This window comes from Gobius niger (assembly GCF_951799975.1).
Source record: "Gobius niger genome assembly, chromosome: 5".
NCBI classification, from domain to species: Eukaryota; Metazoa; Chordata; class Actinopteri; order Gobiiformes; family Gobiidae; genus Gobius; species Gobius niger.
Window position 1 is genome coordinate 25,375,213 of NC_136856.1, and position 288,358 is coordinate 25,663,570.

Consider the following 288,358-nt stretch of genomic DNA (forward strand, 5'->3'; position numbering starts at 1 on the left):
AGTCAGCTAAAGTGGAGAGGAGGGGGGGGGGGGGGGTTAAGGACTAGAGTTACTTCCTGTGAGCGTGGAAATGTAGAGGCTCTGTTGATGTGAGCAGCTTTGGGGCTAATCGTGGCAATGACCTGTATTGTTTAGCTTTCAAGGTTAGCGAGAAGAATGGCAGCAGCAGCAACACACAAAAAAAAAAAACAGCTCTCAAAGAATCTAAACAGTCGCATTTCAGCACTACAAGCCGTTTCTGCTCATGGCTTGAAATTTCACCCAAGCAAACCCTCATGCATAGCTTCTGAAAGGAGGAAGATCCAACATGTACCCAAATCACGACAAACACATGGCTATGTTTTCATTAATTAATATATTTTCTGCATTAAAGTTAACATAGTTTTCTTTTGTGCCACCCTTTAATTTTCAGTAAGTATTTGATATTGTTATATTCAGACATGAGTAAATTTAAGACTGTCTCTTGCAATAAATATCATAAAATAATAGAGCTTCACATAATAAATATTTTTTTTACAACAAAAAAATGTTTAAACAGACATTTTCTCTTAAAAAAAAAAAAAAATAGCCAGAATTCCTCTTATGGATTTTGAGCATACAGTTGTACACAAATAAAAAAAACAAAACCATGGGAGAATGCCACAGAGTGAAGAGTCCAGATGGGTGGAGAAACATATCCAGGTGGAGGAAAATACTATGAGATGGATGTGCTTTCATAAATGAAACATGGAACCACAGTATAAACGTGGCAGCAACATTAATTCAATATACCTGTGTGCTATGGATACCAGGTAACAGCTACATAATTGCCCTATAAAAGATCGTCCTTCACAGATTTGGTGAGAGGCAGCTCTAGCTGGGCACCAGGGCCCAGGGGAGGCTGCCCGCCTAAAACGGAAGAAAAATGCTTGATGTATAAAAATAGTGTTAATGAGGAACTGAGGACAGACATAGGAACAGTTGAGGCAAACACTGGTCTGTAAAAACATGGTCCTGATCCAGAAAAAAAAAAAATTCAAAAGAATTGAGTGGTTTTTGTTACTCCTTTGCTATAGCTCCATAGGTTCCACAGAGCGGAGAGAAGGCCGTGGGAGGTGCTTAAATGTTTGATAAACATTAATTTGTGACTATTATTACTGTCATTTTATCCATAGTCACACAGGCCCATCAGGAGGGTTTCCCCTGGCTGTGTGGCCAGCTGTCCAGTTTGCAGTAGACAGTGTTAGAGTTCTTGCAGCGACAGCCAGGCCGCTGCACCCGGTCGTAGCAGCTCTGGCAGGCCTTCAGACAGCCCTTTACTGGAGGATAGCATAGTAGACAGGGAAAGAGTACCGACATTAATCCCATGCACAGGAAGCGCGAGCAGCAGTGGGAGTGGGACAGAGAGCAGGGGTGGTCCGCACAAGAGTCCCCCTCATCATCGTTGGAGCAGTGGTAGAACAGGCCCTTGACCAGACACATGCAGGTGCCATGCTCCAGTGCACTCTCCGCAGAGCACAGACACTGTCCATTACAGGCCAAACACGAGGGCAGAGTCCGAGGGGTCGTGCACTCACTGCACTTACACTTCCCACAGCGCTCACAGATAAACTGGTGTCCGGCTGCCACAGGAACACAAAAGTCTGACTTGCCCTTAGCTGGGGGCTTTAGTGGAGCCTCTTGTGGAGGCTGGTGGAAGTGGGGTCCTTGTGAGAGAGCTTTAGGTTTGGGCTGAGTCCGGACAGGCCGCTCCACTCGATGGGGTAAGGTCATGGGAGGCCGACTGGGGGGAGAACAGGCCAAAAGTCCCTGCTCCGAGGATGCGCTGCCAGTGCTCCCTGAGCTAGCGGCACTCCCTGTGCTGGTAGAACGACTGAGGCCAGGGACCCGGGGCCCATACTGGCTTCCAGACACCAGGACCATGCCCCCTATGGGGTGCCGGTGCTCATAGTTGTTGTTGACGAGGATGACCTCGTGAGTCCTCTCCTTGTCCAGAGGCCGTGGGACCGTGCGGGGAGCAGGGGGCCTCCGAACCTCCGAGGGCGCCTCTGTGTACTCGTTGCTGGAGCGGATGGCCTTGATTTGGTCCAGGGAAAGAATGGCAGCATGCTGAAACTCTCGCTCGTAATTCGACCTCTGACGGCCCTCGAGAGAAGGCTGCTGGATCACCACTAATGAACCACCCGGGCCATGTTGACTTTGGAGCTCCATCTGGGGGTATCACCACTTCCGACATTCACCGTGGACTTGGCATGCATCGGAAAACCTGCAGAGGGGGCAAAGAGCCCGAAACAAAGGCAGAGGGTCAGGTCAGAGAGAGACTAAACACAGCACAGCTGACGGACCTAACATTTGCTACAGAGGAGAATTTCAAATCTGCATATTTAGAGAGAAGTGACTGTTGCACCCGCTTTATATCAGGAGCAGCCAATATTTTAGCCAGCTCCAGAGCCTCACGTTCTCAACGTGACAACATGTCACTTTTGATCCCTTTAAGCGAGCCTACTCCGGGAAAAAAAACGTTGACGATTAACAAGACTTCTTGTACCTTCCTCCCAATACGCACACATCTAAACTTCACAAGTCCCTACAAATACTTCCCCTGCTCATTTCCATTTGTATGACTAGTTAACATTTAAATGCACCGCGGCGACGAAATGAGGACACGATCCAAAGGAACTAAATGAGCTGCCTCACTTAGTATTCTATTACTGCCCCAAAAGGCTTTCAGGGAAACGGGACAAAAGTGGAGCAGAAGAACTAAGGTCAGAGCGTGTTCCGACCAGATTCAGACTCAAGCAGAAAAACAAACCCTACGCCTAAACATTGTCACGTTAAACTTTATTTAGTTTGTGTAGTTCGATAAACTGTATTAAAACGTATATGAGCGAGTAGCTCTCGGTCTCGGGACGCTGTGGCGTTAAGCACAGACCCCAGGAGAACACCGTTTATTTAAGACTTCTTAAATCGCCTAATCTATAACCTATGAACAATCAATACTATAGGCAAGTGTCTCCTTATTAATTATGAAATATATAATCATTATTTTACATTATCCAAAATACGCAAACTTTGCAAAGCGCTTACGCATTCGAGACAGTCGCCATCGCATATCGCATGACCCACAGAGAAGACGCCAGTTTTCGAAACATTTGAGCTCCGGAAAGCCACCCGGCGAAGATCAGCAGATATAAGAGGACGCATCCAAACAGACGGCAAAAACTTATGAATGAAAACAAGCGGTGTGGGGGAGGGGTGTTTGTTACTGAAAAGCCACAGAAAGACGCACGCACTAAAGCCGTGGAGCCTATCAAACCTCTAACTATCGAGGAGCTCAGCCCCTGGAAGTCTATAGTTTATCACCAACTAAACCCTTAAAACGTGCTGAGCGGTGAAAGTAAACAAGTTAACGCACAAAGTGCGTCGTACTACTCCACTATGCACGGCGTATAAAGCGGGTGAAGCCAGGGTAAACAGTGCAGCGGATACGTACCTATATGCTACCATCCATAGAGTGGAATCCATCAAATAAACAGTCCACAAAACTCCACAGACGGGCAGCGGCTGTTCATCTCAACACGCATAACATTCACAGTCTGTAAATCCAGTGCAACCGTATTCTTGTAGTATTCCTTTGCTGGGACACTTGTGAAGTTGCTCACGCGCGCATCTGTCCCGGGACAGAGCTGGGAATATATCCAAGTTAAAACTTCAGCAGCCCCTTTCACAAATCTCACACAGTCCGGCTCCACGTTGTAGATAAACAGTAGATATATCCAACAGCCGTCCGTCCCGTGTGCGCTATACTGTGGCCGGATGCGTCGCGGCTCTTCTCTCGTCTCGTTCTCGTGCGCTCCGTCCTTCTCTGCGAGCCACTTCAGCACTGAATGAATGGAAGCGCACAGCTCAGTGTTTGCTCCACAAGCCAACTCCCATTGGCCATTCACCGCACTGAAAAAGGATACATCGCATCCGCTCCTGATTCATTGGGCAGATGTAGAAGGCCGGCCGAGAAGGGAAGTGTGCAGCCGTTAAGGTGGACCGGGAGTTTCGACGCCCCCCCCACGCTGCGCACGAGGGGCTTCCGCTACGTGCCTCATGAATGTGGAGTGTAAAAAAAAAAAGACCTCGTGACGCAATACAAGTCTAGTGTTTATCCTGTGAGTGCCCACTTTAATGAATAGGGCGGTTTAAAATAGGCTAGAACAGGACGTCCTCTGACAAGATGCTTTAAGACTTGGTTTTACGCACAGCCATTGAACCGTTCCACTTAATATTTGGCTTAGTTGGGCTACATCCTAGGCATAATGATGTTGTAGAATTCTTGTTGTGAGAAATAACATTCAGATAGGTCAAGCAATGTACTTCAGTTGTCCAATAGTGTTATTATTCTAAAAATCCGGGGCAAATGTAGTGTTTGCTGCATGATGAGATCTATGTATAAAACGTATAATGATAACAATAGGCCTCATAATAACCAAATAAAAATAAACAATAGCCAATAATAATAATGCAAAGTTCTCCAAATTTGTAAGAAAGTGGGCTGATGGTTTATTTTTGGCTATATTAAAATGACATGGAGGACATAGTTATACTGTCTGTGCTTTGCAAAGAGTGACACAAGTGCTTATGTGAAAAGTGATGGCATTCTAACACTATGCTGTGAATGTAATACACTGTGCGAATGCAATGCTATGATCTACTTCAAGTAAATCAACTAGAGTAGACAGGGAAAGAGAGCGGGTGTAATCCGGACCACCTTAAGAGCAGTTCAGCCCGCAGCCAGGGGACAGACCCCCCCCCCCCTCACACATACACACACACACACACCACCACCACCACCAGCGCGCCCCTCCTCCCCTCCGTTCCTGACTGTCTGGTTTGATTGGTGTCGCGGATGCTCCACATCCGGATCCATGAGAAAAGGAAGTTCAATACAAAGTCAATTTATCCCATTCAAATGGAAAAATCAATAGCCGCGTGACCCCCGGTGCCATCCCGGGTCACACATGCCTGAGAAAAGAGGCGCACAGCACAACGGACGCCTACGAGCGCAGTTAACGTGGGCGCAAAAAGGAAGAGAGTTGTTATTGTTGTTGTTGTAGCTGCGCACTAATCTACGTGCCACAGCCGAACACGGGGCTGATACAGAGAGCTCTCGTGAATGTAGCGACAGATGGTCACTGGGGCTCGCGCGCGCTGACTGGCTGTGGTCGGAAGTGCGCGCGCGGAAATCTCACCATGACTGTAATTAACTCATTTTCCATGGGTGCACGTGAGGGATGGAACAGCCTGCAGTGTGTGTGTGCCCTTCATAAAAAAAAAAAAAAAAAAAAAAACGGTACGCGCGCGCACACACCGCCTGGACTCCATATGGCGTAACGTTCACTGCAGCACGAGCCATGCAACAGACTGGACACTTGTTGAAGAGGACAAAGTGATTAATTATGCATAAGACTACACTAAAGGTTGGATACCAGCAGCTTTGATGGATGAATGTGTTCCATATCTCGACAGTTTATGGGTTATTAACTCGTGTGGAGAGATGTTGCAGTCTGCATTATACCTTGGCTGTTTGACGAAATTAAAACGAGTGTTAAGTAAGAAGCTTCCTGTGTGTTTGTGTGTTATTATCATAAGTTATAATGTAACAACATGCAAACATTACAGACGCCTTTATGTTTATGTCATTTATAACAAATGCTTAAGTAGTAGTACAACACATTTATTACACAATTATTTTACAAAATATTATATATTACAGAGTTGTATGTGGCAATAATTCGCATGGATTGAATACAGAGGAGCACCCCGTTAGAATGCCATACTATGCAAAACAATACTGCAATATTAAATTCTTATATCCCCATTGTTCACGGCTGAAGAATCTAACTAGAGGTGGTCAATGTACTTGATTTCATTACTCCAATAAAAGTAAAAGTTGCTCAGTCAAATTATTTCTTATGTAACTTAGTACTTTTGAATTCAAAGTAGAAAGCACAAATCTGTCTTGGTGTTGTGAATGATGACCTTACTACTTGGAAAAAAAAAAAAAAAAAGAACACCAGGTGGTGGTAACACCAGGAAGCCTAGCGAATGTAATGCGTGAGTGAGTGAGTGGTGGTGGTCGGAGGGGCCGATGGCGCGGACTGGTTGCCTCGCTTCCGTCAGTCTACCCCAGGGCAGCTGTGGCTATAATAGTAGCTTACCACCACCGAGTATGGAGTGAATGAATAGTGCAATGTAAAGCGTCTTTGAGTGTCCAGAAAAGCGCTATATAAAACAAATGCATTATCATTATTATTATTATTAAGAAAACTGCGGCCGAATTCCGGGGACAAACCTTCTTACTTGTTGTGAGTCAGTGGCATTTGACGGTACATCTGCACAGCGCCATCTGCTGTTCTGGAGAGTGCATAATTAGGCTTTCAGAATAAACAAAACACACGGCCCAATTTACACATGTAGAAATCGAGTGAAGTAAAATGTATAATATTTATCTTTCAGATGTGGTGGAGTAAAAGTAGAAAGTTCTCAACAAAAATAATACTCGTCAACTTAAAGTGTATTTACTAAGTCAATTATAAATGTATATCAAACAAAAAAACAGAATTTGGAGTATTGTCGGCACATCTTTTACCATTTAATTTTCTCAAATAATGTCTCTTATGGCCTATCACCTCTGACCAGACAAAGCTCAAACAAAACAAGTTGAAAAGTCCGAAACAATTTATTGACCACACACACATCGTAGTAAATACTCCAAGCCACTCCGTCTCGCTCACACGACCTCTGCACGTCCAGGGCAAGCGATGTGGTCAGAAGAGGGCGAGACCTCCGCTGTGCCTCTGCTGGTATCTGACGTACGACTGGATGAGCGAGTCGGGGACGCGGGGCTGCACGGTGGTCAGGGCCTGGTGGAAGTGCCTGGCCTGGACGCTCTGGGCTTTGATGTCCTCCTGTAGGGCCTGCAGCGCCGCCTCCCTGCATACTGCCGTTATCTAGGACAACACACAGACACAGGGCTGTCAGACAGTGGACGTAGCGGCTCGGGAGGTCAGGGGGAGCTGAAGCGAAGAGAGGGGGGTGTTTACTGTGTAAGATGATGGGATGGTGAAAGAGCGACGAGGCACATAAATGCACTCAAAACATTACAACTCAAGTTACCAGAGGTGGGAGTAAGTCACTAAATGCAAGTCTCGAGTCAAGTCCAAGTCGTGAAGGTCCAAGTCCCAAGCAAGTCCAAGTCAATCGGTCATGGGGTCAAGTCAAGTCAAATCAAGTCATAGCTTTTGTCAAGTCAAGTCTTGCTTTAGCCGGCAAGTCGCCTCAAGTCACAAACGCCAGCGTGTTTACTTTTCAAAATGTGTTTAATCTTGAAAATAACAAGTGCTTTCTCAAGATATAGCAATTTGGAATTTAGGCTAAAATCAAACTATTTAAAATCTCATGGATTGATATTTAATCGCCACAAAATTCAAAATACATATATTTTAAATGCTCCAGTCTATGTACAAAATTACAGGGACAGCATTTTAAGGAAAGGGGCCGAGTTAAAAAAAGGAAGAAACAGAGTCTTTTAAACATGAGCTGTTTTTCCTTGCAGTCTGAAAGATAAATATAAAATAATATTTTTTATTTTTATTGGTCTCTGGCAGTTTTTCTGTCAGTGGTTCCCCTGTAATGCCTCAGCCCCTGTATACTCGGATTCGCCCCTGCTCAAAATAGATTCCGTAGCCTTCAGTCCCGATGTCACTGGGCTGTGCGCGGATGCGTAATATAACCACTAAATGCTGTAAACTTAAACTTAAAACATCGAAAGATTTCAAGATTTCTGTCATTAATCCAGTTCTTACGCATTGTCGTTCTGGAGGCCGCCCGTCTGCGCTGTAGGTACAGTCCATTGTTTCAAACGTTTTCCTGTCCGTAAATCTCCACCTCTTCACTGTCTTTAGAAAACGTTTAACCGGGAATCGGTTCGACCGGGGGTTAAGGGGTTAAATTGGAATCGGTTTTCCCGGGGGTTAAGGGGTTACGGGAATCGGTGTCTGTGTAAAGTAGTTCGCCTCGTGAACCTTATTCTTTAGAATTATTTTGTTTTTCAAAATTTTCATGCCGTTTTCTTGGAATTTTCTGTGTAAATTACACAATTTCCACATGATTTTATGTTTTGTTTCACACAATTTATGGCGTCATTGAAAATAAATCAGACTTTTTCCCTTAAACAGTTCCTCAGTTCCTCACGGTACTCAAGTAACATTTTCTCCAAGTACTTTTCACTTTTTTCAAAAACAATGTTACTATATATATATATATATTTGGCTATCCACCTCTGATAGATGCTCATATTATTCAGAGAAATGACTACACAACCCGCTATAAAGTTCAAGACAAAGGCAACCTAATCATGAATACGTTGCAAAGTTTAAATAATGCACAGTCGTTTTCCCTCTATACATTTCGTAATTTCGACTGATTTCCAACGGATTAATAATGCATTAGCCTACTCTCCAGTAAAAACAACCTTTTGGCTAATAAACTACAACTTGTCATTACTCAACACTTGCACTTCCTTTGCACTCTCCAGGCATTCCAGCTATCTCTGACCAATGAAAGCAGCCAACTTGAGCCCCTGCATGTCCTATTATGCTTAGCGGTGATTATGCGATGTAAAATAGGCTCATGTTGTTTTAGTTTTTTTCTTTCTTGAAATATATGGGAATGTAGTCGTAAGCCAGCACTCGCTCACACAGTGCGACGGTTCAGAAGACGCGTCACTTCTATAGTTCCTATAGCTTCTATAGCTTCTATAGCGCTGTTGCTCTGTACAGTATGCTAACTGTGTGCTATTGTTTATTCTAGGGACAAGAGACAAGGGTAGCTCACTCACAAGCAAAATTCCAAAATGTCAGCTTGATAACTGTCTTTAGTCAGCAGTACTTGAGCATTTCATGATTTCATAAAGGCTCTGGTAATGCATTCAAGTCTGGGCTTTTGCAGTTTTTTTTTACCCAGTTTTGGCCCGATTTAATCCCGGTATGCGCCCATTTCAGCCCTGTTTTAGCAAGTTAAGTCCGATTCTAGTGTGCGTCTATCCCTGATGGGAGCAAAATATTCTTACAAGGTGTGAAAAGTGTGGAAACAACTGCTATATGGTTTAATTTCTGCAATGTGGCCAGAATCAGCCCTCATGTGATGTTGTATGGCCATATTCCCTAATATTTGGTCTTATCTTTAAAGGGCACATAACACATCAGACACGATTTTTTGCTAAAACACAGTTAACACAATTATATTTAAGATTTAGCGAAAAATCTTGCCCAGCTTTCTTTGGTTTGACCATTTTTGGGATGTTTGTAATTTCACTTCCTTACTAGACATTTACAGGCAGTGACATAGATAGATAAAGAACGTCATCTCTGGAATGGCCCACATATGGTCATGTTTGAAAACAGTTGAGGGAGAATTTGGAGAAAAATCTTCCTCTATTTATTCAAAAACTACTTTAACAAATGCTGAATTATGAATATAGTTTTCTACTAAATAAAGATACAAAGACATGGGGAGGAGCAAAGTGGTTCGACAGCCCATAAATTAAAAAAAAAGGAGAATGCTAACATGATGCTTCATGTTAGCTTTGTGCTAATGCTAACGCTAGCTAGCCCTAGCTACGACTGCCTTTATTTCGCTTCTACCGAATAATCTGCTGTGAATAAACACCCATATGGACCCAATTTAGACTTTATTTGTGATAATAAGTATATGTTTTGCCTGAAAATGGCTAAAAAGAGTGAAAAATTGTGTATTCCCAAAAGATTCTGTTTTCCCCCTTGGCAAGGCTAGCATACCGGCTAATATGCAAGAAAAAAAAACATTAAAAACTCTTAAAAACAACCATCAATATTTCTGAAACTCAACAGTTAATGAACCTACTTATTTCTCAGACTCATTAGCCAAAAATGCCGCACCTACTGCTAAAACAGTATTATTAGTATAAGTCGGTACTTCTGGGGTTAGCGTATCTGCTGCGCCGTTAGCATTTATCTCCGCTAAAACGGAAGTACCGTTTTTGGTAAACATTACTTTTATAGCAGTAGGTACAGCATTTTTGGCTAATGGGCCTGATAAATAAGTATGTTCTGTAACTCTCTGTTGAGTTTCAGAAATATTGATTGTGGTATGGAAGAGTTTTTTGTTTAAAACCTGCCACATGCACTTTAACATTTGTTTGACGGTTACACAACATCCGCTCATCTGCCTGCACTGGCCTTAGCTCCGCGCTCTCTGTAATGTAAATAGTGAGGCTCCCTGCTAGAGTCCTGATAGCATTATGCAACGGCCCGCACATGAAAGGAGCTGGGTGACCCCTTGTGCGCACGCCACTGCCTTGAATCACTTCCGAGCGGGTGGCGATGCTTGATGAAGGCCAGGCCACCTCTTCTCTCTGCCTCTTTCAGGGAAAAAAAAAAGAAAAATCCCAGCTTTGTTCTTACACAACGGCTCCCATCAAACTAGGAAGTGATTGGACCACGCTGATAAGGTTAGCCAGGCGGGGAGGTTAGTGGGACGCGCGCCCATGTGATCCGATAGAACTGCCACTAGAATATTGATGACTGGGGTGTGTATGTATGTAGAGCAGGCTGAGTTATGGGAATTGTTCACTGGAGCGGAGCATGGACGGGGCATAGCGTTTATAATGGGTTCAGATGGTTTAGAAATGTCTATTCTACACCTTGAAACAACATTACATGGATTAAATTCGTGACACAAAGATGAGGCTGCTCGATTACAGGGAAAAACAGTAATAGCAATTATTTTGGTCATGATTGAAAACGAAATTATTAAATTACTCGACTTAAAAATATCTTTTCCCCACACAAAACAGTGCAAATATGACATTGCAAATCATAACAAGTTTCGTAAACAAAAGCAGTGACCTATAATTCCTCACTTTCGAAATACGTGCTTGGTCAATGTTGAGTTGGGACATAATCACGACGTATTTCCCATTATTTTAAGCACCATTAAACATCACAGCAAGCACAACCTTCTGAGTTGGCCCCGGAGCACATGGCTACTTAATAAGTGTCAACTAATGGACGTACTTTAGCACTCCCGATCACAGCTGTTGGACAGATTAAGGCCCTGTCCACATGAAGTCAAGCTCAGGACTAAACGTAAAAACATGTTATCTATCCAGCGTATCATCCAAACGAATCTGGTGTTTTAGGGGTCTGTAAAGTAAACTGACATTTTCCAAACTACTGTTGGTCCCGGAGTGGAGAGATCTCAAAACGCCGTTTATGTGGCTCTATCGTAACGGCGTCTCTGCAGCTTTTATTGTAACGATGACATCACAGTCCCAGCGTTGTGTCCGCCATCCATAATCTGCTGACCTTATAATGAATTTTTACTCCGCTTCTCTATGCTGGTCCGCGGTGTAGCACACAAGTAGAAAAACACGGCAGAGTTGGCCTCCATTCACTCTGTGTTTTTGGACAGTGAAAGTCCGGTCACTGACAGTTTTCCTGCCCCGTCTCTTTGTACATCGTAAATCCATGAATCCGTATAATCTTCTCTGTTTACATTCCACAAAAGTTTACTGCGCAGTTTACGCTATCGACATCTTGTTCTGTTATCTGTCGTAGCGTCACAGCTCCACACAGAGGCCTGGCAGATGAATCGCAGCGGTTTTACACACATGACTGGCTTTATCTATCTATCTATCTATCTATCTATCTATCTATCTATCTATCTATCTATCTATCTATCTATCTATCTATCTATCTATCTATCTATCTATCTATCTATCTATCTATCTATCTATCTATCTATCTATCTATCTATCTATCTATCTATCTATCTCATTCATTATTTCTAGCTCCTCTTGCACTGATACATTTCTTTTTTCATTTTCGTAAAGCAATGGCACTTCACGTATTTTTCCCCAAAGCTTGCCTTCCTGGTGTGAGCGCCTTTTTCGGATGTCAACATACAGTGCACAAACTATTCCGCTCAACATTTGTAGGAATGCACAGGCGGCGCGGGGAGATTGAGCCGACTCCATGTTGTGTTTCAGGCCTGAGCGGAGATAGCTGTGTGCGAGTGTGCTCTGGCGCGGCGAGTGTGCACGACTGCAAACAGGTGCTCCGCAGATGTCAGGATGTTAACCCCATCCTCCCCCCCCCCCCCCTCCTCTCGCTCCATACCCTTCTCTGCTTCTCCTGTTTCAGCCCAATAAGCAACATGATTTAGCCCGGGTAAACACGCTGGCTGGGGGTTAATTTTCGATGAGCCTTCCCCATCACTCAACTCATTTGGAGCTGTCAGTATTAATGAGGCCGGGAACAATGAGGCCATGGATAGCGGTTCTCCTGTTTACAAGCCCAAAAAACCAGGGACACTCGAGGTAGATGGGCCACATGTGGAAGATGGTGGTGATTAGTTACATCTACTCGAGTAACTTTTGAATGAAATAGTATCTGAACTACGATATTTGAAATGTTTTGCCATATTGCATGAAGACATTCTGAAATTTCCATATCTGACGCTGTTTACTCATCCAGTGCTCAGTCATTTGTGTGAAGCATGGAATCCCCTGAAGGACCTCTTTTGTGACCAGCACCGCAAACCTCTTCTTTCTACTTCATTCTTAAAATAGCTCCCTAACTCAAATAGTCTTTGAACACTTCTACTACAATGGAAAACTCCTGGATGACTGGGAAGAAATTTGATTCTCTTTCTGTGGAAGCATGTGAAAAGGATTTAAAGTTTGTATTTGTTGAATCCTACCTTAAAGCTGGTAGACTGGAAATTAAGCAGCTTCAGAGCAAAACATAAAATCTACTTCTAACAAACGCACAGTATAAATAGCCAAGCCAGTTCTATTTCCAAAGAAATGTACATTTAATGCCAGTTCGAATCCACTTCAGTCACAGGAATTATTCATGTTTTACTCTTTGGAGGACTTCCACGTGAGAAACAATATTTCAAAGCAACGTTGCATGTGCCACCTTTGGCTCTTCTGGATCCGATACACGTGGAACAATGTGCTTTAGCGCTGTCCCGGGCAACATCCCTAAACAGGAACAGACCAGCACAATCAGACTAAAACACCGTATTTACTTTCCATGCTCGATACGCAAGGCATGTTGATGATTCTGGGGCGAATAATTATTTGAATGTTTACTTCCGTGACACCTCTTGAGCTTATTAAGGAAATATCCAGCACATGTAACAAGAGAAATGTGAATCACTGCGCACGGCTGGTTCAAATTGGATGTTTAGAATATATGTAAACATTCTTGCCCGATTAGACCTGCACTAGAGGAGTTCATCCTAAGCCTGTGGCCTCCTATGCAATTTCTTCTCTTCCAATGAAACGGCAGTTGTAGCTTTTAATTTGAGGTCTTCTAATGTAGTTTGAACAACTAAATAAAGCACAAAGTCAGGGCCCTTGCCAATGGTGCCCTGGGTGAGACAGGGAATTGTTTGATAAAGAGAAGCCTCCACTTCTGATGTCAACATATACACCACAGTTGTAGAGGTGTAGAAGGACCAGGGAGGACTAGTTTGAAAGCTTGAAATCTCTAGTGTTCGACAAAAAAGATCGGCAGTCTCTATCACTTTATGTTCCAAAATTGCGTCTAACCCCTTTGATGTTGTAGATTGCGGAAGCACGGACCTCATAAGGTTACAAAAATTAAACTGGAATTGGTCGCCCTCTCCAACAGATGGCCCCCTAAGCAGCCGCCTGGGTCGCCTATGCGGAGGGCCGGCCATGAATATAGTTGAACGAGAATGATTGTGACTGGGATGAGAGCAGAAAATAGATTGTAAGATTTTTGCCATTGACATCCCTTTGACAAAACTTTTATAATGAAACTAACAAACACTTGTCCGACAACACTCATCCTCACACAGTTTATGAACTGCCCTGAGGAGCATGTTGAACGCAATCGAACGCAATCGAAATGCAGTCAAAATGATACGTGAAAATCTGAAGTGTTGAGTCGCCGGCAGTGCAAATAAATGATCCTTCGTCTTTTTTCTCTTTTCTTTTTTTCTTTTTTTATTGCAATGCAGACTTTATTTTTCATTGGCTTCATAAATTATGTCAGCGATCACTTGTGCATTGCAGTGGGGCCGGGCCGGGCCAGCAGTTCTTGGCAGTGGATTGGGGCCAGGCGTGAAGGCGAGGGTAAGGCATTAAAAACATCATCATCAAAAGGCCCTCAGTTAAGAGATGGACTCGGGCCGCTGAGTCAAGAGCGGTTCTGATGACCAGGCAGAAATTGGTCTGGGATAGAGAGGGACACTTTTTCACGAGGACGGTTCCAATAATTAAGGTTTTGGGAGTGGAAAACCAATTGAGACACTGGGACACACAGAAAGGCTCCCTAAATTACCCATCTACAGTGCCGATTTTCTTTCCACTCTCGACACCGCATCTGTGGCAGTTCAGCAGCCGTCGACGTAACTTCCAGTAATCCTGCTCGCGTTGTTTACATGAAAGCCGCTCTTGTGCATTTTTATCCGCTTATGTATGCTAATTAACAAGTGCGTCAGTGTCATGGCATACCGTGTTTTTTTTTCCTTCTTTCTAATAGGACGCAGAAAAACAACAAAGGACCAGAGTTCAATGATGCCGCCATTTATAGGTGCATTTATGGGGCTAAGGTGCAGACATTGTTCATTATGAAGCCTGTGTTTCACTAAGTGGCGAGTGCTACAGTGTTAATGACACTGAGATGGAAAGAATTGCTTCATATGTATAGCGTTCCGTTTAGTTGAGAAGATTGTCGACGTCAAATTTATTGTTCCACTCGAGGTGTTGACAAAATGTAGAGGCTTCGTCTTTCTGAACTTTACCAAAGACCTACAGTTTGACCTAAAACTACACAACTATGATGGAGAGCAATGGAACATGCCTGAAGTTGTCAGGGACTGAATACTGAATTAAAAAGCTTCCATTGTAGTGTCCAGTTTCCACCGTTGAATATTGTTGACTGGACAGGGTTTAGTGGGTTGGGGGACATTTCATGAACTATCTTCAGAATCTTCTTCTCACTCTTGTAGTGTCAGACAGGTAAAACACATATTGTTCACACATTTGTATCGGCCAGAAAATGCTATATTTCTCTAAAACGGTTTATTTCCATTGGCTTCTGGATTGTCATTGTAAGTTAAACAATTAGAAATTCCCTTCACTTCCTTCACTATCGATGATAAACAAGATTTGTACATTCAGCTACTGGTTACGTACGTAAGAGTTGCCACAAAAGACTGAAGAGCACTGATATGAATGACAAAAAAACAACTCTTGGATATTTGCACGTACAATACCAGTGCTTTCTAATAGTGCAAGAGAATTCCAAACTCCAGTTATGGAAAATGGCAGTAAATTAGAGCCTTGGTTTCTGGGCCAGTCCTTGTGACCATGAGTGGTGTTAGACTGTACAGGGCTTCCTCGGTGGTTGCTGGAAAAGTGATAGATCCTGAATTAGGGCCTCACCACATCCTTGTTTCCACATATTCCCCTAATGGCATGTTTCCCCCCGTGGTTTTTGCAACACCTCGACCCAGTGCTCCCATGCAAACACGCAAATAAACACAGGGCAGTGAAGGGCATCATTTTGGGATGTTGTATCCTCTTCAACCACACAGCATTATGATTTACGTAGAAACAGTTCGCTCCAAAGTCGGAAGTGAAAATCCCATTCTAAATCTCCATGGACTTTTTGAGAAATACAAATACTAAGAGTTTGAAACTACTGACCATAGAGAGAAAGAAAACACGAAATACTTGAAAATACGGTGAAATTCTTTTTTTTGGGATACATTTTCAATTCAAAATGGTGTCCTTCATGTCTACTAGTCATTATTTTTTTGGTTCCAAACGTCTATGGCTATTTTAATGGGATTTTTACTTTCGTGGGAGCCATGTCTGTTGAACTCTATATCCATGTTGTAAAAGAAGAGTCCAAGAGTATTTGAATTTCTTTTCAAACTCTCTTGTGGAATGTGTGAACACAAGTTTATCAAGCTTTTTTGCAGAAAAACCTGAGGCATTCTCAACAACATGGAATAAGTAAGTGAGCTCTTGTATTAAATAGCTGGCTGATCCTTCTTTTGTAGCTATAACTGCTTTTCTGTAGTTGCAGATTAGATGTGCACAACAATCAGAGTGAATCTTGGACCATACCTCTTTACAAAACTTTTGCAGTTCAGCGAAATTCCTGGGTTCACTTACTTTTTCCTCCGTGTCCTGTGAATGTTTACATGTGAAGGCCAATAAAAATATGATAAAATGTAATTGCCTGGGTGGTATTAGTTCATTCCTATGATTTTAACAAAGATCAGACCTTATTTTATGGCTAATTTAGGCAGAAATGTGAGAAATTCCAAAACATTCACATACATTTTCCTCTTGTAACTGATTTCTTCAGCTTTCATAAATGGGACAAAATGGTCGCAGGGACCTTTAATACCCCTGAAAATATAAATTCGCCAAAGTACTCCCTTTGCTCCTGGCCCACCACTGCTGCAGAGCTTGTGTTACAGTCATATTTAAGTGGGTCAGCATGGGCCTTTAATGGGGTAATGACATGAGGAGTGGCACTTGCAGCCCCCCGACCCCCCCCCCCCCATCTTCTCCTAGCCCTTCGGGGTGCCACAACACGCCCAACGCACACTACAAGAGCTGCCTTTATGCTTCGCTGGCTGCCGCTGCCTATGTCGCTGCCTGCTGCTTCGGGCGCACATAACTCCATATATCAAACTACATGCGCACACTGTACTGGGGCTCACGGTGATATACTGCTGCTAGGCCGAGAGCGCATGTGGGGTCCCATGTTGTCCTTGTAAGATAAGACAACGGCGCGCATTAATGAGCCCGCAGCGAGCACATCGAGACGTACGAGGGCAAACAGTAACCGGACCTGACCCGGGAATATAGAATTTAAAGGAGCAATGTGGTGGTCAAGTCAACACGTGTAGTAGCGTGTGGGAAATCTATAAGCAGTGTAAAAAAAAAAATAGTTACGGACGGAACAAAAATGCAAAGCTAATGAAACTTGGATCAGGAGAAATAGAAAAATGGATGAGGAAAGGTTGTTTAAGAGTTTGGGATTGAATGTTCATTTCACGCAGTTGTGAAAACCCAATTCTGATGGCCATAGAACACACACAAGGTTGACTACAGCTAGTAAAGAAAGCCATACAAATGTACAGAAGTACGTACATAACTAAATGCACATTTACATTTCAAAGAAAGAGGTTTTTTATGTTAGCTATTTGCATAATACGCTTCATGAAGCTATGCCAACGCTCTGGAATAAATCCACTATGTTCACTAACACATACAACAATATGAGGAGGAGTTATAATTGGCAAAACAATATAAAAGCAAGCACACTGTGTGAACCTGATATCAAGTGTTGCACATCGTTCATCAATGATATCCAGTGTTCATTGAGCGTTCTCCCTTCATGTCAATGGTGTGTCAAAGTCAATGTTATGAGGTAACACACAGGAGGCTATAGGCTAAAAAGCTCCATTACACGAGCTGTTGGAAATAATAGTCCCCATGATAGACAATAGGCGCAACAATAGCAAAACCATGACTTCATCTACAACATGAAACAGAATCAATATGTACATATATAGGGAGTATGGTATGCATACCGCTGACATATGACAAAAATGGAGAAACGACAAAATGCCAATCTATCGAAGGCCGTTCATTGTCGAAATCAGAGATCATCGGTTGAGCACATTTTAATTGTGGGATAATATGTGTGGCGAATGGTCATTGTTGGTAATTTGTAGGTCCCGAAGCCGAGAACCACTATTTTCGACTCCATGTGACTGATTCATAGTGACAACCCCAAATAAAACATGTTTTTTTCTATTATTGTCCAAGAGTAAAACATAGATGCAATGCGCCAGCCTGTTCACTGTGACCAAAATAACCCCATTTCTGGACTCCTGTATGGGAAGGGGAAAAAGCCAAGCAGCAGGAGCAGCAGTTTGGCTGTCCACACCAGCGTTTTCAGGTCAAATCTGTCTGCTGTACTTCTGGCTTCCTATACTTCCACAAAGGCGCACAGTCCGTGTATCAGACGTTCCTTAATGAACGACTTGTTAGAGCGGCCCCGCGTGTGTGTTTACTATCAATCCAGCCTTGTGTCTACAGCCCGTTACATCCAGTCCAACCTCTTTCTCCCTCCTCCCGCGCTCCCTTTGCGCACAAACGGCCACATTTACCCCGGCGAGCCTACCTGAGAACTTAAGTACACAATCGGCGTACACAGATGGAGCGAGGCACTGGCACGCAGCGAATGCACATGTGTAAGGTACTGCAAAATACACAACTACTGTACAAGGGGGCGGGCTTGGACATACCTGCAACCTGTCAGGAACGAGTCCTCAAAACCCCAGATGAAGCACACTTTTTTTGTAAGAACAAGATCAGTTCAACCTGTTCATGTGATAATAGCAAATTGCAAGTGTATTCACATCTACAGCCCTTGAGCTTAGTCAGTGGTGACAACACTGAAACAAGAACTGCTGAGAGAACAGTCAGTGCTAATGCTGCTCATATGAGAGGGAAAATGAAAAGGAAGAGAAAAAAAAAGAGTGCACTTGCTTTGGAAAGTGATGTCATTCCCTCGAGATAAGTCACTTTGAGGTGGAACCGAGAAGCAGAGAAAGCCTTTTGGACAGCTGACGTGTGGCGTCGGAGATGAGATTGGCTCGGAAACCAGCGCTTATGTAAATGGAAACCACACGCAGCACGGCCACCGTCCATTTCGAAACGGAACCGGAGAGAGATCCCATTTTCAGAGAGGAAATGAAATAATATATTGAATGGAGCGACGTCGGGGGCTCGCGCTGAAGAAAAAAAGAAAAAAAAAACCCTCTCAGACGTTTCATCCTGGGAGACAGCGGAGAGGAAGTGTCTGCAGTGACAGATCCGTGCCAAGAGAAACAAGGCCTGACCACAGCGCCATGTGAAAGCTATTTACAATTACGAGGCAGGAGAGGCAGAGTGGTTCTAGGCAAGTGGAGACAATCAGGATACGGCTTTAGTCCGATTACTGGAGGCCTAGACATCCACTTGTTTGATCACAGCCACTCACTTCACAAAATGTTTCAAGCCACTTAGAATCCCCAGATGATTGTGACAAATATTACTGTACACAACAGACATTGACAAACAGTGATTCTTAACCGTAGGGGAGGGGTCTTGACTGCAAGCATCACCTCAAGGACTGTGGATTTGCTCCTACTGCATTACATTTGATGGCTGAACGGGCCCAAGGTTACTGGAAAAGCTTGGGTCTGAGGACATGAATGCTCTATTAATCATTGTCCCTGTTCGAATTAATACAGAGTAACCTAAATACTATGAATATGATTAATTTCCCCTTCCTGGAGCCGTCACCTTGGCGTGGTGGAGGGGTTTGAGCACCCAAATGATCCTGGGAGCTCTGTTGTCGAGGGCTTCGTGCCACTGGTAGGGTCTCCCAACAGGTCAACAGGTGACAGGTCAGACAAAGAGTGGTTCCGAATCCCCTTATGAGAGACCAACAGGCCCGGTTTGAATTGTGAGGCCGTCCTTCTGTGGACCCACCGCCTGCGGGAGGAGTCATAAGGGGCTGGTGCAATGTGATTTGGGAAGCTCCGGCAGCTGCCCCCTTGACCCGGAAACGGAAAAGTGGAAGAAAATGGATGGATGGATGGATGATTAATTCCTTTTAAAAACAATCTGAGGGAGGACTCCGAACCCCCTGAATTATTCTAAGTGATTTCTAAATTTTGTGTTGTTTATGCTGCATGTTTAGGTTGATTTCGCCGAAACCCACCCAGACAAAGGGAGAAACACTCAAACTGTACAATGGGCTTTGTGTCGAGGGATGCACATATTTTAATATTTTGTCCTGCTCTCCTATCAGCCACAGCAGTATGGACTTGGGGCCAGATTTCAACCAGCACCTCTCCAATTAAGCAATAAATAGACAACATAGTTTGTCTATCATTGTAGTGCATATAAGACAGTTGTTTTGTACTCCTTTTACTTCCAGTTTAATATGTATATCAGCTAAGTTTATTAAACAACCCTTCTATAGTTCAAAGTGACTATGATTTCCAATACACACACTCTTTTGCCTCTGGGTTCCTGTGTGAATAGAGTTTAATATCTCCCCTCGGCCTGTATTGTTTCAGCTGTTCCATATGAGCAGAGCGCACACATGTGATCACACTTATATCACGGTTTGGACTCAGGAATTCTTTAGGCCGAGCTCTGAAGAGTGTGTGCAAATCCACAAACACACACCAGCCTTTTCTGCTAAATCTGATCACGTGACTTATTTCCTTTCCTACGCCCTCACATGACCTCTTTACCCAGTCACTGAATTTGCGTTCAGAACCACATATGACTACATGGCAGAATCTCGTTCAAACTTTGTCAAACGTGATTGGTTCCACCACAAAAACATACCTGGAGTTGCACATGTTTCAGTAATTATTTTTAGGCAAATATCAAGCTTTGTTTGTTTTACCTAGTGTCTTTCTAAAACAGGGGTAGGCAACGTCAGGCCTGCGGGACAAATTCGGCCCTCCAACATGAAACCATTGGCCCCCAAGAGAATTTTAAGAGAATATTTATTCATTAATAATCATTAGAGACCAAATACGTAATAAAGTACTCTAAAATGTGGAAAATACTGTCAATATTTTCACATTTCCCGGCAAAACACCCCATTAGGACATACATGATTTGCAAAACTTACATTTGTAGAAAAAATGTGCTTTACTTGGGCTACAATTGTTAGTTTTGGCCCCTGGCATTTTAGCAATGAAGAAAATTGGCCCTCCACCAAACAAACTTGCCTCCCCCTGTTCTAAAAGAACCTAAAACACTAAATGTGTTATCAAGAAGACATAATGAATGTAATAAAAAAAATAAAAAAAAATAAAAAAAATTTTAGGCCGTCTTCCTCTAGACATGGAAAACACTACGCGCAATTCAGGAAATGTTCCTCTATATTTCTTTATAATAGCTAAAACGCATCGCAATCACCAGGCCTGTCACGATAACAAATTTGAAGTTCGATATATTGAGGCAGGAAAGTATCGCGATATTATTGACTGTAACGATACTAGGGTTGGGCGATGTCCCCTTAATTGGCCGTTGACGATGTTTACAGTGAACCATCGTGATGGACGATGATATCGTCCATTTCTCATTATAAGCATTTATTTTAAAAGACATTTGCATAGCCTATATATGCTGCATATTACTATGTATGCTAGGAAAATGTGAGATTGCAGCATAAATGGATCTAAACTAAACATGATCTGAACAGAGTCACGGACACGACTTTTGCAAAAGAAATGTGTTAAAACTTGTGCGCAAAGTCTGAGAGGAGAACGACTTATTCAGAGCGTGAACTCCAAGGCTCTTATCACACTAATACAAATGTAAATCGGAGCTTATTATTTGCATTTGCTCAATTTTAACGTAATGTTTAAGAAACAGTGGGTGAACGGGACAATATTTTGAAGTTTGCGTCGTAGCTACATTTTTGAAGCCGCTCCACGCGCCGCCCGGTCCGTGTGCTCTAACCTCTTAACTCCTGCTGCACCGCGCCTTTCTCTCCTCTCTCTTTCCTCTCTCGGTCCTTCGTGAGAATAGTCCACGCGCTCAGCTAGCTCCGATGTGAGAGCCATCTCATTTTAAAACGGTTTAAGTTTCAATACGCAGCAAAGCAAAACAAAACCACGCGCTGTTAAACTCTGACCTGAAGAGAGAGAGAGAGAGAGAGAGAGAGAGAGAGAGAGAGAGAGAGAGAGAGAGAGAGAGAGAGAGAGAGAGAGAGAGAGCCCCGCGTGTCATAAACAGAGCAGCTGCGTCTTTACGTTAATAATTACGGCTAACACATCGTGGCTTCTGGCAGGCTACTGACACTAGCGCGCATATTAGTTACATCAGTGATTTAATTTACAGTGCAATCCCTGCAAAGTTTGTAGGTTTGCAAGGCCTACAGAAGACCAGTGCGTGTTTTTGACGGGAGGGGGCGTGGCATCACGATGGTGGCGCTCCATCGTGATGTTGCTCATCCATCGCCGATGGACGATGACATCGTCCATCGTCCCTAAACGATACTAGACACTGTCAACTCTCAGGCATAAAAATGACAGCAAAACAACAATGACCAAAAGTAGTGCAACAAACTTGAATAACAAGACTGTCTTGTGACGTAAAACCTGAATAGTTTTTGAAGAATTGGTATGAACCGTGTACAGCTTGTATGAGATTGGTGCTGAACAGAGGCAGTTACTAAGCTTTTACTTTATGTAATTATTAAGAAAATGTATATAGAGAGAGTTTGAGGTTGTGTTGTCAGGATTGGCAATAAACACTCATTGTTTAATAGCTTTCTTGTTTTTATATTGCTCTTTGGATGTTGCTGGCCGAAAACTTGACAGATTTGTCCATAATGCTCAACTTTTGATGTGATTCTAATCTCTATTCAGTGCAGGGATTCCCAAACGTTTTCCTAGATATTGAAACGTACAAAACGGAGGCCCAAAGACTGATGATAAATGTATCCCAACATTGAAATATTGGTGTCTGGTGTGTACATTTGGTTTTGCCCCTACACATGGATGAAGCCATTGTTCTTGTTGAGATCATGGTGGCTCTATTTCATATTAGGTTTACAGTTTAGACACCCCTGAGTTAGAACATATTCGAATGTGATGCCAAGGAATAACCCGAAAGATGTTCATGTATCTAGCATGTACTTAAACTTCTAACATGTCAGCCATATTGGTACAGATCATGCTGGACCCCTATGCTTACAATGTTATGGAAAGTGCCATGAGGGACAGCACCTGGTGTGTGTGAACAAGGTGGTTCTGGTGCTGCGGTGGCGCGGGGGGTTAGAATCCGGCCTCTCCTTTAAGGGCATATTTGTCCTCGCCCCTTAATCAGCCCAATGAAAGCTCCACATTCTGCCCGAGCCGCGGAGGGCAGCGCTGGTGTATTTACCAAACACACCCACAGCGGACTGACCTGAGTGTGTCGGGCCAGTGTCAGGGCAGGTAACGCTCCACCTGAGTGACGGAGTGCACTCAAATCATCCCTTCCTGTTTGCTTCATCTCTCATAATATACAGTAGACGCGCATGTTTGGTCAGCATGATTCACGCGTGTTGACATAGCCTCAGGTACATGCGGGTTCACTCAGAATCCTGACGTTGCTCAAGATTGGTCGGTGAGACGAACAGAGGGACATTTATTTTGCACATGTAAATAGTGTGTGTTTTTCAAATAATCACTAAATCATGCTGAGCTTGGGTTTCTCATCATTTGGGCTATGGTACAACTACCTGTGACAGTTTACAGTTAGAGTCTAGATGATTGGGAAAATTGATTGCTTATTCCAAATACTTTGCTTATTTGGAAGATTTTTACTCTCTATATGACCTTCCAGTCACAACCTCAGTGTGCGCCTCTGGCAAGTAGGGTTTATCCAATACCATTTTTTCCCTAGTCAAAGCCAATACCTTCATTCATGCTAGTTACCGATATGGAGTACCAGTCCCATAAGTACAAAAGCGTGGCTTGTAAAAAGATACGTAACCCAAAGGCACATGGCTGCTACTTGATTTTGCCTTTTCGTCTTTCCAAGATAACGTGAAACCTTTCTCTGTGATTGACCTTTAGCAACGACTTCTCGATGCTCGGGGCGTTCTACTGAATCTCTTTTAGAAAATTACACTGGATCAGTGAATTTGCTTTGATACTTGCCAATATTAATATCTAGAAAATCTGTGTCATCGATATTAGAACAAGCCTAAAAGTTTTGAATCGGCTCTGACTGACAGAACCAAGTAACTCATGCCCCTAGAGGCTATAAGCATGTTGCGTTTTAATTTACTCATTAGTTGTCCGTGAGAGTAAATACTACGCTGACAGAAATGACAAAGGGAGAGAGGTATATTGTACATCCAATTACACAACGGAGATCTTTTTGTTCACTCAAACTTGGCTGTAAATACTGTTTAAGTGATGCTAGCCCGCAGTTAGCTTTGCCCGTTAGCCTGCTAGCTTCTTCTTCGTGATTTTATTAGTGTGTATTGCACCTCCGACCCAGAGGCAGGGAAGTTGCAAGGGTGGTTTTCTGGACAAAGACATCAGGGGGAGATGAAAGACTACCAATCATCCCCCCTGAGGGACTAAGAAAAGGATTTATTAAGGTAAACAAGATACTCTATACTACTATTTGGGGAAAGAGACTTTGAAGCATTAAAATAGTTACACACGTTTTAAGGTTCATCTCAACCTTGAAGACTGCATTTCTTGACTTCTATCAGTATATCACTGTCATCTTCCTTTCCCTCTCAACCAATCACCTCTCTGGCGGTCCGTATAAATGCGCTCTCTCACCCTTCCCTCTTGTCTTTTCAAACTACGGTCCGAGCTTGTGGCTGGCATCAAGAGCCACTGGTATAACCACCATCTTTGGCGGCATTAGGCCGTTTTCCAACAATGTGCGGACAAAGTCAACTCTACATCCTCTGGGAACATTGGCAGCAAACTTTTTACAGCCTCTTTGCTCTGCCACTCCAAAGCAATACATCAGGTTTTGACATAAATCCCTTTCAATGACTGCAAATCTGCTCGAGTGTTGCCCTACGTCCTAATGTATTTTTCTACTTTGTTATTGTCATTTCCTCTCATTTACATTTTGGCACCCGCCGATTTGTGCCGTTCTTCAAATTTCCTCTCTTCTCGCAGTAAGTTCTTGGCTCTCGCTGCCCACCCCCCCCACCCCCCCAACTTTCTGTCTCCAGGCCCAGGCCAAGTGAAACAGCCAGTGGCGCGTTTGAGAGCTTGCGTTTCCCAGGAAAAACTCAATTTGTCCTCACACACGAACCACAGTAGGATCTTTATATACGAGTTTAAATTAGCTTTGCCCGGTGATTCCTGGCCTTGCGCGGGTCAACAACGGCGCGGCTGGCTCAATCAGTGCGGGAAATGTTTTGTTTTTGATTTCGCCCGCGGCGGAGTTGGAAAAACAAATGGAGAAGTGAAGGGAGCTCAATTGGACAGGAAGCCGAGCGAGGTGTTGGACTTTGAGGGGTTACACAAGTGCGAAGAGGTTTTTTTTTCCGAGGAGTCTTTGTTTGGATGGCCTGAGCGGAGCGGCAGCCCGTGGTCGGCACTTTAAAAAATAAAACACAAGGGATAGAGGTTAAGGAAATTTATGGAAAGTCGTGTCCAACTTAGCTCCTCGTCAAGGCGAGCCTTCCCGCCAACGTTGACATGGTTATTTGACGATGATTACGGCTTTGCTTCCTGGAAAGTCCTGGATGGTGGCTGGTGGCCCCTTCGAGACCTAATGTTTAAATTGACTTGTTAGCAATAGGGATTACAGCTGCAGAATAAACTGGTGGCTTTGGCTTTGGATCAGAACGTTGACGTAGTCAGTAGAGGTTTCATTTTGACGTACTTGGGACATCGACTTGGCTGGATTTGTACCACACAGCCATAAGTTATTGGCTGACACAATGAAGAGTGAGTTTTGTGACATTTTTGTGTGCAAATCTCAAATGGAATATTTGGAGACATCTTTGCTTTATCTTGGCATGAGGGGTCCACTGGCAATAACAACATGGGTAAAAATGATCATAACAATTCTATAAACCTAGAACAACCTTTGCAATTCTCATGTCATACTATGTGGAAGAAGCATGGGACATTGCACATAATAGTCTCAAAGGAGGACGACTTATGAAGAGCATCATCTGCTTGTCAATATTATAGAAAACCCACCCAGACAGAACATATAAGCAACAAACAAAAAGGCTACACACAGACCGGGAATCAAACCTGGAACCTTCAGGCTGTGAGGCCAAGAAAGTCACTCATCCCAGCCATACTTATCTGATCTACAGCAATTACATATTTTGCTACTAAGCCAAATTTGTGTTTATCATAGGCCAGGATTTAAAATTGTAAAGCTATAGCCAACATTGCACGTACCTTTTCGTTCAAAGTAAGCGCAGTTTGGTAGCTATCAGCCATGTAAAGTCACTATCATTCAAACAGAACAGGTTTACTGGTGCATTTCTCACTTCCCGTGTCCTTGGTGATAAAAATCTTCCGCAACAACAAATATGGGCTCATAAATCAGGCAGACACTGCAGCCACAACAGGTGCGAAGAGGAAACCATCTGTCTTCCCAAAGGACCATTCGCAACTCACAAGCATCGCAACTATATTTTGTCAACGTTTCAGTATTTTATTTTATTTTTTTTAAATCATGTGCTTCAAAAAAACCTGCAGTAAGGCGTGCTTTGAAACAGTCTCCCATGTGTTCTTGGCCGGTTTTCCCCCTCTTGTGTATGTAAGAAGCAGGAGTGACAGGTAGATGTCAACACCCTTCAGCTATAAAGGCCAGAGGCTATTGGTGACATCCACAGCGTTCATACTTCTGAAGGGTTACAAGTTGAGACAAACATGACACAGTGTATTCCGGATGTGTTTCATTATGTTTCCATCATTGTGATTTACATAAGTAGACACAACACAGGATATGAAATAAAGACTTTATGTGACAGTCCACTATTGAATGCACAAATGCCAAAAAAAAGGATTTGAACACTTATAATTCAGGTTGGATTATGATGCAAAAATATGTATGTGCGTCTGTTCATTTCAATGTTTTCTAAAAATGTCCCAAATCACCTCGTAGTGTCCTTTCCAGTGAGTCAACAGAGGTCTCCGAGGACAGGAAACGCTCCGAGTAAGAGCATTTTAGCCAAGTGCATCACAGGGAGTGCTGACGTCAAACACACATGTTGATCTGTACGATTTGTACATCCTGCACCACCGGAACAGACTAGCTCCTGCCAGTAAGGAGGGAAAAAAAAACTTAGGAAAACAATTGCTCTAGTGAGTATGAATAGCTGTCATCCAAGCATCTCAAGACACCTGGCCCGGACCTACCAGCTCTGTCCTGGTGGGGGGGAAGGGGGACCACCAAAATGGAGGTCAGCATCGGTCAAAGGCACCCGCCAATCAACGCTAAAATGCTTTCGGAAAGGGCTGAACGCCTGACGTTTGATTAAAATGCCAGTGCAAGTGGTTGTTATGACGACAGATGGGTAGAGTGGACAAACATTGTACTGTTGCTTTCAAAAATGTCCATGTTTTCCCAAACCTGCATTTGGACGCCTCAGCATTGATATTTTATCATTCATATTAAAGTATATGTAAAATACACTTCATGAGTAAAGACTGCTCTTTAAACAATCTTCTATGTTGCTTGAAGCGCCCTCACCTGGCAGCAAGAGGAATTAACCATGGCAAAAACAAATCACAAGCCACCAATTTTAGCTAATAAGACGCTAACAAATCAATTAATGCAGTTTGAGGTGCAGAGTCTATCTATTATACAACTCAAAATCACAATTATAATAATGCTTTGGTTTAATATACTGATTTGGGACGCTTTACATTGCTTTATTCATTCACTCCACACTAAGCTACAATTGTAGTCGCAACTGCCAATCTGCACCAGCCACTCACGCACACAATACATTAACTCAGGCAAGGTGAGAGACGAATCTTGCTCAAGGACACAACAACAGTCTACACCTGCAAGAAACCTTCAGCCTTCTGGTTGTAAGATGATCCTCTAACTATCTGAGCCACTTTTATCAGGAGATACAGCACTTCAGCAGTACAAGAAGACACGACCAAAGTACTGTAAAAAACTACTTAAAATCCTACTCTCAGGTGCGTTTTGATGAGGGGATGTTAAAACATGGTTAAAAGCTTGAAAACGTCAATTTTCCATATGCTCCCTCAAGTAGCAGTGCCAATATTTATTTGAAAACAACTGTAAGGCAACCCACCTCAGGTCATGGCACAAAACAAAAGAAAATGGAGTGGCATTGTAGGATATCTGTCACTTCCTATACGTCTCCATCTCAACAAAAGGTGGTAAAAAAGTCTCTCTCTCTCTTCCTTCCTGGTTTGGGCTTGTCATGGTGTGAGGACGGCTTGCAGCGCTGCTGTTTTTTGTGCCGCGCTTCCCAGAGGTCACCTGTCAATCTAACCCAGCGGGGGTGGGCGGGGCTCGCAGACTTCTATCAGCGGATACTCATTCAGTCTGCCTTAAAACAAGCGGCTATAGAAAACACAGCAGGCTGGATGTAATGAGGATTTGCAAAAGATTCATCACAAGGGAAATAAAATGCAATGCAGCTGAACTTCAAATCCCCAAACTCCAAATTCTAAATCAATATCGTTCCTGCAGAAAAGTAGAAAAGGGGTTTACCCGAAGAGCACTCAGTTTCTCCAATTTAGGCTGTGCATAACATACATGCATACAACACTTTTTCTTTTTTTAAATGCATAAACAAGTTGGTCAAATCTTTTTCTTAACTTAACATATAAACTGGAGTATTTATATTCCACAGAATCCAGAGCACATGTGACAGGCTGCAATAAATCCCGCAGCACTCTTCCTGTCAGGACACGCACATAAAACAAAAAACAAAACAAAAAAAAGAAACAGAATAGGAAAGAAAGCCCAACAGCAAACAGCATTGCCTTTTCCACAGGATCCAAGGCCACAGGAGGGACAAGTAGTATTTATACTTATCCCACACTCTAGTTCAGGGGTCCTTAAACTTTTTTCTCTGGGAGCCACATTATCGTTCCTGACTGCGATGGGTTGCCCGGGTTGGCTATAACAGAGAATATGACCCAGACCAAAAACCAGCAGGCCTCATTGTGAAGTAGAGATTACTAGCCTGACACAGTCATCTCCACGACTATATCAACAAGATCAACACTTGATTCCAGGCACATATTTGTTAAGCTGTAGCGCTTTGCAAAAATAGTAAACAAGTCTTGACACAGGTATCCCATTTATTTTTATTCTCAAATAAAACATAATTGCGTAATGTGACCAAAGTAATAACGGCTTACACTTGTATTGTGCTTTACTAGCCTGTGTCACAAGTTCCTCAAAGTATACTGTACTTTCATTTACCACGTGGCTATAATGTGTTGTTTATATCTTTTTATCTCTTATGTCAGTGACCCTGCTGTACATGTGTGGAATTCTTTTTCATTTATTTAAGTTGCCCACTCTTGGCTGGAATGAGTATACAGGTTATTAAGTAAAACAAAAATCATAACTCCACAGTGGAATGGGCTAGAGACTTACAAAAAAAACAAAAAAAAACCTCATGATTTGTGCTCTACAAGTCAGGGGCCGGGTTAAATCCCTGCTCTAGTTGCCCTAAGCTTTTTGACAGAGAGCAATGGAATGGGTTGATGTAAAGGGTCTGAATACTTTTTTAACAGATAAAAATCCACAAAGCAAAAATGACTGTGTTTAGGGACATATTGTTATCTGGGTGGAAGTAAAAAAATTGAGTGATGTCATTATTTTTCAAAGAATTTTACATATCTAAGATAAGACTTTTTTTGTCCGCTGGTATCAAATTTAATGTTTTGAGACCTGTATTTTGGCACATTCCAATGACTTTCAAAACTTTTTAATGCCTTGCGAGAGCACTGGTGTAGAATTTGTACCCATGGAGAATACATTCACATAATTTGTAGTACCAGATGACTACATAATAAAATAGGAATTATTAAAAGAGGTGTGAAAACTTCCTGAACCCAATGTACTACACACCTTCCATTTCGTGACAGCCATTGCAGTATCAAATGTTGCTTCTGTTTTGGAGGAGAAGGTACTGCCGCGAGCCATTTCCAAAAAATAAAATGCATGTGTGTGTGTGTGTGTGAGAGAGAGAGAGAGAGTTCGGCGGAAGGTAAGCTGTGCAAACCAGGTGTCACTCTGGGCAGGTAAGAGGAAAAAGGCGGTGATTGTAACGAGCCTTGTAGCTCCGAGCTGACGACGGCTGTGGCCCGTGGCGTGACCTTTCTGACACGGAACCACCTCCTCATTCGGGCGCCCTTCCGCCCCTCTGCGACGGCACTGCAATCCCAGGAATGTAATTAAAGTCAGGACCTCCGGGACCGAGGGCTTGGAGGGTGCATTCATGCGTTCGCCATTAGCAAGAGGTGGGAAGTATCGACACAAATGAAGTAGGAGTTTTGTTGCTTTCAAGTAATATAGTTTAAAGTGCATATGGCCGTTTTTTATGCTTTTCTCATTATCTAGTTTGGAATTGTTACATTCAAAAACAAAAGAGAGAATAAGGAGGAGGGAGAGACTTCCATATTACCTAGATATGACTGGGACTCACTTGTGACCTTCATGCACCCTCATTTCAAAACAATTTTAAATATCTTAATTGTTGTTAACTATGTTCTAGAGAAATGGGTAAAAACGTGCGACTTTGTAAAGCAAGGTACAAGGTTTTTCACAGCATAAAGCTTTTCAAACCATTATGTAGTAAGCCCCCCCTCCTCCCCCATCTAGCTATAAGTGAAAAATCTGTCCAGAATACTGTCTCCTGAACATTGAGCAACACGAAAAAGATAGCTGGATGAGATGCTTTGAGAGTAGCCTGTGGCAGCAGATATGTGATCCTTGCTGCATGTACTGTGGTTGGAATGCAGAGAGAAGTGTGAAGAAAAGCAGCACAGTGTAAATCATATACAATTACTGTTCCGCTGGTGTCTAATCGGGTGCCGCAAACACAAGCCTTCAGCCGGTCCAGATGGAAACAGGCAAAAATCACACAGACCGACGATGGTAAAAAAAAAAATATATATATATATATTATATATATATATATATATATATATATATATATATATATATATATATATATATATTGTTAGTATGACCCAAGGGGCAGTATTTCTACTCCGACTTTACGGTTTCTCCAAGTCATCTATTTTATGTTTGTAAATGAGGGTTGTTGCACTTTACAAATGACAATATGATTTGATGTGCGAGCTCAGTAGCATTTTCTCAAGACGCTGTTTGCTGCTTACGAGCAGGCGTCATTAAGCTTTTGAGGTGAAAAAAAAGAGAGAGAAGGGAATCACTTTTCACAAGACACGAGTCACTCAAAGCACTTCACACATGGTAAGTGGTTATACCATTCACTCCAGGTGGTGGAAAGCTGTGCGTGTAGCCATACATTTTCCATCACCACCCTCCTCACCAGAAGGTGAACACACCTAAGGCCTAAACTAGGGTAAAATCAGGAGTAAAACCAGGTTTAAAGATCTTACAAGAAGACTCAGGGCACTCTTGTAAAAGAGATCTTGGATCTCAATGAGATTGTTTCCTGGTTAAAAAAAGGTTTGAATGAAAAAAAGACTAAAAGTGCTGTCGGATCCGCCTGGAGGCTGGAGGACGGTGCACACTGCGACGAGCCTTCCAAAAATATCAGACACTGTCTGATGTCGATCGCAGCTTGTCTTTGGTCATATGCCGGCTAGATCTTTGTCCATGTCTCACTGTACAACCTACGACCTGCAATTTTGAGCTACATGAGAGTTTGCCCAAGACGAGTCATTGTATGTCGCAGACGGCTAAACTCAAAAGAGCACAAAAAAACCCCAAATATACAAAAAACAGATTTGGAACTGGCCAGCATTTGCATGCTGGCATTGTGTATAGATCAGGTACAAGACAAGACAAAAACCATGAGAGATATTCCCCATGGAAAGCACCTATCCATAAGTAAGACTTGTTAGATCACAAAACTGCGCTGCTTTTTAATATCCGTACTTAACTGTCAATCAAAATCTGTCTTCCTTGAATTGGTATTCGCAGGGAATACCAATAACCATGAATCCAGTCCACAATCTGGAGAGGGGTCTTCCACACTGCAGTCCCCCCCTGCTCCTGACAGGTCGCCCCAGTAGCATTGAAAAGCGTCTCGAATGCCCCGGACAAATTTCCCTACAGGGACAATAAAGCACACCTTAACCTTAACCTTAATCAAGCGGTAAACGTGCGATCAAAAACGGCACCTCGCCATTAGACTTGTACTGTTTTGAAATCTGGCTTGTATTTCACGGCCTACAGCTTCAATAAGCCGTGGCTGTTGATTTACGAGCCCCCGCGTCCTTACAATGGGCTCCCGGCAGCGTGTGTGAGCAATGGCCGACCACTGCAGCGCACCCGGGCCGCCTGCCGCATTACCGCCGGGCGTGCCAAGCCAAACAGGACGCCTTAGTGCGCCGTCACAGGGAGATGGAGAGCTCTGCGCAAGAGACCGCTCAGAGGAGAAGGTTAATGAGAGCGACGCCATTTCATAACGCTTTCAAATCTATTTAATTTACAAGAAACTACATAGTTTTCTGGCATAGCAGTTTTTCACACTTTCGGTTTTCCATCGAATTAGTAAGCCTGCTCAATTTAAAATAACTTTTTAAAGAAATGTCTGTGTATTTCATCCTCGGTGCACTATCTGTCCTTTATCTGTATCTTGTTTGCTCGAAAACTTTCCCTGTCTGATCAACGCCTTCTAAAGTTCCATCTAATCTAATGTGATCTGGAGCATTGGCAAAGGAGACGCACTCCGCACACAGGTGGGATCTCTGAACTCTTATCGGCCCTCCGTGGCATGTCTTTGAATTTTTTTGTAGACGTTTGTAGACTCAATGGCAAGTGACTGCAGACCTCCATTCCACAGGTGAGAGACTACACCAGAGCGGCCCGCGTCGAGCTCAACACCTGATAGGTCCCGAGTGCATACCTACCCCAGCTGCACGGCCGCTGGAGGTTTCCTGTGGGTGAGGAGGGTGGGGTGCGGGGTTTGTGGGAGTTCGAAGGACAGGGAGAGTGGGAGTCTGGATGTAGGGGAAGTGAGGCCTAAGAGATAACCTCAGCTGTGTCAGAGACGAGACAAGAGCACAACTCCTCATCTCTTCAACTTCCCCGCCATTGAGAGTAGATGCTGTTTAAAATCGCAGTTGTAAAAAAAGGAATTTTGCTAGTGTAGCGCCATTCACAGACATGGTCACAAAGCGCTTTACATTACAATTTACAATTTACAATTTTACTTTTTCTTTCTGATCTTTTTATCAGCTTTACCCAAATGTAAAAGGTTATCGCCTACAGGCCAGTGACCTGCAAAACTCATCTAAATTGATCTTTTTCCTTGCGTTTTAAGCGCGGTGTCACTTTTTGGACATTTTTTTTAATTCCTTTTTTTGTTATGCGTTTTCATCATATTTTTGCTACATTTTCATCCCTTTTTGTTGTGTTTTCTTCACACGTTTTGGTCACTTTTTCATTACTTTGTCGTCACTTTTCTGTAGCTCTTTTGTGTCACGTTTTTGTCACTCTATTGTTGCATTTTCATCCTTGTTTTCATCGCATTTTTGTTGCCATTGTATTTTGAGCTTTGTTTTTGCAAGAATGTTGCAGATTAATGCCAAACTGGAGAAAATGTCCTGGGTTTAGGTGGGGGTGAAGAGCTTAACAGACAGAAGCTCGACTGCACACATCTGCACTAACAGATTCTCCAACCAACCAACCAACCAACCAACCAACCAACCAACCAACCAACCAACCAACCATGCAGCACAATCTCTACTCGGGATGAAAATGAAAGACAACTGATTGACATTGACATTTTTATGTACTCTTAATCATTGCTCAAGAAGAGAACAGTAAAAACATGACCCCAGTGATAAAACTAGCAAATGTGGCACAGACGTAGCATCTCTGTCTGTCGAGCTACAGCAGGATTTACTAAAGATCTGATTCACTCGTAAGACTAAATTAACACATCAAAGAGGAAACAGAAAACCTCTCTCTGTGATTATCACAGTTTGTCATGTCAACAGAGTCTCCACCTGAGTCAGTGTTTAAGCTGCTCAAGACACTAGCATGCTACCGGTTCGCAACTGTCAATGGCTTCAACACCATATACACACGTGTGGCTCACATTTACGAACACAGGGGAAATACCACAGTAACCACTCAGTCACATGTTGTAGCCAAGGTTTGGAGTGTGGTTCAGGGCTTTCTCTTGGAGAGGTCGGAGCAGAGTTGTTGAAGCTAAATGCTAACTGGTATTCCGGTTTCTTCACATAAACGTGGGCTATCTGGGGCTCTTCCATTTTCATCCTGAGTGGAGATATTGTTACATGTTGAAAAACTGCACAATTCTACTTCGGTATTCAAAATGGCTATCAAAACAACACAAGTCACATGACTGAAAGGCACGTATAATGCTCCTGCAGTTTCCCTTTAGCTCTTCCTACGGACCAATAAACCTTACCTATTGATTCGTAGCCCAGCGTATCCCCCCTGTGTCCGAACAACATGCTATGTCCATGCAGCTGTGGGTTTGTTTCGATGGGGAATGAGAGGAGGAGGAGCATAAGGACCGTGTTTATGCTAAGCCTGGTAGATAGGCCAAGGGAATAAGCTTTTACTTTCAAAGTGAAAGATCAAAAATTATCATGACCGTTGTGCTAGTGTTATAGCCTGGCTAACACCAGACTAAAATCACAAGTGATATTTACTCTGGGGACCACCAATTCATTTTCTTGTAGGAGAGGTGTGGTTTACGATCGTCCATAGTCGTTTATTGGGCGCTACGGATGTCTATCATATGCGTCTGCACGTAGCCACAGCCAATCTTTTTAGCCAAGCTATTTAGAACAAGGTCTAAAGCTTGATCGCAAAATACCCTCGCGTCTGCTGCTGTCATGTTGGATCCGTAAATTTTTTTAATTTTTTTTATTCGTATAAAAAAATAAAAGCTTCCGTATATCGAATAGCGCGTCATCGTCTTGCCGTCCCTCCTCGTTCTGTGATTGGTTCCCAAATCCATGCGAAAATTTCGGCCATGGTCCCCAGGCTGTTGTGCAGTTCGAAATGATTCGAGCGCACAAAACAGTCTGGCGTTAGCCAGGTTACTAGTGTTACTTAACAACAAAATATCCCTTCAGGGAACTCGACAGGTGTGAAACAGCACGCTGTTGCCAAATCATGCTCACACCTATTAATTTTAGCACAGTGTCGGTTGCAGAGTTGAACTTATACTTTGGTTTGGATCAAAATTCAGACTGATCTCGACTGCTCCGACAATGTGTCAAGAAAATGACAACTTTGCTGGCAAAGTCTCCATTCTTGTGTATATGCAATCTGCGAACACAACGTGAGATTCCGCTGGGCTGCACTCACAAACACAGGACAAAGAGGAGTGGGTCAACAATGAGATCAACTGTATGTATCCGTGGTTTGTATGTAATGGCATGTGTTACTGATGTGAATGGTTGTTTTCTCAGACTGTCAGGAGACCAATCACATGGCCTTGGACCAAAGCATGTTATAGAGACAATACAAACATAAGCAAAATAACAAATACTGTTAAAAGACTAGCTAAAACTGATATGAATGTAGTAAAGTATCTAACTTGTAGTGTCTAAAATGTCTTTTGATTTAATGTTATGTAATGTATTCCCTCTCCCACAAAAAATTGTGGTTTTGAGGCCACGATCCCAAGCTTTACTGAAACAGAATCACATTTTACATTTGAAAGTGTTGCTTGGTGGTCACAGTGTTTCTCAAAAATGCACGTTCAAAACATTGTGACTGAAGGAACACATTTTATACGCATCTCCAGCAGCAATGTCGACTAATGCGTTCATAACAAGGAATGAAGCAGAACTACCTCTTTTGTCTTTCCTTTGAGAGCAATTTACGTAATTCTACTTATGTTTTAAAGTAGAAACGGTTTTCAAGCCACTATTCTTTGATGAGGGAATGCTAGTAATAAATGAATATAATGTACTAAATGCAATTTGAGTGTAGATAGGGTGGTGTTGGTTTATAAAAAAATTGCTGAGAAAACTTCCAGGTTTGATCTAGGATACAATAGATTGTACAGATTGGAGCACTTGATCCGATCCACTTCAGGCTGGCTGATACCGATTCAATACAGTCTTTGTGTCATCATATTTTCATATAGTACATATACTTATATAATACATATTAAGTATATGTATTACATATTATATCCTTTGTAAGAATAATAAACAGTAGACCTATTGCATATTACAGCAGTTTCACCAACTTGGCAGTTAATTCTATAAACACGCAAGAAGATCGTAATTTAACTTCGAAATTAAATTAGAAAATAATATTGGGCAATATAAAAGCTATACATAATAGGCCTTTTACATTCGAACAAAACAATGTTATAATTGCAGCATTTTAAGCCTCTTCACAGAACAACAGCAAACCAGCAGACATGATTGTTTCAGCTCTATGTGCATCTAAAGGTCTATTGTAATATGTTTAGGAACTGTAAAATGCATAAGCATTAGTTGGACTGCATGGCTACTTATTAAGCAAAGTGTGTACAAGAGCGCTCTCATCACCGCTGTTGGATTTGATTCTGCTAGAGTTTCTGGTTCCTCTGTAAAAGCTAAATGACAGCACTGCAAAGGTAACAAGGAGCTTTTTTTCTGCCATTATTATGTTTTTAGTGGCACAGTGTGTGTTCTAGCTGCAGCTGTTAGCGGCAGATTCAGGGCCGCAGATTCACGAACGTCTTTTGAGGATCGGACCTCATGCAGTCATTAAATCCTATCCAATACGATACCCTCAAAACAATACACTCAAAATACCTAGATCGACAACCAAAACCTACTGAATAAGTGGATTTAAGAAACAAAAAAATAAGTCTCAGCTGAATACACCTAACTTCCCCGTCTTTCCTCCTCTGAGACTCGAGTTCTGTGCAATCGGGACAATGTGCATCACGCGGCCGAGGAACGCTCCCAGACAGATCCATCACAATGAAGTGTTTGTGCCTTCTCCCCAGCGCAGTGAGATCATACGGACGCTCAGTGACAGAGCACAGACACCACTCGTACAGCATGGAAAAAACAAGGCCTAACATCCCTCTGTAAGGCTACTGCTGGGACACTACAGAGGAGACGCTGAAGACATAAGCACATTGCACGAGCGTTTTATAAAGTTTACAGGCCTACAGGGCTCGTAAAGTCTGACCGAGGATGGCTGCAAATTAAATTCTTCCTTTATATACGAATCGGCAGTGTGACCAGTAAAACTACTAGTTTCCACTCCAACTGTGAACATTCTTCAAGTTGTACTGAAGGAGCAAAACAGGATCGTATTCTATGTATGTGTTTATTTGTGCTGTTTTGATTTGTAGGAGCAAAACAAAGAAATAATTGGTTATAATGGTAATAAAAAAAAGAGTTTCAATGGATTTTACTAATACTTATGGATATAGACCTTTTACATGAACCGCCTCTTACTTTCCACTAACACAAAAATGTTTCCTGTCTATTTCTCCACTTCAAACAGTGAGTTGTTACCTGATCATGACTCAATAAAATTAAATTAAACACACAGGAAACAGTTATTTATTATTATTTCAAATTGAAGTTCCAAGTATAAGCTATCAAGTAATTTTAGGCACTGTCACATGGAGACAGAATGAGATACTGTAGTAACAGAGGAGTCTTGCATGAGGTGAACTGAGTTGACTTATTAAGCCTTAAGTGGGGCAGCTGACTGTCATAAGTCGATGATGTATTTTGTAGTCGCAGAAGCTGGAATTGCATGTTAATGGAAATAAGGAATGAGCTAATCATAGTTAAATCTCGCCCCTTTCGAGCCTTTGAATCTCAACTGAAACAAACTCCATGAAAATGATCTGTAGTTGTGTTTTTGTACATCAAACCCATTGAAAAACTGACCTCCGCTCCGGAGTACTTGTTGGTCTTGGACACCAGCTCTTCTAGGGACACGTCTGGTGCTATGGGCATGTTCCTGAACTGCAGGGAGAAGATTTCCCGACGTGTTGAAGCATCGGGGAGAGGCACGTAGACGATGCGGTCAAGTCGACCTGGACGCATCAGAGCCTGTGTGTGTGAAGGACAACAGCTGCCATTACAATTTGGTTTACATAACAGAACATAAATGAGATCAGTGGACAACATGCAAAAAGAGAGGAATATAAATGCATACAAGTGACGCTGACCTATCAGTTGAGACCCCTCCCGCCGTGCCAACAATGGAATGGGTTACACATGTCAAACTTGGCGCAGAGTCTGAACAAGTCACAATCACATCATATTTCTTGTAGTACCAGACAGCTGGGGGATAGGGGGTAAAATCTGGCAACTGCTACTTGCCCCCCCCCATGCCAACAATGGAATGGGTTACACATGTCAAACTTGCCGCACAGTCTGGACACACAGTCACGATCGCATCATATTGCCAGACTGCATTACTCTACTTATGTTCTGCTCCCGCTGTAAAGATTTAATGAAGGCAACAAAAAGGTAAGACAAACGTACACACGGTGATTATAATTTTGAGCTAAAGCCGATGAAATGGAGCAAAGGATCATGGTATACTGTATGCTCCCTTTCTTTTTTGCGGCACAGAAACAATACAACAATATTATATGTTCTAAAAAGTCCATTATAAGAGCGCTGTATAGTCCCATATTACAACTTCTCCAATTACCGTCCCATTCTCTGCTGAAAAAGCCTGACTGTGAAACCTCCACTCGTGGTAGTCAGCGTGGAGACAGCGCTGACCTTATCTGATCAGGGCTGCACTTCTCTAAGATCACATCTTGGTGACCCCACAACAAGAGCTGGAGTGCCCAAAGCCGTGGCTGTCTCCCCTGTCAGACGTGGTTAAGTGGCAGGCGCCTCTCCACCACAGACAGGCAGACAGGACGGGCGCACATGGACAACCCTGTCTCTCCGGAACGCTGTCCCGGGCCAGGCCTGGGATAACAGGGGCTATGGGGGAATGTTCAGGTTTGACTACTCACAAATGAATAGTTGTTAGCAAGTGGGTGCTACAGTTTCTCAGAATGGCTAATCTTAATATAGGTTGCCAGGTTTTGGAAGGTTTCGGCAAGACCCAACTTTCGAGGTTGCTGGGGTAACCGATCAGGAGTAGTGGAGCGTAGACCTATCTCCATCTTGAGGAGGGTTTGGTGAGGACTATCTTGTAGCCAAATGATTGGGCCTGTTTTAGATTAATGGGAGAAATGTTGGACCCGATATTTGTGACAAGTATGCCAGGGTACTTGGCCAATCATGCCAGAAAATCAGGCTGACAAAATACTGAATACTGAGAATGTTGATGATGTTATCGTAACAAATGCAATAAACTGTGCAGCCCTACCGCAAGACAATTTACCACACAAGAAGCCATACAAGAATAGGATGGCAATGCATGTTCTTCCCAGTTTTCCCCAAGTGACTATCTACAGAAGAGAAGAGAAAGTGGCTTTGTTGCTTAAGAAAACTGTATCTCTAGCAGAAGAGCCAGTCAAAGTAGTTGGCTGGGCTTCAGACTGGTCACAGTGGGGCTAAAGTCCGCAGGCCAGCCGACAGACGCACGCGTTGCAGGAGGGCATGTCAGGAGTGATCAGTGAAGCTGCAGCCAGTGGAGCCAGAGTCTTTGAACTCTTGTAAAAAAAAAAAAAAAAAAAAAAAAAGTGTTCAAACAGCCCTTGCAACAAGTATCACCCACTTTCCCTCCAATATCACAACACCACACTCATTCAGGGGGCAAGAGAATTTGTACGTTTTAAAAGTACATACTCCCAAAGACAAGCTGTCAGTAGTTCTTTCGCTTTAGTCCTTTCAAAGTCACTTACGAGATATCTACGTGCGCTTGAAAAGTCACATTTTAGAGATTTATTTTCATTTTGAATGATGATGCTGAAGCAAATCTCCCTTTTTTGTTACGTAAAAAATCTCACAGGGTAAATCGGTGCAAAATAAGCGATTAAGCGACTTCCATCAAAAATGTGCTAGTTTCGTTTATAGCATTATGAGTGGCACTGGCAGTGGTTGGAGGGCGAATCATACTTATAGGTTATAATGTGTATTTAGTCTTGTAAGATGATGGACACATTCAATGGGCTCAGTCTTTACACGCTAATGTTAATGCCCATCTTCTTACATCTTCACAGGAGGCAGCCATTTTACATGTATTTGTTTTTATTCGCCCTCTGATTCCCATCTAACAACCCTGTGGACGCTCTTCCTGCCTTTTATCGTCGGCTGTTTTTTTGGCATTCCTGAATGTGTCTGGAACATGAGAGGATGGAAACTGGAGACAAACATTAGGAGCTAGCCCCGAGGTAACCACAACACAAGCGCTGGCCGACAAAAGCATCCATGGATCAAGAGGAAGAGCTCATGTTTAGTAGGCCGCGGCTCCTTCAACTTATGCTCATGTGGGAGACGAACTGATGTTAAAAATAAATACATATGTTTGGTGTCAGTATTGGTCAACGTCAAGAATTTTCTTAAACGGGCGGGCAACAGTAGAAGGTTTGAGTTGCTAATCTGTCACTGCGCCTTCCATGAAATCATTTAGACGCGACTGACCGTTTCACAGATGTCTTAATTCCCTAAATCTGACATTATAAGGGACATCAACCTTTTGGAGCTTTTCATCGTATGATAAGGTTGTTCCCTTGTTTAAAAAAACATACCTGGTATTTAGCCGTGTCCACACACTTTTGAGTATGACTGTTTACTTTGATTGTCTACATTTCCTGGATTTTATTGAATCATAGAGTGAAAACATAACTTTCCTGTACATTTTTCTTAGCCCATAACCCATCACTGGGTCACTAGTTCCACGCTAAAAGTGCAATCATCTCATCTCTGCACCAATGATTTGCTAGCCTGCCATTAGCTGAAAGCTTGATTTCACTGTCCTCTGTCGCAAGCTCCATGGAATTCCCCCCCGATCATTTCAGATCACATCATGTCTTCCCCGCAAAGTATGTTTTCCTAATAACTGCATTATTAACTATTTAATTAGCTTAACTCCAGTTCCTTCAGTCTCACTGGGTGGAAACCAGGAAACAGACATCCATCCATAGGCAACCCAAACTAATGTTTTGTCTTTTTCTTTTTTTAATCACAAATGACTAGGCAAGGCAAGGCAACTTTATTTATACCACGCATTTCGTACACAAGGCAACTCAATGCGCCAATATAATCAATGGAGAGAAAAGGATTTCACTTCATAAGACCTTTAAATATTCTTGAGATGTTGGATACCTGTATGGTTCAGTTGACTGTTAACCAACCAAGCTTTGTTTTGCCGTTTTGGCTTTACAAGTATGCCATATGTACGGTAATAGCCAACTGTTGCAAAGGGCGTATAAAGCAAGGCTACAGGTAACAGGAAGATCGTCAATTAAAGTCAAGGGTTCAAGGAACAATTGTTTGCCTGCGAGGAACAACCACAAAGACAAACGGATAAGATGTTGGCAGCATGTTCAGACCGGTATATTTGATTTCTGGCAAAATGTCAAACCAAGTTGGCACGGCTCTCCAAGTAATGTAACTGCAATGAGGATGACTGACATGCTAAAAACAGATAACATGTCAGTCGTGTCATGACATATAAAAGGTCACTTAACTCTTTATTGTGGTCTACAGCTAATTGGCTTTGGTTTGGCTAGTGGTACTATCTGACACTTCTGGGGGGAAAAAATAGTTTTTTGCTTTTGTGTTGTAAAAGAACAACAAAGTCAATGGTGAAGTATAGCATTTTGAGAAGTGTGTTCACGGACTGTAATCTATCATATTCCGTCAAATTGGGAACACAATAATAACCAACTTCTAGATTGCTTTGTCAAACATTCACCTGTGCCATGTACATAAAGCCACATTGCGGCCTGTTTAAACATTGCTACGTCAAAAGAGCAAAAGATTGTCACAAAATGCTAATACAAAAATAAACATGCTCATAATGCATAGCAAGACAGACAATGCTATCTTTCTGGCCATCAAAATAAACCACCAAGATAACAGCCTAAAGCATTTCCACCTTATGTTTGTCCAACTCATATGAATTTGTTGAGAATTCTTGCTTTTTCAGGCTATACTTGATGTCAATTAGTCCAGGTTAGGGCAGGTTACTGAGGCCGATCATGAGCTTTAAGAAACTGTAGTCTGTCACAGCAGACAGGCAGTAGCACTGCACAGAGGACGTGCCAGGGACACTTCCTGACTCAGACTCCCTAGGAAGTATCTAACGGCCGCGTGCCAACACAAACCGGCTGACCCTCAGTTAATGACACACACAGGCCTGCACAATGATGAACAAGTGTGTAAGGCTGGAGGTGCAAAGGGCAGCTTTTTGGTAACTGAGAAGAACTACAATTATATGGTTCAGCTGAATGATCCAGCCACATAAGGTCACATGTGGCAGGTTTGTGCCAGTCTCAAACCTGCAATGGTCAGACAGTTGTATCAGGGAGGGCAAATTAAGGCATATGCAAATACAAGTAAAACATGTCAACTCCATACAAAAAGGCCCCACTCAGCCTGGGATCGAAAAAGGACATTTTACAATGTGGCTTCAAAGGTTATGCGTGTGATGTCATAACATAGCAACAGCATGGCAGCTAGGGTTGAGTGGCAAGTATGCAAAGTTATTCACTCAATTTGGAATGTCGAAGGTTCTATGACCGTCTAGATTTGAAATGTGCAAACCCTCTACGGAAGCACAGTCGGTCTTGAACCACAAATTTGAGATAGACAGAAATTCCTTTGCAAATTGAGTTGCAAAAAGTTGCATTGAGTTGCGTTGTGTACGAAATGCGCGGTATAAATAAAGTTGCCTTGCCATTATTCTGATATGTTTTTAAGTAGACTTGCAAGCATGCAATGAATCTGCAAAGTAACACTTTGACTAAAGTCAATGCAAAATTGCCTGGAACTTTCAGGGACTGTAAGGGTTCCAAGGCACTCCTGAAAAGAGTGGAGCCGAGCCTCAGCTTTGAAACTGCTAAACTCATCTGACTGCCCGGAGGAAAAGAAAGGATTTTTTTTTTTTTACCCCTCTCCTTCCTCTCAGTAAGAGCAGGGGGCCCATCCATCACTTAACAAGATACACTTCCTGTTCTCAAGGATCCATGGCTGGTGGGGTGGTGAGGGAGGGAATGGGAGGGAAGGGGAGAGAGAAACAAGGGACTCCAGCAAGACAAAAAAAAAAAAACGTGGCTTGGCATGTTTGGCGAGCATCAACGGGTAGCAACTAGATACTATTTTCAAGTAGCACTGTGAAGAAGACTGTGGGAGTGAAGGGGAGAACTCAACTCTTTGGGCCCGATCTTGCGTTTCACAAGCACGGGCTGGTTTTGATCACGTTTGTCCCGTGCTCTTTCATACTGGCAATAGAGAGGGACAATGTTTAACTGGGAGCAGTGGGAGAAATAGTTAGTAGTTTGTCCTGCAAGTGCTTAGTAAGATGCACAAGGGCATAGAGGAGAGTGTTGAGGAAGCAGTAAAGAGCTGTACTGCTGTTTGTCGCGCACCATGCCTCAGCCGACCCTTTTCTGCAAGCAACAGGCTACTGGAGATAGCAGAGGCGCACTATTGTTTGTATGCAAGTTTCCAACTTCGTCTTGAGCAACGCTGGTGTTGTGCCAGGTGGAAGATCGGGCCCGGAGTCTGGTAGATGAAGTTCTCCTTAAGTGAGCTGAATCTGGTCCAAATTGTGATTCTGCATTTTTCTTCCTCAATTGGGAGTTCAGAAGCTGAGATGGGCTTATGGAAAAAACAGGAAAGCCCGTCATGGGCACTGACCAGATGATTGTTGTTGAGCCATGTCTCCATAAACAAAAAACACAAGTTTTGTGTAGTCCACAAAGGAGAGCACAGTCCAGCATGATATCCAAAGAGCATATGTTTGTTTGATCATTGATGTACTTTACTTAAATTACGTAGATACATGCAAATGGAACATAGTTTCCACCACTGTTGTCCATGCCATCACATAATTGAATTTTATTGTTTTTTAAAATGACAATGACAATAAAGCATTGATTGATTGATTAAAGTTAATGTCAATCACGTTCAACTCTTTTCTCTAGATCATTCAAGCTGATCAAGATGGAAAACAGACGACACAAGAAGTGAAAAAAAAAGTCTCCATCCGCTCTGTGGGATAAGTTTCACCGGTCGAAAATGACAGCAATCATTCCAAGCATTGCGATCCTCCTCAAGAAGTGATTACCCCCTAATGACAGACGACTTCCTATCTGCGAGAGCCTGCACCTCTCCCTAACCAGCTCGGAATGCTGGGAATCTTCTCCTCCGTGTGTTGTTGCAGAGCACATTCTTGGCCGGCTTCAGTCTGACCTGGGCCCAGCTCGAGTCAATCCACTGTTTACATATGGGTCGTTAACAAGACCGACAACAGGTACAGATGCATCAAAATGCATGAGTAATCCTAAATGGACTGACTACTTTTGACTTTGTAATGCTATTTTATTTTACCCAAGAAAGAGAGTAAAATACAGCAGAAAAGTGGCCTTTGCTGGCAGCGGCGCATCACTAGTTGGTCTCTATGGAGATGTTGCTGCTCTGCTTTGATAACACGCAGTCTTTAAACACACAAAATCCTCTTCGAAATGCTTTATTTTGAGAACACAATTCAAAATATAGAATTCTTGGTGTCAAGTTGATGATAGTTGCACGTTTGGCATCTCTGGCACATTTCCGCCGCTGCACATCTGCTGTACTCTGTAATAAGAGTACTGTTGTCTAAATAATCAAAATCCTGTACTTTTCTTAATTTTAATGGCATCTGCAGTTTGCCTGGAAGACTTGCCTTTGTTTGCTCCCCAAAGGCATCTGCTGTATGCTCTGCTCCGCTAACCTGTCGGGCTACAATCCGCAGACGCCTGGGTGAGTCATCCTGGCTGGGAGATGGGCCACCCTGGCTTTATGCGCATCAATCAGCAGACGGAAACATGCAATGAGCGAGCACAATGAGAAGCACAAGCTCACAGGAAGGTCACCAAGGTGCTCTGCGGGAGAGGTGATCAGATGTGAACAATACAGTTTGATCGATCAGAAAGAGACAACGTTGTACTGGGTTTGTAATGTACTTTTGGTATTGATCTTAAGTCAATATTCTCCACTCACAGCAAGAAGGTCTCAGGTTTGATTCCCGGGCTGGTGGGCATTTTCTTTGAAGAGTTTGAATGTTCGTGTGAGGGTGGATTTTTTTCCAGGCGCTTCAAAAGGTGTAAGGCAATTATTTTGAGCGTTGGAAAAAAATAACTGGATTGAACACTACGATGTATAATAACTCAGACATGAAAGAAGGACACATAACACAACTACAAGTGTGTTTTTAAAAAATCAGAGAACATAGAAACAGTTGGAAACAGTTGGAAACAGGGGGCGTGATCTTGCAGAAGGGGGCGCTTTTTTCGGGAATCACACTTTTTCACTCTTTTTAGATGTTTTCTGGCAGTATACGTGTAATTAGCAAACACAAATAATAATAAAGCAGATTGTCCTGTTGAATTGAAAATGTAAACACGCCACACCGGATTGTAGCCATCGGCTGATTTCCATCCGTCGTTCCCCATGCGCACTCTCAAACACACTCTCATTCATCCTGGCCCGGAGGAAACCTGCACAGGGAGAACATGCAAACTCCACACACAAAGGCCCCGTCACTGGTGGGAATCGAACCTAGGACCTTCTAGCTGTGAAGCACGAGCCCTAACCGCTGCGCTACAGTGAAGCGAACATTAGCGTCATGGTTAGCATTCTCCGTTATTTATATTTATGGACTGTTGAACCACTTTGTACTCTTCCATGTCTCTGTATCTTTATTTGGAAGCAAATAGTACATAGAAATAGTACATAAGTAATACTAGATAAAAAAGTTATTTTGGTTCATAGAAATTAGAAGTACAGACGTATTCTGGGAGAGTAGGGCTGTAAGGGATATATGCACCGGGTCAAACCAGTTTTGTGTTTTGGGAAAGTATGGGAGTAACCCTAATGGAGAGGGGGTAGAGTGAAGGAGGGCATGAGAATGAATGACAAGTGGAGAGGAAGGAGAGAGAGAGAGAGAGAGAGAGAGAGAGAGAGAGAGAGAGAGAGAGAGAGAGAGAGAGAGAGAGAGAGAGAGAGAGAGTTGGCGACCAGTCAAAAACATGAGAGGCTTTCACTGTGGATTTTGCCCTTGAGTCAAGCACACATCCGGCAGGCGAGGCCACAGTGTCCAAGAAGCAAATAACTCTGCCTGTGTTAACCCTCTACTGACCCACATACCACAGTTAAGGGAAACTTGGATTGTTAATTTGACTTAATATAAAGTTTACCAGACAAAACACATTTGCACTGTAAAATACTCATGCATAGTCAACATGCAATTTTGAGTTATATCATATAGACTGCATTTTTGTTTAAGGAGCCCCACAAACATTCATGTGACTCCTTGCTTGGCTCTTGTCTCGTTTTTTAACACACCAGTACGACCAAAGAAAGCCATGGCTGAGTTGCCGTCTAATATTGCCATATCAAAAACTAGTTTCCATCCACTTATCTTATTGTATACAATGCATTCCAAATTACTAAGCAAATTGTATTTCAGTGCCATAAAACAAAACAAAAAAACATCAATCTCAGACGCCTGGGATAAGTTAAGGGAAAAACTACCGAAAAAGGACGTTCCACATTATTAAGCAGACCACCATTTTCAAGCAATATGGGAAAGAAATAGGATCACTCTGCTGATGAAAAGTGTGAAATAGTTGAATGCCTTGGATGAAAAGCATTGACATTTCATGAAAGATTCAGCATAATCATTGTACTGTTAAGTAAAAATTTGTGACTGATTCAGAGCACACACGGGTTTGTGCACAATGAGGACGGTTTCTGCCAGACAAACACATCAGATTAAGAGAACAGCTGCTACAAAGCAGCAAGGACCCTCCAGAGGCAGCAGTTGTGCATAAATCTTCTATCCAGTTTCCCCTAAACTGTTAATTGAATGCTCACGAGCCGAAACGGCTGCAGTAGCCCAGAAATACATGAAGACTCATTTCCACACAGTCATATTCATTGATGAGTGCCGTGTAACCCTGGATGGTCAGATGGATGGAGTAGTGGATAGTTGGTGAATGACCACCATGTCCCAATAAGGCTGTGACGTCAGCAAGGAGGTGGCAGAGTCATGTTTTGGGCCAGAATCATGGTGAGAGAGCTGGTCAGCCCCTTTAGGCTCCCTGAAGGTGTGAAAATGACCTCTGAAAAATATGTGAAGTTTCTGACTGACCACTGTCTTCTATGCTAAATCATCTTCATGCATGACAACGCACCATATAATGCTGTAAAGAATACCTCTGCATCACTGGCGCTCTATGGGCATTAAAGGAGAGAAACTCATGATGCGGACCCCTCCTCCCCTGACCTCAACCCTGTTGAGAACCTTTGGAGCATCAACAAGCAAAGCATCTAATGTAGATTTGAACAATGTATTTTTAACTAGTCTTGTTTCCATCACAGTGCTCTCTAGGACGCTCCAGGATCAATTGATTAGAAGGTTTGTTGACTGTTGACGGACCCTCTCACCAGAAAATCTACAAAACAATTGTCCGGGATCAAAAGTGCCATGCTGACCCCTCATACAGCCGCTGGGTCACTACAAGTTCAAATACGCACACATATTAACTTAATTTTATGCATAAAAAGTTGCACAATGCACCTTTAAGTCATTAATATTCTCAATCAGGAAATTGGAACATTCACCTTGATCAGATTAAAATCTGATCAAAAACATACAATTACTTCCAGCATTTCGAGCGTTTCAGAGCAACTTTTTTTCTTTCTTTTTTTCCCACCTTGGGACTTGAGCCAATATAAGGGCCATTATCAGTAATACACACTTGAAATTAGAGCGATATTCACCACCGACACGTGTTCCTGAAGACGTGGTGAGATTGCAATACCTTTTATAGACTCTGGCCAAGTTGTTTTGTGACAGATCTGGCAAGAACAGACCAAGTCATTACGGAGTTCTACGTCACACCTCGATTTTACAGCCTGTATGTGTGCGAGGGTCACGATCATATGGAGACCAGGTGAAAGGGGGGAAGCAGCAGCAGCAGCAGCAGCAGCTGGGTAGCACTTAATTCGGGGCTGGAGTGCTAGTTAAGGTAGAGAGAATTATACTCACCCCCCAATCTGTACCAAAATAACCACAAATGTCCGGCTATTATGCAAGTATTAACATTCCCATTACTTTATATCTCAGGGAATAGCGCATGCACTTTGCCCGGTTTTCCAGGAAATATTAGACACGCAAAAGAGCCACTTATGAAAAACAGTAAATCCTGAATGGCGAGAACTGGGCAGCGGATTGAGCGTGTGTGGGATGGCGAGGCTTTTGAGGGGAAAAGAGGTGAAGAAAAGCGGAGGAAATTAGAGCGGGCCATGGTGAAATGTCCAAAATAAAAAAGCAGTAAAGTGGCTGCCATAAAATACATGTATGTTTGCTTTACAAAGAGGCGTTTCCTGAGAGCTGTCCACAGTTAGGGCTCGACTTGTGCAGGGCTGATGCCGGTGTAAACTCGCCACGTCTGGTTTCTATAGTCTGTCCTGAAGCCTGCTGGCAACCTGCGCACTCCTGGACTAGAATGCAGGCTATATTATGGGCACACTTTCTTAAGGCGGTGATCAATTTTATAAGGGCAAGCAATAAAGCCAGTGATATGTTGCATTTAAAACTGCTTTGGGGCGCCTAACAATTGATGGTGCCATAATGAATGGAATTTGAGGGCTGCTCAGCGTGTGTCTGGAGATGGTTTGTTTACGGATTTAAAACATGAGGACACTTCCTGGTGCAATCTGTTACACAACACAATCCAGGAAATACAGGTAAGTGCAAATTCTGTAGCAGAAGAGCCAAAAAACAAACAACCAAAAGCAAACAGGATTAGATTTACTTTCAACCCTATGCAACGCAACATTATGAACTGCCTGACTTGAAATCTTTAATTGAACTGTACAATTATATGGGCAAGGCCAACTCTCATTAAATCACTGATAGCTTTTTTATAGAGCTGCACAATATATCGCAAAAAATATTGCATCGCGATATTAGGCGATGCAATATCTGTATCGCAAGAAGCCACGATATATCGCAATATCACTAAATGCTTCATTTGACTGAAACAAAAAAAACAATGAACAGAAGTTAAAAATGTGTAGTTTTAGTTAAACATTTCATAGTTTAGTTAAATGTTACCCTTGTATTGATCCTAGTTTTGTGTTAATGATGATTTTTGCTAGCTGGAAAACTTTGTGTTGATCGTATCGCACCGCGATCGGTCTTTCCTTCAGAAATACATAATCACATAAGTTTAGCAAATCTATAGTAGATGTAGTTCACACGCCAGTCATTACTTCTTCACGCCCCTGTACACTTGACATCCCAAATGTATTCTGTGGCGAAGAGAAACTATTTCTTCCTTTATTTGCCTGTGGGACACTCAATGGCATTTATCTTATCAATGGAAATGAACTGAAAGCCGCTTCATGATAGCACACATGCACAACCAAACTGAGCTTGGATATACCTCAGTTTTCCTTTAAACAATCACACAGCCCAAGCCATCCACCCCCCCCACCCCGGCTCCTCTAAAGGCAGACAGCAGGTGCCAGGCCCACCTCAGGGTCTCGGCACCTTGAGTCCCAGCACCTCGGGGTCCCCGCCGGGCTCTCGTTAGGCCTGGTGCCACTCAGACGGCCCCTCACACGCGAGCCCCGACGCTTTGTGTTTCCCTGACAGCCCTTGTTCCATGTGTCAAGAGAAGTGCAGTGGGAGGAGGATGGAGGGTTAGACCTAGTAGAAGGGTTGACACAAGCTCAATTTGCTGCAACTATTTTTTGGCAGCATGAGTTCATAAGAAAGTTTTACAACTCTCAGAAAGCAGAGTGGAAGTGTTTCGGCTCAGAAATGTGTACAACGTCTATATGAAGCTAGTTGTTTACCATTGCTTAAAAAAGATTCATAATACATTGCCGACGCAAAACAGTGGTGTAGTTTATCACAAATGCCTTTGAATACAATATACTGCAAGAACGTAAAATGGATTCCACTATTTTACAAGAAAATAAAGAAAAGAGAATCTAGAACAGAGAGTACTTAAGAAACTGTTAGGCAGAGACAATAATTCTTGACGACTTCAAGGATATAGATAATAAAATTTATATTGAAAAACATATAAAATAATAAATAAATATTTTCTATCCATCCCAAAATAACATTTCACATTTACTGTAGGACAAAATCAGATGTCTAAACATGTATTGAAATCTGTAATTTAAATGTTCTAACTTACCAAACTTTACCAACTTAACTTTCTTTTCAAAATATCACAGCAATGCGTTTGGAAGGTAGCTTTACCACATGACATGTACAGAAGCCCAAATGCTCCCCACACACAGTCACTGTCTGTGATTCACTCCTCACCAAAGAGACACATGTAAACATTATGGTTGCTGAGTGACACTGCCGACTGGGCCGGATCATTTTCCACTTCCGTCAAACCTAAACATCACAGTGTTTACCTTCATCCTGAGCTCAGGCAGAGCTCCGGTGATAATGGAGGCCGTCTGGATGTGTAGTTCAAAGAGTATGTCCAAATGGACATGTGGATGTGATCACTATATGAAATAAGTGTGAATTTGAGCTACGTATGTAACCACAGCTGCTAGTGATGCGCAGGTCAATGTATTAACAACACACGCCCGACCAACGTTTTCAACTAACCTGCCCACAACTCGGACCACAGACAACAAAATACTGTATCTGACCCACTTCCTGACCCCCATTTTTTAGTACTAGACTAGTACTACATAAATTACAAAGGTTAAATTGCCATCTTTATTTCAACGACCCGACCGATCACGATCCGAATATCATTAAAAATATTTTTTGGATGACTCGTAACCGCAGGCACCCGCTCATTTCGGATCAACCCGCGCATCACTGACAGCTGCCCTGGAGTAGGTGGACAGAAGGATGACAATCTGCGGCCTTGGCTGCTCATTCACTCACCACAAACCCAAGTTAACAGCACCTGCATTACCGGTCTCTCATTCTGACACCAGAGGTAGGTAGAGCCAAAAAAAAATTACTCAAGTAAGAATAACATTACTTTGAAATACAGAAAACTACAGAAAAACGAATTAATCAGAAAGAACAAGTCAGAAAGAACAAGGGGCACGAGACGAACTACATCTATTTTATACATCAAAATGAAGCATTTGCCACCTAAATATTTACTTACAGTGGAAAAAGTAACAACTAATTTTACTTAAGTAAGAGTAGATGTACTTCCATATAATTTGCCTCAAGTAGAAGTAAACAGTACTGTATGATCAAACTACTCTTAGTACAATTTCTTCAAAAAGTATGTTACCGAGTACTACCCGCCTGGCACAAACCTGTTTAGCCTCCCGCTCAGATGAGACTGGATATTCTAAAAGTGGTCTGGTGGTAGTTAGCTTTACATTGACTTTATCAGGTAAGTGAAGCCATTAGCTTCCTCTGAGAGTTTATACTTCGATGTGATTGGTTGAATTCACTTGTCATTAACTCAGAGCATGGGAAGGCAGTCCTATGTGAGGAGTAGGTGGGGAAAACAAGGCATGTGTTGGACCATAGATTTGCATTAAACAGAGAAGCACAGCATCTGTAATAATCCCTATGAATGCAATTTACAGCAAGTGTCCTGCAATATGATTTGGTGCAATTAGCCACCACAGTGCAGAGGATAATAGGACATAGAAAGCGCGGCAGTAGGAAAACCCCTCCACACCCCGAGCATGTGAAAACCTGTGTCGGATTTCTGCGCAGACAAGGTCACCTCTCATGGTCTGGCCTCACTTCCCCGGCTCGGTAACCGGAGCCGAGCTAGGCGGCGACAGACCTGTTTTTGTCACTGCGGAGGTGCCCGCTTTTACAGCTCCACTCTGTTTACAGCAGGGAGCATTTCCTTTTGCATCCTCTGCCATTTGTTAAGTCCATGACCTTTGGGGGAAGTGTCGCTGCCAGGCTAGGGGTTTCAATGAATAAAAAGTACAGAGTAATGTCACACATGTTCATAGACACAAATACAGGCAATGTCTCTATCCATGGGTCACCGACCCATTTTTTTTAATCTATTGTTTTTTTGATAGGGACAATGCACATTAATGAACTGCATTGAAATAACAAAAACAGACGTAAACATGCCGGATTATAGCCACAGGGCAAATTTACATCTGTAGTCCCTAGGCAGATAAGATAAGATAAGATAAGATAAACCTTTATTAATCTCACAAAGGAGAAATTCACTTGTTACAGTCGGCGTTACTTCACAGTCTTATTGTACAGTCTGACAGCAGTGGGGATGAAGGCTTTGCGGTAGCGCTCCGTCCTGCACTGAGGGTGTCTCAGTCTGCCACTGAGAGAGCTGCACAGCTCTTCTACAGTCCCGTGCAGTGGGTGGGAGGTGTTGTCCATGATACAGAAATACTGAAATTATAACACACAATGTGACAGAAATGAATAACTACAAGGAAAGTAAAAGAAGAGTTTGTGAAGGTAAAAGAAGTGTAGCTGCAGTCAAGGCAGATTTAAATATTGTATTTCATAATTTAATTGTTAATTAAAAAGGACAAATAATTCATACAAGACAATACAGTTCATAATTCATGTTTATATTTCATTGGGTTTTTCATTTCTTAAAAAACTATGTAAAATAGGGGAGAACGTATTTTTGGTTCCGCTTTAATTTGAGTTGCTACGGGGACAGCATAGGCGTGGCACAGAGCAACATGAGGCCACCGGCACCCACATGAAGCAGAGTCCGAGAGAGAAGCCAATTAAGACTAGAACTTTATTTCCTTGGAGTTTAAGCGGCCAATGAGGTATTTTATTGAAGCTGTGTGATATTTTGTGATTATTTGTGATATTATTTTAAGTTTTATTGTCTTAACTTTTTAGTTCTGACGGCATTGTACTGGCATGATTACGGCATGTGAAGACATGATAGCCAAATAAATGTCTGTGGAAACCAGAGGATGACTTGAGCCTTGATTAACTCTGAGGGAGTAACAGTCAGAACTCAGCCTACATCGTGCTGGAGAAGAGAGAGGAGAGAGCGGGGCCAGACGCAGCCGCGGAGCCGACAACGAGCAGCTCGTTAAGGAGTGACGTCGCGCTCTAAGCATCAAAGGAAAGGCCGACTGCATGCGCGGACTGCATGCACGGACAACCCAAACCAGAGGCAACCAGGGTCCAGGAGTGCAGCGTGGTTAACCTACCCTCAAGTAACACGTTTAAAACAAGTTAAATGTGAAGAAGTGGACTAACCTAGCTAACTTTAAAGGGACTCTATAAGTGCATTGAAGGGGTAACCTGCTGCGGTCTTAAGTACAAGTTTAAGTTCAAGAAATTGCTTTTGTAGCAAAGAAACTCATTAAGCATATTTAAGTTGAATTACAAGTGTTTTGACCATTTTAAAGGGTACATCAAGGTACTTAAAGGGCAAGTCATATCTTTTTATTTGACTTGAAGTTATTTTCTGTTTTGTAACAAGTGAAGAAGATTTATTATTTTGATTTAAGTGTTGTAATACACATTTAAGTTCATCGTTTAAAGAGAGATCTTTTAAGTTGATTATTTGTAACCACCCTTTGAATGGTATTTAAGTTGAGTTAAAGCTACTCACAACTAAAGTAAAGACATTTTAAGTTTAAGTTAAGTAATTAAGCCCAAAGTTCATACACAAGAAGAATAGTGACATGGCCGACCAAAAGGACTATGACACTGAAGCTGTGGAGTTGCTGCAAGAAGTAAGTCCTGAAGAAGAAACTACAGACACAAGCTCAACAGGCCAAACAAAGTTAAGTACTGGTAAAGCTTCTGCAGAAGATGTCTTGAGGAAAAGTTTGAGACTGAGAAAACTCACCGAGAAAGGCCAAGCACTGCGTGATGAAAAGCTGAAAAAGCTTCAAGCTTGCTTCACTCACAGTTATGACAAGTGGAAAACTGCTGCTAAAGAAGCCAAAAGAGCACTTGATGCACCTGTTAGCGCAAGTTTGCAAACTCACATCGTTCAAGTCCGATATACCTGTGGAGAGGTGAAAGATGCCTATGAAGACCTACGCAGTTATGAAACTCCGGATGGAGACACCCGCCGCAGAGTGGACACATGTGATGCAGTTTCTCAGAAGATCATACGACAAGCACAAGAGAATCTTGCAGCAGAAGAAGGTGGAAAGGATATAGAAAGATCCGCTCAGTGGAGTGAAGCTGGCTCAGTGTTCATTTCAGCAACCTCCCAAAGATCCAAGCACTCAAGTAAGTTGTCTGTCAAAAGGCAAGAAGCAGCAGCAGAAGTGGCTGCAACAGAAGCTACTCTCAAGGTGATGGAAGAAATGGAACGTGAAAGACAGAAACTTGAAGATCTGGAATTGGAGAATAAACAAAGGCTTGCAAGGCAAGAAGCAGAGAACGCTGAAAACCAAAGAGCTTTCGAGCAAAAGAAAAGAGAGCTTGAACGCTTAGAGACAGTTAAACAGATGAACGCTGCTAAAGCACGGCTGAAAGTGTATGAGCAAGAAGGCAACTCGGATGAAGAAATATCTGACCTTCTGCATGACAAGAGCAAATCAAGAAAGACCACATCAAGATCAGTAAGTCATGCTGAACCCAAGTTTGCACTTTCAGTACTCAATCCAATTGCTAAGCCATTTACTATGCCACAAGACACCACAAGAGGGCGACCTACAAGCGATGCCACACAGGAAGATGGAACAACAGCACTGGCTAAAGCATTAGCAGAGTCCATCAACATAAGCCGTTTACCAGTTCCAGAACCCGCAGTTTTCAATGGCGATCCTATCAAGTACAAGGATTGGAAAATGTCATTTCAAATGCTTATTGAAAGAAAGAACATCCCAGTCAGTGAAAAGATCTACTACCTACGCAAGTATGTTGGTGGTCCGGCAAGAAAGGCTGTTGAGAGTTACTTCCTGTTGGGAACAGACACGGCATACCATGGAGCTTGGGACACTCTGGAGGAAAGATATGGAAGTCCATTTGTAATCGCCAAAGCCTTCAGAGATAAGATTTCGTTGTGGCCGAAGATTGGAACAAAGGACAGTGCTGAACTAAGAGAGTTCTCAGACTTTCTCAGAGGTTGTGAAGCAGCAATGTTCCAAATCAAGAGTCTCGAAGTCCTAAACGACTGCAGTGAGAATCAGAGAATGCTCAGCAAGCTTCCTGATTGGCTTACAGCAAGATGGAATAGGAAAGTCATTCAGATTGAAGAAGAGTGTGGTTCATTTCCAACATTCAGCAACTTTGTTGACTTTGTCACAAGAGAGGCCAAGATAGCTTGCAATCCAGTGACCTCGTTGCATGCACTCAAAGCAAATGATTCTGAGAGGATGAAGACTCCAAAGGTTCGAAGTGTTGGAGCAAAGACATTTGTAAGCAGTGCAGAAGAGAAAACGGAAACAAAGAAGTGTGTTTTCTGTGAGAAATCCAATCACAACATTCAGACATGTCGAAAGTTCATGGAAACGGCAATAACTGAAAGAGTGAAGTTCGTACAATCCAAAGGACTGTGTTTTGGATGTCTCAGCTTTGGACACCTTTCCAAGAAATGTGAAAAGAGAAGTATCTGTAATACATGCAAGGGAAGACATCCAACATGTTTACATGAAGAACGAGACAGAGAGTCCAGAAAGACTAAGGACAGTGAGAAAGAACAAAGGGATACTAAAGGGATGAAAGAATCGAAGGACACCAAACAAACTAAAGAACAAAGTAAAGAAACAACAAGCGAGGCTATCTCAAATCGTGTGATCCAAAGTGACAAGAGTGACCTCACGTCCACAATCGTTCCAGTTTGGTTATCCACAACAAGCAACCCGGAACATGAAACACTGGTATACGCCCTTCTGGATAGTCAAAGTGACACGACATTTGTTCTGCAAGAAAAGGCAGACGTTCTGGACACAGAGAAGAAAGATGTGCAGTTAAAGCTCTCCACACTGTCGTCCAAAGACTCAGTCGTTCCAAGTCAAAAGCTATTAGGGCTACAAGTTAGAGGCTTCTACTCGACAAAGAGAATCCCTCTTCCCATGACCTACACAAGAGAGTTCATCCCTGCCAATCTAAGTCATATTCCCACACCCAAGACAGCAAGAGCATGGCCTCACTTAGAGCACCTCGCAGAAGAGATTGCCCCTCTGATTGAATGCGATGTTGGTCTGCTCATAGGTTACAACTGTTCACAAGCACTGGTACCGAGAGAAGTTGTGTCAGGACAAGACAATGAGCCCTTCGCCCAAAGAACAGATCTTGGCTGGACAATAGTTGGAGGTGTTGATCCATGTGTTGACTATGGAGATGCTATTGGATGCAGCCACAGGATTATTGTCAAGGAAGTGACACCCAGCCCAACATCTGAGCAGTTGTTGAAGGAAGTGCACTACATTTGTCGCACACAAGTCAAGGAAGTAGTCACACCATCAGATGTCATCAAGGTGCTAGAGTCCGATTTCAATGAGAAGAAAGTGGAAGACTCTCATTTCTCCCAAGAAGATTTGCGCTTCATTTCAATCATGGAGGAAGGAGTGAAAGTACAAGAAGATGGACATTGTGAGCTACCATTGCCGTTCAAGGAAGACAGACCAAGTCTACCGAACAACAAGAGCTGTGCAGAACATCGACTCAAATGCCTCAAGAAAAGGTTTGAAAGAGACAAACAGTATCACAACGACTACACAAAGTTCATGAATGAAACAATAGAGCGTGGAGATGCAGAAAGAGTGCCTCCTGAAGAACTGTGCAAAAGCCCGGCATGGTACATACCGCACCATGGGGTGTATCATCCCCAGAAACCCGGAAAAATAAGAGTGGTGTTCGATTGTTCGGCAAAGTATGAAGGAGTCTCGTTGAACGATCATCTGTTGACAGGACCAGAGTTAACCAACAGACTGGTAGGAGTCCTGTGCAGATTTCGGAAAGGCCCAGTGGCAGTGACATGTGACATAGAACGCATGTTTCATCAGTTTAGAGTCAGAGCTGAAGATCAAGACTATTTTCGCTTCTTGTGGTGGGACAATGGAGATTTCCACTCTACTCCGTCTGTCTACCGCATGCGTGTACACCTGTTTGGAGCCGCCTCATCACCAGCCTGCGCAAACTTTGGTCTCAAGTACATTGCGGCACAAGGTCAAGGACAGTTCAGTGAAGTGACAATAAGGTTCATTGAGAGAAACTTTTACGTGGACGATGGCCTGATCAGCTGCCACTCTGAAGAAGAGGCAATCCGTCTCGTAAACGAAGCGAAGCAACTCTGCTACACTGGGAAATTGCGACTCCATAAGTTCATTTCCAATAGCCAACAAGTACTCGACTCTCTTCCCAAAGAAGATTGTGTAGAGACGGTAAGAAACCAAGACCTTGCATTTGGCGAGCAACAGATTGAAAGAGCTCTAGGCGTGAAGTGGTGTATCGCCTCAGACCATTTCCAGTTTCGAGTAGTTGTGAATGAGCGTCCACTCTCCAGAAGAGGAGTGTTGTCAACTGTAGCTTCCATCTACGACCCACTCGGGTTTTTGGCGCCTTTCGTTCTACTTGGCAAGCAAATACTACAGCAAATGTGTCGTGACAAGGCAGACTGGGACGAACCACTCTCAAGTGAACTCAAGCCACGGTGGGAGTCCTGGTTGTCGGATCTCAAGAACCTTGCAGAAGTCAAGATCGACCGTTGTTACCTTCCAAAGGATTTCCAAGCAGTTCAGAAATATGAACTCCACCATTTCTCAGACGCAAGTGTTTCAGGATATGGAGTTTGTACCTATTTAAGAGCCATCAGTGAATCAGGACAAGTCCATTGCTCACTTGTATTCGCCAAGTCCAGAGTAGCACCCAGCAAGGTAACTACAGTACCAAGGTTGGAGCTGTCTGCAGCAGTTGTCGCAGTACGTGTAAGTGACATGCTTAAAGCAGAATTAGAGCTGGAAAACACAGAAGAATTCTTTTGGACGGATTCGCAAGTAGTCTTGGGATATATCAAGAACGAAGCAAGACGCTTTCATGTTTTCGTAGCGAACCGCATCCAACGTATCAAAGAGAGTACTCAACGGACACAGTGGAAGTATGTTGCATCAGAGGACAATCCCGCTGACCATGCGTCTCGTGGACTGAAAGCCAAAGACCTCATTGCTTCCAGCTGGTTCAGTGGACCAAGTTTTCTCTGGCAAGAAGAGCTTCCCAGCGGAGAGATCAAGGTGGGAGAACTTGACGCAGAGGACCCAGAAGTACGCAAAGCTGTTGTGCACCACACGCTAACAAAGATGGATTCTCTGGCAGAACGTTTTCTGAAATTCTCCAGCTGGTCAAGACTAGTCAAAGCTATCGCAAGGCTCACCAGATTTGTGAAAGAGTTTAAGAACATACAAAAGAGAACTAATGAAGCCACAAGTCTAGAAGAAAGACAAGAAGCTGAATTTACAATCCTAGCCATTGTACAAAGATCAGTCTTCTCCAAAGAAATCAAGGAACTTCAATCCAGACAAGACTTGACGAAAGACAAGGCAAGTAGGCTGTATCGACTCAATCCCTTCCTGGACCACAAGGGTATCCTCAGAGTGGGAGGTAGATTAGAGCAAGCTACATTGCATCCGCATGTCAAGCACCCAGCTATCTTACCAAAGACCTGCCACATAACAAGGTTACTAATTGGTCACTATCATCAGCAAGTGCAACATCAAGGGCGTGGCATGACGATAAACGAACTAAGAGCAAACGGCATTTGGATACTCGGATGTAGTCAAGCAGTAGCATCCTATATCTACAACTGTGTCAAATGCAGGAAATTCAGACGAGGAACAGAAGAGCAGAAAATGGCAAACCTGCCCAGCGAGAGAATGGAGACAACTCCTCCCTTCACGTATTGCGGGATGGATTGTTTCGGCCCGTTTTATGTTAAAGAAGGAAGGAAAGAGTTGAAACGCTATGGACTGCTGTTTACGTGCTTGTGCTCACGCGCAGTACATATTGAGTTACTCGACGATCTGTCAACTGACGCCTTTCTAAACTCACTCCGAGCTTTCATCGCCCTACGCGGAAATGTGCGTCAGCTTCAGTCAGACCAGGGCACCAACTTCGTTGGAGCAAGACGTGAGTTCCTGGAAGCAGTCAAAGAAATGGACCAGGAAAGCCTGAAGCAATTAGGCTGTGAGTTTGTCATGAATCCTCCCTCTGCCAGTCATATGGGTGGAGTCTGGGAGCGGCAAATCCGCACAATCAGAAGCGTGTTGACCTCCATTCTGGATCAGTCTTCTCGAACACTAGACAGTTCATCGTTAAGGACCTATCTTTACGAAGTGATGGCTATAGTAAATAGTAGACCCATCACCCCACACCTACTCAACGATCCTACCGGACCTCAACCACTTACGCCCAATCTTCTTTTGACCATGAAGTCGTCAGTAATACTACCACCACCAGGAGACTTTGTAAAGGAGGACCTGTACCTTCGCAAGAGATGGCGTAGAGTTCAATACCTGGCCAATGAGTTCTGGCACAGATGGAGAAAAGAATACTTAATGAGCCTACAGCAAAGACAAAAATGGCAGAAAACAAGGAGAAATGCACAAGCCAACGACATAGTGATCATAAAAGATGACACAGCACCCAGAAACGATTGGAAACTCGCTAAAGTCACCGCAGTGTATCCAAGTGAAGACGGATGTGTTCGTAAGGTGCAGCTGCTAATCAGTGATTCAGCATTAGATGCCCATGGAAAGAAACTCAGTAAACGAGTACACTTGGACAGACCGATCCACAAGACTGTTACACTTTTAGAAGCAAACTAGTCCCACACATATGTTAAGTTCATTATAGTAGAAATCACAAGTGATTTGGTGGGAGTGTAGCTGCAGTCAAGGCAGATTTAAATATTGTATTTCATAATTTAATTGTTAATTAAAAAGGACAAATAATTCATACAAGACAATACAGTTCATAATTCATGTTTATATTTCATTGGGTTTTTCATTTCTTAAAAAACTATGTAAAATAGGGGAGAACGTATTTTTGGTTCCGCTTTAATTTGAGTTGCTACGGGGACAGCATAGGCGTGGCACAGAGCAACATGAGGCCACCGGCACCCACATGAAGCAGAGTCCGAGAGAGAAGCCAATTAAGACTAGAACTTTATTTCCTTGGAGTTTAAGCGGCCAATGAGGTATTTTATTGAAGCTGTGTGATATTTTGTGATTATTTGTGATATTATTTTAAGTTTTATTGTCTTAACTTTTTAGTTCTGACGGCATTGTACTGGCATGATTACGGCATGTGAAGACATGATAGCCAAATAAATGTCTGTGGAAACCAGAGGATGACTTGAGCCTTGATTAACTCTGAGGGAGTAACAGAAGAGAAGTGTAGCTTTAAGCTACACTTTGAGTTTGGTTTTAAAAATAGGAAATGTGGGACATTCCCTGACAGTGAGAGGGAGATTGTTCCATAACTTACAGGCCTTCACAGACAGAGCATTTTGTCCAAAGGCTGTTCTTCTAAAAGACATCTCACAGTCATCTCTAGAGGAGGCCCGTGTCCTGGCACCACTGTCTTGGTTTAAAGACGTCCGACATGGGCGGTGGGGCTAATCCATTTAACACTTTGTAAACAAAACAGGCATATTTAAAATTCTCTAGGTTTAATAGATTGTGTTTTTGTAAAATGTTACAAATGTGGAAGGACACTGACTTTTTATAAGGCATTTTTATAGAGCGATTATATTGATTTGAGTGTGTAGGGTATGAGGGTTTATTAATCAATTAATTTGTATATTAATTAATTAATAGGTTGTAGATTAGCCTTAAAATTTAACGGGGCACCAGTTCGGAAAGCGAACAAAATAAGAGTAAGAATAGGAGGCTAAACTACAGATTTATCTGAAGGAAATGAGGTCTTGGACGTACACATTGACCCTTATTCTGGAATAATAAACACAGACATTACCAAAGCAAACTGTGGTTTATGGAGGTTTAATGATCAAAATCAATTAACAGACGGCATTGAATATTAAAGTGCAAACAGAATAACCTAGAAGGCTAACAGGATGAATAATCAGATAAAATGTTCTAAAATTGTATCTGAAAGTCAATAAGGTGGTTTTCTGAGAAGTTATGTGAGTCTTATTGAGCTAGGTCTATGAGCTTACGACCGTGAGAGAAAGGCTTTCCACTCCAACTGTGGTCCGGCTTCCAAAGTCCTGGTGTCCGACGGCCTGTGGTCTCTCGCGTGGCGATTCTCAAGCTGAGGCAGGCGAGGCTGGGGTCTCTCTCCAGCTCCTCGGGGCCTTGGGGTTTGGATTGACCAGCTAGACTCAAATTGGTTTCGCTGAAAGCTCAGCGATCAAAAATGTTGTTGTCTTGTAGGAAAAATGCAAATCTTCTTAAAAGAAATAACTGGTAGTTACAAATCACGTCAAAATGACGGGCTCAAACTTAAAGTTCTTGTGGTCCATCTGAGACAAAGGAGAGGTCAGAGTTCAGCGGGGGATGTCATCCTGCCGTCTCTCCTTCTCCAACCCTCTCAGAAGCGCGTTTTTTAAAGAAGAACAAGGGTAAGGGCAGTTTCTGGCTATTTCTCCTTCCTTTATACCAAGGGGGCGGCCCCTTTTTCTCCGTGGATTCGACCAATCGGTCGAATTCAGTCCGTAACTCGATATGACGATCCCAAGTGGGAATGTCTTTGGGAGAGAATTCAAGAAATACATTTCTATTGCGATAAACACATTAACAACTTCACAACTTTCCAAACAACATTTCGACAGTATGTTTGTACATTGCGTCTTTGTTGACCTGGGGAAGAATTCATCATTAGAACAGATTGGTTGAGTTCATTCTCACTGTCCATGAATTGAAGAATTGGCTTATTACTCAAATCGGATGTTTGAGATTCAGTCTTTAGTCCAATTCGAAGGTCAATACAGAGTTCTCATTTCTGGTTGTGAGGGTTAGGATAGATCTTCACAGTCTTAATTTTGTCCTGAACCGCCATTCACAAGACAGGAAGTGAAGACCATAAAATGGTCTGGGTCTTGAAGTGGGGGTTTTTGGTTATCTCTGGAATGCGGTAACCACGGTGAAGAGCAAAGGTCATCCTCAGATGCTACAGTCCCCCCTTCGTGGCAGTCTCCACCCTACGGCGGAGGTTGGCACGCCATTTCCGTGATGTGATGGGATGGCCGTTGACTGAAGACGATGCCCGATGTTCATTGACACAGAGTCGGCTCAGGTGTTTGCTAACTGTGGCAATATTAGGCTAAATGTGTGTAGCAATAGGCAAGTGTGTTTACAGACTAGGTTTAGTCTTACGTGTTTGTTGCTGTGGCTACAATCTTAGCTAGAAGCTACATGTGTTGCATTGTGTGCAACTATGACTTAAGTCCTAAGGGTTCGACACCTAAATTTGGAAAAGCGGTAGAAGCGCTAAATTTACTGAGGCGGTCCATTGAAAAACGAAGTCTCTAGAGTTGCTGATATCTAAGGCTGCGAGTTCACCAAGATTTCCTTTACAACAAAAGATTTTGCAAAATGGATTGAAGAGTCTTAAGCAATACTTGAGCATTGACAACTGACTACTGATTGAATTGTACTCTGTTGTTCAGAGTTTAACTGCAATCAAACTGAAAACAAAGCCTCAATAGTTATGACAGCATGCATAGAGGATAGCAGAGGTTAGTAAAAGTTTAAAGTAGCTCCCCCCTTTGGTTAGAGAAGGAATTGCTATTGAAAAACTTTAGTGATTGCTATTGACACTGAATAGACTGGCTAGTGTCTATTTACAAACAGGAGCTGTGTTTCCTGTTTATTTACAAGTGTGCATCTGGAGCACCAAGTTCATCTGTCCAGTGGACTAGATGTTTTGTTTCAGAGCTTGGAGGCAGTTGCGATAACTTACCTTGTTCCCTGATAACTTACCATGCCATACTGGTTTGGTAATGGCAGGTGTTAAGTGTCTCTGCTTTTGGAGATCGTTCTGTTTATCTCCAAACCTTTGGTTTGTGGGCTTTACCCATTTCTTCAGACCTGATGTCTGACATTGGCTGCAGGTTGACCTGTTAATCGTGCCTTTATCATTTGCATTTGTACATGCATGTGGGCAGCAGGATTCCTTTTGCCTTATTTCTTGCATTGTCTGAGTGCCTTTGTGGGCCGACAGAGAGGATTTATGTGCTTGAGCCAGCGCTACCCCCCTGTGGTTCGGGTGCACCATGAGCATAAGAGAAGTGAGTGTGTCCGGGCCAGGCTGGATCCGTTGGCGGGACCAAAGGCCGAAAACATGAGGTAAGGATCGTTCACAAGCAGCGTCTGTGTTAGGGACGACATTGGAGAAGGCATCAGACCGAGGTGTGGCAAGGTCTGATAAGAATGAGCAGGGAAGCTCAGAAAGGGTGGAGGAGGGGGTTGAGGTGGCCAATGAGGCAGCGTGAGGGGCCACAATAGAAGATAGGGTGGGAAGGGTGGGAAAAGGCTGAACAGAACCTGGCCGGGTGAGCTGGGGTTCTAGGCTAGCCTTTACAGCGTTGTCATCAATGACTGCCTGCTTGGATAAGATCTTCAATGAACTTTGAAGTTCATTGTTTTGTCGGGGGTCACAAAGGTGACCTTGAGTCTTCTCTGGGTGCATTTGTGGGCAGTTCAGCTCAGGTAGAGCTGTGTCCCTGCACAAGAAGTTGGTTTGGGGTCTCCAGAGGCTGTTCTGAGACTGAGTTGGGTCAGAACCTGACTTCTTGTGTTTGTAGTCCTTATGTTTTGGGACAGGTGTATGTGTTAGAGTGGCACACTGAAAGATCTCACCATAGTTTCCTGGATGTGAGAAAGGCCAAGGTTTCAGCACCTGTGCATAAAGTATTGATTCTTTGAAATCAATAAGAGGCTCAAATCGATTGAGGAGATCCTTTCCGATAAGGAGAGGCATCATATCAAGTGGAGACACAAAGAATGGATGGACCACTGTCATCGGTCCAATTGTCAAGCGAATGTACGCCATTTCTGTGAATGCAGTTTGAATGTCTGCATATGGCTGGATTTCAAGGAAGCAAGAGTGAAGATTTATTTTTCTTCCTTTATGTTGTAGTGCTTCCTGAATTTCACTAAAAAGAGAGACTGACATTATGCTGACGTCAGCACCTGTGTCAAGGATTGCTTCCTCTTGGAGAGCATTCTCAATAGTGGTTGGCATGTAAAATTATCCAGCCAAACCTTTTTCAGTGAGATTACACAGAAAACGTTTGAAAGGTTGTTTAATTGACATTTTATCACAGCTCTGATGGATTAAAGGGGCTAATGAGGATAGCTCAGCTTTACCATCATTGTCTGGAGTCTGTTCAATAAAAGTGTCATTTTCATCACTGAAGTGAGTCAGATCAGCTGAGCTGTCAAGTTCACTGACTTGGTTTTGACAGCCATGATTCTGATTTCTTTCAGGTTCTCCTGACGAGAAGAATTGAGAATTTTTGTGTATTCGGAGATGCTTTGTGCTATCCCGATTTTCTCTGTTCTTACTGTGATGAGTGTAATGACCCCCCTGTTGGAGATGCTGCTTTGATTGGCACTGTTTGCCATAGGCGGGGTTTTGCCTACACTCAAGTTCAGGGCTGGAGAGCAGCGTTTGCTTATGCTTCTCATTTGTCTGTTGACATTGGGCCGGTTTTACTTCACTTTTGCGTTTCTCTGCTGGAGAAGAACGCATGTTTGAACTGCTTGACTTGCAGTTTTGAGTTCTTATCTGTTGTGAGTTCTTTAACTCGAGATTAAGAACTGGGGAAGGTTCTGGATGTTTTATCATCGATTGTTTGTGTTTCATGAAAGCACGCATCGCTAGTTCACGAAGCTGGTAGCTTGTTTGAGTAGCGGGATCTGCGGTGATGCCAAGGTGGTACTTTGTTGTGGGATGAAGATTTAGAACAAAAAGTGTTTTAAAGTGGAGATCTTCCTCCATCTCAAGTTCATTTGAACTAAAGTAGGCATCGCGCAGTCTGCAGTAATAAGCCTGTGGAGACTCTTGTCGAGTCTGCTTCACATTTAAGGCTGCAGTTAGGCCAGTAGTCAGGCAGTTTGAGAACTCTTTTATGAGAGCTTGGCAAAGGCAACCATAGTCTGCCTTTGTGTGACGCGCCTGTCTATCAATGAAACTTCCCACATTTCTACTTGAAGTAAACCTGATTAGGTAAATTCTATCTTCTGTCGTAGAGTCTGGAAATCTACGCAGGTAAAAGTCAATGTCATTTAAGTAGGTGCTTGTGTCGATAGCACCATCAGACTTGGGATCAAAGCGAATGACATGTCGTGCAATTTTGTCAAGATCTTTGATTGGAACACGATATCCACGCTCAAACTCACCAGTGGAGATCTTGACGGGATCGTTTGTTTCCTGTGAAGCATAACATTGATCAGGTGGCTCAGGGATGAGCCTGTCCAACCGCTGCAGGTGCGGTGGCTTGGGGTTCAATGTTAAAGCAGGTGGGGGAGAAAAGTCCCTTAAGAACTTATTTGTTTTCTCCTGAAGTGTTCCCAGGGGATACACTTGAGATCTCACTCCTTGTTCAGGAGGATCTTCTTGCTCTCTTTTAAAGCTCTTTTCTTCCTCACTGATCGTGCGCTGTAGCGTCGTGTGATCTATTTTAATCTGAGCTGCTGTAAGCTGGCTCTGAATGTGAGTTTGTTTTGTTTTGTCCTTTTCTTGGTTTTCTTGGAGAATCAAAATTTCCGATTTTAAATCTCTTACCTCTAGGGTGGCTTTATTGAGAAGGCACTCAGACCTGTTAAGGTTTTGAGTCGTCCTGTCTAGCTCAGCATGGGCTGTCACTAGCTCCACTTCTCGTTCCGAGAGCGTTCTGCTAGTTTTGTCAAGTTCTGAATCTGCAAATTTCAGTTCTTGCTCTTGCTCGAAGAGTTTTTGTCCTACCTCTTGCTGTTGGTTTTCTAGATGTTTAGTTTCTTTGTCATTCATAAGCTTTGCATTCTCTTCTTGGAGAGAGGCATTTTGTGATGCAAGTTCATCATTTTGTCTCCTTGTGTCTGTCAGTACTTCTTGTGTTTGTTTAAGTTGTAAATGCATTGCAATTGCCATTTTAGCTAACAATGTCAGATTCTCCTCTTGTTTTCCTGTAAGTGATGTTATACTTACTAAAGATGTAATTATGGATTCAAGTTCAGAGGGATCTGTTCCCTGCATTTTGTCTACACAGTCAAGGACGTCTCCCTGGCCTGGTCTGTAGACAGCGAGGTTCTTTAGTTCTCTCGGAGGCATGTTGCTTTATCAAAACTCAGACAACTTTAAAGTCTGACTTGACCTTCTGTGGGTCACAATGAAACAAACCAGTTTTAATTGTGCTTAACTAAAACCAGGGTTGATAGATGGAATGAAGCAAGACATGAAAGGGGAATGGGACAAAATGAATGAGAAGAAAGAACATGGACATTGAACATGGAGTGATTATTGAATTAAAATCAAATTAATTAATTAAATTCAATATCAAAATTTGACTTAACTGATTGGTGACTGTCCAGCAGTCAGTCAGTTAAAATTGATTTCAAGAGGTGGATGAAAATTCACTAAGTTTTACTTAGAGAGGGTAAATTTGAATTGAGCCCTTTAGCTTAAAAATTGTAAAATTTTATGCGTTACAATTTGAGATTGCAATTTAAATTGCAAGGCTGAGCATTGGTCTAGATAAAGGCAAATAAGAGCTTGTAGCGTGGCCACAAAACAAGTCATTAAGTTAGACCCAATCAGAAAAGACCAGTTAAAGCCGAAGACAAGTGTTAGTCTTGAGAAGGAAGAACAGTACAGTAACTGTTAAAGATGGAAAAGGACAATGTTTTGGCTTTATTTTCAATAAAACAACAGTAAACTAAGGTACAACTGAATGTGTTTATAGTTTAAGTTTTCTTGTCTAAGTTACTCAAGTAAAGCTTACTTACTTGGAAGAGAGCGTTGTGATCAAAGCTCACTTAAAAATCACTTCTGCCTCTGTCTCCTCCTTCACGGTAGGGGGCAGAGATAGTGGCACAGCCTTCGGTAGGCGGGCTCTAAGGAAGTGATGTCATTAAGACCGGCCCACTCTGGGGGGATGATTGACTCATTCTGGCGCCAAGGGCCAGGGGTGAATCATCTCCTTGACCAGAGCTGTAAGGAGGGGGGTCTTAGGGGTGTTATCTGAGCTCCTGCAGGAGGGGAGAACAGTTTTAACACCAATGCAGTGTAAAGTTACAATTTCTGGAAAACTCGCAGACAAATTATATTACTTACTGCAACATACAGGTAATTTTTAATACTGGAAAATTCGCAGCTATTAAAATTTGGTTACCTTAAGGCCTTTGAGAATTGTGCTTTTGATAGCACAAAGAGAACATGCATGTTTAAAAATCACATTTAAAGTAATGTGCTGCGACCTGTAAACGGTAGCATTGAGAGAGAGTTGCGCAGAGAGTTTTGTTTTCAATGGACACCTTTAAAAATGCATTTTTCTTTCTTTTTCAACAACTTTTTTATAAGATTGAACCTCAAAGTTTGCTTTGGAATGATCAGTGATCATTAATAACAGATAGAGTTTATGACAGCCTCACACGGGGCACCAAATATATATGTAGGGTATGAGGGTTTATTAATCAATTAATTTGTATATTAATTAATTAATAGGTTGTAGATTAGCCTTAAAATTTAACGGGGCACCAGTTCGGAAAGCGAACAAAATAAGAGTAAGAATAGGAGGCTAAACTACAGATTTATCTGAAGGAAATGAGGTCTTGGACGTACACATTGACCCTTATTCTGGAATAATAAACACAGACATTACCAAAGCAAACTGTGGTTTATGGAGGTTTAATGATCAAAATCAATTAACAGACGGCATTGAATATTAAAGTGCAAACAGAATAACCTAGAAGGCTAACAGGATGAATAATCAGATAAAATGTTCTAAAATTGTATCTGAAAGTCAATAAGGTGGTTTTCTGAGAAGTTATGTGAGTCTTATTGAGCTAGGTCTATGAGCTTACGACCGTGAGAGAAAGGCTTTCCACTCCAACTGTGGTCCGGCTTCCAAAGTCCTGGTGTCCGACGGCCTGTGGTCTCTCGCGTGGCGATTCTCAAGCTGAGGCAGGCGAGGCTGGGGTCTCTCTCCAGCTCCTCGGGGCCTTGGGGTTTGGATTGACCAGCTAGACTCAAATTGGTTTCGCTGAAAGCTCAGCGATCAAAAATGTTGTTGTCTTGTAGGAAAAATGCAAATCTTCTTAAAAGAAATAACTGGTAGTTACAAATCACGTCAAAATGACGGGCTCAAACTTAAAGTTCTTGTGGTCCATCTGAGACAAAGGAGAGGTCAGAGTTCAGCGGGGGATGTCATCCTGCCGTCTCTCCTTCTCCAACCCTCTCAGAAGCGCGTTTTTTAAAGAAGAACAAGGGTAAGGGCAGTTTCTGGCTATTTCTCCTTCCTTTATACCAAGGGGGCGGCCCCTTTTTCTCCGTGGATTCGACCAATCGGTCGAATTCAGTCCGTAACTCGATATGACGATCCCAAGTGGGAATGTCTTTGGGAGAGAATTCAAGAAATACATTTCTATTGCGATAAACACATTAACAACTTCACAACTTTCCAAACAACATTTCGACAGTATGTTTGTACATTGCGTCTTTGTTGACCTGGGGAAGAATTCATCATTAGAACAGATTGGTTGAGTTCATTCTCACTGTCCATGAATTGAAGAATTGGCTTATTACTCAAATCGGATGTTTGAGATTCAGTCTTTAGTCCAATTCGAAGGTCAATACAGAGTTCTCATTTCTGGTTGTGAGGGTTAGGATAGATCTTCACAGTCTTAATTTTGTCCTGAACCGCCATTCACAAGACAGGAAGTGAAGACCATAAAATGGTCTGGGTCTTGAAGTGGGGGTTTTTGGTTATCTCTGGAATGCGGTAACCACGGTGAAGAGCAAAGGTCATCCTCAGATGCTACAAGTGTGTTCACACCAGTTAATGTCCAACTTGTACAATATTCAATATGTGATAAAATCATAGAATGTAAAAACATTTGTTTAAAATTTCGTAGATTACATTTTAATGTATGCAATAGTATTTTTGCATGTTTTTTAAAACTTAATGTGGAATCAAGGGCCACACCAAGGTACTTAAATTCAGAGACAATCTCTTCTCTTCTTGAAAAATACACCATGTTGTTTTATGTCGCGAGACTGTTAGTGAACATCATACAAACAATTTTTTAGTATTAAGTAGCAAGCAGGATTTAAAAAGCCATTCATTTACAGGGAGCAGAGTGGAGGTCAGGATGGCAGAAGCCTCTTGAACACTTTTTGCACTTGTGTATATGACTGCGTCATCAGCATAAATTTCAACATCAACACAAGTGTTTGGAAGGTAATTTATATAGAGAGAAAATAATAAGGGGCCGAGTATTGACCATTGAGGCACACCAACGGGGACATCGAGGAAAGACGATTTTACACTGTTAATGTTAACACACCGTTCCTTGAGTCCAAATAAGATTTTGTCCATTGAATGGCATTAGGATAGGATTTTAGACAACTCCAGAAAAAAATAACTAAATTTTTACCAGCTTAGTAGCTTAAATTATTTGCATTTGTTTGTATACTTTATTGTCCCCGTAAGGAAATTTGTCCTCTGAATCCTTCGATGTCTCTGGGGCAACCCGTGCAACTCTCATTGAGTGGTCGACGGCTGTGCCGCGCCCGGGGACCCATCTCCATGATGTGGTGCCAGGCTGATGGTCAGAATCACCTGGCTGGAGGATTCACCCATTGCACATGTTTGTAGTGGTAGGGGAAACCGGAGTACCTGGAGGAAACCTACGCAGACACGGGGAGAACATGCAAACTCCACGCAGAAAGGCAATTGAAAAAAAGGGAATTGAACCCGGGACCTTCTAGCTGTGAAGCAGAGGCGCTAACCGCTGTGCTACCGTGTCACCCCTCTGCTGCTTTCTGCTACTTTTGTTTGACTTTCCAACATGACAACTGGAACACAGAAACCTGGAAAAGGAAATGCTTTCCACACACAGTTCTAATGCCTGAGGACAAATGGAACGCAGCATAAACGACAGGTGCTAAAATTCAGGATGCTAAAACTATCACAAAATAAACACTATATTTTAAGTTGCAGAGGGATATACACAAATCAACACATCAGCTCACTGTGGCGTTTCCATTTCTGTCCTTTCAGGTGAGAACATGTAAAAAACAACAACAAAGCCCTGACTTTTCTTTTAAGTAACAGTGTTTCAGACAGTGCAGGAACATTGGCATTTGCATAGTAGCTCTCTAGCAGATTCTATATACGCCTATTGAATCAAACTGCTCTTTGGAAACAACTTATGTATCAAGTAACATTTCCAGATCATCATCTCGTTATGCATGAAGTGATTAGCGACTAACAGTCCAGTATGTACTCCATAGTTAGCCGAGTATACTCAAGGAATAACCTTTTTATTCCGTAGAGTTGCAAACTCCTGCAATACAATATTCACTGCATTGCCCTCCTTAGTTGTCTTGGTCTACATGCTTATCTTCAAATGTTACATCAAAAGTTTCACAAAATACTACGCAATCCGCCTACAGTTACACTATGCCAACTTGAGAAGGTATTTTGGCCCCTCAACCCACCTCCGCTGATTGGTGATACGCTATACAGGCAAGTTAACACATGGTATGTTTGTAATTGTACTGCGTTGGGAAGTACAGGGTAATCCCTTCCAGCTGCCTCCCTCAGTCAGCCAGAGAGTTCACCCTCCTCTTCCTCCCTCTCGTGCCCCTTTTAGAGTAACTGTAGCTGCAGCTCTTGCCATGCCTTCCGCGGGCTCCTGTTGACAACACCGAGCCTTTTATGCACGAAAAACACGGTATTGGCTTTCAGGCTGGGAGACGACAGAGATGCAGAAAGGGACCGAGGACTTGGAGGGGTGCTGATTGTCTGGGACAGTGGGGGATAGTCTTTTTTTAAAAAAAGATTTTAAGGTTGCTACACTGTCTTTCTTTGTTGTTGGAAACCGGAACACCTGGACAAAACCCACTCAGACGAGGATAGAACACACAAAGTTCAGGAATCAAACCCGGGTCCTTCTTGTTGTGCGGAGAGATTGCTAGCCTCTAAGCTTTTTTGCTGTGTGGATTGAAGGGTGAATGTTCCAAACTCGCTTTTGTTATAAGCGAATGGGCGAAGGTACAAACTTGTCCCACCAGTTTACAGTCAACCAGTTCAGTTCAAAAAAGTCAACAAAAAGTCCAAAGCATTATGGCCTCATTATGGCCTCTCACAACTAGCCATCGCTAAACATTGTGATACTGGACAAGGAAGTGGTTTCAAAAATCTGCTCTGGTCCTCATATCTTGACACAAAAATTCAGAGTGAGAGACAGACAGTGAGAAGGGAGGGGATGAGGGATCAAGCGAAGGCAGAAAAGCAGGAGGGAAGGGAAGGAAAAAAACAAGGGCAGCACAAAGGAGTGCGTAATTAAGACAGGAAATGGGAGAAGAGAGGAGGGCTCTGGGGGCTTTCAGAAAGAGGCTGTCCGGGGTCGCTTTTCCAGAGAGTGGGGGAGTGGGGCCGATACCCGAGCCGCCTGAATGGAAATCAGATAATCTGTTAACACAAGGCATGGCCCAGATCCTGCCTGCACACTGACACGGATAGGCCAGTTCCTGTTCCAATCTGCCGCCGTGGCACAAAGTGTTTCCAGGGCAACCAGCTGTTCCAGCCAAACTTTGCCTCTGCGCCCCGAGCCAGCGGCAAAAAAAAAAAAAGCAACAGGTGGGGCTGAGAGGAGAGAGGAGGAGCGGGAGGACTGAACAAAAGCTGCTTCAGTGTGAGGAAGACACACAGGTGGGAAGCTAAAGCCGCCATGATGACCAAATGTCTGTTTACAGCGGGGAGTGACTTGTCCTTTTGTGAGCCATTCACAAGCGTGCGAAATCACACACACAATGTTTGTTGTTGTTGATTGACTTTGGAGTTTCATATAATTGCACAGTCAGAACTTGATTCTTCAAGTATTTTTTGAAGCAACAGCCATCTATCGACGTTCAATTTCAAATAACATTATTGATCAATCCAGTTAAAATCAATTCATACGTGTTCATATACATGCCCTGTAGCAGAATGGTGGAAATTTGGCATCAATACGTGTACATTTGTGCAACTCCCAGCAACCAACTAAACAATTCGCATACTGTATCCAAAGTCCTGCCCATTATCCGCATAAAATTGGTAGTAATAAAGTTTTATAGAGAAGCTCTGCTAAGATGTATACCATACAAGTGAATGTGTAACAGAATGGATGAGCATAGATGTTACTGATGGCCACCTATCAAACGGTAAACAAGTCCATAACAACTAATGAAAGACTGAGACATGTGGGTCCACATTCCGAGATGTGGTCCGAGTGAGTGGCACCAGATTCATGTCAACCGTGTTCGCACCCCACTTTCACACTGGTTTTAATGCCAGGCCTGAGGGTGGTCCCTTTAAAAACCATTGAAAACACAAACTGTCAGACTACTATTTCTGCCAATTAGCCATATTTAACTGTGGCCACATCATCACACCTTCCCTGCCATCGAAACCGAGCGCCTTCTACGTTTACACAGCAAAACACCAGAAAAACGCAGCGCACGCCAATTCCAACAGTACCTCCTTCTTCACACGTTCGAAAATAGTGCGTTTTACAACTCCGTTTACATTTTATGTGCTTTGTCACTGTATCATTTGCTGTGGCATAAAAAGGACCAACCCAGCCAGCGGTACCAATGAGGTGTCGAGATCTAGCTCCCGACTGTACCATAAAACTTTGAGAGTGGCCTGAACTGGATTCCGTTGGGGTGAACTGTGGGCCATGCCTCTAAATCACACAGCATTCTAACTTAAACCTGCTTTGGACCCACACACAACAGGCAGTACGTCCCATCCAGGCATCATAAATGGTATGTTGCCCGCTGTTATGCAAGGCGAGTATACGTATTATGCAGGTATTTGTGAATAATCTCAAACACATCTTTATCACTAGCTTGCACTTTGTTGGCTAGAAGGTGCCATATTGATCTAAAACAGCTAAAACTAAATATCCTGTAGTTTCGCTTCCTGATTTTTTTGTTGGTCCGCTCGGTGCTTCTGTGGCTGGAGTGAAGCTATAGTGAGTGATGCTACCCTGCGATGAATGCATTAACCTTAGCAAGATATCGAGAGTTGAGGGAAGCATTTCCTGGATATGAAGAACCTCTTGAGGAGCTTTTCAACAGCTGCTGCTGTGGTGCTAAGTGGTGCTAAGTTAAGGTCCAAAGATAACTCAAAGATGCGCTAGCGGCTTGAAAAACAACTCCAGGTATGTTTTGGATGAGATAACAACATTGTAACTTGGTAAAAAGAAAATTAAAAGTAAATTGTGCATAACCCCCCCTTTAGTCATGCATCTTCCCAACTGCAACTTTAGCAGTGATATTAACTGGTGTATTATTACATTTATGAGTGACTCCGCTAATGGGGGTTTGCAGAATTTGAAATGTCAGTCAATGCTATGTGTCAATAAAGAATTTGACAAATCCAGTGAATAATCTACTATGTTTTGCTCAATATCCAGAGAAAATAATGAGCAGTTAATTATAATAATGAAAAGTAGCACGCTCTACAGCACTTTGAATAGCAGATTTCCTAACAAGGGCACACAGGAGTGAAAAAACACACCTCGTGCAGGACCTCCACCTCTGCTCCCACTTCAGAGGCGGGCGCTGCGACATGCGGCGGCGCACCGCAGCTCAAACTTCCCCTTCCTCTGGAGGGGAAGCCATTTTATTGTGCTCCACCGAGATAATTGCCAATCCTCTGAAATGAAAGGGTTTTCTCAGCGCGGGGGTAATTACTAGATACGCAGCAAGGGTCTGGTGGCGAAGGAGGGGGAAAGAGGAGAAGCAAACATGACAGGCAGGTATTAAAATGCAATGGGTGGGGCAGGAAGGAAGTGGAGAGGGATGTGTTGAAACAGCCTCTGCTTGGGGTTGAAGAGGGACATGTTTATGGTCTGAAGGGCTGGTCCTGGTTTTGATCTGGGGGAAAAGATATTTTCCAAGTGCCAAAGTTCCATCTGCTCCAGGGCAATCTTCAGCGGTGGCGAGGTGATTTATGTGGTGCTCGCTGACCTCTATTCCTAGATCTCTTTTAGGAACTCACCAGCACTCTTTTTTTTTCTGAGTGAACACAGCTGAATAATTCTTTCAGGCGGCACAAATTACATAGTGCGCTTCCTACTCCGTGTGTTGAGGAATGTCTCTCGGTGATGATGGAGAGATTGAAAAGCAAAGCAAACTGTAAAAGGCCGCGCAGCTCCCCCTCCGAGCGGTTCACGGATGCGGGCCAACTTTTTTTTCTGCAGAACACAGCTGGCTGAATGAGCGCAGGTAAACACATACAGCTACAGGGCAAGTAGGGGGTGTGACCGGGAAGATCACGCATGGATGTGCTGCTGGTTAAAGTCATCCCAATGTATTTTGTATGACGTGACCGACATTAAACAAAAGTCAGACAAAACATTTCCGAACATCACAGCGGTTACTTGGAAACTCAAAATGAAATAAAATGTATTTGTTCATGTACTCCCCAGATCTTCTTCATGTACTCTCCAATCACTGATGATAATTACTGGACTTTTCTACACTAAATACATGACCGGCTATTTAGGTTACATTAAAATGAACAACTCACAAAAATGTATCTGATCATTATAACTTTTGCATACCAAATATGTGAGATCAGTTATTCTTTTATTTTATTTTACTTTAGGTGATCCAATCATAGTTTCTGTCCCAGCCATAGACTGTTAAATTAGGACTGGTCAATGGCCCCAGTCTACATTAGTTGCCGTTAGCATTAGCTTGCTGCCACTAGCTTTAGCATACTGTTGCTAGCCCCGAATTTTGCACGACGATCACAAATATGTTTGCAGGGATTAGAACTAACTGAACAATTGAATTCTCTAGTTTCTAAGCTTCAAAATAGCACACAGCATGCCCATATTCACTTACATTTAGTTAGGAGAAAGTAAATAGGTGAGAGCCAAAACAGGTATTGGTTCAGTATCGGATATTTGTAGCCAATAGGCGATATTGTATTTAATAATAATAACAATGCATCCGTTTTTGTATAGCGCTTTTCTGGACACTCACAGACCGTCTTACATTGCATTATTCATTCACTCCATACTTGGTGGTGGTGAGCTACTATTGTAGCCACAGCTGTCCTGGGATAGATTGACGGAAGCGAGGCAGCCAGTCTGCGCCATCATCCCCCCCGACCACCACCAGCCACTCACTCACAAACTGCATTCGCTAGGTTTCCTGGTGTTACCAAATGGTCTCCCATCCAAGTACCGAGTAGGTCCCTAGCTTAGCTTCCAAGGTTTGGCGGGATCGCGCATGGCAAATGGCCACATTTTATCAGGTATCGGCGCCAATATCCGATACCAGTATATTGGTTTATCCCTAGTGGCATTCATTAAGTGCCTCCAAAGACCAATCAAAGACAAATTTAAACAAGAATACAAGGTGTGGTCATCACAACAAATGGCACCAACTTCTGTTTATTGCAAAACACAATGTACTGCAGCTCACTTTAACCCTCAAGGTACCCATCGGTGTCGCCTACCGCAGCCTTTTTAGCCTGTTATGCAATTGTCCCCCTGTCTACCTAGAACAGTTATCAACGTGTCTTTTCTCATCCCATTGGATATCTTTTACACACTCTCCCGTGGTCCCTGAATTTTGAGACCATTCCTTGTGGAAACTCATGGAGCGCAATGTGATTGTCATTAGACTTCCTGTGTAAGGCATGCCCTGGTAAAGTAGGCAGGCTCATATACATGTCACTGGAGGGGATGGGGTGGAGGGCCATGACACTCAACAATAGTCCATCAGCTAAAGTGTGTTTCCCTGCAATTGAGAATCTGCCCAAGATGGTGTCCTCTCCAGTCGCCACTGCATTGAAGGCTGGACTGGGGGGTGGGGGGTCCAGCCTAATTGATACTTTGAAAGAAGTGTGTAACCCTTCACTGGCGCATACATACAGTGGCATTCCGGGTCAGACTGACTGTCTCTATGGCGATGGCTCGAGGGAGGTGTGTGTGTGTGTGTGCGTGTGTGTGTGTGTGTGTGTGCGGGGGGCTATAAGCACAGAGGGCCCGCGTGGTTTGTGCATTTGCGGATGTTGTAAATGGATACATAGTGACAGGTCAGCGCCAGAAGCCATGTAAGCAGGCTGTAGCCACCAAGGTCAAAATGCGCCCGGGACTAAAAATTGATAGGGGTTTTTATCCAGAGGGTCCCAGGGCCGAGGTGACATGACAGACGTGGATATCCGGTTCATACACGAGAGCGAGTGCAAGGAAATCGCTTCTCTTAGCAGCCTCTGAAGGTCCACATGGGATAGCTGGATTTATACAGTAGCTACAAAGACTCAATCCGTCAGTAGAAAACCCAAAGAAAACCGATCAAATATCTGTAGCTGTTTCCTGCAACCATGTACATCTGACTCGGACAATGTGTGAAATGCTACTGTTCCATGCTACATTCAGTCCAATTAATGTGGATCGTTTTGAAAAAGTTGCAAATTCTAGACTATTCAAATGCTGATCATGTGACTGCAAGGTTTGTACAAGCAGAACTTTCAAGTGACAGAGTGATTGAAACCACTGCTACGATCTTGCAGTCTGTCATGTCTTAACCACTACTATAGGGACATGGTCACAGCAAGAAGATCGTTGGTTTGATTCCCGGAACAGATAGAACATTTCTGGAGCTATGATATGTTTCTCCAATATCTGGGTGGGTTTTCAAACACTCTCAACTCATCCCTCAACTCAAAAAAACATGCACAGAAGGCATGACGACCAAAGGCTGACTAATCCCGGCAGTGGCCTCATGATCTTGATGGAAATGGGTCAGCTACGCTGAGGTTGTATACTGCCCCAAACAGGTTGCCCTGAGGAACTGGTTGAAGGGTTTCCCTGTGTGGGCAAAAAGTATTGAAGACTTTTAGAACAGCCCGGCATTGTGGTTAGAAGAATGTTGCCTCACAGCTTAAAAGGTCCTATGATCAATTCCCAAATGTCATCTTACCATTGTAAATAATATTTGATTGGATTTTCTTTGTACTGCAACTCGCAGATTAACCAGCGTTGGAACTAACAGCAGAAATATGCTACTCTCTTTGTATCTGATGCCAACTTTGATGTTTGCACGGAGACATTAGCATTTTCTCAAGTAAAAAAAATCATAAATTTCACTTCAAATCTGCTCAACACACTGTAGTTACTTAACTCCTGGCACCAGTATTAGCATTCGCTTGTACCTGCTTGTACATAATTACAGTCTAAGGGCTCTAATACAATAGAGCAAGATAACACTTGTTTTATGTGCACTGCCCGGGACCTGCAGCCCTTTGTATTGTGCATCCACTTAACCGGGAACACTATCGCATACTGTAACTGTCCTTCAGAGCCAGGGTGGGGTTAATATCAATCAATCACGGCCATATGACCCGTCCGCAGTTATGGATTTGAGCGCGAGAACAGTATTACCCTCGGCCCTATCTTTTCAGCCAAGTCAGCAACGCCCTGTTTGCAGAGACATATATCCTTCCTTTTACATGGGGGATTATTTTACAGTCTCCTGACCTTGGGTAGGCCGAGTGTAACACAAGCTGGCCCCGGCACTAAGACAAATAAGGTCTATTTCTGTATTTGTCTTACAGTAAGCCGGCCGTAATTGAATCATGCTCCGCAGACATGAATGGAAGCTGGATGTAGTCTTAGGCACAGCGGTTAGCAGCGAGACATAATCTTGTGGCTGCCCCGTTTAGCTCGTGTGACTCCACTTTGTTATTATTACATGAACTGCAGAGCGCCACAAAGCAAGATAGGTTTCTGAAAATAAAGCGTGTCTTAATCATATTGTCGTTGTTCTGTCACGTTTTTGGTTGAGAATCCCCTGTGCTCCAAACTTCCAGACCATGATCATGATGTGTAATTGTGATAACCTTCAGCACGTCTTGAAATTAAGGCTGACCATACGACCTTCTGCTAAGAACCTATACCAGCTGTACAGTACAAGCTGCATTCAAGTTGTTTATGCAGTGTGCAAATCCACGAAAACGAAAAGTGTGCCAGCTTGTACTTATGTCATGACTCCGCTCGAAGAAATTCAAACTAACCGCACCTGCGATTGAGTAACCTGTGTGGATCTAGGAGATTCCCTATTGGCAAGACAACAACAACATGCTGCTTCTAAAGATAGATGGAACAGGTCTATTCGCAATGCTGTCAGCTGCCTAATCTCTAAACTAACAAACCTCAAACTGAAAGCTGAGACTCTTCCATCGCGCACCAGATCCTTGTGTTATGAGCCTGGCTGGAAGGAGAGCGAGGAGGTTATTGTCTTCCTTGGATGCGTTTGTGGAGTTTGGCAGTACTTCTAGTCTGATAATAAACTGTATTTGAGCTGTCCAAGAGGGAAGTGAGGGCTCGATACAACATCCTGTGGTGAGGCTTGCGATGGCCAAGGCATGTACCGAAGTAAATAGACAGGAAAGTTCGGATTACATGTTTGCAAAGGGGAAATGAAAAGAGTTAGCAGATTATTTCATAGAGTGATGTGTTGGCATTGTGCAACTAAAGGCTTGGGTTTCCATCCAAGTATTGTGCAGGGGCTCCATATAGTGTCTGTGCCATACAGTTTGATAGCGAACACACTCACCTCTCATCAATACGATCCTTGGTTTCCCCAAGAAACTAAACATAATAAGCAAATCCTGATAAAGAACTTCTCTCATCCAAAGGTTCCTCAAGTCCCATTCGCCTGACAGGTCACTATATTGGTCAGTATATTGAAGTATCAGTCAAATGTTTCCAACAGTTTTTAGAAAACATTGATTGCATCAGTCTTACAAAGTGTGTTTTTTCTCAATCTTGCTCACAAGCTTTGACTTTCGTTTGTTGCATAATCCATGGAAGATGAACCAGTCATCCACATTTTCAAATTATGACGAAACCCATTCTGAGCAGTTTTTCTCTCCAAATGTGATCATTCCGGTGCCGTTAACATGCTGTTAGCTAAGTGAAAGCTTGTTTTAACTGTTTTATCACATATTATTCTCATTACTACAGCTTACAAGGGTGTTCCAGGCCGATTCGGTACCAGCTCAGTTCACACTCGTTGCTGCAATTTGATGTCATTTCAAATGATATATATGTAAAATATCCAAAATCAGGTTTATAGGCCATAGTTTTGCATGGTTTGCGCGTGTTTCTGGGAATCGAGGGATGCAGCTGGAATTCAGCTAAAGGTACAGTATATTATAATAAACTTACATGCACTGTACCCTTAATGAAAAACATATTTAAACTGCTAAACATTGAGTAACTACAGGAGCTCCATAGGGGCAAGCCGGTCCACCAATCACAAACAAGCTACACTTATTTGTTTGTTGGCTGGCATGTGGTTCCAATTTGGAAACACAATCCTTTCTTACAGCAAAAGTCCTCCGAGATAAGGATCATTTGAGGAAAGGTTTCACAGATGGGGTCTAATTTATGCCTATTATCTATACTTATGCGTACCCAGTATGGGTTATACAGCGTCAGAAAACGGATAATAGCAATTACAGTAATGCTAAGAGTTTCTAGATGACCTTACTTGGGGGGCCTATAGAATGAGAAGAATAAAAAAATAAAAGTGCACTTCAGGGTTCAGGTTGAGCAGGCTGTTGCAGTCCTGATCGGGACTTTGATAAGGCATTGTAGATGGGCTGTGCAAAAGCCGTTTATCGCTGGTTCATCAAAGCATGAATAAAAGCCGTGAACCAGGGCCGGATAAATATGAGACACACACCCACAGAAATGTGCGCTGCAGCACCTTTCCTCAGCTTTATCTCTGTGGAAGAATGGAGGGATCTGAAGGCTTAGTTCCCCCTCCCGGATTCTCTTCCTCCGCACTCTAAAAAAAAATACCCTGTGAGGGAAAAGGTCTGGTATGATATTGATGTTATTGGGAAAATCCGAGTCATGAATAAAAAAAAAATGTTCCCACAAATGTATTTTTGATCAACCCGCAAAATGCCACGGGTTACAACAGCATGCTAAAGCTAGTGGAAGCATGCTAATTCTAATGGCAACTAATCAAAGCTGGGATGCACTTTTTTTTTTCCTAGGATGGGAAAGGGCTTTATCCATTAATTTTTGTGTTTTTAAGGTTATGGCTAGGTTTAGGTCTACAGGCAGTTTGGATCAGTTTAAACTAGGGTTGTTGTGGCCTTTCTCATCCTAGGGAAAAAAATGTTGCAGCTAGGACAGAAACTATTATGAAAACACCTAAAGTAGCCTAAAAAAAATAAAATCCGGCACGGATGGAGTTGCCAAGTGTTTCTATTTCGTAATGATCAGTTCACTTTATGTAAGTTGTTTATATTAATATAAATAGCCTGTCTCAAGGATAGCGTCAAACATGAAGTGATACTTGTAAACTACTTTATTATTAGACATAATTGATCTGTAACATCATGACAATTAAAAATAAGACTTTATTGATCTCACAATGGCGATAAGAGTACTATTCACTCTTTCACTCGGAGAAAGCCACTTTGAAGAATGTCTCTTGGGATCGGTTAATATCGGATATTGGCAGATAGTCAAACCCCAGTATCGGTATTTGTATCGGAAGCAAAAAAGGGTGGATCGGTGCATCTCTAATCAAAATCCAACAACAAGCCTCTATAACTGAAGGGGGCAAAGTAAAAATGCTGCCTGTCTAGCCCTTCAACACAGAATATTTGCTATATGTGCATTAGATTAGGGGCATCGAATCCAATCACTGCAGTCTATGTGATTTGTGAATTAAATCACATGCTGTAACCCCACTGTAGGTTTTCTTTCGTAATGCTTTCATGGGAGTCGACAGGAAAATATCCAGTGAGGGACATGCGCGTTTGGGGTTTATTTACTGCTGCCATCTGAGAGATTTTTTTGTACAGTGCGGTCCTGTTCCCTATCTGTTCCCACCTTCCTGTGTGTGCTTCACTCTCCATGGCTGAGTGCAAGGTGAGACGCACAAAAGGAACACCTGGCAAACACCCATCCGCTCCTTCCTTGTCTTATTGTCACCACCACTCCCCCCCTCACCGCCACCCCCACCGCTCGCATCTCTCCTCCCTCCAGTGACTCCCCTTTCAGAATGGCAAACAGGAGTCTTTGAGCGGCAGGACCGGCGAGGAGGAAGAAGAGAGAAGGAGTTAGAGAGGAGGCTTGTCTTTCACACGGCAGGAAGTGCTGTTGAGACAAGGAGCTGCATGTACATGTCACCCCCCCTTGCACTGGCGCACCACTGCCCTCTCTCTCTCTCTCCCTGACACTCACTCTCTGAAAGCATTCTGCAAAGACACACGTGCAAAGTGGCACTGTGAAGTAGCCTAGGACATCTCTGCATCGGTGCTGACTGACGTTTTAACTAGAAATTATGTAAATGGGTAGAAAACAGGCAGTATTTCTGAGCATAGATTAAAGTAACGTAGATTCTGCACACATTTAGTGATATGCAGCTGAAATAATACAAAATCTGTTATGCCTCTGTTCAGAAACCCTAAAGGTTTCAGCAAAGACAAAAGAAAGAAAAGTGAAAGAGTAATACATGTGCAAAGCATGTGTGATGTTAAGGTCACATAGTCCTGCTTTCATGAACTGCATGACAATACACTTCTAAAATTATCTGAATGAAGTTTCATCTGCATAACCCTTCCCCAAGCGCTTTGCAAGCTCCCGTAATAAGCATTTATGTTAAGACTGGGTTCCCGAGTACAGGGGAGAAATTAGCAATAGCTGGGCTGGTCCCGAATGTTCTTTTAAATATAAAACTACTACATGGTCGGATAGTAAAAACAAGCCTGACTTGACCTTCGCAACAGTACTTTTCTCACACTTAGATTCTCACACCAGCATGTTATGAGAACACTATCTGAAGCAGTGATCAGCAGCAGCTTGTGTGAGCTGGTATCAAGGCTGTATGCAGGTCGACCGTGAGAGGCTTTCTAAGAACAGGTGCGTGAGGGCTTCAATGAGGGGGCATGATTTGGATTCCATTCTATAAAATATTATTATTGATTTAAACTGAGGTTGCATTTATATTTTTAGATTTTGAACCCTGGCAGTGATGGGACTAGAGCAATTTGTCTTGGTCAGTTGTTGTGCACAGTTGCACACACATACACCTACATACCAAAAATTACTCAGAATCAACATTTGGACACGTCGAACTACAAATATACGACTCGCGACATGCGCACATTGCCAGTCATAAATCATGCTTCACCCTGAGCCAATAATGGGCTGACATCCTATTTCCTGTTTACAAAAACCCCACAGTCAGAAATAGGTGAGTGGGCGGGTGTGTGGCGTTTGCGGAGGCCAGGCCCCGGGGCAGCTCCTATATGTTTTCATGTGCTTGCTTCAGGAAGACTCTGACACTTTTACTACGCTGTCAAGTATTTATAACCTACAACCTTTTTAGAGCCCCCTAACTCGGTCCCAGCCCACTTCGCACCACTAGCCCCCTTGGTACTGTACTCTCCAGGCCTATAAATCTCACTATGAACTCGGGCCTATGACAACACGAGGGCCATCGCCGGCTAAAGAGCGCCTATTTGCCTGTCAGACTTAATCTTGGCGCGCGGTTGGCGCTAGAGGTGGCGTTTACTGTCAGTCGGGGAAGTGGAGGGGGGAAAAAAAGAGGTATGCGGCGGATATTTCAGGGGCGGAGAACGACGCATACCATAAATAGCTTGACTTTCACAGAGGAATCCCAATTTCAGTGGGTGGAATGTGTTTTTCGACTTTTTTTTTCTTCAGGGGTCTGGACGGAAATGGCTGTTTATTTGGCAAACGCTCTGACATGCAATTTAACTTGTGTCAGGCCAGTGTTCTTAGAGTTTGGGTAATATATGGGAAGGGTGTTATAGCCTTGGAGTATATAACACGTTGTGTAGTTTAATCACAAATTCACTTCGTAGACAAAAAGCATAATGACTCGGCATGGACAAGTTAGATATTAGGCTCAAAGATGCCATATCCAATGTGTGATGGTGACTCCAGGAGGTAAGTATTAAAGTACAGTCATTTCTTTGTAATGCTACTAAAACTACTACCTATGACTTGTACGTGACAGAATAGAATAGAATTTTTTTAATTGTCTACCGAGGTAGAAATTCATCTTTGGCTCACCGACACACAGAAATACAAGACTGTAAACAGCAATCATTTTTCAATATTTCAATATAACTCACAACAATAGATTTTAAGTTGATGTAGATTTAGGGCCCACCTTTAACCTCATGGCAAGTTGTTGTATGAATGAAAAAAACAAAACAAAACAATATTTCATCTTACAGCAAAAGTATTTTGCAGTTTGACCATTTGGCTCCCAAACTGAGGTCAGGGGCCTCCCGGAAGACCTCTAAAGCATTGCAAGGGGGCCCTGAAAGGTTGTCAACACACACAAGATAATAAAAAATGGACAGAATATAAAGAAAGAGAATCTGAAATGCATTTTTTTTTATATGTATACTCTGAATCTGGACTGTGTTCTTTTCAATAGCGTGAATTCATATTGCTGGGGGGTTATGGCTGATATACTGTATAATATAAAGCCATCTTATTATTATATAGCGTATATTTTGGCACTGAATTTGTCTGCCCCATCTGGGCTTTGGACAAGTTTGAATAAAGCATAGAGACCAATGAGCACGAGAGAAGTTATTTAATCCCTATCTCTGCTCTCTACAGCATTTAAAGTGTATATGGTGAAACTACTTACATGTCACCAGCAATATTTTCACTTGAATATGAATGACAAATTAGAAAACTAACCCTAATCAGTCAGTCATTTCAATGTCCTTAAATCCTATACCAAAAGCATACAATAAGGACTACTGTGCATGTTTTAGCCATCTTCTCCTGGATCTCTGTACCAGACGCTGCACCGACACCCCCCCTGCCCCCGCCTTTGCACAGACCCATGTCCCAAGCCGGAATAACTTATAGCCTTCCAGCCGAATGTCCCGACTCAAAGGTGTAGAGCATGTAAAGAGGGGCAAACTGCTTTTCCAGCTCTCCTCTGCATCCTTCTGCTTCTCTGAGGGACTGCTCACTGTAACTCATCCCCACTGACAGCCAGATGGAATACTGCTCTGCTCACAACGTGTAGCCACCAAGTCAAGGAAAAGCGAGAGGAAAAAAGAAAAAAAAAATCACATATCCTGACTGGGCCTCCTTCCTGCTATCTCAATAAGAATTTTAACATTTCAGACATTTTGGCAGCAACAGCATTTATATGAAACTGCCTTGAGTGCAAAAGCGGTTGTCTCCATGTATAATTTTGTACATATCAGATAACGTTTGTTTATCTAGCCAGCGGGTTCCACTGTCCAGGTTCTGGTAATTGTACATTTGGATAAGTGACTATTGCAGAGATGGAATGCAAAGTACATGTTGAGATGGTGATAGACCCGTTATAAGGCTGGTGGAGGTCAGCTCTGTGAATCAAATTATAGAGATAAGGCCCAAATGGACAGAGAGGTCAGAATTCTGTGTGATGAAAAAGTCAATGGACAAAGGATAATGATGCCAATAACCCGGGACTGCAAAATTGATCACAAACTAATTAAAATCGAAACATGAATGGCTGCAAATAGCAAATTGCAATCATTGTGGCAGTTGAATTTCCACTGCAAACTACAACATACACTGCCTGACCCTCGAAAAAGACGGCACCTGGATTTAACAAACTGTGATGATCTGGGACTGCGGCAGCTGGCCAGGTCTCAGTTCACTAACAAAGAATGAGATCACCTGACTAATTATGAAAAGAAACCTGAACATCCTGAATGACCAGGTTATTCCATCTATGGATTTCTTCTTCCCTGATGGCAAGGGCATATTCCAAGATGACAATGCCAGGGTTCATTGGCCTCACATTGTGGTCCAGGAAGAATGAGATGGCTTGGCCACCACAAAGTCCAGATCTTAACGCCAATGAGAATCTTTGGGATGTGCTGGAGAAGGCTGTGCGCAGTCGTCACACTCTCACATCATCATTACTCATTAGTCATCTTGTTGAAAAATTAATTCAACACTAGATTTTGACATTTTAGAAGATTATTGTAGCAATGCCACGGCGAATGCGAGCTGTTAGCAAAGCTAAAAGCGGCCCAACAAAATATTGAAGGTGTTAACTTTATTTTGTGGTGACTTTTTGGTCAAGCAGTGTATGATTGAGTCACACTTGGTATTAAGAGGGCTTAATAGCTACAGCTGGCTGCCAATCTGCGCCAACAGCCTCGTTGACCATCATCAATGGCACTTTCAAAGGTGGGTGAAGTGTCTCATAAGTAAACCACTCGAACACCTGAGCCACCTATTTGCTCCCGGATGAGGTGACCACATTGACTTAAGTTTAAGTTTTGGCAAATGGCTTTATGGTAATTAATGCTTAGGTTGATGCATAGGTCATACAATAAACACGGCGCCCAGGTAAATTAAGATAGACGGAACGCTAGCAGGAACTTTGTATACTGCTACTGTGTTGTTGAGCCAGACACTTCACTCATGCTGCTTCTACTGTATGCATGTGTAGACTGAGAACGACACCCGTCATTTCCCTTACATGGACGATGGAACATACTTGCAAAGTTATTTGTCTGATGTGCAAAGTAAACGTAATATACAGCACTCTAAACTCCCACCCTAATTGGAACCCCCCACTCCCCCACTTTTGCATCAACCCTCCACCCGCATCTACCAGCCCCCAGAACCCCACCTCCTGTTCCCCATCTTCTCCATGGTGTTTATCCACTAATTGGGCCACTTCCTGAGATCGAGGCCAAACAGAAAGGGGAGGAATGCATGGCAAAAGGCCACTCAGACAAGCTAGCGTCAGGTTTTCGGGGGTGGGGTGGGGGGCTTGTGATGGGAAAGAGGCGGGAAGATAAGAAGGGCTAGAGAGAATGCAGCGACTGAAGCTTTTCCTGTTTGCAATCTTTTGTGCCTGATGTAACAGCCTACATACCGCCTACAATACGTGCGAGCTCCCATTCATGAAAGCCACAGTTGGGCCACCCCCCTGGATAAAAAGCTGGTCTTGAATCGGGGAAAATGCACATAAGTCATGGGACTGACTGAAGTCGAGGGGGCTTCACGCTCATTTCCATCCCTGCTGACCATCTCGCACGACTTTCGTTTGAAAATCTGTCTCTTTGAAGCTGGCCAACAGGGTCCATTGGTGGTTTCCTGGACTTAGAAATTGAGCACTCCCCAACCCTCTATTTGTTCGGGAGGGTCGGAATGGTTAAGGGATGCCTCATGAAGATTGTACCAGCGCATCTGATCATTACATTTGAGACTCCAGAGTGTGCTGTTAGCAATCAGTAAAATGAAAGTAGCAAGAGTCGACAAGCTAGTGGCCTCCAAGACTAGTTCTCAAAGACTCTAGCAGTGACTGTGTGATATTGGATATAGCTTTTAGCCATTTATAGTAGGGCTGCGTGAGTTCAGAAGAAAACCCGATCTTGTAGATATCTCAATTTTTAGAGGGTTAATCTACCGAATTAGCAAAACGCAATCATGATAATGGATAATGGACATGGCAATTGAACATCCCATACCGTTTGGATCTGATAAAAAATATGTTAAAAAAATTTGCTAAAACAATACCAAAAGTATTAAAAAAGAGTTGGTCATTTGCAGAGGAAAGAAAGGCAGCTGGCCTGGTGAGAATGACTCTGAATAAACAGAGTGGGCCAATCAAGGAAGCGGGAGGGGGGCCGAGACAGACACTCTAGCCCCTTCCTGTCGTCCTAAATAGCTCCAACCAAGTGGGCGCTATCTCCAGCGGACTTCCTGCCCTATCAGCCCCTGGGAACGGCAGACAGCGGGGACAGTCTGGCCCGGTCAGGAGGCCAGCACTGTGTCATGGCACTGAGCTCTCCAGATACAAGGGTGAGTTTGGATTGTGTGTCAGGAAATGATGGATTTGATAGGAAACAAGTCAAGGTTCAGCGCAATTAATGTGCAATTGCTGTTCAAGGCATGCAACAAATACAGTATCTACAAGAAGACCTGGGTAGTTTGGGAAGAAAATAACTAGAATCCTTTTTTTCTTTTACTGTATAGGATGCACGCAACTTCAAAACATTCAAAATAGGTGTTTAAAATGATATTTGGAAGTGGAACATTGTAGTATTTATCTTTTAACATGGGTATTACCTAACTGGTCTTATTAATCTGGTTTATGGCTAAAATATGGGTTCTAAACAAATGAAATAAAAACTGTCTACAACTGTGAATTGTATTTACCTCTAGATTATAAGTGGTGGGGTAAATCCCTCACACAGGCATGACTGTAGGACTTTGAAAGGACTTTATCTTTCTAAGTACTACACCCAACAAGATTTGAGGATCCAAACACAACCTGTCTGGAGGTTTCTTTCAGTGATTCAGATATAGTACCTGAATCTATAACTTTAAGTTGAGCACTGCACAAAATGAAACTGTGGTGTTTTATTTATTTCATACCTAATTCTCGTCAGTTATTTACACAATGCTCCATGGGGCATAGGGGTTGGCATCTCTAATCCCCAGTAAGCTTCCCCTGATTCTATTGCCAGTCCATGTTAGACCTTTCTGTGTAGAATTTGTAAGTTCAGATCACGGCTGAATTAAGTGGGGCACTTTCATGGAACCAACTGACCTTTCACGGAACCAACTGGCCTTTCACATACAAACCACACTGTCATTGCATTTTTATATAATTAGTTGAACTTTATCGGAAAATACTAACCCTTTTGACCAATGGCAAAAAGCATGAGAAAATGTCCAACCCTGCAATGGCGGAAACAATCCAGCGGCAGCGAGTGCGTTCGGAGGATGTGTGTATGCTGTGTGACATTGAGATGCTCTTTCCCAATGACAGATGTGCTCTTACGCTCTTTGCAGGTGGTGTGCTACGGCCCCGAACCCCGGCCAATGGTGCTCCATAACAGGATGTCTGCAACTCCCCAGGCCTGGGACTTCCTCTCCCGGAGATCCAGAGTTCAGCCAGCTCTCAGCCCCGAGGAACGCATTATGGATCTGGCACGTGAACCGGTCTGCTGCGCGCAACACAACACCACCACAAACCACCACCTCCCCTTCGTTTTCCTCTGGCCCACTCTCCCCTTTAACAATTTTCAAACTACAGAAATAGCCCCCCTGGTGCTTAAAGAGAGGAAAGAGTGCTTTTTTTTGACTCGCTCGCTTGTGCGTCAGACAGGGCATTGAAAGTGCACTAATGAAACCGTGCCGCCACTGCCGACGTGCCAAAAGAAACCCAGAGCCATTTCCGAGATTTAGCCTTGACCGAAGCAGCGAACAGTGGTGGATATTTTATGACAAAGCTATACAGCCAGACGTCCCATGGGCATTGCTTAAGTTCTGGGAAGCGCAGGAAGAGACTAAGTGCCTTTACATGGGCAGTTAAGTTGAGGCACAGTTATAGCTCATCCAGGCTATGAAACTAGGCTTGTACACAATGCGGGAGGAAATCAAGTTTTGGGGATTGTGGTATGTCCAAATAAATGACAGACAGAAAGCTAGCTGCCAACAAGTAGCTTGGATGTCTTGCAACTCAACTTTGACATCCTCTTGTGTACCCATATAAAGCTATTTCAACACTAGGTCAACAATTATGAGTGAAGAGCAACTATTCAACTTCCAATTTCTATTTAGTTCCATTTAATGTACAGAAACTGCCAGACCAAAAAACAGTCACCACTAAGAAAGGACATATTTGCTGTGGAATTGTTTCAATAAATGTCTGCATTGTCAAAAGATCCAGTGGTGCGTTAATTTTTCACCAAGATCTTCTATTGATGAGAGTGAGACCACTGCGGAAAGCCTTCCAACACATCCCAAAGACACCCAGTGGGGTTAAGGTCTGGACTGTGGTGGCCAATCAAAGTGTGATAATGATGTCTCATGCTCCCTGAACCACTCACCACACAAGCCCGATGAATCCTGGCATTGTCATCTTGGCATATGTCCGTGCCATCATGGAAGAAGAAATCCTTTAATGGAATAACCTGGTCATTCGGGATGTTCAGGTAGTTAGCTGATCTCATTCTTTGGGCACATAGTGTCACTGAACCGAGACTATATAAGACTAGTGCATTATTATTATTATTAAAGGTGTTTTTCAATGTGATAAATTATTATTATTATTTTTTTACAATCGCCAAAGAAAGAAGATGATTCAAACCAGGGTGAATGAAGCCAAACACTTCTGCTGGTATGTTGATTTTGATAAGGGAACAATTATAACATCATAACACGTTTCAAACCTCCAAAACAGTGATTCGTCATGATACATTTCCTTTGAGTTCTGCAAAGACCAAATAAGGCATGATAAGGGATGTTTAGGCAAATTAACACCAGCTTGCACACTATCTAGTAATGAAGTAAGTGCTTTACAACGAAATTGTGTTCAGGTGTTAGTCCTGAGCCGCTGCGAATGAGCCGCGCCACCACTGTGGGCCAACCTGACCAGCATGTATTTGGAGGTCGGGTAAACCGTAGCACCCGGAGGAAACCTGGCTGTCTCCTCTGATCCTCTGAAACGGTGCAGCTCCTCCTGGGTTTGTCCCCATTTCAGAGCGTGGTGTCCTGCACTGGTCAGCTCCTCCACCTCCTTCTGCTTCCTCCTGCGCAGCTCCGCACCATAACACTCTTTCACCATCTTCTGGGAAGAGCTAAGCAGTTAATCCGTCTTATTCTCCAGTGAATGTCCAATAGCCAGAAAACTAGTAGGGATAGAAGGCTTGTGTGGCTTAGCTATGAGTCTTTCCTGGATAGCTCCTCATTTGCCCTTTTTTTGTTTCCTGTTGCGCCTCTTGTGACTGCAGGTGTGGGGGGGGGCACTTGGTGCATCTTCAGTGCTTCAGAAGAAGACATTTGTAGGTCTCAAATGTCTTTAGCTCGTAAGCTAGCTGTTTGTTTTCTTTTAAAAAGCTGCTTTCTTCAGGACCATTATGAACTCTCTACAGTAAAAATATACATCGAACATCCAAAAAAACACAGCTAAGACGTGGAAAAGCATCAGGCAAAACAATGTGGAACACAGAAACCACAAATGTAGTTTGCAGAAAAAGGCAAAAAACGTAGCTGTACCAAGAGAGAGGGTGGTTGCTGGTTGTTTACACTTCACCATGACGCAAAAAAAAAAAAAAATCACCTCTAGTCAAGTGTTAGATACCTTGCATGCTTCTAAGCTAATGCCCATCTGGCCAGTGGTTCCGTGCAAAGGCCGGCGAGATGCGCGGGGCTTAATTCCTACACACTAAAGCATTACCGCATGTCCGGAGCCCATTGAGACAAGATGGTGGCCAGGTGTCTTCCTGTCTTCAAAGTGTCGGCCTCGTTAATCAAGCCCCCTCCTCCTTTTGCGTCGCCTCACATGTGTTTCATGTTCCCTCCGCTTCTCTTTACCTCTTCTGGCTTTCTTTGGGGACGGTCTGTCACCCAGCTGCATTTCCTGGAGGGTGTGTGTGTGTGTACAGTTTCGGGCCCACGATTGGAACCACATTGGCAAAACAGCATGCCATCTTAATGAAGTCACTTGTGATCTGGAGTGGTGGTGGGTGGTAAAAAAAAAAAAAGTGGAGGATGATTCCGTAGGGAGACTTTAGCCCCCCCAGCGAAGAGCCTGTCCGCTCTGTTGTGGTCAGTTTGGTTCTCAGATCCCCTTAACACGGGCTTCAAAGGCACAATTACTGTATCTTCCATCTGTCTCTGCTAAATGTATGATAGTCTTAACAAATACCTTACCATGCTTTGTGCCACATAGTCTTAAATGCATAGATCCATTTTTCCTTAGCAAAAACATAAATAATAAATACATATTTTAATAAATTAATCAGAAAAATACATTTGGTGTAATTTTATTGTATTGGACAGGGTAAATGGACTAAATTTATACAGCCCAAATACCAAAGCTAGCTGAGAACCAACGGTAGGCTGGGTAATTGGGAGAGTTGGGAAGTTCTCCAGTGGGCCGTGGTACTTTTGGGCCGGAAGAAAAAAAAAAAGAAAAGAATAAATAACTGCTATTATAGGCTTTAACTGGCATGCAACAAGAGCAAGCGAAACATACACTGATGTAAACGCAAATACAAAGGTAAGTTATAAAATATTGTATTTCTTTTTGTTTGTTTTAGAAACCAAGCTCTCCCAGCACTGAGGCCTGTGAGAACAAATAAGACTGCGCTAAGGTCAAATGCTATATGTTGTGCATTTCCTGTTTGGATTATTTCTGGATGCAATATCTTACAGCACATTTGTGAAAAGAGCACAAGCTGCCAGCATGACTCGGCTTCTGTCATAAACACCTTTGTCTATGTGTTTTATTATTTTGGGCAGAACATCAATAGAGCACAACCACAGTAATAGAACAACTTCCTATCCCTGGCCGCCGGCTTCCTCCTGAGCTTTTGACTTCAAACTCCACGGGACACGCACAATTATTTCCTGCTATTATTGTCATGCCACGCAATAACCCCAAAACTAAGCCTCAAACTATTCGCCTTATAGCTCATTGCAATAACGTTCCCAGGCCAAATATGGAATAAAGCAAGAATGGCGTGACAAAGCAAACAACAGGTGGATGTTGGGAATGTGTCCAAAGGCAGCAGGTCGCTTCAGGATCAAAATGACAGGCAATGTAATAAAGACAAAATCTAGTACGATAAAAAGCTGTTATGGAAGGTACTGAGACTTGCCTTGTAGAGTTAAAAAGAAATCCAGTTTAAGTTTTATTTCTGTCGTGCCATTCAGCGGCACCACAGTAGCTTTTTCCTAACTTAAGTCAGAAAAAGGTCTTGGTATTAGTGGTTAAAAGAGCCACTGTTATTCAAAGGAAAAAGAATAATAAGGGCCTATATCACAGTAGTTAACAGCATCCTAAAAAATCACTATAAGTCACTGTACTGCACCGCCATGGCAAGTGGCTGCTGCCTCATGTCCTTAAGAAAGAACAAGTAGTCCGTGTACATGTGTCATGACCCAGCCTCTATAAATATACATGCTGTGCGCCAATATCCACAGAACATGCCACAAGAAAGAATGGTCCCATGCACACGGGCAGCAGCACGGCTTCCAGCAGCTCTCAAATCAGCACTTGGGCACAGCAAAACATATGTTAGCTATGTTATGGTTAGAATTAGCAGCACTGGCTTTCGACGGATGTGGGCCTGATCCCGTTTGGCCTCTGGGCTCAATCACGTCCATCTAAAATTAGTGGGCTTCCGCGTTTTCTCCCCCGAAAGACAGATCATTTTGCTGTGATTGTTGAGGAGAAAAGCACGGGTGAAAGTTAAACGTTGTGAATTAGAATGTGGAGAGTGAATCTAGGAAGTGCATCGCCGTGCCTGCTGGCAGGTGCATTGACCGCATGCAAGCACAAAAAAAAAAAAAAGCTTGTGAAGAATTTAGAAGATCATAATATGCAGTTACAGTAAATCAACCCGCCTTGACAGTCGTGTTGAATATCTTCATCAGAAATACCTGATGCTGTCCTCCTGTTTTGTACATTTTCTGAAATCCAAAGGGCACAGGAAAAATCCACGTTGGAGCGGTAAAGGCTGGCTTTTGAACATTGAGGTCTGGAAAAAACATTAGGTGGAATGGAAAAGGAAGACACAAGGTCTACGTTATTTCCTTTGGACGTTTTCTCTCTTCATCTTGAGCCCAGTTGATCCCCCAGGAGCGACGCGTTGGGGTAAGGCAGTGACAAATGAGCAGCACATCCGCATGGACCATGGATGACAAAAATTTAATGGAATGAAAAATGACATTTGACGTGGTTTTTTAACACATTTGTGAGAGAAAGTTCAAATATCTGGAAACTGGACACCATACAAGTGCATTTAGTATTTTGAGAGGAAAAACATGTGACACTTACAAAGAAAACTTCACATTTTGTCATAATATTATACAAATACCATAGCTAGTGTAATGTTTTGAAGTAATCCAATAAGATATATGAAACATTAGGGATTCAATTTTGTTTTGTGCCAACTCTTGAGAGTCATGGTTACACAATAGCTCAGGATGAGGCTGCCAAGAGACATTAGGCAATGACAAAAAAAAATCAATGAGGGAGCAATAGAAACAGGATGTTTGCACTACACAGACATGCCTCAGTGAAGGCTGCAAGTAAAAACATGAGTTCAAAATGTGGCCTTTTCTGTCTTTAATACTCTGATGGTGATCACTATTGTTTTAAAGTAGTAAATTCATAGCTGTAGTTATGTCCTTGTGTGTTCTTGTTCTTGTCATTGTCAAGTCAAGTCACTTTTACTGTGGTGTATCTACTGTTAAAAGTAAAAAAAAAAAAAAAAATGTAAGGCAGAATCTACACTCATCCCTGATTGGTTCCGGACGGGGCGGCATGTTCGTCGGCCCTGTGGCTTTCCTCAGGTGCTCAGCCTTTCCCTGCAGCTCTCCAAGGCAAGCGTATTGGTTAACCACCTAAACCACTCGAGCATAATGCAATCTCCGACTCACAACACACTAAATGCATTGGCAGCGATCCATGGAACCTAATCCAGGAAGGGGAAACATTTCTGCAAAGAGACTCTTGTTGAAGGCTAATGAATAGTTTCTCGTCTATTCTTAACCTCCTTTGGATTTCTTTGGAACTTTCCAGTTTTTTTTTTGTGTGTGTGTGAGTGTGTTCTCATTCCTTACAGAAGAGAGACAGTGTCGCCTCTGTGCACAAAATCCTGGAATGTGCACTGGCGCACAAACAAGCAAGCAAATTACGGGCTCTCTCTGGCCATCGCTAAAGAAAATAAAATTGATGCAATCTGTAGAGCATGCAGCTTTTAATTAGTGGCTTCCGTCTCCTAATTGGTTTCTCTGTGTTCCCCCCGCCTTCGTCCAGGATCGGACCAATTGGCCTTAGAGCATTTGGTGTGGGCTTTGTTTGTCTTTGCGAGAAACAGTGCACCGTACTCAAAGTGCAAAATGAAGGTTTGGAGAGTGAGACAAATATAAGGGCAGAGAAAGTCGTTCTGAGTTTTCACAATGTCTTTAGGGCCTATAAAACAGCATGGGGTTTGGAATCGACCACAGTCAGCATTAACAACATGTGTTTAGAAGTACGGAAATGTGCACGTGCAATTGTGATGAAAAGAATGAGCGATCAATTTAAGGCAGTTTATTTTTTAAAGCAGTACTAAGTAACTTGTTTACCTTAAAAAATGCTTTCCATAGTCCCTCTGGAGGTAATACAAGTGTTAATGGGATGATTGAGGGGTCTCTCATCTCCCCCTCTGGCCAGAAAACACCAATTGCAACTTTCCTGCCAACGGGTCGGAGGCTCCAATACACACTGATGGAATCACAAAGAACATGCTACGAAACCTGCTCAGTGGCGCTTATGGCGTCTAGGGGCATGAGTTACTTAGTACTGCTTTAAAGAAACTACAAGCATCAAAATAGTGAAGACAGTGCAGAGATGTGGGCACGCCATTCAATATCATCATTATTGCAAAAACGTTCACATCAACATCTTAACCAAGTTGGACATGTACAGGCTTAGAACTTGTGGCAATGCAATACTAGTACATGGTAAAGCAATAATATAAAGGCATGCAGATGATGTCACAGCATGGCAACAGCATGAGTGTCAACGTTGAGATGAGTACTTCGTTATGATTGGTTTTGACACAATCCATGATGTTGAGGTTTAGAAAGAAGTTGATGTGCATACCCTTAAAAAAATATTACTTAGAAGTTACTATGAAAAATATAAAAACAAGTTTGAAATAAGTTGTTATTCACAACGAAAGTACACTAAAGTTTGGTCCAAAACAAAAATCAAATGCTAAATTGTGAAGCAAAAAAGTGAGTAACAAATGCATTGTGAAACATGACATGGAAAAAAAAAAATCATCATCTCCAACTGATTCAAAGTCAACGGTCTTCCCGCTCACAACACCCATTAGACTATGAATATTTCTCCCGCTGCACATGCGTCAAACTTGTCAAACACCAAATACAGCTTCATTCACTCTGGGCCAGTTGTTTTGTGTGTGTAATAAGCGGTTTTCATAATGGCCCGTGGAAAGTGCATTATCTGAACACAAACGTTTCTCTCTGTGACCTAACGACTGACTCATCTTTACTGCACGCAACAAAAGCCGAGTGAATGCACGAGCGACGATCACAAAGCCAGAGACTACTGCAGTATATTAACTGCCAGGTATTTTGTCACGCCAGCAATTTCCGCTCGAGGTGTGTATGTACGGATGTACGTTAAGTCAGTGGACACCTAAGGCTAGTCGAACAAGTCCAAGTTTAGTGACAAAATTAAAGGCAAAATCTGTGACATGAGAATTATAGAACGGCTCGAGGTGTTACATTCAGATTCATTTTGATTTTTTTTTTTCAACTGCACCATCTAAAAGCTTGGGATGATGCATTCTGATGGTAAAGCCTGCTCTGTGGCTGAACGGTTAGCGCTCTTGCCACACAGTAAGAAATGATCCACAAACCTCAAGAACTGCAGCAATGACTCTTTATTTTGGTTCAGAGTGAGACAGAACTGGATAAGCGGGGGAGTATAGTAAATAAAACTGGGAAGAAGGCACTGTCCAATGAGAGGAGAGGATGTGGGGTCACGTTAGGCCATGGACAGATGGACAGTTCTGGGTTGCCGGGCACTACTGTACTGTTTACCGATACCCCCAGCCGACAACACATACCCCTGTCGCTGCGGCAACGCTGGGAAATGCACTCCTCTGAAGATTACAGAACTGCAAATGGAAAGGCAAAGACTGCGTGGTTTTGTTGGCCAAATTCAATCGTGAAAAAAGTGAAAATGTGTGGCATTAAATAAGAAGAGAAGTTTATCAACCCCCAGCACGTCAGCACATTCTTTTGGTTCAGCGATGGACTAAAAAGTTTTACAATCAGATGCAGACAGAAGAGACCAACTGAACAGATGGCAAGATTCGTTTATCTGTATATTCTTATATGGAAAGTTAAAGCAGAACTATGTAACTCATGCCCCTAGAGGCCATAAGCGCCACTGCAGGTGTCGCAGCATGTTGCTGTTTTTTACTCATTAATCGTCTGTGAGAGTAAATACTACACTGACAGAAAAGACAAAGGGTGAGAGGGATATTGTACATTGTGCAACAGCTCAATGACACAATGGAGATCATTTTTTTCACTCAAACTTGGCTGTAAACACTGCTTAAGTGGCGCAAGCCCGCAGTTAGCTTTGCCCGTTAGCCTGTTAGCTTCTTCTTTGTGATTCTATTAGTGCGTATTGCATCTCCTACCCGGAGGCAGGGAAAGTTGCAAGGGTGGTTTTCTGGCCAGAGACACCAGGGGGAGATGAAAGACCCCCCGATCATCCCATTAACACTTGTATTACCCCAAGAGGGACTACGAAAAGGATTTATTAAGGTAAACATCTTACTTAGCTCTTCTTTAAATGTGCCCAATGTGTTCTGAAAACAAAACATCGATGAAGAAAAATCTTTGTCTTTTTAAACATGAAACTGATTTGAATTAATGTCCACCTTACTTCCATTCAACAGTCAAAGAACCCAGTATTACCGGCCTCTTGTGATTATACCATGAAAAAAAAAAACGCATCTTGGCCCAAAGTCAAGGGGTCTGGAAGTCTGGAATAAATGAGCATCGACCAAACATCACCAAACACTCATTTCTAAATAGCAAAACAACAGTGGAGTGTATCTGGGCTCTATTAGGACTTTGAGGTGTAACATAACTCCATGCAACATTAGGCAGTCAAACAGGGCATAGATCGACGATGAATGAACGCATTTGGTTCACATGAAAAGAACACAGAAGTATGATGAATGCCCTTCAACCAAAACATTGAGCTGCAAACCAATGTAGTATGCCGATGATAGCGTGTCCTTTCCATAAACAGAAATTAATTTAGGTGAAACATCGGCCTTAAAGTCAAGAAAACCCAGTTGGCTCGACATATTCAACATACTTATTTAACAGCTTGATCTCGCTGTTGTCGGTTATGAAACATAAATGCCCAAAAAGCAGGTTCATAAGCCACAATTATGCACTTTTAAGCTTCTAATGTCCCGATCTTTTATCCCCTCCCCATGTCTCTCTCTGTTTCTCTCTCTCTCTGTCGCTCTCGGTCTGTCTGTTTACAATTACCGTGCTGCGAATGAATCTTCCACGAATGACCGCTCAACTGGCAGCCCCGACTAGTCAGGAACAAGGGAGCTATTAGTGGGGGGAACTATAGAAGGAAGGAAGGAAGCAAGAGGGAAAAGCCAAAGGGAAGGCAGTCCAGATTCGGGGAGGCCCATGGAGGGGGCATACCGCAGAGGGATCAGGCAAGAGAGAAGACAGGGGAGAGTAAATATGGACGGTAAAAAAGTCAATAAAGCTTTTCATCATGTGTTGTGTTGAATCGCAAGCAACGTGGAACCAGAGAAGGAGTATTAGTAAGTCAAACCCTAAGGAATCAGAATGCTGTCCTTTACATTTGACATAAACTTCCATGCCATACGAGACTTTGGTTGATGACAGTAAAGCAACCCGGACGTCACCCTCCCAGACATGTTGAGGAGAAGACATGAAAAGTCTATACATGTGCGCCATGATCTAGGACCATGTCAAGAGTACGTCGATCATAGGGGTTGATGGAACACAGTAGAGAACGAGGAAGAAAACCTACTCAGAGACAGGCAGAGCAAGCAACCTCACAACGGAATGGCCCCATATTGTCCAAAGTATTGACTACTACGGACATAGTGTCTCAATGTGCCAGATCTGCAAAATGCATTGTTTCATAATACTATACACCAGCGTGACCACTGTAAGAAATTAAACTTTTGCTGTGTACTAAACTGAAATTGAGAATTGAAAAACTTGCTTGATGCCTCTGGAAGCTCATAGATAATCGTGGAGGAAGCCTCTGAGGGTGGGAAACACAAATTCTAGCTTAAGGATAAATAGCGTTGGACAGCGGAAAGATTACTTTGAAGATCTCCTTAATCCCTTTGACACTTCTGCCATCATGGAAGCAGTGAACAAGGATGGAGATGGACTAATATCACACAAGTCTAAGTCAGAGGGCTCTTTGATGATAAGTCATTCGACCAAAAGACCAAAGCAGAAGTCGCACAGTGCCTCTGGACCCAGTGAGTCCATGGGCTGGTGACCCTTTGCCGTGACCAGAACTATTCCTTGTCTTTAGTCTTGTTCAGCTTGGTATGTAGAGGCTTGTTTACGTGTTTCAGCTGTTTGTTCTTTTCATTGTGTAACAAACAATCATACAAAGAAATCATTTCGTAACAAGGTGCATCCGAGCTTTATCACAGCATTTTAAAGAGCCCCTAGTTTAATTGAGGTGGATTACAGCCAGAATTATATGGTTAAATTTACCTTTAAGGTTAAGGTGTACATTATTGTCCCCGATGTCTCCAGATGTGGAGCCAGGCTGATGGATAGTATCACCTGGCTGGAGGATTACCCTATTGTGCATCCATATTGCTTTTCAAATTGCAATTGTTTTAACCTAGTTTGCGGTTAAGATCACTATAATTACTGGACCAATTTCCAGTTTTTTTATCGAAATAAAAATAGATGACATCAATCAGTCGGACACTCAAAGACTTTAACCACATATACTGTAGCAAATTAGTAAACTCATTCCCTAACAAACAAACACAAAAAGAAGAATGAAGTTGTGGACTTGAACGTTCCTTTCAATGGACTCACCAAAAGCCAAGTCTATTTTTTTGTTAACTTAATGAACCAGTTAATTATGTGGATGATTTTAAGAATATTGGGTTTTAAGAATCAACAACAAAAGATCACCATACAATCTTTTGAGGAGATTGCCCAACTCCAACTGTCAATGAAAGCAATATAACCAATGTGAAATGAGGTTAAGCCATGTGTGTCCCTGAGGCAGACTTCCCAAAGCAAGAGGAGCCCATCCGCTCATCCCCGCTTGGCCCTTCTCCGCCCCCATAAGCCAAAAGAGGAGATGAAAGAGATTAGTTCTGGGCTCTGGCCTGGAGGACAGTGGACAACTTCAGAAACTCTTTCATTTGTCAGGCTTCAGGATTTAGGTCCTGGACCCCCTGTGCCCCCCCAGAGACTTTTTTTTTCTTAACCAAAGAACGGACAATATTTTGGAATTGCTTCAGGGTAAGTTCCTGACAGCAGTAAATTACCTTCTGCTCTAAAGATGACAGGCAGTAACTTTTTTCTTTCAAACTTGTATGCTAATGTGCGCTCCCGAAGTTCAGATAAAGACGCCTTTCACACGGCCATCCATCAAGAAGACCTCTATAGAAGAGGAAATGAAGTGACACCGCAACTATCTGCTTTATGCTGAGGCATCTGCCAAAACCCTGAAGCCTTGAGACCTCAGACATGCCCCGTCTTTCTGCACAGCAAATCTCAATAAAAGCAGCGGTTTATAAACATGCATTTTTCAAAGGATGATGGTAAGAAAAGGAAGTAAGCACAGAGCACAGAATCAAGTTAAGTCAGGGCCCAAACCATAACACCAACCAGCCACTCACACCTTATAAAATCAAGTGTTGCGAGACAAATGAGTACATTTTATATTATTTACAGACCAAATAAAATCCGAGTTGGTGAATTGGTACACATCTGAAATGAATACAAAATAGAGCCCACTTTTCTTTATTATTAGCGAGATTGAAAGCAGAAATAATAATATTTTTTTAAGCCTAGCGTATTGCTAGTTGCTATAGACTTGAGGGTACACACATGATTCTTTTTTATTCTGACCAAAACCCTCAACATTCAGGACTGAGTGTCAGTATAAACAATATAATGCACAAAAACAATATCCTTCTCACAGCCATGGTGTGTTCCTTGTGGGACAGTTGCCGAGATTCATTTCAATTCAGCAACAAGAAATGTAATCCTGATGGAGACTACCGAGCCCAGCAGATAACACATGCTGGGATACGGTTTCCCCCCTGGCCTGTACTCACAAAAAACCCATTTGTATAGTAAGTCCTCCAACATGCAACTGGACTTTGTAAAAACTCACGAAGAACATGCTACACACCAGCTCCTTTTGTAGGACCCCCTCCTTCGGCCGCTCAGATTTCAAATCTCCCCCCAAAACTTGCACCTTATCCCGTTGTAAGCAGCTCTTAATGTGATGCTGGGATCCCCCCGTGCAGCGCCGGGTCCGGGGGCTGCAGCAGGGGAGATTTTGAACCGTACAAAGAGCGCATTATTTGTTGGTCCCCTTCTCCGGGCTTCCATTCTGTATGTGGGTCCAACCGATGCTAGTGCTGACTGATGACTGCTTCCTGCTTTCCTGTTTGTCCAGAGCCAAATATAATACAGGCCATAAACAAACATGGGCAACGACAAATGGACTCTAGTTTGAGGATATCATTTGTGACACTATGAAACACTACGCATAGAATTTCATTGTTATCTAAAGTTACTATTTTTCTCTAAAGCCCCAATGTCCATGTATTAAAAGATGTAGGAGAACTCTATCTGAAAGTATGAGCTGTTTGGAAAACTATGGATATTTAAAACTAACAACACCATGCATTGACTTTCAAATTCAGGCAACAGAACAGAAAGGTCTAGAATACACAGGTGATATTGGGTGGCCGTATTGTTGTGAGTGGGCAAGTTGTACATTTGCCGAGAACAACAATTTAATTGTATTCAATTGTCTTTATTGTATAGCTATGTTTTGAGACTTCATCAAATGAGGTGCCAAGCGCACTTCATTTGAGGTAGTCTTGGCACTATATTTTGTCCAATCAGCAATTATCTTCTGGAAATCCTCTTTCTGAACAATTTCAGCCATTTCAGATTTATATTTCTGTGCTAATGTTATTCACACTGTAATATCAATCTTGATATATTGACATGCCACATACCCTTCCAGCATATACTGCACAGCACATACTGGAGGGGTCTGACAGATCCTATTTGCCCCAAGTCAATTCTCTTTTCAGAAATGGACAAAAATAGCAAAGTCGCAAATGAAGCCTCAGTATTTATGGTTATTTCATGCAAAATTGTACATCCAATCTTAAAAGACTTGTTTTAGGGAACAACAGAGGAGTAAACAGAACATAGCTTTCAAAGAGAGCTGCAACGAGGGTTAGGCGCAGCGTTTAGGAGAATAAAGCAGATTTCCTGAAGTGAGAGCATTCCAAGGGCGCCGGTGGTCCCAGGCTGCCAATAGGCAAGACAACACATGCAGGAGATGTCTGCCAGGGAGGAGAGCACAAAGGGCCCTCATTTCCTCCTGCTCCCTCCCCACTCCTCCAACACACCTACCTGTTGCGCTCTCCACTCTGCAGCAACAGGAGCTGACAGAGGTACTACCCAGATATTGCCGTTGCAGTGGAAGGCTCATTTAAACTAGAAAATGTGTAATCTGACAAGTGCACAGCGAGTCTGGTTGTTGATAGGACAGAGACAAGTTTAAAGCTAAACCCCTATTTTACATTGGTTTGGGAAAGGAAGAAAGAGTATACCTAAGGTCCCCTGTGGTAGGTGAATATGACTTTATTTTAACCAGGGAAGGGTGAGGGGAATTTACTTCCATAGTGCTTTTACAGGTAGGTGAAGCTGCATTACTGTATGTAGCCACAGTTGCCATTGTCTGACAGACTGACAGAAGGATGGCTGGACACATCTCTGCCGACAGACACTCAGACTACATGGTTTTAAACTCCTCCCTTCTGAAACACATGCTTGGTCAATGTTGAGTCGAGAGAAACGGGAGAGAAAGACAGCTAGTTGGGACATCAACCTGAAGTACTTCCCAGCATTTTAAACACCAGCAGTGGCAGCAGATGCAGCATTATAATCCACACTGTGACATGCTATGTAAGTGTATGTAAGTCGAAAGGCCTTCCCAGTTCTATTTGTATTATGCACCCGGAACACACAAATGGCAACTTAATATGCAAAAAAAAACAAAGGATGTAGTTCAGCACTCCCGATTACAGCTGTGAGAGTTGACTCTGCCAGAGTTCTGACTCTACTCTAAAGGCGACATGGAAGCACTGGAAAGGTAAGTCTTTCCCAACAAAAATGATGTTTCAGCAGGTGCAGAGCCTCCTCAGTGAGAGAATAAGCGGCTGTAGACGGTAGCACTAGCCGCGTTAGCACTTGTGAATGTGTTGCGATTAGCCTATTGATTTATCATGGATTGGAATCAAGGTTAAAACTGTTCTACAGAGATGGTGTGGCCTTACAGGATAACCAAATATGATAAATTAAGAGACTGTGATTCCCCGCAAATTTTTCTACATGTGCAGCAAGCCTCAAAGTGATCAAACAGGTATTTTGGAAATGAGGAATTGTCCTTGCACAACTACAGATGGATTGTTGCGAGTTTACAAACTCACAAAAATCCATCTTGTGCCGCTCTGATTCACTTGAATTCACACCACTGTGGTTCGAGTCGTGGCAGCATTGCCATGAGAAGGCGGGTTTTATATTTGTCCACTGCAAAAAGCACGTTTATCTGAACTTCCAAACAACTCCCCTAAAAGTTCATCCTTTTCTCAAATGATCTAAACAGCAGCCATTCCAGATTTATATTATAGTGCAATTGATATTTGGACTGTAGGGGAAACCTGACAGAGAGGAAACCCTATTGTACATGTGTTTAGAAGTTCAGAGGTGATCTATACTTATCAAGGGTGGCATGGTGGCACAGCGGCTAGCGCTTGTGCTTCACAGCTAGAAGTTCCAGGTTCGATTCCCACCTGGACAGGGCCTTTCTGTGTGGGGTTTGCATGTTCTCCCAGTGTCTGCCTAGGCTTCCTCCGGGTACTCCGTTTTCCCCTACCTACTAAAAACATGTACAATAGTGATGTGTGACAATGGATGTAAATTAGCCCAAGGCTACAAACCGGCATGGTGTGTTCATTAACATGCACAATCCCTACCAAATAAACCAATTAAAAAAAAAAAATGAAAACGCCTGGAACAGAAAAACCTAAAACCATCTTTAATGTCAGTTTGATATACGATATTGTTTTGTTATTTGCTACGGAGGCACACTGGTCAACATAAATCACACAAACAGAGGTCCCTGTACAGTTGCCTGGGGGTGGGTTGTGGTGTTTTTGTAACGTACAGCTCTAACCAGGTCCGGTCGTGCTGGTTTCCCGTGTGTCGCTCTGGCATTCTTGGATGCTGCCGTGTAAGCCAATCCTAATACAGGCCTTGAAGTCTGATACTAGCCTGGGGATGCGGCTCCCCCAGTGCTCACAAAAACTGCTTCCCAGAGCTCGCCTGTCCCGTAACGGCATCCCATTACCTGCTTGGAAAGGCACGCACAGCATACCCCCATACACCCGCACTGTTTTCTTTAGCCACTGTAGCTTTGCCCTGCCACATGCTTGGATTAGATACACACACAAATATGCTCGGTAAATAGCAGGAAAAATATGAAACAAACTGGTCCAACTAAAAGAAACGCTCAACAAAGCTTTTACATTGTTTTTTGAAATCCCCATTTAATCATTTTGGATAGATGTTCGGAAAACAATGCAGGGAATTCCAACATCCTGGTTAAGAAAAAAAAAAGTGTAAACCATTTACTAACAATGATGAAAAGTGTGGGCCTGAAACATGCTCATATTCATAAATGGAAAGCCACAACACACAAACACAAGCTGAAAAAATGCCAGAGCGAGGGGGCTAATCCGGAATATTTACCCAGTGGCCCACTAATTACAGTCTGCAGGAATTCAACAGTGATTACAATTAGCAACATCAGGACTGGTCCGGAAAACGCTCAAAACACTGGCAGATGTTCAGACTATTTACTCCAAATGAGTCCTGCCATATAGTGCGAGAGAGAGCTACACAGCATGCACGAAACACATCCAAATCGTTAAAATATTGGAACATCCTTAAGAGTGTGTGGATATCGGCCAAGGACATGATGAATGTTCAAAGACTGGAGTATACTTTTGGAAAGAAAAAAAGCAATTTCACGAAAGGACATCTGCAGACCACATACTGTATATGGATGTGACTATAAGAGTTTTCAACATTGCCTTTATGGGGGAAAAAAGATACAATTAAACACTAATGACAGCTTTCATCAGGTATCGTCTATGCATGTTGAAAATACGAGACCGAAGAGACTGAAACATGCTTGGAATGCAGAATTTCTGTTTGAAATAAATAAATAAGCAAATAAAAACATGCAAATTAGTGTTTAGTGTCTTTGAGGGGCCTTGAGTGCACCAGACAGATTTCGAAACAAAAAAAAAAAACAATTGCGATGTTCCAGACAAATATTTTAATGCATAAACTGCTAAAATGAAAAGTCAAGGAAGTCATGATACTTTAAGACTGTCAATCAACATATTCCTGCTCAGACTGCCCTACATTAGAACAATACACAATAATCTACTTACAATTATTTATTTATTTTATCTGGACAGCGCCGTCTACAGCTTCCACCTTTCCCTGACATTCAAGAGTACCTCTGGGGGACAGCCACGTGATTAAATTAAATCTGTGATGGAATCACAAAGCGTCTATTTAAACACTTTACAATATGGCAAACTCAGAACAAACCTTTATCTGTTGCAGCTGAACCTCAGATTGCAAGACTTCACTATTCGGATCGGTGAAGATCTATCCCTCAAATGCCAGAGACAGAAGGAAAAACCTCAGCCTCCTGAGGTTAGGTTATTGCAGTCGTCAAAACCTTGATTGTGATTCGATATCGATAAACCTCGAAGCCCTATTAGTAATGCAGGTGAAATTAACGTGTATATATATATATAGCTTTTTTAATAATACAACTCTTAAATGTACGGTAACAAAAACATTCAAGACTTCTCTTTTTTTGTTACTCAGCTACAGACCATAATTACAACGCGCAGCTACGTTCTACTGCAGTAACAAACCACTTACAGATATTATGAGTAAAAGATTATCGTACATGCTGCAGCGTAAATGCTATTAGATATTTTCACAATGAAACATACGCAGTTCATTTTGCACACCATGTTGCTATACCAATAGCAACAAAAGTCTTTGGTTGTTTAGATATGTAAAACTTGAAGAATTAGCTTCAGGTTGAACTTCATTTGGGTTGTTTGAATGTCTGACCTATAGCAGATTTGGCACCATCTTCTGTTCAATGGCCACACTGCACAAGAAGCAGATTTGACAAGGGCAGGGAGAAAAAAGTAGAGCTCGAGCACTTAGAGGACACACAGTAGATCACAGAGAGCACCTAAATATATGAACTTTGTGTTGTTGTTTCATGTACTGTGAACGTATAGCTAAACACAAACACCTACACCTCTCTGGGAAATACGAACAATTGCCCAATATCGTAATATGAACAAAATAAGTGTAAAGTCAAGTAATCCGTTTATTATTTGAACTATGAGCTGCAAGCTGCACACTTACATGCTGTTCTCTTTCTAATCCTGTTTTATCTGATAAGGCCAGTTGGTGACTTCTGCTCCCAAACAAAGATCCATCTGGGAGCAATCTCCTCACTGTAAGTACTGCTGCTGATAGCACACAGGAAGCCAGTGCACATTACTGTAAACAAATAAGCTATTCAGTACCAGACCTGCGCTGGGAATTTCAGAGGTCAAAACCGCTGTGTGGAGGGTACAGCGCAGTCTCAAACCTCTCGCTCCACCTCCGGAATATGTTTTTTTTTTAAAGTAGAATCAAGACTAAACCACACTAAACTACAGAACTTTTGAACTTCTGCGTTATGGGTGTTGAGTACCAGACACCAGCGCATGCGTTTAAAAAATATGAACATACATGTAGTAACTAAGTGCGTTTGCTCTAGTTCGGCATTACCCAAATCTAAAAGCTTCTCGACTGGATAGGCCAGCATAACGCCTTTTTGAAAGCTGAGACCTACAAAACTTTTTGTCGCGTGGTCGCCGCGCTTATGTCACATTTTTGCAGCGTTTTTGTCTTGTTTTTGTCATGTGTTTATATAGATGTTATATAGATTATTAATTGTATTGTTTTTAATAATTTATTGTTTTGTGACTTGATTTTAAATTGATTATTTCTTATTTTTAATCATTTTTCTTTTAGTGATGATATTTTATTGACTGGCGGAGCTACATAGAGATGTTTTTGTGTACAGTTTTTTTTTTATGTTAATTTCTTCTTCACTTCATTTATTTGGAACTGGATGTGTTTGTTGTGTTTTTGTCACTTTTCAGTCACGTTTTTGTCGCCCTTTGATGCCTTTTTTATGGCTTTTTCATCACTTTTTAGTCATGCTATTGTTGCTTTTGTTGCTCTCTTGTCGCTTTTTTGTCGCGTTTTTATTCTCATTTTTTGCCGCCTTTTTTCAAGAAGCTTTAAAATATGTTCGGTTCAGGTGGGGGTTAAGAGGTGAAATAAATAAATGGCTGGGCTGTGGAGGTTCTGAGCTTTAAAAAGAGGTATGGCAGCCCCATATACTGAGAACAAGTTGCTAAAACCCTGCTCTCTTTATGCCCTCTTTATGTTTGTAATGCCGTTTTCAAAATTAGACAAAAATGGGTGTCATGTACCAACCACCCAACAGCGAGGTCTGTAAAGATGCTGAACCCAACTTCCACTCTAAAGACTAAATGAAGCCATCAAAGAACATGGATTGTTTCTTGTAGTTTTTTTCTCTACGGTTCACATCTATGAACATGAAAACCGTAATGGAACCCTCTTTGTAAAACAAGATGCATTCAGGTCAGAAACATGTCCAAAATGAGACAGAACAAAAAATAATGTAAAATAATCAACTCAATACTCAATAACTCAATAGTCGAAGGTCAATAGTGAGATACAGGTCTAACATGAATAGCTTCAACTCTTTCAAGTACCACAATCAAAGGAAATACTTGTGTGAGTTTTTTTGGAGAAGATTCAGTGTTGATCTGTTTATAGCTGTCACTGGTGCCTTTCCAAAAGCAATAGGACGTTGGAGGACACAATGCACTTGATAAAACAAAGAACAATGGAAAAAGGTCTAAATGAAAACAGAAATAAATTGATAGAGATCTTTTTAATTTCTTCATGCCATATTGCTGACATAATGGCAACAGCAATCACTTTTCTAACACTGCTGTTCATTGTTAATTTGCTGTCCGATAACCATTTCAATCCAACATATCTGAATTTAGGAGAGTCTAAAATAAAGTGCACCAATCCATCCATCGACAAATTACTTTTAGTCTAAAGAGTGCACTTTCTCCTGTCTTTCCATGTCCATCCCTTCCTCCCACTTTGTCCATCACACAGCTGGGCTCCGGCCTCTCCCCTGTCCGACAAAAGCCTCACATTGACTTCATTGACACCCCGGTGCGCCATTAATCTTAATTTGTCCCGTCATATCCTGCTATTGGTATGGAAATGGAGGCGGCCCATCTCCGGTGCGGCGCTCGAGTCGTGATGTGCGCTCAAACACAGTGGTGTGGGTGTCTGTCTGTCCGTTTGGCTGCATCCGCTCTCAGAGGCTCCTTGTTTAAATGTCATGAATGTTCCTGATGACACACTCAGTAGGAGGTGTGGGCAGGAGGGAGGCCTAATGTGCTCAGCTGCCCGGGAAGCCACTTCCTGAGAGCAGAAAGGGGCTTCCCATATGTCCACTCAGGGGCCGGACACCAAGGATCGAACTATATCGGCGATGTCGTCCTTTTGTTAAGTCTTAAACGAGTATTGGTAAACCACTGTGGCTAAAATACATGACTCAAACAGAGGAATGAGGGGAAATTGTGTAAAGTTTCAGTCAGAACTGCAGCTGAATTAATTTTTGATATTTGTATGCAATAAAAATGGTTGAGCAATGCCATCGTTGTGGGTTCTGTCTCTAAAGAAAAATATATTTTCAATGAAATTTAGATTTAATACTAGTTTGAAGTCAATTTAATAGGGCTGGGAGGATACACTTTTGTCAAGATCCGATACGTATCACGATACTAAGAGGCCAATCCGATACTTGGTATTGCGGCAAAACGTATTGCGATCCGATCCGATATTTGGTCCCAGCCCTACATTTTTCTGCTTTTTAATAACTTTTAAAAGAATATTTCAGGATTTTTGATATAGGGCTTAATTTCCTAGTTATCCGGAGTGTTGTTGATTTCTGGAGCCATTTTTCTTTTAATACATGCAGTCCTTATATTTGAGTTTAGTGGTGCTAGGCTAGTGCTAGGCTAGCACATGTCTATGGTAGTAATACCTAGCAGATCACTCCGCTGCTGCGTAGCTTACAACCAGGAAGCTGATGCTGCTCGAATATAAGTTATTTTAAATGCAAAATGGTTATATTAAAAAAATGATTCAGTCAACAAAGACATTTATATCCGTCGTCTGGTGTTATAAGTGATTTGCCTCAGGTGCACTGTGCATGGGTCAGACTGTTTTTAATGCAGGCTACTAGTTACCATAGCCATGCGCTAGCCAAGCACTCGCCTAGCACCACAAACCTCTTCAAATATAAGGCCTGCATGAATTAAAAAAAAAAAATCTCCAGAAATCAATAACACTCTGGATAACTAGGAAATGAGGCCCTATGTCATTGCAAAGCATTAAAAGTAATTTAAATCAAGTTTCATTAAATGAAACCCTGCGTAACTATTGCTAACCTATTGCCAACCTCACTGGCTTGATTGACTTGAGGACATTTCTCTCTCATCTTCTGACTGCTTCTGGCTTTGGTGCTTTTTTCCTGCCCTATGCACGGTATAAATAAACATGCCTTGCCTTCAAAAGCTTCTTCCTCCTCTTGTAGTTTAAAGTAAAGGTGGATGATTTCTTTCCCAGAGCCAACATATTGCTAACCTGCCTGGCTTGCAATTGGACAGATACCAACAGATTTCTAAGCCATATGACTGACAAGCAAATAAAAGGGGACAAATATACGGCATCTTTTACAGGAGAGCCACTATTGGATATGGCACATCGACCTAGAAACGTAAGCATGTCTACTAACAGTTTAAAATGCTTGACACCTTGAATGTAAAACACCGGCTTGCTGGACTCAAATGTACCGTGTATAAGCAGTAGGTTAGTAAGAAAATTAGAAAATATCTTGGATTCAGCAATAGATTGTGGTCAGTCTGGCCACTGTTCAGTGTACCCAAGCACGAGTTTGTTGCAATAATTACTTCGCTTTACTTGTTTAGATATTAATACAAGCTGATTCACCCACTGTACTCCTGTCACATCTCCGATAGTGGAGGAACAAGGTATTGTAAATCCATAGCTGATTAAATCATTGAGCTTAAGTGTAGGAGGCAGACAGAGACAGACGGCTGGCTGCGGGAGCTTAAAGGAGCACCGGGACACTCTCTATTCCCCGTGTCCTCTTTGACAAGGGCCAGACCGAGGCTTTGATCAGCACTCAGGAAATTTCATTAGGACGGAGATGGCTGGATAAGAGACTAAAGAAAGCTTTAGTGGATGGGAAGAGGAAGAGAATGAGATAAAAGGGCAGAAAGGGGATGAACAGAGGGCAATGATAAGACCATCTTTTCAAGTCATTGAAAAAAAAAAAAAAAGACTTGAATCTTGAATGCCGACTGTTGCACATGTCCATTTTCAGCACGTCATTCATCAATACCGAAGAAAAGTCTTCGCCACATATTGCATGGCTTGAATCTACATTAGAAATTGTTAGGACCAGGTGCGTAGAAATGAGGTGACAGCCCCCAGACAGTTTGCGTTTTGGAAAGTCTCCATGTGAATCTCTGTCTGGGACTGCGTCATCGTCATCAGATATGATTAATTGTAATCACTTTTTTATATATATTTTCCGTTTGTACATTGCATCATGTGTGGAAAAGTCTAAATTTCAATATTGATATATGAGATATTTTACAAAAAACATGTACAACACAACGCAGTGAAAGCATTTGTAAAAGCCTGAATAATTGCAAGGCATGTGAAAGTGAAGGGAAATATGCATTTAAATAGTATTTCCCAACAACACGCAACATAGTGATCTAGATGTGTAATAATTAGGGTAACACTTAACTACACCTTATTTAGCCATAATACATAATGATTTAACACTTAACAGTTTATGGGATGATTGGTGTCTTTGGCCAGAAAACCACACTTGCAACTTTCCCTGCACCGGGTCAGAGCCACCAATACACACTAATGGAATCACGAAGAAGAAGCTAACAGGCTAACGGGCAAAGCTAGCGCCACTTTAGCAGTATTTACAGCCAAGTTTGAATGACAAAAAGGATCTCCATTGTGTAATTGGATGTACAATATCCCTCTCTCCCTTTGTCTTTTCTGTCAGCGTAGTATTTACTCTCAATAATAATTAATGATTAGAAAAAAAAAAAGCATGCTACTACACCTGCAGTGGCGCTTATGGCCTCTAGGGGCATGAGTTACTTAGTTCTGCTTTAGTTATTAAGTGTTGTCAAACCAAACAAATTAATTGTTTTTGATGATTTAAGTGTTAATTCATCATTTATTAAAGCTAAATAAGGTGTAGTTATCATAAAGAGTTACAAAAATGAGCAAAACCAACTCATGAACAGTAAATAACTGGATTCTTGAATATGCACAGCTGTATTTGCACTTCGCTGCTTTCTGCACAATTGTAAATCCATTATTTATGGTGCCGTTTGTTGGGACAGGTATAATGTGTATATTTTGTGTATTCAGACTTCTACAGAATTCTACTACTTTATGTTTTTTGTTGCACAATTGCACAAAAAAGAAAATCCTAGTTTGATGCTGTATCTTCACTCATTCTCATTTTGAGCACCAAACACCCAAAAATATAAATGAAAAGAGCTTCAATGAAGAAAATGAGCTCGCCCCTGTGTCCAGATAAAGAGGATCGAAATAAATAAAGTAGAACCAGTTCAAGAGGCAAACCAAAGCGAGAGACCTCTATCCTCATCTATCACGGGAAACAAAGCGGAGGAGGAGACAGCCCATGGACTCACACACCGCTCATCCATCAAACAGCAAAGGGTCCCGGGACGTGTGTTTACCTTATCCATCATGTCGGGGCGGTTGGTGGCGGCCAGTACCGTGACGTCGCGGAGCTGTTCGATCCCGTCCATTTCTGTCAGCAGCTGGGCCAGGATCCGGTCCCCCACGCCACTCGAGCCGGAGGAGCTGAGGAGAGATGGTTGTGGACATTAATGAGTGGAAGCGTCGTATACATAGATTTGTGAAAGCAGGTGACTGGTTCAAATATTCACCCACTAACTCTCAGCCCTATTTGAAAACGCAGATATTGGTAGTGAGTATTTAGAGTATTTTTTGAGAGATTCCTTTTAAGTTTACTGCCTGCAGATTTTAGGTGGTCCAAAGTGCATTGAAACTACATCCTAACCCATTGAAAAATACCTCATAAATGTACAAACATGTGCCTTTGCTGTGAGCGGCTCATCTCTGCTGAGACATGACGGTAACTTTACCAGGAGTGGGTGCGTCTCCAGCTCGTCGCCATGGAGATGTCGACTAAAGTCAGTAGAATTTGAGATTAGGTTAGGTCCTCATCTAAATCCATTCTTTGATTACTCACTGCAGTAACAGCATTTTCTGCGTGGAGCTGGTCATTAGGAGGACATTCTGTACTGCAACAGTATAGTCCAAAATGTTACGCAGTGTGCCTTTAAGCAAAACTAAATTAATGATATTTGGTAGACGCCGTAAGAAATGTAAGAAATGTGCAACTACAAATAAATGGATCTGTTATTGAAATTGTGAAAGAAAACAAAAAAGATTCTTGGAGTAATAATTGATGACGGAAAGGCCATGTGGAATATATTGGGAATAAAGTATCAATAAATATTACTATATTGCAGAAGGCAAAGTACTTTTTTGATCATAAATCACTTCATTGTATTGTTCACTGGCATTACCCTATCTAAGCTAAATGCTGAGATTTGGGGAAATAATTATAAAATTCACCGATTTCAAGAATTCATCAACAACAAAAAAAAGGACTGACCAACAACTTTTGATACGTACCAACATACTGTTCTTGGAATTAAAAGTCATGAAATTGACTGACCTTGCAGATTATCAAACAGCCCAGATAATGTTCAGAGTACAGCAGAATGCCTTACCAAACAAAATACAAAAAACATTTTCTCACACAGCAAAATGTGAGCAGCCTCAGGAGTGCTGATGAGAATACATTTACTTAAAGGGACTATACGCAGTTTAAAATTGCCATCAAGCACGAGCTTAATATAGAAGGTGCAGTTACGCCTAAGACCTGAGGTGGCAGTAGTGAGTATAAAATGGCTAACCTCCATCCAGTCCATCCAATACAAAAATTCAAATCAACTATGAAAAGTTTTGTGTGGAATAATTGAAGACTGATAAAGTTTAAAACAATGCTCAAGCAAGTACATCTTCTTCTTCTTCACAGTTTTCAAAAATGTGTTTACCTTGTTGTTATTGTTATTATTTATCTGTTTTATGTTTGGAGTTTGGAGAAACTTTATTTAGGAACAGGACGCTGATGTTATTATTCGTGTTTGGAATATGGGGCGGGGTTGAATAAGTTCAACTCAAAACCCCACTCCTTTTTGGACACGTGCACTTGTAAACTTGGCTTTGAAAGCGAGTTCACAAGTTTGCTTTTGTTCTTTTTGATTTGTAACAGCCTTTATGTTTAAATTTTGTAGAGGTGCGTTGTGTTGGTCACATGTTATAAAATAGAAAATCATTCATTCATTAATTGATTTGAGATTTTTTTAACAAATGTCTCGGGAAAAGCGAGCTGTCAGACAGATGTGGTTGAAGCTTCTCCTGTATAGACGGGGACACAAACCATCAACTAAACTGCATTGCGGCCGTTTCCTCGGATCACACCCTGGTTATTTTCCACGGCGCGGCGCAGACAGCCATCCCTCTGGCTCAAAGGCACACAGACACAGCCTCTGTTGACAGGGTGAGCCAGCGGAAGTGCCAGACGTTATTAGCGCCGACAAGGCCATAGAGCAGCACAAAGGCGCTCTGTCACCGCGATACGGACAGGCAGCGAGAGAAGAGAGGGAGGCAGAGTTTGGCACAAAGACGGGAGACGCTGCCAAAGTAGCCAATTCTCGAAACCTTCTGTCTTTCATAATGGCTCGTGTGCGCTGCACTTGAATGTTCCTTGGCTCATCCCGTCCTCTCTTCATTCCAGCAGTTTTGAATTGTGGCAGGTCGGCTGACAGATTTACAGGTGCTTCAAAAAAAAAAAAAAAGGGAGAATATATTCGCGGCTCAGGCTGTCTGCTTGTGTCAACACTTTTTTTTTTAATTCCTGCAGTTGAGCCATTTCATTGATTAAACGCGGCAGGAAGTGAAGGCCAATAAATAACCTCCAGATCAGTGCGGCTAAGTGCATTTTTCAAATTGCTAAAAGCTTTACCGTCAGCTTCTGGTCTTTTGCGGCAAACGCCAATACCGCACAGCAATGCAAGTTGACAATACGCAGAGCTACAATTCATGTGCGGTTAGGTTTGTACAGGATTATTTAATGACGACAATACGCCTCTTTACAATGTCGGATTCTTTACATTTTGTTTGCAAGCTGAAACCAATTCAACACAATGAAATGTAAGCAATTTCGTAAGCATCTTGTGGGTTGTGTTAGAGAGTTGATCATTCTGAATCTGTGGCAACATAATAAGACTTTATTTTTTCTGTATTTTCCGTTTTCCTTTTTTCTTTCTACAATAACATATAGAACGTGCGATAGAACAAGACCTTGCGGAGTCCAAGAGACACATGAGTCATGACTAAATTCAACAAAAAGAGTTGGTTTTAAGCTTTTTGCAGGTATTTTGTAATAATGTCAAACATATCTATATCACTATCTTTCAGTTTGCTGGTTAGAAAATGCCATACTGATCTACAACAGCTTCCTGATCCTCCAAGTGAGCGGTATAAGCCCCGCCCACTCCCCCTTCGCTGCTATTTCATTAAATACTCTGCTGTAGTGAAGCTATGGCGAGTGTTTGTACTTAACAATGAGAAGATTAAAGGAGCTACACCCGATTTTACGTCTAGAAATGGAATAAAAATTATTTTATCCTTCTTAAATATATTGTAAACTCAAACGTATGCGGGGCAAAAACGGCATGCGGCAAATTATAAAACATTTGTATCAATTTCGTGAACTTTTTTCCTAGCATTTTTGTGAACATCACCGTGAAAAGTGACCCTGCAAGTTGCGAAATGTGCCTATAACTTGTCCCTGTAAAAAAAAATTGAATGCTGCAAATATATAAGGAAAGTTATGAATGAGTTTGAACCACAACTAACACTTTAACTTAGTGGCTTCCCGATAAAAAAAATCAGTTATAGGGCCTTTAAGCTTATCAAGAGATCAGGAGGTGACGAAAGCATTTCCTGGATCCGAGGGACCTCAGGAGGAGAAAAGCTACTGGAGAAGATTGAAAGATTACTCAAAGAAGCGCTCAATGTGTTTTTGATGAGAGAACATTGCAAAAATAATTTAAAGTCGATTTTGCACAATAATCCCCATTTAAATGTATTTCCTACAAATCAATCCTACTTCTAATAGTTTTTTGTTTGTAAAATGTATGGAATAAACATATCATTGTTTCTAATTATGATTCTAGAAACTGTTCTTTAAAGTCAGTATAGTACAGCTACATTATAGTCTGCCTCGTAATACAGTGATGTAAATGTTTGGCCTAAATGATTGTGTCAAACCATGTGTCTCCCTTCATTTTGAAGCCTCTGAACACATGGCCTACAAGCCGGTCCTGTCTGCGCTCCTTCCTCCGACCTTTATTTTTATCGAGGAAGCACGCTGCATTTTTGGCCTTTGCCATCTGCTCCGCGCGGCACAATGAAGGCTCTATGGTTGTCCGGTGTGTGTCCTCGGCCCGTCCGCCGTCCCCCTCCACCCGCCCCCGTCCCGCTTCCTTTGGGGCACAGATGTTCCCAGTGCCATCCCACTGAAGCACCCCGGGACAAGCCACTGCTCTGTGTTTCGCCGGCAGAGGCAGGCCACAGGCGGCTGAGGGGATGCCGCGGGAACTTAGTGGCTTCAAAGTCATCGCAGACATTCGCAGATATGTGGCAGTGATTCATAAGAGCGTCTTTGTGAAGCGATCAGGGACAGCATTTATGACTGGAAAATAGACAACAATGAAAAATGTTTGAGGGATGTGTTAGCATGTATGTGTCACCCCTAAAACCCACTGCAAAACCAGTCAGTTAACGGGAAATATGCCCTCTTTTGTTTTGTGGATAGCGTTTTGTAAAAGTATAATAAGTAACAAATTATTTTTTTCTTTCATTGTTTGGCCAATCACTTTCATTCGTCATCACAAAACTAGAGTGTTGGTGATAATGGTAAAAGTGCCCATTTAGTGCTGCTTTCCAATTCATTCACTTGATAGGCAGCCACAGAACGTATACGTGCCCAGTTTCAGGCCAAACAAAAAATATCTGGTACACAACAATTGAAGACATGGAGTTTCTAAAGTTTGTTGACAATTACACGAGAATGTGAGAAGAAATGTCTTCCACATTAGAGTTAAAACGTATTGATGGATTCGACGGCAGACGTGGCAGAATTTTTTTGCTATGAGGACACGTAGCTGCCACCCAATAACAAAGGATGTTTTGATGTAAACAACCCCATGTACTGTACCTCCCTCTCTCACTGGCCAGAGCATCGATCTCATCAAAAAAGACGATGGAGGGAGCGACCGCCCGGGCCTTCCGAAACACCTGCAGAAAACAGTGTTAACAATGGCAGAGTGGAAATACAGGACGAATGTGACAATAACAGTGGTGCCACAACACAAAAACATGCACAGGAAATACTCCACATACTCCACTTACTGAGGAAACCAACATCCATTCAATGTATAAATACTCACTAGTCACTAAACACTTTTAAATAATGAGGTGTACGGTTCACAATGCACGAGAACTCACCTCTCTGACGGCTCGCTCAGACTCTCCCACATATTTGCTTAGTAATTCTGGACCCTAGAAAACAAACATGATACGAATTAGCAATGTCCAAATAATCAAAATTTGATCAAAATCCCCAATCTTAACAGATTCTGGTTTGGAGTTCGGAAGGAGTGAAGTGGAGTATTTTTACTTGTTAAATGGTCCTGGAGCTGAGGTTCATTTGAAACATCTATCTCGTCTATGCTCATGAATCACACACTTTACTTTTACTTGTCATGAGTAAAAGCAAAGTGTGTGGGTTTTTTGTTTTGTTTTCCCCCTTTAGTCATACAGCCAAGCCCTAAGAATCACTGGGAAAGTTTGCAACATTTCACCTTCTGTTCTATAATGATCAGCATTAACTTGTTATTTTGTTTGACCAACCTTTACTCTACATGTATATCACCAGTGGCTACTTCACTACTAATCCTTCGCCTTTTGACAGAACACTATGTTGACCAGAATTCATCTCATCACACTATTTCTTTCAGTAGGCAGTGATTATCTGTTTCCAGCTATTTAGAGCACCAAGTGTATAATGAAGACAGCAGAGGCTACAGTATAATGTGTCTCACCCCCAAGGGCTTACAAAGACTTGAGATACCACTAAAGCCTGTCCGTGAGTAGAGCGCTGCTGCGTGCCCCCAAGATAAAGCTAATCCTCTGATTGTTACTGTATAATTCATACTTGTGCACATTCAAAGAGAACGGTACATTTTTTAGATTCCTCAACATGTTTCCTGTCTCTCCTGAAAGGTCCTTTCAATCCTTTTAGATGCCGCTGACACTTTAAAGCTGGGCTAATTGTCGTCAACTCGGAACTAGATTTACAGCCAAAATGATAAAGTTGGGTTTTGACAAACACATGCAATACTGACAACCAGCAATATATTTGCTGCAAGTGTACTGTCTGATACATTGCCATTTTATCATTGTTGTGATACCAACAAATGCATATATTGTATATTTCCCCGAATTCCCCCTTTTATATTTTTTGTCAAATGTTATTCTTTATATATAAGGAGACCTAAATGTAAAGTTTATTTAGTTTTTTCTCCAGAAACATTTATGATTGCCCCATATGAGGTACCGTATTTTCCAGACTGTAAGTCGCACTTTTTTTTTGGCTGAGTCTCCGACTTATACTCAGGTACAACTTATATATCAAAATATATAATTCCATGTTTGTTATTTTCACACTGACAGCCGCTAGGAGGTGCTTTAGGCTTGTGTACCAGTATCAGCTGCTCATGTACCACCATGTCTACACCAAAAATGTAGAAAGAAAGTTTGGCGAAAAGCGCAGGTTACTCTTACTGCAATGTAGAAAACATAAAAAGCTAATCGCGGACTAAAAGCTCGCTGGCCACAATTAAAGGAACGAATTCGCAAATGGGTGCTTGAACAACGTGTTGCCGGGAGAGGCTCGTCAACGGTGCAGTTATGCCTCCATGCCCAGGTAGTTGCCAAGGCTGGTGCGACTTATACTCTGGAACGACTTACATATGTTTTTTCTTCTACATTATGCATTTTTTGGCTGGTGCGACTTATACTCCAGAGCGACGTACAGTCCGGAAAGTACAGTACACATGTTTAAAACAACTATGGATTTTACTGATAACAATTGTAATTGATTTAGTCGCACTTCCAAAAAACATTTTACATGATGCATGTTGTTTATGTTAACATTCTGATTATGTTTTTTTGAAATAAATATCCAAATTGAAGGCAGATTGAGCCCCATGCTATCAGTTGTAAGATCCTTTGAGCAAAACCAGTTGTCAAAAACCTACACAAAACTCTCTCCCACAACCAAAGTCTGACAACCAAGAGATAACGCTCAGTAACAGAATTTTGCAGCGACGATGACTTATAGATAGAGGTATTGTATGTTCAAAAACTCATACTTGTAAGGGATGGAATGTTCAGTTGTGATTGAAGTACCTTTTATAAACCTGAGGAAGTATACTGTATGTAGCACATGTAGTGTAATATATTGGTGTAGGCCCCTGTATCAAAATAGTACAGTAATATCACCAACTATACAACATCTTAGACACTAAGGATCTCGTAATGAAAATTATTCTGCACAAGAACCGTTTACTTTGTACTGACTTAAATGCCCAATAACTTTTTATTTAGGCTTTTTTAAGTACTTTATCCTGATTTTTGAAGTATGACTTAAATATTGTATGCTTGGAAACTATTCTTGGTATTGAAGACATTGTTTCTTTTTTATGCTGCAGAATAGAATCAAGCATGTTTGTGATGATGATATAATGGTAAAAAATAGGCCCTTTTAAATAATAAGGTCGTGGGAAACCAGCTCAAATATACTCTCCAATACCCTCTTCTCTTTCTCTCAAAAGCAGATAAACATCCAGCCAGTCGCCATAAGAACTTCCTCTTTCTGCAATCCACCCTTTCAACACCTTGGGGCCGGTGGAGGACAGGACACTTAACTGCAGGCCTTTTGTCTCCTGTACTAAGTGTGCCGCTTGACTCCGTAATCCCAGGTTCCTGTGCTGGACAAGCTGACTTAAAAATCCACTGACAGTATCTGCGGATGTGTGTACGGCGCGGAGGAAACTCAAATTGACAAGAAGATAATAGCCCTTCTCTTCTCGCGGAGGAAACGGTTAAGCCTTGAAGTACCCGAAATCGGGATAAGGTATCTTCCATGTCAAAGCAGCGGAGAAGTTGATAGTGTTATTGCAGATGCTGTCGACGGGGGGCAGGATGTTTTTCATAGACCAGATCGCTTCCTGGGGACTTGAGCCGCGCCGCATAGATAACAGTGGTCAAAATAAAACATTACTTGGACTGTAGGAACCGAACGAAGTAATGCTCTGTAATAGTTTGGTAGTGAGGCAAGCTAAAATGGAAAGTAAATGCATAAATACATTTACAGTAAGTAACACCCTGAAGTAATAAACAAGATACAAAAAGTGCAAACTATGCATCAAATGCCCTTAAAACACATCTGTTTGCGTCAAGCTGAGCAGCATTTTGACTGCATTTTTAACTCTCTATTTTTATATAATATATTGTGTATTTTTGCCTTATATGTGCAGCACTTTGGGCACCCAGTGTTGTTGTAAATGTGCTATATAAATAAAGCTGACATTGACACACTAACTAAGCATAGCAAAAAAAGTATTAAAATGAGCAAGTATCCCTGTTATTATCGGGGGTTTTAATGTTCCGGTTTTGTCTTTGATCATATAATCTAGTATATGGCCGAGTGTCACTGATGAAGCCTATTGGATGAGAGGCAAAACGTTATACACTTCAACTACAGAGTACAGAAGATGTCGCAAGAACCTTCATTGAAGATATCAACGCAGTTCCTCTGACTGTAGAATCCTGAAATTAGCAGTTTCCAGGTAATGACAAACTTGGATTCTCCAAACGTAACGGGGATGTACCGACATATATTTCCTGATTATATACAACTTCCGATTTCTTGCACAAGTTCGGTTAGTCATTAACAAACATGGTGCGACGCCCCTTTATCTGGATTCAAGAGGAGAGTTTTTTAATTTGTTTTGTATGGCCTAAAACTCGAACCCACCAAGCGCACCCTTGATTTTAAAAGTTTTAGCTCAAGTCGAGGAAGCAATTTATATACTACATATACTTAATGTACCTTAATCAACCCGAAATGATAACTGACTCACCAACTCATATCAAGTATAGCTGCACAAAATACGGATAACGTTTAGGTGTACTTTTCTGTCCACTGAATTTGACCCATCCGTCAAAAAAAAGTCACCATAACCAACTTGGTAGTTAATTTGTAGCTGTACCATTCCTCTTCTAATTCTTATAGGCAGTACATGAGTTGAAGAGTACAAGACATACTTGTTTGACAGTTGCTGCTAATGCCCATTAACATAATATATTGCCCTCCACCAAAAATGTGCACACAACTGAGAAAGGGTCAATAACATGCAAAAACGTCAGCCCTAAATAACCCGTCTTGTTTACCAGCACAGCTATTTCCTGGTGCCTACGTTAGAGCCTCAAAAGGTTAAATAGCTAAAGTCAACTCATGCCTTTTACAGCCCCAGTTAGAACAACAGTGCTTCACCCTCTTCCAGCGCGATTCATGAAAAACAAAGCCGGCCTCAACTGTCACTGACATTTGCCGTTAGCTTAATGACACCGGCTGAGAGCTTCTGTCGTGCCCCTCTGTCTCGCACGGCAACAGCTTTGAAAATAGCCACTGATCAACAATTCAACAAGCTGATCAATCAATCTCTGTCGTGGCGGTCCGGACAGGCAGGGGGGCAGTGGAGGATGGTCTGATGAATGAGAAGGGACAAACATGGAGTCAGAGGTCACTGGAGGGAGCCCACTAAAGAGGAAGTGGCGCGGTCAGACTGTCTCCAAGTCATTAGCCAAGTATGTCTACGTTTAAACAGCACTGACATCATGGGTGTGGGACACAAGGTAAATCAGTTAAATCTGTACTAACCACGCTTGTTTTCAGGATTTTTTACAACATAAGTGTTTGAAAGGATAGAATGGAATGAAATGAATGATAAAGTGTGAAGTGAATAACAAATGCAATACATGCAGTATTAAAAAAGAAAACATGAAACGGCATGAGGACAAGAGTAAGAAACAATTTGTATATTTTGATGACTGATGATGAAAAACGTAATTACGATTATGATGTTGATGAAAAAACAGTTTGAAATGTTGTGAACATTGTATAATTTTTACATTTTGACCCTGGGGCTCAGCCTATCATGCAAGTCATGAACCTGTTACAAAACAATTTATCAACAAACATTTTTGTCAAAGGCACATGATCCTCAAGAAATGGTCAAGCGACCCCCTCTTCTGAATCCCAACCCACAGGTTTAACCTACCTCAACATCTTGCACTGAATACAACACAAAGTATCACACATTATGGACAAGGTCCTCCTTACCTTGATGGCTAAGAAGTTGAGTCCACTCTCATTGGCTAGGGCTTTGGCGATCATGGTCTTGGAGCAGCCTGGGGGCCCATACAGCAGCAATCCTTTGGGTGGCTGGATGCCCATGCGAGTGAAGGCCTCGGGGTGCCTCAGGGGCCACTCCACGGCCTGCTTCAGTTTTAGCTTCACCTCCTCCATCCCTCCGACATCTGCCCACCGCACCTGCGTACGAGCATAAGCAGTTTGATTGGAGACATGACAGTAAAGGGTGGTGTGACATTCATCAAACTCAAACCCAGAACGATGTACTGCATAAAATGCTAACTTTATGAGACGTGCTGACATTGAATACGCTTAACTGTGGCTAGTCCAAAAATAGTCTTTTCATAAATCATCGGATTGGCCTCACGGATTGGCTCCCTCACGCTTTATCCAATCCAGATTATTATTTTTTCCCCCTAGGTTGGACCTGAAACCAACTACCAATTTTGGATTGGTGCATTTAAAATACTAACATGTAAAACAATCATAAAGTTGGCAATAGCAGCAAAAACATTTTCATAATAGTTGCTGAAGAATATTCCAGCTCAGTCATCTTTTATAAGATAGGACAGCACCAATTTTCAGTTCAAAACAAAATCCACTGCCAGCGATAAGAGCAGCCAACCAAATGAACTCTGATTGGACGCTCATGTCAACAATGTTCTCATGTAGCCTACAAACAGAAAAAGTCAAGGCCCATTTTAGAAGGGCATCATAGCACGAAGGAGCTCTTGTAAATCCACTATCCTCTTCAAAATGTAATATGTTCATAGCTGCAGAGATGTGTGATTTTGCTATTTGCTGGAGATCCACAGAAGCCTTTGTGATTTGCTAATTACCGATTGCGATTCATCTCAAAGCCCTAGTAGCTTGGTGGTTCGGAACAAGGCTTTTCCGATTCAGGACACAATGGGCTCAATCCTTTAATGATAAATATTTGTAAAGGCATGTCCATCAGAGCAAAGGTTGTCTTCTGAAGAGAGTGTTCTTGAATTGAAGAAATATCACCTCTCTTCCTTTCTCTTCGTTCTTCATTTCTGAGGCTCTTCTTCTGGTAACGCTGTCGTTGCATTGGTATCAAACCTTCTTACATGCGCTTCTTCACTGACCCTTCATCGACCTTTCTAACTTGTCCGATCTTCAAAAGTTCAGGGATCATATAACCTCATTCTAGCCGTAGTAAACAACGAAAATGGAACAGAACTTCTTGACAAGGGCAAGCGGTGAGCCAAACACAACAATCACGTCTATGATTATGATACAGTATGATGTAGTACAATACAACCCGATGCTGCACTTTCGAAACTCCACTCGTGTCAATTACAAGAGCATTCAACCCTGAAAGCTATGATTGCACGCTGATGTCATCCATACTTTCGAGCGCAACCAACAAAGGCGACCTCTTCAACTTGGGCCTTTTGATGCCATCTTGTACAACCGTAAGAAATGATGGGAAAAAGAAAACATCAAAATATAGCAGAGAGTAGCCAAAATATTTAGTCGGGCAAAAGTACTGTTAAGTTTTTACTTAGTTTTACACTGTTCAAACTAGTTCTGCACAATATATCGCAAAACATATCGTATCGGGATATTAGGTGATGCAATATCCGTATAACAAGAAGCCACAATATATCGCAACATCACTAAAGTCTTCATCAGAATGAGACAATTTTTTTTGCAAACTCTGCCAAAAACAAATGAGTTAGTTTAACATTTACTAACCTTGCTCAATTTTAGTCTTGATTTTGTCCTGATGTAGTGTTATTTCAAGTCAGGTTTGGACACGGCTTGCTGAAAAACGAGTTACAATTTTATCGCAAATCGCAAGTTACCTCAATATTCTTCAACCCTAGTTCAAAAGTCTGACTTAAGTTTTTGTGGTGATGTAATCGCAGAGACAACCCATAAATAAACTCTAATTCCATATCAGCCACTTAGCACAAGCCCTATTTTACAATTTTCAGGAAAGAATGCTTCAGAATCCTCATAGAGATGACAGGTACTACGTCCATTACCTCATCGTGTGTGTGTGTGTGTGTGTGTGCGTGTGTGTGTGTGTGTGGCTGCGTGTGTGTGTGTGGCTGTGTGTGTGTGTGTGTGTGTGTGTGTGTGTGTGTGTGTGTGTGTGTGTGTGTGTGTGTGTGTGTGTGTGTGTGTGTGTGTGTGTGGCTATGGGGAGGGGGGTGGGGAGAGCAGTGTTGTCCGTTTGGAAGAGTGGGTGGTTGGGTGGGCGGGAACTGCTTTTAATCTGTAAAGCACTTTGTGTTACAACCTTGTATGAAAAGCGCTTTATAAATAAAGTTTTGATTGATTGATTGAGGTATTGCTTTTTTCTGTGGCTGCAATTAGCCTTCTGATTGGCTGAGGATATAACCAGTGATAACTAAAGATGCTGGAGAAGAAAATGACCCCAAACATCTATTTGATCAAAAATGACTTAGAAGCTTTTGTTACTTACATATTAAAGTGTAGCGGGAAGACTAAGAAAATATTTTAATTGTAAAAAAAAAAAAAAACACGCTGTCACAAAACACTGAAGAAACTGTACTTGAGTAAATGTAACTGATAAATACCCTCGTCTTAAACCCCATTGAAAAAAGAGAGGGATAATAAATAGCGGGGTTTGAACTATGAAGTGCTGCTAGTTTGGGGAGTGGGCCAAGACCTGTCCGCCTGATGAATGGAAGGCGCCCGGGCGGGAGGAAGGGAGTACAGCAGTGATCAACAAGAGGATATTAAGCAGATAAGGTTGGAAAAATCTCCTCTGAGCGCGTCTCTGAGCTCTATATCACCAGGCCTTTCTATCTCTTTATTACCCATCGATTTCTTGCCTTTTTAGTCTCTCTTTTGCACACCTCTGCTCCCCTTCCTCTGTATAACCAATCACTAAATCCTCTCTCTCCCTCTCTCTCTCTCTCTCTCTCTCACAGTCTCACTTATTCCACTATCTGCTTTTTTATCTGGCCTGGCTCTCTCATTGACTGTGTCTACATGCACACAGAGGCAGAAATCAGGTTACACACCGAAGGCGGCGGGCGCACGTCTTCTGTGCTAACACGGTTAGAGGAAAGTGCATGTGCATATAGGTCAATAATCTGATTTGTCACAAAAACATGGACTGCAACAAAAAGTGTGTGGAATAACACTGTTACATTTGCTGGCCAAGTTTGTAGTTCTATAATATTACCAAGAAGAACCATGCTTTTAGATTCTATTGCCATGCTTTTTCATGCAGTGAAGTGAAATTGTTTGTTGTATTATCTACATAACTTCAATCTATGACAATTGCATCATTTATATTCTCATGACTACTATATTTGCTGTAGTGACTTCTGCTTCAACTACTCTATCACGATCACTCCATCTTTCCTGCTCTTCCTCCGCCGTCTTGGCCCTCTCTCTCCCTCTCTCTTCATGCAGAGGTAACACATCCCAGGCCACCGGCGCCGTCTCCGGGGAACCAAGCACCTAATGGAAACCTGGCGTCTGGCCACGTACTGTAAATACCCAACGATTTATGGACAGCGCAGGAGAGGGGGAGAGGGCGGATGGAGAGGAGGGGAGAGGAGATAGATCGGAAGCGGCCAAATGAGCCAGGAGACTGATTCAGACCACTAATGAGTAATGAAATGAAATAAGCAGATAAAAGCTATGGTTAAAGACACATAGACTACACAGGAAACAGCTGAGCGGCGGTAAAATGATACAGTGCGCGGTGAGTTACAGAGGAAGTACAGCAAGGAGATGGAAGGGTGAAGGACTCATCAATTTGGTGACTTTGCAAAAAGGCTAAGTCCCGCCTCCTCTGTGTTGTCATGCACTGCTATTAGACAGAGAGATAGTTGATTTGAATTGGAAAAGCATCATGATTTGCTTTTAGTTGGAAAAGTACAAGGTGCAAAGAAAGGATGGAATATTTAAAATCCTATTTTGATCTGGTCATGTGATGATCTGCAAATCTATTGTTATTTTGTGTTTCTAAGCTTTAAAGGCCCCATACCTGTTTTTGTGGTCCTAATTCTTCACATGGATAAGTTTATAGACACATTTCACTACTTGCTTTGTCACTTTCACAGAAATGCTAGAAAACTAGACAGCACGTTCATGAAATTGTTCAAAATAAATATTATAATTAGAGGCACAGTTTTTTTTCTAAAGGAGGACAAAGCAAATGTTGTTCCATTACTAGAAAACATGGTACAGTGTCTTTAATGATACATATAGTTCCACATTTAAATGCTGTCAAATTCATTGTAGCATGTTTTCAAAAAGTACAGCCATTGCTTCAGTCCTTACCTCGCCTCTCAGTTGCTACTAGTCACTTGCCTACCCGTTTTTATCTATTTATTTATCTATTTAATCTTTATTTGTAACTCACTGAGATTTACAAGTGCCTTGGCCAAGAGGCCACAGGTTATAAGGATCCATAAACAATGCACAAGAACAAAGATAACACAGGAACATCTTTGATGAAACATCTGCCACCACCACATCTTTGTTCTAGCTTAAACACCAGCTCTCAAATACACAGTTCATTTTGCAGCTGATTCACTCAGCAGAACAGAAAAACATGTCCTCATCTCAGTCCTTACTCTGGGAAGTGGCAGGAGGAAACAATCCTCTGACTTGCTGTCCGCTATGTTCTTGAAATCTTTATTTATTTATGCGAGATACTGCAAATCAATCATAGGAATTAATATGAGGCGGAAGACTGACCTCGGTCAGAGGTAACGTGTCTCTTCTGTGCATAGTTCATTGCAATGTAGGAATTTGCAACTCCATTGCACCACCAATCACCATTGGCTCAGGTTAGGTGTTGAGAGACTGCCTTATAACCGGGAAATCAGCAGTTCAATCACAGTCTGACAGTATACAAGCCCCATGCCCAAGAGTGAGTGATGGATGGAGGTTGGCACACATAAACAGGGATCTCTCCCCCTAAGTGTGGGGAGTGAATGAGATGACAATGCAGTGTGACTTGACTTTGAGTTTTCAAAAGTCTGAGAACCAATGTATGAAGGAGAAAATGTATGCTTCTGACGCATACTGTCACAGTGTTCATGGAAATAGCAACCTATTTTTTGACTCGCACCTTGCTGTGTTTCCCCCTCCTCCCTCTCTCTCTCCCCCTTCAACGCACTAGACCTACTTATTATCTTTTACTGTTGTTTTCTGAACTTTACAAGGGCCTCTCAGGCGCTGGTCCTTTGATGGGGTTGGGAGGAGGGAGCAGGGGACTTCTACAAATGAACAAAGTGGAAAATATTAAAACAAGTCCAATTAAAAGATGGAAGGCAGTGACTAAGTGGAATTGAAACACTCATATTGCTGGCTACGTGACTGGAGAGACTATGAGGCATGTGCATGTCCGGCTCCAGTGGAAGCGTCTTCAATAAAAAGTGGATTAGAAACAAATGTTTGCACTCATGTGGATATAATCAGGTCCGGAGCTGTGCGGCTGGACTCCAGAGGACATCAGAGAGAGAAAATAAATAAATACAATGTTTTGAAAGCACTAAAGTAACAGGATGATTCAGCTCGAGTTTACATAAAAGATCATGTACAGTATATCTTCTACATGACCTATTAAAACGAAGAGAAAAAAGAATCCAGTCACAAGCAGTAAAAGAATTCCAACAAGGGATGTATGTCCATGTTTTCCATGTTCAGCAACACTACCTAAACAATACCTGGTCTAGGCCCCTGAAAGTTGTGAAATGTGTTTGTAAACTCTTGAATGTGAAGAATTGGGATATTAGTGATGCACTGAGAAAGATCTGAAAATGGAAAAAATCTGGAACAGGACCTTTAATCAATCTATAACCTTAACATAAAATGACAATGCTCTTTTAACTGCCCCACACTGCTACCTTTTAACGATACCAAGCCTAACTTCTGATGAGCTAACACTGAAGTCGTAGTACTAGCCCCTCAGTCTTGAAAGTGCTTCATTACTACTTAACCAAACAGTAACATTGTGAGCCCGCTGTGTAAGCTGAATGCTGTCAGTAGAGGAGGGGAAAGGGGGGGGACGGCTCTTCTTTTCTTTTTTTCTGCACTCGTTGGCAGGAACCATCAGCGATCTGCTTTCAATTACCGGTGCAGGATGATGTGAGCCCTCTTCCTGTCCGTTATGTCTTGCACATGCAAACTCCAAAACATCCTGCACTCACTCCCGCACTCCCCCCTCCGCCCTACTCCCTCTCAGTCTCCTTCTCCCTCTTTTTTTTGTGTGCATTTTCCCCACCTCGCTTTCTTTCTCTCTCTTCCCCAATTCTCTCTCTCTCCGCTTGTTCAAAGTCATTCATCACGTCCAAAATCTCCACAGTCACTCAGCCTAAATGCCCCGGGACTGCGGCGGTCAATGGTCCAGATAGTTTTTGGAAGTGCACACGAGTGGAAGGGGGGGGACTTGCGATGAGTGCTCTCTGTTTCTTGTGGCGATGTGCTGTGCGCGCTGACTGTTTGCTTTATGAATTTGTTTTCGTGTTTTCGATGAGGCAAAGACAACATGATGTAAACCAACCCACTTCCTCGGCGGCCCACAGTGGGCCGAGTGCAACTGATTACAAATAGTGGAGCCACTGTCTCGCTGTGTTGGTAAAGCTGTAGACATTTAGCATGTTGTAAATGGTCTGTTAAAAATGCAGTGACATTGACTTGTTAAACACCAATTCACCAAGAGCCACCAATTCACCGAGCACACGCATGTCTTTTAATGAGGGGTAACAAATGGAGGGGCATATTTCAGAATATCATTACAACACGACCAACAACAGTGTGCTTCTTAGACTGTCATATGGGTACTATTGCGGGAAGCTTTAATAGACTTAGTACGAGCAATGCCACTAATTTCCCTGGTGATACTTGATGTGAAAAGTAAAATGAAAGTGAAATGCAAAAGAAAAATCACTTTGCCTCTCGCATAACAATAGACTTACAAGAGCAGTAAAATGTTGGTTTGTTGATATTGATGTGTCTATAGCTATTAATTTAGTCTTTATGTTACACACCCACTATAAGCCATAGAACAGGGGTCTCTAAATCTTTTATGGATGGACTGATTTTTTGCAGGGACTTAGCCTGGGGGACTCCTGTGGTACAATCACTACGTAAAACGCAGTACCCAAGACTGGATCACTAAGGCAGTATAACAAATTTGAGTAATTACAAGACTCAGATATGAGAGGAGCACAGAGACATGTCGACCACAGTGCCTCTGACACTGCACTATACGGAAAATATTTTAATTTTATGGAAAATGAGCCAGATGGGTTGGCGGGAAGGAACTGTCCCGCAGGCCGCTATTTGTGGAGACCCCTGGCATAGACCATACATGGCCCGACCAATATGGATTTTTGGGGTCTGATACCGATATGACGGGGGTTGGCATGGCCTAAAGCTGATATGTAGGCCGATATTATAAGTTATTCAATTAGATGTAATTCTTTTGACAGTGAATCTTTCAAATAGCCGATAGTTAAGCATTATTATTACAGGAAAGGTTTCAATCAGAGAAATATATCTATTAGAGGGCGACCAATATGGGTTTTTCTAAGGCCGATGCCGACTTTTTATGTCTCATCTATAATCCTGTGTATGATGCTTCTAAAAGTGTCAGTGTTGAACTGTAAAAATGATAACATATATACAGCATAAATCAATAGGGCAGAATTACATTGGACTTGACCTTGACACTTACCTTGGGAACATCGATAGCCACCTCCCTCATGGCACTGGGCTTCACCACAGACATGGCCCATCTCAGGTCCTGCACCGTCACAACGACTTTGCCCTTCAGCTGCTGGTCGGACAGCTGGGTAGATCCTCCGAGTGCGCGCCGTAATGCATGCAAACCTGCAGATATAAATATGCAAATGTTATAACCAAGGATGCAACTGACAAACCTTTTGGAGTCAAACTATTTTATTGAGTCTTTGATGTGTCTTATCAAACTGTAATCAGAATACAGTAAAAACTATTGGGTTGTACTTTAAAGTAGCATGTGTTGGCTTTTTTATAGCATATTGCACCTGATTTATTATTAGAAAGTATTGGAGCAAATCTGATGTGTGAATGAGTTTGTGCTGTGGCCTTTAAGCGTTTAAGAGAGATGCAAACCACAACTACTCCTGCTTTTAGCACCACTTTAGCATGCACTATTTTGCACATGTGAAAGCATTTAGTAAATCAGGCCCTTAGAGGACTGGGGCGGTCTTGATGGTGAAAACAAGTGAAACGTTTTTCTGAAAATCACAAAAAGTACATTGCAGTGAAATTTTGATGATGTCTTTATGATAAAATCTGTATTACAAGCAATGCGCTACACTGCAGTCATTATTCATTCACTTCCCCGAGTGCCACAACTCCAGAACTGATCAAAGCTGGACTCAAATTGTCATTTCTTTGTTGGAACTCATGGACGCACCCTCTAACCGCTGAGCCACTGTTAGGTAAACAACTTTACTTAAGCTACTGGCACTCTTGCTTTGAAATAGACATAGTATCACAAGTGAGCCAAATTGCAATTACGATTCTGATTGTCTTCATTCATGCTGCACTGCAAGGTCACAAAAGGTGAACGATTTCGTCACAAAAAAACATCTTGGAGACATCTTCTGCTTCCTTCCTTGCGGCTTGCGGGTTTTCATTCTCATCCAACTTTTGACTCAAAACATTCAGGCTCCGACACGTTCTGTTGATACACGCCTATCTCCAAATGGACACTAATTCCCCTTTTCACACAGGAAATAATTGGACGTGCATTACTGAGAAGAAAAGAGCGTTCGCCCAAAAGGAAGTGTGACTGGAGCTGAATGCAGTGGCGTCTGAGAGCGGGGAGCATCAGAACAAAAGGGCGCCCGCATAACAAATAGCTGTGTGTTAAAAACGGAAAAAAAAGAGCTTTGTTTTGTAAATGCCGGGACATGCCAAGAGTTGATTGATGGAAGGAAGAATCATAAAGTTATTATCATTTGGGTTTTAGAGATTGCCAGCTATTCTTTTGGTTGCTATAAACAGCTTGTGGTATCTTTTATTACACTGTTTTAGAAATACAAGCGCTTTGGTGTTTAAAACTGCGGGGAACGAGTGCATTCTCGATATATTTATTTATTTTTCATTGAACGCAGATGAAAAGGGGGGACTTTTTCTGAAACATTGCCGGGCAGTATTACGATAAGATCTGCAATATATACAGTATGTCTGTTTGAAATCAAGATCAGACCCCACAGAGACAGAATGTTTCTTTACAACATCTGACAAATGCTACAGAGAGTCTATACTAGTAGCATTATAGCAACGGCGCTGCAATCTAACAGAATCATATTTCCGTAGCCTGCATTGTTAACAGCTACACAGCCAAATCTTACACGTTATAAAATGGCCAATAATGCGTTCACCAGAGTAAACAGACTTTTTCATAATCTCAACAGCAGACATTTATGACTCCCCACTCCCTCTCTAACCGGGTTTGGCTGTTTGGAGACTTTGGAACGACACAGTTCACAAACAAACTGTTTATGGGTCTCTATAATGTACCATAATATAACTTTTAAAATACTCAAATTACGGTGTGCGAAATTTCCATGTACAGCAAGGCCTTTTTCTTCACTAAAAACATTCAAACTAATGACCTTTTTGTTGCTGGAATTAAGTTGCGACAGCCACTTGAGTTGTTATCTGTCACAGAGGGAAATGGGGACAGATTAAGTGTTCTTTCCGGAGGATGTTTTTCAATATTCAGAGACGTGTTTGTGGCAATTCCAATAAAGGCTTTTGAAATCTGAAGTTTTTAATGGGCAGATTACAACTGTGTTCTGCAGAAGTTTGGAAACATATGGGGAATAAATTAGACTACAGCGATGGGAAATGATTCATTGACATGAAAGATAAACTATGCGGTGTGTGGGATATTAGCTCAAGTTCACTGAGTGCATGTCACAAAATATATTTCTGTTGAGTAAGTGTACGTTATGATTAAGCTTATTGCCTGCGTAGAAAAATGTGCACCAACAGAATTTATTCTGACCTGAAGTGCTACTGGAACAGAACTGAATCTTGCACTTTCTTGCTGTGAGAGTACTAACCACTGTACCATTGTACCACTGTTTATGGGCCATCTATCCAGTGGAAAACGTTTGAATGTAATAATAACCTTAACCGTGACAAAAAACAAAACAAAAAGTATCTAAAACGGATCTATCTAGGACTGAGCCAGGTCTAAAATCAAGACTATGTGGTGCCCAATATCACGGTTTCGGATCAAAATGATACAGGTCACTTTTTTGTCAAAAGCATTCGATCCCCTGGCCTGGCTCGCATATGAACTTAAATTACATCATGTTCCACCATACTGTAACAGTTACAATGACGTTGGACGAGAAGACCTCAGTATCCGCTCTAATGGCAGGTGTGCACTCTGCGATTCTTTTTGTCTTATAAGATATTTAGATGTCACATTGCACGACGTGGGGGTTGTAAAATTGTGAGCTGCACTCGTCTCCACTGTGCGATGGTTCAAATAGAAATCGTAGTTTCAGGCTACAGATGGCGTGTGTTTAGCTGAGGCAAGTGCCGAATACTAGCTGTGTTTATTACTCTGGAAAAGTGCAGGGAAAGTCTTGTAAAATACGGAGTTGGACCTTGTCGTGTCTGGCTTCTGTAGCTATTACTCTGGCGGCGGTGCAGTGTTGACGGGACACTCACTGACAGAAATCCTAGTTGCAGCAAGAGGATGGCTTCCAAAATATCAGACACTGCCTGATGTCGGGCGCAGCTCATCTTTGGTCGTACAACGGTTCTATTTCAAATCTTTGTCCCCGTCTCACTGTACGACCTATGAACTGCAATAAGTCATCTCAAAGTAGACCTGCCACGATAACAAATTTTAAATTCGATACATTGAGGCAGGAAAGTATCGCGATAAACGATAATATTGACTCTGACGATACTGGATACTGGATACTGTCAACTCTCAGGCATAAAAATGACAGTAAAACTTTGTTCTAAAAGTGCATAATCATATCCTAAAACACCACACAAGCTGCAAACATGAAATATAATGTAACTCAATTTGCTTCAGTTAGAATCAAAGTTTTACAACAACAAAAATACAGAGGGAAATGCTAATAAATGCATAGACGATAAATATCGAGCCCAAAAATGTATCGTTTTTCTGTTATTTATCGAACAATAAGTCGACATAGTATTTATCGTGACAGCCCTATCTCAAAGGTGTAGAACTTCAGGCTGAGGTCAGGACTCTGTTCAGGCAAATCAAGCCCTTTACTCCTCCCACAGAGTAACTGGAAATGTCAAAAATCTCTTGGTATGCCGAAGCATGCAGAGTTCCTTTTACTGGAACTAAGGAGTCTAGTCAAAATCCTGAAAACACCATGGTGCCCCCCCTGCCCCCCCCACCACCAAACTTTACACTTGGCACAAAGCCGTCAGACAAGTACCGTTCCCCTGGAATTTGCCAAACCTTTGCACTTGCGAATATATATGGCTTGGATGCAGCTGCTCGGTCATGGAAACCAACTCCTTAAGCACTGTTCCTGAGCTAATCTGAAGGCCACATGACGTTTGTATGAAGTCTGTACCGGTTGACTCTGCAGAAAGTTGGCGACCTCTACGCATTATGGGTGAGCGAATACTTTTGGCAGTATAGTGTACCTCTAGGCTCAAATTTGTGCCCAGCTGCATGTGTTTAACCCGTACAGGTGGGGGAGCGCTCCTCACTGACTCAATTACAGAGCACAAGTGGGCAGTGATTAGTAGTTACAAAACCAGCTCGCCACCATGTTTCCAGTCCCACAGTTTGGCATTAGCATATGAAACGCACAGCCTGGCCAATGCACATGTGCTCAGGCCACTACCAGCGTGGCTCTACATGGCACGGAGCTACCCCTGATTCAAAACAAGACAAGTAGGTACCAAAATGTAGCATTAACCGACTGTTGGCCAATGATTAATCAGAGGAGAGACAAGACGGCCTTCTGAAACACTCTGGTTCTGGAGTGGAAAGCATTCAGTTTGCTCTTTTAAAATTAGGCTTATTTTTCATGTACACTACCTGACCAAAAGAAAAATCACCTCGTATTTGGTTGGACAGTCTTTAGCTTTGATTACAGCATGTACAGTAGTTGCTGTGGCATTGCTTCAGTAAGCCTCTGCAATGTCAAAAGATCCAATATTTCACCAAGATCTTGCATTGATGATGGGAAACGGCGATCACTGTGCAAATCCTTCTCCAGTACCTCCCAAATATTCTCAGTGGGGTTAAGATCTGGACCCTGTGGTGGCCAATCCATGTGTGAAAATGCTCGCTGAACCACTCTTTCGCAATCTGAGCCCGATTAATCCTGGCAATCGCCGTCAGGAAACAAGAAATCCATTGATGGAATAACTTGGCCATTCAGGATGTTCAGGTAATCATTTGGGCACATAGTGTTGCTGAACCGAGACTTGGCGAACTGCAGCAACAGTTAAATCCAGGTGGTGAGTGTATGTGGGCTTTTTTGCATTATGCTCTTCTTGACAAAATATCTGTAAAATAGATTCTAAACTTATGTGATGACATCTAAAAAGGAATTTAAGTATTGCATGGACGGGCTATTGAACAATGACTCACCAATGCAGTTAGCAGGAGTGTTGGAAACCATACGGTCAAATGATCATTTTCAAAACCTCTGTAGTAAATCTCCAGACATGATGGGCCTTTGAGAGCAAGGAGGAGGGAGCTCTGTGCTTTGGATACCCCAGGGGACAGCGAAGACTTCAGCGCAACGATGTGACTTACACGATTGGCTTCAGGGATTCTCTCTCTCATGACTATTCTTGGCAGGCAGCGAGAGCACATTTGGTTTAGCTACGAAAACATCCGATGGGAAGGGGCGGAAGGAGGGGAGGCAAAAAAAAAAAAGAGGCAACACAACAAATACTTAATGTGAACCTTATGTGGACCCATTCTCCTCTCAAAGCTCGCGTTCAACAGTTCGCCTGGGATCTAGCGGGAAGTGGGAATGTGCAAGAAAGAAACATACAGTCGGAAAGGAGAGGACAGAGAGCGATTTGTGGTTTTTAACAGGGATGGTCTTAATTAACAGAGTCCGAAACAGAACTTCCTCCAAATCAGTGCCTCCTCTTCTTGGGTCATCCGCTCTGACCTCTGCAGTAAATGGGCCGCTTCTTTAGGAACTGAATGCTCAAACGCAAAGAAATGTATGTTATATAAGATTGTCATGAGCACATCACGGGTGATTAGGAAATCGCCCGAAACTCGTATGTTATTGAGGAGAAGGAGGTCACGGGTAACCTTTTAAATTCAACGTCTTCACTGTGGCGTTGTTTGAAAATGGGATAACTCAGTAACAAAAGGATTCAGACACCCAAATAGTTGGTGTTTATAAAATGTCGGAATTCAATTTTAAAAATTATAAACCCTTTTCGCCTGGGGATTCTATGATAATGCAAAACTACCATGTGAGCAACTTAGAAGGCAAAAATACCGCTTGTTTTGATCTAATTCGGTACTTTCTGAAAACTTCAGGAAATGTAATCTCGTGCAAATCGACATGACAGTTTTTAACCTGTATTTTTAACCTGTGTGCATGCAATGAAGTCTAATGAAGGCAACATCAAAACATCTTTATCCACCCATTTACACTACAAATATCAACCATTGGTTTAAATGACTTGAATTGAGAATATTTATCCTGTTTTGAGCGGTTTTCACCAATTTAGACTATTTACCTGATCTGACCAAGTTTACTTTGCTAGTTTGATAACATTTCAGACTGGTTCCAAGGTAATCTCGCTTGAAATAAGAAAGCAAAACTGCCAATGAAACTGCCAAGATACATTTTTTTTATCCCATTGGCAAAGAAAACCTAAAATAAAAAAATAAAGACGGAATGTATTGAAACAAGTGAGAAACATCTCGGATCAAGTGAAATAATCTAGGTCAAATGCCCAACTAAATCTTAACTCGTCAAAACAACTCAAATTCCGATCATTATGCTCAAATTGAAACATTTAAAATAATCTTAAGCTATATAAATGATGTTAGGCCTCAATACTACAGTAATTACAATTTTGTATTTTTTATTTTATTGACCTTTATTTAACCAGGATAGTCCCACTGAGATTAAGAATCTCTTTTTCAGAGGAGTCCTGGCCCCAGAGGGAAATCTATTGTACATGTTTTAGTGGTAGGGGAAACCGGAGTACCCGGAGGAAACCTACGCAGACACGGGGAGAACATGCAAACTCCACACAGAAAGGCCCCGTCCAGGTGGGAATCGAACCCGGGACCTTATAGCAGTGAGGCGTAAGCGCTAACCGCTAGGACCGTTAGGACAAAACCCAATGCAGCACAATAATACAGTATATAACAATCAAGGGTGATGCTTGGGCTTAAGTTAATGAAAAAAAAAGAAATTGCATAAAGCCAATTATATAGTGCAATTTGTTACATTGATACGACTTTGCTAACACTCAATGCACCTGTAACGTTTTTATAGTTTATTATTTATCTGAAGTTATATGCAATATGTTTTATGCTTCATGTTGCCTGATCGACCCGGGAAAAAAAAATCCTAGTTGTGAACCTGTTCATAACCGTGGCAATAAAACCAATTCTGATTCTGATTCTTTAGATAGCAAATCCAATCACAAGTGGTCCATTGTGCCCGGTGTACTTTTTGTGCCAGTCCCAAGCTTGAGTGACTGGGGAGGTTCTCAAAACACATGTGGCTCGAACCCTTTGTCAGATGAATCAAATCACACTTCTACGAGCTGGGATACGGACTATTTGCTGTGGTGACAAGGTAGACGAAGAAAGAAAAATAACAAAATTTAATACAAGTGCGGAGTAATGTACATGCATCGATAGACAATGTCAATCATCGTCTGCGATACGTTCCGAAGCATCAAGCAGATACAAGCTCCTATTATAAACATATCCCCCAATCGGGCTCAACAAAGATCCTATTCATTCATTTGCGGGTCGTCTCCGAGCTGTGCATTGGCTTTTGCTTTAGGGAGGAAGAAAAAAAAGGATGCGCCGGGATGTGTGCGGAGGTTAAAAAACGTCCATTTTGACTTCAAACGGGAACGGCTTGACAGAGGGCTATTGTCGGAACCATCTGCAATTTCTCCTCCGAGCACCAAGGTGTGTCAAAGGGCGCTTTCTATAGCTCTTCATCTCAACAGCTTGACAAGGGAACACTTTAATCCAATAGGTTGGGCTCACATATTACAACTTAATGATGTCAAAATGTCAAGCGGAGGACGGGGTGGCGGGGGGACAATGTAACGGAAATCTCCAAACAGATAAATCGCAGATGGGTTCACTTAACTTGAATACCTGTCATACTTACTTTAATCTATCAAACCTTATGTCGCATGAACACAGTTTGTTATGTAGGTGTCCCGGAACATCGAAGCTGTTTCCCCCCTCTTAGCGCACGTCCTCAGATGAATTGTGAAACACTTTGGGCATTACAAGATTTACTGAGAAGGCTTTGATTACCGGCGGGGGCTTCCGGAGCCCTCCTTGCACCTGTATTTACAATAGGCCCAAACATCTGTTCTTGGCAATAATACGCGTGCTTGCAAAACACACGTGCTCGGGGAGTGAGCGTACAGTGCAGATGTCAATGGCTGCAGAAGGTAAAGTGCCGGGGTTAAGGAGTCCAAACAGCACATTTCCGGATTTTATAAACAAAGAGGGGGTTTTCGCCCTGCTGATCCGCTCGATATTTACGCGACTCGTTCAGAAATTCCTCGACTGTCTTTAAATGGACAGGGCGGTTGCAAAAAGCGCTTTATAAGGGAAAGAGCGCGGCCGTAAACACGGACACATTTCGCACTGTTTGGCTCATTTGGTCTCCTACGGCAGGATTTATGTCAAACACTAAAACAAGGCTCGTTTTACCGCTGATGTATATACAGTATCCATTTCCGAAGCGAGCGTCGAGGAAGAAAGATAGCACGGTTATGTTTGGGTTAGGGGGATTAGTGCTGTAAGTATAGGGGTAAGTTGTCTCGCGTGTTTCAGGGAAGAATTACTCCATGAGGTAATGTCAAAAGTTTCATTACACATTATAAACAACAGCGATGGAGGTTTCGCTTGTGCTCTATACCAGTGACGTGAGGTGCGGGGAGGCAGGTGAGGCAGTGGCTCACTAGTCATAAGGGGAAACATCCCAATACTTAGAAAAACAAAAATGAATGCGACAAACTCTATACAATGTCATTTTCGGATTCATAGGGATTTCCGTCAGTTTTGTTGTTGTTAAAAAGGCCCAAATGTTTAATCAGTTGTAGGTGACTAACCATGGCTTGTATATTCAGCGCTCGTCGGCCCAAACAACTAACTTTTTCTTGTTTTTTTGTTGTTTTTTTTCATTATGTGGATAAAGAATCTGCCGCACAACATGATTATCCTATTCATTTCACTTTAATCCACGTTTTGAAAGACCCGAGAAGCTTTTTGTTATTACCCACATAAGATACCTCTACTTACTATTTCACTGTTTGCACATTTCCTGTCTCTTTTTAGTGTTTTTTCTTGAGAGTAGTCAAATGTACCATGTGAATTTCTCCATTGTGAGATCAATAAAGTATGATCATGCGAGACGGGGTGTCTGCACCACACTTTTAAACCAAAAATATGGACTATAGATCATATATATAGGATATTTCTCTGCACGGTCAGAGAGGAAACACTGTATTGATTAGACCGGCTTTTTGAGGATAAAATGACGATAATCTATTCTCTATACCCAACTGGCGGACCTGGGTCCAGATCCGGACCTCCAGAGGCTTTAGTCCGGACCCCAAAGCCTTTTCATCCTCTCAATATACTTAATTTGTAAGGCTGAATTCAAAATTATCTAAACAATTTCATAACATTGAAATAAGATGGTAACATTTTCGATTCATTAAACAGATCTGCTTTGTAAATAGACAGCCTGTGTTCGTGTTTTAACATTTTCAAGAGCAATGACTGCACATGTCTGGACCCCGGACATATGTCGAATGTTACGAGCTGATTTAGTTGGGAAGACCTGCTCTATACTATAGGATTGCTACAGAGTCTACAGTACAAATAACTGCCTCCACTTGGGAACAACTTCTCACGCAGGCGTCTTATGAGAATACATTTGAAGTTGTAATGTAGCTTTTACTTGGAAAATGCTGTCGTTATTTGAATGTAAGGAGCATTCACACAGCTTTCAGACACTGCAGTTTTGTTGACTTCATATTGGAGTCTTTGCAACACGTGCCTCACAGCTGCAAACCTCACCGCACGTCACTGCTCTGTACTATGTATATCATCAATGAAACCAAACTCGCAATGTAAGGTTTTAAGATGTTTTTTTTTTCTACCGGAATAGGGAAATTTGACGCAATCTTCGGGCGACCCACCTTCAGATCTTAAGCAAGGATTGATCAGGACCGAAGGTTTCAGACACATGATGCACAAGCCGATTCGATCTTGGAATTGAAGCCAGGACCTTGTTGCTATGAAGTAAGTGCAGTAAGAACTAGTCAGCCACAGTGTCGAATCAAGAACTTAATATTTTGATTCTTGTCTAATACATGAAAAGAATAGAGGAGAACGTATTTGCTTCAATCACTTGTCTGCGCCATTTTGATCATTAAAAGAAATATATTTTAGCAGCACCTTCTTGCATTGAATTGAATAACCTCCGCTGTTATTCAAATCCATTACGTTTTCACTTGGTGGACTAGATGCTAAAAATCACGTCTGCCCTTTTCCGCCAAATAGCAGTCGGGCCCAGAGGCTTTCAGACGGATGTGTGCGTGCTTATTATTGCACTTAATCAATTTTTACTGGGCCTTTCTGTTGCAGCGGGCTTCCCCTTGTTTGGAGAGCCTTGTAAACAGTGGGTCCGGATGTGGCACAGGCCAAACAAGCACACAAACACACACACACACACACACACACACACACACACACACATATATATACAGCATCACAGAGCTGTGTAGAGCAGGGCACTCACACACACAATTGACACTGTTTATATTGTGGAAATGAGTCATCTGGATCAGTTATACGCCGACAAGACGACAGAGAGACGCCCGGACACTTCCAGGCTCCGGGGAACATGTGATGGACGACAGAAATGGCTAAACTTGGGCGTAACAATTAATAATAAAACAAACATATGAATTGAGAATTTAATTGTTGGAATTATCAATACGCAATGACTGAATCATTTAGCAAAGAACTCCTGCCGCCACTAAGCCTCGTGTCAAAGCGGCCGTTCAGCCCTGACCTTTATCAGCTTTGCTCCAGGTATATTTAGCCGGATAGGCTTTTGACTGCAATTATTGTTTGCTTTATGTTTTCGTCTCCTTTTCCACTTTACCCGAAAAATGCTTCTTGACAGTGTAATGTCTCATTTGAAAGAAAACTGATTGCGCCGTGTTTTTGTTGTGTTTTTATCACTCTTTTGTCACATTTTTGTCACATCTGTATCACGTTTTGTCACTATTCTGTTGTGTTTTTGTCATTTTCAAATGTTGTTTCTCTTCTGGCATAATTTTTGTCACTCTTGTCACCATTTTGTTGTTTTCATTACTTTTTTCGTCACCTTTTTTGTCACGTTTTGTCACTCTTTTGGTGCCTCTTTATGCTTTTTTCAAGACGCTTTTAAATTTGGGTAAAGCCAAATTGGAGGAAATGTGCTCGGCTCAGGTGGGGGTTAAGAGGTTAAGGTAAACATGCTGCATAAGATTATACTCCTGCAATATCATCATTCGTCCACCAGAGGGCACTTCATTTAGAATATTGACAGAAGGAGGAGACAATAGATCGACGTATAGCTTTAGATAGCTAAATGCTACCAATTCAAACTAACGCCGAAAACAGCTCCACATTCAAATAATAGCGAGAAATACTCATTATGCTCCCAACATTAAGCACTTAACCTTGACCAGAGGAAAGGAAATTGTTCTAATATGAGCATGCTATTGTATCACTTTACAAGTCGACCCTTGATCCAGTCATTAAGTCCTGGTTAAACAACACATCTGCAGTGGACAAACAAAAACATCCCCCAGTGACGTCAAAATTTCCATTCATTCCTCTACGCGCACACACATACACACGTGGTAAACACTTGACCCTGTTTTTCCTCATCTATTATTGCCTGTGTTATATTTGTTATTTTAATGTTATTATTATTATTATTATTTTATGACTGGGATTTGAAAAATGAAGTGCAAATCTAATAGCTATCTCAATATTTGCAAGACATTTCTACAGAATAATTCAGTCCTATTGGTGATAAATGCCTAAATAGCCACTTGTTTATACGCTTGTTCCTTCAGCTGTGCACTCGAGCAGCTGTGTGGAGGTTCGGACAGGAGGTGTCCACATGACCCTCGCGTGCAGCTAATATTGGGACGCTGTCCTTACATTTGTATTTGTCAGGAAGCCGTGCGTCTGGAGTATATCGGCCCAGTGGCTCATTGTTACCTGAGCGCCACAAGGAAACAACTGTGGTCCCAAACACAGCTTTGTTCCTCTTAATAAAAGAGGAGGAAAAAACACATTTTGTTGATATGAGCATTGTTGCACGGCCTGCTCTGTATATTTATAAATGCTTCGAAGCAACGCGGACACCCAGGTAAACACTGAGGGGACAATTAAGTTCAGCTTTACATGCGTTTTAATTGTAGCAAATCACTCCCAGTGAGTGGCTCATTTTCCCCATTTTTGGCAATTTCAGAACCGCTTTCGTGGTGCTTCTGCAGTGCATTGGTGCCACTTAGCGTGGGCATCACCATCACCTACCTAGAACAAGAGGCTGAAGCTGAATAAATGCCGATGCACATCTTCTTGGAGTGTGTAATTTACCGCTGAGCTTTTCCATAAAGCCTGGTAGGCCCCGTGTCTGCACAGCTGTGAGGAGCAGAGTGCGGGAGTGAGAGCCTCGGGCTCTGTAAGAAGCCCTGGGGTCTTGGCTTGTATTCTATAGTTTTGTATGAGACCCTTGGCCTGGGTTAGTTCTGGCTTAGTTCAGAGCAGTCCTGGTCTTTGTCCTGGCCTTTATTGTCTTGGGTTTTTTGGTAGCAATGGTGGAAATACAATATTTCTTTGCATGGTTATAAGAAGTCAGTAGTAAATGAAGATAACCATTAAAGCTTCTTTCAAGTTCAATGCAAACTCTCCCATTCAGAATTCCCTGCTACGACAATTTGATGAATGTCTCTCCTTGCCCTTTGGGCAACTTATGGGCCACAAAAAATCCTTTAACCTCTTAACACCCGCCTTAACCGATATTTATAAATGCTTCGAAGCAACGCGGACACCCAGGTAAACACTGAGGGGACAATTAAGTTCAGCTTTACATGCGTTTTAATTGTAGCAAATCACTCCCAGTGAGTGGCTCATTTTCCCCATTTTTGGCAATTTCAGAACCGCTTTCGTGGTGCTTCTGCAGTGCATTGGTGCCACTTAGCGTGGGCATCACCATCACCTACCTAGAACAAGAGGCTGAAGCTGAATAAATGCCGATGCACATCTTCTTGGAGTGTGTAATTTACCGCTGAGCTTTTCCATAAAGCCTGGTAGGCCCCGTGTCTGCACAGCTGTGAGGAGCAGAGTGCGGGAGTGAGAGCCTCGGGCTCTGTAAGAAGCCCTGGGGTCTTGGCTTGTATTCTATAGTTTTGTATGAGACCCTTGGCCTGGGTTAGTTCTGGCTTAGTTCAGAGCAGTCCTGGTCTTTGTCCTGGCCTTTATTGTCTTGGGTTTTTTGGTAGCAATGGTGGAAATACAATATTTCTTTGCATGGTTATAAGAAGTCAGTAGTAAATGAAGATAACCATTAAAGCTTCTTTCAAGTTCAATGCAAACTCTCCCATTCAGAATTCCCTGCTACGACAATTTGATGAATGTCTCTCCTTGCCCTTTGGGCAACTTATGGGCCACAAAAAATCCTTTAACCTCTTAACACCCGCCTTAACCGAGCGCACTTTCTCCAGTTCGGCTTTTCCCCACATATACAGCCTATAGGCCAGTGCCTCATTTGAAAGTACGCAAAACGTAAATTGATCTTTTTCCTCGCTTTGTTGCTTTTTTGTTCCTTGTTTTCATCTAATTTCTATAGTGATATAATGATTTCTCCAAAGTGGCAATACACAGTCACCATTTGACCTTTATTTATTTTAGCACAGTCAGTCAAGTGCGTCTTACTAAAACTACATAACAATACGGTAAGATTGTCATTTTGTGTCTGCAGAGGCCATGAGCAACTGGAAATACTGAATCAGTCTCTTCTCCTGCGGTGCGCTCAAGTTTGCTCAGCCTTTGGAGGGGAATGACGAAAGGCAGGGTCCGGGTCGGCGAGGTAGGGGTTGGGGAGTTTGTTGTCTCCCCGCGGGACGATCGGAGCGTTCTCAGGAAAACAGCAGCGCTCGAGTCTATCCCTGAGCGGGACACTAAATCACACTGCTCAGTCCGGTGCTTCCGTCGAGCTCCCTCCACCGCTGGAAATGCAATCCACCACACACACACACACAAACACACACAGGGCCCGGACCACCCAGGAGGCGCGAGGGTCACACACACCCAAAAACAAGCCGGTAATCACATCCAGAGGTGCAGGCGACTAACTACTTTTATTATTCTAGTTTGAAGGTGAGTTATTAGCTACACTTTTGTGCTTTGTATCATCACATCAATATTATCCCAAATAAACATACCTGGTGTTGGTTTTGTTTCATTCATGTTTGAGTGATCCCACATATTCAGTTTGTGAGATATGATCATGTTCAAGGCCACACCTGTGGCTTAACTTAAATTAAAGTAAATAAAAGGCAGCAAATACTTTATGTTAACCTGCTCTCCATTAGGACTGGATACTGTTACATTTTTGTTGATACCGGTACTTCAACAATACTTGGTTTTCAATACCGATACCTGAACGTTTTTGCGACACCTATACTAAAATATTTGTCATTAAGAACCGGAAAAAACGACAATCTTTTTTGTCAATGAGGCTAATCACAATATGATGGTGCTAAATGTCCATCCATCCATCCATCCATCCATCCATTTTCTTCCGCATTATCCGGGGCCGGGTCGCGGAGGCTAAATGTACGGTTGATAATGTAATTTGCTATAAGATGAAGTTAATTCATAAAAGGGTACACGTGTCGTGCATGTATGGTGTGTGTGTGTATATGTCAATGGCCGCTGGCTGCTTTGCTTTGTGACAACAACCCTAGAGGCCGCCATTGCTCCACAGCTAGATATTCATCCAGCGATAACGCTGGGTTAGCTACAATTAAAGGGACCAGGCTGGTTTTCGTAAGAAAACATTTCTACACAAACTACACGTCACGTAAGGGCCGAGTCTACAGTGAAGATCCCGCTCTTATGCCCTTTTTAGGAACATGCTTCATCATCCGCCATGATTTCCCCCTTGAACGTAGTTATTTTGTCAAACGGGAGGAGTGCGTAATGACGGTCTATTAATAATATGTCTATGGTATATGTGCATCCTGCAGGGGTCGTGCATCATGATTTCATTATGTAGTTTCATCATTGTTGTTTCGTAACTAGCATGACTCCTTTGAGGGAATGTATACAATAAAAAGCCATCTTGAACTTGGTCATTCTATTATAATCAGATGGTGCATATAATCCTTTTTTTTGTCAAGAAAATTTCAAGAAATGTGTGGAAAATGGGGAATCATTTGGTGAAATTGGGGCAAAATAAAGGCAAAATTGAGGAAAATAGGGAAAAATATAAGACAATTTAAAAAGAGAAAAAATGAGAGGAAAAAAATGGGAAAACAAGACAAACATTGGGCCATTTTTTATTTTTTACATTTGAAAAAAATCTGGGGATAAAATGAAATAAATAGGGCAAAAACGGGGGCAAAAATAATGTATTTGAGCTAAAACAACCAATTCACTTCCTGTATTCCTGTCCCTGGAACGACAGCATCATAATCTGGTCTCTAAAGATAATTTTTCGGTACCTGCTTTCAATACTTTCATTTTGTCGATACCGGTAATACCTAAACTTTTAACGGTACCCAGCCCTACTCTCCATGTAAGCAAATGTGCTCGAGGAAATAATACTTAATGTATCAAGAGATCTGTTATAGAACATATGCAGTTTCTTCAAAAGGATACTCGTGCTTCCTACAGTCAACTATCCACTTCTGTCTACTTCAATACTCTTGCTTTAACCACCTTACCCTCACTTCGGTTCAGATGGAGTAGTTTTACACACGCAACACATTTTTATGTGTGGGGAGATGGTCAGGGGCAAAGGGGGCAGAGGGATGTCACAACAAGCCGCGGTTAGAGCGGTTTCCAACGCTGGCTCTTAACAGCACACACAGACCTACTAACTTCCTCCGGGACGACCAACAAAGAGCGGTATAAACCATGGCAGTTCAAAGCGAGCAAGGAGTAAGTCACAAAGTCTAAGAAGCTGCACACAACTTAGTTCATTAGACGCCACAGTGGCAACGACCAAATCAATGCCAGACCTAATAGCGTGACCAGCGAGACCAAACGAGTTTCTAATTCTATTCAAACACGTACAGCCTGGTCTTGGGTGGTTCATTTGTATCAAAACAAACATGGCGGCATAAGAGAGTGCCGGGAGATGAAAAAGAACTGATAAAAATCACACAGTGGAGTGAGAAATGGCGCAGACTTCTGCAGAATTGGGATATTTTTGTAATTTTATAAGAATTTGTTTTGTCCATTTTTAATCGTTAACATCTTACTGTACATACCCGCCTCCTTACAGACCGCTGCCAGGTCCGCTCCCACGTAGCCGTGAGCCGTCTCTGCCAGCAGGGTCAGCTCCTGCGGCGAGGCGCTGTGAGGGACCGAGAGCAACAGCTTCTGCAAAATGTCTGCCCTCTCCGCCGCGCCGGGGACCCCCACCTGACCAGAGAGAGATCAGCGTACAATCAGACCATTACGATGATACTTTATATTATTACTACGATGTGTGCAGGGAGGCTGGGTACCGTTACATTTTTTCAATACTGGTACTTTAACCATACTTGGTTTATGATGCCAATACCTGAACAAGACCTTTTCTGAAATATATATACTGAAGTATTTGTCTTCTAGAACCAGAAAACAGAACAATAATGTTTGGAAGTTCAGCATATTTACAATAGTGGGTTAATCTCCAATGTCAAGAAATAAGTGAAAAATGGGGAATATTTTTGGGGGGGAAATTGGGAGAAATTGTGGCAAGAAACAAGAAAAAAAAAGAATGAAGGAATAATGGAGCAAAAAATCTGGAAAAACATAGGTGGAAATTGGGGGGAAAATGGGGAGATAATAGGGAAAATATTGGTGATAAAACAGGGCAAATATGAGGAAAAAATAATGAAAACATTTGGTGAACATTAATGAACACTAATATTTAAGAAAGGTATGGGGAAAAATTGGGAGAAAATAATTTATTTTGAGATGTAACAACCAAGTCACCTCCTTTATTGCTATCCTAGGACCGATACTTTTAGATTTTCGATACCAGTAGTGCCTACATTTTTTTTCTGATATCACACCGGTATCGTTTACCGGTACCCAGCTCTATTTATCACAGCTTTATTTGAAAGTCATTGCTCTAATACGCACCTCCAGTTCTTTATCAAAGCGCCCCGGTCGGCGTAAAGCAGGGTCGAGGGCATGGGGTCGATTTGTAGCCCCAAGAACCAACAGCTGCCCCGAGTGTCCCTCCTATGAGACAGGAAAAACTAGTTTTCGGTCATGAAAGTGGAAATATTGACAAAGCTACATACTCCACTGCAGATAAATGGACCGAGGTCTTGGTCCAGGAAACAATTGAGAACTTATTTTAAAGACTCAAAAAAAGAAAGGTGACATTTCGCAGAATCTTTAGACTTTGAGAGCAAAAACGGGACAAGGAGAAGCCGAGGCACCTCCTAAATAAAAAAGGTTGTTGATCATTTTGGTCAAGCCTGAAATTCTACACACATTGCCGTTTTAAGCAGTAACAATGTCCCATTACAGTTGTTTGACTGGGAACCAAAACCACATTGAGAACTTCACTTCCTCATTTATGCGCTTTTGGCTCCAGTTTTATCAAATCAGTGTGTCTGGCAGGAAGATGGTGAATTTTATTATGTATTTTTTTATTTGTTTATCAGAATTCACTTCGAGAGAACGAATTGAAACATGCAAATAAATTACAGTTGTGCAAAGAATGCTGAGGGGAAGGAAACGCTTAAAAAAAAAAAAAGAAAGAAACCCATCAGGGACAAACCGCTGCTGACAAGTTTGAAATTGTAAAACAAAAATACAAATGGTGTCAGTATCCCGCAATGTCAGGCAGGCAGGTCAGAGCGACCTTAAATCATCTGTTTCCCGGGCTCCCATAGGCTGAGTGAGGAGAGAATGTTTATTTCAGAAAGGTCTTCTTGACAAGGCAATACAAAATATGACACCCATGGGACACAACAGAGACGATTTCAAAAAACATGAAGCGAGCAAAGATGGCTTTCACAATCACGATCTGCTTTCCAAATACAGGTGATTGGATTACGATGCACGGCCTTGCATCTTGTATGAAACTCAATTCCTTTTCATTCGGACTTTTACTGTTTTAAATGCTGGCACTCGTGCAGAAAAGCTTGCTTGGAAGCCACTGTGCTAAAGATATTGCGATAAATACAGACGGCATCTCTGGAATCACCCATAAATGATCATGTTTGAAGCAGTTGAGGGGGAAAACAAAGTTAAAGAAACAAACTTTCTATAATTACTCCAAAACTACTTAAACAAATGCGGAATCATGAAAATAGTTTTCTACCCAATAAAGATACAAAGACATGGAGAAGAGCAAAAGCAGTTGAGCAGCCCATAATTATATAAATAACAGAGAATGCCAACATAATGCTCCATGTTAGCATCATGCTATATGCTAACACAAGCTATGACCTATGAACAATCTGCTGTGAAAAAACATCCATATGGACCCGATTTAGACTTGACTTTATTTGTGTGTGAGAAATAAGTTTATATTCCAGCAGAAAACGGCTAAAAAAGACTGAATAACTTTGTTTCTCAAAACATACGTCCTTCCCTTTCGGCGAAGCCACGCCCCTTTGTATGACACAAGCTTTTGTCCAATTTGGTAACTCTCGTGGCTCCCTTTCCTATAGCCTCACTCTCTACTCCTCTTTAGCCTACAGACCTGAACCTGACCAGCCCCGTGGACACAGTGTTAGATCGAGCCCGGAAACTGACTCCAATTCAGGTCAGAATTTTAACCGCATTTACCGAACCAATGCCGTCCATCAGCGTGAGGAGAGACGCCACCACTCGTTTCTCCACTTCGTTCTGCGCCCCCTCTCTTTTCGGACAGAGCGCATCCAGCTCATCAATGAAGATGATGGCAGGCTGTCTGGACCAGAAGAAATGCAAGAGGTGAAGTTGTGTCCTCCATCAAAAGCAATAAAGGTGCAAAAAACACATACACTAAATCTGACACATATTCATGTTTTCATATGCTATTCTAATTATTACTTAACCTCTTAACCCCTGCTTGAACAAAGCACATTTTCTCCAGTTTGGCTTTACCCAAATCAAAAAAAAGAGTCAAAATAGCAACAAAAACGTGACAAATATGCAACAAAAAAGCCACAAAAAAGTGACAAAAACAGCAACATGAGAGTGACAGAAAGGTGACAATCACGTGACAAAAATGTGGTGAAACCACCACAACAAAGCAACGGAAAAAAATTATGATAAAGCAACAAAAACACAACAAAGTAACACAATGAAAACACAACAAAAATGCTTCAAAAATGCGGCGACAAAAAAATTGCTTTCAAATGAGGCATTACACAAGCTTTTAGATTTGGGTAAAGCCAAACTTGAGAAAATGTGCTGAGTTAAGGCATGGAGTAAGAGGTTAATATAATAATGCATCTTAGCCCCGATTTACACCAGTTACATGGCAACTATGATGAATAGTTGAAAACATGGAACAATATTCTCGTAGCCATAACATAAAAACGCTTATACATACTCATACATACTCATACATACTCATACATACTCATACATACTCATACACCAGGAGTCAATAAAAAAAGAAATAATTGTAATACAGTCAAATCAACAGCAGATGGCAGCATAGAGCCAGGCCTTCTGAACTATTTAGTGAAACCGTCAGCTGTGCAGCCCTAATGGTTCATTTTGAAAACCCGCCTTAACTGTGCACATATTCTCCAGTTCAGCTTTACCTAAATCTGAAAGCTTCTCAAATGGAGCTGACAGCCTTTGAAAGCTAAGACCTACAAAACTGAGTTTTTTCTGGCGCCACTTCTTAAAATATTTTTGATGCTTTCATCGTCACGTTTTTGTTGCTTTTTTGTCATCTGTTTTGTTGCTTTTTCATCCCTTTTTCGTCATCTTTTTTGTTGTTTTTGTGGCTTTTCCATCATCTTTTCATCACTTTTTAGTCACCTGTTTTGTCACTTGTTCATCACTGTTTTGTAGCCTGTTTTGTGGCCTGTTTTGTTGTGTTTTTATAGCTTTTCCATAATATTTCTATCACTTTTTTGTCTTTTTTGTTGTGTTTTCATCCTCCTTCTCGTTTTTGTTGCTATTTTGACGCTTTTTTCAAGAAGCTTTTACATTTTGTAAAGGTCAAACTGGAGAAAATGTGCTTGATTAATTAAGGCGGGGGGTAAGAGGTTAAAATATACTGTTGTTGCCATTTATTTCTCGTTAATGACTAACTCATTTGAGGAAGTTCGCATTGTTGGCCTGAAACTTAGATGTTTACTTTGTTTCATGAAGTTTCAAAGTAAATGTAAAAGCGAGTCCATTCTGTGTCACATAGCAACAGCGTGAGGTGGTAACTGCCCAATTTGCTAAAGTGGCCTTGTATTGACTGATGAGAGGTGCGTCACATGCAACACGAGCGGCTGATGCAATGGCAGGGTAACATCAACAGGACACCTCTGTAAAGCTCCTACCTCTGAGACGCTTCAGTAAAAATCTGCCGGAGCCTTGCTTCAGTCTCGCCATAAAACCTGTCAACATACAAACAGTCTCCTCTTATATAAACAAATTAATCTCATTATAAAATGTTCAGGTGAACCAATACATCTTCCCCAATTTTTGTTTTATTTATTTTTTGCCAGTCCCCATGCCAAAACATTAACGCTGTTCCTTACTTACTTGCTCACAATCTCTGGTCCGTTTATAACAGTCATATGAGCCCCCACTTCATTGGCTATGGCTCGGCCAATCATTGTTTTCCCTGTTCCCGGGGGCCCGTAGAGAAGGACTCCTCTTGGGGGTGGGATACCTGCAAAGATAGAAGTAGACATTAAAAGCTACAGTTTATTAAATAATGTAGTAGTTCGCTTGGCTAGAAAGTCCCCTACCATAGTTTGAAAATAGCTCTGGGTTTTTCAGTGGGAGTTCAATTGTCTCCCTGATGGCATCCAATTGATGGCTGAGCCCGCCGATTGAACTATAGGTGACTTTTGTGTTTTTAGAATCTTCTTGCACAGTCTGAGCGACTCTGTCCTTAAACATGACTTTAGTTGTGCAGGTAAGGCAGTAGAAAGTGTCAGTACTCAACACGCCACCAGGGGGAGCTGGAAGAAACTTTTCTGTATGTTCTATGTTTATTGAGGTCTCTTGTGATTCTGCAGGTGCATTTAGGGAGTTGTGGGAAGGCGTGGGAGGGGCTGGGGGTGAGGACAGAGACGGGAGTGGTGCAGCTCGGCAAGGGGTGCTCGCTGTAGGGCAGGTGTCTCCACTTGGGCTTGGAGTGTGGGGTCCGCTGTCGTCCACTGTGAGTAAGCCCATTTGAAGTGACAGGTCAGCAGAAGAGCAGTCCAGAGCTGGGGGATCTAAAGAGGACTCGTTCACTTCAGTGTCCTGTCCAGAAGAAGGAGCGGGTCTCTGCAGGGTTACACCATCCTCTCCAAAGATGGTCTCTACACGGAGACTGCACGAGCGACCAAAGTAACTCAGATAGACGACGTTACCAGGGAGGATGATGTTTCCATCTGGAGGGAAAGAAAATATACAATTTACAGTTAGCGCTCGTGCTTCAGAGCAAGAAAGCAAGAGGGTGCTTTGTTTCCCCCTACCACTAAAAACAAGTACGATAGGACAGGATGAACGATTGAGAGTGTGAGTGTGGAACAGCAAAGGGAAATTAGCCCAATACAAGGCGTGTTTGCATGCATGAGTCTCATGTGTGTTCATCAGTATGCACGACCCCCAACCAAATAAGCAAATAACCTTTGTTTCTTTATTGTACACATACTAGTAATACAAAATAATTTAGTATATGGTACTAATAGTATAAACACTATAAGGACTTGTGAACTCAATGTTTGGTAAGACACACATTTGATAAAAAAAAATATGTGTAAATATTGGGGGGGCACCAAATACATTTAATGTAAAGAAGACTATCAATAACAGTAAAAACTTACCTAAAGATCTTAAGAAAAAGTTTCTGAACTCATCTGTGTCAAGTTTGTCATCTTTTGACCTGAAATTAGAGTTTGGGTTATAAATCACAGATAAACATATCAGTCTGCAGTTGCATAAGTGTGTCAGCAGATGGCAGTCTTTTACCAAAATATAAAAGTTCCCTTTGTACTGTTGACAATAGCGTTGTTACTAACAATAATGACATGCACACATTAGTAGACTATATACATACACAGAGTTGTTGTTGTTGTTGAAGTCTTATAATTATAATAATTCATTCACTCATTCATTCATATAGTTTAGTGTTTGTTGTGTACTACTACTGATACATTTAGTCTAAACTAATGTTTGATATCACAGCAGATGCACATCAATAATCATTACTATGGATATTCATGGTGACTGTGGTATACCTGCTTGAGAGCAGCACCTCTGTGGCCTGGAGCACTGGTCCAGTAACGGGCTGCACCATCACCTCATCTCCCTGCTTCACCTTCAGGTTACTCTGAGCACACTTCTGTAGCCCCACTTTACCACCAGGGAACATTGCCACCGGCCACCCCAAAGCCACCTGGCAGACGGAAGAACAGGTCTAGACTCTGATGTGACAGGTGATGTGACAGGGAGGTAACCATAACAACATGTGTTCCTACCTCTTGTCCAACAGGGCTGGTCAACAGAACTGGTCTGCTGATACACACACTGGCACACTTCATGGAGTTGAGACCCATTTGGGCCAGCCATGATCTGCAGCTTTTGGGGGTCTTGTCATCCGCTGTGTGAGCAAAAAAAAAATACATATTGCCTCCGTTATACTGTATGGCTTTTATAATTAGGTGAATGATTTTTCAAGTAATATTTCAATTTAATTTAGTCAAACTGATTTTTATCAGTGTAAACAAAAGCAACAAATGGACACCAAGAAATGAGCAGGCTGCAAATCATAGCTTGAAAAAATTGTTTAATAAATCCTGAGCCTGTTATTAACCCTCAGGTTTCAAATTATCCTTATATCATGATTGACTTGCCTAGACCATAATCCTGGACCAAAGAAAAGTCAGAGGAGGAAACCATGGGTCTTTTATTTTTAATAAAATGTTGGTGGGGGCAAGTTCAACAACACCTGCCACCAATGTACACAACAAATGCCAGTTGCTTTAAAGATATTGCCTGAAAACCAACGTTACCTTTTTCAATGAAGTCGATGACGGTGAATAAGTTGTTGTTTCTGCCGCATTGACCAGGAGAGTCGTCAGAAAGTCCTTCCTTCAGCCCGAGAGAACTGTCTCCTTCGCTTGTTCTTTTAGATTTGCTTTTATTTTTCTTAGAAGACATTTTAAACCAGCAAATACTCCCCACGTGAAAGCCCAGACATGTGTAAACACGACGCGGTGCCGCTAACTTCCTGGTTAACGCCGAAGCCCCGCCCAGCTTTACCGTAACTCACGTAAAAACACCACGTATCTCTCATGTTTATTTGATTTCGACATAATAAATTAGGTTGGTATTGTAGACACAAATCTGCTATTAAATTTCTATTACTATATGTATATATCAGTCATGGAATGGTTTTAGTTCATGTTTATTGAAAGTTTGACTAGATTTTTGTTTCCCATTTTCATCCATGTTTACGGTAATTACACAACTTCCAAGGCGGACCTTTATGCAAGCGGTCGTGAGCGCTCCACGTTCGTTGGATATTTGACCGTTTTACGATTTAAATTGCTCGTTTTAAACAGAACAGTAAAATGTCCGCCTTTGTGTTAAACTGTAGACTCTTACGCTCGATCAGGAGGACGTTTAGCAGTGGAGCAGCCTGTCCTACACGTAAATGTGCCCGTGCACTTTCATGTTCTGCAGCTTGTTCCCAGCTCCAGGAGGCGCAGGGATCCACTGGCCTCACGGGCAAAGTCGATCGGTTTGGAGGAGTGACAGTGGACTTGACCGTGAGCAGTGTGCCACAGGACATCAGCGAGAGTGCTTTTAGTAGTTTGCTGCACGGTATGTTTTAGACTGGATCACAGATTGCCTGAAGTAAAAAGCCCTACAGGACGTGCATGGTTGACAAAAATAGGTGCCTGTGGTGTAACATGCATGCGTGCTCTTTCTTACCTAATCATTGACCCTCTTCAATAACATAGATCAGTGGTTATATTATGATGTAATTGGACTATATGTTTTATGCGCAAATAGCTCATTGTTAAAGCCATACTGAACAACATCCACCAAATAAATAGAATAACATTCAAGAATTTATTTGATTACAGACATCCTAAGACCTGACTTTACTGTGAGCTTCTTGACTAAAGAAGGCAGCAAAATATGAGATTAAAATAATAATAATAATAATAATAATAATGTGGTAAGCATTGTAGCCACAGCTGCCCTGGTGTAGACTGATGTAAGTGAGGCAACCAGTCTGCGCCATTGGCCCTCCGGCCACCACCAACCACTCACTCACACACTACATTCACCCCAGGCTTCCTTGTGTTCCCAAACGGTCTCTCATCCAAGTACCAACCAGGCCTTTCCTGCCCAGCGTCTGAGATCTGACGGGACTGGGCATAACAAAGGCAGTATGGCCCTAAAATAGGTCCTCATCAAATCCATTCTTTGATTACTCTTTGCAAAATTATCATTTGTCTATGTCCAGCCGGTCATTAGGAGCATGTTTTGTATTGCAGGCACTGGCAGCATCAGTATTTAGAATCCAAAATGTTATGCAGCATGCCTTTTAAGAAATGAAAACAAAGTTCAATCATTGTTTTTGTCTTGTCCTCTCCTCACTTCATGTCGTTGCATTACAATGGTATTTGTATTTGTATGTTAATTCCATATAGTCCATTAGGGAGGCACAATTAAGTCCAATGGGTCATGTTAAAAACCTGACCTGCTAATCCTGCAGTGTTGAGCTTTTCCATGCTCTGAAAGGCATTGTTTATTAGTGCACCTTGTTGTGTTAACTGGGTGAACGGTGAACTGAATTCTCCATGACGGAAAAGAATGAACTTCTAATAGAACATTTTTACTGATGCCTCTGTTTTCTTCTCTATCTCTCCTCAGATTCGTTGACCCAGTGGAGAGCAGAGGGGAAGGTAGCTGTATGGCTCAGAATCCCCATCTCTCTGAGCCGGTGCGCCGCTGCTGCCTCCACACATGGCTTCACCTTTCACCACGCCAAATCTGACCACAGCGTCATGTCCCTGTGGCTCGGCCAGGGCGAGAACAGGCTGCCAGGATTCGCCACGCATCAAATAGGAGTAGCAGGTAGAGAGCCTTATTTAGGAGTTAAAAGAATTATTCATGTTTTTGGAAATATTCTTTGTGGAAACAACTTAAAACTAAAAATAACAACTGCACATATTTTCTATTACAAATCATAAGGTTTCTTTTCACAACATGTTCGATTGCACAATTTTACATTGCCCATAAGTATTGTGATGATTAGGGTTGCCAGGTAACAGCAGCCACACCTGACCATATGTATATAAAATAAACGCCCAAAACCAGTGAATATACTGGAATTTATAGAATCCTATGTATTTTACTAGTTTACAGAGCCACAGCTGCTCAAAATGCCTTGGATTTATTTGAGGCCACCTGAGGAAACCAGGCCAGTCAATTCTGATGTAATGTGTCTGATCATCCACCAGAGGGCAGGGCATAGTTTGGTCTTATCGAACGTGGTCCATTCAGATCATGTCAGAACATGTCCCCAGCATCTTTCTGAGGCCAGGAGCCCCTGGTTTGTTCTAAACAGTGTTGCTGATGCTGATGCAAGGACCGAGAATGTTATGAGGCTGTTGAAACTGATTGTAATGTCTGTGGAAGTTGGATCGTGTCCAGAGCGAGAGTTATTAGCAAGAGCAACAACTTCTTTCAGAGCTCATCCCATGTCTCTCTCACAATCAAGAATCAAGTATCAAAGATCAAGGAAGTCACAGAGATTCACATATCATTATATAGAGTTTTAACAGCCTTGTATATGTAGACACAACAGATACCATTCTGCTTGTCTCTCATAACAAATTGTACATAGTTTAGTGTCTTGGGTCAAATTAACCTTAGCATTCTTACACAACGTTATAAACAAAATAACGGAAATATCATCTCCACATAACTGTGTTACAGAATGCTAGAATGGGAAACTACAGTGCTTAAAAAATACATCCATAAATTACATAATGAGCCACTACAAGGAAAATAAATATGTATAAGAGTATTTTCCGTATTTATGTTTAGTTTTTTAGGTCTCGTTAAAATAGTAGGGGCTAAATTAAAGGGCCTATATGTGATTTTAAATCATCACCGTGCTGGGTATCTAATTATAAAGCATTTTTATCAATCGTTTATTAAAGGTCTTTACACAGTGGCATTTTCCCATCAACCAGTGCTCCTCCTGTGACCAAAACAGTGAAGATGGCGGCCACGACACAACGATCTTTCACCAAAGAAAAAAAAGAGTGGAAAAAGAGTGGTGCGCACTGAATGGGTGCTGCTGCCGGATGCTCTCTCATCGAATGCAATTTCTCCATCTGTGAGATCAATAAAGTATCATCTTATCTTATCTTATAAAGGCCACTGTGATGGAAAATAAAGGCCACTGGGTCACTGACATTTCAGTGACCCAGTGGCCTTTATTTAAAAAGTTCCATAATGCACCTTTAAGTTCGAAAACAATTCGGATCACAACTTACAATTTAACTGACAATATTGCATGCTGCCTATTTAATTCATAAACAAGAAAAATAAGGCATAGGGCCTTGAGAGTACAAATTGGCGCAAATAATAAAAAATTCAGCGTTCTTAAAAGGAAAGAATACATAGAAACTGCACAAAATCAGTTTCTTGTGACACAGATATTGCAATAATAATAATTTAGGAATATATTATATAGTAGTTTAGTCTTTTAATGGATGAAACAAAGTTGGAAGTATAAACGGCGATTCAAAAATGAACACGTCCTAAAGCCAAGGCGCTCTGCTGATTTGCTCCTGGGCCCTTTAGGTTAATATGCATAATATTTTCAGTGAGCGTCAAGTTTCCTTAACCAATAGCGCTTAATGATAGGCTCCACCGTCGGTGCGTCCACACTGTGTGAAAAGCCATATGGCACGGGCAGAAGCATGACGTCAGTTTCCTCTGGAAGCTCCAACTCGGTGTCAGTCTTTACCGTGATCCGCCCCACTGTCCACATCTGTAACATCCATTCTGGGTCCGAGCGCTGCTGTCCTCCTCCTCCTCCTCCTCTTCCGACGAAGTGTTCGTTCGAAAAAAAGCTTTACCTGAAAAATGGCTCCAACGGAAAGGGAAATATTCAGCGGTGGAATCGGATGACGGCTTGTGGTCAGACGCCAAAAATAACCTAATTCTAATAACCCAAGGGCCGTGGGCTGACAAGAGTTTGTTATCAGAAACCGATTCTTGTTTTGGAAAGAAATGCTAACCAGGCAGTTGGCACGTATCACTGTCGTAAATGGGGAGGAACATTTCATAATCCAAAAAATAATAATCATTCAGAGATTGAGCTGACCCCAAAATAAAAACAGGCATAAAGAACCCCATGGTTCTTTATGCCTGTTTTTATTTTGGGGTCTGAGGGGGTCTGCAAACGATGATTAGTCGTGGTCCAAACACCTTCCTAACTCTCCCAAACACCCAATTCTTCACAGGGACGACTTTTATGTAGTAATGTCACAGTAATGCCTTCTCGTTCAGGGCTTTGATATTAGATACTTAGTGAAGAAAAGTCCTTTTTCACAAATGCTTTTAAAATATACCCAAGGACAACCCATTTTTTATTTGGCTCCAAGAAAAACCTGAAACTAAAGTGGGGTCAATAGTGAACTGCTGCGTCAGAAAATAAGCCAATAATAAGGGGTAACATCTGTTTCAAGGGTTCTACTGCATCCTCAGAGAATACATTGCGTTCAAGCAAATCATTGTGGATAATATAAATTCATGGCCTCTGCTGGAGCTTCAAAACTGATGGCCTAAAAAGTGCCATTGTACCTCTCAGTTGATTATGGGCTGAAAATATATGTTTTGTTTTGGGCTTTTTTATATGTTTTGTCATTTAGATCACACACTGACCTTTGTGTGTCAGCAAGTATGCTGTTAATATTGACTTGACTGGTGTAAAATAAACACATCTTTTTTTGCAGGTGCAGTGGTTGATGAGTCCAATGGGAAGGTTCTGGTTGTTCAGGACAGGAATAAGGTTTGTGTGCCTTTGTGTCCACTGTTCTAAATTCCCAGTCACTTTTATCTTCCACCTACCAAAAACATAACTACTTAAATCCTCTAATATTAATTTATTTGTAACCTATTTCTGGGCTATTTTTTATTTGCCCGTCAAAATGTGCGATTAGACTATTACAGAAATAAGTTGAGGCTCATTAAACAAGGTTGTTTCTGAGCACTGAAAGGTCACTCCGTGTATCCAGCAAATGGACTTCTGTTCTCAATAAACAGAAGCCATTAAAGATAAGTCACAGCAAAACTGTTTACAGACCTCAGCACCAGGGAAGTGAGTTTAACGTGCTCAAAACAGCACTAGTAAACAGAGTGCTGACCTGTTTGGGCTAAAAGCAGTGAACAGTCCTTGCAGTGTGCTCCGTACAGAGCCAGCGCTGTGGGACTCTTTCAACACCAGTCTATTGATCCGTGTTTACCCTCGCCACTGGCCTCAAAGTGAACAGGCCAGGAGGAGAGGATTTCACAGCTTTTCCACATTGCCAAGTGTCTTTAAAAAAAAACGCAAACAAACAACGTAACTACTCCGAAGGTACAAGGGACTTCATTAAAAAGGCTTATTTTAAAGTCATTATGTCGATAGTTTTAAACACTCGAGTTGACACAAGTTTGGTCAACACATGGAACAAATATATTTAATTCTGACATAGCCTATTCATATTCTGAAAATACACTGCCTGACCAAAAAAAACAGATGCCACAAAAACTGAGATGTAAGCACAGAGTAAAATTTTGAAAAGTTTTTAACCACCACCTGAACAGAGCACATTTTCTCCAGTTTGGCTTTTTCCCAAAAATGAAAGTTCTTGAAAAACAAGCATCTTAATCGACAAAAACGAGACTTAAATGATGAAAACGCAACAAAATGTGACTAAACAGGGAGAAAAAATGTAACTTAAGTGACAAAGATGCAGCAGAAAAGGGGGAAAAAATGCAGCAAAAAGGTGACGGAAAACGAAAGAAAAAGTGTCAAAAATGCAGCAAAAAGGCGAACAAAATGCTACCAAAAAGTGACAAAAATATGACAAAAATGCAACGAAAAAGGGGAAAAATGCGAAGGAAAAAAAAATCCAGCAAAAAAGTGTCAAAAATATGACAAAAAAGCGTCAAATGCGATGACAAAAATAACCTTTTAAAAAGTGATGACAACGAGGAAAACAATCTGTTTCGATCAGTTTTGTTCGCTTTCAAATGAGGTGTTTCATTGGCCTATAGGCTCCCGCCGAGAAGCTTTTAGATTTGGCTAAAGCTGAACTGGAGAAAATGCGTTGGGTAAGAGGTTAACATTTCTGCGGGGACTCAATAATGACCAACACCGGATTGCGCTTGTGAGGTTTATTTATCAACTTTACCATGCACAACTATAGTAGTGCACGTGAAAATACTCTTGACATGTGATGTGACGGCCCTTCTATATAGTATAATTATACATCCAGCATTCAAAAACTTTGTAAAGTACTACAAAAATAAAGTATATACAGCACTGGTATAATTTAATCAGCAGCTTTGTTCAGTACAACGGAAAAGTGGAGTTGTGTAGACCACAGTGAAGATCAGAAAGGCACAAGCATAACATGTACAATTAAATAAAATCTATTTACTGTTCCTTCGATTTCAATTGTTTTTAAGACGCTGTAGATGAAGGCAAATTCTGCATTGTACTTTGTTTCAGACAAAGAATGCATGGAAGTTCCCTGGAGGGCTGTCTGATCCAGGGGAGAACATCGGTGAGTTCAACAAACTAAAGCACTTCAATACATTATCTCTAATCTAAAACTATACATTCATAAAGTAGGAGCAGCATTTCTGTCAGGGCTTGACAATAGCACTTTAGCTCACTGGCCACTGAACTTGAACTCAAATGTCAAATATAGTCACTTGCTATTTCACTAGCCGGAGTAAACTACTAAAATACAAAAAAAACATCATCTACTGGCGTTAGGCTCGATAGCTACTGCTCAAGTCAAGCCCTGATTTCTGTTATGAACCACACAGGCACATGGGTGTCGTGTCAGTCCTCTTGTATTTCGTGTCGTCTGAGCTGTTCCTTCTCTGTCCACAGGCGTCACAGCGGTGCGGGAGGTCTTTGAGGAGACGGGGGTGCGCTCGGAGTTCAAGTCTCTGCTCAGCGTCCGGCAGCAGCACAACCACCCCGGGGCGTTCGGCATGTCCGACCTGTACCTGATCTGCCGCCTCAGCCCCCTGTCCTACCACATCGACTTCTGCCAGCACGAGTGTCTGCGCTGCGAGTGGCTGCAGCTGGAGGAGCTCGCCCAGACCTCGGCAACCACGCCCATCACCTCCAGAGTGGCCCGCCTGCTGCTGCACGGTCTCCGACATGGGTTTAAGAACATCGACCTGACCATGGAGGAGATGCCCGCTGTGTACTCGGGCATGTTTTACCAGCTGTACCACCGGCCGCTCCCAGACAACGACGCCGAGTAGGCACACTCTTCAGGCTGATAGCTAATACATGGCACATGCTGTTACGGTTGTTTTTGGAAGTACTGATACATTGGTAAATAGAGCAAAGGCAGGTACAGGTAACCCGGTCACAACACCGGGCACTTTTTAAGGATATTATTCCTCAAATTACAGCAAATTAAGGGTTAAAAACTGTTTGTGCTTTTTAAGAAACTGCTTTTAAAATCCCAGCTCCACCTTCAGGATTAAATCATTTCAGTATTAACTATAATCACTTGCAACTAAGGACCGAATGCAGGCATCTAGTTCAACCTTCCAGCACTGAATCCATGAACATACATGTAATTTATTAGCGCACATGGCTCTCGAAGGCCACATTTAGAGTTTTAAAATATACATTTACCTATACATACTCTGCCTTGGCTGAGAAAGCATTAGTTTATTTAATTACCTCAATCTGAGTAATGAAGACAAAAGGGTAAATATGACATCCTAACAGATGATCTGCAGTTTGAGTGTTGTGGCCTGAGAGCGTAGCTCCACACAGACTAACGTCCTGGTTTGACTGGGAAGCAGCCAAACGAGCTCCGGAAACAACAGCAGACACATCACCGTTGCCTTTGGCCAGGCTGATGGAACATGGAGAGAACACTGCCATCACATCATGGCTGCTACCTCAAAGTACTGATCATTTTCCTAATCACGTCGGAGATTAGCTCTTGGCGGACATGGGCAGAAACAGAATGGCCTTCTGACCAGGGCTGGTTTTGTTGCCAGCTTTGTGGTGTCCAGACCTCTTCAGGGCCACATACATGTGCGGGTACTTTTTGGAGCTGTACGTGTTGTAGTTGTTACTCTCCAGTCGCTCTAAGAAGTAGCACTCCTCTGTGGCACGCCTCTGTGGACGAAGACAACAATTCTTTTTACTGTAAGTGCAATAAATATATTATCTTCTCAGGGCAATGTACAACCTCAGAAACATTGCTGTGATGTATATAACTGTATATCATTTAAATCGACTTGTAAATGTTCCTTAAAAATGGTTATTTATTAAATGACTGTAACATAAACACATGAGGCTCATTGTCATATTTAATGCTCAGGGTAATCACTTATATCAAAACAAAGAATAACAATGTTGAATTGACCCTCATTTGGTGCCTTGTTAACATGCTGTAACACACATCCAGTATATATCCTGGACCTAAAGATCTTATTTCGGGGGCATCAGCTTTGATATTTTATGTTTTATAATTTGAAAATATGTCTAGAAATTAAATTTTAAATTTAATGGTAACAATGAAATGCAAGGACAGTTTTTGCATTTGAGCAATGACACAATTGTAATCAGGCAATACAGAACGAGGCGCTGACGCCGTAGATGAAGAAACAAATTTAACAGCTTTGTCTGAGGATTACTTTAAACTGTGTGAATGTTGTGAAATCCAACTCCAGGTCTGTCTTTGATGACAGAACAATGTTAAAACATGGTTTGAACATCAAGAAAGTCGATTTTTGCATGTTATGTCCACTTCAACATTTCTGTTGCAGTAAAATAGACCTGCCCAATAAAACACTGCAAAGCTAAGAGAAAATGACCAGCCTCAAATGTCCTCTGCCCTGTAGTAATGTCACATTTTAAAGTCTCTCATGGTTTGCTTCAAAGGACCAGTGACACGGAGAGGAGTGATCTTGGGTGGCTGCTCACAGCTGGAGCCTCTCATTCAGAGGAAATGCTACTGGCCAATTAAATGGACTGTGGACAAGCCTCGGCAGCCACTAAACCACATCACAGCCTTCCTCACACCCGAGCTCAGTTGCAACAGGATTGCTACAGGAAATGATTCACTGTTGTTGTTATTATTACCAGTTACATCTGGACCATTGACTTATCCCTTTATCATGTTGCAAGGAGAGGTTACAAATGTCTGGACCTGCAACTGGATTGGAAACAAACTGACAAAAGTACGGATTCCATGTGCAGAATATAAACGATTATGACAATATATGGCCATTATTGACAGAAAATGATCTACCCTGTCCTAAAGAAGAGTCAGATAGACTATGTATTTTATTTTTGAGATGTTTCACCATAACAAGTGCCACTCCTGCATATCTTTCAGCAGATAAGGATTTGCTTGACCGTTTCAAGCAAAGCTCTTTACTTTGACTCACCACTCCAAGCAGTCGTCCATCTCTGTTCATGGCTAGATAGCGGTTAGCGTACAGCCCTTTGATGACCACCTCCCCCACTGAGGTCGCCTGCAACTGAAGCTTTACTGCAAAACAAGACGCAAAACCAAACATTAAACCATTGCAAAATGTGTTGTGTGGTGTGTGCCATCTTACAACTTTCTTTCTGCGGTAAAGTATCCATACCCCCTGTTATCCAAGTATATTTCCTGTGTGTCACTTTGGCTTATATAGAGACTGTACTTTTTTATTTCTTGGCCACAGATTGGAATTTATCACAGACCTGTCCTTTTATGAACATTAAAAAACAGAGGGTCTGACCATCATAAACCACTACAACAGTTTGGTTTCAGATTTTATCAAACCTATTACATTGACTGTGAGGAGGGAGAGACTGGGCTAGTCAGGATTTTGAATGGGCATGGAGCGCCCTCTGCAGGCAGCAGTGAGAATGACACACAAACTGTCACTTTCAGCTAACGGCATGCTTTTCATCAATGGCACCATGATGAATTCACTGTGTAGAACGGATCCTACCTACTATACAACAAAATCCAGAAAATATTGAACATCTTTTAAAAGACACGTTTTTTTGTGACTCAAGAATGACACTGGATTGTGGATTTTTCCGGGAAATCGTAAAAGAGGAGAAAGAATGTAGGAGTGACAGCTTGAACAAACGGTCCCTTAAATGTCAAGTGGTCAACTACTGAGAAGAGATCGCAGGGCAGTGCCGAGTTCAGTAGTTTATATGAAACAAGAACCCATTTTGGATGAAGGTGACCATTTTTATGAGATGACTGCTTAGAAAAAAAGCTTTGCACATTGGCCAAAGTCAACATCCAGCAGCCGAAGAATGTGAAGTTCTACAAAGCGGATAAAATACCTTGTAATTGAACCCCAGGCATGGAGACAATGGGATTATCTGTCCCGGGTTTGTCTCCCAGACCAGGTGATGTGCATGATGTTACTTTGCATGTTGTCACAGGTTTCCTCTAAGTGCATGTACAATATGGTCTGGCACCAGTATCCCTCTTTATTCTGTGGTTGTGAGGTGGTCATAACTCCCGCGAAACAATGTTAGCATAGGCTCAGTCACAAGAACAACCTGTACTTGGCTTAGAGCAGCACCGCAAAAGAGGAAATGAAGGCCTCTGTTAGATAAATGAGATGTGCCCATGGTTACTCCGCGTTAAGAATTCAGAGTGAGGCATCTGTGTGCATTTATCCGGCGGCCTCAGTCCTCCTTGGTTCGCATCAAAGAGGGCAGCTTCATTCAAACATGTGTAATTGCCGGATTCCGTGTTACTGGGTCTTTCACATCCCACAGATAATGTCAATAATGGCCGAGCTCTCCTTCAGCTGTTCTTGTGTTGATGCTGTGTGGTCCAGATAAACGAAGCATCTTGGACACGCAATGACTTTAGAACCATTAGTTATCCATCTCATTTATTTATGAGCAAATGATCAATCGCATCAATGTGTTTTCCTTCAGGTTACGTCACTGTCATACCAAAAGTTGACTTACTGGTGCCGATCACTCGTCTTAGATCAAGGGAATATGTCATTGGCTACAAAACAATGATCATTTAAGTCTCTTGATCACATGACTGCGCGTGCATGCTGTGTATGTGTCCACAGTCCACAAATATTGGCACAGACATATTTAGCATCAGCCAAAATCAACAGATTCAAGCATCTGTTTACTTTGAATAGAGAAACCCAGCAATTTTTACACACTGATTCACTAGTTGTTGTGGTATCTCATAACATTTATGTCCCATTTTGTGAGGTCAGCAAATTACCCTTCCCTTTCCCAATTCCCAAATTAATTGCTTGCTATCTGCCAAATCGTATTTGACATATTAATCTGAATCACTTGATCGTACTGTATAATGCCCGGTTACTGTGATTACCATGAGCTCTGGTTCCTTGCATTGGAAACACATGTTGTCCAATGTTGGCAGCTTTTCCCCTGTTTTAACAAAGGATCCATTGAAGAAGCAAAGCTCAGGCCCCACTGACTATGTTAGCTATTTTAAACGTTTAATGATTAATATAATGTCCATTCGGTGACTCAGTGGGAAGTTCGGGGCAAAAGTAGAGAATTCAAGGTGAAGGCCTGGCAGCATGTGGCACACAGGCACTTAGACTTCAAAAATAGCCCTTACTATTGGCACGGGGATTAGTAGTTAATTTGAGGACACCTGCTTGGATGTCAGAATGTTGCACAGAGCTGTTTGTGATGTTGGTTTTCCTTAAATAGCATTTCACACCCACGCAAAGTTTGGGATCCAGAATAGGATCTAAAATAATAACAATAGTACAGTATATCACGGTGTCCTCCATGCACATGAGCTTTTTTGTTTTGTTTACTTTGCAAAAGCAATATGGTTGCGTGTTGTATCCGCCCGCATTAATGACAGGAGAAGGGCTAACGTATAGTAGACTAAATTAAGTTTTATGTTGAATACAATTTGCCTGAGCCATTAAGCATTATAAATCCTCTGAAAACTAAGCTAGCTCCTTAGTATTTTATCTCTACTCCTCACTTCCACAATTATTAGACACAGATTCCTAATTACATTTGACTGGTTGACTAATTTGGATTCAAATGTAATTGTTTTATGTACTTATAACTTATCCTGCTTTTTATTATTGTATCTATGAAACATTTGAATTACTTTCTTTATGAATTTTGATCAAATGAATGTGTCTTCTTAGATAAGGAGCAAAAAACATGTATAGGTTGAAAAGTAATTTTGTTTTTCCTTCTGTTTCATACAGAAAAGTATATGTCCAACAAGTTTGAATACTGCATCACATAGGAGCTCTGGTCTAGTTCAAACTACTGTCCACCTCATTCAAGGCTACTGCTTACCTTACTGAGTGGCAGTCCATCTAAAAGTGCAGCTACTTTTTCCTTAAACTACACCTAGACACATGCGGCTCCCAAAGCGTTGTATAAGTGTCTGGAAAATCCACATCTTTCCCCTCGGTGACTTCCTTTTAACTTTTTTACTTTCCAATTACTTCTCAAACAGGAATACTGAAAGCAGCTTTGTGTGGCGTGTGCATGCAAATCCAGACTGGTAGGGCACTTACTATGAGGGTCGCTCTTCTCCCGAATCCCGTCCACGACACCGTCCGACCGTATCCTCAAAAAGTAGCCCCCGTTTTTGCAATATAATCTTTTGGGCTCCTTGAACGCTCCGGGAGCCAGGCCGCCTGCCCCGCCGTCTTCAGTGGAAGCAGGGAGAGTAGTAATTTCCCCAGTAGCCATCTCCTCCTGTGGCCTCTTGCTTCTTCTTCTCCTTGCCTTTTTTACGAGCCCCCCCCCCCAAACCCTCAAATTATTGGTACCTACTTTTCCTTTCCTTTCCCCTCCTCCACTTAAGGGGTGAGTTTGTATGAAAACTAACCCCCCTAGTGCACCAAGTGCCCTTTGGCGTCTAGTAATCTGACTCGGAAAATAGCGAGGGAGCATAGGTAAGGCTTGTTAGAGGAAGCGTTGCGTTAGTAAACCCTTCTCTGGCGTGCAGTAATGAAGCGCATACATCAAGGCAGCTGGCTTAGATCTCTAGTAGGAGGCTTTCCCCATTCGGGCCTCTACTTCGCATGCGCCCTAGCAGCGGAATGGCAACGCGCACACGCCCACTAATGTGAGGAGGATTTTTAACAGAGCGGGCAACCGAACCAGCTGAAGCGGACACAGAAGGAGGGTCTGGGAAACTGTGCCCTGCTTACCTCACTGGAGAAAGTATTCAAAGTCCAAAACGGGAGCAAGCATGGGAGTGGAAGCAGCTGTCATTCATGCAGCCTGCGAAAGAGGAGAGTCTTGATTCATTCATGCGCTTTGTAATTATTTGAATGGGAAACGCAGCCAGATTTACATGAAAAAAAGACATGCTAGAGCTCACCGACGGCTGCGGCTCCCCGAAAACACCCTCTCTAGTTTCTGTGCATGAAACCTTAATCCCTGTAGTTTATGCCTCTACAAACATAGTCTGAAAAGAACGTGACTGCTGTGTTAGTTTAGCAGCTCAGACTTCACCGCTCTCTCAAATGTTAAGGCTTCTGAACGTTAAACAAACAAACAAAGTTATAAACAAATAACTAATCGCGACTGAAATGAATGGTCAAAAACTCTGCAGTCAGATATAATCTCACAAACAAGTTTTTTTGCACTTGCCTTTTGTCCCCAACCAAAGAAGAGTTCTCCGGGAGTAGGTTTATAGCAACAGGGGAGAGGGACCACATCTGAAAAGTCAGCTGAGTTTCTGGTTCAGGCTTGTGACCCTTTTCCCCGAGCGGTCGCTCAAGCATGTGCAGCCCGCCACAGTTCCTCACCACACGGGCCGTCCTAGAGACTAAAAAACAAAACGGTTAACTCAAGCAGGGATCTGGAAGTAATTCATTCATTTGTTTTCCTCGGCTTTTAACAGGGTGATCGGGGCCTATTGGCCAGAGTAACGCCTCACTTGAAAGCTAAGACCTACAAAACAATTTTGTGAGGTTGTCGCCGTGTTTTTGTCACAATATCATTGTGTTTTTGACTTGTTTTCGTAGGTTTTTTTTGTTGCTTTCTTTATTGCTTTCTTTCCCCTTGTTTTTTGACGCTTTGATGTCATGTATTTGTTACTTTTTCACCATGTTTTTGCCATTTATTTATTGTGTTATTATTGCTTTTACGGCACTTTGCTGCAGTTTTGTCCCTATTTAATGGCTTTTTTTCTTGCTTTTTCATCACTTTTTAGTCATGTTGTTGTTGCTCTTTTGACACTTTTTTTGGTCACTTTTTTGTTGTATTTTAATCCTAGTTTTCATCGCGGTATTGAGTTCTTTTGAGAAGCTTTTTAGATTTGGATAATGCCGAGATGGAGAAAATGTGCTCAGTTCAGGTGGGAGTTAAGGGGTTAAAGGCTGGTGTTTGAATCATTATTGTTCATGTCAACTTAGATATTTGTTTCCATTTATTTCACTCAAGGTCGTATTTGGATTGTAAGTTTTCTTCTCTAGTTCATTCAGGCTAAAATATTCATATTCCTTAAAACTAAGCACTTATAATCACCAGCCCAACTACTGGCCACAGGAAATGTATTGCATTCATAACACGCATGTATCCCATCTTAGAGCATTAGACAGTGCGATTTATGACCATGTTTAGCTTTGTTGTGTATTCAAAAAATAGAGAAACGAAGGCACTCTCTGGTGAGGTTAAAATGCCTTTATTTTTATGGCATGTCTAAATGCCCTAAAAGGCCTATAGCGTATTGTTGATGTTAGCAGCCCACTGCCACATAATATCGAATGTATAGCTTTGTTGTTTGCCGGTGGGTGAGATTTACACATTTTCCACTTTATGTTGAGAACTGAACCTACTCACTGAACGGAGTTTGAACTTCAGTAATCTTCTCCTGAGTGACTCAAGGTGGCTCTGACGCCATCGGACTTTTCTCACCTTCTGAGGCTGGACCTATATTTAGAAAAAAGGAAAGAAACCACAGTTAGCCCAGCACTTCCCCTGCCATATTTAGATGATTGTGCCACTATACCTGGGGCATTTCCATCTCCTTATATGGACCAAAAAGGGCATATATAATGGTATAAAGGTCATAATAATAATAATAATAATAATAATAATAAAGTTACTCACCTTAACAGATTTTGTTGGACAAGGTGGACACACTTGCCGGACCAAAGGCTACCTAATCACCGTGAAGTTCATTCAGTGTTCACTTCTGTTTTGCCCTCATAAAAATATTGTAAAAGATAAACACAAACCAAACAAACCCAAAAAAGGCGAAAAGTGAGTTTGAGGTTGTTTCTTGTTTCTTTGTTGCTTGTTGTTACCTACAGTTATTACAACATAAGTGACATCGCTTAAAACGGTTTTCAGCACCAAATGAGCATGAGTGCAAATACTTGCCAAACATTTCTACTCAGAAATGGCTTGTTGCTGCAAACCATGAATTTGTCTCTTCGCCTACATAAAAGTCAGTCTGTTAACATTTAGGGCACATTTGTTCAGTCAAGTTCTGTAATGTTGGAGTTACACATTTTCTCATGCAGTGTCACAAATCGTATGTCCTAAAAGCTTTGTGCCCATTTAATCGAGTGTTTTGTTCCCTTTTTGAAGATCACAGAATAATCTGATGATGTTTACAAAGGCTACAAAAGGGAATGAAGCCTGTTGCAATTGTTAATTATCTCTGTTTTTCCATTGTTTACTGTGTTTATTCAAAAAAGTAACAGAATAAACAGCCATATTAAACCAGTTACACATTAGTGTGTCTCCATCATGTGGTGAAAATGCAATAACTGCATCATTTTATTATTAACTATTGATATGACTTATTTAGATGCATCATCAACAACATCATTTTTCAAGCTATTGAAGTGAAAGCCAGGAAGTGAAAGAGATAGATTACCTCAACAATGTCACTTCCTGGCAGTGTCCAATAAGGAAGTGATAAACATCTATATTATAAACATCACAAAAAACATATTTAATGTATATATATATATATATATATATATATATATAGTCATTTTCACAATTTTTGACATAGGGCCTCATTTCCTAGTTATCCAGGGTGTTGTTGATTTCCGGAGATATCTATTTTTCAATTCATGCAGAGTTTAGTGTTGCTAAGCTAGTGCTAGGCTAAGTAAGTGAGTAAGCAAGTGCTTTATTGTCATTGTACAAGCGTACAACAAAATAGTGTTCCGGTGTCAGTCCTGAGCCGCGCTGCCACTGTGTGTCAACATGACCCGCATGACCTTGGAAACTGTAGCACCAGGAAGAAACCTGGCTGCCCTCTGTCTCCTCTGATCCTCTGAAATGGTGTACCGCCTCCTGGGCTTGTCCTCGTCCCAGAGCGTGGTATCCTGCACTGGTCAGCTCCCCACCTCCTCCTTCCTCTTCTTCCTGCATCTCTCTCCACTCCACAACAGTCTTACACCATCTCTTCGTTTGTCCCTTCCTTATTTCCTGTAGCTCCTCTTGTGACGCCTCCACTGTGCTGCAGGTGTGGGGGCTCTTGGTCTCTTCAGAGAAGAAGAAATTTGTAGGTCGTAAATGGGTTTAGCTGATAAGCTAGCTTTTGTTTAACTTTAAAACGCTGCTTTCTTTAGGACTCTCAAAATAAACAAATCCACCAAACCTCCACAAAAACACAGCAAAGACGCACAAAAGTATTCAGAAAAACAATGTGGAGCAGAAACCACAAATGCAGTTCACAGAAAAAGGCAAAAAACTCAGCTGCACCAGGAGAGAGGCAGGTCGCTTCCGGTTTACACATCGCCATGCATGTCTATGGTAACTAGTAGCCTGCATTAAAAACAGTCTGACCCAAGCACAGTGCACCTGAGGCAAATCCCTTTTAACACCAGACTACCGATAAAATGTCTGTGTTGACTGAATAATTTTTTGAAAAAAAACAACAACAAAAAAACATTTTGCATTAAAAAAAAATCTTCTAGGTTACCAGATCTACAGTAGTTTGTTTAACTGCATTACTACACATGGAATTCACAAAAGAGCTTTCTACAAATCAGATATGGCAACGTTTGGAAGACAATGATGATTTTGAAGAGGTTTTTGATCGCAGGCTACTAGTTACCATAGACATGCGCTAGGCTAGCACTAGCCTAGCACCACTAAACTCTGCAAATATCAGGACTGCATGAATTAAAAAAATATATATATCTATCCAGAAATCAACAACACTCTGGATAACTAGGAAATGAGGCCCTATGTCAAAAATCCTGAAATATCCCTTTAACTGTTGGGGAGTCTTATATTCTTACAGAGACCTTTATTGAAAGCAACGTTAATACGGTGGTAGCAAGTGTTATAAAAACATAAGATCCCTTTGTCCTGCACTATTTTGATCCATGCCTGTTATAACCTCAGCATCTGTTTGTAAAACCAAGAAAACTAGATCCAGCGCTTTCCTCCACACTTCCTGCTTCACAATGAGAGCATCACAGATTGTCCTTCTATCGCAATCGCTGTCGTCTGGGTCATCTCCTAAGAACATTTTTGAGAACTGTACACTATCAACGCGTCCATCCCAGTCGTGCAGTTGCTTAGTCACCACTGTCCTGGCCTCCACTTTAGAATACCTCCCAGTGTTGACCATGACGCTGCTCATAAAGTCCATCAAACCATCTGCCATGAGTTGTAACATTACACCGGTAAAAGGGCCCGCAGCTGTCCTTGGATTAATTTGCGGGACAGACAGACCATAGAGCTGTGCTTGCTTTTGCAGTTGATGGATGCAAATCATTTCAGTCACCCCACTACCGGGAAGGAGACGTTTATCGTGCAATGCCCAGTGTAAACGGTAAGCACAAGCCCAGAATGTGTCCTCCACAGATTGCAACTTCCCTTGTACGCAGCTTGTGAGCACTGCAGTCACCAATCCATTCCTCTTGATGGTAGAAATGTTCAAAGCTGCTTCGCATTTGGATTTGTTTCCAAAATCCTTCAATATATTGACATAGACCCCACTTCCAAGGCATTTTGAATTCAGCTGCGTGGCATAAGAAACTAAGATGGCTTCGGTTGAAATGGCTAAAGTTTTAAGAACAGAAAGCTTCACCTTTTCCACAACGAGAATATTATGTCTCCAAAAGTGGTCCTTTAGCTTCCCGTTGGCAACCCCACTTATTAAAATTATGTCCACTTCCAAGCTAAGGCAATGTCTTACAACACTTTCCAACCAGCCTTCATCCTGGTTTTGTGAACTTGCAAAATCTGAAACTTGTTTTAGTCTTTTTGGCTTGTTATAACCAAGATGGCGGAAAGTAGACGTCAAATCACCATCAATAAGCGCCATCTTCAAATCTTGTCCTTCTAAATGATGCGCGATGACAGCTTGTTCTGGGGACACTGGTACAATGCAACCTGGAAGGATGCAAGAGCTATCTCCGGCTGAACCTGGCAGTAAGCATGTAAAAATTTGAGCAACGTCAAATGTAAAGTCTTGTTCAAATTGGATTTGGCTAGCTTTGACTACCAGGTCCATCGCGTCAGAACACCCATGACTTAAAGTCCTTGCGATATCAGCGAACTCTGGCGTATCTGAGTGAGTATGCGGTGAGAGAGTTGTAGTTTCAAACTCTGGCTCATGAAAATGGCGGCTAAGCTTTAGTTTTCTTTGTGCTTTGTTGAAGGAGAGCTGGTGGCTTGCGGAATCCTTCACATAAGCTTTACTTGAGAGATGTGCTTTACTAACTTTTGGTGTTGCATGCAATTCCTGAAGTGGGATGCTACATTGCTTGCAAATACTTAAGCATATGTCCATTCCCTCGGCCATAGCTGATATTATCTGTCCAGTTGGAATGCCTCTGTGAAGGCCCTCTAAAGCGGCACGGCTCCACGCGCCGGTCATGAAAAGCAAGCATCCAGAGCCAGTTTTGTAAATATCATGATGAGCTCCTATAGTCTCATAAACCAGTTGGCCAACAGCACACGTCAACTCCAGATTCTCCAAGACTCGATGACATGAGGATACAAGTGTGGATTCGCCAGTAGCATCATCCTGAATGAATTTGTAGATTTTGGTAGGACCCAGGAACTGTGTTGTGATGGCGGACAGCGCAGACAGCTTCTGCAGTCCCACATGTTGACGGTGGTTTATGATAGTAGTTCCAGACATTACTTCAAGGACCTGAAATCAAAATGTCAAATGTTAAACCACAGGACTTTTTAACAAATACTGCAGTATTTCACATGGTGGCCCCGAAAAGTGTAATTGTTTCCCGCAGTCTACATATAAGCTGAAAAAAAAAATGCATTAATTATAATGTTAGTTTTTTGTAATATACTATATTACTAGTTTAAAAGCTAATTATAGATTTAAGGCTATAATATACATTTCAGAAATCATTACACAACTTGAAACTTTATAGTTTGTATTTCTCAGTTACCTGTTTAAAGTGTCACACATCTGAATTGTTTAGGAGATAGTAGTAGATATATCGCATTGTATGCAACAATAAACATCAGGCAAGGCATAAAAAGAAAGGAAGCCACCTGGCCACTCAATAAAAAGTTGAGATTATGAGGTACAGTATCCTTTACTGTGCTTTCAATCATAAATGAGAATCGACTCCCCTTGAACCTCAATGTGTGAGAGAGAAAAATAAACCCGTTACATTTTACAATTAATTGCATTGTTGCATTTAATTTGACAAATAAAGCCCGACAGATACTTTTTTTCGCACAAGACAGGAGCTAAAGCTACATCTAAGTTCTGCGAGACAAAGACGACTTGTCTCTCGACCAGTATTAGAAATGGTCCTAAAACCGCACAATACATCTGCATATGATTTGATATCCAAACATAGATACGTCTTTTAAAAATTACCTTTAAAGACAAGGCTGCTTAGCGCTTCTGCACACTTCAGCACGGCTCGCAAATACTACACTGCGCATGCGTGGTGTCGCGGTTGCCAGGAGACCAGAAATGTCCTCCTGTGATTAGCGGATGCATTTAGAGCCCACCCATTGGCGAACCCGATTGGTCACACTGGGGATTACCCGTTAGTCTATTGGCTCATTCCGCTGTCCATCACAAAAGTGCATTTCCGTTGGAGCTGACTTTGTTGACATCCGAGAAGCACATTTTTCACACCCCGTGCTCGAAGATCTCCTTTGTTCAAATGGTAAGACTGCATTTGCATGTTCGGATTTTATACTACATCTTACATGTATGTGCACAACCGTGTGTACAACATTCGACTCGATTAAAAAGCATAGGGTGAAGAGAAGTTACTTAATTTCCGGGAAAATCTACGCTGAAGCTAGCAAGTTAGCAAACAGCTAATGTTGTTTTGTTGTACCCATTGACAGTAGATGTACCTCGGTCTTTGGACAAATTACTCACATTTGGACCTTTGCTGCTAAGGGGCAGATATCATGAGATTGCTCTTCTCACTGCGCCATTTCATTCAAACTGTATTGACGTAGGAGTTTTGTTGTACATTATATTTTACCCTTTTAACTCTCACCTAAAGTGAGAAAAAAAAAATCACTTTGGCTTTACCCAAATCTAAAAGCTTCTTGAAGAAAGCGTCTAAATAGTGACAGAAACATGAAGAAAACGAGGGTGGAAAACACATCAAAAAGCCACCAAAGTAACAACAATGTGACAAAACGCAACAAAAAAGTGACTAAAAAGTGATGAAAGTGCACAAAAAGGCCCAAAAAGACAACAAAACAAGTGGCAAAAATGAGTTGAAAAAGAATGTGACAAAAGCGACAATAGCACGGCAACAACACCAGGAAAAGGATCCGTTAAGATCAGTTTTGTAGGTCTTTGCTTTCAAATGAGGCGTTGCTCTGTGGCCTAAAGTCTGTGAGCTCCAGTCAAGAATATTTTAGATTTAGGTAAAGCCTAGCTGAAGAAAATGCACTTGTTTAAGGCGGGTGGTAAGGGGTTAATTTTCACCTTTGAATGTCATAAATGAAATGAAAATTCATGTTATTTATTTCCGATTACTTGCAGGCTTCGGGTTACCGGAAATCCGCAAATTCCGCGGGACAATCCAAGAAAAGAGGTCCAAAAACCGAAGTGACTGCAGAGATAAAGCAGGAAATAAAAGAAGCCTTTGATTTATTTGATACAGATGGGACTGGCGTTATTGACGTTAAAGAACTGAAGGTTAATTTCATACATAACTAATAATGTGTAGTAACCTGTATGAAGTCATTTTAATCAACTGTTTTGGTTCTTGTTTGTACTGTATTCTACAGGTGGCTATGCGAGCTCTGGGGTTTGAGCCAAAGAAAGAAGAAATCAAAAAGATGATTGCAGATATTGACAAAGAGGGCTCTGGGACAATTGATTTTGACGATTTTCTCAACATGATGACAGTGAAAATGGTGTGTTTCGTGCTGCTTTGTGTTGCAGAATCAAATGAATTGAAGTCAGATTTCATGTTCTTTTTTTTCCAATTTGTCCACAGAGTGAAAAGGACTCCAAAGAAGAGATCCTGAAGGCTTTCCGGCTGTTTGATGATGACGGCACGGGTAAAATCTCATTCAAAAACCTAAAGAGAGTCGCAAAGGAGCTGGGAGAGAACCTCCGAGATGACGAGTTACAGGTAAAAAAGAAAAAGAATTTAGAGACACACTCACACCAGTGTTAAATGTTTTCAGAGACAAAAAAACATGCTCATGCAAAATCAATGAAGTCATGGAGTGGACATTTTTTTTGTCTCAAGATACTTGCAACCATGTGATGCTTTTTAAATGAGTAAAAAATAGCCAGCGATAAAGCAGCTTTAACCCTGCCTGAATCAAGTAAATTTTTTCCAGTTCAGCTTCACCCAAATCTAAAAGCTTCTTCAAAAAAGTGACGAAAATGAAACGCAAATAACGATGAAAGCACGACTAAAAATGTACAAAAACGCAATAAACGAGCGACAAAATCACAATTAAAAAGTGATGAAAAAGCAAAAAAAAGAACCACAAAAAGTGCCGGAAAAGTAACAAAAACACAACTAGCCTTTAAAGTGACAAAAACACGACAAAAAAGTGTCAAAAAGCAAGGTAACAAAAACACAATTAAAAACACCTACGAAACCAGACAAAAAATTAACAAAAGTTCAGTACAGTTTTGTTGGTTTTAGCTTTCAAATGAGGCGTTGGCCGAGAAGCTTTTAGATTTGGGTAAAACTGAACCAGAGAAAATGTGCTATGTTAGGGCAAAGGGTAAAAATAGAGTTTGAACAGCATCCAATTGCTGGCATTGTCATAATGTGACAGTTAAACAGATGGCAACATACACACCTCTGAACAGCTCCTTCAAAAAGATTGAGAAGAAAAACACTTCTTGGTACTGGTTTAAAATAGAAGCAACAAATTGTTTCAACCAGCACACATCAAATAGCCCATTGTCTTTCTCTTTTTGAACAGTGTGATAATACGGAACCCGTTTTAAATGTGAATTTAATTTCTAACATGAAAGAATTGACAAATCATCCCATCATGTTTTGCTGTAGGACATGATTGACGAGGCGGACCGAGATGGAGACGGAGAAGTCAGCGAGGAGGAGTTTTTGAGAATAATGAAAAAGACCAATCTGTACTGAACACACTGAACTGTGGCCTTGTTCTCGAGCCTTTATAAACTATTGCTTTTGATACAGTTCACACTTTTTTCACCCAAAGTTGTAAATATTTTTAAAGCGTGGATCTTTGTTATATGATGCAAGAGAAATAAATATATTTCATGGCATATCATTATTTATTTTTTGTGAAGCATACAGGCACACACACAGTTTTGACAAAAGCAAAGTTATGTTGAAGAAATGCACCTGAAAACAACTAGTTCAGCCTCATCAACAATCATCTTTACAATCTTTACAAATTATATGAAGTGCAAATGACAGGTTAGGCCACCCATTCCACTACTAACACAATGATATATATTAGCATTTGCTTAAACAATTACAAACTGTTTTGTTTTTTTTTTAATAAAATTGACACTTCACGGGTTTCAAACCGTGCCATCATCCCGTCAAACGTGCCTTTAGAGAATCATTTCTTTTCTATCCTGGTGCAGCAGACAGTGAAAGTTCGTGACTAAGCGCCTGCACACTCATCGAAATGACAAGCCGAGCATTATTATGAGTAACTTTGTTAAAGCTACTCTCACTTGTGTTCACAGAGCAACTTAATGCAACCGCAATTATTGTACATACAGTGTTATCTTGTAGGAAAGAAGCACCTGATGATTAATATGTGCAAACTGCGGAAGTCTGCTTTTAGCCCAAACATCAACAGGATACGTCCGTGACGCCATTTTCCACGTCGTCAGAATATAATTTTGGAGTTTCATTGTAATTGCTGTTTTTTTTTTTATTTGTTATTGTTATTCCAATTCTAGATCAATCTCTAGATAAATCTCTATTCAGTGAGCAATTCGATCTCTTGCATTACATTAACTGAATTGAATGGTGTCTTTAATTGGGGGGGGGGAGGAAATGCAATATTTCAAGGTTTCTTCAAAGCCAAAGTGCAACAGGGAATTGATACAGATGAGAGAGATCAGAAGTCGGGTTTAAATCATGTTGCCCTTTATGACTCAGATACAGCCCCAGTTTAAGTTCAAAGTGCACTTCATGTCAGGTGGGAAAAAAGCTCATTTGAGACTAGGACCCCATGTTCCACCTGCTGACTTTAGTTCAGATTGTATTGCTGCAAGTTCAGAAAAATACATACTAAAGAAAACTTCTTTGGGATGAGACTGACCTGGATTCAAAGTCTGGGGTTGACTAGTCTGTGAGAAAATGTCGGCTAAAGCAATGATTCAACTCAAACAGAGCCACTCAATTTGTGTTTTATTTTGAGTCAAAATACATGACCACGAGTCTGTAGCCTTCCACTTTCGGGGTCTAGCTTTAATCAACAAAATGCTCTGCAAATTTAGTTGAACAAAATAATAATACAATTAGATGATCCAAAAGTGTTATCAATAGTGCTCCAGAATAGCTCCAGGGAAATTCAATGCGTTTGGTTTGGGGTGCTTTGCATCATTTCCATTCACTCGGGTCCGTTTTGTTGAGCAAAAACAAAAATATCTGCAGATTAAGTTTACACTACCATTTTTTGTATTTTGTTTTGTGGCGCAAAAACATGTATTTTTTCAGAATATATCAGGAAATAATAATTTTAAAAAAAGCATTATTTTGGCAATTTGCTATACCTGATTTTTTTGATTACTAACATTGAAAGAGGAAGCCACTAAATTAAAACGTTAGTTGCGATGCTAACTCATTCCAAACATTCCCAACATATTTGTAGATTCCCAATTCTTTACAGAGACAGGTTTAAAGGCAGGGTCACATTTTTGGGTCACTGTCCCAGAAATTACAGAGGACAAAACAAAACAAAAATCAGTTATAGTCCCTTTAATGCTGCATCTGGTTTCATTGGCATCACAGTCCAGTTCAATCTGTTTAGATTTCAACTGTTGTGGGATTTTTGTGTAGAGTATGAAAACTATATTTTTTGGAAATCTTATGGTATAAGCAATGAGAAAAACAATGTTTCCTTTTGCCCTTGTCATCTGGTAAAATTGTGCAATTATACAATTTTCCCATTAGAGTAAATGGGGAGTTCTGGTCATCGCTACGGTAACTCTATGAAACATATGACAAGGGTTTCATTGACTTTTTTGATTGGAACGACCAAATGGAATTTTCTGCCAAATTTAGTAAATTTCTGCCTAACTATGTTTTTTATTCCCCATATAAATGTTATTATCACACCTTTATTTACATATCAGAGCAAATGGAAACATTGTTTTTATGATTGCTTATTTAATAAGGTTTTCAAAAATGTGTAGTTCTCTCCACAAAAATCCAGCGAAATTAAGTCGTGAACCGGACTATCAGCTATGAAGGCCTGTTACAACCCAAGAAACACCCCCTCACATCATCTTCATAAGCGTTCTAAAAGTGTTGTCTTTGAGGGGAACTTTTCTGAAAACTTTAAACTAGGACTTTGACTGAATGATGCTTAAAAGATAGTGCTCCACTGTCACTCCATACTTTGGTGTCCGCAGCTTTGAGTGTTAGACAGACAAATCCGAGGTTACCAACCTGTGCCATCGGCCCATCCGACCGCCCACTATACTCACACCACACACCACATTCACACAAAAGCAAGGTGGGTAAGGTGTCTTGCCCATGGACACAACAACCATATGAGCTATGCCAGGGAAGGGTTTGAGCTCCCAACTTTCCCGTGTCCAGTTAGACAGCTGCTCTGTCACCTGAGCCACCGTCACCCCTGGATACCCCTGCAAAATGGAAAACAAACTATGGTTGCACAGCGAAAACATTCAAAGAGTGGGCTGCAGCATTCATAACGTTGTTTTTATAGGTTGCCTTTAACAGAAGTTTCCGACACGTTTCAGATGTTGTTTCTGTACAGCCGTCTATTAGCTCTTCAGCTTATACTGTGCGTTATTCCCCTGCCGCTGTGGTGAAATGTTCAAAATAACTCCCACACGTTTTCCCAGAAAATGATCAATTTCCAAAACACCTTTGATCAAGGGATGGTCTTTGCTGGTAAAAAGATATATTGATTATTAACTCCTTCATGTCAAGAGCTCTCACTATGATTCTGCAGCCCTTACTGAACATAAACGAATAATAGTCCCTGTTAGAAGAAGCACAGTCGAGAAGCAAAGGTATGTAGCTTCAATTAAGTTTTTGACCTCTTTCATGTTGTGTTTGGAAATTAATTTGATTTGTCTGATCATTTTACATACTGTACATGTTAGTAATTATATAATATGTGAGTATTATCAAATGGAAATGTTCATTGAAAGTGATTACATTCATAAATTAAGACTACATGTTTTTCAAAATGGCAAGTTTTCATTCGCCTGACAACAGAGCAATGTTAAGAACTGAATGTAAGCTGTAGATTGCAATCCTCTAAAAAAGAAAGTGTTGGAAGCATAATGTTATGTTTCATATCAGAAGTTGGCTCCTTCTAGTAGAACAGTGCTTCCAAAAGTGGGGTCTGGCCCCCTGGGGAAAAGGAGAGTCTCAAAGCCTCGTCTACAAAACAAGAACATTGAAAAACATTTATGTATTTGTGAAAACTCACAGGTCAGCTACAATCAAAGTGTCAAAAAATGTCCACATAGATAAAAAATCAAGCCGCTTTCAATTATGGTTTTATTATTTTTACTGTTGAGTGCCAAATTTTATGAAGTATGGAGCGTTTCTAGAAAAAAAAAAAAAATGTTCATGGTTTGCCTGTTTTTGATAATGCACCTCACAAATTGCCGCCATTGTGAAGTGATGAAAACAGACACACAAAGAAGTCTTATTTCAGTGATGTTGACATAGAATTCTCGTAACGGACAATACATTAAACACCAGACAATTCATTTCAATTTGGTGTCCTCCCAAAAATACTTTCAACTGTACCCTTTCAAAACGCATTTTTGTGAAGAAAATCATACAACTTTAAGTTTGCATCGCTCCTGTAATAATCCTCCGATCCCTAATCATTTGTGAAGGGTCTTGTGAAATGCAAATTTGTTACATCCAAAATTTCCTTAATTTGGCAACATTGCGACAGGTGACCAATGAAAGTCACTTGCATGTATCAACATCTGTATCTATCAGGTAATGATCATGTATTTGGACGTATATTGTGTGAAGTCTTAATTATGCATGAGTGTTACAACATGAACCCAGTATGACACTTTGATTGTAGCTGACCCGGGCCATCACTAATTTAATTTTTTCCACATATATTATAGTCATTGCCATTCGTTTATATATATAATTCTATGTCGTAAAACATGATAAATGATTTTGAAAAGAGTAAATTATATTTTTTGGGGTGCCCTTTGGAAAGACCTGCAGTCGGGAATGAGCTTTGTGCACTTTCAGTCATTTGTAATTTAAACAAACATTCACTGGACAAATCTGACTTTTCTTTGTAGGTTTTGATTTTGTTTACTGATATGATATCGTCATGTATGACACTACGCGGTGGTGCAGCACTTAGCACTTGTGTTACAGTAAGAAGGTCCTGGGTTCGATTCCCACCTGGACTGTGTGGAGTTTGTGTGTTCTCCCCGTGTCTGCGTAGGTTTCCTCAAGGTACGCCAGTTTCCCCTACCACTAAAACATGTACAATAGGTTCCCCTTTGGGCCAAGACTCCCCTGTAAAAGAGATTCTTAATCTCAGTGGGACTTTCCTGGTTCAGTAAAGGTAAAAAAAAAAAAAATAGGGGCCTCCCTACAGTGACCAAAACTCACAAACCACATGGCACTGCTGTCTGTCTAGGCCAGGTTTCATGCAAAAGAGGAACTAAAATGGCAAAAAGCTAAAAATGAAAGCTAACAATGCTTTTACTGGTATAGTATAGTATATCATAAAAGGGTGTCTGGACACCCTCCCAAATTTGATTTCACATTTTGCAGGACTTCAACAGGTGTAAAGCAGTAATTCTTTAGGCTCAGAGGGGTTGGATATGGGCCAGATGTTGTCTGCTCCTTTAAACACATTATATTTTTAGAACAACTTTAGATCACTTTCAAATGAGATACATTTCATTTTGATTGAGCTAAAGTGCTTCAAGTTCTTGATAGAATGAAGAATCTCTTTGTAGAAAAGGTGACATACTGAGTGATTGTTTTGAGGAAGCCCAGGGATTCCTCTTGCTGTGTCACTACACTGTTGACCAGATCAGGTGAATCCCCCACCCACGGCCTCTTTGTTCCTTCCTGCGCTCTTACCGTAATACAAGCGCACCTTTCTTTTCTTGATTATTGTGATCCTCGCTTCTATCTGGGTTTGAAGCGCACTGGTGGAAAAGTACTCGTGCCGACATGGGAGAGCCGCAGACAGCCTGGGAAATGGAAACCTTCAGCAGACACACAGGGGTTACGGAGATCCACCAGCAACTGCAGATTTGAAATGATTAAGATGATTAGTACTTAAGTAACACTACTGCTTTCACTGGAAACTCCTGTTTATTCCTAATCACCATAAACTATTTCTATTTGCTGTCAATATCACAGACCACAACATATAAGTACAGTTTCAATCAAAACTTCTTTCAGTTTTACTTGGGGAGATTAAAAAAAGAGCTTCAAACTGAAAAAAGAAAAGAAGAAATAAAGATTTAAGATACAAGAGGTCAAAACAACCTAATAAAGAACAGCCCTCATTGTTTTTGTAGATCAGGGGTTCCCAAAGCGGCACTCAGCATAAGCCACTGCTCTGGAGATGGTAAAATTATTTGAATTTCATGATTGCAGTACATCATTTATTAAAGTTTGAGCGTAACATTTTCAATTATCTGTAGGTTTTTGCATTTAATGGATAATAAAGCTAAAAAATACACTTTCTTTAATACCAGTAAATTACACCAAATAACAACACAAACAACGGATATAAATATTATGAAACCACATTTTCACTATTTGACCTTCATTACAAGAGCAAATTATAATTTACGTTCCTCTAGTTCAGATGGATACTCTAGGGGTCGTGACCTAAACATCTTTGTTCTAGATCACGAGTGTGGTTCATTCCACTACATTTGAAAAATGAATTTCTACTCCACTGCAATTCAAATATATGGCTCCACAATGGATTATCCAATCTAAAAAATATATATATAATGTAAACTCCGTAACAATGTTCCGATGTATTCTAGTCAATGCAACTGACTCACAGACAAGGAAAAATGTTCGTCACCGTTATGAGAGTTCATTTGAGCACAATCTGTATGATTTTGATTCTGGAAAATTATGATTCACAACGTGAATCAAAATGTAATGATTTGTATTCTCTACCTTGCATACATACGTATTTCCAACAGAAGATACTTCTGAATGATTTCAACTCAAGTAATACATTTGACAAAGCAACCCTTTACTTCTATAATTGACAAGGAGGATCCTCGACCATTATTTATGCTGCACCTTCTGCTTTCTCAGATATGTGTTATTTATTATTTGTTAAAAAAAATGCACAATAATTGAGCAATGCACAATAATTCCAATGTGTTTGTAGTTTTTTTTTTGTACATATGCAAATGGATATACATTCTATTCTATTCTTATTCTTACTTTTACTCAAGTAATAAAGTACATACTTTGAAAGCAACCAACAGGCATTGCAACACAGCAAACCTTTTAGCACAATTTTCCAGCGGTGGGCAATAAAATATAACTTGAACCGTAAATGTATATGTTCTACAAACACCAAAGCTGCATCAAAACAGTTGCATACTTTGTAGCAATAATGAAACTTTCATGTTCAGGAGGTAAGACACATACAGTACCTACATCAGCGAGCGCTCGAGCTTTATGACTTTAATGCATGCTCGAGCAAGGGTTAAAATAGTCAGAAATGGGGAAAGACACAAGAATGTTGTGTCCTTGGCAGGAGAACATCCAAGACTACAACATAAATGGGCCAAGAAGCAAACACGTGAACAAACGGATATTTACTGTGCAAGAAAAACTCTCACCCTTGAAACCCCTCATGTAACACTCTGACCACAAGCCGCTCAGTGCACACATGAGATGCACAAACACCTTTTCAGTGATATTATCTAATGTCAAGGCCTGCTACATTTTTACGTATCACTAACCACTCTCTGACTAAATGCTGACTAACCTTTTTCGGGGAGGCAGAGGGAACTCAGGGACTTTAGTTTACGCATCACTCCAATCCTGATACAGGACCTGATAAGCGGTACAGACTCTCAGACCAGTCCAGCCCCCACCCACCCTATTCCCTGACGCTCTCTGTGGTGGTTTCACCCCTCTGCTCCGCTGCACTGCACATGGGGACACCACTTAAGGATGTGAATGCACACTTTATTACTCACTACAATAATGTGTATTTGGGATTTTTATAACCCAAAATAAGCTCCATATCTTGTCTTGATACTGCAGTGTTATAGAAATATTAAGGGTATTTGGAAACTGATGAATGGTATTAAATGCAAATTAATGGAAAACTTATCCTAATGGTTTCTTTGATGGTGATGCAAATATTCACAATATGAATGATGTGATGGGAGGATTAAATGAGTGTTTTGAAAGTGTGTAAAGTTGGGGGGAAAAAAGTAAAGACAGTTGCAAGACATCCTAATTCATTTGTCATAAACACACAATAAATGAGTTAAAATAAAATAAGGAAATAGGTCCACTGCACATACTTTAATCGATTCAACAGAAGACAATACTTGTCACCACTGTTGAACATGTTATGGGGTCTTTGTTGATTTAAAAAAAACAGAAAAATGTCATTAATTAGGGCTGGGACGGTCCACGATATCACGATACTCTAGGGGCGATCCGAAATATATTACGATACAGTAAGTAATTATGATAAGTAATATGTTTGCCATAAAATGTGTATCAAAACCAGATTGAAAAGTAAAGAAAAACACAAAATGTAACAAAGTGCTGTGTAACTGTTACTGGAAAACAAAGTAGTGCATGACAAAAATGCCTCCAAACACAAGCATTGCAATACTTGAAAAAGTATCGATGCAGCACAAAGTATTGTGGTCCGATACAATATTTTCTCCCAGCCCTACTATTAATCATGATTGTGAAGTGATGAATGATGATTATTGTGTATTAAATTGGAGAAGTATGGCATCAGAGGTGTGGTTTTGGATTAGATAAAGAGTTATGTGGAGAATCGTCATCAGTGTGTACAAATAGGGGACTATAGATCTACGTGCATGAATATTACAGTTGGAGTACCACAGGGGTCAGTGCTTGGTCCAAAGAAATTTGGATTATGGTTTTGCCAGTAATACAAATCATGCTCCTAATGACCAGCTCGACACGGAAAATACTTTTTTTTTTGTAGCTGGTAATCAAAGAATGGATTTGGATGAGGACCTAACCAAGTCTCATATTTTTGCCTTTAGACAACATCTCCATGGAGACCAGGTGGAGACGTTCCCACTCACAGTGTCAGTCACAGTGTCATTCAGGTCTTAGGAGCTTTAAATTTATTTTATTTGCAGAAGACACACCAATGTTCTATGTTCAGGCAGAAATTAAAAAAAGAAAATTGACTCATTTGAATAAATGGTTTATCTTTATTAAACAATCAATGCATATGGAGAAAACTAAAACTGATTATTTTTTTAAATTAAGCCATAACAAGGATTTGTATATTCTTTTCTGATGATGAAAGAATAGAGCTATGAGCATTGGTGGTCTAGGCAAAGCTAAAGCCTGCAACCTACTTTAAAAAAGTGAGGAGGGATGAGGTCAAAAACTGTCTCTACTAATACCAATGCAAAAGAAGAAACAATAAAATGTGCTAAAATGTAAAAATTGTAATCAACAAAGATATACTTCAAAGACATATACGTAGACGCTTGCTTTATAAAATAGAGACGTGTCAAAATCTGAAGCACACTGACCAACAGTAATCAATGGTCCTTTATTATAATGAAGGATGCTGACTTTACATCACATGTGTTAACTTTGTCTGCAATCTCTTTTCATTTCACAACTAAACATGTACCTGGGTGACACTTCAAATGGAGGAGACTGAATTATTGAAATTTACATTCGTGTTCGTCCCTAACCTGGTTTTCCAGCTGTCACTGCAGGTGTTTGTGTAGGCAGGCCAGATGAAAACCTCCAAACACTACCTATGACACGGTCTGGGTGCTGCGGCTGATTCAAAGTGAAAATGGGAAGTGCCGTCTCCCTATAGTTTCCTGTCGGGTTTACTATACCATCAGCGGCAGTAGCATGTAGAATCCCCACGCACGCGCAGACTGACGACACTTTCGAGTCGTAGTGGTGACTGCCAGTGGAAAAGAAAGTTCATTACTCACACAGGTCTCTACGGCTTTCCAGGTGTGTTCTGGTGGTTTTCCTGGGTCCTGAAGGATATGTATAAAAAGGTGAGCGAACTATCTCGCAGCATTTCCAAGTATTTTTCAAGCCCAATCATTTCTTTAGTGATACACTGCTACCTGCTTATACAAGCAACATGGAACTTCTCATTTTGTCTCTTCTTGCAGTTCACTGCAGCGCAGTGGTCAGCAACTCTCTACAACAACCAAGTGGACAAAACCGATTAGAAGAGGTTATGATTTATATAAAGAACGTGAAAGGAAGCCTGAAGGTAAGTCTTTCTGGACATTATTGTGTTTTTACTGGATTCTAAAATGGTATTTATGACAAAGTTTCACTTTTATTTTGCAGAACAATGAGCATTTGATCAACACTCCTCCAGAGAACACTGAGGTAAGCATCATCTCTTCAATACAACACTTCAATAGGGCCCACACAATATATTTGTGGTTTCTTCTCAGTCAATTTTCGGCTAATGTAGGTGTATATCAAACAATAGCGCTCAATCTCAGAATACCACTGAATCATCATGTCGCATCTGGCTCACCGACAAATTATCGTGGTATAAATTACGAGTGTGTAATTTACATTATATATTACGCTGTGATGGGTGCCAGCAAAATGTATTAATTTAACTTAATATGTGGATTGGAATGAACAATAGCATAAACATTTTCAGCTTGAATTATTATTCTTTTTTTTAACCATCGCGTTTGACACAATATATTTTCTCTCAATCCATGTCATTTCTTAAATCCTAAATATTGATTACATATAATGAGATTACAATCTGTTCTGCCGTCTGCCTTATCTGTGTACTCAGTGATCAGTCGGTTCATGAGTCAGATCAAGAGTGAGCTTCCGTTCTATTGTGTGCTCTGTGGGATTACTCATCACATTTCACACAAGAGTATCACGCCTCAGCCTAATTACACACGCTTTGGTACTATTGAGGGTTCCACCATTAATAACATAGGCAGACGTCGGTAGTAATCAGCTAGCCTGAATGTATTGATTTACTGGAGTAACTTTTTGAAGAAACTGCTTTTGAAATATTACTTACTATTACTTAAGTAAACATTATGGAGACTCTTCCCAATGCCATGAGTAAATCTATCAAAAGCTTTGTGTAGACATTTTAAAAAAGAAGTGTCTACTATATCCTAAGAATCGCTCATTACATATAATGTACATCCAACAAATAATTTCTACCTTTATTTAGATGTCTATTTGAGTAAACTAATATTATTCCTATTCAAATCAATATTTTGTCTCTGGTTTGAAGTCTTTGAACCTGAAAATATGACAAAGGTCAGTGGTTCTGAAACTTTCACACCTTCCAAGTATCGCTGGGCCTAGATCAGGATCAAATCAGGGCTAACGTGTGTGCAGAAAGGGTCCTTAATCGGAGTAAATACTTCAAGAATGCGCAGGTGAAGCTCTTTTTAATCCAATGGTACTGTGTTTTGTTTTTCGCAGGACTGTTGCTGCTTAACAGCCCTGGAGTGTTACAGATCCAACCTTCTACAGCACTTCAACTCCACTCATGAAAGACCTGTGAGAAAACTCCTCAGGGGCCTCAAGAGTAAAATCACAGTAAGTCAAACTTCACTAAACAATACCAACGTAACTATACAAGTGCAAAGTACTGACAACTATACTTCCATTGTGTTTTTTAGGAGGAAACCATGCACTTTTGTAATTCAAACAATACGACAGTAAGAGGCATTTCCTGTATCATTATTGTTCTCCAACTGCCTGGCTGAGAAGTAAATTCACCTGTGTATCTTTTCAGTCCACATGCCAAGACACGTGCGAAATGCATCCAAAGAAAAGCGCCAAGGAGTTTTTGGAAAGACTTGAGTCTCTAATTCAAAGGGTGAGTGCTTTTTCCCACCCAAAATCAGTGTCATTGTTTAGAAGTAGAGGTAAAATGACTTTGAGCAAGCCAGTCTATTACACTGTACATAAAATAATCTATTCTCTTTCTCTCATAGGCCATCTCAATGCTGACACCTGTGAACTAGAATTCAAGTGTGAAGTCTTCAGCTAAAACGACACTACTTTAGAGAATGTTAACATGTAACTTATTTATTTAATATTTATTTATATTGTTTGTCTATGCAAGCTATAGTTGTTGTTGTTTTTTTAAATAAGCTGCTTTACTGCCTCCCAGTGGACAGACATGGATATTATTCTCAACACAAGAGAAAGAAGTACCATAGTGTTTATTTATTTATTTTATTTAACCGTTATTTAACCAGGAAAGTCTCACTGAGATTAAAAACCTCTTTTTCAAGGGAGTTCTGGCCAAGAACAATTTCAATAACAAATCTCAAAATAAATATCAGAGTTCAATGGAATAAGTTCAATAGGTTCATTGTAATGTGTATGTGTCTATGTACAAATGTGTCTCTAAATAAATGAAGTCAAACTATTTAAAACCTGTTATCCTGTGAGATGGACTAAATTGAAGAATACTTTAAGACTGCAGTCTTGTTGGTTTTTGTTTATTTAGTCAGGACAGTGTATTTGAATGAACATGCATGGATACATGCCTGTAAACACATGTAAACAGTCCCAAGTTAAAGGAGTATGCAGTACTAAGTAACTTGTTTACCTTAATAAATCCTTTCTGTAGTTCCTCTGGGGTTAATGCAAGTGTTAATGGGATGATTGGGGGGTCTTTCATCTCCCCCTGGTGTCTCTGGCCAGAAAAACACAATTAGCTCGTATGAATCTCATTTGTTTGTACAGCAGCTAAATGTTTGTTTCTGTGCTAAACTTTTCCCTCAATATATTAACAACACAAGAAAAAATAATAATAATAGAATTCTTAAGACATCAGCTCTGGACATCTTGTAAGAACAAGCCATTTTAAGTTTTCTACCTCAACCCTGCACTTTTGCTGCTCAACTACTTTGTTTAATGATAGCCTATGCACAAAACTACAAATAAATAAACAAGAGCAACAAAACCTCACCAACTCCTCATCCTGAAGCAAACCAGACTAGGCTTTAAACTTCTAGGTGGAGGCTGCCCTCAAGAGGTAGCATTTTGAAATGAAAAATCAACTTCTGAAAGTCTTAATCTGAGAAACATGATGATTTTGAGAATTATTATTTCACATGTTTCCGTCCTCATCACTTCCTCTAACCTCCCCTACCCTCTGTCCACAAGAAATTAATTATTGGGTCTCTTCTTACTTCCACAAACTTACCGAAGTCCTCCAGGTGGGCACTTCCTCCACTCTCTCCAAGTCAACTATCCATTCCACCCTTTAGGTTAAGAGTCATCCTCGACAGTACACTCTCCTTCCACTCGCACATCTACACCTGACTCTCTGCTCCATCCATCCATCCATCCATTTTCTTCCGCTTTATCCGGGGCCGGGTCGCGGGGGCAGCAGTCTCAGCAGAGATGCCCAAACTTCCCGATCCACACACACTTCCTCCAGCTGTTCTGGGGGGACCCCGAGGCGACACCAGGCCAGCTCGGAGACATAGTCCCACCACCGTGTCCTGGGTCTTCCACGAGGCCTTGTCCCACTAGGACATGCCTGGAACACCTCCCGCGGGAGGCGACCAGGAGGCATCCGAAACAGATGCCCGAGCCACCTCAGCTGGCTCCTTTCGACGTGGAGGAGCAGCGACTCTACTCCGAGCTCCTCCCGGGTAGCTGAGCTCCTCACCCGATCTCGGAGGGTGCGCCCAGCCACCCTGCGAAGGAAACTCATTTCGGCCGCTTGTATTCGCGATCTTGTCCTTTCGGTCATTACCCAAATCTCATGACCATAGGTGAGGGTGGGAACGTAGATCGATCGGTAAATCGAGAGCTTTGCCCTCCGACTCAGCTCCCTCTTCACCACGACAGACCGATACAGCGACCGCATCACTGCTGACGCCGCACCGATCCGTCTGTCGATCTCACGCTCCATCCGTCCCTCACTCGTGACTCTCTGCTGACTCTCTATTTATTTTGAGCTCATTCAAGGAGTAACTTCTACACTCATGTAGTTCCAGAAAAAGATAAGATAATCCTTTATTGATCTCACAATGGAGAAATTCACTTACATTCAGCTCTCAAGAAAAACACTCAGGGTGTGCAGAAAATAGACAGGAAACAGTTAAATAGGTATCTCATGTACAAGTAATCACAAAAAGCTTAAAGTAGAATATCAAAGTCAGCATTGGCAGTGCGAAGTTTACAGTCCTAGTGCAGGTTGTCGCTGATACACGGAATATTGCACGTAGTTTTGCATAGTGGTTTTTGCACATGTTACTTCACAGTCTTGTTGTACAGTCTAACAGCAGTGGGGATGAAGGCCTTGCGGTAGTGCTCCTTCTTGCACTGAGGGTGACTCAGTCTGCCACTGAAAGAGCTGCTCAGCTCCTCTACAGTCCCGTGCAGTGGATGGGAGGTGTTGTCCATGATTTATGTATGTATTGTGTAGTTGTCCTTGCCCGTTTTGCCTGCAATGTACTGCTGTGTGTTTTGGCTTATGTGTTTTATATTTTGTTTGTTCTTGTCTTGTTTTTTTACCTCATGGGACTGCGGATGGAAATTAGCCTTGAGCTAAATCTGGCATATTTACAGCACTAGTTGTCTGTTCATTAATATGCACTGTCCCATTCAAATAAATTAATACATGAAAATGAAATGAATGATGGAGGTGAGCTTGGCAAACACCCTCCTGTCACTCACCTCCATCAGAGTCCAGGGGGCAGCCCAGGACGGAGCTGGCCCTCCTGACCATCAGTCTCTTCTTGGTATACACGTCATAAAAACCAAGTACATAAGCATACAATACTGTATTTTGTATCAGGTTTTTTTTTCATACAAAACAGCTCGAAAAAAAAGTGTGAAGAAGAAAAAAAGTTCGTCTTGTCCCACTTATATCAATGCTTCAGTGATTTGATCCCTGACAACATTCATTTCATCACTTGGCGTCCTTTTTTTTGTTATCAAATATCCTTTTCTTTTTAATATGCATAGATTTTGCTACAGATACACAGGATATTAATAACTGCCCACAAAAACCATTGAGATACATAATTCACCAAGTGCAACGACTACTGAACAAACCACTGACCAGCGGCGCATCAGCCCCAGCCGATCCCCAATACAACCGGGCCATGCGCAACCACAGGCCAAAAATGAAGCCGAACAGCTGGGCCGACACCACAACTACCCTATCAGACCATGCTGCCAGTCAGGCCATATCCAACAAAATAAGTACATTTCACACAGTTGATTCATTGCTCTATGACCAGATCAGACTATGACAACTGTGTTTGTCACACCTCCCTCTGCTGGCCAAGAAGGCTTTACATTCGTCTATCATATGTAATGCATCGGTCTTTTTGTAGGCTACTGTGATTCAAACTTCTAGACTGTTGAGCAGTGCTTTTGGCCAGTACCCAGGTTGTTTCAAATGCTTGACCCCGCAACTTTTGACTATTTGTTGAATGTATCTACTGGCATTAAACAAAAATAAGGCAGTCTTCAGCTTATCCAAGTCCATCAGTTTTAAAATTCTGGACTGCAAAAATAACCTAGTGTGCTCAAGGTAAGTGCTTCTGATAGTTCTTACTCCTCACTTTTGTACAGAGGGGATATAGATACAGACAGCGTCTCTGAAATCGCCCATATATGGTCATGTTTGAAAACAATTAAGGGGGAAAACAAATTTGAGAAAAATCTAAACTTTCTCTAATTATTCAATAGCTACTTTACCAAATGATGAATTATGAATAGAGTTTTCTACTAAAGCAAAGTGGTTCAACAGCCCATAAATACATAAAAGGTTAAAGGATAGTTCGTAGGCGTCAATTCATGTTTTTAGTTTGCTTTATTCATTATTCATAATAGCAATTAGTTGATTATAATCATTATTACAGTAGAACATATTTGTATAAACAGCGAATTATTCATCATTTTAAAATGTTAAATATATAATTTATATAGAAATGAAATAATGTAGGTCCCAGTATTGATCCTCGGGGCACACCTCAAGCAATGCTCAAAAGTCATCTGTCAGACAGCTCTCAAGCAAGTTGAATTCCCTTATTCCGAACAATTCAAGTTTGAGTTCTGAAGCTTTTCCATGGCCCTCAGCCTCCTGACCTAAACCGCATTGATAATCTGCAGACCTCCAAAGAACAGCAAGACCGACCAGAAATCCCTCAAACTAGAATTGAACGGCTCTTAGGGACGGTGGCGCAGTTGGTGATCGGAAGGTTGTAGGTTTGAATCCCAGCTCCTGCAAATGCACACTGTCACTGTGTCCTTGGGCAAGACACTTCACCTACCTTGCCTCCAGTGTCTGGGTACACTGGTGTATGAATGAGAGTGTGAATGGCTGTGTGGTTACTTGATATAAAGCACTTTGAGTGCTTAAGGGGGGACACTACAAGCAAAACTACATTTTTTCTGGTTTTGGGCCATATTGGTCTCTGAACATATGAGCTTTCACCTGGAGACAAAAAATATACCGAATCTTCACAATAACATGTTTAAATATTGCACTGATTCAATGTTTCCCCATAGATTTATATTGGACAATGCAATTTCAAGGGCCTTTTGTTGCGCATTGAGTTGCCTTGTGTATAAAGTGCGCGGTATAAATAAAGTTGCTTTGCCTTGCCTTTTTCTCAAAACACATTTCTCTATCATTGTGACGACACTATCTCCTTGTCAGTAGTGTTACTGCACTGAATTTGGGGGTCGACGCTCATAAGCTTCTTGCTTCAGCCCACTCCTTTTGAGCAGAATGTATACTGCTCAAAAAACAAATAAACTAAACTAACTAAGCTAAAGACTTTTCCAGCCTTGGACTGAACAGTATTTTGAAGATTTTTTGAGAGGGATTTTTTTTAAATCTAATTCCTAGCCTGATTGATTGAGTTTTTGAATGTCAAAAAATAAGGCGAAAATTACATTTTTACTAATTTTTCTTTAAAAGTAAACAAGATATCCAAAATCCTCTCTGAAAAAGTCTTGGTAACTCATTTATCAATAAAATGAAATCATAAATATGAATGTAGTTCAATCCATTATTCAGAAAAAATGGGAAATTTGGGGGCTTTTTAGGCATAAAACACCTTGTTTTTTATAAGAAAACATAAAATGACAGAAAATTTGCAATGTAGTTTTTTTCTCACATTTATGCCAGTAATCCACAGCAAAAGTTTCAAATTTAATTTATAATTTTTCCTTATTCACCTGCAGTGTCTTGTCTTAATGTAAATGAAAAAGCGGTGTAAAGACCATTTACCAAAGCTGTCACACTTGCCATATAGGGGGCGAAGAGGTATTAACTCTGCAAGGTGCCTTTTATATTATTTTGAAAATGTAAGAGGTTAAAATATTATGGAAATGTCTCATATAACTGTAACTTCAAGCCTTTTGGAGATCACTTCATCTTGCCCTTGCTTTGTTGTTCACATTCATAGAAATTTTGATGGGGGGGTGCTTAATCTTCCGCACCCCACTGCTGTAAAGTAAAGTGCAACCGACCAATGTTTAAAACTCAAGAACAGCAGCACTGATGGAGGAGTGAGAATTTTCATCAAAACAATATTTTGGTTAACACTGTACTTAATAATAAGTATGTGTTGCTTTCAAAGATTTGAAGAAGTCTGTTTATTTCCAGAAAAACATTCATATCTAAGACCGTTTTTTTTTGTCTTACATTTGCCCTGGGGCAGATTCCGATCACCTCCAACTCACACACCACAGTGGGTAAAGTGTTTTGCCCATGGAAACAACGTCAGGCCCTGATCAAAGCTGGATTTGAAGCGCTGATAAAGGACAATCCAAATTTTTAATACTACCACGGTGCCATCATACAGTTCCATTGTGGCAAACCACATGCATCAAAGTTTCACAATGACAGGTGCAAACAAGATGGTGACGGATTGATCATGCAGGTGTCAACTAAACAACACCTGGACTTTACAGATGGCCCTGGGAAATTCAGCATTCGAAAAAGGTGACAGATGTGACAAGTTAGCCCACCAGCAAAACTTCTGAGAAAAAGTATCGGGAGAAATGAATCTAACACAAAAATAAACTTACAAAAGATGGATAATAAAGCATAAAAATCAGCAAAGTGAGGCACTGCAGGTGAACAGGATTTATTTTAGGTATATTAATTGTAAAACATGCATTATGACTTTTCCAACATTTACATATTTCTGTAAATATTAGATTATCTGAAATATCTTTTCAGAGAGAATTTTTATATCTCGTTTGTTCTTTAAGAAAACAAATTATTACTAGAAGAAAATTAAGAAGAAAATATTAAATCCTGAGAAGAGTAAAGAAAATAGTACTTGAATAAGTACTTACTGTGTAGATAAGATTAATCTTTTGTTTTGTTTCCAGGTGCCAGGTTATGTGCGTTTAGACTCGTTTTGAATATCTTCCCTTCAAAACCAATAAAAAAATGTTTTGACTGTTACAAAGTTGTTGTTTTTTTGTCTTTTCTATTTATTATTATATAATTATTATATCACAGTGTTTAAAGGATATCCATATTGGTTTGATAAGGCCCACCAACCATTCAGACAGCCAAAGCACAAGGGATGCCAAAAACACGAATAATCCCAGATCTCTGTTCCTACAAAAACAAAACTTGATGTTTGCATGGACATTCAACCTATAATCACTATTTGTGAATTGTTAAAGCCACATTGTGTAGAATTTTACCCAAAAAATAAATTGAAATACAAGCTATTATTTTATGACAGATATTTTCAGCATTGAAAAATACCTCAAACGAACATGTGATTTTGCTGGTTAGGTTAGGTTCCCATCCAAGTCCATTCTTTGAATACCCACTGAAATAATAGCATGTTCTGAGTTGAGCAGGTCATTAGGAGCATGTTTTGTACTGATGGCAACAGTATAGTCCAAAATGTTACGCAGTGTGCCTTTAAGTAATCACAATTACAATCACTTTGGGAGGGGCGGGTCTAAGGCATCTCAGTTTATGAGCTTAAGTTGTCTGAACAGTGTTGGGATACTGGGATACATGTATTTAAAATACACGTTAATAATTAAAATTTTAAAGCAGAACTAACCAACTCATGCCCCTAGACGCCATAGCCACTGCAGGTGTTGTAGCATGTTGCATTTTTTATTTTTTTTACTCATTGTTTGTGAGAGTAAATCCTACGCTGACAGAGGGACAAAGGGAGAGAGGCATATTGTACATTGTGCCACAACTCAATGACACAATGGAGACAATTTTTTTCAAACATGGCTGTAAACACTGCTAATGTGGCGCTTGCCCGCTTCGCGATTCTATTCGTGTGTATCTCTGCCTGGGAAGTTGCAAGGGTGGTTTTCTGGCCCGAGACACCAAGGAGAGATGAAAGACCCCCGATCATCCCATTAACAGTTGTATTGCCCCCAGAGGGACTACGAAAAGGATTTATTAAGGTAAACAAGTTACTAAGTTCTTCTTCAAGTAGGACCTAACTGTATTCCGCTACAGTTCATTTGAGAGTATTTAGAATAAAGCTACTTTCAAAAATCAAAGAAATACATCACATTACTAAATCTTTAAATTACAGCTTCATATTGCACAATATAAACAAGAAGGATTTGGAAAAAAAAGTTGAATAGCTCTGAGCTGTGCACTCACGCTCACTCATGCTACAATAATCAATAATCTGCACCTCCTCCCAAAGTAAAAATAATGAGCCACAGTGTGCTGCACTCCTGGAGTGTGCTCTTGTATAAGTCTATGGCGCTATGCAAAGTGCTTTAATAATTCTTTTATTAGTGGTAAATAGGTTAATAACAGGTGTAACAAGTGTATATGTTTCTAAAGCCGCATTTAATCACTCGTATATTTCAATTCGATGTGAACGTATTATAAGTATTCAGAATACAATACTCTGATTGGACAAAGTAAAAAAAAAGTATTCAGTGTATGAATTAGTCATCAGTGCAGGCAATGACTGGTCCATAAAAAAGTCGTTGGAGAGAAATCACTGTGAAGAGCTGAGGGATTTTTTTTTTTACGTATGGTCAATGAATATCCATCACCAATTATTCCTATTTTGATTTTATTTGATCAGGGTAGAGTGTTAATGAACATGAGACCATACCAGACTGTACTGTTTTTACTCTTTGAAATATGCACAAATAATACAATATAATTATACCCACTATGCCAAATAACTTTCAGTGCATAAACTGTTCACTCAAAGAAAGAAAGAAAGGAAGCAAGAAATAAAGAAAAAAAGTGAAAGAAAAAAAGAATGAAAAGAAGAAAAAAAAAAAAGATAGACAAAATCAATTAGAGAATCAATTGAGTGAATTAAATAACCCCCGATAAAAAGTTGCATAATGCACATTTAAAGAACATTTACCAGATTCTGTATGTGAAGACGACTGTGGTCAAGTGGGAAAAACGGCCTCTATCGGGTGTGCACAAGTATTGGGCAGCTCCTTTTCCCTCTGACAAAATGGGCCAGAAAACCGGTCTAACAGAAACTGAAAAGTGAAAAACTTTAAAACATCTTTCAGAGGGATGCAGTGCTCTTAAAATCGCTAAAATATTAGGACGTGACCACAGAACCATCAAACATTTTGTCGCAGATCCCCAAAAGGGCCGCAAGAAACGCGTTAAGAAAAAAAGATGCAAATTAACTGCCAGAGATTTGTGAAAAAACAAATGTGAAGCTACCAGGAACCCATTATCCTCCAGTGCTGTCATATTTCAGAACTGTAACCTACCTGGAGTGTCCAGAAGTACGCAGTGTTCAGTGCACAGTGACATGGCCACGGTGAGAAAGGCTGAAACCCGACCACCATGGAACAAGACACATACAGTCAGGTCAACAAATATTGGGACATCAACTCAATTCTTATGTTTTTGGCTCTATAAACCACCACAATTGATTTAAAATGAAACACCACGACACAAAGATGTACATAAACTGCAGACTTTCAGTTTTCATTTGAGAGTATTTACATCCAAATCGGATGAACTACTAGACTCAAAAAATCAAAACAAACCCATTAGACAGCAAACATATTAGGCGTGGCCAAATCAACAGTTTGGAACATTATTAAAAAGAAAGAACACACCAGTGAGCTCAACGTGACCACAGAACCATCAATCACTCTCCAGGCGGTGTGTGTGTGTGTCAAAGTCTACAATCAAGAGAAGACATCGCCAGAGAGAATATTACTGATTAGAGTTTGCCCAAAAAAAAAAAAAAATCTAAAAAAGCCTTTACAGTTCTGAAACAACATCCTAGGACAGATGAGGCAAAGACCAACTTGTACCAGAGTGATGTGAAGAGAAAAGTATGGAGAAATAAAGGATCTGCTCATGATTCAAAACATCTCACCTCATCAGTGACACATGGAGGTCCAGCATCATGGCATGGGCTTGTATGGGCCAAGGGAACTGGTTCCTTTGTATTTATTGATGATGTGACTGTTGACAAAAGCAGCAGGATGAATTCTGAAGTGTTTCGGGCAATATTTTGAGCTCATATTCAGCCAAATGCTTGGACGCTGCTTCACAGTGCAGATGGACAATGACCCAAAGCTGCTGTCAAAGCCACCAAAGAGCTTTTTAGGCAAAGAAGGGAAATATTATTCAATGGCCAAGTCAGTCACCACATGAATCCAATTGAGCAGCATATCACTTGCTGAAGACAAAACTGACGGGAAAATATCACAAGAACAAGCTGGAACTGAATACATTTGCAGTAGAGGCCTGGAGAGCATCACCAGGGACGAAACCCAGCATCTGGTGACGTCTATGCCTTCTTGACTTCAGGCTGTAATTGACTGCAAAGGATTTGCAACCAAATATTAAAGATAAAAAACTTTGGTTCATAATTGTTGCTTCATCCTATTACTTTTGGTCCCTTAAAAAGTAACGGGCTCACATAAAAATGCTTGTAATTCCTACACCGTTCATGCGATTTGGATGTAAATAGCCTCAAATTATAGCTGAAAGTCTGCAGTTTAACTACATATTTTTTGTTCAACTCCATAGCGGTGGTTTATAGAGCCAAAAACAGTTGTTAGTTGATGTCCCAATATTTATGAACCTGACTGTGAGTTGGAACACTATGACCGGGCCAAGAAATATCTGAAGACAAATTTTGCAAAGGTTTTATGGACTGTTGAGAGTGACTCTTGGACCAGATGGATGGGCCCCTGGCTGAATCAGCAATGGCCATGGAGCTCCACTCCAAATATGCCAGAGAGGTGGAGGTGGGGTATTGATATGAGCTGGAATGATCAAAGATGAGCTTGTTGGGCCTTTTCGGGTCAAAGATGGACTCAAACTTAACTCCCAAACCTACTGCCAGTAGAAGACACTCTCCTTACACAGTGGTACAGGAAAGCCTGTATCTTTCAAGAAGAAGCAGCATCAAAGTACTCCATTGCGTGGCTAGCTAGGAAAGGCCTTAAAAATGAAGAAATAATGACATGGCCCCCCTTCCTCAACTGACCTAACTCCTATTGAGAACTTGTGGGTCAAACGCAAGATTAACAGTGAAGGAAAACCACACACATCTCTGAACAGTGTCTGTGGAGGATGCTGCACAAAAAGGTTGATGGTCAAGTGATCAAGAAACTGACAGAATCCATGGATGGAAGGCTCCTCCATGTTAAGAAGGGTGGCGATATTGGCAACTGATTTATCTTTTAGAAATACCATAAATATTTGTCATATTTGAGTTTGTTTTGTCATTCTGGCTTTAAAAGATGAAAATAAAGAAGTCAGATGGGAATATTCTTGTTTTTCATTGAGTTGCCTCATAATTCTGCACATTAATAGTTGCCTAATAATTGTGCACGCAGATATTCTTAACAAAAGCCACAAACTCACTTTCACTTCCTTTAATATTCTGTTTTGTGGTTTGTTGACATTTTGCATTGATCAAGAGCGCTGTTGTTGAAATAAAAAGCTAATCCTCAAAAATGCAACTTGTTTAATAACTGTGCACACAGTGAATGTGGGAGAGCAATATCATACAGCAGTGTTCTTTTTCTTTTTTGTCTTGCAAAGTCAGATTATTCTGCTTTTAGTGGAGTGTTGTTTTCAAACTGAAGCGAACAGATTATAATAAAAAACGTAATTAAATTCACCATACTCTTGAAATTAAGCTTTTTTTTTTTTCAACCCCCCGCCCCATTAAGTGCTGGGGCACCCCTGGCTGGGAAACACTGTTTACGTCTTGCGTCAATAGTAGTAGAATGCTGAATGATTCAAAAATCGTAGTATTTTATTCTCAAAAACCACCAACATGTGGTCTCCTACTGAGGTCAGTAAATAGCACACTCTTCCACTGCTGCTCTGACATCACACATGATGATGCGAATATTTACATGACATATACACGAGACTGGGACATTCCTGCCTGACACTGGTAACCACCACGTAAGCTGATCACTTTCTCCATGACACTGTTCAAACATGCGCCATTACTTTTAATATGAATTATATTTTTTATTTAAAGAGGGGCTATTATGCTTTTTGCTGAAACAAAAATGTCCAGTAGTTTCCTGATTGTCACGCGATCAAAAGTCATAAATCTTGCTCCCCTGTTAAACCTCTTAAAGTGATAGTCTGTAAGTTTGCAAAGTGAGGAGATAAAGTGAAATCTGAAAGTAAAGAATGAAATTTCTCCCCACTTTAACCAGAAAGCCACAACTAGTTAAATGAAGGCGAGCAGGAACAGCATTTTCTAAAGTAAACAATCAAGCTCCCTCCCCTTCTTTCCTGATTGGACCTCACCGGCTGGTTCACAGGAAAAGCTCGTCTCATTGGTCAAAGTGGCATCCCGGAGAGTCTGATTAGTTGTTGAAATCAATACTTATGCTACATCAAATGTCAGACCCAGGCAGTCAAGACAGACATCACTTTAACCCTCGCATCAACTGAGCACATTTTCTCCAGATTGAGTAAATGAAAACGCTAAAAGAAGCATCAAAAGAGCAACAAAAAACAAATGCAACAAAAATCGTTGAAAATGCGACAAAACAGGCGACAAAAAGGTGAAAAAGCAACAAAAACGTGACCAAAACCCACAAAAACTATGACGAAAAAGTGACCACAACGCAAGGAAAAATAAGGTCTCAGCTTTTACGCCGTGATGAAAGGATTAAGCTTAGCAAGAGATTGAACGGTGCCACAAGGCTATACGACTCCTGAACTCTCTTTTATTCAGACAGACATTGTGTATCTACGTGTGAGCTCCACTTGTTTGTTTGTATGCAGTTTGTGTGGCTGTTTAACATTGTATTATTTTCTGCTCGGAAAGGAATTGCCCCATGTGGGATAGATAAAGTTGACTCCGGAGAAGCTGTTTGGGAAAAGAAAGAGCTTTCTCTGAGCTGCCGTCTTGCTTCTGGGGAAGATCAAAAGAATATTCAAAGATGCGCCATCGGTTTGAGACGCAACTCCAGGTTTGCTTTTGATGAGAGAACATTCAAACACTGAAAACAGGTCTAAAACAGTCAATTTCGCATCAAACCCCCCCTCTTAACCTCTTAACCCCCACCTGAAGCACGTTTGGCTTCACCCAAATCTAAAAATTATTGGAAAGATCATCAAGATGGCGACAAAAACTAAAAGAAAACGAGGATGAAAACGCAACAAAAACGCATAAACGCCGCGAAAAAGCGATCAAAGTGTAGCAAAAAAGCCAATGAACAATAAAGGAAAAAAAGAGGAACACAAAAACAGGAAAAACACAACACAAAAATGTGACAAAACTTAGATGAAAAAGAGCACGAAAAAAATCGAGGACAACACAGCAACAGTGCAAGGGAAAATATCCTAAAACTGTGCATCCTTGCTGTTACAACTGACAGCTGATATCGTTGGCCACATAGCATAATTGCCTACCTCATTAGTCCACTGTTTTTGGAAAACATAAAAAAAATATGTTTTTAGACAACACATTGGAGTTCTCTTATTTCCATTGTTACAATACAAAAATGACTTTTGCTATAATTATGCTATATGTGGCTAACAATATGGAAACAGCCAGGACACCCCAGCTTTAAATTCCACAGATAGTATCTTTTTCATAATCATAATCACGATCACATCCCACTAACTTCTCTGTTACATTTAGAGGTCATCGAAGTGCGGAGAAGGAATAAGTGAAAGTCTCTGAAAATATTTTTTTTTCTTGACTTCATGGGGATTCCCCTACAGCTGTGGGTGTAGTGAGAAATCCCTTTAGATGTTTTGCTGAGCAGGTGAACATAAACTTCTTTTGAATAAATTCAAGGTTCTTACGTCATACATATGATTAAGAGTAAAATGTTTAGGCTAGATTCACTGGCGTTTATTGATAACCCAATCAAAGTGGTCTGGTCTGAGATCATATGAACATGGGGGCTTTACCCAGTGGATAGTGGAAAAGTGTCAAATGATTATTTGGAAAATTATTCGTAGCACCTAAGCCCAGCCTGCATCCACTATAAAAGGACACTGAGGAGGGGAGGTTATCATACATTGAACTCCCAATCAGAGCTGATATCTGCTGCAATGGAGCACTGCTTTAGAGCCGCCGCCTGCTTGATTCTGGCCTTCGCCCTACTCCAAGCCAACCCCATTACCAAAGGAGACCCAGGACGAGACATCATTGAGCTTCTTGATGAGAAAAACGTTTCTTGTGTAAGTATTGAATTGTAAAACTGTTTTTTTTTTATGAAGGGAGACACTGCCGGCAAAAGTTTTTTCTTAAAAAGCAAAACAAAAATGAATCTACTCAAAAATTTCATTTGACTGAAAAAGCTTTTTTAAATAGATGTTACATGGGAACTTGTAACTTTAAATGCTTAGTCCTCATACTCAAGCGACATCTCTTTTTTTAAGTAGCAGCTGGTGACAATACTTCAAAATGTGTAGCCTGAACAAGATGAAATTATACAGATTTTTAAAAAAAATCTAATATCCAAACATCTTTGACTATGGATGATTCGTACTTTTTTGCCTCCAGTGTTTCGCCTAAATGTTCTTTTTCTTTGACAGGTTTCATCTAACCTTTCTTATATTTGTTTAAAGGGAAGGAACGTGAAGTTTGCTTCTCTAACTAATTTCGAGGTAAGCATTTTCTCTCTCGCTTCCTACAAAAGCGGTTTGGTTGCTTTCTTCTTCATGTGGTGACGGATCTAAGATGTGGGTAACACAATACTGATAGTGATACAGCTACCTTTGTTATAACATTGAATCTCTTCCATTGTAGGATCATGACTGCGTTGCAGTCTTCAATTGCTTCCAGGATCAGCTGCAAAAGGCTAAGACCAACTGTACTCATGAAGTTCAAAGCATTGACATTGACAGTCTGCGGTCATCTTTAGAACTCGCTCGCTTTTCCTTATGTTCATCATCTGCGAGTGTAACGGTAAGGGCTGACGGCAATTTCAATTCAGTACCTTAGTCCAAATGCAAACATTAATTATTACGCAAAACAAGTGCTATAACAGCTCCACATTCGGAATCAATTTGCCCCAAAAACAATCAGTCTGATTTTTATTTAAATGTGAATACAATTTGAAAATATTATTTAACTTTTCCAACAATGTCTCTGTCAATGATGTATAACGCTTGAGACAATGCTAAAAGTGCCATTTTCTTTCAGGTGCCGGCCAATTCCTCAGATTGTGCCATGTGGGAACAAGACCAGAAACCGCTTGCAGAATTCATGGACGACATCAAGAGTTGGATCCAGTTTCTCAATTCCAATTCCAAAAAACACTACAGTTGATTTATTATTTATCTGTGGTCATGTATTAGAAATACTGACACTAAAAATGGGATGTCACTTCAGATGTAATTCATCTATTTATTTATTTATTTGTTTATTTATTTGTTTATTTATTTAACTATCTATCTATTTATATATGTATTTATTTATTTACTACTCCAAACTCTGAGGTTAAATAAAAATATATGCCTGTATTTTCAAAAGTTGTGGCCTTTCTTGTTTTTTACAAAGAGTTGTTTCTTGTCTGTTTAAATCTCAAGAAATAAACATATAGCAATATTATTCAGGGGGAAATCTTCCATATGCAGCAACCACAGACAGAGAAATTAACAATGGAAAAAGTGAGGGCGGCTTCCCCCATAGCATTTAGTGTGGGCTAACTGAAGCTTGTTCATGCTAGCAAATTGGCTGGGCTTTTGGAGCCAGCTCCTTTACTTAGAACAGGGGGAAAATTAAAACAGAAAAAAGAAAAATATATAGAACGATATTGGCGCATTCACGCAGCTTTGTGTAGCTATGTTTTTGTGTAGCTATGTTTTTGTGGTTTCGCCACAGTCACCTTATAGTTGGATGGACTGACCGACTTTACCAAACCAAAGCACAAGCGCATCGTGTTTTGGGAGTTTTGCATGAAGGAGCAGGACGGTCCACGGCAGATGGACAGTGTGTTTCCCTATCTTTATCGGTGCAAAGGGGTTGACCAGCAACTCAAGGCAAAGACAGCAGTTGTGGCTGTAAAGCGAGTGATGAAGCTGATGGTTTTGGGAAATGACAACGATTGGCTAGCGCGAGTGTTCAACCTCGCTATCTGAACTCTAACTTAGCCAAATGATATCCGAATCATTCATTTGACAGGTAAATGCTTGCTTCCTTTCTCCCTTGACTGACTGAATTTTTGATCTACATTTGTGGGAAATGTGAAGATACAAGCGCAGAGATGCTTCCTTGTGATGGTAGAAGTTAGGTAAATGAGGATGCAAACATGAACGTGCCATCTCACAAGAGCACTTCATTCACTGAGTTTTCTATTTATTTTTCTTTCCTAAAGCGGCAGATCTGAGGTGCTTCGCAACAGTTACATGTTTTTCCCGGCCTTGGCTCAGTTGGTTCAGACCAATGGCCGCGGGTAGCACAATTCTATGACCACCATGCAGGGGGCCGCGATTGCTGCAGTATCCATCTAGTGCTAGTTTCGCACTTGAAAGCATTGCTCTTAAGACGCGTTTTAAACAACTGTAAAGCCTGGTTTCTAATTTTGTAAAACTTTCTACAGCTAGATATTCCTCCTGTGTAACGCTGGTTTAGGTACAATTAAAGAAACCAGGCGTGTTTTTGTAAGGTACATATTAGAATTCTTGTATATTAATTAGGGCCTGACTTTGACTGACAGGCCGTTATTAGCATCAGAGCTAATGGCGCGGGTGCGGTTTTGAACGAAATACATGCCCCGTAAGGGCCGAGTCTACTATACAGTGAAGATCCCGCCCTTATGCCCTTTTTAAACCCTCGCAACCTTCAAAATGCTTCTAATGCCAATGGTTAAGAAAAATACAGGCAAATAAATGGGGGTCAGAATGACAAGTGTTCAACAATGACAAAGAGGGGCAAAAAGAAAGTTTCAGTGGAAGTCCTTTTAGAGCAAGGTACTTCCGGAGCCTGCCTCCATTTCCAATTAGGTTTCAGGGGGAGGATGTAATTAATCCATTCTTAATTTACAGTGTATAACAGCAACTAAAAAAAATAATAATCATCTCTTTTCATTTACCTCCATAGCTCCCTCTTCTGACCAAATGCGGTACTTCCTATTTTTCCAATCTGCAAATAACACCCTGTCCAAAAGCAGGGATCTCTAAAGTAGCACATATACCAATAAGTTTCAGAAAGCTTTTTTCCAAAACCTTATAACGTCTATTTAATTGTAGGCCCTGCTAATTTTTAACAAGATAAATGAATGATTTTTGTATAGTAAGACCGGCAACTTTCTAAACGTACATATACACATTTTTTTTTTCCCCACCCAATTTCCAAAATTTAATACTTTTTGATTAGAAAAGGTTTTTCCAGATTTTCTCAAAAACGTCCTGCCATAATACTCCAAGCCTGACAATTTATTTTATTAGCAATTCAGCATGTTGCTCCGGGGTTAAATTTAACACATGCAGTAAATGAAAGTGACCCGTCCAGATGGCTTTTTTTCTTTTAGGCTCGTGGTTGATCTGCAACAACCCACTGCTTGGGGACTTGTAGTGCTGTGTCAAAAACCCCGAGAGTCTAAGGGAAAGTTATGCTGAGTGAAATAGGTATTTATAGCCAGCACAGCCCACCCTTTCCTCCTGGAGTCTTTATAATTGCTATCAATGGGTATCAAAACCTACATTTGCCACTGACTTGAAACAGCTCAACATGAACTGGCCTGTGCGGATCATCTTTTTGGGTTTTCTTCTTTTAGACTTGCTCTCAGCGAGCCCTATGAAGGATTTCCTTTCATTTTATACGGTGATGGAAGAAAATATAAAATGTGTAAGTTGATTTCATTGCAATGTGACATTTGACCTATGATTCTGTCTGCTGCTAATGCCGCACTGTGTTGCTCCAACAGCTTCCCGACTCCACATTTTACACGGCAACCAATGTTCAGGTAAGAGTCAACTTCTCCATTGTTAAGTGTGAAAATATGGACACAGAGATGACACTTTTCCTGGAAGTTTTGCTGTACATTGAGAAAATAATTGAAGGGATCCTAGTGAGAGATGAAGTCAAATTTGGATTATTGTATAAAAATGTAATACGTGACGGTATTACACAACAGCAATGATAGTACTCCCTCCTGCATCAAAGCGACAATTTATACAAAGTGCATGACAAACCACCACAAGTTATCTAGTACAGGAAACACGCTTCACAGAGCCACTGAGTTCAGCATGACGCTACCACTTTGTTTCGCTAATCCTCTTTTTTTTTAATACGCTTTTGTCTCTTCAGCCGGAGTGCATGGTTGCAGCGCTGAACTGCACCTTTCTAGAATTTACTAAAGTTGTGAAAAATGAATGCGAGGATTCCAGCGGGATTATGAATATTGCTTTGGTAACACTGGAACGCACGCTCAAGCTATTGAAAAAGGATGATGTAAGTATTTTTTTCTTAATTTAAGTTTCCAACTATATTAAAAAAAAAAGAAAAAAAAAAAGATTTCCATTTTTGTTTTTCTTTACAGGCCCAGAATAGCACAAATGACTGTGTTTGTGAGAAATGGTCCCAAAGGCCTTTTAATGACTTTCTCGCAAATATTAAGGATCTGTTTGAGCGGCTAACAGCGCAGTGAGAAGGTTTGGGGACTCCGTAATGATGAGATTGGCTGCAGTGACATGAAAAGTCCACTGTGTCATAAATTCTGAAGCCTCCACACAAAGAAAGAAATGGATCTTTACACTGTGAGCCGGACTCGAGGCCTTTACAGATGCTACACTAAACGATCTCGAAGTGCACAGGACAGGTTTTCATGTTTTTCTAAGTATTACTGTGTTTAATGAGGAATAGGAATCATACCTTTACATCAGTCATTATTTTAAGAGGTTAAGTTCAGGTAAAAACTGAAATGTTTGTGTTTTAAACATAAGTGGCATAGGAAAAGAGAATTCCATATTCCATACAGAGCTTATGGCCCACATGTGCAGTATGGAATGTTTACCTCCTCACACTATTTACAAAACACTAAAAACCATTTAGCTAAATCCTAAAATGCAACTGTGTTAAATTCTTAATCGACCTTGTCCTTTGCCAAAGGATGGACCGACATACAGTTTTACTGTTTGTAGACTGCACTTCAGATGCCCAGCGCTGTAATCTAGCTTATTTTATTTATTTATTAATTTAAACTTATTGTACAATTAAACTATTATGTACTGTGAACTGTGTGGACAAATAAAAAGTAAATACTTGATGTGCTCAGGTTTCTGAAGTTATTTAACAGTCACAAAGGTCCGGTGCAGCTATCAAAGTGGGTGTGAAACTAAACTACGGTGAGCAGCACATGTCCCGGAGCGGGCTGGTCACTAAAGATAAGGACCAGGTACCAAACATTAATCATGCAAAATGTGAGTTAGGTGTTAAACACATAGTGCTTCAGCTTCAGCCAGCTCTCTTACATCCTGTTTACCTCAAAAAGACCACACACACCAATTCAAGTTTACAAAGTTATCAACTTACTTAAAAAAAGAAGTACATGAGCCATTTGGTTTTGATTATGCAGTGTCAGACTAGAAAAAAGCAACTTTTTATCCACACGTTTCACAACTGATCTAAGACCTCTCAAAATAACACCGCACACAGCAAATCCCCTGATGCTGAACACTTTAATACTGAAAGAAACAGGCAGTGTAGAGAGAAGAACTCAAAGGCTTTACATACGGAAAGTGTCCATCCTCAAAGTCCATTCAAAAGATTGTGGAAAACCTAACAGCGCACAGATCTACTATAAAACAGACATCTACTACTAGAGTGCGAGCACAGGAAACCACTGAAGTTCCTGTGTGCAAGTTTACAAATCAACAAAGTGAGCTGTGTTTGACAAGTGGTCATAGTGCTACAACAGCAAACCTGCAGCTTACATCAATATGAAGTATATAGTTAGTCTTAAATCTTAACCCATCTGCTGAAAATATCAAAAAACAGTTTGTTCATAGCTATTAAGGCTAGACTGTCCTTCATAATGAACTGCTTTTTAAAAATTAGATTTATATTTTCCATTTAGTTAAACGAACATTCAAACGAACAATTCTCAGAACTAATATGAACAGGTGGAAAAAGTTATACTGAAAAAAATAATACTTTCCTACTTCTAAGTTCTAAGTTTCTACTTTCTTAATAAAAAGACACACCTGTTGGATAGAGAATACTTGTATGGTTACCAAAGAACTAAAATATCCTCCTTATTCATAACACAACGAAAGTTTCTCGAATGATTTAAGTCCCACAAACACAGTTTTACAGCATTACAAAAACTGCCAAATCAAACTACTGTTTGGAAAACAAAAACAGTGAAAAACCAAAGGCGCTGCCATGCTACAGAACTAGTTCTTTGGGCAAAACAGTAATGACGCTGATTGTATTTTTGCCTCAGTGGTACATTTCTATCGAGGTATTGTGTTCACATGCTAAAGTTATCACTAAATGAGCACTTAGCCAGCCAAGAACCAAAGCCTTGCTGTGACAAGTACTCCCTCAGAACAGTTTTTGCTTCCTGGTAAGGCTTTGCCATCCTCTAAATGACAGAAAAAACAACAATGAGGACACTTAATATACAACACTGTACTCCTAGACTGTTTCGACTAAGTAGAGAGTAAAGAAATTACCTTTGCTTCTCTATAGGAGCTAGTGGACAGCAGGTTTTCCCTTTGCGCCTCTTTGGCTACTAACTTGAAGCGGTGGAACATGGCTGCTTTGCACAGGCGACTTGCTAAAGCTGGGCCACTTTTAAAAGGAGACCTATAACAACAACAGCAAAAACCACATTACATTTCTTACAGAAGTGATTTTTGGTTTTGGCAACCCATTGTGCTGTGATCAGAGTTTTATCACCAGCCAATAATGCACCCATAAGTGATGGAAGTAAAACTGAGCCTTACTCCTCAATAGTCTTGCCCTCCAAGCCATCGACAACCTCCAGCGAGCTGTCTCCTTCGCTCCAGTTGATGCCGTGTGTCAGCTGGCTTCCATCGGCAGGACAAGCTGCTACAGAGGGAACCAGGCTGATGTGGGGCCTCTCCATGCAGTAATATAGGGGCAGCTGAGAGGTGATGCCTTCCACGCGCTGGCTCACAGAGATCTCCATGCCTCGGATATCCTTGCAGGCGGAATCTCCTGGAAAATAGGGACTGCTACTACATACTTTTTGCCTCCAGTAAATGTCTCTTGCTTGCCACCCAATCAGCTAAATAAATAAAGCTGAAACAACACAAATATGACTTTTCTTCTTCAACCATATTTGATACAAAATTGTCTGGCTGAGCCTTAAAAGTAAGGTTGGTATCACTGGCACTTTCATGTTTACTTGCCCATGCGATGCAGCAATGTGAAACCTGGAATGTTCAACACTCTGGCTTCAGCAAAATGTAAAACCTTAACTTTACTCCGGTGACTTGCCTATGAGGATGTTCTGGACGTAGACGGGCTCGATGAAGTGACTGAGTAGGGCGCCTTGGTAGCCGAGAACTTGCCACTGGGTGATTTTGTCAGTCGCAGACATGCTTATTACCTTAGAAGTGGCATGTTCTAAGGCTGACGAAAAGACAGAAAACACCTGCAGAGACAAAAATACAATTTGAGGATAGATAATGAAGAGAATTATGAAAGTGTAGCTCACCACACCTTGCCCTCAACGGAAAGATGCAAGCTTATTTCATTGTTGTCTTGCCATGTGGAAATTGAACGTGGATTCAGGCGCCTAACATCGATGACTCGTTAGAGAAGACACATGATACTTCTAATGCCGACAGTGGACCACACTAAACTCACAGATTAGCGGGAATCTGCGCCACTCCTTTGGGCAGCTGGTTGACGTACAGATGAAGGGTGATGCCACTCTTCAGACTGAGAAGGCCACTGCTGTTGTTCAGTTGGAAGATGGATTTCTCCGCCAGGTTGGCCGTTTTACTGAAGAAAATGAGTAAGTGTCTGTACAGAAACCTGGAACAGCCAAGAGCATGATGTCATTTTCAATACATACTTCCCAACTGATGGCATTACATATTTTGCCGGTCCATCAAAAGGGTGTTAAAAGGGGTGAAAAAATAATGCATTGAACATATTTCATAAACATCACTCCCAGAGTGAGGTATGAGGTGATTCAATATTCAAACATTGTTTTGACTGAGAATTTGACTTATTAAAAATGCTTGTTCACATTTTTTTGGTTTTGGTTCTCAAGACAACTAACTAACTTCGGACCTGAATTAAACTTCGGACCCGAATTAACAACTTTTTAGTGACAGTGCTGGATTTTAGAGGCAGATGTGGTGAATAGGTCTGGGCTCATACTACACATTAGGATATGGCTGGAACATGTAGGGGGAGGAAAATACATAATTTTAACTCCGTATAGTCCATTTAAAGGAGGTAAAACTCAGTGAGTGAACTCTAAAGGAATGGCATGTTTACACATAGTAAAACTTGTGCTTGTGTCCTCATATGCAGATAAGGAAACCCAAGTTCAGCTGTTGTGCCCTTGACACTAAACCAGTGACGGCACATCCTATGGTTATCTTTCTAAATATACACAAACCTCATTAGTGACCTTCTTGCAGTCACCACAGCATGTGAATCATGCACAGTTCGCCCATTTGAATATGCGTTTTCTCTTGTGTTGTAGTTTCCAGTCCCAAATGAAATCACGTCACACCCAGCGGCTGAGGAAACAGCAGAATTAAATGTGCACTGTTGCACAATTTGTAAAACAAAAACAAAGCAAAAAAAAACATCATCAAATGGTTCACAAGTCTAAAATGGATCTAAATAAAGGTTATCATGACTAAAACTGAACTTTTGTGCATTTATTTTCTAAGTTTTTGTTTTGTGTTGGTTTTAAGCTGAGTTTGATGAAAGAGCACAGAGATATTGCAATGTATCTTAGCTTCTTGTGAGATGAACATGACATCACCTAATACTGCAATAACAATAGCTGTGCGATATATTGTGCAATATCTTACCACTCTGAATGACAAATGCAGCTGTGGTTCCAGCACAGTTTGAAAACTCTGGATGACTGTGCAAGAGTCTAGTGAGATGATCCCTGACAGTGTGCGGGATCTGTACATTGACTGGGTTTTTCCTCTCTGGACAAAAGACAAATTGAAGAGCAAGGAAAACGTTCACGTTTGAGAATGAAAAAGAAAAACTTACCCCGAATAGCTCTACAAGAAACATGTGACCGTGTCGGCTCCTCCTTCGCTGGCAGTGGTGGAGGAACATCTGAAAGAAGATCCAAATACAGTGACCCCCCTGAACCTCTTTCTACACGGTATAGTTTGTAAAAGTTTAATAGTTTGTTATGATCACTAAAGAAAGAAACAAGATTAGATCTTAAATACTGACCCAATTTGTCTGGAAGGACCGAAGTATAATTTCCTAAAGTTGGGAGAAGTTCTTCCAAAGCCAACTTTGCTGCATTGGTCTTAGCGTCCTTCTTAGTATTACCCACACCGGTTTTGTATTCAAAGCCGTCGATAATCACACAGAATGCAAAGTAAAATCCCTGTATATTTTCTGAGGAAAAATGGAGACATGTCTTACAGAGAACACTACATCTGAAAGGGTTACAAATGAAACCACCATGTCAACACATGGATCTTTACCTGTGCCTCCGGTTTCTTTGATTTCCAACTGATACTGTAAAATCTGGGACAGTTGATGGAGTAGGGAAATAGGATTTGTCTCTCCTTGCATATATCTATCAATGAGGACTTGAGGCGTGTATTTTGGCTTTGCACGATACCCTAAACATGTAAAAGACACATTACATTGTATACGGCAAGTACTTTTTCATGTACTTAAATATTGATAATATAAAAGTGGTCTGGATGAGAACAGCATGAACTCAGAAAGGGATAACTCTTTTCTCAAGCGGCAACAATATGACTATCTTGTACTTTCTAATGCAGAGGATTGTATCAAAACTGCTGTCAATGTTAAGCAAATTGACATAATAATAATGCAATGGTTTTATATAGCGCTTTTCTGGACACTCAAACACGCTTCACATTGCACTATTCGTTCACTCCATACTTAATTGTGGTAAACTTCTATTGTAGCCACAGCTGCCCAGGGGCAGACTGACGGAAGCGAGGCAACCAGTCTGCGCCATCGGCCCCTCCGACCACTCACTCACTCACTCACTCACTCACTCACTCACTCACTCACTCACTCACTCACTCACTCACTCAATGTATTTTGATGATACAACTATCAGACTTGTTCTGTGACCTTTTTTCCCTCTACCTTTAATTATTTTGGCTAGTTAAAAAAAAGCTTTAACATAAGTCACCTGGTATGTAACCTCCATTAGGTTTCTCCTCATGTACAGGACATGCTTCTTTTAGCTCTGGCAAAATAGTTGATGGGGGCAGATTATTCATCAGAGCTTGGGCATAACACCCTCCTCTGCCTGGAAACATCCCTACTGGTGCTAAAAAAGAAGAATATAGTTAATTTAGCAACAACAACAAACCATGATGAATCAATGCTTTCAATTTCATTATGTTGGACGATTGATTTCCAATCAATCAATTCTAACCTACTGACTCAATGTCAGGTTAAACAGAATACGATCAGAAACATTGCAATATTTACACGGTCTTATATTGAATCATATTGATACCAATATTATGCAATACTTTGCTTGAACATTTTTAAAAATGTATATGTTTAATTTAATTAAAAACTCAAATCTGAAACTGTTTGCTTGCCAATCAGATTGAAGATTAAGTTTTCCTTTATTTAGGCAGCCACACAGTCAAATTAAAAACCAGAGCAATACTACAACGTTTTCGGGAGACTTGCGGAACAATAATATTGCGACTAATATCACATTGGTCATTTATAGCACTACACTGCATTATAAAAATACCTTATTATATTTTGGCAATGTATTGCAGCCAGGCCCTGGTTCAAAGATTCAATACTACATTAATTATTTATGAAATATATATTTTATATCATTTGCTAACACTATTTATGCTGCTTAACGCTACACTCCTAGTCGGCCATTTATTAAGGCAGGTGCAAAAGCGGGTACAAGTTGGAAAATGGCTATTTGTGGGCATGTTGCTCCAAATGAACCATTTAAAGCCCTAATTCTGTAAAAAAAAAAAATATGTAAATGAGAATGATGTGTGACTAAAACAATGTTAAATGACTCAGCAGCTGATCCATTCTAGAACGTTCTAATAGCATTTTAGACAAGGTACAATCTGGCCTTTGTATTTATTATTTTTTCTATGATGGCAACCATCATGTTTATAACCAAGCTAAGCTAAGCTAAGCTAAGCTAAGCACCATGTGAGCTTGACTTTGACATTAGTTTACATTAGCGACAACATCCACGTTTTGTCCAAGTATTTTAAGTCGTATGGTCACATAGTGTCACAGTAGTCTACTTCTCAGTCGATGTTTATGAGCAAGCCCCATCTACATTTGAAATAAATAGCCACATGTAGATGGATGTGTAGAGTAGTACACAGCCAAAAAAGCAAAACCTTAATGCTAACGAAGCCAGGGGTAGTTAGCATAAAACATATCTTCAATAAACCTTTTCATTGTTTCAAGCATAACCGTTGACAAGTTAGCTGAAACATATCCAACCGTGTTGTGTAAAGGAGTGTTACTTTTCGCTTGTTTTTTTTTTTTTGGTATATTATTATTAGCTAGCGCTTAGCCTCAAGGTTAGCAAAAGCTACAACTCGCAACATATTATCCAAATACATAATATATAGCTAACATATTGTCTGATAAACTCACCTTAAGTTCAAGAACACGGTCTCTTCCAACTGTACCTTGCAATAAAAAAAATACAATTGCATTAAGTTTCCACAGCTGGAAGTGTGAACAGTCACGCTTGGGAGACAGACGCGTGACGTAGGCAACGTGCTGAACTGCAAAACAAACCGTCACAGATTAAAGGTATAGGCTACGAGTGTTGGGGAGTAACTAAATAAATGTATTCACACAATACATGTATTTAGAATACTAATTTTGAATAACTGTATTCTGGTAAAGTCACATTTGAGAGTAGACTATTTTCAATACAGTTACTTTCCAAATATCAAAGGAATACATCCCAGTACTCAATCATTAGATTTTAGCTCCATATAGCACAACATTATTAAAAAAGAATAATGTTGACCTGTTTTCCTCCAAAATAAATAAGGATTTAAAGGTCTTATGCCACAGTTCATACACACACTAAACATGTGCATCACATGATGCTGCTCTGCTGTTTCATTTGCCAAGAGAGTTAAAGAGTTCCTAATCCATAGGGAGTTTATAGCAGGTGTGCAAATATTCAGGTGTACAATTGTTTTCTTCATTTTTGTAATGATACGCCATATACATTCATAAATATAATGACAATCAACGTGAAAGTTTTCTAAAAGTATTCAAAGTATTCAGAATATAGTCTGATAAGACAAAGTAACAGAATACGTTACAAAATATATTGTACGGCAAGTATTCAATATTCAGTAACTAAATACTATTTCAAAGTATTCCCCCGAACACTGTAGGCTACGTATTGACAAAGTTAGATACAAAATATAATGATGTGAAGTTCCTTCACAATATATACATGTAGCCTATGTGGGTGTTTGTCATCAAAAATTCTGTCTGCACTGCTTGTCTCAGTTTTTGGACTGTATAAATATGGTGAAGCAACATTGGAATTAGAACGGGTCCATTGCTATTTAGGCTATTTGTACTTGAATATGGTCCAATCTATTCATTGTATGTAAGATACCTCTAGTTACTATTACTTGATTGTACATTTCCTGTCTATTTTGCACACCCTGATTGTTTCTTCCTTCTCCCAGTTAAAAATGTCTGTAGGTTAGATTTTCTATCATTCATCTCATTCTTATTTTACCTTAAAAGGACTGAACATGTGGGCCTTTAACTGATTCCCCGCAAGGCAAGTCCATATATATGCAGGCTATTGCGTACCATCCCAATGTACATGACTGAATCATGACCAAACTTAGCAGTGTAGCCACAATCATCCTTTCCTTTGGTTGCTTTTGTGGTTTGCAAATTTCCCTTTCGTGAATCTTTTCTTATTTTTTCAATTTTTTTCTTCATAGGAGCCCACAGATCTTCAATCAAGAGTATCAGTATGTTACGACCCGGCTCTGCTAGTATAGGACGCAACAAAAACCAAGATGTAAAATGGTAAAATAAAGTTGTAATTTAATAAAAGGAGTGTACAAGGTAAACGAAGGAGTGACAAAAATAACCAAACAAAGGCTATATACAGTGTTTACAAAAAGGTTAACCGAAGCAAAGTTAGTCAAACTAAAGAGACAAAATCAGGTCCAACAAAACAAAACAAATTCATGACTAGAGTGTCACTTGATTCCACGTCACTTTAGTGAACATCCCAAGAAGTGACAAACTAACACAACACACAGAACGAGTGTCTCTGGATACACAACAGTTAACATTAACAACGAAGAGACACAGAACACAAAATGGCATACTGGCCACAAGGACCAGCAGCCTACACACACCACACAAATACAAATGGCGTACTGGTCACACAGAGACCAGCAGCCTAACTAAACACGAGTACCAATGGCGTACTGGTCACACAGAGACCAGCAGCCTACCTAAACACGAGTACAACTGGCATACTGGTCACACAGAGACCAGCAGCCCACCTAAACACAAGTACAACGTGTTTCCTACTGTGTTACGGCCTGGGGCCGTAACACAGTAGGAAACAAACTCAGATAAGAAAATAATACATTTCATGAATTAATTTTCATCATGTCTGCTTGGGTCTTCGTACTTGAGTAGAACTGAAAGTTGTGGCCGGAATAAAAAAAACTCTTTAGCGTGGGGTTAAGTTTTGACACCACTTTGCACAAGTCCAGAAGGCTAATTACAAGCTATCAAGTGCAATGCTTTTCTAGCTTTCTGACAATCCCCTTATTCAATGACGTATACCAGAGATTAGCAATCGTGCAACTTCACAAAGCCAAATGGAACACGCAGCCCACACTCAAAACACTGAGCAGCGAAGGTCACCAAATTTGGGGTTTCCGCCTCTGCATTAGGGACACGATTCAAATGGTCTCACATGCTGAAAAGGGAAAGGATGGGGTCTGTGTATGACTGGGCACGCTCCATTCCCTCCCTGCGTTCATTAGAGACAGGAAAACAGTGAGTCATGCTTCAAAACCACAAAGATGACGGTTCTCATTTCAGTTTTTTTTGCATTTGTCAATGAAAAGGAAAGCAAATCACAAACGGAAATGTTGTTTAAATGCTTTAATGAATGCTAGGTGTTTGGGATTATGAAATAGCACAGTTGAATTGTCCATTGATGAGAATAGAAAGCTAACTGGAAATGGAAAACATGCTATAAATGTAACCGCATGTTATTGACCCGGTGGCTTCGTAGGAGTCATAGAGTCAAGGGCTGGAAGAGCATTAAGCTGTTCAGGGGCTAACATTTTCAATCAAATATCTATTTAAAGGGGCTAGATGCAAGCTTGCCATTTTATGCTCACTACTGCCACCTCAGGTCATACATGTAACTTCACGTTCTATATTAAGCTCGTGCATGACGGCAATTCGGACCTGAAGTAACAACTTTTTGAGTGACAGTGCATGATTTTAGAAGTAGTTGTGGTGAACAGGTCTGGGCTCATTCTACACCTTAGGACATTGCTGGAACATGTAGGGGGAGGAAAATACATATTTTAACATTTTTAAACTCCTTATAGTCCCTTTAAATACACTATTAAATAGTATTGTATTTACCTAAATATGTCACAAATGTTTTCATTTTAGAAGCTCCGGGGTTCAATTCATGTATATAAAATATGACCTCCCCATGTCAACTTACTTTTCTTCCAGGTCCTAGGATCTCCTTGGGGACAAGGGCTCCCATAAAAATAAATAAATAAAATAATAATAATATTAATAATCTTAATCTTAGTTGGACTTTCCTGATTAAGTAAAAGTAAAATAAATAAATAATAATAATAATAATAATAATAATAATAATAATAATAACACAAGTGATTATAGTGAAGAAAACTTGTTGAAATGTTTTGTTTTAAAACATAATTAAGAGGGAAAATCACATATGTAGAGCTGGGACTTGCTCAAAATCGTCACTGTGACAGAAACGTTTGTCTCACATCCTGTTGTTGCTTTAAATATGTTCTGATAAAATGAGTAGAGGAATCTGTCGGGAATCAACCTCAAAACACCGAGGACGGCACAGTGTCCCAATCATCATTGGAGTGTTGTTCGGAACGCATGTACTGTATTTATTAGTCAAATGTGGCAAAGAGGTGAGTGGAATACTAGCCATAATACTTTCTTCTGTAAGAATAATGTTACTTTAAAATGTACTTTTAAAAAAGTTACTCTAAATGGTAAATGGTCTCAACTTATATAGCGCTTTTCCACCAATAGGCACTCAAAGCGCTTTACAGCAAGGATCCACTCACCCATTCATACTCTCATTCATACACCAATGCACGCAGACACTGACACTAATCCAGTCAAAAAAAAGAAAACTGATATTTGAGTACTGGGAGTAAAAGCATGGTATATGTCAAGTAGAAGTAAAAAGTAAAACTGTCATACTCCAAAAAAAAGTTACTCAAATACATGCAGGCTGCTTAAGAAAGGGTAACTCAGAATCCGCCGAATGTACACAGGCATATTTCAGTCTTTTCAAACAGGTAGGCCTGCATGCTTGAAAGTGAGTGTGCCATGATTCTGCACGGAAATAAAACAAAACGTTTATTCAAAATGAAACATGAAACTTTGGAAATATTTGCTGTTTTTAAAACCTTTTTTTTTACAAATCATTTTGGGAAAGCTGCACCCGACCGAGTGCGAGGGCGGTGGAATTCCCCTTAATTCTCCCTATATGCGCTATACTGAAAACATATTGACACATTGCTTTGTGATTCAGTAAATGCCAATTGTACGATGAGATCAGAATGTGTGATTCAGTTGTTTCTGCCTTTTTTTTTCTTTTTCTGCTGTTTCTCTCAAATGCTGTTCTTTACCAAAACACAAGTTGTTCTGCCACAAGAGGGCAGTGTTGGAAAGAAAACCAAAACCAAAAGGGAACACTGGGCGCAATTGCATTTAGATTAAAGGATGTAGTTGGAATAACAATGAACTTTTGCTTTTGTGCTGAGGGAAATGTAGCTTTCACTTGACGATGGCCTTTTATGTGTTTGTTCATTTAAACTACTTATAGACTACTAACTACTTACATATTGTCAGAGGCGGGTAGTACTGAGTTACATTATGTAGGCTATATGTACTTGAGCAACCTTTTGAAAAAAAAGTGCTTCCTAGAGTAGTTTTTTGATACAGTACTTTTTACTTCTACTTGAGTAAAATTATAATTGCTACTTTTTCCACTGTGGGTAAGTGAAGCTGCAAATCCTTCATTTTTATCTGTAAAGTAGATGTAGTTTGTTATTTTGGAATTAGTTTTGTTTTTTGCATTTTCGTGCCATTTTCTTTTTCATTTCTTGTAAATATCACCATTTCCACATGATTTTAATGTTTTGTTTCACACAAGTTGTTGAAAATTAAATGACTTTTTCGCTCAAACAGTTACACACATTTACTCACGGTACTCAAAGTAACATTTTCTCCAAGTACTTTTTTGTTGTTGCTTTTACTTGAGTAATTACTTGGGTCACTACTGTACTTTTTACTTGTACTTGAGTAAAATTATAATAAAAGTAAAACACAGGGTGTAATAAAGAGGTACATAGCATCTGGTTCCCTGCCTTTTTTTGTCTTGCACACCCCTCAAGTTGTTCATTCATTCATTCTCCGACCACCCCCTACACCTCGAGGATCTTGCCAATACTATGACAAAGTGACCAACTAAACTATTCAGTATTTTGTAGTGTGCTGTGTTCAAAATGAAGCCAAATTACTTTCAAAATCAAACCATTGACCGACAAAACACAAACTTTCCTTGAAATAATGCCATGTGTTAAATCCCTGTACCCCTGGTTGGGAAACACTGCTTTAGATTACAGCCTGAGCTACGATGAATTTGCACATTTGTTATGCAGTCATTTCCCCGCAATTTCTGAAACTAGTATGCCCTTTATGAATCTGGGACATCTGCATGACGGCCAAAACCACCCACATCTGCACTTTGTACACCTTTGTTACACATCGTATACAGTTGTTACACTTTGTACTCCTTTACTAAACCTTGCATTGTAGTGTATAATTTCCATGTGTAATTACTTTTTGGAAGTCACTGGATATAATCTTAAGTGTTACCAAGTGTTTTGCCTATTTGATTGTAGTATAACTTTGATATACTGTATACTGTATACCAGGCGCTGGGCACTAGAAAATGTCATTCTTATACTGACTTTATAAAATCCAAAATCCCGCTGCCCTGCTCAGCCTCAGATATTAAATTAACCTCTTAACCCCCACATGGACCGAGCACATTCCGTCCAGTTTGGCTTTACCCAAATCTAAAAGAAGCGAACAAAGCGAAAACGAGGATGACAATACAACAAAAAAAGTGACCAAAAAAAAGCAACAAAAGACACAATAAACAAGTGATGAAAAAGCCCCCCAAAAAAGGAGCCACAAAAGAGCAAGAAAAACGGCACCGGAAAAGCAACAATGACATAAAGCGACTACAACACGTGTAATAAGACTGAAACGGGATGAAAACACATCAAAAAAGCGCCAAAAAGCGATGAAGAATGCAGCAAAAAAATGACAAAAAGAAGACCAAAAAAAAACTGCGAACACAATCGACATTTCCATGAATATGTCGATTTGCTTTGGCGACAAGCGAAACCTTGAGGTCAAAATACATTTGGCCCTCCTAATGCTTTATTTTGATATCCCATCACAAAAATAACATTGCCTGACACAACATGGGCCATCACTTGAAATGTTCAGCACTGCGGCTTTAAGTAACTTGACATGCACAGATGACGACCTTCACATAATGTCTCTCTAGATACAGCCCCAAGCTCATGAGAAGAAACCATAGCACCCCATAGCTCTATCATTGGCCCTGACAGCAGCCATCCATTGATAAAGCCCAGCCGCTCTGCTTGTTGGCTGCAGGCTGCTGCCGCGGCCGCTGCTCTCTGTGCAGCAGCAGCTCTCCTCTCCACCGCGTCTCCACTGCCCGAGATTCAATCTGCCCCATTCATTAGACTAAGTGGATGAAGCTCTCTAATAGGGGCTCCCTTCCCCTCAATAATTGCCGTTGATTGGCGTAAATTAGACCCTAGTTGCCAGACGAGTGATTCTCCACGACGATAATCTGATTCCCAACTCAAACTAATAGGATTTTAACTCTGGCTTTGGCCTAATGTCCGTCTGCAAAGCCTGGCTGTGGCCCTCTGCCCCGTCCAGCCGCCCTCCCCTCGTTCGTATATATCTGGGCTTCGGGGCCAGGGCCAGGCCTGAGGGGAAGCGAAGGGGTGGAGGGTCGGGTCAACTCCAGCCAAAGTGGAGCGACTCCTCCAGCGCGACGCCACTGCATTCTTCTGTCAATCAGTCATTCATGTGCGGCTGACATCATCAATGGGATACGCATGTGAACAAGACAGTGTTCTCAAGAAAATTAGTGATGAAGTTCTGCTGGTTTCGGTAGCCCAGTGTGTTGGATGTCGCTATTGTCAACCAACTTTGACAATGAAGTCGTTCATTAAAAGTGCACAACATGTAATATCAAGTATTTACTCTATGCTGCACTGTTATAGTTTTCATATGCTCAATTTAGTGTTCAGAAAGTATTCACATGCTGTGGTGTGTTAGTAGTGACTTGAAAGTTAAAACAATAATAACTGGTTCTTTAATTTTCTTTTTTTTTTTTTTTTTTTTTTTTTTTACATTGTTTTGGCTTTACAAATTGCGGAACTTTAAATCGTTTCGATCCCAGCTCTACCTGTATGACATTTGTTTTGTGATGCAAAAACACATGTCCTTGAAAAACAAAAACAACTACCTTGCCTCATAATATTTACTCTGCAAAACCGTACTTCTACAATGCAATTGCTTACTTCAACTGCGCTATTGCACCAATCGCAGTGTGTTTGTGTGGATTTGCCTTTGCATGCTCTCCCTGCATCTGTGCAAGTTTCTTCTAAAAGTGTAAACGTGTGGGTCCAGAGAAAGGTCAATAGAGAAAGAGCTCCTATGCCTTTGCAATTATTGCTATTGTTAGATATCATTATTAATATTATGATGATATTACTTTTAATAGGTATCCTATTTCCGATATCACACTCTGCGTACACTCTTACCATACTCTGTTGTTGCTGCACAATTGCCATGCTCTCTGTTGTTGCTGTACACTATTACCATACTCTGTTGTTGCCATACACTATTGCCATACTTCCTCCAGGCTGGATTACTGCAATGCCCTCCTCGTCGGGATCCCTGGTAAGAGCCTCCTGAAGCTCCAGCACATCCAGAACTGTGCAGCCAGGATCCTGACGAGGAGGCGCAAATATGACCACATCACCCCTGTCCTCCGGTCCCTTCATTGCCTGCCCATCCATTACAGAATCCACTACAAAATCTGCCTCCTCACATACCAGTGTGTCCATGGAACAGCCCCGGCATACCTCACTGAGCTAGTTGCTCCACACACCACCTCAAGGCGCCTACGGTCCACTTTCACCCACACCCTTCACCAGCCCCTGACCAAGCTCTCCACAATGGGTGACAGGGCCTTTAACTTAAGGCAGTTGCCCCTAGACTCTGGAATGCCCTGCCAGAGTCCCTGAGGGTTCCCCAGAGTGTTGAGGCCTTTAAAAAAGGCCTGAAAACACATCTATTTAAAAAGGCCTATTATGACTAATTTGTTTTTTTGCTGCTTTGTTTTACTATGTGAATGTTCTTTTTGTTTTTATCTGATTTTATTCTTCTGTTGTAGCACTTTGAGGTTTCGTTGAAATGTAAAGTGCAATATAAATAAAATGTATTATTATTATTATTACTTTGTTGTTGCCGTACACTATTGCCATACTCCCTGTTGTTGCCGTACACTATTGCCATACTCCCTGTTGTTGCCGTACACTATTACCATACTCTGTTGTTGCCGTACACTATTGCCATACTCCCTGTTGTTGCCGTACACTATTGCCATACTCCCTGTTGTTGCCGTACACTATTGCCATACTCTGTTGTTGCCGTACACTATTGCCATACTCCCTGTTGTTGCCGTACACTATTACCATACTCTGTTGTTGCCGTACACTATTGCCATACTCCCTGTTGTTGCCGTACACTATTACCATACTCTGTTGTTGCCGTACACTATTGCCATACTCCCTGTTGTTGCCGTACACTATTGCCATACTCCCTGTTGTTGCCGTACACTATTGCCATACTCTGTTGTTGCCGTACACTATTGCCATACTCCCTGTTGTTGCCGTACACTATTGCCATACTCTGTTGTTGCCGTACACTATTACCATACTCTGTTGTTGCCGTACACTATTGCCATACTCTGTTGTTGCCGTACACTATTGCCATACTCCCTGTTGTTGCCGTACACTATTGCCATACTCTGTTGTTGCCGTACACTATTGCCATACTCTGTTGTTGCCGTACACTATTGCCATACTCCCTGTTGTTGCCGTACACTATTGCCATACTCCCTGTTGTTGCCGTACACTATTGCCATACTCCCTGTTGTTGCCGTACACTATTGCCATACTCTGTTGTTGCCGTACACTATTACCATACTCTGTTTTTGCCGTACACTATTGCCATACTCTGTTGTTGCCGTACACTATTACCATACTCTGTTGTTGCCGTACACTATTGCCATACTCCCTGTTGTTGCCGTACACTATTGCCATACTCTGTTGTTGCCGTACACTATTGCCATACTCTGTTTTTGCCGTACACTATTACCGTACTCTCTGTTGTTGCCTCTAGTTTTTTGCCACTTTCATTCCTCTGCTTAAATGCACACAAAGCTTTATGCATGTACGGTAAAGTTATAGTATAATATAGTATAGTATAGTATATTAAAATAATTAATAATGATAATAATCGGTTTTATATAGTGCTTTTCTGGACACTCGAAGACACTTTACATTGCATTATTCATTCACTCCATACACTCCATACTCACTATCAAAAAATATGAAAACAAATGGTCCCAATCATTCACATTGTTTTGGCCGATGCATCTCTTCGGACGGTGCTACCTGCTTGCTAACATTACAAACATTCTCCGACCGTCCACATGCTGTCCCACAAAAGTAAACCGTGGAGTGCAGCATTTGCCACTGTTCTTTTGTCACTGACTTGATAAGAGGACGATGCTGCTACTACTACGGCCCAAGGACTAATGAATCTCCACTCCATTACGGCTGAATCGGACAGATTGCTCTCCCGGAGAAATGAATTGAGTTTTTTGTATTTGTGAGATCATTCTGCCTCCATTAACTGCTCTTTATCCCGTCTCTTCATCACAGCCAAATCAGGTTAGGCGGCCATGATTAGCCGGGGTGGCCTCCCTTTTTAAGACGTAATTGGGTTTAGCGGCTCAGCTGATAGTGCCATTAGGACCAATAAAGGCAGGGCTTGGCTTCGCGGAGTGAAACAGATTCTTGGGCGGCAGATGGCACAACGCTGCAGGCAGAGAGGAGAGGAGAGTAGAGGGTGGGGGGGAATAAAGTTTGTGTAACCAAAGTCGTCCCAGGGCGCCCCCATCTTAACAATGTGAGTTTGCTGGGTAGTTTCAATGACGATTTACTCAAAAGTCCTATTCACACATGCATTGACCTCTGGACAATGAAGTTATCTGGAGACATATATCTTATAAAGTGAGAAGATCTGTGCATTTCTGAAAAGGACTAAGTTGTATTTCATATTGATGATAAGCCTTAGCCTCCAGGCATATAGTCATAATCAGAGGTAGTGGGTAGAGTAGCTAAGAGAGTAACGCTACTTTTAAGGTGTATTCAGACCAGAAAAGTCCTTTGGTCCGGTTGTTTGTTCCAGATCAAAACCTTACTATGATAATAAAAGAAACGTAAGAGGTTAAACCACTTACCAATAACCTCAGCTTTACCGGAGTAGCTGGACGAAGTCTTGTTCCTCCACTCTTCTTTAATGTGTGAAGCAGTTGCTCTACTCCAAGCTCCTCACCCTATTTCTGAGGGAGTGCCCAATTATAATAGTCACCAAAAATATCAGGGGATTTAAGAGATTTTTGTCACCATCAACTGCTTAATATTGTTTGTTGGAATTCCGTGTGCAAATATATGACTTTGACAAGAACTATGATGAAAAATATATTTCTACAAAGTTAAATATGGACCTCACTGTTCCCTTGATGCTGAAGTGTTAGATTAAAGGGTTGCCATGGTGACATTTTCGGGGGAAGTAATCACAGCTTTTAATAAGGCCAGCACACATTACAAACGAATGTGGTCATTAAGAGAGCAGCGTCTTATTGGGAGAATTAATCATTGGAATGTTCGAATGGCAAATTAAAGGTTAGGTGTGACTGCGAAACTTGCTGTTGGTTCACAATGAACACAAGTTCGCATAAAATGTATACACTTCACACCAAAAGAGTAGACCAGTAAGATAACATAATGGATATCCAGAGCATTATCGTTTTGTATGGCTGTTAATGGGTCTTCTAGGATTGCTCATAGATATTATTTTAGGGACAAGAAGTCGGGCTGTAAGCATTTCATTTTATTCAAAGCGTAATATTCTGTTTTTTTGAATTGTCAAAAATCCTTGAAATGGTGACGTAAAATAAAAGGAGCAGTAAAATACATGCAATGCCTTATCAAAACTTGCCAAACAGGGGAAGGCAATGTCAGGCCCAGGGGCAAAACGTGGCCCTCCAACAGAAAACCTCAGGGTCCCAAGATGATTTTGAAAAATGTTATTGCACACATATAGCAAATATCTTTTAAACCCTAAAAATGCTGAAAATGTTAAATTTCCTGGGGGTGACCTCCCAAACCCCTGTTAAGACGAAGGAAGAAACACACAATAAACTTACCTACCTGCGCAGCTAATTTATTTCCTTTTATGGTCAGTATAGAACATAATATGAAAATTGATATCAACTAACCACATGTTTAATGCGGGACCGTTTTAGTGTACATAATGTATCCACTAAGCCATACAGACTGCCCTCACCTGTAAAAACACTTATCAGCCGACAACAAAATCGAACATGTTGCAACAACCAGGAATCGATCATCCCTGTATCATAGACTGTCATCGGGACCCAGGGAAAGGTGAACTTGGCCATTCCGAGAAATGCTGTGAAACCCCAGATAACCTCAGCATGCGCGGGTCTCCGTCCTGCAGGCTGGGTGCATTAGTGGTGACAGCAGGGCCGGTGGGGACGTGGTTTTCTCCTGTATTGGGTTGTGTTGTGTGGATAACTGTTGGTTCGACTGTCTCGGGCCTTATCTGCCTCTCTAGTCCCCACCGTTGCTCTTATCTGTGACGGGGGCTCGTGCTGCGCTAGCTTCCCGGAATGTCCCCCCCTCCACCCCCGCTGTCTGGTCAGCTGTGGTATTGGCCATGTGAAAGGTGACTCTTATTTTGACCGACTGCGAGATGCAAAGGGAAGATGGCACTTGGAATCGTTTATTGTTGACTGCGGGACAATTTTTTGTAGCATTGAACAAGAGTTAAACAAGAGTTGAGCTCCAGTGGACACCTGTTTTGTGACATCATCTGCATACCCTTGTTTTTTTGCTTTGACACTCAGTCTGGAACATTGAGGGCTCTGTTTAGAATGGAAATGATATAAGTGCATATCCACAATATAGCACAACAATTTCTCGACATATATATTTGCAATCCACATCATTTTGCGCAGTATTTTTTTTAGGAAATTGTACTTTAGAGTACTTTTATCATACATAAGTACCTGTACTCTTACTTGAGTAGAAGTGATGGTTACCTTTTCCACTGTGAGTAAATCTGTAGGCAGCAAATGCTTCATTTTGTTTGTTTTATTTGTATACCTTATTGTCCCCATAGGGAAATTTGTCCTCTGCGTTTAACCCATCCTTCAATTCCACTGAGGCAACCCGTAAGGAGCAGTGGTCGACGGCAGTGCCGTGTCCGGGGACCCATTTCCATGATGTCCACATCAGCTGGAGGATTCATCTATTGCACATGTTTTAGTGGCAGGAGAAACCGGAGGAAACCTTGGCAGACACGGGGAGAACATGCAAACTCCACACAGAAAGGCCCCGTCCTGGTGGGAATTGAACCTGCAAATTGAATTTTCTATAAAATAAATCCCGATAAATAAATATCAGGATTTCCACTTTTTAGCTCAGTCACTCAATACGCCCATACACCAAAAAAATATATTAAACATATATTTTAAAAAGTATATGGCATTATATGTCAAAATATATTTCAAAATATATTTTGACATATAAGGATATATGTATTTTGACATATATGGGAATACATTTCCGACATATATGTAAATATAAGGAGAAATGTATTTTGCCTTATATGGGAATACATTTCTAACATATATGTAAATATAAGGAGAAATGTATTTTGCCTTATATGGGAATACATTTCCGACATATATGTAAATATAAGGAGAAATGTATTTTGCCTTATATGGGAATACATTTCTAACATATATGTAAATATAAGGAGAAATGTATTTTGCCTTATATGGGAATACATTTCCGACATATATGTAAATATAAGGAGAAATGTATTTTGCCTTATATGGGAATACATTTCCAACATATATGTAAATATAAGGAGAAATGTATTTTGCCTTATATGGGAATACATTTCCGACATATATGTAAATATAAGGATAAATGTATTTTGACATATATGTAAATGCATTAAGAAACATATATGTAAATATAAGGATAAATGTATTTTGACATATATGGGAATACATTTCCAACATATATGTAAATATAGGGAGAAATGTTTTTGACATAATATGTAAATGCATTAAGAAACATATCGCCATATATGGCAACGCATGTACAAATTAATTTTGACTTGTATGGGAATGTATAGGGAAATATATTTAGACATTAAAATATACAATATATCTGTTAAACATAAAAGGCATCAATATAATTAAAGCACTTCAAGACATTGGATATTTACTCAAATAAATGTATTAATCAATGTACTGTACATTACAGTCAATGTTTGATGTTCAAACAGATAAAAATAAAATAAAAAATGAACTGGAGTTCTGCAACTTTTCTGCTAAAAGCTGAGCCCTGCTGCTCCCGGGAAGCCTGTGGGAATCTTCTCATTGTTGCCTCTGAGAATGAAGAAGATGAGAGACCTTGTTTAAGTGTAAGGACTAATAAAGTCATTTGCAGTGTTTCCAGGTGTTAGAGGTCTAAGTCAAGAACATGCACACAATTATTTTCTCTGTGTGTGCGATTATAGACATGACATTGTGTTTAAATGATTATGCATCTGACAAGTGATCTGATTGAGAAAATGTTCAATCATCAACTTACCAATTATTGCATTGAGGGCCTCTGGGTCCAGAGGATCTTTTTGGTCTGCGTAAGTGTCCCTTTTTGATTTCCGCCTAAGAACACAAAATAATCAGGGCAATCAAAGTCTTATCGTCTACCAGTGGTGGAGAGAATTAAAAAAAAAAGGTCCATAACAACATAGAGGGACATGTAAAAAGTGCTGAAATTCCACGAGCAGGTATGTAGTGTAGTGTGTTGGGATGTGTTTGTTAGTGCTGAGGAGTGTGTGTTAGTCAGTATAGTGTGAGCTCAGAGTTAGTATGATCAAAGGGGCACTACGGATGTTAAATTTATAAATTTTAACCCCCCCAACATGCTCCAGCAATATTATGCCTGTACTGTCATTGCAAAAGTCAGTGCCTCGGAGTGAGGTACTAGCGTGTGACACTAATGTGTGTGCACAAGCAGCCAGTGTTGGGAAAGTTCATTTCCTACATGAACTAGTTCAAAGTTCAGTTCACAAATTTCAAAATGAACTAGTTCGTTCATAGTTCATAATTGTTCATGCTTAATAGTTCGTTCATGGTTCCAAAAATGAACTAGTTCATAGTTCTTTTTTTTTTTTTGCTGCAAGCTATTATTCAGGCATGAAAAAGGTGAGAAGTACAGTATATTCCTCTCTCAGGGAAATATTTTTAAAATCCATATCTTAAAGCAAGTATTTTGAGATGCATTTTTGCCAACCTTGGGAGAGCTGGAGAAAGTTGACTTCAGCCATGAGTCAAAAATATTATGGCCTCCTCACTTAGTGTTAAAGCTATTTCATGTCAGCCTGTCACTGTTTTCAGAGTGGATTTTGGATATCTTTGCTAATCATATTTTGTTTTGTTTTTATTTTTTTAAGTTTAATTTGTAAATTCTTAGTGGAAAATGAAGCTACAGATATTCAATTGCATTTGTGTTAATTTGTTAATTTATCATGTGAAAAAAAAAAAATGTTTTAGGAGCTAATTTGTAGTTTAAAAAACTCCGCATTGTGACTTTATGCAAATGAGTGGCACCGCGGAGCAGAGGAGTTTGGAGCGACAGACGTTACACAAGGGAAACTCTCTTCGTAGCCTCACACTGTGGCTGCTCGCGGGCAGCGTGCAGACCCGCTGGTTACCGGTGTGCCAGGACATACAGGGCCATAAACAGCAGAGTTCAGCACCACAGAACTGGACACAGTCGGGCCGTTGGAGCGGAGGCGGAGCGGAGCTAGCGCGAGCTACACCGTGGACCCGCCAGAGTTTAGAGCCGCTGGTAAACTCTGACGGCGCTGCGGGGTTTTATAATTATATTCACTGATCCGCGGTCTTAAACCACAGATATAAGAAATCTGGCACCATAATGAACGAACGTAAAAAGAACGGGAAATGCCGTTCACAGACACCAGAATGAACGCGTTCATGGTTTCGTTCATCAGGCAGTAACACTGTGCGTTCAGTTCACGTTCGCCCAAAATATTAACGCGTTCATGAACTTTCGTTCAATGAACGCGTTCAGGTACATCACTGCAAGCAGCAGACTTCGATTTTGGTTTCTTGCTGTAAACAGGCAACTTTTGAACATTGAGAATAGATTCTGCACAAAATATAAAGAGACCAGCCTTGAGCACAGCTGAAACTCCATCACAGACCCCAAGAAAAAAGAAAGTCATTTGGAGCACTGGAAAAAGATCTAAACTGGAGTCTGAGTGGCGCAGGTCTAAAACTAGATAAATATTGGAGCATTTAAGCAATGGTTAATGGTTAGAAACGCTCTGGATATGAAGAAGAGTCACTTTTAATGAAAGTTAAAGGAATAGGCCACAGTTTTTACATACCGAGATATTTTCTTACCTTAGCTTAAACATGTTGATGTGTACCTGTGTGGTCTTTGTGCTTTGTGAGGCTTTACATGATCCAACTCTAGTTACACGAAATTAAACATGTTGATTTTCTAAGAGGATAAAAAGGGGCAGTATATTGTGAAGCGTAATAACACCTGAAGTACTTAGACATCCGCGCAGTAATATCGTACCCCAGGAAATTCAGCAAAAAACAGCTAATAACGATTTGGAAATCCTGGAATTCTATGGACAGTTTAAGCAAGCTGTATGGGGTAGGTTACTGTCAATTATGACGTGCATGTAGAAAAAACTCAAAAGACATGGCATTTTGTAATTACAAATATAGGCTCTGGAAGCATGTGTTTGATTTCTCACTTGTGAATACAAATATGTTTTGTGCTTGCACTTTCTTCTTTGAGAATATGAATTTCAGCAGTCTGCAAACTGTCAATATGACGTCACTGCTCAAAGACATTGACAATAGAGCACAGGGATGTGGATTGAACATGTGCAGATTTGATCAACTGTTTTGATGAGGTGAGAGAAGGAGGAGGAGAGAGAGCGAGAGGGAGGTGTATCCGCTTTGGGCCTGATAAAGGTAGAAAAGTGCTATATAAGTGGAGTCCATTTACCATTTAAAAAAAGGCTTTAAGAAAACACACAAATGTTCCTTCACCTGGCTATGGTTCACACAGAAAGTCACTTTGGCTCTGCATTGTCCGTTTCTCCAGCTCAGTCCTCCCTCTGTGTCTCCAGTGCTCTCATCTGCAGCCTCCTCACTGTTCATGTGCAGCACTGCATTGACAAAATTGAGTTTCAGTTGGCCAACCTACTATGTAAAACCGCAGTGTACAGGACTGGCTTTCCTGTACTTACCTTATTTGTGAGCTTTGATTGCTGCCTTGAGCAGAGTCTTGTGTGCCTCAGATTGTGGTCTTCCTCCTCTCCAGGCTCCTCAATGTGGCGTCACTGGCTGCGTGAGTCGCTGCTGAGAAGAATGCCAGTCATAGGGCATCCAAGAGGCTCTGTGCACAGAAGCGACATATCACATGTGATTGGACTTTTTGTCGGCCGTTGGTTTTCCACTGTGGTTACTTTCCTATCGAAGATTAGTACAACAAACATCTCAAAATGTATGGATGGAGCACAACATCACTGGAGGATAATGTGTGTTCATGTTAAATGAATTCAGAGAAGTATTTTGATCCAACACATTTCCAGTGCCTGCAGTCAGCGACATTTGTATATGGTAAACCTTACAAGCATGGAGTGAATGAATAATGCAATGAAAAGTGTCTTTGAGTGTCCAGAAAAGCACTCTATAAAACCAATGCATTATTATTATTATTATTATTATTACACTACTTTGTGTGTTGAAAATCACCTCTGCCTGGCTCTTCTACCTCGACTGCATTGGTGCCATCTCTTCTTCCCTGCACACCTTGCCGGGCACGCACTTTCCTGTCTGCCAGTATCTTGTTAAAGATAAAAAAGTTGGCCTTACAAACAGACAGAAAAGGCTGATTTAAAACAATATGACAAAGATATGATTGAAGTTACTGTCCTTCTAAATGGGCACATTTATATAGCGCCTTTCTACCTGCTTTTTCGGCACTAAAACTTTACATCAACTCACCCATTCACATTCTCATTCATACACCAGTGTACGGAGACACTGGAGGCAAGGTCGATTTAAGCACATAAACCAAAACATAGATTGATACAGTATATAACAGTCCATTAGTTTTCTTTGTCATTTTTTTTAACTTACCTCAAATTGACATCCACCCTGGTCCTCATCCATTTGTGGACAGCATTCAGATCCTTCCAAAACTAGTTTTGTGACAAATCAAAATAGGACATTATTTATAGTAAAAGCATAAACAGTAAATGATTGCAAGATGCATCGAGATTGAATGCAGCATGAAAGTGCAATACTCTTAGCAAATTAGGTAAGAAAATAGTAATACTTATTTTTACCAGGTTTGTGCTGGCTTGACACACAGTCTGTCTCAGAGACACACACTTAAAACTATTTTTGGCTTAAATAAATAAAATAAAATAACATGACCATTTCACTAATGCATAACCAAATTTAACAACAGCACAAAGCATTCTAATATTCAAATTTTGATTTTAAGACACTATAATACAGGTAAAATAACACAATAATGCATTTAGTGCAAGGCATTAAAGAGGGGGTATTATGCTTTTTTCAATCACATAGCACCAGTCTATATCACACTACAATGATGACGAAACCTTCTGTTGGTCTGTCAATGCAGTAAATTAGAATATCTGCCTTGTATAAAATTGCTCTCTCAAAATGGCTGTAGCGAATGTCTTGAAATAGGCCTGTGTCTCTTTACGCCCCCTCCACACACTGTCTGTGGCATCAGTGGGGAGGGGGTTCTGCTGAGGAGCAGTGGTTGGTTACTCGGCTGGTGACAAAAGCTCGGAGGCGTCTCCAGGAGGTGGGGGCGTTCCTAGGAGGACTCAAGCAAACCTATCACTAAAATGGCTGCCATCAGTTTTTACAGATTACTCAAAAATACGTGAATGTGCCAGGGCAACACTTCAGCCATGTTTTTAATGAGGGAATGACATAATAACATGATGTAAAGCTTGAAAAAGTCGATTTTGCATAATACCCCCCCTTTAATAATGTCTAGCACCAATGTATAGTTGTTCTGTACATTACATGTCTCAGTCCAAATTATTAAAAAATATGGCTATTCGGCACAATTTAGTGGCAAACTAATTGAATTTGTAATTTTAACTATCACAAAAAAAAAAAAATGTTGCTTATCTTTAGCTCATTTATTAGACTTGCATATAGCAACCTGGAGGCAGTAGAAAAAAATGCGAGTGACTGATTGCAAGCGAGCGACACGGTGCCAATATATTCAGTAAAGTAAAATACTTACGTAAATGCCAGCCAGCCATAGGTCGTTAGATGAAACTAGCCGTTAGCACAAGTATGCTAACTTAGCTTGCCAGCTAACGGTTCTCTGCCCGGATTTCACTCTCGTCCAAGGATTCAGTTTTGTTTTTTGGTTTGGTTCGACTACTCCCACCCAAGGCTTAGTCGATGTTGTGTCCTTTCCACTTCGCTAGGTCCAGGTCCGAAAAGAATGCACATTAGGAAGAACTTTTTCTCTCTCCGTGTCTCCGGAGCGAGCGCCGCTCTCCGCACTGGCCGCAACCGCCACACAACTGCACCGCACGAGCGCCCATCTCCGTTCCTTCCGCCCACAACAGGTGTACGAGCCAATTGGCTTTCCCGCCACAACTATTTCAAACAAACTAGCTCTAAGATTGGTTTACTTTAGGAAATAACACACACTCACACACACACACACGCGTTCTTATACCGAGCATTGTTGAATGTATCTGTGTTATTTTTAATTTGTTTTTGTTTTTTTGACATCTTGTGTATTAAGCAATAAGAAAGGGCCGGGGTAAAAAAAAAAATCATTGTGTAAAAGCCGCGCATCTATGTTTACATATGGTAATTAGCCACATGCTTTTTAGGCTTCCTGACGGAGCGCGTCAAATCACTACAGTGCGAAAAGGCAGGAGGAAATTATTCTTTGGATGCATTAAAAGTTTTCTACAGTGAGTGAAGAGGTGAAAATCAATAGACATTTGTATTAAGGGCATGAAAGACGTTTAGGACATTGGAAACAGAAGCTACAGCGCAGACAGGAGCCTCCAGAACGACGACGTGTAAGAGCTGACAAACATTTTGAGGGCGGTTCAATGTTTTTAAGGTGTTCTCTCGAAGGTGTCAGCATTTAGTAACTATTTTCCGCAGCCACACAGAGCCCAGTGACAGCGGAACTGAAGGCTGTGCATAATCTACTTTGAGCAGGGGCGAATCCGAGTATATAGGGGTTGGGGCATTACAGGGGAGCCACTGAAAAACTGCCAGAAACTAACAAAAATAAAAAATAAATATTATTTTATATTTATCTTTTAGACTGCTGGGAAAAGCAGATCATGTTTAAAACACTCTTTCAATTTTTATTAAGTAGGGCCCCCGGGCCCCCTTCCTTAAAATGCTATCCCAGTAATTTTATACATAGACTGGAGCATTTTAAATATATACATTTTAAATTTTGTGGCAATTAAATATTAATTAGACTTTAAATCCAAATATTAAATTAATTAATATCAATTAAATTGTAAAAAGTGTTATCTTATATACAATGCCTATCAAGACAAAAAGTATAGACAGTAAAAAATAAAATAAACAGGCTATAACAAAAAAATGTCAGTATTAGCAGTGCAGGTTTACAGTCATAGTTTAGTGCACGTGGCTGATAAGTGACAGATAAAGTGACACAGATAAAGTGATGTAAACACAGATTATTGCGTGTATTTTTTTTGTGTTTTGCAAAGGGGTTATTGCACATGTTGCTTGACCCAATTCTCAATAAATCCAGAGGTTGGACGGTAACACAATGATATCTACTGTATGGTGGGGATGAGAGAAAAGGTTTGAGAAAACTGGCAGTTTCCACAGAAACATGATTGTGGTATAGCTTACTAGACTATGGGAAGTGCATTGATGTGCAATCAAACATATATTTCATCTGTTATAAATTGCCCCATATATGTAAAATATAAGTGGATGAATATCACAATACATTTCAATATATTTCAATATATTTCAGAATATATTCCTTAGACACTGTCTGAAATGCTAATATATTGCCACATATTTGACATATATTTTGGATACTCAGAAATATATTTTAATATATTTCTTTTGTGTATGGGCGTACTCAAGTAACATTTTCTCCAAGTACTTTTTTAAAACTTTTGCTTGAGTTATTATTTGGGCCACTACATTGTGCTTGTACTTGGGTAAAGTAATTTCAAAGTAACGTTACTCTTGAGTAAATATGTTGGCTACTCTACCCACCTCTGCATTTAGGCTGGGCGCATCTATATGTGCAGTTATTCAAAGTGCTTTACCAAACAAGTTTAGTGATTAGCATGTTTCATGTTTAGTAATTGAATCTGTCGAATTGAATTAACTTGATATTTATCATATTGGGTCATACTGTACACAGTCATACTGTACTATCTTTATAGTATAGCCAGAACTTTGGCTCTTTAAGGAAAAGGACACAATTTTTCCATGCTGAGTTATGTTCTTACCTGAGCTTAGACGAGTTGATACGTACCTGTCTGGTCTGTGTGCGTGCTCGTGGAAGAACAAAGTAGCTTCCAACTTCACCCCCGTTTGGAGCTATAGGAATACATTGGGAGAGGCCAAATGCGAACAACATCTTTGGTCGTTTTGCGTGACTGAGGGCACGCACAAAGACCAGACAGGTACACATCAACTCGTCTCAGGTCAGGCAAGAACATATCTCAGTATGTAGAAACGATGGCCCGTTCCTTTAGGCACCTACTCTCAGGCACTGTATGTTTTGGCTTGCATATCCGTGTGACGCACAACAGAGGCTATTTATCCCTCTTCATGTGGAAGCATAGCCAGACCACCTTCTCCTGCATAAGACATCCAGACTCCTGCCTATTTTTCATCCATCCTTCTGAGTCACCATTGCTTTTGTTTTGTTTTCTGAAATCAACTTCTGAATCAATACCTGTGTATTCAAATATTCTTCATTCAATTCCTTTTTTTTTTTTCACTTTTGTTATCTATTGTACGTTGTCACTTCTGTTGTTTTTATTTCACCCATGTTCTGTACAGCACTTCATTGACTAAAATACTACGTCGTCATTTTAGTAAATGTTTTTCATTGACTAAAATTAAACTGAAACTAAATTCTAAAGTCAAAAAAATCTAAATTAAAAGTCGTGGTAACACTTTATATTAAGGTGTGCTTGTTAAGTATTAATAAGGTATTAATAAGCATTAATAATATACGTGTAAAGTATTAACACACTGCTTATTATACTTTTATCTGTTAACATACTAATAAGCCATTAATAATACACTTATTCATAGCCAACCCTTACTCCTAAAATGATTACTGATGCTTATTAATACTTACTGAGCACACGTTAATCTAAAGCAATACCAAAGTCGTTTATGACACTAAAATTATGGCAACATTTTAGTGACTAAAATATGACGACATAAAAATGAGAAGTGGAGATTGAAATCATCCAAACTTCCAATGACAGTTTGAAAGAGTCTCATATCATTTCACTGCCAAAATAACAGCTCTGAGCTGAACAAACTTTAATGACTTTGATTAAATATGATAATAATACATATTCTAAATGCAAAGTTGATTGAATTAATCTTGGATTTAGTCGACTGAAACCAGACAGAAATTGAAGAGAATTATTTGACAAAATCTTGACTAAAACTAAATTAATGACATGACTTATATGTGTCAAAATTAACACTACAGGAAAAGCGCTATACAAATCAACTTTACTAACTTAATTACTTACTTACTAAAAACATCCACACAATAATAGATTCCCTATGCAATTGTTGCAATAATATGGAGTTATTACATAGATAAAATGTGTCCTCAAATATCCCAAGTTGCTTCTTCAAAATATAGTTGAAATTGATTGCAGTTGTAAAAGTAAGGCGTCATAAAACGATTCTAGCCTCTACTCTAAACATTACTCAAGTTCAATTGAGTAAATGTAACTTTACTCCAAGAAAGGGCGGGTTCTGTTATTCAACATAAACCATTCATTACTTTATATCGCTAAAAGTATATGCAGCACTCTTTCACCTGCGAGCTGCACCACTTCCATTGGCGCCCCCCTCCCCTTTAATAAAACATGTTGTCGCCCGGCGCCGGCATAAGTGTCCCCCGCCTCCCGCCCGATCGGACGGTGAGCGGTGAGGGGGTATATGGCTGCAGGCTGTAAGGGCAGGGCTAAAAAGCGTCCAGGTTAAGTTGTTTGAAAGGCCCCGCAGTATTAAGAGGCATTTTACACTTAAGAAGTTGGTTTCGCTGGGTTTTCTGTTTCCCCCTCTTATTGATTGATGCTCAACTATCAATGCATAATAGAAAAGCACTCAGCGCAAATGCAGGGTTATGGCCTTGGGAGGGAGCGGGGCAGACCAGACTCCAGCCGATGCCATTATTGGGCCATAAAGGATCCCCGGGGAGGGCCACGGTGTTCGGATCAGCACACACCAAATACCCAATTAAAAAAAAAAAAAAAAAAGGGCTTTAAATTCCCTACCTCTTTCCTGGGCGAAAATCAATCCCAATTCAATCTATTCGGCTAGGATTCCGACAGGGCAGGTAATTGCCTATAATCGGTCAGCTAGGTGACAACAGCTTAAAGGGGAGGACGCTAATGCAATCAGGTGTATGCTTTCAACGCTTCATAGGTTGGGGGGGGGGGAGAAGACAAGAAAGTAAAGTGCAATTTATATAGACATCACATTGGCACATATAAAGTTTCAATGCAGGACAGTCTTCTTCCTAAATGAGAAATTGTGAAGCAAAAAACACAGGTGTATAATATAACTACAGACGGCATCTCTGGAAATTGAGGGGGAAAACAAAGAAGAAAAAAAAGTCAACTTTCTATAATTTCTCCAAAACTACTTTAACAAATGCTGAATTATGAATAAAGTTGTCTACCCAATAAAGACACAAAGACATGGAGGCAAGCAAAAAGCTTTAACAACCCATAAATACATAAATAACGGAGAATGCTAACTTGGTGTTTCATGTTAGCATCATGCTACATGCTAACGTATCATGCTAACACCCATATGGGCCCGATTTAGACTTGACTTTATTTATGTGTGATAAATAAATTTATATTCCGTTTATATAAATCAGGGTTGCCAGGTCTGTGGTCCTCTGTGGGTGAAAACAACTATCTGCCTTGTTGTTTTTAATGTAAAATGGGGTATTTATATCTCATTTATTTATCATAATCACTATTTTGAATGAAAAAATCTCAAATGCAAGCTCAAATCCGAGCTGCTTTTCCAGTAAGAGAGAGAGAAAGGGACGGTTTCTCATCATGCGGGAGCGCATGAGCTCGGTGAACTGGTAAACAATATTGAAAATTCCAGCTGTGCCGTAAGTCCATGGGTTTTCCATATTGTTATTGGAAATCTTTATGTTGTTAATTAGATTATTATGTGAATGTGCGTTGTGTTTTATGTCCACGTTTGATAAAATATAAAAAATCTCTGTAATGGCTGGACCGATCCACAAATACTGTCACAAACTTCAATGCAAGGGTTAGGGTTAATCTCATAAGGGTGTCCAAAAGTGGAGACAGAATCCGAAGTGACGAACTCGATGTTGGTCAGATGAACGGACTTTCAGCCATAAGATGAATGTGACAGGTTTGCAAATCCAATCACTTCGGAAAAATAATCAGGGAAAACCTTTGTAGATTTTCTGTTTTGAGGATTTCTCTCTCCCATTGAGCTGTAAAGGCCTCTGCTCCAACTGAAATTAAGAAATGACATTCTTGAATTTGGGCATCTGAAGGACTTTCATGTGGACGGCAAAACTATAATAGTAGGCCCTCTATAATTTAAAAAAACTTTTATTCAATGAAATTTCTGTTGCTCTTTTACCACTTAAATCACTACTACTTTCAATTAGAATAGTGTGTTTCCCAACCAGGGGTACAGGTAGTACTGGGTTCCGTTAAACGATATCATCATGGTATGGTAAAAATAACTTAAAGTACTGCCAGTATCCGAAAAAATTGAAAGCAGATACCAAGAAAAAGAAAAAAAAAACTTTCAAGAGCAAGTTTGATGCCTGTTGGTCCAGTAACAGGAACTGACTTGGTTGTTTCACTTTAAAGCCCCACTGCGTAGAATTTTACCCAATAAAAAAAATTGAAATACAAGCATTTATTTTATGACAGATATTTTCATCATTGAAAAATACCTCATAAATGTACAAACAAACATTTATGAGGCTCACCCCTCCTAAGACATGACTGTGAACTTTAATGGGAGTGGGCACGTCTCCGGCTCGTTTCCATGGAGATGTGACGAAAGGCAGTAGAATTTGCGATTTAAACAGGTTAGATCCTCGTCCAAATTCATTCTTGTATTACACATTGCAGTAATTGCATTTTCTGCGTAGAGCTGGTCATCGGGAGCATGTTTTGTTTTGCAGGCAACATTATAGTTCAAAATGTTACGCAGTGTACCTTTAAATAAATGATACAAAATTTAACGGAAATAAACAGTCAATTGGATGTTTTTCAGGAACCGGTCCTGGAGTGTAAATGAATGACTCGAGGGATGGGAGACAAAAAGGCTGGGATCCACTGAGTAAGAACGTGTCTAATCCTGTAAAGATGGCCGCCGCGTTTGCCGTGACCTCTCGACAGTTTGAGTATAAATCTGTGGGAGAAGCGAAATGAAATAAGCCGCGGTCTAAAAGTTCACGTTGTCAAAACACATTATTTGACGACTTTGTAAAGACAATCATGTCCCGTATTATTTTTAATGGAACCCTATACTTGCGGTACAGGTATATCCAGACACTAATGGTATTCGGGGATGACTTATAACAGGGCAGTTGATGATGGGTTTCCATGGCCTAATGCATTCTGTTCTGCATTGTTCTTTATCTGTTACTGCAGACATTTAGTGCGTCTTCTAAACTGGTGCGTTGGGAAGTTTAGCGCCTATTTCATGTTGAATATGAAGGATGGCATGTTGGTGATCGGCACATTAAGTGAGCACATGATGAGCTATTCATATTTCAGTCATTGTCGGGAAATTATGGTTCAAGATAAACAAAAGCAAGAGAGTGGAGAGAAGTACTAGCCTTTAAACTGCTACAGCATAACATTTCATCCAATAGATCAAATCCATGACAATGCATTTACTGTATTTAAGTGTTTTTTTGTGAGATAGGGATTTGTGAATTACCCTTTTGTCAAACGAATACACACAAGAAATTGTAAGTATCCATTATTCACTAGTTTAGTCACTAAACATTCGGACACATTTCTTATCCAAAAACAATGATATTTCGTCCCCTTAGAATGACAAGGTTGTTCTGAGATATGTAGGTTTCACTTTTTCCCACTCATAGAATGAAATGTAAATGGATAATAAGTTCATTTGCAGAAACACATATCTCTTTTTTCTTTTATCTTATTCAAGATGTTAGCCCAATTTCAAGAAAAAAAAAAGTCAGATCGAACCTTTTAGAATAATTCTAGGGGACAATTTGTATCCTGTTAATTGCATTGGTAGTGCTTTATATTAAAGGAGCTATACCTGATTTTCCTTCTGGAAATGGAATGACATATTTTTGTGCTCCTTTATTATTGTTTTCTCAAACATTTGTAGGGAAAACGTTGTGCATCAAATTATAAAACATTTGTATCAATTTTGTGAACTTTCAGGCTATTTTTCTAGCGTTTTTGTGAAAATTACCCTGAAAAGTGACCCTGCAAATTGTGAAATGTGCCGATAAACTTGTCTCTGTAAAGAATTTGGATGCAACAAATATATTAGTAATGTTCCGAATGAGTTTGGACCACAATTAACATTAACATTTAGTGGCTTCCCCTTTCATTGTTTGCAATCAAAAAATCAGGTATAGAGCCTTTAAGGTGTTCTCATTAAGTATTAATAAGCATTAATAATGCTTGTAAAGTATTAACACACTGCTTATTATACTTTTATCTGTTAACATACTAATAATACACTTCTTCATAGCCAACCCTTACCCGAACCCTAACCCTAAAATGATTACTAATGCTTATTAATACTTACTGAGCACACCTTTATCTAAATTGATACCATTGAATTTAATAACAAATCTAGTACAAGAATAAGTTTCATTTCAGAACAGGTTACATTTAAAAGATGCCATAAAAAAAGACGATTGATGTTGGCAAAGGAAAATATAAAAAAAAAAAAACCTACCCCCAAAAATAAAAATAATTAAGGAAAAAAAAAATCAAAGCATACAGTTGAGCCTAGAACACTTGTCTGTTGGAGATCCTGTTGTGCGGAGTCTTTTGAAGGAGCTGTCCGGCCTGTAACATGATGTCCAAGGGGTCGGCGAGGTCAGGAGGTCATCGGGCCGAATGCGGCGATTAATGGCCCTCTCAATAAAACAGCGGAGCTAATATTACCAGCAGCAGAAGCTCTCCTCTCCCCGCAGCTCCTCGGGCAGGCATGCAGGGAATCCCTCCCTCCTTCTCTCTGCACGCGGCGCTCGGCTCGGGAAGCCGCTCTCTGTAAAGTGGCAGAGAGCGGCTTTAATTGGCCAGTCAAAGGGAAACGAAGCAGCCAATGGAGTTTGCTGCATTTCCTGTCTGATCCGAGTAGTTATATACACAAGGACGGTTGATTAATAAGCCCTATACGTCAAGTGCCTTTGCATCAGATGTATTGGCATTGGAGAGATTGTTAGAAATAAATACATTTGAATGAGTTATTTATATGTATGACCGCTTAATCTCTTAACCCCCACCTGGGCTGAGCACATTTTCTTCAGTTTGGCATAACCTAAATCTAGCTTCTCATGAGAAGGATGAAAATACAACAAAAAAAGTAACAAAAACATGATTAAACAGTGATGGAAAAGTAGAAAAAATACCCATAAAGAGCCACAAAGAAGCAACAAAAGAGCAGCAAAAATGTGTCCGAAAAGCAACAATAATACAATTGAAAAAAAAAACGACTAAATCTTGACTAAAAAGAGACGCAAACGTGACAAAAAAGCAAGGGGAAAAAAGCGATGAAGAAAGCAAAAGAGCGACAAAAAAGTGAGAGAAAAAAACAAAAGGAAAAAAGCAACAAAAGAGAAACAAAAACATGCCGGAAAAGCAACAGTAACACAATTTAAAAAAGTAACTATAACAGGACTAAAAGGTGACAAAAAAAAAAGGACTAAAACATGACAAAAAAGTAAGGGGAAAAAGGGGATGAAGACAGCAAAAGAGCGACAAAAAAAGTGAGAAAAAAATTAAACAAAAAAGAAACAGAAGAGAAACAAAAACGTGCCGGAAAAGCAACAATAACGCAATTAAAAATGTTACTAAAACAGGACTAAAAGGTGACAAAAAAAGGACAAAAAGATGACAAAAAAAAAAACTACAAACACAGGACAAAACAAACAGAGAATAGAGACAAAAATATGGCAAAAACGTGGCAACAATGCAACATAAAAATCACAATCAGTTTCGGCTAAAGCTCCAGTCGAGATAGTTGTTAGATTTGGGTAAAGCTGAACACATTTGATGCCGAATAGCAATTCAAAGCACTTTTTGTTCAGGCAAATAAAATACACTGCATTTTGTTTTGAATAGAATAATTTTGAATGTTTAGATGAAATACTTACCTGTTTTCAGACAGCCTGGATTTCAACAGTCAGGGCTTGAGGGACTGTCATACACCATCTGTCCAGCAGGTGGCGAATGCATCACTGTCCACGCGCCGAAGCGAATCCGCCTCCGAGATTTCAGCTGAATAATGCGAGCCTGCATGACGATGGAGGCGATTTAAACTACACTAACATTATCCTGCATTATTTTATTTAGTTGAATGAGACGATTGTGTTGATTGTAAATGACTTTTCATTTCATAAGCCAAGGCTCGACTGAAAGCAATACACACAACACACTGAACGCCCTGGTCACAATAACTATTGCAATAATTCCAATTATGCTGATTTTCTTTTGCCACATCTACAGGACAGTAAAGCAAAAGAATGTGAAGGAGCTCTTCATTCAAACCGCACAATTAGTGATGACAAATGACACAAATAATAACATTTGACACATGCACACACAAAGAACATGACGGAGCCTGTTGTGAGACAGCTCTGTGAAACTGACAGGAGAGAAATATTCCAAGTCATTGCTGCAAGAAGATAAATTAGCAGGAGCGACTTAGATCTGTGTGTTGTTTTCTTTTTTTTTGCATATACTAACAAATCTTCAGAGAGAAACACAGTTATAGCAGCGCCTTTGAAATGACAGGATATCAGTGTATGCTATAAAGTAACTAAAATGGATCAAATAAGAAAAAAAAAAGGCGCTTAAGAGAAACGAGAGACACGACACAGACTTCAATCTTATCATTTTACCAATAGAACACTTTTATCACATGTTTTCAAGAGCATTGTTACTATGAGTAGCTAGATTTACTTTATCCAAATATTACTACTTGATAAGCACAGTGAAAACTTAAAATATAATGTGGCAAGAGAAGTACGTGGATTCAAGGTATTTGGTACTGCACATATTTTAATTTCATTATATAGCGGTCTTACAGTAAAATCACGTGAATTCATTTAACCTCTTACATTTTCTCCAGTTCGGCTTTACCCAAATCTAAAAGCTTCTTGACTGGCCAGTGTAACGCCTCATTTTGAAAGCTAAGACCTACAAAACATATCTTTTTTGTTACGCTGTCACTGCTTTTTTTTTATCACATTTTTGTCTCCTTTTTTATTGCTTTATTGCTATGTTTTGTAGTTTTTTTAGTTGTGTTTTTGTTGCTTTTTCATCTGCTTTAGTCGTGTTTTTGTCACTTTTTTTTATTGTGTCATTGTTGCTGCATCCTCGTTTTCGTCTGTATTTAGACCCTTTTTTCAATCTTCTTTTTTTTTAAATTACGAGATAAAGGTGTGGATCCTGTATGCACAAAGTTAACTTAAAGGCCCTGAACCTGATTTACTGTTTTAAATTTACAAACAATTAAACGAGGAAGCCACTAAATTAGAATGTTGTGGTTCAAACTTTTTTGCTGAGAGCTGATTACTTTTACTCCACTACATTTGAAAGAGAAATATAACACTTTCTACCCCACTACATTCCTACAAAGGCTCCAAAGTCTTTTTTGTTCATTTTCAACGGCTTGTAATGCTTACTCCAGAACAGTAGGTGGTGCTGTTGCAGGTGTACTGTCAATGCCAACGACGAATGACAAGCAAGAAGTTTTGTCCCTGTCATGTTGCTGTACAGCGATTGGATTTGTACTTTCGACTTTGAGTATTTTCCGTACCAATATTTTCCAGTACGTTCACGTATTAGTGCAAATTTGTGTCATGTGAAGCGCTTTTTGACTATGTCTGTGAAAGGCGCTATATAAATAACGATCTTCTTCTTCTTCAAATTGTATGTAGCAACTTTGAATTTCTTTTACTCAAGTAACAAAATCCAGTACTTTTACCACATTCCGTTGCCCTCCATCATAGTGCTGCTGTTGACTTTCACCAGATTAATGGAGAAAAACATGATGTGACCTGCTTTGTTTCCCTATAAGTCTTGGTTTTGTGTGGGGGGCTTAAGTGTCCGCTGGAGGATGCGGGCCGTGCAGGTCAGCTTGTGCGCGCACACAAACTCTCCCGGCTCGCCTTTCACCGTCGGGTGCGGGTGTACGAGCGAACGCGGCAGGCATGCGGACTCATCCACGGGACGTTGAGGTGAACACTGAAGGCCACGTGGCGCACATGGGAAAAATAAAATAGCAACTTCTCTACTTCGGGGGCTAAAGAGGGGACGCTCATTCTGAAGGACAAAACATGTGTCGTAAAATAATGTGAAGAATGTAGTGTGCTGTTTGTGTGTGTGGCTTAGGTTTCCTCCGGGTACTCCGGTTTCCCCTACCACTAAAAACATGCACAATAGGCCAGGATGAATGATGTGTGTGAATGTATGGTGGTGGTCAGAGGGTCCGTTGGCGCAGACGTGTGTAGTCGCGAAAGCGCTTCTGACAGTCTCCCCCAGGGGAAACTCAAGCTACAAACATAGCTTTCCACCACCGAGTATGGAGTGAATGTACAATTGTCTCATGTAAAGCGCTTTGTGACCATGTCTGTGAAAGGCACTATATAAATAAAGATCTTCTACTTCTTCTTCTGTGAGTCTTGCCCGGATACCTCCTTGTTTAGCGCCTCTTGTGAAGCCTCCACTGTGCTGTAGGTGTGTGCGTGTGTGTGTGTGTGTGTGTGTGGTGCCTCTTCAGTGTCTCAGAAGAAGGAAAATGTCTTAAGCTTATACTGTACGCTAGCTGTGTGTTTGTCGAGATCTGATGTAACAAGTGAATTTCTCAGTTGTAAGATCAATAAAGGATTATCTTATCTTTTAAAAAGCTGATTTCTTCAGGACTGTTACGGACTCTCTGCAGTAAAAAACTCGGCAACCATGTACAAAAGTATCCAGTAAAACAATGTGGAACACAACAGTTTTTCAGAAAAAGGCAAAAAACGCAGCTGTACCAAAAGAGAGGGAGGTAACTGCTTGTTTACACGTCACACTTATTGTATATTGTATATATATATAGAGAGAGATTTTTTTTTATTTTTCTTTTTTTTTTATTATGTCAAGCATTATTTTTTTCCAGCTTCATTAAACTTTAGGTAACTGACTGACCCATACATCAGTTCACTTCAGTATAAACAATAACACCATGCAGAAGCTTACACTCATTTGCTCGTTTTGTTGTTTATCGCCTTGTGTTGTCACATGGTAACGAAGTTTATCTAGTCAAAGAAGTTAAAGCCACATCACAGAATATTTCACCCAATAATAAAATGCAAACATTTAAACATTTTATCAGAGATATTTTATATCGATTCCATAATTGCATAAAGAGCATTTTCTGTGTCTCGCGGGTCACTAGGAGCAGCGAGACACAACAGTATAATGCAAAATGTTACACAGTGTGCCTTTAATTTTTAAGAAGTACAAATGAGTGACAATCAATTAAAATTATAATATATTTGCAGTTTCTCGAGGCGTGTCTTCATAAGCTGTATGTTTATGTTTATTGCTCACTTGTGGTGCTTGCTGACTCCATAAGGACAATAGTATAATAGTAGTAGTAGTAGTAGTAGTAGTAGGCTAGTAGTAGTAGTAGTAGTAGTAGTTTATTTTTTGGTCCAACAAATCCAATAGACATCAACATTTTGATTGGACAATGAAACATGAAATGTCGCTAACGTTGCTGTACGCCATTGTAGTCGCAGTTTTAAATACTGGGCCCATGAAGTGCCCAAACGGTGTCCATTCTCAGTCATCCAGGTTGATAATTCAATCCTGTAATTTTAAAACAAGATGACTGGACTCTTTTCTTTTTGACAGACTTATACAAATATCTACAAAATGATACTAAAGAATGATCAAACACTGAATAACGCTACATTCATCCACCCATTGCGCGGATCCTTCAGTTGTGACCACCCCGACATGCCGTGAGTAAAAAGCGTCTGCTCGCTGACAATAAGCGCGTGTGCTCTCTCTCAGGCCGTATCACTCCTGGATGCGTTTTTCTTTGTGCGCCGCTGAAATCATATACGGCCATTTGAGCTGATGATTCCCCCGAGGCGGCTTTTATTAACTCCGTCTCACGTTGATAGGTGTGATGGCACTGCTTGCATTCAGAGTGGCTGGGCGTTCGGGGGGTGGATCCCGCACAGCTGCCGGTACAAGAGGAGGGGTTGTATCCGCGAGACTGGAGCGCAGCACATTCAAGACCGCAGAGTCAGAGCCTTGTCTGATTAGATGAGCATGAATCTTTTTAATTATATCTCTAACCCAAACCTTTGACAATGACGTTCACATTTAAGATCATTTAAGACAAGGTATGGGTGGTCAAGCACCCACCCAGATCTTTGAACACCCAGGCGAATTTGCCCTAATTGCAAAATCATTCAATAGATACAGTATAACCTGTAAATCATGAGAGCTTTCGTTCCTTCTTTTCTCACATGCGCAAGGCGATGTTCCGCTCACTTAGCTCAACAAGGGGAGCGCCCAAATTGTAAGCAGGTGTTAGCAAGATCGAGCCCAACATTCTGGGCACCCACGGGGAAAACATTAATCAGTTGAGAACATTTTTGCTTCAATCTTCACAACTCCCAGTCCAGTCGACGATATTTTAATCTCTACTAAGATGAAAGATTCCCGGACGATTGAGAGCGTACACATCCATTTTTGGTAGCATGCTTCTGTAAGATAGATAGATAGATAGATAGATAGATAGATAGATAGGTAGGTAGGTAGGTAGGTAGGTAGGTAGGTAGGTAGGTAGGTAGGTAGGTAGGTAGGTAGGTAGGTAGGTAGGTAGGTAGGTAGATAGATAGATAGATAGATAGATAGATAGATAGATAGATAGATAGATAGATAGATAGATAGATAGATAGATAGATAGATAGATAGATAGATAGATAGATAGATAGATAGATAGATAGATAGATAGATAGATAGATAGATAGATAGATAGATAGATAGATAGATAGATAGATAAATAAAGTTGCCTTGCCTTCCAGACATCAGATGGCCTTGTCTGGGAAAACATGGAGCTTAAATCTGCAGTTCTGAATGTGCTGTGCTCCAGCAGGCACATTTGTTGTATTGACAAACACTGGAAACGGGTGGAGGTGGGGCTCGAAGGGGGCTTTCTGAATTGGGTGACCCACCTTTTGAAAAGCACCCGCAAGGCTTGCACAGCCTTTTTTTCTTTAGCCTGAAGGCCGTCCGCTTGTCACAAAGTAAATCAATGTTTTCCAATTCCTCCCCCCTCCTCCTCCTCTTATTTCCACTTGTCCCCTTCTTTATTATTTTAATTAATCAGGATGGCTGCACCTGTCTGTCAGATCCGAGGGTCGCCGTTATACGCAAAAAAAAAAAAACGGAAAAGTAATTAAAGTGTGGCGGGTGCTGGCAAGGCATGCTGGTGGGGGTTTGGTTTGGGGGCAGGAATGATGTTAGAAACATTGACAAATCGGATCCAGATGCCAGAGCTTTCATTAAATCGGCTTCTGCTCCCTCTATCTCTTTCTCCCTCTTCCCGCACAAACAGCACCTGAAGCCTTTTTTCTTTTTTTTTGTGTCGATGGTGACCAGGTAGGAAGGGGTTAATGAACTGTCTAATTGTGGAGAAATAAGGTATATTACTCCAGGGCAGTGAGAACTTGGAATATTGAAATTAAATGACTGCAAGGAAGTACATTTTGAATAGCAAAACATGTTTTTTTAGCAGTTTGTGCTTTGAGCATTGACCCATGAATCCAAATGGAAGTGGTTCCAATATGCGATTGCTTTTTGTTGTGACCTTGGCCAAGACACTATTGAAAGTACTTTGGTGTTGATTGGCACATCCCTTGTCCGATAGCCAATGTTATAAGAGTCACCAAACAAAATGGACCTTTCACACGGTGATCAAATCGTGACATTGAAAAATACTCCCATACTGACAGTTGAATTAGCGTGGACTGTGGATTGCAGGATCAAAGCAGACTCACATGTCCAATTCTTGATAGTTATTGTTGGTCATCTGGGGTTGCAAAACTCAACCATTAATGGATCTGGTCTGGTCGGCCTGATGCAACCTGATGCTTATTGGATATGGGACCCTCAGCTCCTGTTAACTATGACACTTATATTGGTAACAGCCAGCTGATCCTTTTGAATGTGAATTATGCGCTGCACTCTTTGACCTGGGATTTAGAATAGACAGGACAGCATGAAGTAAAGAAAGACTATTTGAATAATTTAAAAAAAGAAAATGAAAAACCCATACTGTGAAACTCTATTCTGCAATGTTTGGGCCTTTAAAAGTACATTTGGACGCCTCAGTACTGGTGCTTTATGTTTTATTACTTGGGGCAAAGGGAAAGAGAATTAGCTCGCTATAACGTTTCAGTTTTGAACAAACACACACACAAAGCATAGAATCAACTTCTACTGACTTTGAATAAAGCTTTAAACAAAAGCTGTGAGATAAATAGCAAGACACACACATCATACTGGAGACAAATATATGGGTTTGGTAGAGAGTGGACCCTATGAATGACGCCTAACTTCCGGTCTGCGTCAAAGGACATGGAGAACGAATTGGTATTACGTTCGAACGAGAACGTGCAGTCAAAAATGTTTCAGTCACACTGGCAGATCTGAGTCCGTATATATAGTTGTTGTAAATGTTCTTTGGTATCAAGAAGTGAATCACAAAGATTATTTTGGTAGTATGATGTCCTCTGACAACTATAAACTAAAACTATAAGCTAACAGGCTTGACCTTTACAAACATGTTCAGAAAGGCATGCGATTCTTCTTTTACTTTCACAAATCATCTTAGGGAGTTTTTATTGTAAAACGCTTATCTCAGTTTATAATGAAATAGACATGGGTGGTTTCAATAACAAGGTAAACCTTCCCTATACTAGATTTGCCTGGCCTGCCAGACACTCCTCCTTTCTGTTCAAAAGAAGAACCATCTGGACAGCTCCTCGCAGCATTTCACGATTTTACCCACATCGGTCCAGTCACGCACCGAGAGGTGGGACTTCATTCCCCCAAGACGCGGAAGCCGTCACCACACTCTACAAAAACGATAGAGATGGCGTGTGCGGCGAGTGACGATGTTTCTTATGCTCTTTCGTCTGTTTTAAATCATTTGGAAAAAAACGTAATCCCTAAAACAAGCACAGAGGCAGCAAGAAACAGCGTTCGAAGCGTTCCACGTAATTAAAGACGTTTTTGGAAAGGCTTCCTGACACTTGTTGCTGCGACATATCTAGCGTTGCTCTGGTTGGTTGATGTCGTCTGTCAATCACGCCCACCGGGAAATCGTTGAGATCATGCTTGCTCCCAGACTATGTCTTTGAAATATCTATGAAAAAGCATGTAGTTTGGCAGGCCAGGCAAATACTAGATTGGTGTCAGACCAGCCTGCAGCCAATCATTCGTTGCTGATGAAGCCTCTTGAGTTGAGAATCAAAACATCCACTCCATTATGACGACTACCCACCTTTGTCTATGCTTCTGCACATGTTGAAAATGTGCGCTCCAAACCAAATGTTGATTAAAAATATAAATTGCTAGTGTTGATATTTTCCCTAAATCTCGTTGCCCTGCTCAGGTAAGCTGTGATTCATATCAGCTTTTTTATTGGCCCCGCGCCTCAATAACCTACAGTTGGTAAGCAGCTCCACTCTGAGGAGATAAACATGTTTGTCGTGCGTATTAACAGTGCCTTATGGGGGAACTTAGTGTCAATAAAGTGAGGCTATGGCAGTGCGGAATGGACAATCAGAGAGTCTGCAGGCCGACCATTGGGAAGCGTATAACACAGCGGGGGCTTTGGGAGTCTCAGCTTCTAAGTGAGGACTTGGGGTCTTGGGCATGATTCAGGGTAATGATCCGCATTATGAAGCATGCGCGCACTTTACGAGGCTCCGCGAGACACCAGTGGGGCTGTCTGTGACGCCACGCAGCCGGCACAACAAGGCCCGGCAAGACTGCTCACCTCCTCTGCGCCACTGGAAAACAAGTTTGTGAATTATCAGGCATAATACAGGGGAAATAAGAGTTTAAACTGTATACAAATGCTTTGTTGGTGTTGCAACATTTTGTAAGACATTTATGTTTTGATATTGTAAGCATGCTCAATTTGTAACTTCAAAAGGACTAAAACAAGATCAACAGGTTTTCACCATTGCATGTGGGTTAAATGGGGAAAAGAGAGATGTGTTGACGTGTAGTCTACATTTCCCATCAGAAAATTGCAAATAATATGTTTGACAAATAAGAAAATACAAAATGTAAAGTCAGGGTCAATCTGGAAAGGCGCCGGGTTAAATCATTCGGGAAACTCACCTTTGATGAGATATATTTTCTGCTGTTTGGCTCAAAGAATGTCAAATAAGTCAATCACGGCAAAGTCTCAAGCAAAAGCAAAACAAATCACTAAAGCACTTAAATGTTAAGTGAAAAACCTGCCTATTCAATCCCGGTGTATTCGAATCAAAGATCGGAGATCATTTACATGAAGTCATCTTGCAAATCTATCGCAAACACTGTTGTGGCCTCGGTGTTGTGCGATCAGATCCTGATTCCAACAATCCTGGAATGTCTCGACCCCCTCTTCAGACACTTTCACATTATAAATATCTCGTCCATTAAAGCCATACAGGCCCATCAACCTGAAACATGCGGAATAATCCAGTTTAGAAGGTGTAGTAGATGGTCACGTGTCAGGTATTTGAAGGGGGTGGCCTCCAAAAGAACAGTTTAAAGGTGCACTAAGCAACTTCTTTTGTTAATAAAAAAGGAAAAAAAATCATATTAGTGCGTATTTGACCTTTCAGTGACCCACTGTATGGGAGGTTAGCTTAGCGCCTTCGCTTTCCATCCCGATGGCTCCTATGATGTTTCAGGATAAATTACTATTTCAGGCTTTTTTTTTAGGATTTCTGGAAGGTTTTTGGAATGGAAAGCATATGTAACCATGGAAACGGTTCAATCAGCATTGAAAACATAAAAATAAAACCAATTGATCCTGGAGCATCCTATAGGCCATCAGGATGGTAAGTAAAGGCGCTAACCACCCAAGCATCTGCTGGGTCACTGAAAGGTCAAATACGTATTAATATCAACTTTTACATAAAATGTTGCATAGTGCACCTTTAACCCTGCCCATATATAGCACGAACACTCTCTGTCACAGTAAGAAGAGCTCCAATGGCCTTTTGGGTTAGGGTTAACATTTAAAATAGGGATTTTCATTAGGAATCCCTGAAATAGTAACTCGTGTTTCACAATGCACTTTAAATAATCAATTAAACGGAATTCAAACCATCTTCATTTTTGGTCCTGTATTCGAATAGTGTGACTTGTGAAAATGCCGAGTGTCAGCTAATGTGGCCGGCTCCCCCCGCCCCACCCCGAGTCAGTGTCATCTTCACTCAGAGTGCTTTAAAAGGGGAGATGGGAATTGGCCAATGGGAAGGTTCCAGCGAAATCCGATTAGGCCCAAACACAACGAAACCAAGAGTGTTTAATGCACGAGATGCACAAAAAGTGATATTTTATTACAGCTGAAGGCTCTCAAAAATTACTGGAAAAGCCAGGAAAATGTGTCTGAGATGGAGACTCTGAAAAGCCTGTTTAGCGGCGCATAATTGCTTTAACCCTGATGTGTCCTGTCCTCTTCACGCGCTGATATGTTTCTCTGACCCCTGATTGCATTAAGTCAAACTTCATTTTGGGCGGAAAAACCACTTTGTTGCTATTACTGGGGAATTTTCCAGATGGATTCGTGGGGTAAAAAAAAGAAAAAAATCGCTTACCCGATATGTCATAAATTTCAGTGTCGCTCTTGGACGGTTAGCTTGACTGGCTGTCTAAAGTCTATACGGTCAGGCCCCTCTCATGTTCCCATAAAATATAATGTGAGAAGAAAGTGTTGAGGGTGGCCATAAGTGAACATTTCCTGATTTTATTATGTTCCTGAATGTTACATGTTTTTTTGTTTTTTTCAAACGAACCATGAGAGCCCTCGCGCCCCGCCATTTTGTCCATACACCTTCTAAACCATTTATTGATTATAAGCTACTTTACAATTTCTAATGCTGTGAAAATTTTAAGAGAAAAAGTAAAATCAAAAGGATGTTTTGTTTGACCAGTAGGTCCAGGTTACCTGTACGGGCCACGCCTCACTACTCACCCAGGCCAAACAGTCTAATCAATATTCCTCATTTCATGTCTTTATTCATTTGAGCAGAAAAGTATTTCAACCATTTTTTTTAGAGGAAAGAAAACAAAAAAAAAACTTTTGTGCTCAAAAGGGGTAGGAAGAACTTCAAAGAAACTGATGCATTAATATAAATCGTTCATGATGATCGTCATGATGTCATAAAGGATTTATCGTTTACAATTGTACAAAAACAAATATACCATATGGTACTTAAGACTTGTACCAAGGCACATCTCTTTTTCATTCAGATCATACATAAAGATTTACACACTTCAGTATCGCTCAGCCCGGCTATACCAAATATACCCATGTCTACAAGCTCTGTATAATCTAATGTAAAAATTACATGTATACATTGGTACAATATACATAGGCGTAATCCATGAACTTTTATCATTGGAAATATGTGTTTTTGTTTATCGTCATGCGAGTATGTGCAACAATCACAATATGGCCGATCCTAGGGCAGCTGTTTCCAGAGCTGGTTCTTCCTATACACGGACTAAGTTGTGTAAGGCCCCAGTAGCCGCCAGGGCCCTGTATCTCAGTAGTTGATAGTAGACCACCGCTCTGATAGCGCTCACTAACTCTTCGCCTACTTTGCCACATCTAACACCACGCTAGAGCAGTCTGCTGAAGTGGATGTGCAGGAGAACCCTTCTGGCTCCCCCCCGTTATCCCTAAGGCGCGAGTGCATCTCCGCTCAAGTCTCTACTCTCCTGCTTGGCTGTCTCCCATATCCCGGGCGGTGCTTGCCTGTTTGTTCTGCGGTGCGCTTAAACACGGACACGGGCTGCATCGGCACTCATTTAAACTATCTTCTTGTTGTCTCTATCAGAGGCACTCATATCAGGACAGGTTGGATAACAGAAGAGAGCAATGCTGTATTTGTCTCAAAGACAAGCTGAATCCACCGGCTCTCAAGTTGCTTTCAATAACTGCACCTCAGTTCTCTGAAAGCCCATGGTCTAAAACAAATTATCATCAGGCTAATTCTCAGTAGTGAGATGAAAATAACCAGTTGGGTGCACGGTTCAGTTAGTTTTAAATCAGAGCTTCCCAAACTGTGGGTCAGGGACCAGTGGTGAGAGAATGTGACCGTGTAGGCTGAAATAGCCAAGTGTAGTCCTAAACACCAGTCTGACAGTGGCAAATGGTTAGTGGTTCTTATGAACTGAGGTCATTATGTTCCGCTTCTGCTCTGCACTATTGTGGATAACTGTTTTTGACTGTTTTTGGTTTGTTCTTTGTTGATTAGCCTTGGGATGAGTACTGTAGGGCCCCTTAGAGGACTTTTGCTTGGGGCCCTAGAAAGGCAAGCACCGGCTCTGGCTGCTCCAGATCCACTTCCACGTGCCCGTGCAGTTGATAATGCAAGTTATTTTCTGCACGTAGGTCTCCTTGAAACAACGTCATGGTAAATGCTTTTTGTTTGACTGACTCTCTTCCTTGTTTACACTATCAGTGAAGCTTTTAGGCGTGTTACCCTTAGCCTGTAACAGTTCACTGAAGAACAAAAACAAAAACGGATTGGTATCAAAATAGAGAGGAACACGTTCAAAGGCTACATTTGAATGAGTAAGAGATAGCAACATATTATCAATCACTTCCTGTATCTCATTTCTGCAGGATTGTTTGCAGTAAGTCTTGATCATTCCAACTTAAAGCTCAGTAACTCTTTAAAGTAGGAGACATAAAGATTCCTTAATCAATTGCACAGGGGATGTACATTTTTTTTGTTAGCGATCATCAAGATGTAGGTGAATCATCCCACCATTTCTTGACCAGCCAGACCGCTTTCCTATTCTATTCAAAGACGTGTTTAGTTTGGCCCTATCTCTGCCAGCTCCGACGGGGAAGATTTACAGGCCAATATGCTCTGTGCACTATAGGGTAACAGCTGTTTCCTGTCCTTGTTTTTTCCTATAGCGAGTTAGCCGTGTCTTGCAGAAATGAATATACTGTATGTGTGAATTGCAGCTTTGGAAAATTACTAGCAACAAGTAAACAACATTACTGGAGGAGACTTCTGTGTTTATAACTGTAAATGTTTTAGCCTTGAAGCTAAAGGCTAACATTATTTTTTATGAAACACACTCAGCTTGACAGTTATTTAAGTTGCACTGTGTTTTATTTTAATCGTATTTTATTGTTTTATTTACGTTAAAATGTGGACAGGTAACAGGCTTTACGCTACACTGGCCAACAGCAGTGTAGCACATACCAAAATGGCGGCTTACCCGAGTACAAAGACGTGACAAAGAACTAGTCAAATAACCTGCACCTGAAAGAAGTTGTATACAGTTTGTTCTGATGTTGATGATTTAAGAGTTTTCCGCAAGTGACGTGTTACAAGTTTGCGTCTGTGACATCCATAAACTCCGGTCAATTATCATTTCCCTACATACGTCTGGGTCTGATCTCAGTGGCCGCGTTACATCGGTTGAATTTCAACCTACCATTCAGCGAGCGGGGGAGGTGGGTGTTGACGATGACATCAAGCATTTGCGCCGCATTTGCTGGTTGTAGTTTGGCAATGGCGGCGGATACGAAGGTAATGGAAGCTCTTCAATCCGTTCTGGCTCGGCTCCCATATATACAGATATTGAAATTGAAGCCTTTGTTGCCCCCATGAGTTGTGATAGCTTGCTTCACTCACTCGGGCACATTACATACGTCTAGGGCTGGGTACCTTTAAATGGTACCTACTTGGTACCGACCGGAGAGCTCCAGTAGGGGCGGTACCGAAAAACGGTGTTTTTTTTTCGGTGCTAATTTTCGGTACTTTTTCTCTCCAAACGTCAATAAATGATCCGCATAGCAAAGCTATGACTTACTAACACTTCAGTCATTATCAGAGATGGCAAAGCCGCGGTCTGAGCCAGGACTAAACCAGGACTTACAGTAAACTGGTTAAAAAACAGGACTAAACCAGGGCTGAATAAGCAACTAGAGCTCTGAGACAAAGAGAAAAGCAGTGACAACACGGCAGTGACAACAAGAAACACATCGGCTCTTTACCTTTAGCGAAAGTCTGCAGTTACGTGCTGTTGTTTACTTAACTCCAGCTGCACCAAATGGCAGCACTGAGCATTTGGGATCAAAGATTGTTTGTGGATAAAGTGAGCGCTTACTCTGCCTGAGCCATATTTGGAACAGTTAAGGTGAAGTGAGCGCTCTCTCTACAACAGGTCTTTGACGTGTGGAGTGCTTTCACTTTGTCGAGCAGCGCAGTGTGTTTAGAAATGTTTGTCTGAAAGAAAACGGTGTCCTGATGTGGATCTGGTCTGTCTCTGCAGCTCAGGATTTGATAACGTCCTTTCTCTCTTTTTATCACTGCTTTAGTGGGAATTCTGCTCAAAAAATGAAGTTGCAGGTGATGCTGCTGTGGTCTGTGTTCGTTCTGTTGTGCCGTTTTTGGACTTCTTCCTGAACACATTATTTTAACTCAATTAAAATAACATAGGCATCGAAAAAAGTACCGTTAAGGCACCAGAACCGGAAAGCAGGTATCGTTAAAATAGTTGTATTGAAAAAAACAACAACGGTACCCAGCCCTGTACGTCACAACCAGATCCAGTTGTTGCAAAGGATTTCACCTGAAAACGGAGCTCAATTGTAAAGTTCCAGACCCTCTGTACGAAACGAAATGAGATACGAGGGTATGGTAAAACCAGGCTAGGACTCATTTAGGATTGGCTATGAGGCAGGGTGCTTGACATAGTCCCACTTGTAACCTACATAATACTATGTCAAAATCAAACCATTGTTGAGGAGACGGTTCACATTTATGTGTCAGCCGTATGAAAGAGTAGGTAAGACCCTCTCCTAATGATGAAAAAAGGGTCTTTTTCGCTAAGCAAACACATGTAGCTCATTCATTCATCACCAGCCGTCACAACAGACAAAACTGTTTTGGCTTTCTAACATTCACAGCGACTAATGATCCATGTGGTTTCTTCCAAAACGAGTGAACCCCCCCCCCTTTCTCCAGCGCGCCTATCACGGCCACGTTAATCTTCCGTGTTAATAGCTGTTGCTCGGAGGCCTTTGTCGCATGCACCGCGCGTCGGAGCACATAATCAAATAGCGATCGGCGAAAAAGCTGCTCGAACCCTCTGAGTGCATCACTCCTGCCACAGAATGGATCCGTGTCATTTCGCTAAAAACCCATCTTACAAATCCTCACCTCCCCTTTCCCCTAATAGGTAACATTATCCTGCATTAATGGCTACGGGCGCGAGAGAGCGTTTTTTTTTTTCTTTTCTTTTTGCCCCCCCCCCCCTTCTTCTCGCTTTGCCGGGTGACTACAGATCAGCGGGGTGAGGCGGGCACATCATTAACCGTAATTACCTCGAAGCTAATCCACTTCCACGCGCTACAAAATAAACAGCCAGGCCCATTAGGCGAGCTGACTGTCAGGCTCGCAAGTGGCCTGTGGCTTCTTTTGGCAATGATCTGGATCCCCACGGGTATCGGCCTCAGAGACAGAGAGAGAGAGAGAGAGAAGGGGAGGGGGCGAATGACGGATGATATAGGCTACTACCAGTGTTCCACCACCTGATTTGAAGAGCCCGAAGGGTTGGGGTGACTTCGGGGGGTCACGTCGCGGAAGGTGGCAGGGTTTGCGCGCGACATGCTGGCAGAGCTGGTGCTTTTGTTTGCGTTATAGGACCTTCCCTCCCCTCCCCTCTCCCTCCCCTCCTTCCCTTTCATGTACCCAGATGGTGTTCATTTTGACCTGCTCTGTTGTTCGCCACTCCCCTCCCCTTCTTTCACATTTCCAAGCCCCATTCACGGTGTTGCCCGCAGGCGCTGTTGCTGCTCTGTTCTCGTCATTCACAGGCCGAGACTAAAAGGAAGCGCTACTGGGCCCGTTTGACTTCTGTGTGTTCTGTTTGATTTATGCGCATAGACATCTGTAATAATGGTGTTGTATGGCTATATTGGAGGGCGGATATATAATCAGTGATCAACAGTTGTCATGACCTTTTTTTGGGCTGTTGGTCATAACAAAAGTATTTAATTAAGTTTAAGCCGTTATTATTTTAAATTATATTGTTTATGATTATATGAATGAATGAACTGCTGTTATGCAGAATTTACTTCCGCTATATAGTCAAAAATCAATGTTCAGATTTTGGGCCATGCTTGGATTCTGGAAACCAAAAACATGACCTAATCTTCATAATGATATGTTTAAGGATTCCATTATTTTCTCCATAGGTTTGTATCACATTGGTGCGATAATATGTCCACGTCAACCGCACCTACAGACTTCACACTTTCCTGTACTGAACAATGTTTTGAAGGATAGCCTGATTTATTGAGTTCTGAATGTCAAAAAACAAGGCATAATTGAATTGAATTTATCTTTTAATTTTTAATTATTTTTTATATACACATTTTTCAACTAAAAACAGCTTATTTTCAAACTAAAGAAGACATCCAAAATCCCATCTGAAAACGTATTTGTAGCTAATATTTCAACAAAATAAAATCATAAATGTAAACCTGGCATGATCCATTATCTAGATTTTGTGGCCAAAAATATAGGGAATTTGGCTGATTTCTAGGGATAAAATGTCTTATTTTTATATGAAAACGTAAAATGACAGAAAACAGTTTCAGACTGATATATCTATATTAAAAATAAAAAAGTTTCCCTGTTCTGAGTACTTGGCTGCAGGCGCAGGTATAAAAAAAAAAAGATACTAAAAAAAAAAATCTTTAGATACTTAATTGTGTTGTTTCAGCTCAAAAAATGATACATAATTAAATAAACTAGTCTATAATGGAATACACTGAAATTATTTTTCTGTTTCATGGTTCTAGATGACAAATATTTCAGTATAGGTAAGTGAAAAAGTTTGGGTCATTTTGCAGCATTTTTAGGCCAAATTTCCTAAGTTGAGGCCCAACACCTGAGTGGCCACAGGATGAAGCCAAACTCTGATAGCCTATGAATAAAATGACATAAACCAATCAATAGCGCTACACTTTGATCAACCCCTTAACCCCCACCTCAACGAGTGCAATTTCTCCAGTTCGGCTTTACCCAAATCTAAAAGCTTCTCGACTGGAGAGCAACAGAGTAACGCCTCATTTGCAAGCTAATACCTACAAAACTGATCGTAACTTTTTTTGTCGCATTTTTGTAAGTGTTTGGTAACGCTTTATATTAAGGTGTGCTCATTTAGTATTAATAAGGTGTTAATAAGCATTAATAATATGCTTGTAAAGTATTAACACTGCTTATTATAGTTTTATTTGTCAACATACTAATAGGCCATTAATAAACGGCTTATTATAGCCAACCCTTACCCTAACCCTAAAATGATTACTAATGCTTATACATTTTTTTATTTGTCACTTTTCTGTTGTATTATTGCTTCTTTCATTGCTTTTTTGTTGCTTTTTAGTTGTGTTTTTGTCACAGTTTTGTAGATGTTTGGTCACATTTTTGTCATTTTCATCCTCTTTTAGATTCTGGTAAAGCCAAACTGGAGAAAATGTGCTCGGTTCAGGTGGGGGTTAAGAGGTTAAACACTAAAATATATTCATCAACATTTCAATATGTCTACGTGAAGATTGTTGGATGAATGGTAGCAATTTGGAAAACTCTTGGTATTTTCACATCAGCGTGTGTACTCGTTGTAGCATTTATGTAAAATAAAGTTAGCCAGAAAGATGTTATGCTATATATTAATACAAAATTAAATCAGTTTTAGGTCAGTGCCAGTGCCACCTCCCGACCGACCCAAACCTGACCACCTCACTCCAACTAACTGTCCAGTGCGCTCATTCCAGAAGACACTACATCATCATCATAGCGTCCCATCGCTTTCATGTATTCCATAGAAGCGCCACACATTTATCCGTGAAAAATAATCGAGCTTATCACCCATGAGCCTCGCCGCATTCTTGTGGTTATTTTGGCTTGTTGGAGAGAGAGAGAGGAGAGAGAGGAGAGCCGCTGTGAATCGACCTTCCAGCTGTCGTTACATGCAACACTTCTGAATGTGTTGGGTGCACGTTAAAACACGTAGCAGGGCTCGTCTGTCCGCACGGGCCTCTCGGAGTCCTCTTTCATCATCATCATCATCATCATCGCTGCACCCAGTTCTGTTTCATTTCTTTCCTTTCTTCAAGCTCATTGCATTAATGACGTAATGAAGCTATAAAACACACAGTATACAGCAAATAGAGAAGAAGAAGAAGAAGAACGCAAATCATCAACTAAACTCATACATATTTAGCTAAAATGCCAAATAAAACAGGCCTATGTTGCATTATCGGATTTACAAATATATACATATACAAAAGGCAACCCCATTTTGCATAACAACAGAATTGCGCCTATAGAACACAGCATCCAATCAGCTGTGACTCATGGATAAGTCAGTCTTAGGGAAAAGGATTGCAAATGCCGGATTTCCATAGCAACGTTTAATACATTACGTGAAATGATACGACACACGGATCCCTCGACAAACACTCATCAGCGGCTGTTGCGAAAGTTCTGCTGTAGCCAAACAGCGCAGGTGATATTGCTGTAATCTGACCCCAAACATATGGGAACGGCGGCGCAGTCAAAGATTGCCGCGTTCGTGTTGGCGTTTGGCTCGGGTTCAGAAAAAGCGAGGCAGTTTTTTTTCTTTTTCTTGGCGCCTTGTGAATCCGATGAAGCTGGGGGGGGGACAGCCATCCAAGAAACAGCAGCTTTCAGTGGCGCGGAGGCTTGAGGGCCGAATCGCCGCCGCGAGGCCTCTGATGTGGTAAAGTATCGTTCGTTTCTTTTGGACAACTTACCGCTCCAAAAGTCCTGCACGAACGCACGAAGATCCCTGCTTTGAATCGCATTGTGTGTAGTTCCAAACGCCGAAAAACTCATATTACGGCAAAGCAATAGAAATTTAATTTAAGCCTCGCAATTAGAACCTCTCCCTCATAATGAGATCGGAAAGGGGATTCTAGGGGCGTTGTTCATTATTTCGTTTGAAAATCGTAGGCTTCAGACTCCGGAAATTCAATTCATCAGGCGCTGGGTTAGACTTCATTTTGAGAGCGGCGGAAGTGAGAACAGCCCTGCCAAAGGCTCTTTAATTCAGAGGCAGCTCGTGGCAGACAGGGAGGAGGGGGGGGGGGGGGGGGGGGGGGAGAGATGGATACGATCCAAGTGATTAGTTGTTAAGAGCTGAGTGAACTACGCCAAACATGGAAGTGAATATTAGATAAAGCTTTGCAGATTCCAGCTACACCGATAAAAGTCTGCACAGTTATAAACAGTTTGAGATTGAAGTGATGGTCTGTGCGTTTAAAACTTATAGATTGCACGCAATTTCATGAAATAATGAAGTACTATTAAACAAACATATGTATTTTCTAAAGTCCCTCCCTTTGCTAATAAGAATTCCCAGTGCCATAACTTTGACCAATGAGACCAGCTTTCCTTGAGAAGAAAACGATGAAAGAAAAAAGAAGACAAAAGATGATAACGCAGCAAAAGCATCAAAAAGTGACCAAAAAAGAGCCACAAAAGAGCAAAGGAAAGTAACAAAAACGCAAGTGACAAAACAGCAACAAAAAAGCATAAAAAAGCAACAAAAACGTGTAAAAAGAACAACATGGCAACAGTGAGAGGAAAACATTCCTTTTGGATCAGTTTTGTAGGTCTTAGCTTTCAAATGAGGCACTGGCCTAGAGGCTGTGAGCTCCAGTCAAGAAGCTTTTAGATTTGGGTAAAACTGAACTGGAGAAAATTAGGTTTATTAAAACATTGACATAGCAGGAAAGAAAGAAAATGTTTAACCTGTAATCTGTCAATTACAATAGAAGAAAAACAGCAATAGAAGAAAATAAATGTGCTCGGTTAAAGAGGGTGGTAAGAGGTTATTATGATAATTTAAGTCCATTATTTCATAGTATAATGTGTTGGCAGATAATTTACCTACAAAGTACTGTTTTATGAGTGGTCATAGTAAACCTAGAAGGAGAACAATTGCTAAAGACGATTAGCCTGGTGGAACCTATAGTGCAAACAATACCAGGTCATTCCTGTCTCTAAAAGCTGTAAAACGTGCCTATAAACTCTTCTACTCGGAGAACTGGGATTTTGTTCATGCGTCAGGAAAATTATGAAAACGTTTGGACCACAACTAACTTCAGAAGGAAATAGCTTCTTATTCTGGGTTTAAAAAATGTGAATATTATGTACAGAACGTACACGGTTGAATTGACATGTTTTGACAAGTCATTTCTTTCCTTAAACGCTGCCAACAGACCCCAGGTCAAACGGCGCTCGCTTCAGTTGTAAGTATGCATGTTTGCTGACATGCTCGAAAAGATGTGCATATTTCCAGCTGCCATTACATGCTTATACGCTGGCAATTTCTACTACTACTGTCTGATCGAGTTTTACTGTTCAAAACGGTATGTGCATGGAAGACATGCATGAGATCAGCAATATTTGTGAAGTGCACAATTTCCAAAAGTGTGTAATGGCTGGGTAGTCACATTCTTCAATTTGACAGGTTTCCGTCGTTTTCAAATGATGACTTTTGATTGGATAATGTGGTAAGTAATCTTTTAGATAGACGAAGGGCATATGTCACTATATTCTAAAGCATTTGTGACAGAAAGAGGGAGTGTTCCATATTCCAAGAACAGAAATGGGACATGCTCATCGCCCATTGGTACAGTATGGTTGCAAAAGAACAGTTAAAGATGTTCTCTGGCTTCTTTGTATGTCAGCACCAGTGTTGCCACAGATTACTTGGAAAAAGTAATATATTGCGGATTACTCCTTTGAAAGGTAACTTAGTTAATTTAATCATTACTTGATTTTAAATGTAACTAAGCTAGATTACAAGTTACTTTATAAGTTACATTCACCCGTGGCCGATAACATCTCCACCATCACAACGCACTAAACACAAACCCTTTTCCCAACACTCAATTTATTGGAAGTGCATTTTAACAGTAACATCAACAAAGCTAACGCAGACTCAGAAAACGTACGTCCATCTCTCTCCCCAAACAATGTTAGTGTTTTTAGGCTGAAAACGTGAGTCATATTATGCTACGTCACTCGCAGAGATGCCAAAAGATATGTCATTTTTTTCCAAAGGAAAATTACAAAATAGTATCTCACAGTGATTTGGAAAAGTACCTTAAATCTGATTACTTGTTTGGAAATAGTAACACGTTAGATTACTAGTTGCTGGAAAAAGTAATCAGATTACAGAAATCCGTTACTAAGTAATTAGGAAGAGAAATACAGTAATACACATCCCAAACAGTGCCAAATATTTGTTTGCTGAATGAAATAGTTCACTACATCCTCGTGAGAAATTAGTCCAAACTCTCATGTACATTGGAATTGAAATCCAAAATGAAATTCTGAACACACAAACAACATTTCTCATGTGCAGTTTGCCAAAATGTGTGAAAATTCTCAAACATTTTTGCGACGCTTGCTTGCCATTTTTGTTCTCCCTCATTGGTTCCCTCATTGCTATTTCATCGGCAAAACAATGTCATTTGTGGCTACGTCTGGCATCAGTCAAGAAGAAACTTGAGTCTATAGCCAAAGTCGGCCATCAATCTTTGCATATAAATCTCCAGAGCAAAGCAAGGAAGACACATAAAGTTCAAAAACACCAATCGAGTTCATGCCACTCCAGTTTCACAGCAGGTGCGTCTGACTCCCATTTCCTGCGCATTCCCCCTCCAAAAAAACACCTGCTTCCGAAAACTTTTTTAAAACACACGTTTTTCCTTCCTGGATCAAGCGATTTAGTTTCCAGCGGCGAAGCAAACCTCTCTCTTTCTAAAAGGCACCCAACCCTTCCAACGACCGGGAAACATTAACTGGCCGCTGCCCACTAATGGATCGGACCCATTTCATCAGCAATCTGACATTTAATGAATATATATTTTATCTTCCCGTGCCAGTTATCGGAACGTCCTCCAACCGTTCCGAGAAATCGTCGTCCTGGGACTCTTTGGAACTGATTTTTCCCCCCCTCCTTCCCCTCTTCCGTTGACTGGCACCTGAACGCCAATCACCCTGAATGCAAGCCGGCCCCAGCGATCCAGCCTTGTGTTTTTTTTTTTCTTTCGCTGTCTTCAATATGACCGGGCCGGATTAATAATTCATGGGCAGTTATTAGGGCCAGTTCAATAGGAGATCTGCTGATGGAGGGTCGGCGCTCGGCGAGTGCGCCCGGAGGGATGCGGCGTGTTGTTGTGTCAGCCCCCATCTGCCAGAATGCAATAAGGCAAACAATGGAGGCCTTGATATCCACCAGCAGGCCCATAATCTTTAAATGGCTATTAGCTGAAGAGTGCAACCAGTCAATAACCGACAAAATCCTTTTAAAAGCTTCTCTCTGCCTCGCTCTCTCTCTCGCTCTCTTCGGTTTCTTCTCATTCTCTGTGTTGCTCTTAATCTTTCGGCCTGATTCTGGTCATGTTGGGACACAAGATGAAAGTACAGTTCGGGGAGGTTTTAATGCGGACTCAAGAGGTGGTTGGTGGTGAAGGTCGAAATGAGAACATTTGAGGTCAATGGCTACTTTCTCTCATAATACCGCTCGACAAACCTCGGTCCAAAGGTTTTGCTTTGTTGAGTGTTGTTTAGGGTGTTGTTTGCTGGAATAAGTCGGATATCTGATAGTCTGACCTGAACGTAAGAAAATGTTTCCCATGTGTCTTAAATTTTGTTCATCTCCCTTGTCTTTCTTTTTCTCTAGCATCTCTTTTTTCGCTAGCATCAACGTTGAGCAATTCTTTCACAATCATGTCACTCTGAGGCCAACAACAGCTCACAGAAACTCAAGAAAGATGTCATATTTAACCAAAAATCTCCCATTGATGGAAAAATGATTTGAAAGTTGTGGAAGCTCGCACTGACTCGAGCTCCCTTGTTGATTTCCACTGTTGAGCGATTGCTCATGTGCATGGTTTCCCCAATTCTCGAGGACCACATGAATGAAAACATGCCTTTTGGGTTTTAAAGTTGTACATTTCTGCAATCAAAGTCAAATGATGTAAAAACTTCTACTTTTATGGAAACAAGGCTAGCCACTTCTCTGCCATCGTACTCAAAAGGATTTTGTTCAGCTCTTTTTCTTGATGAAGTTGCAAAGGAAACACGCTAGATTACTTTGACAACCTGATGTGTTGCAATAGATGAACGAAAAGGGTTTTAGAGATTTCTCCAATATGTTTCAGTTTGTATAACTATCAGAATAGGGCAAACATGGCACAGTATTTATACAAGGCCTTTGTTGAAAGTGGAAGTTAAGCTCACCAGCCACTTTCTGATCTCAAGGTTCAAGGTAACTTTATTCATAACCGTATAGGTAGAATTGGTTTGCAGTTGAGAATTGGCTTGCAGTTAGTTACATTTCATAAACCAAACCACAGTACCAAACACAAGACACACATAAAACCATAAAACCTGAGGACCACAAACACAACAAAATACAAATCATTTCTTATTCAGTAATAAAATGACACTTGGAATAAAACAGCGCTTAGTATTACATCTTGGATCCAAATATTGTTGACCAGATGGAAGAAGTTGAAAGTCTTTGTTCAAAGAGTGCAACTCATCATCTAAGATGGCCCTAGCCTGGAGCTGCCTCGTGTAAAGGGTTTCTAGATGCAGCTGTGTGTGTCCTAACAGATTGCTAGACCATTTTACAATTTGGGAAAACAAGTCTTTGCTTTTCAAGGAAAGACTAAAGCAAAAGATAAAACTGATTGAATGAAAGCTCTACAGAACAAGGTCCTCAAGGTACAGGCGACATGAAAAAAAAGACAGCAATGCAAACGCTGGTGGACAATTTCTCAGTGACCTCAGGAACATGAGGTTTCCTCCTGTCAAAAACTTTGGGTTCTGAATCCCAAAATGTCAGCCACTTGTGTTCAGACTTGTTCAGCTGTTTGAATTCACCTGACTTATATATTTTGGTAAAATATTGCAATGACATCACAGTTTTAAAGACAGATATCACTATTTTTCCCTATATCATGCGGCCCTATCTACAATTGAAGATTATGTAATGACTTTAATATGTTTCAAAAAGAGTATTCCAAGGATTTTCTACTTTCACATAAACTAATGGTAACAATGCCTTAAAATATGCTGTATTGTCTTAACAGCTTCACATCTGTCTGGCCCTTGACAAGCAGGTGACACACAATTGAAACAAAGCAGCTGTTCCCGGTGACATGGTATGGATGATGATAGTTTTGCCATCAATCACTCGAGATCAAGTGCGATCGGGATTGAATTACTGTTTACAAGGAAGAGATTAAATTGTTTTTAATATACAATGTTATGAAAGCAATAACCTTTGCGATGGCCGCAATCACATCCTAATAAAACTGATATTCATTAGTGTCAGAGAATATTCCCTGTCTTCTGTCTCCTTTGAAATAAATGTGCTACCTGAGCCCGAACCGCCGCAGCTGATGCACAAACAATCCCTGCTGTCCTTCCCGGGCTGACAAGGTAAACAATTCACGGGCCGATAAGGGATCGCTTACTCGCGCTGACATGTCACAGCGTGGACCGATGCGCCGCTGCTCCGCTCTGTCAATCCGCAATAGGACGAAGAAGATGACATAAAAAGGCTGAATCAGTACGCTTGCTCCCATCTATGGAACTTCAAGGTAAGTCATAGTAAGAGGTTCACTGCTGAAGCGTCCTCCCATTTACTCATGTTTTTATTTTTAATCTGAAGGGGAGAGGAGACGCACTGAGGCTCTATCACTCACGCGGCCACACAGGTTACCGCATTGTCTCGTATCAACTGTGCTGTTTTGACAAGGCCGCCTGACCCTCGTGTTTCACAATCGCATGATCACAACTGCCCGGGTCAAAGGTCGGCACTAATGGATGCAGGAGCAGGGGGGAAGTAGATTTAAGTCACTGCGGGTGTCTATGAGCACGAGTCTAAACAACACTGGCCCTTCCTGTCCAGTGATGAGGTATCAATGTCAGAATAGTGTCATTATTAGGAAGATCATTTGCGAAATCATAATTTTCAACAGCATGATTTACAGTAAACTTTTGCTTTTTTTTTGTTATTGCAATACATTTTCACAATTTAAAAAAAAAGGTTTTATTAAAATGTGCATTTGAAAGTTATCTGGTTTTGAGTAGATTCTATAGCAGTGGAACATGCAATGGGCTTCAAATATCTTAATTAATGTATACTTAAAGAAGTACATGAGAAGACCTTGTTTGCCTTAATAAATCCTTTTCATCATGTTAATGGGATGATTGGGGGTCTTTCATCTCCCCCTGGTGTCTACGGCCAGAAAACCGCGCTTGCAACTTTTCCTGCAACGGGTTGGAGGCCCCAATACACACTAATCAATGGAATCGCGAAGAAGACGCTAACAGGCTAACGGGCAGGGCTAACTGCGAGCTAGCGCTACTTTAGCAGCATTTACAGCCAAGTTTGAGTGAAAAAATGATCTCCATTCTGTAATTGGATGTGCAATATCCCTCTCTCCCTTTGTCTTTTCTGTCAGCGTAGTATTTACTCTCACGGACAATTAATGAGTAAAAAAAAACCGTAACATGCTACAAAACTTGCAGTGGCGCTTATGGCCTCTAGGGGCACGAGTTACTAAGTTCTGCTTAAAGGGTTCTGTACCCGTTTTTTTCCCATTATTCTCTAAGTAAAAAAGGTTGCTACTTTGGTTTGAAATTGTTAGTTGTCGGCATAATCCCTAACTTGATTCATAATCCTAGCATGCCAATTCAATTTACAGCTACTAGCCGGCACCATGCTAATTGCTTTTAACATCAGTGCTGCATCGAGGTTTACAATCACTAAAACTACCGCAAAGGCAGCCCTCTCTTTTCTTAACAGGGAAAATAGTTTTTCAAAAATCTTGACAGTTGAGCGTGGGAATCAGTTGGTAAGTTTACATTTATTATGTGGGGATATGCCTTATGTCCGCACGCAGGAAGCAAATTCATCCAGGTCAGGCCCACATGTATAAGGAAACACCGTAGCATCCACCATCTTTGTATCTATACTCCCATCTCTCGCTGTACCCCTGCCACTCTTCCTTCCCCTCTCACATCCGCATGCTTTACCTCCTCGCCGTTATTCCCTTTGTCTTCCCATCCCTGTGCAGCCGCTGTACATGTTTTCCTTCTATACCTTCTCGCCTTATGCATTCCCCCTCCGTCTCCTCCTCTGCATCCCTCCGTATCCAGCCGACCCGGAGTCATCCATCTTCATTGGGGAGACACATGTGCTGTTTTGACAGTAAGGGCTCTGACGGAGTGAAAGGAAGGAAAGCAGCAACCCCAAGACAGCGAAGACACATTATCGGTGGGAAAACACATCCGAACATCAATTACGAAGCGTTTCCAGCTCCAGCAACACTGCGGGTATTAGCTGCTGTCCCTGACGTCTGACTCAATGATCTGCTTTTGTTGGTGAGGTGTTAAATCAATGCACTAGTTCTGTACACATTACGGCACAGACCTTTATGTAATTAAGTGGACAGGCAGGAGTTTTATCATTGCGCGTATAGTGGATTTAATTCCAAATGTCGGTCATTGGGGTGGATTTTATTTGCATGTGCTGCGGGCTCATTCAAACACAAACATTTACCATAAAAAAGGTTGGTTGTACTGCTTTTTACAATATGGATGACATATATGAGAAAAATACAAAAGTTTTTGGGGCTGCAAAGTAAAAATACAATGATGATGTTGATAAGAATAACCATAACCGAACTTAGCACAACTAATGACTTACCACTACACATGGTGTTCCCAACATAGACTAAAAGGGGGATCCGGGAGTCCTCCCTGAATTGACGATATTTTCCTACAACATTTTAACATATTTACATAGAGGTCTGAAATAATTTTTCCTCAAAATCCTCTAAGTGGCCAGAGGATAAACGTATGCTAGACATTGCCCACCCTTGGTCTTAGGTCATGCTAAGGATACAGGTGAAATACCCTACATTTGTACGTATAGAGTTTGAAATACTGGACGACAAATACGAAACCATTCATGAACGGTTTGCATTTTGTCTGTCAACAGCAAAAATGAAAACGATCTGTTACGAAACATCTTGAATTATGACTTTCTTTAATGGCCATTCATCACATTAATGTCTTTCTCCCATTGGCAGTTTGATTGATAAGGACCAGCCAATCCGATATGAGACCCGTCAATGAGCTAAGCAATGTGTCGTTAGATTGCTTTGTAATTGCTGCCACCGGTGATTCCAGTCAAGAGCTCCCCGTCTGTGTGTTCTGACCTATATGACAGCGGGATTAAAAGTGGGCTCTTCAGGCTGAGAGCAGCTGACGGGCCGCGCCGGTGACAGTTGCCATAAGGGCATTAATGACATCGGTGCCACTCAAACTGTCACCGGCGCGGCCCGAGACGGCTACCGCTGTCATGGAATTAAGTAAGAAACTTCACGGGAGAGCCAGTAAATCAATAGGGCTAGGGTCGCCATACTAATTTAGACAAACTGGACTAATGGCCCGTTGATACTGCCTGTTACAGTATGGACACAGACTTATACCATACCATAGGTACGAATTTGAGGTCATACATTCAGATGAAGAGTAGGGGCCTTTGGATTTACTGTTTTCCAGAGCATTATCCAAACAATATATTGTTTCTCAAAGTTTTCACACAAAGTTCCTCCTCATGAAATACCTTCCAAGTATCACCTTGATCAAGATCAAATTGAGACTAATCGGGGACAAAAATAGACTAAATGAATTATGTGAATTCTTGTCCAATTCTTCCATACAATACTGGCCCGTCTGGGTTTTGAGACACAGACACATCTTGCTGCGTTTAGTTGAGTATGCATTTGTGTAAAATGTGTCAAATGGACCCATGACGTCGCCGCCGCATAGCCCTAATTACATTATCGACATGAGGAAATGCAGTGCAGTACAGACATCTCAAATTCAATTATTGTGCGCTTCAGGCCAACCCGAAGCAACATTAACACAGAGTTGGTGATATGTTGCAGGTTTGTGGATTAGCAAAACAAGTCTAATATCACATCAACTCCTAAACCAGAACTTTTTGTCCCGAGATCTGTGCGTTAGTTGCAAGTTGTAAAGTTTAAAGACAAGTCAAACAGATTTAGTATTGTTGGTTAAAATCAAGTGAAGTCTTCTCAGGTTATACTTTAAACCAAGTCAGAAATATACAAACAAATTTTATCTGTAACATGCTAACGCTGACAAGAGCTTTTGAAAATAACATTAAAAAAACAAAACAGCTATATAGCTATGATAATGGTAGCCCTTTGGTTTGCTAGTGGCTAGCTCCTAATCAATACTAAAGCTAAAAAACAGAATTAAAAGTCGGGCTTCAGTCAAGGCCACATGAGGTTACAAGCACACAGGCTCACGTGCATAGGAAACATGCAGCTTGTTGATAAAAGCCAAAATACGATTAGTAACCCAAGCATCTGGAAACTGATTGAAAAAATACTGATTCAGAAATGCTATTTTGTTATAAAAAAAATCCAAGTTGAAACAATGCCTGAGAGAAAACAGACCAACAAACAGAGCTTTAGATGTTATTACTGAACGGAATCACATGCGCATCCAACGTGACACCATTCAAGAAATGCATGGCTACAGCGTGACTTCATCGACTTACTTTGGAGTTTCACTGAGTTGGTGAATGAAAGTTTCCAAAGAACCAAAAGCTTTAAAGAACGGTTTTAGATCACACAGTGTATGGAAATATGTTTGTGTAGGCTTTCAGTCACACTGGAGCTTTCCAACAAGTCATTTATCTGGGTTGTTGAGGTCGGGACCAAACAATCTGGGCACCCACCGTGAAAAAACATTTCTCTGTTTAGCTTTGAGTTGATTTGAAATCGGGTGAGTAGGCTACTGCATGTCCAACTCCAGCCATACAAATCAGGAATATATCGTGGGTACAAATGGTACATTCAGATAACTGATGTGAGGTATGTTCCCTGCATAAGCCTATGTTTCTGCCTCCACCAATGCCTTCAACAAAAAATAGCCTTTTACTGCTCCCAAAGATAAGTCCCGTCCATTCTTTGTACGAGCTACACTGTGAAGAATATTCTGGTGCTCGAGCGAGTCTACTGGCAATGCAATGTTGTGTGATTGTTACATATTGCATACAAATTTACTATCCTCAGAATTGAAGCTCATTATTACGCATCAATATTTGAATTAAATAAATTTACAGTGAGTGGCTTTTTACTTAGAGGATCTACAGGAAATGGATACTACGCAACAGAATAAATCTGTAGCGAATATTACGTTTGATAGAGTTCACATCCTTAAATGATTTTGCCGTTACTTTGCTTTATCACGGCTCTCATGTCGTAAACGCTGATACACTTGCCTTCTAATAATACTCCCCCTCCATCTTCATCGTCATATAGCCTTACATCATCATTAGTACTGTGCATGCTTCTATCTACGCTACGCTTCCTTGCAATCTCCCCATCACGCGGGTTGTCGTAATAAGTCTTTGATTTACTACCGAAATGATCCTCGGTGATTTTATTTGCGCCTAATGTTGTTTTTAAACTTGTCACATAAATCAAGTCGAATCAAGAGGAGGAAGAGGTGATTCTCCCTTCCTCCCTGGTGCATTAGCTCATCGCGCTCCATCGTCTCCCCTCCCCGTCTGGTCGTCTCTCGCTTCCCGTACATGCGCGCACTAAATGGGACAACTTAGATGCACTGCTTCCTCTTGACGACTCTCCGAGGTACGTTTGACGCCGACAGCTTGTTTTCCGTGGCTGCCTCCCATATTCTTCTTGGTATTTTGTGTCTAAAGTGCTGCGGTTGTTATTGGTGGCATGGCTTTGAGAGACTAGCGCTGCACAGGATTGATGGCCACCAGAGAGAGCGTGTCCGGGACATCCAGTCTTGCGAAGTGCCATGGAGGAGCAGCACTCTGCCCTCGTCCGTCATCGCAGAGTCCTTATCGGGCCGTGATGGAGACGCTAGCGGATGCAGGACAATGTGACAGGCTTGTGAAAGTGTCAGGACGAGAATAGTACAGTCCACAAGAGTGTGTTTGCCCAACAGAACTTCATGTATCCGATGGGATTAAGCAAAGAGTCTGTCTAAACAAGTCATTGTCAGATCACTCGCCAACCCACATGCACATTTCAGCGTAGTGACTTCCCACTGCCATGTATGAAGACCGTAACAAATCACACATTTGTCACACTTTTATGATACCTAAATAAAAGATACATTGAAAGAAATCAAATGGGCCTACTCCCAGGTTTGGGTTTGGATCTGGATGTGGGATCGGCGCCACTCGTCTGATTCTGGAAGCACTGCTCTTTCCTGGTACTGATGTTCCCCACAACTTAAGTTGAAGGATAAGAACCCAAACAGGGAACATTGCTATGTAATGCACCCCTGGTAAACTTGCTATAGGCACTTCTCTCATGACTGATGATTCAGCAATACCACTGGTTTTCAAACTGTTTGACGATCTTCAGGTTGTACTCTCGTCATCAATTAGAGATCATTTTGTTCATGCTTTACAAATGCATTTAAGTTAAGAGATTCTCCTTGTTTAGACATGGTTTACACCCAGGTTAGACCTAAATATATGGGGAAAAAAGTTGAAAATTCTGTGTATTTGACCTTGCAGTGACCCAGCAGCTGTATGAATGGTCAGCATGGCGTCTTTACTTTCCATCACAGTCGTCTCTAGGACACTCCGGGATCAATTGTTTGGAAGGTTTTCACTGCTGACGGACCCTCTCACTGGAAAACCTACAAAACAACTGATCCTGGACCATTGTAGAGACCACAATGATGCAAAGTAAAAACCTTTAAACTCGGTCCCCATTTCAATTTAGATCCAGGCCTGGAGCTACTTGGAACATCAAATTCATGTTAGGGGTGGAAGTAAAAAGTTATAGAACCACTGTTTTTTTATGACAATGACCTGACTCGTGCTTGACTAAAACTTGCAGATTGTAGACTTGGCCTTGCTCTGCATGAACTGATGACTATACTCAGACTGTGACTTGGGCTGTGTCCAAATACTGTGTCCGGACTATCTATGGTGCACCTATTCTGCTGGCAATTCAGACTCACACTTACAGATAGTCAGCCAATCACACTTGCACACCAACCACTCCTGCATTCACCTTACCACGCCTCTTAGTTACCTGTGAGCCATATATACCAAGCCAAGCCTCGTCTTCTCAGTTTGTTTGAAACTGTCGACCCCACCCTCCCTCCCTTCATGTCTGTTCTATTTCAGCACTGATTCTTCTGCTTCGAGGGGGGGTCCCGAAGAGCTGGCCTCATCTGAGACGTAGCCCCCACCCACAGTCTCGCCCAGCTTCACTCCACACTGTCAGCTTGTGAATAAAATCTTGATTGCATTTTGTTGTGGCGTGGTCCTTGCTAGTGAATACCACTTTATCCTCATGCAGATCACATGACTTTGGCGCTTGTGTATTACAACTGTTTGTCTAAAAGCTTGACGGGAGTTCTTTATCCTCTTTGGTCAGACACCACTACAAAATGTCGTGGCCACTGTGTAGTGCGCCACATAGGAAACAGTGTGGGGAATTTGAATACAGCCTTGGGCTTGAACAATGAGTACTTGAGAGTGACTTGGTGACTCGAGTACAACACTCATTGCCTCTTACATTGCAGCTTGTTGTAGTATGACACTGATTTAGTGCCACTGGAATATGCTTAAAAACCTGACACCACAATATAGCCATATTAGTGATGAAATCCTTCTGACAACACTACGGAGGAAGTTTTCTATTACAAAGCTTTAATCACTTATTGAAACCTAAATAGTGGTTTGTAATGTGATATTTGTAATTACTCTGTCGGTGTCGGTCACATTTCTCAAACTCAGGATCAGATTCGAAAATAATGCCTCATCAGCAATTACAGCAGACAGTGTTTTTCCCGCACAGCATCAATCACACACCACTGTCTTCCCACGTCTCGCCTATATTTTGTTATTTGTCAACGGAAATGATTAATTGTCACTTAGCGTATTATTTCACAGTCAGTGTGCTGCCATGGATGCCGCAATCACACAATCCTTAGCTCCTCAACTGTCAGCGACCCGTGAGGGGACAGATTAAAGAGAGATGAGGAGTTAAAACGCTTCTTCTAAAGACACCATGCCCTGATGAAGATCTAATAACATGGTGGTGCACTTTTCTCATAATATCCATCTTACGGAACAATATTATGATGTTTTGTTATGGGCAGGCTGACCCTTGGCTTGATACTTCCCCTGTACTGCTATACCACTATTGTTACATCCCTGCCTTCTCAGCAACTTTGCCCACGGATATCTAAAGCAGACATTTCAAGAAAGTCCCAGCTGCAAATTGTTAAACTAAAAGCATTGCAATTCCCTTTCACTTGCTGTCTCTCCAAAACAGACCACATGGTTACAAAACAAGCTTGTTTTCTGACTCCGTGAAAAAAGTCTCGACTCTGGTGCAAAGTAGGAGTGCTTGAAATGAAACCCCATATGACCCTCATTGAGAGCGGCCATTATCAGCAGGCTCAGTAATGCATAAACTGTTACTGCAGGTAGGACTGTGGTCCATCTGTCAACGTCAGATGAAAGGTTCTGCGAAGACAAAGGCCCATTAAGAGCTCAGACTAAGTGTTTGCTCTTTCTGAATATTAGATGATAGCCATTTGTTTTCACTGTCGCTCGCCGTAAAGTTATGATGGATGCTCACCGCCGAAAACATAAGCCCTGTGTCTCGGACTGTACTTATCTGCCATTGTTAGTGCTGTGGGATCCTGTTTCGCTCACAATCTATTCATTCACCAGGGAAACACTTCTCTACTTTCTTGTGTGTTGTGTGACGCTTTTAATGATCTGGACGGCTGTGGCTATTGGCTACATGTGTAAGTCCCCACTACCATGTCAAAGCCTGGCCAGCCAAGATATACGTGCTTTTCCACAACACAAAGATGTACAGCCAAGAATATAGAATAGATAGAATAGAAATTCATCCTTGGCTCACCGATGAATACAAAGATAAGACTATAGGACAAAATAAATGCGAACGTTTGATCCAGCTGTATCACAAAACAAACATAAGTGACAGGGTGACACAGGTACCAAGAAATGTAAAAAGAACAAACAACATCACACAGAGAAATGAAAAAACTGCACGTATACCTCCTGCAAACCAACAGATGGACCATTTTTGCATTGACAGCCCAAACTGATGCTGTAATGATTGATGAGTTGTAGTAGTATTGCATTCATCACCTATATGTGCTCCGATCGTAGACTGTAAAATCAAGAATGGACTGAAGGAGCAAGGCAAGCTGAAGCTTATTCATGCTAGCAATTTGGCTGTTTTTTTGTTTTTGTTTTTTGGAGCCAGATCCATTAGAACAGAGCAAATATAAAATAGTAAAAGGATAAAATTAGGACAAACACGCAAGAATGACAAGCCTGTGTTCAATAATGACTTAAACACCTCCCACCCACTGCACGGGACTGTAGAAGAGCTGAGCAGCTCTCTCAGTGGCAGACTGAGACACCCTCAGTGCAGGACAGAGCGCTACTGCAAAGCCTTCATCCCCACTGCTGTCAGACTGTACAATAAGACTGTAAAGTAACATGTGCAATAATCTCTGTATCAGCTGCACTTTATTAACTCTGAGGGATCTTCTTGAACGCCGACTGTAACAAGGGAATTTCTCCTTTGTGAGATCAATAAAGGATTATCTTATCTTATCTTATCTAAAAAGAAGGGCAAGTGTGTTTCAATGGAAAGTCCATAGGAGTAGGAACTTCCGGAGCCAGTCACCATTTCCTCTTGATTACAGGAAGAAGTCGGCCACTCCATTCTTAATTTTACAGTCTATGGCTTGGATTCAGGTTAAGCTATGACTGGTGGCACTTGTCATGCTTTTTATTTATCTTTCACTTATCACTGCTTCTTTTAAAGACTCCAAAAGAAGCTGTTCCTTGACCCAAACCAAAGACTGCAGTAATAACAAACGCCGTTCATGCTTGCATACGGGAACCCCCTCTTTAAGATTTCATGTTCCTCCTTCCCCGCACCTCTCTGCTGGCGTCGGCCATTAAAGTGCTCATGCTGTTCACTTTATCATTCTTATGACCCCCATCTTCTGCACGGTACCGAGGCTGTGCTCCCTCTCTCTCTCTAATTCATCATCCTTTATAGAGACTAATAGGCTTGAGGTGACACCAGGGAGGCCGCGATGACTCCTGGCCTCGCGTGTTTGCATCTGCCTCCGACACGCCGTTGTGTTCATTTGTTGCAATGGTGAACAATTTTGTTCTTTTCACTTGTGTTAATGTTTAAGAGGTCGTACAGACACTACATGGGGTGCGAAGGCTTAGACACCCACATCAACATTTCTATTAATGTGAACAATAATGCAAGGGGAAGGTGAAATGATCTCCAAAAGGCATGGGGTTTTATTGTCATCTTTTGCATTGACAAAATATAATAAAAGAACAAAAGGCAGCAAAGGTAAACGCTTCTCTAGGCAGTTTCTAGGTGTTTTCTTCCTTACAAAAGGGGCTGGGCTGTTTTACTGTCTTACAACCACTGCTCTTTGGAGGTTTATCCACAGATCTTCAATGATGTTTAGGTCGGGAAACTGTGAAGGCGACGGAAAAACCTTCAGACTTCACCGTGATGTGATCCATTATGGATTTTGATGTGTGTTTGGGATAATGTTATTTTTACCTATTTGTTGGAATTTAATTGAATCAATCCTTCATTCTACCCATGAATTGTTCCCTCTGCCGCTGGCTTTAAGGATGATGGATCTACCCCCATTCATTTTTAGAACTTTTTGGCTGGAGTGGCAACAGTCCGTTCACATAAATATAATTTTGGATCCGGGATTCCCAAGCCTTCGCATCTTTGAGGGTTGTTCCAAAACAACTTCATCAAATCCAACCTGATACATGTGCTCCAAGTAGCTGCTGGCACCTGATACCATATGTATATAAATTACAACAAGGCCTGTATGCAAAATAATCCAAGTCACTGCGTGCAAGTTACTACTGATTCGACCGAAGTGCTTTTGCCACTCTAAAGACTAAGTGGAGGCATCAAAGTGATAACATATATATTTTCCGTGTGATTATTAGAGTTTTAATACTAGCAGAGCCTTCACAGTCAGTATTTAAGATGTCTCTGCAAACATGCTGGTCACAGTGGCCTCCATTTCATCTACGCAATTTTGTCGAACAATGATAATGAAAGCACTTCACCTTACCTTCACTGGAATTCAAACAGCACATATTATTTTCCTCAAATACCGATGTGGGAATCTGTTGATGATCAGTGGTATAATTTGATACCTATGGTCCAAATTTCAGAATAAATATCCAGTAGTGAAAAAATGTATATCCAGTAACAGTACATTTCTAATAAAAATGTAAAATATCTTTCTATGTGTGTTCTACAGCTGCCTGGCCATGCGTAGGCGTATGTCTTTTTAAAAATTTAAAAAAACTTCTGTATTCAGCACCAGCTTTGATATTGGAAATGTTCCTCAAGGGGAAAAAAAAGAAAAAAAAACATCATCTTGAGCCGCAAGCTGCACAGTTTGGAGAAAACCAAAAGTATAAATTGCAGTTACAGTTATAGTTTTTACCTCTGTTGTGCTCTGAGAAAAATAATTTCAAAGAGGGTGAGGAATTCAGATGGGTTTCTAATGGCAAACAAGCGAAGGCGTCATTAACATCCCCGTGTCTTTCAGAACATCATAGGATCATTAAAAAGCATTCACTAAAGATAATTGCTTCTCAATATAATCTGGTTTATTGCGGCGGCTATGTGATCTAGCTTGTATTTAATCTCATGTCGGAGGCCTGAGGCTAGCAGCTGCAGCGCTTCGTGATAGCGGAGCAAATAGCCTGGAGGTTTTTAACTTTGTCTCGTATTCATTTCAACTGACGAGACAAAGTACTGCACGGCACAGTCTTTTTCACAAACCAATTTTGGCCTTATGATGCGGATCCACCTGCCGTTTCAGAGTTTGGGAGTTTACATTGCTTTGCTCTTGAAGCGAGCGATGTATATGTACTATATGAACACGTTTATGTCACGCCAATCCTGTGCACATGCGATTTAGAATTCTAATGAAAAGCAAATATAGGGCTGGAGCCTTAGTTGCTGCGCACTCCTTGGTCTGCTGAGCTCGAGTCATAAATCTTCAGAGCACTATGGGGTTTGGTGCAGAACAGCTAAAAGCAAAGGGCTGGTCATTAATATTTAAAAGTTTTTAAATGAATTTATGTGGCTGCAGAGGCATAAATATTAGAGGCCACTTAAGCAACAATAAAAGAAACCTGCCTAACGCTTGAAGAAGATTACCTTTCCAAAAGTGTTCGTCTAATCCACAGGCTGACTATTATCCGTGCGGGGTGAGTTATAGATCTCATTGTCTAAATAAATGAGGAATTATTAGGTGAATTAACGAGGCAATGATAACATCATTTCACCATCCCTAATTTTCGACTCCGTGGGAAGAAGATGCTAAATGACTCTGCTCAGAAAGCGCTTGTTCGCTAATAGTGTTTCCAATAAAGGGTAATAACGTTTGATTAACAGGATGGGTTTCCGTTAGGGAGAAAATATTAGGTTGAGAAATGTGTTTATTTTAACTGAATAACGAGGGATATTTATCCGGCAGAAAACACTGGCTTATTGACACACGAGAACTGACTCACTGGCTGTAATTGCATGAATTAGTGCTATGAGGTTGTAAGTGCTCTATGAGATGCGCTGATAAAGAACAGGATCCTTTATATAACTGTGAAATACAGTTCTTACTAACGCAGGGGTTCATCATCACAACACATGTCAGAGTGAAGATTGTGAAAATCAGTTGAGAGAAACAGAGGCTGCAAGTTGTGGAGTCAATGTTTCCATTGAATGTAATGATTTTTTACTTTAATTAATGCATCATTTTTCTAGCTATGAGTCCATTTGTGTTTTCTGCCTCTCCCTGCACTATTGTAAGCGCCATAGAAATAAACTTTACTTACTTACTGTGTTTCATTGTTGTTATAATGGATTGTATGCAATATGTACAAATCAAATAAATCTAAACATATAAACATGAGTGTTTTCTATCACATAATAAGAGATCATAACATAGGTACAAGGTAGAGTCTTCAGTGCAGAAGCATGCTGGGTAATCAGGAGAGTCAGGACATTTCCTGGTGGACCGCCCGATCGTGGTGCTTTTGGGCCGGCCCGTCAGAATAAAATAATAAATTAATTACAGACTCGCAGTTGTGCTATTCCTGGCCTAAAGGCTTTAACTGGGCTGCAGCGGGAGCCTGGGCTGCTGTTCCAGATATAAAGGAAGTAACAAAAGAGTAATTGTCATGTTAATCTACCAACATAACAACTGATGTATCAAAATCCGAACGGAAATTTAGCATCAAAATTTTCATTCTTGTAACGCTGAAATAACTCAAAGGGGTGCTTTAGTGGAACACCCCTACGCTTTAGTTCAAGTTGGTGCAGTCCAATCCAACGGAGACAAGTGTCCACACGAATAAAGAGTTAAAAGGCCAGGTGAAAGGTAGAAAAGTGGGCAAAAAATAAACATTTCATCTACATAACTTGGTGCTTATTGTGGGGTTGTATCAGGCTCAGACTAAATGTAAAGTCCAGCGGCCCATGTGAAAAGAGAAATTGTTTGAAAATTGTCAAAGTTGTATTTGTACTAGAGACCATGCGCACTACACCTGAGCTATAATTGCATACGAAAATGGGCCGGTCTGATTGTCTAAATTCCCGGGCCGAAATGAGGTTTCTGAGAATTTCTTCTTCTGTATTTTATTTTTTATTTTCTGTGATAGATGGAATTTGGTAATGTCCTCCGCATTTTCAAAGCACATAAACCAACCGTTTTGAGCCGTTCTTCACTCAAACTGCATTTATCACAGCGCCATTTATTTGTTAGCATGACATTGGCTAAAATCAAGCTTTGTATCTTGCATTTACTCAGAGCACTTCAAGCAACAGCAGTCTCTCCTCATCAAGTGTTTACTTAAAAAAAAGTTCAATATAAATGCTGGATTTCTGGATGATGTGTCCAGAAATCCGGTCTCGGTTGTATTACATAACAATGACCTCACATTTGTTCTTTTACTTCTTGGCTGATGATATCAACTGAGTGACCTAGACAAGCAAACATTTAGAGGAACCCTGGCCCCATGTGAACGGGGTCGCCTCTCTCATCTCACACTGATGATGGTAGCTGGACTGCCCATCTGTCCCGGAGCTGCGCCCCCCTCCCCTGAGAGCGCTTAAACAGACTGTCCTGAAATTAGCAGGTCAACCGACACTCTGCAGGACCCAGAAAGTTGAGAAAGTTTTTTCGCTCAAGTTAACGATGCATGAAAACAGGTCTTCCTCATGTGGCTTTGAAAGACAAACAAGGTCATTGGCCTGTGACCATCCATCGACAGTTTAGAGAAAAATGGACAGGTCTTTTAGGCTTTGTTGCCAAGTTAATCTGAAACAGGAAATCAGAGAAGAAAGCAGGAACACAAATTGAATGCACTGTCCTCACCCCTAACCCACGGAGCAGGAGTCGTCAAATGCTGCTTTCTCTTGTGCCTGTTTGATGCTGCGTACAATGCCATACAGACACAATGGGCTCCAGCGTTTGTCTGATGGAGTGCGAGCAGGCAGCGTCATGAAATCAACTCCGTCCAATGAGAACCCTCTCGACCCACATCTTTAAGGTGCAGACATTGATCAGTATTCTTGACGCCTGGACCTATGGCAATGTGCCAAAATGATAACTGTTCATAAGGGACAATGGCACTAAGTGCTAAATCAATGGGGCCGTCTCTGCGATGTGGATATAGCGTTACTGAGAAGGCCAGTGGCACGAGGTGGAGAAGATGGTTCCCCGGGGAAGACTTTTGGAGACACAGCACCGCCACCATCAGGACGATCTCTGAGCCTTCATTATTCACTCGATCAATGCCAGCACCTTGGCAAAGTGCTCATTTTAGAGGAGCCATGTCTGTCTATCAATATCCTCGCACATGCTTTAATTGATGAGACAGACACTTATTTCACACATGCTTCAGTTCATTGACTTTGAAGAACATTGAATTAAATTGTATGTGGTTTAGCTGTTACTTGGTTCTTCAGACCATTTGCTATTAGGGAGTAAAGAGTGTCCTGTCCTTGGCATGTTTCAAGTCAATCTGTCACACCACATGACATCCAATTCTTGAACACGATTATTTTCTGATTCTGGTTCATTGACAGAATAGCTGGTCACTATGTTGGCGTAAAAGTGCTCGTAGTTCTTACTTTTCTCATCCAGAGCTCCCATTGCCTAAACCGACACTGCACAGTACCACAGTTTGATCGCGCTTCGCCCGGGCAGACTTTGGTGGCTTAGCGCGATCGTTATAGCCGTATGGTGGTGTTCTTCGGCTCTGCAAATTAGCTCTCCCCTTCCCAAATGGACATTACCGGCACACACCACGCCAAAACCACGCGGTCGGGGAGGAGCCCGGGCCGCGTTGCAGCCACATTAAGTTGTTTGCATCATTAGCCGTTGCTGGTGCTTATTTCCCATGTGAGCCGTGACTTGTGCTTTGAGGGATGCGTCTATCAAGGTTGAATGCGAGGCCCAAGTATTGCCAATCGCTTATGTGTCAATGATAATAGCAGACCTTTTGAATTTCTTTGTCTGTTTAAATTAAAACCAAATCCCTGGAAATGCATTGGTGGAAATGGGCGTTTTAAAATCTCCAAAAACATTTGGCAAGTGAGTAATCGCTCAAATAACCGAATTATATATTTGCAATCATCTTCGCGGTAAGGGTCTCTACGTCTTACTGTGATAATGGTAGTCAGTGCGCTACAAAATTAGCCGTTGGATAAAGGGTTTGTAAAATGTAGCTGGGTCTATCTTGGGAACATAAGGGGAAGATGTGGAAATTGGCAGCAGAGCAGTTGTGAGGGGAAACCCGATAGAGCTAGCCCCTCACCCAAAACTTAAAATACCAGCACAGATCAATAGAGGCATCATGTCATCTATTGTCGAGTGGAGGACCCCAGGCTCATAGATACCCACTCATCTGCAGTGGATCCCTAACAGTAGAATGGCATGTGGTATTTGACCCGCAATTTAAATGAATGTTTTTCTTTACTGTTGCAATAGCGATGAATAAATTATTTTGTATCCACTGTCTATTTTGACACCAGTACATAATATTTTGCCCACAATCTTTTTAAAGCTCTTTGTCTTTTGATATTATTCTCCTTATTTTGATCGGCAAAGGATACACTGCCTGACCCTGCAAAAAAAGTTGCCACAAAAAAAGGTTGTATGCTCTCATATTTGGTCTTCTATCATATTTTGGTCTTGCATTGATGATGGGAGAGTGTGACCACTGTGCAAAGCCTTCTCCAGCTCATTCCAAAGACTCTCAACGGACTCTGGACTCTGCAGTGGCCAATCCATCTCATGCTCCCTGAACCACTCTTTCACAACGTGAGCCTGATGAATCCTGGCATTGTCATCTCGGACTATGCCCTTGCCTTCAGGGACGGAGTAATCCATGGATGGAAGTCATTCCGGATGTTCAGGTCGTCAGCTGATCTCATTCTTTGGGCACACGGTGTTGCTGAACCGAGACCTGACCAACTGCAGTTAGTTAAATCCAGGTGGCGACTATTTTTCTTTAGTTGTGCAGTGTATGTAAAGATGCGGAGTCCCTGGGCCATGATTTTAGTTGTTTCGTCTGATACTGTTTGCAGTAAAAATGTGCATGTCCTATGTGCAGTGTTGGGGGAGAATACTTTGAAATTGTATTTAGTTTCGTTCAGTTACTTTGTCTTATCATTCTAAATACTTTTAGAATACGTTCACATTGATTGTCATTATATTTATGTATAAATATGGCGTATCATTAGAAAAATGAAGGCTACGATTGTTGGAAAACCTGTTGTAAACTCACTTGCCATTAGGAACTCTTTAACTTTCGTGGCAAATGGAGCAGCAGATACAGCATCATGTGACACATGTGCAGTGTTTGTATGAACTGTGGCATAAGGCCTTTACATTTTGAGGAGAAACAGGTCAACATTAAAAGTTCTTTCTTTATAATGTTGTGCAATATGGAGCTAAAATGTTATGATTCAGTACTGGGATGTATTCCCTTGATATTTGGAAAGTAACTGTATTCTACTGTAAACACTCTCAAATGAAAGTGTAACTTTACCAGAATATGTAAGTAAGTAAGTAAGTGCTTTATTTGTCATTGTGCAAGTGAACAACGAAATAGTGTTCAGGTGGTAGTCCTGAGCCGCTGCGACTGAGCCGCACTGCCATTGTTGGCCGAACTGACCCGGAGGTACAGTTACTCAAAATTAGTATTCTAAATACATGTATTCAGTTGTGTAATTGTATGTGGTGATTGACAGTAAAGATGACCTTGATTTGATTATTGAATCAAGGAAATCTTCAGTTTATTGATAGGCACTACATTCATAAACTGTTATAAATGGTATTCTGCATTCCTTGTCTGGATGGTAAGACATGACATAATGTTGAATATATTTTTTAAGCCTGATTCTTGATAGAACATTGATTAAATATTAATTGTCACACTTTTTTTCCTGGTTGGTTGCCAAAAGCCTATTTCATTAGAAGAGGTAAAGTGACTCATACAGCATATGCTCCACTTTTCCACCATGGACGGCTATATTAACACATAATTATACACATTAAATCTTATAGGAGACTTTGAGACACGCGGAAGTGGCCGGGGATGGCTATGAAGTGGAGCCCGAGGCGAAATCTATTCAAAAAGGTTTTAAATAACAGCAGCAATAATAGACCAGTTGTGGAAGCGAAGACATTACTCCAAACTTTATTTGTTCAAACTTCCCCAAGAACACCATTAAATAAAAGATTTTTTATTTTATTTTTTCCGTCTAAATGCATTTTTCATCGACGGGAAGCAATAAAACGAGTCGTATATTAATATCTGTATCAGAGCCGCCAGCGGGCCGGCCAGGAGGCAAAAATGCAAATCCTTTTAATGAGCGCTTTGTTCACTTTTCTAAAACAATATTCCAGACGCAATAAAAACCCCGTTCTGTTTTAAATAACGCAAAAATAAAACATTTCCGTGTATAATTAAAAGCGGACCGGCAGCCTGTGGGCGTCTGACGGAGACTCAAGCGGCGAGAGGAGATGGAAAGCAGATCCTGGGGTAATCGACAGTGAAAGTGCACCTTACGCAGACGCCGCTGTGGAATGCATTCTGGGGGAACGCACTGTCTGGCCTTCTGCCTGTCATCTTTAAGAGCACAAAGACAGAGCACTTGTGGCCTGTAGATTTATGGGCTGTTAATGTCTCGGCCTCCTTCTCCTGGTTTGTTTTGACGGAGCTCCAAGCAAATTCAGGACTAAGACTCCCCCGAAAACGGTCAAGGCATATGGAGAATGTTTTGGGGTTTTTGTTTCATATCCACCGGACGACTAACCTGGCATGTCAGATGGTTGTTGACACCATAGAAATCTTAGAAATGCCTTTAGCTATCTGAACCTGTTCCTTCAAATGCGTACTTCTGTTAGACAGCGGTTTACCGGTTTAAGTTGAGCGCTCTATCCCCATACAAATGAACGGTGAAGCCAGGGCTTATATTAATGTATGACATGTCAGTTTCATGGCATTCTGTGGTTTCTTTATCAATAACTATTGATATATTATAAGATGATGCTTAGTGGCCATTGGCTATGATTCCGACCCCACAAAAAGCAGAAAGTTACTGGAATATGATTTATCATTTAGCTCATAGGACTTTTATATGCTACTAGGTATATAAAGTAAAATCTAAAAAGGTCTCTTCAGTCATTAATGATTTCTAACTAGGCTTCGACCTCACCTAAATGTGGTCGATAGGTTGACGACAGCTGAAAACATCTAGGTCTTCCATATTTCGCAATGTTTGTTGGCTAAAGGCTAACGGCTAAAGGAAAGGCTAGCGGAAATGTTTCCCGCTGTAGCCGGCTTGCTAACTGACCGCATTTAATGCTGCTTCTCCTTTTTATTCCTCTGGACACAGTACCTGGCCAACTCATACCGTTATAAGTTACAATATATAAAATAGTTATTTTCACACTTGTTAAAGTTCTGATCCCACAAGTTGACACTGTTTAGAACATATGTCAAATTCTGCACACAGTGCTCAATGTCTCTTGTTAACTACATGCATTGTTGTACTTTCTACCTTCATATTAGCAGTATCCAAATGCATCACATTTCTTCCAAGTTAATTCAAAGTCATTTTGTTTTGTAGAGAAAAACAAGAAATAAATTGAAGCTTAGATCAAATAAACAGGTAAGATCACACAATTCACTGCACTATGGCCCCACAATAAGAAAATCCATGGGTTCAGCCTGTGCGTCTGTGTGGACTTTGTTCTACCCGTGTCTGCTTGGTTTTCTCCGGGGGCTCAGGCTTCCCCTATCACCAAAACATATAGAGTAGTGAAAACGTTTTGGGTAATCTGAGTGAGACGTTGCTGCTTAAATAAAGGTAAAATCCAACAATAGCTAAAACAATATTATGGGTTTGTACAACAAAATCAAAACCTGAATCAGCACAAGCATTTCACTCTACTTTGGGTTTATTTTCATCTGCCAGTGACATGTCTGCGCCTCTTGTGAATGATTGCAGTTACTTTGTGGCTTCCCTCCTGTCGAGTTGTCTCCTCGTAGTTTGTGGATGGTCCAACTCACAGAGGTCAGCTGGACCCTGCAGGCACGGGGGGGGGGGGGGGGGGGGGGTCAAGTTTAGAGATAGTCTTCAGCAGATGGTGTTTGGAGTTTGGCCCGTCACTCAGAAAGAGGAGAGAAGTGGCTTTAAAGCATCAATTGACTAGTGTGTGTGTCTCCATATTGACCTGAAGTCCTCCCGAAAACCTTCCCCAAAATGAGACACTTAAGGTCAAAACGTCAGCAAAACACTCCTTAAACACCACTTATTCACCGCTGGCTGAAATATTGATGATAATCTGAGTGGGTCAAATCCATCCACATCGGATTGGAAATCAATCCTTTTAGGCTCTTTCCAAACATCTCAGAGGTACTCATTAATTTTGTAAGGCGCACGTAGGTTTGTTTAACGTTGTTGTGTCCGCACGCTGAAGCCACACAATGGTTTCCAGTGATGTCCTTGCAAAAGCGAAATCTTCAACCAGCAATTACCAGAACGTGGATAATATTTCCAAATCATTCAAATGTTTTACATCTAGAGAGGGCAAACAAAGCCACTTACCCATACTACCCATACTAAGGACATTCTAAAAAAAAAGATCTGAAAATGATATCAGTGAGCAATAAGACTTTTTTAGTACAGTATATGTAAAATGTTCACAAATGCATTTCAGTCGCGAAATTGCACATGCATTTTTAAACAAACAATTTCATTATACTTCATCTTGAAAGCTTGAGAAGTTAAAGTGCATATAACAGGTTTTATCTAACAGAAAGTGACATAGATAGAGGTGAAGTTCCATAGCAATTTGACACACTCATTTCCCATTGACATAACATGGTCGGCACGGAAACAGGTTGACATTTTTACCTTTTTTTATTTTTTTTTATTTGACCTTTTATTTAACCAGGAAAGTCCTTAAGAATCTATTTTTCAAGGGAGTCCTGGGGGCCCTATTGTACATGTTTTAGTGACCTACGCAGGCATGGGGAGAACACGCAAGATCCACACAGAAAGGCCCCGTCCAGGTGGGAATCAAACCCGGGACCTTCTAGCTGGGAAGCACTATGTGTTTGCCTCTGTCTATGTCACTTCCTGGCAGTGTCCGATAAGAAAGCGAAACTATAAACGTCACAAAAATGGTCAAACTAAAGAAAACTGGGTGCAATTTTTTTTGGTTTTTTGTTTAGCAAATTCTTAAATATAATTGCGTTAATTATGTTTTAGCAAAAATTGTGTCTAATGTGTCACATGCACTTTAAAGTATGATTGTCAACATTATTTTTCATAGTTGCCATTTTCTTAATGACTGCACAGGCAGCAGTAAAGCATTTTCAAATGACATCAGCAGCATGGCAATTGTCAATAGTAATTCATCTCCGAAAGTTTTCGCATTTGTTAACTTATTGTCTTGCCTCTCAGACTGAACCTACCTTGCCTGGCTCCACTTTTGCTCACTTATCAATCATGCGTTTGGGTTGTTGGGGGAGCCATCGCCGCGTCTCGATGTTAATCAGATAAGCAGGGCATGTTTTACACAGGTTTACCAGCCCACATCCATCACAGCATGCTCGTATTGTAATGGAGTAATTATTGTTATGTTGATTAAGCCACTTGGGTAATTAGCATTTTTGATTGCAAACGCATCCGCAGGTGAATTTGACATAAACAAAACAACGGCCCGAACTGCACAAAGTCGCTCCGAGAAACAGCCGAAAAAGACAGGGCTCGATTCGAAGGCGTGTTATGACAGAGAATCAGCATTGCGTTATGCTAGGACTGCTTGGTGTGACAAAGAGTGCAGAGCAGATTCAAATACATGCATGTACGTAATAGACGGAACAGGAGAGGTCAACTTCCTGGTCGATGGAGCCGTCCTTCAGTCGGTTGGACCTGGCACAGATCGAGACTCCGCAGTCTTCCTCCAAAGGCAGGACCGAAGAGGTTTGTGCGATTGCCATATTTCCCTCTGAGATAGCCTTGCCTGCTCTGCTGAGGGAAAGCGGGTCGAAGAGGCCCTGTCCGGATCATTGATGTGGAGCCATCATCTTGTATTGTGTCAGAAGTCTTCTCAAACATGATCTGGAAAGGGATGCCTAATTGTAGAGGTAGAAAATGCATTGTCCTCGTGAGGAAATTCATTCGCAGTGAGTAAAAAGAAAAAAAAGATCTCCACAACAAATCCAAACAACATGTAAAGAACAGGGCTGAGCTCAAACCTGCCCATATGTTTAAATAATGTGAAAATCGTTACCTGCTTTCCATAATAGCCCTCCCTGGACAGGCCAGTCGTACAGAATCTAAAAAAAATCTCAATTGGTGACTTATTATACATAATCTTTGTTTGTTTAAACTTAAAATGATTTCTGGCACAAAGGACTGCCTGATCCTGTTTTTAGACCGGGCTGTACCTTCAACCTGAGGTGAGCAGCTCAAACTCTCAAAACAAAGGATGATGATATGTTATATTCAGAGCTCAAGATAAATAAATGTCCTGCAGACCCCTCAGAGGAACACCTATAGGATTTTAATCGCGACAGGACTTACATTTCTAAGAGACCATACAAAAAGCCAGAGCACTCTCCACAGAAGCATTGTAAAACATGTTCTACATCGTTTCGTCCACCTCAAAGGACACCAGTTTCTCTAAAATATAGTCTCTGTTAACCCTTTTTTTCACGCCCAGATACTTACGCTCAGGAACGGAATCAATGACTTCTCCTTTTATGATGGATGGGCTGTGTGTAGACTCCCGCCTGAAGTCGATGGTCAACTCCTTCCTAATGTCTAAACCTTTCACTAATGAGAACTAGCAATTACATGATTTCAACACGATATTTCCATTTTATTTTCAATCACCTTTTCCTCTCCTTTTTTTTTTTTTAATTGTCAGACAGAATAATATCAGTGAAACCAGAGGTGATTGTCCACGTCAAAGACAAATCTACCGACCTCGTGCTGTGGCCCTCTCGAAGTCTTTAAGTGACTCATCTCAAGTTGCAGATGCGAGGCCTGACTTAAGGCAGTGTCTCTTGCTTTGGGAAAACACATGTGTTGAAACAGTCAACAGAGCTGTGGGCTGCTGCAGAGAGGAGGCTGTAGCCAACGCCGACTCGGGTTACTCCATATGGAAGCTGTGGCCACATGGTCCCCTCAGGCCCCGCAGCGCAGACCACATCTCCTGCCCTTCAGCGGGACAGGGGAGATGTCCAGACGCCACCGTAGATGTCTGTGTGCACTCTGTTTGGGTTTGTGCGCGCTGAGTGGCTTCTGGTGTTGGTTCACCGTTGTCCTTTGGCTATAGTTGTGCACGCGTTTGCACGTTCACTATACTTGATTGGTTTTGAATGTAAATGTTGTTTTATTGTTATATGCTCCTACACACAAAACACCAATAGTCTTTTCATTATAACAGGTTTACTTCGTTTTAAAGATCCTGTACCCGATTTGTCCCAAGTGGCAACAGAAGATGCTAATTTGCAAAATGCACATCACAATCACAATTTGTATGTATAACTTATGATAAGTTTTCTGCAAATTGAAATTTGACGTCATAGCAACAGCGACAACTTCGTAGGTGAAAATGAGTTACTGTGGCTTTTGGGCTCTTTTTTTCCCACATTTTTAAACCAATAATAAATGTCTTGTGTGGGGAAAAACTATTAAGCGGCTTTTTTGTGTTATTTAGCAGATTTTAAAAGCTGTCTTTTTTTTGCTAATGGCATGCTGACAAATCAGTGCAGCTGTTTCAATGCAGAGCTGCTCAGATCAGGTCTGGTGATAGTCTATGAGCTTAAAGTTTGTACACAGCAACATAAATATAGATGGGAGAATTCTGCTGTAGAAGAAGAAACAGCCAAACTGAAAAGGATAATGCAAAGCTGTTTGAATGAAGGAATATACAGCTCCAGGTACAGTATGTTATTGACAGGGGAACAATGTTAGAAGCTCAAAAAATAAATAAAAGAGAGATTTTGTTAAATAGTAAAGTTCCAAATGACTTTTTAAGCAATTTTTGGATCTATAGGAACTGCTTGTTGCCTTAGCCTCCTCAGATCTGTTGTGTCACGTCACCTTGCATTCATACGCTCGTACAGCGTTGCAGCATATTTCTGAGGATTAAATGTCTGAGAAAGCCCTGATCCCAGTGGTTCCAGGGCAGGGGAGACAAAGCGGAGCGAACTGGGGGCTGGTGATGTGATGCTGGGGGTATGATGAGCTGTGGTGCTCATCCATCAAGACCACTTACCCGCCATAGGATCTGCTCTATAGCTGAGGGGGCAAATCCAGTTATAGGCCCACATCTGCTGATACCCGCGGCTTCATTAGAGCGCCCGCCTGCTTAGACAGCAACTGTACGGCACCAGTCACAACGCCGAAATCACACCAATGTTCTGGAGATGCTGGCAAACAATGGGCCAAAGAAACAAAACATACCTGTTACAAAGGTAAAGCGGGTGCTATGTCAGTTATAGTTAGCGTTCACATTGACTTTCAATCTTTCAAAAGTTAAAATATGCTTTGAATGGCACGGCGATGCCTTTAATGTTGCACAATTTGAAAGCAAAACAATTTGTAACTGGGCCAGTAGCCAATTTGGAGCCCTATAGGCAAGATTTGGCTATTGACTTCTCTGCTTGACATCTCTTCTTTCCGACACAAAAGACTGCAATTCTCTATTATCTTTTGTTCCAAAGTTATGTCCTTAGCTCGTAACTGACCCATATTTTGAAAAATTACGCTAAATTACTGGTTTCTCAACATGTAGCTATACCTTTGCCCATCATGTTGTCAGTATGATGGGCAAAGAAATGTTCTGCTTCGTATTCATCAATGTTAAATACTTGCTATTTATCTGTTTTTGTTGTTGTTCTTCAGTGATGTCATCCATATGTGATTCGCCAAGTGACGACAAATTCTTTGGTTGTTCCTAAACCCAAAAGTAATTCAATGAAAGAACTGTTCTGTCCAGACGGGCAAACGATTGGAACTCGCTTCCTTTTAATATTAGAAACATTAAAAGTAAACCACACCTCAAGCTGAAAGTAAAAGGTCAATTAGCTCAGACCATGTGAGCAATAGTAACCATGTCCTATATGCGTCCTATTGTTGTATGATATTTCAACCTGGATAGACTCAAACAGAGATAAGCAGTGATTAGGAAGATTTATTGACATGTATTTTAGTTATTGCGATTAGACCCCGGTGGTAGACATCGATGTATGAAAGTCAATATGGATGAACAGCTTGGAGTTAGGGATGTCTTCCCCGGAGCCTGGACTCTAGTAGTGATATGGAAGACCCTTGAAGATGCAGCAGGGAGAAGCCGTGGGCAGAAGAGGTGGAAATGGGGCGGAGGTGGGTCACAGCACAGCTGGGAAGCGAACAAACCATGATTGCTGGATCTTAAAAGTGGGACTGAGGATGATGATTGGCTGCTACGGAGGTGCGGCTCTTAGGCTGATGGCTGAGGTGGAGGTGTAACCCTCTCGGAAGCGATCATTGGCTGGAGGTAGTTGATGCTGAAATTAATCTACCGGGTTGAATTAACGCCTCGGCTTCATATGTAAGTGTTACATTCATGTTTTACATTTTAACTGTTTTGTAATTTTTATTATGTCAGGACCCAGGAAGACTAGCAACCACGTGTGGGATTTAATGGGGATCCTAATAAAGAAGAAAGAAGAAAGTACCAGTGCATAGGAGTTGTAGTAACGTGTTGGAAGTATCCTTTTCTTGCTGTCTTTGGGTTGGCATTTGTGAAAATATGGTGATCTTTTTGGTTTGGTTCATGGTATAGTGACGATAATGGAACATGGCTCTTTATACGAGCAAATATTGCTGTGAAAAGCACTTCTCCAACTTTTATAAAAATCCAAAAGAACTTCCGAAGGAGTCCTTTTGCTGACTAACCTCAAAACTTATTCATTTAATCAATTTGAGTGTCAGATGGTAAACTGCTGTAATAGTTATAGAGCTCAAGCTCAGCCAAATAAAATAAAATATATAGCCGGGGTATAAATGGAAAGAGATCTTGTTTGCTTTCTATATGTATTCCACTGTTGCGCGCTGACTATGCACTCTCACTAAGCTCATTCATACCATCCATTTTTATATGTCAGCCCAAATAGAGAGGACATCGCTTTCTTGAACTAAGAAATAAAAAAGAGCCAAATGTACAGCAAAACGAATGGACCAGCACATTTCACTTCATACTCAGGACCACTCTGTTTCAATCAGTGCTGCCCTGATGGTGCTTTTTGCCAATTTTTTATTTCCTGGGCTGCCAGAAGAAAAAAAAAAAGTCCAAAACTGGGACTGGTTTTGGACAGAAGTTGATACAAACCTCAGTGTATATTGAGCTAGAATATTGCATTTGTCCTGTTGCGCGCCAGCCTTTCAAGCAAAACCCAAAACGTTAGCCTGGAGGCCTTATATTGAACATT

General features: G+C 41.1%; 8 protein-coding genes across 11 annotated transcripts; 3 read left to right on the plus strand and 5 right to left on the minus strand.

The window, feature by feature from the left end:
• Positions 1-379: 379 nt before the first annotated feature.
• On the minus strand, positions 380-3,974 carry spry1 (sprouty homolog 1, antagonist of FGF signaling). Its single transcript, XM_079556139.1, has 2 exons — positions 3,473-3,974; positions 380-2,245 (listed from the first exon to the last, which is right to left on the minus strand). Exon 2 carries the CDS (start codon positions 2,188-2,190, stop codon positions 1,168-1,170), a length of 1,023 nt encoding a protein of 340 aa, XP_079412265.1. The 5' UTR covers positions 2,191-2,245; positions 3,473-3,974; the 3' UTR covers positions 380-1,167.
• Positions 3,975-6,680: 2,706 nt separating this feature from the next.
• Positions 6,681-151,875, minus strand: afg2a (AFG2 AAA ATPase homolog A). The gene is made up of 17 exons (XM_079557264.1): positions 151,673-151,875; positions 151,139-151,260; positions 150,899-151,056; positions 150,485-150,543; positions 149,417-150,049; positions 149,208-149,337; positions 149,003-149,059; positions 147,297-147,420; positions 145,632-145,733; positions 144,770-144,923; positions 128,670-128,824; positions 120,938-121,147; positions 115,975-116,028; positions 115,685-115,764; positions 111,042-111,168; positions 37,702-37,866; positions 6,681-6,980 (listed from the first exon to the last, which is right to left on the minus strand). The coding sequence occupies exons 1-17, from the start codon at positions 151,818-151,820 to the stop codon at positions 6,798-6,800; spliced, it is 2,661 nt and encodes an 886-aa protein (XP_079413390.1). The 5' UTR covers positions 151,821-151,875; the 3' UTR covers positions 6,681-6,797.
• A 269-nt stretch (positions 151,876-152,144) lies between these two features.
• nudt6 (nudix (nucleoside diphosphate linked moiety X)-type motif 6) lies at positions 152,145-159,271 on the plus strand. Its single transcript, XM_079557305.1, has 5 exons — positions 152,145-152,486; positions 153,549-153,752; positions 156,650-156,705; positions 158,413-158,467; positions 158,803-159,271. The coding sequence occupies exons 1-5, from the start codon at positions 152,234-152,236 to the stop codon at positions 159,183-159,185; spliced, it is 951 nt and encodes a 316-aa protein (XP_079413431.1). The 5' UTR covers positions 152,145-152,233; the 3' UTR covers positions 159,186-159,271.
• Positions 159,272-159,314: 43 nt separating this feature from the next.
• On the minus strand, positions 159,315-164,935 carry fgf2 (fibroblast growth factor 2). Its single transcript, XM_079557315.1, has 3 exons — positions 164,463-164,935; positions 161,340-161,443; positions 159,315-160,062 (listed from the first exon to the last, which is right to left on the minus strand). Exons 1-3 carry the CDS (start codon positions 164,842-164,844, stop codon positions 159,877-159,879), a joined length of 672 nt encoding a protein of 223 aa, XP_079413441.1. The 5' UTR covers positions 164,845-164,935; the 3' UTR covers positions 159,315-159,876.
• Positions 164,936-169,195: 4,260 nt separating this feature from the next.
• On the minus strand, positions 169,196-205,015 carry bbs12 (Bardet-Biedl syndrome 12). 3 transcript variants are annotated; one of them, XM_079557272.1, is made up of 3 exons: positions 204,938-205,015; positions 179,662-179,758; positions 169,196-171,037 (listed from the first exon to the last, which is right to left on the minus strand). In XM_079557272.1, the coding sequence occupies exons 1-3, from the start codon at positions 204,961-204,963 to the stop codon at positions 169,214-169,216; spliced, it is 1,947 nt and encodes a 648-aa protein (XP_079413398.1). In that variant the 5' UTR covers positions 204,964-205,015; the 3' UTR covers positions 169,196-169,213. The 3 variants fall into 3 exon arrangements, with proteins under 3 accessions (XP_079413398.1, XP_079413400.1, XP_079413399.1); XM_079557274.1 differs by lacking the exon at positions 204,938-205,015 and having other exon boundaries at positions 179,646-179,736; XM_079557273.1 differs by lacking the exons at positions 179,662-179,758; positions 204,938-205,015 and adding an exon at positions 171,594-171,721.
• Positions 171,960-174,598, plus strand: cetn4 (centrin 4). Its single transcript, XM_079557201.1, has 5 exons — positions 171,960-172,034; positions 172,877-173,032; positions 173,125-173,253; positions 173,337-173,474; positions 174,375-174,598. Exons 1-5 carry the CDS (start codon positions 172,032-172,034, stop codon positions 174,462-174,464), a joined length of 516 nt encoding a protein of 171 aa, XP_079413327.1. The 5' UTR covers positions 171,960-172,031; the 3' UTR covers positions 174,465-174,598.
• il21 (interleukin 21) lies at positions 183,577-186,019 on the plus strand. 2 transcript variants are annotated; one of them, XM_079556875.1, is made up of 7 exons: positions 183,577-183,808; positions 183,929-184,032; positions 184,113-184,154; positions 185,241-185,357; positions 185,441-185,479; positions 185,557-185,640; positions 185,759-186,019. In XM_079556875.1, exons 2-7 carry the CDS (start codon positions 183,997-183,999, stop codon positions 185,786-185,788), a joined length of 348 nt encoding a protein of 115 aa, XP_079413001.1. In that variant the 5' UTR covers positions 183,577-183,808; positions 183,929-183,996; the 3' UTR covers positions 185,789-186,019. The 2 variants fall into 2 exon arrangements, with proteins under 2 accessions (XP_079413001.1, XP_079413000.1); XM_079556874.1 differs by having other exon boundaries at positions 183,577-184,032.
• A 661-nt stretch (positions 205,016-205,676) lies between the features above and the next one.
• On the minus strand, positions 205,677-209,611 carry adad1 (adenosine deaminase domain containing 1 (testis-specific); the record flags this gene model as incomplete). Its single annotated transcript, XM_079557178.1, has 12 exons — positions 205,677-205,790; positions 205,882-206,014; positions 206,155-206,389; positions 206,672-206,828; positions 206,897-206,972; positions 207,044-207,214; positions 207,810-207,933; positions 208,234-208,359; positions 208,427-208,495; positions 208,619-208,789; positions 208,879-209,019; positions 209,605-209,611. 12 exons carry the CDS (start codon positions 209,609-209,611, stop codon positions 205,677-205,679), a joined length of 1,524 nt encoding a protein of 507 aa, XP_079413304.1.
• Between the last annotated feature and the right edge of the window lie 78,747 nt (positions 209,612-288,358).

Coding starts and splice junctions, on each gene's coding strand:
- nudt6 (XM_079557305.1), top strand. CDS start 152,234: ATGTCCGCCTTTGTGTTAAACTGTAGACTCTTACGCTCGATCAGGAGG. Junction 152,487..153,548: donor TTTTAGTAGTTTGCTGCACG/GTATGTTTTAGA, acceptor ATCTCTCCTCAG/ATTCGTTGACCCAGTGGAGA. Junction 156,706..158,412: donor TTGTTCAGGACAGGAATAAG/GTTTGTGTGCCT, acceptor ACTTTGTTTCAG/ACAAAGAATGCATGGAAGTT.
- il21 (XM_079556874.1), top strand. CDS start 183,898: ATGGAACTTCTCATTTTGTCTCTTCTTGCAGTTCACTGCAGCGCAGTG. Junction 184,033..184,112: donor ACGTGAAAGGAAGCCTGAAG/GTAAGTCTTTCT, acceptor TTTATTTTGCAG/AACAATGAGCATTTGATCAA. Junction 185,358..185,440: donor GCCTCAAGAGTAAAATCACA/GTAAGTCAAACT, acceptor TGTGTTTTTTAG/GAGGAAACCATGCACTTTTG.
- spry1 (XM_079556139.1), bottom strand. CDS start 2,190: ATGGAGCTCCAAAGTCAACATGGCCCGGGTGGTTCATTAGTGGTGATC.
- bbs12 (XM_079557272.1), bottom strand. CDS start 204,963: ATGGACTTTGAGGATGGACACTTTCC. Junction 179,759..204,937: donor TTTGAGGATGGACACTTTCC/GTATGTAAAGCC, acceptor TCCATTTCCCAG/GCTGTCTGCGGCTCTCCCAT. Junction 171,038..179,661: donor CAATAATCAAGAAAAGAAAG/GTGCGCTTGTAT, acceptor TTTTGATTTCAG/GTCCTTGAAGTAATGTCTGG.
- cetn4 (XM_079557201.1), top strand. Junction 173,033..173,124: donor TTGACGTTAAAGAACTGAAG/GTTAATTTCATA, acceptor TGTATTCTACAG/GTGGCTATGCGAGCTCTGGG. Junction 173,475..174,374: donor TCCGAGATGACGAGTTACAG/GTAAAAAAGAAA, acceptor GTTTTGCTGTAG/GACATGATTGACGAGGCGGA.
- afg2a (XM_079557264.1), bottom strand. CDS start 151,820: ATGTCTTCTAAGAAAAATAAAAGCAAATCTAAAAGAACAAGCGAAGGA. Junction 151,261..151,672: donor CATCGACTTCATTGAAAAAG/GTAACGTTGGTT, acceptor TTGCTCACACAG/CGGATGACAAGACCCCCAAA. Junction 121,148..128,669: donor TGGCTATCGATGTTCCCAAG/GTAAGTGTCAAG, acceptor GCTCGTACGCAG/GTGCGGTGGGCAGATGTCGG.
- fgf2 (XM_079557315.1), bottom strand. CDS start 164,844: ATGCTCCCTCGCTATTTTCCGAGTCAGATTACTAGACGCCAAAGGGCA. Junction 161,444..164,462: donor GGAGAAGAGCGACCCTCATA/GTAAGTGCCCTA, acceptor CTTGTTTTGCAG/TAAAGCTTCAGTTGCAGGCG. Junction 160,063..161,339: donor ATGGACGACTGCTTGGAGTG/GTGAGTCAAAGT, acceptor CTTCGTCCACAG/AGGCGTGCCACAGAGGAGTG.